This window comes from Leptidea sinapis, chromosome 1 (assembly GCF_905404315.1).
Source record: "Leptidea sinapis chromosome 1, ilLepSina1.1, whole genome shotgun sequence".
NCBI lineage: Eukaryota > Metazoa > Arthropoda > Insecta > Lepidoptera > Pieridae > Leptidea > Leptidea sinapis.
The window spans coordinates 22309399-22597756 of record NC_066265.1 but is presented as its reverse complement, the minus strand read 5'-3'; the positions used below and the strand labels follow the sequence as shown (position 1 = coordinate 22597756).

At 34.3% G+C, this 288358-nt stretch overlaps 5 protein-coding genes and 2 long non-coding RNA genes across 15 annotated transcripts; 4 read left to right on the top strand and 3 right to left on the bottom strand.

Annotated features, from left to right (window-relative positions):
• Positions 1–6591: 6591 nt before the first annotated feature.
• On the bottom strand, positions 6592–15856 carry LOC126975503 (uncharacterized). Of its 4 annotated transcripts, none has more exons than XM_050823466.1 (5): positions 15775–15856; positions 10586–10954; positions 9476–10291; positions 8442–8666; positions 6592–6752 (listed from the first exon to the last, which is right to left on the bottom strand). In XM_050823466.1, exons 1-5 carry the CDS (start codon positions 15821–15823, stop codon positions 6676–6678), a joined length of 1536 nt encoding a protein of 511 aa, XP_050679423.1. In that variant the 5' UTR covers positions 15824–15856; the 3' UTR covers positions 6592–6675. The 4 variants fall into 4 exon arrangements, with proteins under 4 accessions (XP_050679423.1, XP_050679491.1, XP_050679578.1 ...); XM_050823534.1 differs by having other exon boundaries at positions 10586–10948; positions 15775–15848; XM_050823621.1 differs by having other exon boundaries at positions 10586–10942; positions 15775–15797.
• Positions 15857–19845: 3989 nt separating this feature from the next.
• Positions 19846–31055, top strand: LOC126979333 (zonadhesin-like). The gene is made up of 4 exons (XM_050828579.1): positions 19846–19967; positions 26579–26770; positions 28298–28493; positions 30910–31055. The coding sequence occupies exons 1-4, from the start codon at positions 19913–19915 to the stop codon at positions 30914–30916; spliced, it is 450 nt and encodes a 149-aa protein (XP_050684536.1). The 5' UTR covers positions 19846–19912; the 3' UTR covers positions 30917–31055.
• A 2861-nt stretch (positions 31056–33916) lies between these two features.
• Positions 33917–39004, top strand: LOC126979344 (uncharacterized). The gene is made up of 4 exons (XR_007732810.1): positions 33917–33997; positions 36359–36532; positions 37994–38200; positions 38911–39004. It is a non-coding gene; the product is annotated as an uncharacterized LOC126979344 (long non-coding RNA).
• Positions 39005–41117: 2113 nt separating this feature from the next.
• LOC126975382 (probable RNA-binding protein 46) lies at positions 41118–45101 on the bottom strand. Of its 2 annotated transcripts, none has more exons than XM_050823293.1 (4): positions 44353–45101; positions 43018–43502; positions 42305–42509; positions 41118–41828 (listed from the first exon to the last, which is right to left on the bottom strand). In XM_050823293.1, exons 1-4 carry the CDS (start codon positions 45007–45009, stop codon positions 41637–41639), a joined length of 1539 nt encoding a protein of 512 aa, XP_050679250.1. In that variant the 5' UTR covers positions 45010–45101; the 3' UTR covers positions 41118–41636. The 2 variants fall into 2 exon arrangements, with proteins under 2 accessions (XP_050679250.1, XP_050679313.1); XM_050823356.1 differs by having other exon boundaries at positions 41119–41828; positions 43018–43178.
• A 1400-nt stretch (positions 45102–46501) lies between these two features.
• On the bottom strand, positions 46502–102173 carry LOC126975739 (vesicular glutamate transporter 2). Of its 4 annotated transcripts, none has more exons than XM_050823945.1 (11): positions 102094–102173; positions 69967–70156; positions 66220–66338; positions 65048–65162; positions 63047–63221; positions 61025–61125; positions 59434–59593; positions 57844–58016; positions 53732–53835; positions 52752–52872; positions 46502–51579 (listed from the first exon to the last, which is right to left on the bottom strand). In XM_050823945.1, the coding sequence occupies exons 2-11, from the start codon at positions 70012–70014 to the stop codon at positions 51382–51384; spliced, it is 1314 nt and encodes a 437-aa protein (XP_050679902.1). In that variant the 5' UTR covers positions 70015–70156; positions 102094–102173; the 3' UTR covers positions 46502–51381. The 4 variants fall into 4 exon arrangements, with proteins under 4 accessions (XP_050679902.1, XP_050679814.1, XP_050679749.1 ...); XM_050823857.1 differs by lacking the exon at positions 102094–102173 and adding an exon at positions 101848–102029; XM_050823792.1 differs by lacking the exon at positions 102094–102173 and adding an exon at positions 97927–98170.
• Positions 102174–102666: 493 nt separating this feature from the next.
• LOC126979360 (uncharacterized) lies at positions 102667–114283 on the top strand. Its single transcript, XR_007732813.1, has 3 exons — positions 102667–102864; positions 103192–103417; positions 113933–114283. It is a non-coding gene; the product is annotated as an uncharacterized LOC126979360 (long non-coding RNA).
• A 24387-nt stretch (positions 114284–138670) lies between these two features.
• LOC126976712 (cardioacceleratory peptide receptor-like) lies at positions 138671–276549 on the top strand. Of its 2 annotated transcripts, XM_050825259.1 has the most exons (11): positions 138671–138922; positions 238532–238663; positions 246628–246763; positions 253551–253654; positions 258054–258147; positions 261767–261862; positions 263121–263324; positions 266455–266556; positions 271306–271486; positions 272144–272285; positions 274218–276549. In XM_050825259.1, the coding sequence occupies exons 2-11, from the start codon at positions 238535–238537 to the stop codon at positions 274305–274307; spliced, it is 1278 nt and encodes a 425-aa protein (XP_050681216.1). In that variant the 5' UTR covers positions 138671–138922; positions 238532–238534; the 3' UTR covers positions 274308–276549. The 2 variants fall into 2 exon arrangements, with proteins under 2 accessions (XP_050681216.1, XP_050681304.1); XM_050825347.1 differs by lacking the exons at positions 272144–272285; positions 274218–276549 and having other exon boundaries at positions 271306–271490.
• Positions 276550–288358: the final 11809 nt, after the last annotated feature.

Here is a 288358-nt window from a genome sequence, read left to right as displayed (position 1 = left end):
AAATTCAAATATTTTTATTCAAAATAGGATTTAAAATCACTTATTGAACGTCAAAATCTACCACCCATTCAAAAGAGACTGCCTCAGACCTGAGAAGAATGGGCGCAAGAAACTCCATATCTCGCTATACGCAGCCATACTCGCTGAATTGAGCGACGTGTTATGTCATTTGCTTGATAAGTGTCCCATTGCTTCAAAATTCATTTGTTTTCGTCTCACGTTTGTGTTTCGCCTAGGATACATTAAAAAATATACCATATTTCAAATAAGGCAGCAGTAGAATCGGAGCTTAGACCATTTACGGCCGTTTTCAATAAGGTGACCACTTAAGACCAGGTGACCCGTACGCTCGTTTGTCCTCCTATTCCATAAAAAAAAGGTATCTCTAGTTACAGGTACATTGCTATTTACATGCGCTCTTTAATGACAAGATCTTATCTATCCATAGTTATGTCCAATATAGTTATATTATTAGTTATATAGTTGGTTATTGAAATGTAATTACGCGTAAATTTTTCCAATATACTATCTACAGATAGAGATAAATTACTACCTTCTACTGTCAGTAATTAGCTGTCAATAATCTGAGGCAGTCCCAATATACGCGATAAGCCATTCTTATCGCCTTATATTGAAACGTGTGAATTGCAATTTCCATACAAATTTCTATAGCTGGTAAGCTATACGTCATCCCATTGACAGACAGCGTGCACGGATAAGGTGAGTTACCATCGATAAGTTTATTGCGACAGAAAAATCAACGATAGTTACGATTTTTTATCACAAGTAGGCCACAACCGGAGATAGACTGAATACTGAGAACGGCCGTATTATCACATATGTGAAAACTTCGAAAAAAATTGACTTTAGACACTAACACAAAGTGTCATATAAATCGCGAGTGTAAGACGTATCAAGATACGTACACGTACACTAAACAAATATTCCTGGCCTGTTTTTATCGGTTTTCTAACAGCAAGAGACTATCTAGACGTATTAATTATCTAAGATTCGGAAATCTATATTTCTATTAATAAGATTTATATTTCTGGGCCCGACCAACAGATACATGAGTAATCCTATTAAGGTTCTGTGTTTTTTCACTCGGAAAATTAACAATGCTATCAAGGAATTGCATAATATTATCATTACTAGTGCATGATATTTGTATGTTAATGAACCCCAAGAAAAACTATTCAGCACGACTAATTCCAACAGGATTTTGGAAATTTGCCAACTACGTGGCTGGTATTCCAAGAGCTAACAACGGATTGTCACGTCCCCATAGTTCTAACTTGTTGTTAATGGAGTTGTAGTTTGGACTTGCTGAGGACTTTGTTTATTAGGAAAATAATGTACGTTTAAAAAAAATATATTTACCCATCCATTATTATTATTAGTTACTTACTTAATAGTTATGTCTTAACTGTATAAGTTATGAACGGTAAAATGGTGATTTGTGCAGTTGTAGTGCCCCTCAAAATTTTTAGGGTCTGTCAAGAATCCTGAGCGGAACTGCATTGTATTGGGCAGAGTGTATCAATTACCATCAGCTGAACGTCCTGCTCGTCTCGTTCTTTTGTTGTCATAAAAAACGCATTATCGTGCTGTCAGGTTCTTTATACGCTAGTATAATCTTATTATATATCGTAAAGGAAACGTCACTCTAAGCAGAATATTAATAACATCTGCGAATAATTGTAGGACATAAAAAAAATGTTGTAGAATCATAAATGACAGAAAAAAAGAAACATACTTTCTCTATAATATAATAATTTATCTTCTTGTTTCATTTATTTATTCAACCTTCATGAGGTAAGATTAAAAATCTTTCAACAAATATATATGATGATATCAGAATGCCGTGAGTAATTCAAGTTTCATCGTGCACGTGGAGTATTTCAGTTAGGGTTCCCAACCACAAATGATTTTAAATAATTTTATTTAAATATTTTAGAATAATATAATTGGTAGTATTAGTAGCTAAAATAACTAGTATCGAAATTCTCAAGTGATTCAGCTGACTTAAAAGTTGAGATACATTGGTGTAAATATATACAAAACGCATTATTTTTAAACGCAATTAATATTTATTATTTTCTTAATACTTTATACTTTCATTTATGTAGCTTATATTCATTTATGTATAGCTAGATGAATAAAAAAAATACATACTTTTACACTGAAATCAGTTACATCATGTTATAAGTCAACCAACGTCGAACACAAGCTAAAAAGAGGCAAAATATAATATGTAGTTCTCAATAATTTATTTCAGAATCTGTCTGCCAAACTGCGCAGCAGTCTGTTGTCAGTAATTCTCGTGTTTCGCATATTATACATAACTACATGATTTTGTGTGTAACAATTTAATACTACCTACCAATATTTCTTTAGTCTAAGTGAGTAATGAATCTTCTTACTAAGTAGCAAGAACACTATTACTGATCACTGATAGCACAGTAGTAGTTGTATCGCTTGTTACAGGTATACCACGTCCCCCGCCTGGTTCGCGCTGACAAGAGAGACGGGTCGCAAGTCGCTGACGATCCGCACCATCTCCGGAGCACCACGCATCGTATGGAATCAGGTCATCTCCAGAGACCTGCGCATGGATGACATCGTTCGCCGCCTGCGCACCTGTGTCGCACACTCCGATGGAGCGAGATCCCAGCATCTGCGTGGTATCGCACCATATCATCGACTATAAGAGGACTACCACGTGACCTAGTCTCACTGGTATACTACTGGCGGGCTCGACCTCGGTTAGCGGCGGGCGCAAGCCAACCACGGACCTACCATCCTGCCGTAGTCCGCAGATCGCTCGCGACACTACGCTGGCTTGATTGCACAGCAGCATGATACCTACGGTTTACGACACCACAGACCAACTGGTTCCACCCAGAGCCGCGCCTGTAGTTGCTGGCGGCTATTATATCACTGAAAGGAGCCATCGCAACAGTTACCCCGAGGCCTGTAAGGGCCATAGCGGAAAACCTAGGAGACAGGTATACCACTGATTGTTTACTTTGGTCAGTTACCTAATGTCCCAATGAAATAAGTGTACCTTAATTTATACATGTAAGGATTATTCTCGAATGTTCTCGACCAGTGTGGTAATAAACAAGATCTAGGTCAAGGTCGAGATTCCTCTTACGCAGGCAGTAAGCTATCAATTTCTACTTATATATTTAAATGTGAGGAAGACAATTTGATTTATTCGAATGGCACAACAATGGAACACACTTTCATGGATTGACTGAAACGTAAAATTATCCAGAAAAAAATTACTTAATAACCTTAGTTTCATATTTTGCGTATCTTAGACTCTAACGATTTGGATGAAATTTATTACATGGGTGTTTTTATGGGTGAAAAACGACGTAGATAGGTTTCACCTCTAGGAAAATACGTTAATCTGGGAAAACCAAGCCCCCCGGAGCCTGTTACAGTAAAGGAAGACTGGTAATTATTTAGTTTCCCTTCACAGTTCTATTTATTACTATTACTACTCGTATTAACTTAAATAAACTCAATTTAATTTTTATGCCGGTATTAAACAAATCTGATTTGTATCCATAAAAATAAATCTTTCTTCTATCTATATATAACGAATATTGTCTTTGTTTTGACGCTCTTTCAAGCCTAAACCACTGATCGTATCAACATGAAACTACCACCATTCGATGCGAAATTTATCCAAGATGGTTTAAAGCTACTTATTTTTTTATTGTAGATATATAAATACAATAAAAAAATAAGTAGTATAATAAGATGAATAAAATTTAGTTTATTTTAAAATTCGCCCTAAAAAAGATACAAAAACAGACTTGACAACCCTGACATACCGTTGCTCTGCAAAAATATCCAATCCTATAAGACCTTCAATCTTCATATTGAGGCACGTATCATACCGTTAACATTTTCCTTTTCAATTTCTTTGAGGAAAACTAACAAAGAAATTCCTAGAAAGTACTTCGAACCAATATGTGCGTAGGTGTTGATTGCTTCTGTTAAGTAGACGTTCGCTTTACGTATAGCTTTGCTAAAGATAGTAAAGCTCTGGATTCCACTTACTGAAGGTCAGGGGTCAATTAGCTCAGTTAGCTTTTAATTGATTTAATTTTAGGAAGCGCGTTCCTTTTTTTTAAGTAAGGAGGGCAAACGAGTGCATGAATGACCTGATTTTAAGTAGTCAGTCAGATCAGACCCAAATTCTCTTCCAAGACCAGAGGAATCACAGGAGCATTGCCGGCCTTCTAGAAAAGGGTACTCGACTTTTTAGAAGGTACCGGTGCCGTATCGTCCTGGAAACACCGCACAAGGAAGCTCATTCCACACCTTGGTTGTATGTGGAAAAAAGTTCCTTGAACACCGCATAATATCCAGATGGTGGGGATGATATCCTAATTTGTGGCGTGTCGTGCAAAGGAGGAATACGGTGGCAGGAATGAGGTGAAACAGCTCTTCGGAACACTCCCCGTGATAATGTGGCCCTTCCTGCACCTTGTAGAACGCTAGAATGTGATCCGGCTTGGAGTATTACCCTGCACTATTTGTGACGCCCAGCTTCTTCAACGCCAATTTGGCTTTGGCTTCCAGGTGACCGTGGAATTTGCAATCACTCGAGATTTCAAGACCGATACCGATAAATAATTAATTATTTTATTATAATTAATTAATAATTAGTTCCGATAACAGGCGAGGCATTATGGAAAGTGATGCTGAAGAGCGGCAGTATACCAAATCATTTTTTTTAGTGGTTAACGCACAAAACTTGAGTCTTCTGGGGGTTAAACTGGACAAGGTTCATGTTACCCCATTCTGCGACATTTCCAAGATAGGACTCGATAGAAGACACAAACTTCTTCCGGCACTGGTTAACGATTTCCCGAAAGAGACCTGCATGGCCCGTGTATACAGCACCTCCCAGTCCTCTCATACACATTTCATCTGCATGTTCGGGGGCTTCAACTTATATTTGATGTGCAGATGAAACAGTGTAGGAGATAGCACACAGCCTTGGGGATCTCAAACTCCGCCAAGCCCGTAAGCTACGGGTTGGAGCAATAGCCGTCGACTACGACCGGTATGATGCGCCCAGTGAGGAAGCTGGCGGTCCACTTGCATAAACTCTCGGGAAGCTAAAATGATGGAAGTTTTAACAGAAGCGCCTAATGCCATATACGATCATAAACATTCGCTATACTATTATTATTATTCGCTATTCCCCTACGTAGGGTAATCAAAACTTTGTGTTACACGATGCTAAGTGATCTCGGCGATCCATGATCTCTTGGATAATTAGTCCCAACGCCAACAACTTAATATGCCAACAACCCAACAACTAAAGCACATATTATTCATGTAAAAGGAACACAGAAATTAATAGTTAGCGAAAAAGTCAGTGAATAGTTAGAGAAAATAACCAAATGTTGTCTACAAAATAAGAGTAATTAAGTGAAAGTTGTTTGGGCAAATGTTTCGTGGTATAGACAAAAGGAACAAAAGACTCACAGTCTTGTGGCTGAGAGGTGGGAAAACAAAACAAAGGGAGGCAAAACAAAGGATAGCGAGATGATATAAATGTTTCATATCTCTGGTATCCATTTGGTAGCGCGCCCAGCTCGGACGCGTCATGACTCTGGTGTTTGAATTGGATACCGGTGAAATAAGCCCTAAGGGCCGCTCTGTCCTCGTGGAAAATGTTCTCTTAACCCATGTCGAAGCATGGCGTTATAAATAGTTATTTCTGAAACTGTGGGTGGGAATAGTATCACATGAGTGTTTTAATACCTAATTATCAACAGTTGCATACAAGACTTTATCTACACCCAGAATTTGAATCCTCTAAAAGATTCTGAAACAGTTAGCTTACTGCTAACATTAAAAAAGCCAGTTATTAGGACATTGGGTGCTTTGATGTTGGAAATAAGCAAACTGTTTTAGAATTTTTAATAGAGGATTTAAAGCATGGGTGTTGACAAATTATAACAACATGACTCCAATCACGTCCCACGTCGCAAAAGGGTGTCGACTTCAACACCGTCGTACACACACTTCAGATAGGGACACACCGCGTCCCTTGTTACTACACAACTGTTTTGTGGTGGGTGAGTACTGAATCTGCTCAATGTACTTAATAATGTTTTCGTCTAGATCATAGGCTCTCAACGTGGGCGATAACGCCCCCTTGTGGGCGTTTGAGACTTTCGGGGGGGGGGGGCAGTAGAAGACCCAGAGAAAATTAGGGGGCATTGAGATGGCGCAGATGGGGCGTGGGTAGATTAAAAAATATAGTCTAAAAACGCGACAGATGGTAAGTAAAATTAAGATGAGGGGCTCTAGAAAAAAACATATTCTCAAAGTAGTCGGTGAGCAAAATAAGGTTGAGAAACTATGGTCTAGATATACTGTGACACAGCTGTAAACACGTCTAAAAAATAGAAGTCAACTGTTATCCTCTATTTTCAGCAACGCACGTACAACTTACACAAAGTGACTGTCGAATCGCGAGTGTAAAAACGTAGCTGTCATGCACACTATAAATTATATCCTATTCTATATAAAGATAAATAAAACACACCCAAATTTTAATAAACACCTAGGGTACATATATTTTTAGTAGGAATACAACAAGGTGGAATCTATCAGGTCTCGTTAAGGAACATAATCTTATGGTAACCTATTTAATTCTATCTTCCCATCAGCATTTGTCGTTTTTATAGTCTTAGTCACTGTCGGAGTTTTACCTGCAAATAATAAAATCATTGTGAATACTCCAGTGAAATATTGCTTTTCTGCCATGCTGCAGATTAAGAGAAATGGAAACGAAAAGTAACAGGTAACTAATAAACAATTTTATATTTAAACTAACTGACTCTACAGATGTTGTTCTGTTTATAAAAAAACTCTTGCGGGAATTTCGTAAAATTTTTAGCTGACCTCGACTCGGCGTAAGGAATATTCCTACCAAATTTCAAGTCTCTACGCCTTATACTTCCAGATATATCAAGATGAATACATACGTGGAAATCTCTAATTTTTTAATCTGTAATTTACTTGTCATTGTGTCATGACAATTCTACACTATAATATTACAGCGTACACCTTTCTAAAAGTCCGGCAACGTTCCTGCATTTCCTCTGGTGTTGCAAGAGAGTGTAGGCGGCGGTAATCACTTAAAATGGGGGACACGTACACACTTTTGTCCTCTTACAAAAAAGCGGGTTAATAGTTCGATTTTATGTGACCAACTGTTTTTGCAAAATATTGGAAACGAATTCGAATGATATGACGGTCTTTTTATGGCGGCACTTAAATAAGTTTCAAATTCGGTAGCCAAGATAGCGGAAAGTCTAGAATTCAATTCATGTGTTGTACGAAAATAAGAGGACATCTACACTCGCACCTTGAGACAAGATGTTAAGTCCCAGAAGCCCAGTAATTTCACTAGCAACGGCGCACTTTAAGCTAAAACACAATAATGCTTGCACATTACTACGTCACTGGAGACAAAGGCACCGTTGTGGTACCTAGACGACCTCCTGTGGAAAAGATGAACGCGTAAAAAAACTGAATTTTGTCTCTGTTGAGAAGACACTGACACACTTGATCACGGATTATGTATAACTGAGAGTCTTTCTGGAATTCGATCCTAAGGCGAAGCGAAGGTACTTAGACTTAGCTCAGACTTAACAAACGAAAAACGTTCAGGGTGTAGTAGTAATTGACTTTTGCATTGGGCTGTCTTAGTTTAAGCTCAGCGTAAGAACGAAAGTTGTTTTTTAAGATGGCAAATAATGTTCTTCATTTACGGCCAGAACAGACAGGCCGGCTTAACATAAATGATATCATCCGCAAAGCTTTTGCTGGTCTTAAAGCTGCAATTATATACCGCAGAAGAAATGCTGTTGAAATGCTCATAAACAGCATGAAGATGCACAAGAAGCCTGGCGTACGATAGTGCCAGAAACCAAAAAACCAGTTCGGATTGCTAAGGCAGCCATAGTTTTAGCAGTTAGTATTAATAGTATCAGATCAAAGAGGATGTAAATACTACGTAATGAGAGACGGGACTGCCTAAGAAAAATTAAAATTTAGTTTAGTATGAAACTGCATTTGACATAAGTTTGGAATAGTAGTAATTACACTATCGCCATGCGCCACGAAGTATAATCCAAGTTTGAAAGCAACTTCAGTTGCTTTAAAAGTAGAGGATTCTCTCCTTTTTTAAAAGATTATAGCCGTCTTCTGTCAATCTGTCAATGACTGCACGTTTCATACAATCGAGTGAATCGCTTTTTTCTTATAGAGTTTCGCTAGGCTGGTATCAAATGTGCTATGAATTTTATTTCGTGTGTGTATCACGTTTACAGCCATTTTATTTTAAAATTTATCACCGTTGTCGAATTTCTTTCTTAATAATTACAAACACTTACCATTTCCATTTGATATAATTTTAGTTACTTCTTCGACCCGAGTTCCATTCGGATATATAGTTACGTGTGTGTCTGTCTCTACACTAACCATTGGTGGGATAAAGACAAAGTACACCGCATTTGTTGTGTCATTTTTGTAAAGTTTATCCCACGAGGCATCATCAGCTATGAACCAAAACGGGGAGTCCGTTTCGTTTGGTGACAGAAACGAAACGTTTGGTATGTCTGCAAAGTTTAAACCATTATTTTAGTGACATGAATAAAGTAAAGAAGTGATATTATGAACCCGTTTGGATATAAATTATAAAGGTACCTTAAAAGTTAAAATTTGTATTTTTGCCCTAATCAAAGATGACGCTACAACAACCGTTAAAATTACAATAATCAGTACAGCATATAATATAAAGACTTCAGGAATTAATACCTTTTTGAATGACAAAATAAATGTAAATCGTATTTCTGAGTTAACTGACACAAAAAATATCCATGAAATGATAACCTACTTTTTTCATAAAATCGTTTGAAAAAGTAATATTGCGTCTAAGATTTTCTAAAACACATATTTTTACTACTTTGTTTATTAAATAATATAAATATCTTACCAACAAGTATAATTATCTCTTCGCCTAGCTATAGTATAATTGGAATAGATAAATATTGACTATTCTTGTAGACTCGAAATTAGACACAAATTTAGAGCAGGATAAAAAATTAGCTGAACATTAAATATATTTTATTTATATCGTAACTTAGTTGAACCTCTCGAGTCTTGGTAGAGAGAATGATGAACGAGATTGGTTGACGAGTTCAAATAGAACTAAAGATATAAAACGTCGTACGCAAAGTATTTCAGTTTTTGAATCCTAACATTCTCGCGTTATTCAGTATAATTTTAATGACGTAATAACAAGTAATAAAGTCATTCTTCAAAAGGATTTCTTTCATTTTCTTTCAATAATTTCATCAAAATTTGTGGGGCCGTCTAAACAGAATCCTCAAAGTCTGGGGAATATTAATAATCTGTTTTTACTTACATATTTTGTCATCAATTTTGTCGTCAATATTCTGATTGCTGTCGCCCGTTACTTTTGGAACTTCGTAAGAACTTTCAATTGTCAAACCGTTATTTTTTATAGAATTATTCTTATTTGTTATATTTTCACTGTGTTGCGCTAGTTCATAAGGACTTTCTGTACCAGGAATAATGGTAGAAGATTGAAATTCGTTTACTGCATCTGTTGAATCATTTAGAATGTTTTCAGTAGGTGATGGATTACCATGTAATTCATTGAATTTGTTTGTATTTTGAGTGATACCCACAGCATTTGACGTAGTGTCTATATTCGCATTTTGGAAGTCAATCGACACACTTTCATCGGTACTTTCTTGGTTTTTCTTTATATTTGAAATATTTGGTAAAATTATACTTTTATCTAGAGAACTCTTTAATAACATGTGTGTTATTGGTAAAGATTTCGTTGTCAGTTCTTCTCCAAACATTGTGTTCGGAACTAATCTTTCTAGTGGCATATCTCCTAAAGGTTCCGGTTTTGGCAAATCGTTTATTGGAATTATTGTAGAATGTGGTCTTGGATAGGTTGCATAAGCCACTGGTTTTGCTTTTATTTCTACGTTTTCGCTAACACCCATGGGGATTTTATAGTTTCTCAGATCGTTTGCCCTCAATATGGTATGGTTTGGATATTTCTGAATGATCTGAGATATGTTATCAGTATATTCTATTTTTCCATCAGGATAAATGATAGTGTAAGGCTTTTTGGTGAGTTTTGATTCGTTAGAATTTATAATTTCTTGCATTTTCTCAATAAAATTCGATGAAGCTACAGTACCTGGAATGAAAATGAAGTATTTTTTCTAAGTTCTGTATTAATAATAATATTAAACTAATCTAATAATTTATGTATATTCCATTTTTTTTGGATTACTTTATCAACAGTTATACTATTAATTTTACGTTATATAAAATGGAAAATTAACTCAACTTAAGGTTACTAAGTTAAAGAAAGAAGTCCACTCAACTCCTCTTAAACTACTTATAATAATATTGAAGTGCCGTGAGTTTGCTCACCAATCTGAATCAAATTTAAAAAGTCCTCCATTATACGTAAAAATAAATTTCTTACCCAGATTTGCTTTAGATGGAACATAAGCTGGATTTAAATTGTTATTATATCCTGAATATGCACTTGATTGAACAGCAGAAGGTTGTGCATTAGAATTCAGAGCTTGCGAATCAGAATTCACATAGGGCCATCGATTTCCTTGGTAAGATGTTTGAATAAAAGGTGACGCAGACACAGTGTGCGCATCATTAGGACTTGCGACTAAACCTCGCATATTTAATAATATATTCTGCGGTAATTGCGATAGAATTTGCTGTTGGTTTTGTTGACCCTTTTGTAAATAAATTTTATTTCCATTGCTAGTTGGTGACGGTAGCGACTGTGATGAAATGTAGTTTCCTGGTATGTATTGTGGCACTGAATCTGCAACTTATATAAATATTATAAAGTAGTAGATTGACTGCACAACTTTATTAAAACTAATACATAATAATGTTGGGAAAGGTCTATACCACGAGCAGACCAGGACTATAGTACAAAAAATAAGAATTTATTTATTTATTGGTAATCAACAGCGTTACAGTAAACGTTAGTAAACAATAATATAAAACATAATTCTTAAGGCCATTATAGATTACTCATATTGGCAATATAAATTTTACAATAGTTTTACAACAAGCTGTATTACTGAACAACTGTCTCTTGTGTTTCTTATTTTCTGTGTGTATGTTTGTGTGTGGGTGAAAGCGTATGTGTGTGTTAAGTAAATAATAATATGTATATATTTTAAACAAATAAGTAAGGCACTGCATTAGACTGGAGTCATTTAATAATTTCACGCTTCAATTTATTCTTTTCTAACATGAAGTTATCTAGAATATCATAGTAATTATTGCAGAATTTATGTGAGTGAAATGAAGTCAAAGTCTTTTTTTTAAGTAAAACTTCTTATCTTTCTTCTTAATATTTTTGAAGATGTTTAATTTTGTTTACTTCACTAAGAGGCCGCTATGTCTCAATTCAAACGGAGAAATACCCCCGGTCGTGTCCTTGCCCTATAGGCCCCTCACACATCTATCGCATAAATCGATCATCGAATTATTTTCGCGCCAAAGCTCAGGTCAGACAAGTTCATATAAAACAAGCAATTATGTAACAATATCTGTTTTTAAATAAAATAAGGCGTTATTATAAAACTTTTCTACGATTTATTTTAAATCCATACTACTCGTATATTGATAGGATTTATAACTAATATGTTTTTTTTTATGAAAATACGGGACGAGATGAGCAGGACGTTAAGCCGATGGTAATTGATACGCCCTGCCCATTACAATGTAGTGCCGCTCAGGATTCTTGAAAACCCCAAAAATTCTGAGTGGCGCTACAATTGTGCTCGTCACCATAAGAATTTAGATGTTAAGTCTTATTTGCCCAGTAATTTCACTAGCTACGGCGCCCTTCGGACCGAAACACAGTAATGTTTACACAATACTGCTTCACGGCAGAAATACCTGCCGATGAAGTACCCATAATCTAACAGGCATCATGTGTAAAGGAGCCTCCCACTGGTAAATCTTGCATTGTAGTTTAAATGCCATTATGAGTTTATTGCTGATTGATTAACCGATTTTATTATAGACATAGATGGATTCTAGATTTTTAACGGCTATAATTATATCTATCAACACACAGAAACTAATCTAAGCGTTATGATTTATATATTCAATGTTAAAATATGGGTATGTATAATAAATGTATAGAAGAGGATTAACCGCGCCGTCGCCGCATTCGTCGTCATTACTTAATGTGCTAGCTATCAGACGCAGTACTAGCCTTATTCGCCCATATTAATTTACTGTAAGTAAAGTTATCTGAGCACTGACCTCTACTATATACCACTGGACTGGCTGTCAAAGTGCTTTTGAGCCTGTTTGGCGCTGTTGGTCATATAGCGAGAGTCTGCGGTACTAAAACTAGTGAAGACAACCTGAGCAAACATCGATAGATGGTGGGAAATTATTTACAAAAAATAATTGTGTACTTTATTATGTTGATGCTTGAAGTATAAATAACACGGAAAACGAACGAAATTAATTCAAAATGCAAAAATAGTTCGGAGTATTGTACGTTCATTTGCAGCCTTATACGTGAAAATTAGTTCTCTGGCCACTCGCGAGTGGCGCTTCATATAGGCACAAAAATTTGCTGTCAAACATATTATTGAACAGCCTGTCCAGTGGTATTTATACAGATCAGTGCATCAGTGAGATATAATCAAGAAAATGCAAAATGTTGACTATATCCCTAACAACACTGTCAATTCAAATTCAAATTTAAATATTTTTATTCAAAATAGGATGTGACATCACTTATTGAAAGTCAAAAACTACCACCCATTCCAAAATGAATGCCTCAGACCTGAGACAAATGGGAGTAACAAACTCAGCGGGCTTTTTACAAAGTAATATTAAATTATTATTATTATTAATTAAACTTATTATTTAATAGCCTGAGGGAGGTCGCTCCATTCCCAATCTGTGGTATCATTATGAATGTCATTTATGTTATAGTAACCTTTACCACACAAACGTTTTTTAACAATTCTTTTGAATAAAGTAATACATTTGTTTTGAATATTTTCTGGGATCTTGTTGTAAAAGCATATACATCGCCCCACAAAAGACTTACTAACTCGACTAAGTCGAGTAGTAGGCATTATAAGTTTATGTCTGTTCCTGGTGTTAGCATTATGGTTATGACATTTTCTAGAAAATTCACTTATGTGCCTATGAACATGCATTACATTATCAAGAATATATTGAGAAGCAACAGTCAAGATGTTAATTTCTTTGAATTTTGCTCTCAATGATTCTTTAGAACCTAGGTTATAAATAGCGCGAATAGCCCTCTTCTGCAGCACAAATATCGGCAGCGTTGCCCCATAGCAATATACCATAGAGTGATAATACAATGATAATTCTGAAATTATCCGAATGTCAAGCAGCCTTGCAAATAAACGCGGGAAACGTTATACGTCCGAATAAACCAATGTCTATTTGTAAACATTTTGCATATTCTTGGTTTATTCTCAGGTATAACTTTATGCCAATTGTATTTGTAAGGCCATTTGTCTTTGTCACTACAGAATTACATGACAGGGAGAAGTAATATTAAACTTGGAGTAACTTTACATTGCGTTTATTAATAAGACAGTTACGCTGTTTTCACAAAAAAAAAATAAACATAGTTTAGACACGTGTTTTGTTAGATAGTGACCAAACAATAATGACGTCTAAAATTGAATTTATATCTTTCTATTACAAAACAGTGTTTAGCTTGTGTTTAACTGAAACATCGTTAAGAACATCATAAACTGAAGTGTACAGGAACACTTATTTGTCCTAACCGTACTCTGAGTTGAAAATGTCAGAGTCGAATATTCGAATTTGACAAATAATCAAACGTCACATCATACTCATCGTCATCGTGACTTCCGCAAGTTTTGTATTATTTATTCAATTTAAAATGGTCATATTATATTACATTACATATCTTTTTAATATTTACATTTAAGTGTAAATGATGTAAATTGGTGGGGGAAGAGACCGGCATGGTCCATTGCGCCTAAACTATGTTTTGACTTTTGACACTTAACAGCGACATAGCACAGTTATTATTTAGTTTTTCAAGGTTTGCACATAATTCATTCACTCTAAGTCTAACATCGTAAAAAAATCAAAATATTAGTCTATGCTTACGATAAACGATAAGGAACATTCGAACATTTATTAGAGTAGGGTAGTTGCGAATATTCGGAGTATTATCGGATCGTTACGTTGCCGTCGTTGCCGATTTTGCGAGTAGACCTCCTGGTAGCGGACTATATTCGATGGTATGTTGTATTCTCCATCGCACAAAATTATTAGTCTTATTATCGTCTTTCCAATAAGGATTCATTCTATTAATTGTATAATTTTGAAACATGATTAATTGTAGTTTTATCAGAAATTTAAGATTAAATAAAAAACTGGTGAAGGGCGGTATCCGTATGGTCCCGAAAACAGCAAATCATTTTGTTTAATTCCCAATTTTACTTAAAATATTTTTGAACCCGGTGATTCAGAGACGGTGAGAGCACCGACGATTATTTAAGCAAGATTTGTTAAAAGCTTAATATGTTATCATTCTGTTATATTCAGACTACAAAATTGTAAATACTGATTGCAAGAATAATAATCAAAAAAGCTGTACCACATTGCCCTATTGTTTTGTTTATGTAAATTAAAATTAATGGTGAATACCCACTTTTTACATTTAAATGCATTTGTAATACAAAATTATGTGTGGTTATGGCAACACACTTCGTAAATTTTTCAGCTTTCTAATTTTTTATTAGTCGTAAGTCTTTCGTGATTGTGGGGCGATGAAGGTATATGATTTTATAATAGAAAAATGTATATAACTTTAACTACAATCCGTTCGGTACTAAATTCAAAAGAATTGTTATAATAAGATTATGTGGTAAAGGTTACTTCAACATTAATGACTTTCTGTATGATAACGCAGCAGGAATTTAGCGCCCTAGGCTATTTAGATAATAAATTTATTTTGACGAATTTTTTATAAAAATAAAACATGAAGCTTGTTGAGTTTCTCGCGCCTGTTATTCTCGGGTCTGGGGCAACAATTGTGTGGTAGTTTTTGAAGTTAATACGTGTTTTTAAATCCTATTTTGAATAAATAAGAATAATAAAGATATAAACGAGTCTTGGTAAAACGCTCCACGTTTCACTTCGGGTACGAACTCCAAAAAAAAAACGTAACTAAGATAAAAAAAAGTTTGTGTGTACCTACGTATGTATGCACGCATAAAGTTATACTTCTTTGGCCTAACAAAGCAAAAATCCTGAAAATTATTCCTCATGCTATTCAACGCTCTTAGAAAGAACACTTTTGTAAAAATCTTGCAAAGATGGCTTTGACAATTAATTATTAAGTAATGAATACGGCTGTTTGGGTTTGAACCCTTTGTCTATCCTAATAATGGACCAAAGAAACCAAAAAATATAACGAATGACGCAAACGTTTGTAAATTTTATAACCCAACGTCAGCCTGTTACTTTTGTGTTACAGTTATGCGCGCAAATCTTAAAATTTCACTCTCATAATTTTTTAACAGGCTTAAGAAGTATAGCTTCAAAAATCATTATAAGTTACATTCAAAGCGATCACTGAATTACACTCACATATTGCCGGAACATACAATAAGCACAGTAAACACCACATTATGTCCATTTAACGAGCGAAGGTGATACTAAACAATTCACGAAATGTCCATTATTATGAACTACTGTAGTAACAACGTAAAAGCTGAACAAACAGCTATTGTCTTCATTCTGTTTACCCTCGACGTAGATATAGCTGCGTCATTTATAACACTTTCGTTTGTTTACGTCGGTCCTCAATTATGAGCCTATCTTAGATCTTGAATAGCCATCGCAATTTGTTTGGCCTAAAACAAAAAATATATTCTTTAACGTTAACATCTTTTCAATCAACATTTAGGTAAAAACTTTCTTTTGTCTGATTAATTAACTACGAAGAGCTGTTTTAATTATCAGAGAGTTGGTAAAGAATAAATTGATTATTATTACATTTCCCTTTGATATTATCTCTTTTATCTTTTGTAATTTTGCAATTACATTTTTAGGGTATTCGAAGCGTTAAAAACTTTAAGTCTAATATGAAGACTAGAATGCTGTATCTATTTATCAGCTAGCTGTATCACTTATCCGCAGATATCTGCGGCCGTTTTCAATAACGTATCTCTAGTTACGGATACATTGCTGTCACCGTTTAATGACAAGATCTTATGTATCCATAGTTATGTCCAATATAGTTATAGTCCAAAGCTTTATGTCGATAGGTTATTGAAATGTAAGTAAGCGTAAAAGGATATATTTGTCTTACCTCTAGTAAGTTAAACTGAGGATAAATAGGTCATTGAAAACGGCTGTTAGACAGAGTGTGCATTACCAGTACTAGGATATGTTTCTCAACCATTCTGTAAGAGTTAGGTGTATGCCTCCTTTAGATTAAACCATTAAGCCTGGTTTTACCTCTATCCAGTTTGTTCTTTTTTCCTTTTCTTTATTTCATCCTTACTCGCATCTGAGTTCTTTTCGTCCCTAGGTTTCCAAGTCCGGTTTGTCAGACGAATCATGTCTCCGGGTTTTGTATCTGCTCACTACCACTTCAGACCTGCCGCTCGTTTGACGTCATCGATGAACTTACTTTACTAAGTCGGATTAACTTGCGATCTCTTAGCATAATCCTTACGAATTTGATTTAATTACTTTATCTGGACAACTTGTATCTTAATAATACTTTCCTTTGTCCACGATCCAATTACCTGTTCCATAAATGAGTAATAAACACTGGTTAAACATTACCGGTACAACCATTTGAAACTTACCCGCATGCACATTAGAAATAATGTTTTTATTAAAGCAATAGCGACATTGTATATAGGTACGTATGCACACCAACTTATACAGACAATATTATAACATTCATTTAAATTAATACCTTCTTTCGTATCAATATTTCATAGTTATGGATAGGCTATTTAGAATCTCGGACGCGAACAAGAGTCAATAACATTTTGATAAATTTAACAAAACGATGAAAATCGTTAATTTAGTTACAAAATTTTATCAATTTAAAGGGGCACTTAGCTGAAATACGACTCTCAATCCAGTTATTTGGACAGTTTTTCATTTTTTCAACACCCTGTCATTGCGTGGCGTTGTATTCAAAGCGCGGTCGAAACACATCTGAACGAAAACTCTACCTAATAGACGCGTATTCAGATAATTTTTGAGCGTGATTATGAGCCTAGTTGTTTATTAAAATGCATAAAGGTATTTATTTTCTCAAAATTGATTTGTTTAAAATTCTTGGAAACAAATGGTGCTCTGAGAGAGACTCTTTTGCACTCTTTTTATTGTATTATCATATTATTAATGTACGTCAATGACGCGATTACTTAGTTTCTAACAGTTCACGTTCACGAAGCTCAAATTATAAAGAAGAGTTTAATATAAACTATTATTATACACTCGTCATACATCCAGTTCACCAAGCTTCGGCGTCTAACACTAAAGAAAACTTAAAAACATTTGGATACACTCAGCATTTCACCGTTTTTTTTTTTTCTTTTTCTTTACACAGAACGCCGGCTACATTATGGGTACCACAACGGCGCCTACTTCTGCCGTGAAGCAGTAATATGTAAACATTATTGTGTTTCGGTCTGAAGGGCGCCGTAGCTAGAAATGATCTTATGTCTCAAGGGGACGAGCGCAATTGTGGTGCCGCTAAGAATTTTCGGGGTTTTCAAGAATCCTGAGCGGCACTGCGTTGTAATGGGCAGGGCGTAGCAATTACAACCAGCCTAACGCCATGATTGTCTCGTCCTTAATTTAAAAATTGGCACAATCTATAAGGAAACGCCATCTACCCAAACAATTCCATAAATGAAACAAATCTATTACCTATCTGACATGCTCTATATTATGTAGAAAATCCCTTAATTTCTATTCCTTTTATCAATAATTAGTTGGATCAGAGCTAGTGAAGTATTTAAATAAAATAGTTATTAATGCAATATTATTCGAACTGTAAACCGTTTTACAGGTAACAATATAATATAGATGTTATTTAGCGCACAAATGCTGTTCAAGGATAAAGTCTGTTTAAAGATTTCAAAGAATTAACATTCTTGTTAATATTTACCTTTTAATTACAAATTTCAGAAATGGTATGACTACCGTAACATGTGTCTTCATGATTAGGTACTAAAATATCATTGTTTGCGCTGGCGTTGTGTGTCGGGTCATTTTTTTAAGACAATAAGGGACGAGACGAGCATCAAGTTCAGCTGTTGGTAATTAATACGCCCTGCTCATTACATTGCAATGGATCCGCTCCGGATTACTCGGCACTATTTGCCCAGTAATTTCACTAGCTACGGCGCCCTTCAGAGAGAAAAACAATAATGTTTACACATTACTGCTTCACGGCAGAAATAGGCGCCGTTGTGGTACCCATAATCTAGCCGGTATCCTGTGCAAAGGAGCCACCCACTGGTAAAATACTCACACTCTACCCTTTACCAAAAAAGTAAAAAATCTGTAAGTAGAACATCTTCGCGATGAATAGACGGCGGCATAGACGGTGCGGTGGGTGCGAATTTGTTAAAAAGACAAAGCTGCAACTAAATTTCATTTGAATGAAATTCTTGCCACATCTTCTCACAACAGTTTCCAATGAGGTGGTAAATATAAAAAGTAAAGAAAACCTTGACATTCTTGACGTTAGGTTCTTCAAAGTTATTAAATCATAATAAATGAACAATAAAATTATTATTGTTCAATCTATCATTGATAATTTATTCGTATCGTTAGAAGTAGCCTCCTGCTATCGGGCAACGCAACAAAACAAGCCAGGATTATTACTTTAGTGTGCGTGACAAGCTACGTCTTATACTCGCGATATGTATGACAATTTGTTTTAGTCGCCGCTTTTTTTCTACGTTTTCACAGCTGTCTCAATTGATCTCTAGATTCTAGACGAGATCATTCCTTAATCTAAGAATTAGACTTTAAAAAAAGGAATTAAAAAGTCATGGAAGATTAAGTGTGTCTTTTAGGTTTGATATTAGCGGGGCTACCAGGGGCTACGAACAAAAATGATCGATCGAAGATTTTTGTGGTGAGTGTATCAACGCTATTGGGGAAGATGTTTTGCGTGTGGCTTTTAGTGACTGATAGAACTGTTATAGCGAATAAATTTAGTTCATTCGTTATTAATTCATTAAGTAAACGTAGGTGCGACTTTATGATAATTTTTACTATCATAATTCTATTTTACATTGTTTAAAATAACAATATTGTTATTTATAACATTATTTTTACTGTATATATTCACATTCATAGGATAAAATGTCCTAAGTCATATCTAAAATTACATAGTTACTAAATATAATATGCTATATAATAATAATTGTTTTACGGGTTGAGCTGGAGGAGGAAAAGAAAGGTACACAATAATAAAAACCTAAAATTGATTTCGTATTCAGCGCCGTCTAGTGAGTTAATTATAAACTATTACTGCATTTATCTAGTGAACTGCTTCCTACACTATGCTTATCAAGTAAGTTCCGATATATTTTAACAGGTGGCGCTGAAAAGTAAACTCAAGCTTGAAGGTTTTCTAAAACACGCTTCACGTTGTAGGTCGTCGTAGATCTTCATAAATTCTTAGCAATATCGCGCTAATTTTCATTGTCATTTAAATCACGGAATAGTGAAGTGCTTTGCAATGGGTCAACTGTTTATAACTTTATTAGTAGTATTTTTCCTGAAATCGTCGTTAGGTGAGAGAAAATTCAAATTAAATAATTTTCTAGAAATCCTTAACTTAGTAATAATTAAATAGCTAATAATTAAAACGCTGTTAGCTGTTCGATTATTCAAATTAATACCTGTTTTTTTGTTTTAAAATAGGTACTTTTATTGGTACAGCATAATAGTTGTAGCAAACAGAAACATATTTAAGCGAATAGACATATTATATATATACATTCTGAATACCTACCTGCAAATAACCTAATTCGAAAATAAATTATGTATACAATTTATTAATGTGTTAATTATGTTCAAAATTAGTTACATAAGTGATAACTATAAATAACTTTCTACTTATTAAAATGACTCTATGTGTTTATAAGAAATATATTTCTGATAAAACTTAAAAACAAAATATTTTTTTAGCTTTTATTAAAAACCCGGTCAATTCAGGCACGCATTAAAGGGTTGCGTAACAAAGTAGGAACAATTAATTATGTTCTTTTAAAATTACTCTTTTGTACAAGAAACTGAAAAGGAAATATTTTATTATTTGTTCTTACACCCGCAATAAAAATTTACAAACACCCTGCCAAAACTTCAGGTTTATTGCGGTTTATGAGCTACGCCCCGCTGACAGACAGACGGTCGGACTGCGAAGTCTTGCATTATTAGCAGGTTCCCGTTATTAATATTTCCCCAATAATTATTTTAGTTTATTAATATGTTATTATTAAGAGATAACCTAATTTTCGTTTCATAAAAATTAACTAACTATCGATTTCTACGTATTTAAATTTTTTTAAGGTTTAGGAGCAGTAGGCTCAAACTGTTATAAAATTGTGGAATCAGTCCGTTGTCGGTCTATTAAGACTCTAGAGTCTATGAACCCCGCTAAATGTCACCACAAGGTGTCACCTTGAAAATAACATCGAATAATTATTATGATTACGGTCCCTTGGAACGTCCATCCTTAAATAAAAGTCCTAGTTTTCGATATATTTGGATTGAGTTTTTGATTGGTGGTCATTGAGTTAACAATATAACAAGGGTTGCCACCCGTACATTATTGTACCTTTTAAACGTTATTTCGCGTACTCTATACTCTAGTCCAGCGTTTCCCATTTACCCCATCCATCCCCGGCCATCCAAAATAAAATATCGGGTCGCAACATTGCCGCCTTGTCTTAAAAAAAGACCATACGAATAACTTTCGTAATTTTCCGTTAATTTGGTTTCATTAAGTAGTAAAAAATGATGTGATTTGTGACTATAGCGATACAAATTTATTATACCTAATTGAACCAGCTTGGGCTTAAAAGTAAAAAGTGGGTTAAGAAGGGGCAATGTGATAATGACCGGGTCTTGGTATAACAATGTTCGGGAGACACTGCTCTAGACACAAAAATAATGTTATATTATGTTGTACGTACGCATTATTTGTTATGTGTGAAATGCATTTTATAATATACACAAATAGTTGGTGTATGAACTATTTTTGGCGTTATTAAATTAAAAGATCCACAACAGCTTTGAATAAGATTATTATATTTTTACTAGCTGGCCCAGCAAACGTTGTATTGCCATATAAAGTAATAAAAATATTAAATAATTAATATTTTTAGGGTATAAAAATAGATGACGACCGATTCTCAGACCTACCAAATATATCGTACATAAAATTTATGGTACTACAATAATCATTATATTCGATTGCCATATTGCAACTCTATTGCGTATCTGTGGATGGATTAGAATAATATTAAAATCGCGATACAAAAGTAAGTGTTGATCGTAGATGGGTGAAAATTTGAAATTGTATGTATTTTTTAATGCTGACTCATAATCAAACAAATCTAAAAAAAATGCAAAAGAATTAAAAAAAAATCATGTGGACCACCCTTAACATTTAGGGGGATGAATAATAGATGTTGTCCGATTCTCAGACCGACCCAATATGCACTCAAAATTTCATGAGAATCGGTCAAGCCGTTTCGGTGGAGTTCGGTCCCGCACACCGTGACACGAGAATTTTATATATTAGATTTATATTATATAAACAAAAATGACTACTTAACTAATTTCTTTAACTAAAATATTAAATGAAATATTTATCAAAACCAATAAGATAAGAAGAAAAGGAAGCGAACCTATTGTCACTGTAACCGATTTTGATTGTCAAGTCCTAAACCGTCAGCCACACGTGACATGAACTCCTTAATATTTTGAATGGTAGACTAGCTAACGCACACATTGAAAAATATAATTTGGTCACGTATTTTCGGGCTGTCAGTTTGTGTATAGTCTATACACAGAATAGGTATACTACCTATTCTGCCAATAACAATGTAGCCCCGATCAATAACTTATTGATTAAAACAAAAATATTATGAGCCGGCGTTATGTGCAAGTAGGGTTGCCAACTTTTTTTACAAGAAATAAAGTATATTCAGGTCTGTGGAGAATATTTAACAGTATTTTAGAAAAATGAATAGTATTTTATTTATTTATTGTTTTAATAACATATTTTTTTGATATTCTCGCACAACTTACTAATTTATTTAATCTTGCTTAAAAACTTCATACGCCTCACCACAATTATAACTAAAATTAAAATAAATGAGGTAATTCACAGTCCACGTAAAAAAAGGTTAGGTATATGTCCTGAGAATGAGAACGAGAACGCATACACTCGCATGTCTGTCACTTGTCAGTGTCAGACTGTCGTCTTGAATATTTGACATTGACAGATTCGTTCAGAAACTCGGTGTGATTTGTTTGCAGCTGCGTTCACGCTGTGCAGCAGTGAGCGCCCTCTGACTAAATAAAACAAAGTGTGAGCGAGTTAGTTTATCACACAATGTGTTTGCATGCTGAAAACAGTATTTTGTATGCTTTATTTTTGTTCAACAGTAAAATGTATAATTTAGTGAAAAACATTATAATACTGTTGAAAACAATATAGTTGGCAACCCTATGTGCAAGGATGGTAAAACTGTGTATTACTTATTCTTTGTTATTACATTATGTTGATCCTACAGCGATATAGTTTGGTTGTAATTAACCAAATAATTAAACATAGAATATATGACAGTGGGAGGCTCCTTTGCACAGGAAGCCGGCTAAATTATGGGTACGACAACGGCGCCTATGTCTGTCGTGAAGCAGTTATGTGTAAACATTACTGTGTATCGGTCTAAAGGGCGCCGCAGCTAAGTGAAATTACTGGGCAAATGAGGATTAACATCATATGTCTCAAGGTGACGAGCGAAATTGTAGTGCCGCTCAGAATTTTTGGGTATTTCAAAAATCCTGAGCGGCATGCATTGTCATGGGTAGGGCGTATCAATTACCATCAGCTGAACGTCCTGCTCGTCTCGTCTCTTATTTTCATAAAAATTAAAATATATATTATATATTTATAATCAAAACATACAATACATTACACACACAATTTAAAATACAAAAAAATACAATTTAAAAACAAAATAAATAAACGATGCGGGAATCGACCCCGAGACATTGCACGTTCCGTGTGTATTTTAAATTTTCTTTTTAAATTTAATCTTTATAAAATAACAAATTGTTAAGTTTTGAAATACCGACATCTTTTTTACTTTATTGACAACTTTACGTCTCTCAAACGGTTGGATCAATGGAAGAGCGCTCACATGGAACGCGAAAGATCGCGGGTTTGAGTCCCGCATCGTTCATAAATTTTGTTTTTTCATTTAATGTGAGTAATTAATTTCAGAAGTGAGGGTTATCACTTGAAAAAATAACAAATTTCTCATATAATATATCTCCAATAAGATTCAAATAACCCACTATCTGCATCCGTCTGCGGTCTGCGCCGTAAATAAATAATTTATCCAAAACTCTGGAAGAATCGAAAACGTACCACTTGGGTCGCATTCCAGAAGGTGTCTTAATCCCAGATCAAGTGTCTTGTTGTCATCAGTCTTGAGTGTTTGTTCTACATAATAGGCAACAATACACTTGAACGTGGATTAGGTACGTACATATTATTGCTTTGATCAAATATGTAAGTACGTACTTGATTGAAGATCAAAGTTTTTCTGGTTAGAACTAGAGGATTTATTACAGTGAGGGCAAATGAAGAGTAGAGATCAATAAAATAGTGTTTTTGGTCATAGAACTTGTCACATCGACATTATATTTTGACGTGACTAATTTTAGTCACGGTAAATCAACGTGTCTACTTTAACGCGCGGTTTATGACTATTGGTACCAACCAGTAGGTATGTTTAATTGATCTACGCAACGGGCTTGTTAAAATTATTATCAACAGCACAACTTTAGAAATTCTATGCTTGGTAATAATCTTGGTATTTTTAATTTTTTCAGTTAGCAACTTACCTGTATTTTGAGTTTAGGAAATTTTGCCTAAATAATGAAAAAGCAAATTTTATATTTTCGAGACTGCACAGTAAAATGGTCAATGTACTTGTGAGAATCGTCATATTAATACATTATTAGGGTAGGAAATATTAATGTAGTTGTAGTATTTAGGAATGATAATCTTTTGCTATCGGAACTTTGAAGATTTGTTATGGAACTTTCCCTCAGCATCCAAACGGTCGCAGCAGAATGGCTAAGGTTACTTTCTTGAGTTGGTTTAGTAATTCGGTAAGGTAATGAAGCTAAAATCAGCATATTATTGACACGCCAAATGCTGGAACGAGAGTATCGCATTGACACGCCAAACACTGGAATGAGAGTATCTCGTAGACACGCCAAACACTGGAACGAGAGTATCGCGTTGACACGCAAACACTGCAACAAGAGTATCTCATTGACACGCCAAACACTGGAACGAGAGTATCTCGTTGACACGCAAACACTGGAACGAGAGTATCGCGTTGACACGCAAACACTGGAACGAGAGTATCGCGTTGACACGCAAACACTGCAACAAGAGTATCTCGTAGACATGCAAACACTGGAACAAGAGTATCTCGTAGACACGCAAACACTGGAACAAGAGTATCTCGTAGACACGCAAACACTGGAACAAGAGTATCTCGTAGACACGCAAACACTGGAAGAAGAGTATCTCGTAGACACGCAAACACTGGAACAAGAGTATCTCGTAGACACGCAAACACTGGAACAAGAGTATCTCGTAGACACGCAAACACCGCAACAAGAGTATCTCGTAGACACGCAAACACTGGAACAAGAGTATCTCGTAGACACGCAAACACTGGAACAAGAGTATCTCGTAGACACGCAAACACTGGAACAAGAGTATCTCGTAGACACGAAAACACTGGAACAAGAGTATCTCGTAGACACGCAAACACTGGAACAAGAGTATCTCGTAGACACGCAAACACTGGAACAAGAGTATCTCGTAGACACGAAAACACTGGAACAAGAGTATCTCGTAGACACGCAAACACTGCAACAAGAGTATCTCGTAGACACGCAAACACTGGAACGAGAATATCTCGTAGACACGCCAAATACTAGAACGAGAGTATCTCGTTGACACGCCAAACGCCACGCTGGAATCGGCGGTGGTGTTACCACATATCGCATAGGTCCGTATTCAGATTCGCCTATTTATGATATTTTATGCACAGATATGTAGTCAGTGACAAAACACACTTATCACATATTACCTACCTACGTAATACTACGTGAGACACCTGAAATTCGTCCCGATAGCTAGTTTAAAAAAAATAAAGGTTATATTAACTATAAGTAGGTACCTTCTTATCTTGCAACGCTCACGTACCTAAACAAGCATAGAGAATAGTAATCACGTAACTTCACATAGGTACCTCGTACACCTGTTTACTTTCCCCCAGACACTTTCATTGCTTCCACAAAGAATGCAGATATTAAATTACCAGTTTTGTTCGTAGATCCAACTAAGCTTGGAACTGATACGGAATTGGGAAAAACGTAATTACATATTTCGAATGTTAAATAAGATTCTCCTTATTGACTGTTAAGTGGGAATTTACAAATAGATTCTTCTTAGTTTCCTCATTCGGAACTGTTATTGAAAAACATAATGTAATCGTCATTATATTACATCATTACCATTACGAACACTAATTGAAGTAACAGTTCATTGAGATATTATAAGATACTTAATCGAATATTCAACTGTAATAAATAGTGGTTGATATTTGCCATTTTATTGTATAATATTTGTTTTTGTTTCTTTCTAAAAATAAATCCGAAAATTCACTCTAGTTGTAACTATTTTTCTCTAAATTTATAAAACTGGCAGTTCTAAAAAATATAATAGTGTGTGATAAAATACGCCGGATTATTGTTGCACTTCTTATTTTTTTAAATACCTGTTGTAGTTAAAAAAACATAAATTGACCTCAGATTATGTACTTTAACTAAATGTTCGGTTAATATAACTCCAAATAACATAGTTAACGAGTTAGTTGGCGATTAATTAGTTGCTCCGCACTTAGACCAAGGTCACTGCCAAGTGTTTACACCTTAACAACAATAACAGATTATTTCTTGAAGATAATTATTATTATAGACAAGAATTGGAATATTTTTATTCGAAAAGATGTAGGGCTCAGGATTTTTAAATCTGTAGGTACATCCTTTAACAATATACCTAAACTGATTATTTTTATAGGTTCCCAACCATGCGGTGTCAACGAATACTTGGAGAGCTGTGCCAAGGATTGTCTGTACGATAATTGTCCGAAAAATGCACAAGATGACTCTGTGTCATGTGCCAGTCCTAAGGAGTGTGTTTCTGCGTGTAAATGTATATTTAATCACCGTAGAGCTGATAACGGAACGTGCATACAAACTACGTCATGCCGTAAGTATCTAGGTCTTAGCTTTATGTTTTTTTTTTGGTATTGTTCTTAATTATTGATGAATATTGTATAAATGGATACGGCAATGATAGCCTTTTTCCTCTGGGTGAGGTTAGAAGAGGGTTAGGTTATTCTATTTTTAAGTGTACATATGAAATTGGTTGCGAATTAACAGTAGTATCAAGTCGTTGTAATAATTTTTTTATTGAACAATTAACAATTCAATAAAATTACTATACTATAGATTTTATTATGTAATAGGAGGACAAACGAGCGAACGGGTCCCCTGGTGTTAAGTGATCACCGCCGTCCACATTCTCTTGCAACACTTTGTAGTACGAGGTATAAAGCTCCTTGAAAACCTCACTGTGGAAGACCGCCACACATCCAGATGGTGGGGATGATATTCTAACTTGTGGCGAGTCGTACGAAAGTGGAATTCGGCGGCAGGAATCAGGTTAAACAGCTCTTCGGAACACTCCGCGTGATAAATGCGGAAAAAGACACACAATGAACCGACGACTCTACGCAACGCCAAGTGATCCAGCCGTTTACAGAGCACTGGGTCCCCGACGATTCGAGCTGCTCTGCGTTACACGCGGTCAAATGGATCGAGCTGATACTGGGGTGCGCCAGACCAGAGATGACAGCAAAATAGAACTATTTATTATAATGTAAAATATAATTGTAGATCTAACGTCAGTTTGTTCAAAATCACAAATGTCTGAGGATCCAAATGTAAGTAACAAACATCCACGAAAAAATGTTAAGAAACTTAAAATACACTAGCGTATAGACGAACAAAACATGCAAGAGAGAATAACATCTCCAACGGAGATACAACAAGATAAAAAAGGTAATTGAATCTGTTACTGTAACCGATTTTTATTGACAAGTCGTAAACAGTTAGCCTCGCATGGTCACTTATTATCGGATTTTTTTTTACGAAAATAATTGACGAGACGAGCAGGACTGATACGCCCTGCCCATTAAAATGCAATGCCGCTCAGAATTATTGAAAAACCCAAAAATTTCTTAGCGGCATTACAATTGCGCTCGTCACCTTGAGACTAAGATGTTAAGTCTCATTTGCCCAGTAATTTCACTAGCTACGGCGCCCTTCCAACCGAAACACAATGATGTTTACATATTACAAAATGAAAATACTATTATACCGCATAATTTAGTTAAATAACATGATAATTCAATATCATTAAATTATTTTTATACAAATAGAGGTAAAATTATTTTATTTGAATTTTTTTTTAATTAATCCCGTCCATTTGTTGTGGCTCAGTAGACATAGGAGATACAAGAGGCTTGGTAGCTAAATTATGATACAAATGGTCCATCAAGTAACTAGATGACCAGATAACATGGTGTCGAATTTGCGTGACGGTGTTCTCGCGTATCGTTAAAATTCATTCTGATAATTTTTCCCTAACGCGCCATAGGAACTATCACTTCAAAAAGACCTATTTTTTAATACTTATTGCAGCACATTTTAGTTTAAGCTATCCTTTTTCCAGCACCTTTCGACTGTCCCGCCAATGAGGTCTTCGATCCATGTCCCTCGTATTGTCCCGGAGAAGACTGCAAGTCCGCAACTCCTCATGGGTTATGTCCGTTTCCAATGCTGCTAGTGGTCTACTGCACTCCTAGCTGTAGATGCCCTCGAGGCCACTGGAGAAAGAATGGAGTTTGCGTGCCTTATGAAGAGTGCGGGTAAAACAGATATTCTTTTACAATAGCTTAACAACATACAGTTCGTTGATACCTCGGTGGTATAGCAGGGGGCCACAACTTGTCTTAGTAATTATTATTAATATTTAGTTACAATAAATATAAAATAAAACTATGGTAGTAAACACAAGCTTCTTATTTGAAACAAAAATATTAACTACAGTTTAACAATGTAAGTATCACACTTTTCAAATTAATTAATTATATTAATAATAGCGTTTTTATGCCTTTTTTATACATTAGTAACATTTTTAACTTAAAAAAGATAAAACAATGAAGATAGACATTTTTAGTTTCATGTAAAAAAATTCAACTAAAATGTATTATAAACATGTTATTTAATTTTTAATAACTGGTATTGCCTCCTCGAGCTCTGATTACAGCTTCGAGTCGGTTTGGCATACTTAACACTAGGTTTCGGAGCCGATGTTGGGGAATATTCTCCCATTCTACTACCCTGGGGGGGTACCCTCAGGGCACTAAAGCAGGCCCTGGCCTGTATTAGTAGGTGGTGGTCTGCGATTTCTGACTAGCCTCCCAAGCTCATCCCAGGCGTGTTAAATCAGGTTGAGATCAGGACTTCTTGATGGCCAAGCCATCACGCTGATACCGACCTCCTGAATATACTCTTGTACGATATGAGCCGTGTGTGGCCGTGCATTATCATGCATCAGCATCGATCCATCACCCATATTTGGTAAATACGGCCCTGCATACTCATTGAGAATCTCTTAAGCATATCTTTGCCCAGTGAGGGTGCTATTTTCTTTGGCTACTAGCTCTGTGCGACCTTCTGAAGATATGCCAGCCCATACATGTACACTGCCTCCACCGTATTGAACTCTTTCTGAGATGCAGGCTTGAAGGTATCGCTCACCAGGTCACCTGTAAACACGTCGCCTTCCATCAGAAGTGTAAAGGGAGAATCGAGACTCATCTGCAAACAAAATTCTTGACCATTCTTCTTCATCCCACTGCATGTGTTCACGGGCGTAATTCTCGCTACTCGATGCTGTCTCTCGAGTTTTGGGCCACTCGCTGGTCTTCGGGGTTTCAAACTTGCTTCAGCAAGTCTTCTTCTCACTGTACTGTCACTACTGTAGTCCCTCCGGGTCTGAAGTAGCTGTTGCTGGACTTCAACTGCATTTTGGTGGCGATTTCTTAACACAGTGGAAATAATATAACGATCTTCTCGGGCACTGGTACACCTGGTTCTGCCATTACAGGGTCTCCTCAGATGGTGTCCAGTCTCTTCGTACCATCGCTTTACCTTCTGGACCGTTCGTACCGTCACACCCACCATTCTTGCAGTGCGACGCATACTGATGCCTAGTTCCAGAAAAGCCATGATCCTAGCACATTCTTCAACTAAAAGAAGCATGATAAATAAATGGTATGTGCTTTTTAGCATAAATTTTCAAAACAAGACCTATCGGTCTTGAAAAAAATTTAAAACAGAAAGAAAAATGTGAATGGTAAAATTGTAATTCGGAAACGTCCACTTTGAAAAAGGAATGGTTTTGTTTTTGAAGTTTTTTTTTCAGCCAATTCTTAAAAGAAGGTTACCGACTATAAAGTTTTGATGTACAAAATTAAATTATCTTTGGAGTCCTTTTTATTTCGAAAGTATATCTTGTGAACTTAAAACGTTATCCCAATTTTAAAAGTGTGATACTTACTTTTGAAGGCCAGTGTATATATAATTCTAGCTGACCCAGCAAACGTTGTATTGCCGATATTCAAATCGCGATACAAACTGTTGATCGTAGATGGTTGAAAACTTGAAGTTTTAATGCTGACTCATAATCAAATCAAATTTTAAAAAAATGTCAAAAAAATAAAAAATAAAATCGTGTGGACCAACCTTAACATTTAGGGGGATGAAGAATAGATGTTGTCCGATTCTCAGACCTACCCAATATGCACTCAAAATTTCATGAGAATCGGTCAAGCCGTTTCGGAGGAGTTCAAAGTTTAACACCATGACACGAGAATTTTATAATATATTAGAGATAGGTATACATTATACTAAAAAAAGTTATTTGAAACATCGAATTTGAAAATCTTTGTATCCTTATAATTTTAAAGTATTTTATGTGAGTTACTCATATTAATTATTATATTCTGTCGCTAAAGATTATGTGTTATTAATTATACAATAAACTTTAGGACATGACGAACAATGCAGGCGAAACCCTGTGTTTGCTAAGGCTATTTTTACTATCTGTAGGTACTTACCTATTTTTGTTATTGCAACGTTAAACGTAATTTCTAGTTTCTCTTTATTGAAAAACATCTTTAGCGCACTATAATAATTTATACTGTAACACAAAATACGAATAATGTAACGTACCAAATAATCTCATCACTTGAACTAACCCTTAAAAATAATTTACAGGATATAGAAGAATGAAGAAATATTTCCAACGCTGTTTTCAAAATTCAGCTTCGTATTTTTGTGTCTGCAAATCTTAGAAAGTAGTTTTGGGATTCATTCTGTTATTTTTGTATAATAATTAAATATAAGCCTGGGTCAATACACACTTTTATAAAAAAGATATACGTAAGTAACTCTTAGTAATAAGAGTATTTGTAGCAATTTATACTGTAACAGAAAATACGTATAATGTAACGTACCAAATAATCTTATCACTTTCGATCGCATCAAAGTTTCGCTATGGCGTTGATTTCCATGTCGTAGCGTGTCAACAGATGGCGCTACAGGACATTTTTTTTAACCAAGCTTCGTTGCGTGGTGTTTCCAGATTGATGCAACAGAGGTCGGAACTTTAAAAAATCTCGTACCTAAACCCACTTAACAAGGCCAGCAACGCTCCTGAGATTCCTCTGATGTTGTAATAGATTATGAGGGCCACAGAGTACCTTGGTATATATATACATGAGAGTGATAATCACTTAACTACCAATAAAAAATCACCATAAAAATTATTTGGTAATCTAGGCCATAGCGAAGAGTTGCCTGGTTTAGCTAGCAATTAGGATTATTGTTCTTACAGATAGGTAATAAAAGTTTAAAATATATTTATTCCTAATAAAGATAAGCAGAGACCCATAAAACATATTTTTACTTGAATTCAAATAATTTCTATTCAAACAGGCTTAAACTTACTTTTAAATCATAATATATCATTTTTCAATTAATTACACATACTTACCTACAATAATACCTAGCTAGGTATGTTTGGAAAATCAAGATTTCGAGAAAACCACGGACACTGTTTTAAATCTAAAAGTATTTTGATACCTATAATGATTGTAGTAAGTATTACTTATGTTTGTAAGGTTCTCCATCCAATAAATAAATCGTAAGTATTGAAAGTAAAAAACAAGATCACATCTAACCACGGTTACGACTTGCACCAAAGCTTACGTGTACTAGTTATTATAGGTAGGTATATCTTTATACTTAGCCACTTTTGCGTATTTCCTTTATTAATATCTACCTAGTAGGTATAAGGTTGTATTGAATGTATGTCTCAGTTTATCCTTTCCCGAAAATTCTCAACGCCTGTAAAGACAATATTATGTTCACCTCTTAAACTACTTTTGATAGTTATACCTAAGTAACTAACTATTATAAATTATTATTTACTTACCTACTATATAAGTAGGTACTAAATAGTGCAGGTGAATGGTAACATTCCAAATAAACCTACTTATTGTTAGGTAGGTACATAAGTTTGATTGGAATACAGCAATATAATAAAAGTTTATCTGAATGTCGACGTAAATTTTATTGTCATGTAAATTAAGCCTAATTATTATTAAAAGTAGTGTTGACAGTTAAAATATATAATAGTGGTATTGACTTACTTTAGTTTATAAGTACTTGCTAGTACTCTATGTTCTGTGGATAATAGATTTCATTATGTAGTACCTATATATAGTATAATAAAAGTGTATTTTGAGATGTACTTGTTTGCTTTATTTGCAAGGCCGGACCATCGAACGATGAAGTAGGTACCTACGAGGAGGTAGGAGTCACTAAGGGTTCGAACCATCGAATCTGAAAATAATAATTTTGTGCGATGGACAATGCAACAACATCATCGAATATAACCCCGTCCGATGATTTACCTACCTACCTATATAGGTACCTAAACTCGCCACGCCTGACTTTGTGCGGGATAGCTTCATCTAGTTCATCTAAAACAACCCGTCGTTGATAGGTAATTACAGTAAGTAATCTGTTTATAATATTAAGTTCTATTTTGTTTAGGGCTTGGCACCGACTAAAGACCTGTCTATAGGTGACACATACAAATACAATGACGTTCTATGTATAGAAAGTCATTGTAGAAAAAATATTATTTTATTAATATTAAAGGTATGATTGCATTAGAGGTGTATGAAATTAAACATTTATTAAGTTATTTTATACTTTTTAGTTTTTTTAATGAATAATTATAATATAGGTATACTTCAGTACCTATATAAATATGTTTTTTTCTTTTGATTATTATAATACCTACTGATGTGCTAAGTATTTTGTGAAAAAATTCACGGGCATCGCGGTTTCATAAAACCAGTAAATTGTTATTCTTAAAACGTGTGCTTTAGTTGACCAGAATGAAGAATAATTTACTTTTAGGTAGGTACCTAACTACTTTCTTCCAAGAGACATAGAAAATTTGTCCGGAGCCGCATACAGTGAAGCTAGGGTTGGCAACTTTTATAAGAAGAAACAGAGTAAGTATATCCGATTGAGGTAAATAAAGAGTACGGACTTCCAAAAAAGAGTATTTACATTTATGTTATATTTTTAAATAAAACAATTATAAAAATAAAATGGGTTTGCATAATATTACATGACTGGCACTAGTATAGTAATCATCATCATGATCAGCCGGAAGACGTCCACTGCTGGACAAAGGTCTCCCCCGAAGATCTCCACGACTATTGGTCCTGCGCAGCCCTCATCCAACCTTTTCCGGCGATCTTGACCAGATCGTCGGTCCACCTACAAAGACTGCGTCTTCCGGTACCTACGTGGTCGCCATTCGAGGATGTGGACTGTGTCGGTAACTTTGGTTCTCCTACGGATCTCCTCATTTCTGATTCGATCTCGCAGGGAACTCCGAGCATAGCCCTCTCCATTGCTCTCTGAGCGACCATGAGCTTTCTCGGCCCATAGGTAGCGACCACGTCTGCGTACCGTAAGTCATCACTGGCAACACACACCCATATACACAGTATAGTAAACATTGTGTAAAAAAGAGTATTTTAGCATACTTTATTAATGTTATAGATTATAGAGTACGCCACATGATATAGAGTACAATACTCTATTTTACAGTACGATTGACAACCCTAAGTGAACCGCAGACTACTTTGTCACGAGGACAATAAAATAACAATTATAAAACAATAATACGGAATAAATTTAACATTCTGTATTTAATCAGATGTCACGATGGTTGTGCGTTGTTTTATTTTAATTTTCCTTGTCAGTTACATTGCATGTGGTAAGTAATTTAATTAATTATTATCACAATGTTAAATGGTTCAATTTTATCAAATAAGAACAGTATTCGTATTCTTTTTTTACAAATTATTGAATTCATATAACTTCTTTAGGTGCGTTATAAAAAAATAATGATAGTGAAATATTAAGATGCGCGCGCATCACTGTAACAGGATGAAGTTGGTTCCTAAAAATTTCTGACGTTTGCAACATTTGTTACTTTTTTTTGGGTTTCTTCGTCCATTATTAGGATAGGCAAAAGGTTCAAGCCCGTACAGCCGTATTCGTTTTTTAATAATTATTTGTGAAAGCCATCATTGCAAGATTTTTGAAGTGAAACTTTTATTACATCGTCTCAAACTTTTTCGTCAGTGTGTTGCATGTCGCGTGACGGTCGGGCGACGCCTATAGTTCGCAGCAGCTGACCGTGTAGTGTATAGACTATTACTCATTTGTGCCAGTGCTCCACGCTATTTTTAGTTAAATGTCTATCATGTGAAAAAAAGTTTCACTTTTACTGTGGTTTCATAAAACCACACAATTCTTTTAAAGTGAAACTTTTAATACATCGTCTCAAACTTTTTCGTCTGTGTCTTGCATGTCGCGTGACGGTCGGGCGGCGCCTATAGTTCGCAGCAGCTGACCGTGTAGTGTATAGACTATTACTCATTTGTGCCAGTGCTCCACGCTATTTTGTTTGTATTTTTCAGTGTTTAATGTTAATGTTGTTATTTATTACAGTGAAACTTTTATTTGCTTAGTCTAATCTATTATTTCCCATTATCATTCCAATTTTCCAAGTATAAAATTAAGATTGATAAAGCGATTTTATACCCTTAATGGAATATTATTCCAAAAATTTGTATGTCTATAATGTGAAAAAAAAGTTTCACTTTTACCGTGGTTTCATAAAACCACACAATCCTTTTTTTACAAAATTGTTCTTTTTACAAACGTAGAATAGCACGAGGAATAAATAATTTTAAGGATTTTTGCTTGGTTAAGCGAAAGAAGTATAACTTCTTGCGTGCATACATAAGGACACACCCACTTTTTTTAATTTGTTTGTGCACGGTGAGGTAAAACAAGCAATTGTGTCTGCAGATACTGGGACCTTCTTCGGATCTAATAATTGTATCCTTTGCCCATCCAAGCTACAGCATCTTACCCGGTTGAAGTGCTACCATGAACCTTATAATATTCTTAGCTCGGTATAGTTAATGAGCTCCTAAACGCTGGCTGTAAGGCCTCTATGTAGACTGTGACAGTAGACGGTTTTTATTTCGGAGAGGAGGAAAATACATTTACGTATTGAAGACCCCGAAACGGGGCCCATGTGTCGGGCACGGGTGTAAACACCCCCTAACTCCAACTAAAAACCTCCTCTCTCCGGATAGCCCTAAAGACTTTTACAGCGAAGCCGGACGGGGGCCTTGGAGGCCGAAAATGTAGGTCACAGGCACGGGGCGTCTCTGAAGGAGACTCGAACCTCGGACCGCCTGCTCAGAAGATTACTAACGATCTAAATTCTAATATATCTGTTAGTCCAATGGACTCTATGTTTGAAGAGACTTCGTACTCGCTGGCGAGTGCGGTTATATAATATGTATGTGTGTTTGTTATTATGTGTGAATGTATGTGTATAAGTATGTAGTTTTATTGCAGGTGTGTGTGTGTGATTTATGATGTGAGTGGTGTTAAACGATTACAGGACGAGGAGTATCTCGTCGGACTTATAACAAAGTGACAGTAGGCGGTGACACACACATGGTCCAGAGACACGCCAGAAAGCACACGCGGCGTCACTTAATGTTTACTCACTCCTGTTTTATGTATAAAAACCCCTGAAAAAGTGCCTGAAAATCCGTTTGGCAGGTAGTTAGTACTATTAGACTCTGTACCCAAACCGTAGAGGACGGCACAGTCTCGTGCCAGATTTTGGCGAGACAACACGTCCTGAGGATGCCTCGTGTAGAGGCGAAACACGTGTCGAATTGTTTTTAAAAACAAATATTGGCGGAATTAACACTAAAGAAAACTTAAATCATTTGTATAATTATGGATTTCCGCAAAGTAATGCCTAATTCAATTTTTTTTTTTTAAACATATTGTTTTTCTAAATGGGAAGCTATAATAGTGTTGCCAGATATACTAATGTATGATATAATAACTTTTTACGGTTTATTTTTAGCTGCTTATTTAGCACAAAGAATACAACCCATGTCCTACGTGTTCGGAGAGTTGTAGCCTAGTATTAACCGCAATAGGTTGTAAAAGACTTCTTTTTTTGAGTTTATTACGCACAGACAGACGCAGCGGGGGAGATTGGTTTACTTAATATATAAATGATTACACAATTTAGATACCTGCGGGCCAAATGAAGTACAGAAGGAAGATCCGAATGAGTGCGTAGCAGATTGTTGTCCCGTGGGAAACAACACCCCATGCCCGGATCCTTGTCCCGCAGGACCTTGCAAGTGTGGTCTAAATAGCCGTAGAGACAGGTTCGGGAAATGTATTTCGACACGTGATTGTCGTGAGTATTTTCAAGTTGTCCTATTAGTTTTTTTTATGAAAATAAGGGACGAGACGAGCAGCTGATGGTAATTGATACGCCTTGCCCATTACAATGTAGTGCCGCTCAGGATTCTTGAAAAACCCAAATGCGGCACTACCTGAGCGGCACTACAATTGCGCTCGTCACCTTGAGACATAAGATGTCAAGTCTCATTTGCCACGGCGCCCGTCAGATCGAAACACAGTAATTTTTACACATTACTGCTTCACGGCAGAAATAGGCGCTATATACTTGTAAATATAAGTACCTAGTATTAGATGAACTTACGATGAATACATAATTCTTCGTAATTTCATCAAAGCAAAAGAGTAAACTGCATAAACAGAAAAATGGAATTGGGCAGTGCATAAAGAGTAATTAACGAATGATGGTAATACCTTCAGCACCACATATAGCTACCCACTAAACCCCAAAAAAAAGGAAGGATCAAGAAGAGGAAGTTTTGGTAGTAGATAAACGGACTGGCTCTTTCCTTACGAAGAAGCTCATATGGTCACACAGCAAATAAGAACGGATGGAAAAACAGGGGAGGCCCAGTGACGGATTAACCCTTTATCAAATTAAGCAATTGCCTAGGGCATCACGTCTGAGGGGGCACCAGAAGAAGCACAAAAAAAATCCATGCTTAGGGCACCACGTCTCACTCTCACGTCACCAAAAACCACACCAAAAAAGTTTCTAGGACTAATTTGAAAATTCGCGTGTTTATTGTTGCTGCAACTACTCCACTTCTAAAGTAAGCTGCAACTCATCATCTTATTTTACAAAACAACACCAGAGGAATCACAGGAGCGTTGCTGGCGCGCTTTTTTGACGGTAACCATGTCGTATCGTCCCGGAAACACCGCACAATTAAGTTAACTCCACAACTTTGTAGTACGTGCAAGCTCCTTGTAAACCGCACTCTGGAGGACCGCCACACATCCAGATGGTGGGGATGATATCCTAAATTGTGGCGTATCGTGCGAAGGTGATTCGACGGCAGGAATCAAGTGAAAAAGCTCTTCGGAACACTCCCCGTGATAAATGCGGTAGAAGACATAAAATGAATCGATGTCTCTACGCAACGAGTGCCTACCAAGTGATCCACCCGTTCACAGAGCACTGGGTCCCCGACAATGCGTTGCACGCGGTCAAATGGATCAAGCTGTTATTGGGGTGCGCCAAACCAGAGATGACAACAATACTCCATATGTGGACGGACCTGCGCTTCGTAAAGCGCTAGAATGTGGGCCGGCTTGAAATATTGCCGTGCTCTATTCCCTCTTCTAAAATGGTATTTTTTTTTCGTCACCAAAAATAGAGTGAAGAAGTGTTTAGAAATATTGTTTTTTTTTTTCTAAATAGGAAGCTATATTGTTCCCAGGATATACTAATATATTATGTACAATGTAATTACTTATTTTGGTTTATCTTTAGCTGCTTATCCATGTCCCAAGCACGAAGAATACGACCCATGTCCTACGTGTTCGGAGAGTTGTAGCAACGCGTCACCAGATGGTGAGCGTTGTCGCTTCCCAGCAGGCGTCAGGATTGGGATCACAGTCATCTGCGAGCCCAAATGTAGATGCAAGAAGTACCGCTGGAGAGACGCCAAGGGAAAGTGTGTGCCTTATCATAAATGCGGTAAGCTAACATGGTTTCTCTTATGAGAAGTTTCTAGACGAGAGAGGTCAAAGACAAATAAACTTTATTCAATTAGGCTTGAACTAATAAAGAAATGTATTTTACCTGTTCTGTGGCTAATCCTGAAGATACAAGTACTCTGTGAACTGCTATGCTGTATGAGTGGAGTGTTATCCGAACACAATCCAACTCAAAATTAATAAAAGTAACTAATTCCAACAAAATATTGTTCTAGTTAATTAAGTATTCCAAGTAAAATACCGCGTCTCATCCCAGTCTGCCGACCTGTAGTACTCACGCGTAGCGGCAACCTAAAAAGCTCGGCCGTGCTAGGAGCATGATCGGCACGGTACTCCGGATCAGGCAGTGGTTCGATGACCTCAAAGGAGGGTCATCGGAAACTGGTAGAATTGGTATCAAGAAATAAGTCCGAAGTCTTCAAACAGCTCCCCGCATAATCGATGGTACGTAAGCCCAACAATTCCCCGTGGGGAGCGTTGAAATCTCCAAAAATCACGATCTCTGCTATAGGGATCTGCTCAAAGACAAAATTTGAAGCCATTTGGATGTGCTCAAGGAGCCATTTAGTCTATGCGTTACCGCTATGGTAGGGAAAGATAAGGGGGGAGAAGGCACAGGGCAAAATCCGTCAAATAGCCCAAAAACTGAACGAAACATTTCTCGTCGGTTTATATATCATTTTTTTACAGCCCGGGAATCGACAGCCTCAACAGCCTGCAATGAATAATGAAGATCAGAAAATGAAAATATTTATTTTTGACTTTGAAAGGAAATAAAGTGGATATAAATACATACATTCAAGTTATTTATTTATAAGTGGAAGTACGTAAGCTACACGCTAGCAAAGAATGTTATATAGGTAGTACAAGTACCTAACGCTAGTCCGCTATAAGATTAAATGCGACGAAACGTTGGAATTTTGATTTTTAGGCCGTGGTAGAACATACCTACGCGCTTAAAGGTCTTTGCACATTACACCAACTTAACATCGTCTCACGTTGCTTTAAGACTGTATTTGTTACCTAGTAAGTTGGAACTATACGACACGTGGTCCACGCGTTGTTCAGACACCGACCCGTTTGCCACTCGTCGACCAATTGGGCAAGAGTCGACTATGTGCTTACGACAAGCGCGGGCGACGCTTTACCAACTCGTTACCCCTACAGAAGAGCGAAGAACACGGAATGAAGAAGTCTTTATTCCGTGTTGGTTGAAGTTGAGCTAGTTGATAACGCGCTTCCCACACGTTGACGACGAATTGCCCACTCATTGGCGCCAAGTTGTTCACTGGTGATTGTGGCGTTGATTGCCTAGCTGACCGGAATCGATAGCTCTAGTTGGAATCATAATAATTTAATCTATACCTTCTAATAATAGGTTGTTTCGGAGGTTTTAGCATATGATATTATGTTGATAATTAGGTACTTATCCAGAACCTGTAGTTTTTTACTTCGATAATTACTTATATACCTTCATATTCGCAATAGGTACGTACAAAATACAAATAATTCAGTCAATCATTGCATAATATTATGACAATGCATACATTTAACGGGCGCGGGGTAGGTACTTAACTTATATGACAAAACAAAGTTTGCCGGGTCAGCACAAAATAGTAGCCCATCCTTATAACTCTTCTACAAAACCATTTTATCCTCGATCTTAGGAAGTATCAGCCCTCGCCGAAGTCTGATAAAAATGGTTCGTTTTGTGCACTCGTAAAATCTACTATTTCTAATAGGCAAGTCAAATGTCAAATTTATTTTTGAATATTATTATTGTTTGTTAAAGTTTATTTTTATGTGTCATAGGTTTGTTAGCGAAGCTTCTAACATAATATCAAGATTTGTAACTGTATTATGTACGAAAACATCTAAGGATTGCCCTAAAAGATTTGAAATATTAATAATTACTCTTATATATAAATATGCACATTTATACGATAACTTCTTAACTTATTGAGTCGATAACATCTATATTTAAAAATATTAAATAAACTTTCATAGGTAATTATTATACCTACTGTAAATTTAACTTGGTTTGACATCTATGTGAAAAGTATTACTGCATCGTGAAAAAGTTTCACCGCGTCTAGTATATTTGCAGTTATACAATTAACATAGACTACATTATTAATGTACGATACGCAATTACGCTATTGTGGGACTAATCTTTAGATTATGTTCCTATCTCGACGGGCTCAGTGGCAAAGACATTGTTCCTACAATAGATCGTTCATAATATTGGGTACGGCATCATATTCTGTAGTTGTTAATTTTGCGATACTGGTACATTACCAGCCGTATGTAATTGAATGTCCAAATCCAAATATAGAAAATGCTTACCTACTCGACCGACGTTAGTCTTGAATAAACCAAAAATATGCAAAATGTTTACAAAGTATTCAAGACAGTTTCCCGCGTTTATTTTCAAGGACGACATTCGGATTTGTCAGCATATTCTTAGGTAAAACTTTACTTGGAAGGCAGTTAGTCTTATTTTACACGACAGTAAGAAATAAAGGCCAAAAAGTTTGAAATAACTTTACTCCATGTATTTACAATTTAATTAGTACCTAGTGTTCTGTAATCTACTTAGATACTTCTATCATTGTTCTTTGATTGATAGACTTACGTATGAAACTGTGCTGTGGTGGATACTTAATTCCCTTTCAAATTTGTCATGACCACATGATTGCAAAAGCATCATTTAAGAGTACGGATGATGCTGTTCTCTATATATTGTAAATTCTCTATATATTAAAAACTCTATATATTGCAGTTTCAATGCTAAAAAATCTGTTCAGTTGTTGACAACACTGTCATGCAACTAGGTTCCCAAGTAAAACAACAATATATAGAAAGAATTTATTAAGTCAAAATAACTAAACCTATTAATAACATTTAGTACTTAGCTTTTAATTTAGTCAGTTTAGTCCACGAAATGTTCAAAATACATTCTCTCTGAATATACTGAGGTATATGCACAAGGAAGCATTTTTAAGGCCATTTTACTTCTATCTAAGAAAATAACACCAAGTCCACAGAAACTGAAGATGCCTATAGTATTTGTCAAAATATTTTAGTCATACCTAGCCTAATTAATAAACATTTAAAAATCAACTAGTAATTACAAATTAACATCAGTACAATAAGAATTATTGTAACAAAATGTTAAAATTAATAATTAGGCAAATTATTAGGCAAGATCAACTTTAAAATCCTACCAGTTACAATTAACAGGCACAGATTTAAAAATTGTCTTGTTTAACTTACTAAAAATTAATAAAAAATTATGGTCCAAAATAACTTAAACAAAATCCTGCTTATTAACAATAAGTGAAAGATTTTAGTTTGTCTTGCTGTAATCACTAATAATATCTACTAGTCCAAGAGATGCAATGGCTCTTGTTTGTCTACCAGATTGTTGGTACAGTTATGGGTTGGCCCGGCTGAGACAAGCGTGGGCAAATCTGAGCACTGAAGTAAGGCAGACTAGCACAGTTCGGAGCCACACCACAACCAACTGGAGTCATTAGCTGTTGCTGGTGGGGCTGATACAGTAGAGTTGGGGGAATGAATTTCTGGATGTAATCTGCTCTCAGCATCTGTAAATATTTATTACTTTTAAATTGAGAAGTTAGTCTTAGGAATTGTTTCAAGATCAAGAGTTTAATTCAAATATTATTGAAAATATTTAAAATGACTTAAATTTAAATTTTACTCATGATTCTTTAGGACTTGCCAGTTAACGTCTACTTTTTTAACCACATATGCTGCAGAACCAAGTCTAATGAACTATTCCTTAACAGTGTGGTAAACTTGTGGCTATAAAATGCCACCACATGCGAAAAATCAAAATATAACAAATTGTATCAGCAGGGTATGGTGAGTGAAAGAATTTACTAATACGCAATCTTATACATCATGTGGCTGGCATCAAGACAACTTTAGTCTTGCGAAACTGCTTTCATGTTAACGTTATGGAAAATATGTTAAATATTTTCGTGATTAATAGCATCCAGGTTGTGGTTTTAAAAACTTGTGGCGAACCTAAACCAAGAAAGAACAATTAAATACCTACCTTCAAGGTATGAAGTGCCATTTCAGATGCCTCCACATGGGCTTGTTGAATGGAGCAACAAGCTCTGGTATACATCGGGCCCACTGATCTTGGTTCACCGAATAGCGGTTGGCCCACACACGGCAGCTCAACACAGCCTACGATTATGTCTCCAGCTGGACTATAACATTTTTGGTAGGTGTAGACAGGCTGTGACCATCTGTACCTAAAAGAAGACATTTGATTATAAATAATTTTTTTAAATCCAATAGGACACGGAAAAAGAGTTCTAAAATATTAAAAGCATAATTCAATAATAACCGACAAGACAAAGAGTTTAATCAATCTTGTCAATTGACAATTGATAGTGGAAAAATGTATAAATGACAAGTTAATTAATATAGGTAGGTAGGCATACAGTAGGTAGTATATACCCTCATAACAGAAGTCATGAGAACCGGTCAGGCCCATCTCACTCCCCGTGTAGGTAACGAAAACTTAAGTACATGTGGCGACCACGCCAGCGTGGCTTCCAGTAGGGACTTAGATTGCTTGAAGAGCGAGCACGCGCGATCTTTGTAAAAATACAGAAGGTCATTGCGATTATTAAAAGGCAATCTTTTTAAAGTGGTTATTATTATTATACTAGGTAGATCTGATAGCTTTGTTACGTCTGTTCTTATGTAGATTTAAGACTAGCTCTATGGCTATAGTATAATATATAAGATACGAACCTGCAACACATGGATGAAAGCCTCGCTGGTGCAAAGCCGTCTCCCGGCGGCGCCGCAGGAGGAGACTGCTCAATCGGTGAACAGCAGAGGGAGTCCCCAGCGCATGCAGATCCAATTCCTTCATCTTTAGGGCTGCTGTCATATTCCTTCTTTTCCAAGTGCTGCTTGTATAGCATCATTGTTTGTGTTAGATCCAGATTGCTATTATTAAACTTCGCATTGCCTTTTGTCAATTTTTGTATACGGTATACATCACGTTCAACCGGCTTAGCCCAACGAATCTCAATAAAACATCCATCGATCTCGGCATTAGATAATTTCGCAAAAGCAAGCTCAGCGTGTGCACGCTCGTAAAAATGTATGAAGGCGTAATCATAGATCTTTTTAACCCTCTCTATTTTATCGTTTATTGCAGTTTCGAAAATACTTTTTATTTTATCGGGCGTTGTCTGTATATGCAAATTACGAACGTACAACACCTTCACCTGAAATAAACGTGACATTTTGGTCCGCATTCCAAGGAGTCTTAAATACTACGATCAAGTGTAACGCCAATACAGCAACTTCCATGAACGACACTACTCTTCACCAGGATTATTACGTTTCAAGACTCCTTCTGGAATACTGAACTAAGACTAATGCCCAGTTTACGCCTAGTGCAACTATGTAAGTGAACAAATACCAATACTATGTAAATCCCATTTTACCGTCCACTCGTCAACAATTCGCGCACTCCAGCTTATCTTTCTTTTATGGAAGAGGAGGATAAACGAGCGTACGGGTCAGCTGAATTTAAGTGATTACTTACATTCTGCAACAGCAGAAGATCACAGGAGCGTTGTCAGCCTATAAGAATAGTGTCCGATCTTTTTTTGAAGGTACCCATGTCGTGTCGTCCCGGAAACCGCAAAAGGATTCCACATCTTTGCGGGACTAAGTTAAGTATCAGCTTACTACATAGGAAGCCCATTATAGTCGGCTTATGTTACAATAAGGTAAGTAGTATACATTCATTGCATTTCAACAATCTGGAAGCTATGGAGAGTAGAAAACTACTATTGATAGAATTATATTATTCTCGTCCACGAAGACTGTGCAATTAATGATATGACTATAGGTATCGTAAAACGAGCTTAAACTTCAGCGAGACAGGATCTCGAGTTACAATCAATATCGTTAACACGAGCTTAAACTAAACAATGTTTGACGATAGGATAAACTATCCGATAGTATTATATTAAAAGAATCAAAAATAATAATGGTTATCAGAGTCATGTTCAATATATAATTGAAATACCTAAAATAAATGATTAATTAAAATATATAAAAGCTTACCAGTTTCATTGTGTCCTCATCAATGTCTGGCTCGGGTTCAGCCCAGTCCACAATCAGATCCCTATCCCATAACTTGACGCATCCCGGAATTAGTGCCCTTCGCGCCATAGCAGCAGCTTTATGCGACATAAACTCCACAAACGCAAAACCTCTATTCTGGGAACGATCGTAACAGTTCGAGTAGAGTATAACATCAGTTATACCTTCGACACGTTTTGTCAGCTCCTGCAGTACATCATCCCTGGTCTTGTATTTGGGGAGGTTTCCAATATAAAGCCGGCGGTTATCAACTGATCTCACAACGCCAATGTTTCTCTTAGGTCTTATTTCGTAGCCGTCGAGCATACAGACTGCTGCAGTGGCCTCGGCTTTGGTTGTGTAAGTCACAAATGCATATCCTCTGTTCGAACCGGAAAAATCCATCATGAGGCGCAGCTCATAAATCGTCCCAACTTTAGAGAATAAAGGCACCAGCTCGTCTTCGAAGATATCGCGAGGCAGTTTCCCAATGAAAACTTCACTGCCTTTGGGCGGACATGGACCCATCCAGTTAGGCGGTGGTCCATATATTCTCTGGCCATTGTGCTGTACTATAGGATATCCAGTTTTCCTCATAATTTCCAGTAATTTTATATTGATACAATTTTTATCAGCCATTTTGAAATCAACTCAACACGACCTACCAAATCAAACTAACGAGCTGAAGAGCGGCGCGTCAAAGCTGTCTTCCCTTTATATTAGCCGACAAACAGTTTGCCGGCGCCTGCGGCGGCTCTGACGTAATATTTTCGAAAATGTCATTGAGTTACTGTATTATTATTTATTTTTATTTCAATTAACAAAAATACATACAAACTAACTCAAAAACGTAACTAATATTTTAAATACATATCAATATTTATTATTTCATGGCTAATGATTTACAGACAAAATAACAAATATCTCAAATTATTAAGGATCCTTTTGAAAAACGAACCCCTTTAAAAGAAATTCATCTTGTCTATCTAACTAAAAGGCTTTATAACATTGAAATTATTAAATTTAATTGTTACAATATTTTTTCTTATGAGAATATTTCTTTCTCTCTCATATTTTCTAACAGGAAGTGATCATTAATCTTACGAATTATGCTTAAAAATAAATCTCGTAACAATAAATTAAATTAATAATATTCTAATAATATAAATTCAGCCAATATAAATTAATTAAGCACTTGTTTTGTTTTTAAATTTTAAAAGTATTTGAATTATCCGAGTTTTAAGAGATCTACTACTAGATGGCGGTGTAATAAAAAAATGTCCTAAGATTGTTCACGGACATCTTATCTATAATTTTCCTTCCAGCAGATTAAAAACAATGCAGCGATGCATGCGTGAGAGTAACTAATAATTGGTTAGTCTAATTATTGAAGATTATATGAATTGAACAGTATTACCTATAGCGCTACTGATATGATCGATGTTCACAAATACATGTCGTAGCCGAGGAATAAAAGGTTGCGACCCACAGAATACCTTTGTATATACTAGTAGATGCCGCCTAGATTATGGGTTCCATAACGGTGCCTATTTCTGCCGTGAAGCAGTAATATGTTAGCATTACTGTGTTTCGGTCTGAAGGGCGCCGTAGCCAGTGAAGTTACTGGGCAAATGAGACTTAACATCTTATGTCTCAAAGTGACGAGCGCAGTTGTAGCGCCACTCAGAATTTTTTAGGTTTTTCAAGAATCTTGAGCGGCATTGAATTGTAATGGGCAGGGCGTATCACTTACCATACCGTCTCATCCCTTATTTTCATAAAAAAATTAGTAATTGCGACCGTGCATGACAGCTACATCCTACACTCGCGATTTAAGAGTCCCTGTTTTTAGGTGTGCGTGCGTGGCTGAAGATAGAGGTTAACATCGCAATTATTACCAACGTGTTCACAGCAACGCCACATACCCATGTCGTGGGCATGATATCCTAATTTGTGGAGTGTTGTACGAAGGTGGAATTCGGCAGCAGGAATCTGGTGAAACAGTTCTTCGGAACACACCCCGTGATTTATGCGGTACAAAATACATAATGAAGCGACGGACGTCTCTATGCAACACCAAGTATTCTAGCCGTGCACAGAGGACTGGGAGGAAGAAAAAGAACAACAACTTTGCATAAAAGTTTATTCATAATAGTTCAATTACTTAATCACATGGGGCAATAGCTATAGATAAAAACGGGTTGCATAAAAATACCATGATGGATACCTATTATTGGATGAGCTCTCTCCTCATAGTTTTTCTTTACTGAATCTTGAACTTTTCGGGAATCTGATTATTAAATTTAATATTGTTCAATTTTATTTTACGTAAGAATCTAGAATATTTCATAAAGTCCATGTAGGTATAATACGAGTTATCTGCCAAAGTAACTTCAGTGAATATCGGTCCAGCCGTTTCAGAGATATAGCGAATCTACAGACAGACTTCAATTTTCATTTATAAACTAAATATTACGTAAGAATTTCATACATTGTCTATATTAATATCGTTCCACGCCCCGTATTCATATACACGTCGCAGGTATATTGCCAAAGCCGCGATATTACAATTTCACTAGTTATATTATAAATAAACTTTATATTGTCAATCGTCATTATTTCTTACAACTTAACGGACTGGTTTTAGTGACATTGTAATGTCACGGGTACACTATAGTGATATTGTAAGGCAATTATATTTTGACAATTTTACTGGTCGTTAGTTTAGGAGGCCGTCTCTGATTGGTCTGTTTCTTGTTTTTATTGTACAGTCATTATCTTTAAGTTAAACATTAGTGTAATTAACTAATTGTTATGTAAGCGAATCGGCCTCTGTTAATTATTAGAGTTCAAAACCAAATTTAGACTGACACAACGCATGAGCAGAGCGTAGCGTGCCGCGGCAGCGACCGGCGAGTGCCAGAACCGAATCGGCCCTAGTTCACTATTATTTCAACAATGATTTCAGACGGACAATTGCATACACTCTCCAATGTTTATTTTCTAGTATTGTCTTGCAAATTTCGTTAAAAAAAATGAATTGAATAATCAGAACGCTCGACGTGATATACCTTTATATAGATTTATTATAATATCACTATAGTGTACCCGTGACATTACAATGTCTCCAAAACCAGGTCGTTAAGTAGTAAGAAATGAAGTCGATTGACAATCTACCATTTAATTGTAATATCACGACTTTGACAATAGAGTCACCCATATTATTATAATACATAAAATTCCATTACAACGTACAATGCAAATTAAAAAATTTGATAAAAATTCAAATTACAAGCTAGATTTAGATTTATCTAAGCTAAAATAATAATTTCACATCACTCATTTAATTACATTTATATCATTAAGAATTTTTCTATCATTTATCATAATATTGTGATACAGACTTAAGCATCATTAAATCACAAATATAGCGTTTTACATTTAAATATTTAAAAACTGACATTTCATACATCTTTAAAACCGATCACAAATGGCGAAGATATTGATATAATATCTCTATTTTAAAATCTATATTCTACAATTTGTTTTCTATTAACTGAATTAATGGAAAAATTTTATATTTGCTAGTAACATAAAAGTACTAGATGTGCACTTAGTAAATAATATATGTTGGCGGTAGATTAAACTTTATTTATAAGCTAAATTGTAACACTTTCAAAAAATGTCGTTAGATATAATTTTATATAGTTTGAAATAATTTTTGTTTTTCCATATGTGGCAGCTTCTAATTAATTGGTCTTATGTTTATTAATATGTTTTAGCTGTACTCTGTGGCTGTAAGCTTACCTAATAAAAAAAATATAATTGGGAACGTTTGGCGAAATCAGAAACGCTAGCGTACCACTCGTATTTATGCGTATCGTACACGAAACTGTTTGGTGTTCTCATGACACAACACGATTTTGACAGTGAATTTTTATATAAAATTAGTACTTTTTACTTTCACTATGCGTTGACTAACGTTCACGTTCACCTCATATTACGTTGTCACGTGTAGCCAGGTTAAACATGTCGCCTTACAGGTGACTTAAGGACCACGAGCTAGTTATTAAAGTAATTAGTTATTTAGTATTAATCGGAAGGGTCGACGTGAAACAACGCATATAATATATATATAACAACAACTCCGGAAACTCTCTCACAAGCTACAAATTAACCAATAAAAATATTACATTTTATTTGTATTTTTTAAACTATTTTCTGTTTTTAAAATGAAATAAACAACGATCATTTTTAACTATGAGATTCTTCGTTGACGTATTTTGCACACCATTGCGGCGCAAGTCTGTCAATATTGCGTTGCAATGTTACAAGTTGCAAGTGTACATGGCAGGTATATTGTCAAAGCTGTGATATTATAAATAAACCTTAAATTGTCAGTCGACTTCATTTCTTACAATTTAACGCCCTGATTTTAGTGACATTGTAATGTCACGGGTACACTATAGTGATATTGTAAAACAATGATATTTTGACAATTTTACTGGTCGTTAGTTTAGGAGGCCGTCTCTGATTGGTCTGTTTCTTGGTTTTATTGTATAGTCATTATCTTTTAGTTAAACATTAGTGTAATTAACAAATTGTTATGTAAGCGAATCGGCCTCTGTTACTTATTAGTTTCTTATACTTGTATAAATTAGTGTAATCAACATAATAATGTTGTGTGAAATTGTAATATCATGGCTTTGACAATATGCTGAGCTGTTTTGGCGCCAAACTTGGCGCGGCCACGTGATACGCTATATCCACTTGTGTTAACAATTTTGCAGTTTATGTTACAGGTTGCTACATAAATAAGCTTGGTTATCGAAAACAGAACACAAGATTTATAAAAGAGTCGTGCTGTGATATTGCCGCTCTTTCAAAGTTGTGCGAGAAATTGTGACTTTAGTAAACGCGTCAAAATAAAAATATTGCATTTGAATTAATTAATAGTGGGCACATTACGATATGATATTATGATTTGCTTCAAAAAAAACAATTCCACAAAATAATGTTCCCGTTCTCTAAATCATGATCTAAACAAAAATGGCCGACACCAGCTAAAGCCATGGAAATACTAATATATTTTGTTTTCAATAACTTTGCGCATTGTTTTATGGCTCTTAGAACAAATAGCAATTAATCTGAATCTAAATAAAAACTGTTGGATGAAACTGCACAATTGGTGTGCAATATTAGATGTGGTTCAGTAGTTCATCGCGGACAAACAACGTCACACGAAAGTTTTTTATGTATAAAGAACTACTACTATATGTACCTATATAAATACCGGATACAGGATAAAACGCAAGGATACCAGATAATAATGTCTCACGAAAGTTTTAATAATTTAAACGTTATAATATTGTATCATGTAATATTTAACATCTATTTTCCACAGTTTCACGATTACACAATAATAATTTGAACAACATAACCTGGTAAAGTTTATACTTATCTATAATGAAAAAAGAATATATTTAGTCCACTAGAAAATCAATTATTACATAATAGATACATATTGTGCTACAGTAAATACTAAAAATTCGTAAATAAAACTGTGCTCTCACGAAGCAGCCTCACACAAACAATAAATTCAAACTCGTGAAATATTTTTAAAGTTATACTTCTTTAGGCGCGTTATAAAAATATGAAAAAATTATAAGATGCGCGCGCATTACTGTAACACAAAAGTAACAGGTTGAAGTTGGTTCCTAAAATTTTCTAATGTAAGCCTCATTCGTTATTTTTTTTTCGTCCATTATAAGATAGGCAAAGGGTTCAAGCCCATACAGCCGTATTCATTATTTAACAACTAAATGTCAAAGCCATTTTTGCAAGATTTTTACAAAATTGTTCTTTCTAAAAACCTCAGAGGAATAAATCATTTTAATGATTTTTGCATCGTTTGGCCAAAGAAGTATAACTTCTTGCGTGCATATATAAGAACACACACACTTTTCTTGTTATTAAGAAAACACTTTTTACAGCTATTGTAAAAAACTCGTTTTAATCAAGTTTCTTGTATGTTCTTTTCACGAAGTATACTTTTCCAAAAATATGGTACAATCAGTAATTTAAATGAAATATTTATAATGACGATTCAATAGCGCTTAGTTTATTTGACTTTGAGTTTGACTATCATGTGTATAATGCTTGATCCTTAGATCATTTATACGTCAAGATCTCTAGATATAATCACAGTCTACTGTGACAGCTGTGACAAGATCGAAAAACTTGAGGTCGACAGTTAACCTCTATTTTGAGCAATGCACGCCAACTAACACAAAGTGACATGTAAATCGCGAGTGAAAGATGTAGCTTGTCACGCACACTTAAGCAATAAATCTGGCCTGTTTTCATCGGTTGTCTATTGTTGATTAGAGGCTCTATTTCGACTTATAAATTATCAAAGGCTTGATCGTGTAATTTCGATTGCAGTGCAATCAGTCAAAGCATATATTAACAGACTAATTAATACATAAATATACTGTAGATAAGTTGATGAATATATAACTTAAAAATAGTGGCATATATGGCCTATTTCGTAATATTAACCTCGCACCTATCGCTTTTTTCTTCATCTAAGATACGTATTCCAAGACTTGGTCGTACATCAAATGTTTTTGTTACTGCTTTCATAATTGTACACAAGAAAGAGGCTATATTATACTATATTACAATACATAATATGGAATACGGACCTAACATAAAATAATATATGGACAAATATTAAATTAATTTGTAACCAAAATTTATGAACGACGCGGGACTCGAACCCGAGACCGAGACCTTTCGGCTACAACCTGAGAGTTCACCAAGACATACCAGGATTTACGAATGATACGTAACTCGAACGGATAACTCAGTGGAATAGCGCTCGGACGAAACCCGAGTCCCGCATCGTTCATAAACTTTGGTTACAAATTTTATTTGTGTAATTAATCCGAGAACCGAGGGATATCACGTTTAAAATAACAAATTGTATATACAAATATATCGGCACATTCACATTTCAGAGTTCCTATCCATAGCCTTGTTATCGTATCCTCTACTTGAAGCCCCGTCAGTATCGAAACTGGGATCGTTATTAGCTTCAATAACCCAGGGCTGTCGCTCCGCGGAACAGAACAGGAAGTATATCACGGCTCCGAAAAGATATATACCGCTCGATATGAAGAAAACGATACGCCATTGTTCTGCTGCCTGCAAATATGAAAAATTTTGTTATAGTTAGATATAAAAAAAAATTGAAAATTTTAATACTATTTTAACTATTTTTGAAGTTATATCTCTTTTGCCGCGTTAGGAAAAAATTATCAGACTGAATTTTTACAATGCGTGCGCACACCGTCACGCAATTTCGACACCCTGACGTTAGCTGGTCAACTAGCCATTTGCATCATACTCCAGCTACCAAGGCTCTTGTAACTCGAATGTCTACTGTACCATAACCAATGGACTGAATTAAATACATTTCAATTTTCAATTTCAGTTTAGTTTTAAAATAAAAAAAATACTTTTTCGTTAATTGCAAAGGGGAATGCCTATATTAGGCTATCAAACGCCCGGTAATTTACTTTTATCTAATAAAATTTAATATTTTTTCTTCTTCAATAAAAATATTAATTATAACAAAAAAGGTTGCTACACTTTTACATATAAAACAAGTATCGCAATGATATTTCAATTTGATTTTCCCCGTTATTGCTTTTAAAATGGTCACCTAAGATTTTTCTAAGCCAAAGGACTACGGCCTGAATATGGACCTTGCTCACGTTTCTCATGATAACTGCAGCACGAATTTGGACTCTATTTCTTGTAATTATGATGACCTCGACTTTCAACCAGGACTGAGTACTTAACAGCCCCTAGATTTACTTCCTCGAACGATGTGCTTATCGTGTATGACCCCAAAAATAATGTGTAAGATAAGAAAAATGTATTTGATAAAAGGCAGTGATATAATGAAAGTAAAAATACTATTAAAGTGAAACTTTTATTACATCGTCTCAAACTTTTTCGTCTGTGTGTTGCATGTCGCGTGACGGTCGGGCGGCGCCTATAGTTCGCAGCAGCTGACGGTGAAGTGTATAGACTATTACTCATTTGTGCCAGTGCTCCACGATATTTTTAGTTTATAATGTGAAAAAAAGTTTCACTTTAACCGTGGTTTCATAAAAGCACACAAATTTTTTTCTACTTAAAGCCTAATTTCCTAAATAGTTTCTTATTTTATAGTATATATTTTAATTTCCATATACTTTTCTATGTGTGCACTTGTTGCCGCTGTTGGTATGGTTAATGGGCATCCCCCTTTCCATGTGTTCACCTTAGCAAACTAAAAAGTTAGAGATAAAAAAATAAAACGTAATTACCTTATCAGTGACGATGGCGCCCGCTAGCGGTGGACTGACAATACCGGGTAGTGTTGCCACACTATTGGACAATCCCATCAGTACGCTGGCGTGAGGAGCCGCTATGTCTAAGTGATTTACACTGTAACATAAAGTATACACTTATTATTATAACAGAAAACGGACTCTTTTTATATATGAAAATCTGTTTTTGTATACCCTATGTAAAGTAAGAGCAAGAGTTCGAGTAAGAGTGGCGAGTCAAAGTGTAAGAGAAGGGTGTTCGCCATTGTTATTTATTTTTTTATTTCAAGGCACTACTACACAAAACAGATTTTAATCGTTTCGCACGTGCCATTTATCGTAAACCAGTGCCGTGAGAAACTTGTGTCTTCTATCGAGTCTTCTCTTGAGAAGGTCGAACCTTCCAATTTAACCCCCAGAAGACTCAAGTTTGCGCGTTTATCACTAAAAAAACCCATTTGTCGTATCACTGCTCTTCGACAACACTTCCATTAAAGTCTGGGCACCCCCGTAGCGGCTCGATCCATTTGACCGCGTGCAATGCAGAGCAGCTCGAATTGTCGGGGACCCAGTGCTTTGTGAACGGCTGGATCACTTGGCGTTGCATAAAGAGGTCGCTTCATTGTGTGTCTTCTACCGCATTTATCACGGGGAGTGTTCCGAAGAGCTGTTTAAGCTGATTCCTGCTGCCGAATTCCACTTTCGCACGACACGCCACAAGTTAGGATATCATCCCCACCATCTGGATGTGTGGCGGTCCTCCACAGTGCGGTTTTCAAGGAGCTTTCTTCCTCGCACTACGAAGCTGTGGAATGAGCTTCCTTGTACGGTGCTTCCTGGACGATACATCTTCCGGCCGGCAATGCTCCTGTGATTCCTCTGGTGGTGCAAGATAATGTGGGCGGCGGTGATCACTTAACAACAGGTGACCCGTACGCTCGTTTGTCCTCCTTTTCCATAAATAAGAGTATTATTACCTAAATCCGGACCAGGCGAATCCTCCGAGTCCTACAGCGATGGTGAGACACACCACACACGCAGAGACGGTGCTGGCGTACCCGGCCGCCGCGATAAAGATCGTCTGGAAGGTTCATAGCACAAATTACTAATAACATTGAAACCTGTATAAGTTATGTCAAATAAAGCAGGTGTTTAAATGGTGCCACAAAATCAAATTTACTTGAAGAGAAAACTGCTTTACGCGCGTTGTGCATTTTATTTGAATGAGTCAGTCCGATTATGTAACGTATGAACGTTGAGTCGAGTATGATAGACTCGTTAGGTGGCATAGAGACAAGTTTCCTATATTTTTCTGCTAACCTTAAAAAATATTCTGCCTTATAAAAAAATTATTTCATTAGTTTGTTTACAAAGACACTCATAATGTGATTTAACCATGTTCAAGAATTTTGTAGTACCTAACTGCTATGAATGTTAAACTTGTATCGTTTAATACGATGGTAGGTATAATTTGTTCTTAGATAATTTATATACATCTAGATAGACCCTGCTGCTAGACATCTGATGAAAACATGCCAGGTTTGTTACTTTAGTGTGCGTGACAATCTACGTCTTACACTCGTGATTTGTATGTCACATTGTGTTAGTGTGCGTGAATTGCTCAAAATCTCTATCTAATCAGTTAACCTATGTTAATCATCAACTCCAATACATAAATCTGCTAGACATCTGATGAAAATATGCCAGGTTTGTTACTTTAGTGTGCGTGACAATCTACGTCTTACACTCGTGATTTGTATGTCACATTGTGTTAGTGTGCGTGAATTGCTCAAAATCTCTATCTAATCAGTTAACCTATGTTAATCGTTAACTTCAATACATAAATCTGCTAGACATCTGATGAAAATATGCCAGGTTTGTTACTTTAGTGTGCGTGACAATCTACGTCTTACACTCGTGATTTGTATGTCACATTGTGTTAGTGTGCGTGAATTGCTCAAAATCTCTATCTAATCAGTTAACCTATGTTAATCGTCAACTTCAATACATAAATCTGCTAGACATCTGATGAAAACATGCCAGGTTTGTTACTTTAGTGTGCGTGACAATCTACGTCTTACACTCGTGATTTGTATGTCACATTGTGGTAGTGTGCGTGAATTGCTCAAAATCTCTATCTAATCAGTTAACCTATGTTAATCGTCAACTTCAATACATATATCTGCTAGACAACTGATGAAAACATGCCAGGTTTGTTACTTTAGTGTGCGTGACAATCTACGTCTTACACTCGTGATTTGTATGTCACATTGTGTTAGTGTGCGTGAATTGCTCAAAATCTCTATCTAATCAGTTAACCTATGTTAATCATCAACTCCAATACATAAATCTGCTAGACATCTGATGAAAATATGCCAGGTTTGTTACTTTAGTGTGCGTGACAATCTACGTCTTGCACTCGTGATTTGTATGTCACATTGTGTTAGTGTGCGTGAATTGCTCAAAATCTCTATCTAATCAGTTAACCTATGTTAATCGTTAACTTCAATACATAAATCTGCTAGACATCTGATGAAAATATGCCAGGTTTGTTACTTTAGTGTGCGTGACAATCTACGTCTTACACTCGTGATTTGTATGTCACATTGTGTTAGTGTGCGTGAATTGCTCAAAATCTCTATCTAATCAGTTAACCTATGTTAATCGTCAACTTCAATACATAAATCTGCTAGACATCTGATGAAAACATGCCAGGTTTGTTACTTTAGTGTGCGTGACAATCTACGTCTTACACTCGTGATTTGTATGTCACATTGTGGTAGTGTGCGTGAATTGCTCAAAATCTCTATCTAATCAGTTAACCTATGTTAATCATCAACTCCAATACATAAATCTGCTAGACATCTGATGAAAATATGCCAGGTTTGTTACTTTAGTGTGCGTGACAATCTACGTCTTGCACTCGTGATTTGTATGTCACATTGTGTTAGTGTGCGTGAATTGCTCAAAATCTCTATCTAATCAGTTAACCTATGTTAATCGTCAACTTCAATACATAAATCTGCTAGACAACTGATGGAAACATGCCAGGTTAGTTATTTAAGGGTGCGTGACAATCTACGTCTTACACTCGTGATTTGTATGTCACATTGTGGTAGTGTGCGTGAATTGCTCAAAATCTCTATCTAATCAGTTAACCTATGTTAATCGTCAACTTCAATACATAAATCTGCTAGACAACTGATGAAAACATGCCAGGTTAGTTACTTTAGTGTGCGTGACAATCTACGTCTTACACTCGTGATTTGTATGTCACATTGTGTTAGTGTGCGTGAATTGCTCAAAATCTCTATCTAATCAGTTAACCTATGTTAATCGTCAACTTCAATACATAAATCAATATATTATCCTCATATGGCCAGGCCACAACACCGCGTTGCGGCGTCGTATCGCACAAACAACGGCAACAATCTCTGTTTCGTAGAGGGCTACTTGTTTCTTAAGAATATACAATTCGTTAGTTTTATTCCTGATTGCTTGAATGACAAAGCTATGTAAATTGGATATGGTAGCCTGGTTGGGTCTGGCCACAACATCGGACCTGGTCGCATCGTAAAAATCTACGACATACAGTTTATTTCGACGTCACAGTTTATTTATTTATTTATTTAAAAAGGCTGACCACTTAGATATACAATTAATATTATGACTAAGTACTTATAATGTAAAATTACTTATATTTAATACTTATATATCTAACTTATAGGTATGCACAGCGTTGCCTTCATTTATTATTGTAAGTTAAGTAATACTACTATAATATGTATGTTTACAATTGTTAAATAATCATAAAATCAAATATATTAAATTCACGGCGCCAAATGTCAAAAATGTAGATGCGAATATTTTATTAAATGGAGAGGTGTTAAAGTCAGTGGAATCTGCTATATTCCTTGGCATTACTCTTGATTCCAAATTGCAGTTGGGCCCCCATATTGAAGGATTGGCGAATAGGCTTAGTTCTGCAGCATATGCGGTTAAGAAAATCAGACGGTTAACTGACATAGATACGGCGAGATTAGTATACTTTAGTTATTTTCATAGTATTATGTCCTATGATATATTGTTATGGGGCAGTGCGGCCGATATTAATACTATCTTTGTGCTGCAGAAGAGGGCTATTCGCGCGATTTATAACCTAGGTCCTAAAGAATCATTAAGAGAAAAATTTAAAGAAATAAACATTTTGACTGTTGTTTCTCAATACATTTTTGATAATGTTTTGTATGTTCATAAGCACATTGAGGAATTTTCTAGAAACTGTGACATTCATAATATTAACACGAGGAACAAACATAAACTTGTTATGCCTACTACTCGGTTGGGTCGAGTTAGTAAGTCTTTTGTTGGGCGATGTATATGCTTCTACAATATTATCCCAGAAAATGTACAAAACAAATGTGTTACGAAATTTAAAAAAATTGTTAAAAAACGTTTATGTGGGAAAGGTTATTATAGCATAAACGATTTTCTTAATGACACCACGGACTGGGATTAAAGCGAACACCCTCAGGTTTTTTAATTATAAATGTTTATTGTACGATATTACATTGTAATCCATATTTTATATAAAAAAAAAAGCCCACTGAGTTTCTTGCGCCCATTCTTCTCAGGTCTGAGCCCTCTTTTGAATGGGTGGTAGATTTTGACGTTCAATAAGTGATTATAAATCCTATTTTGAATAAAAATATTTGAATTTGAATTTAAAACTATAAGTTTATACATCCAAATTATAAGGGTTCAAAAGCTTATTTTTTAAATGTATTAAAATTAATATCTATACTACTAATACAAATGAATTTACTGTTATATAATTTTAAAATTCTAATTCAAACATTTTTATTCAAAATCACTTATTGAACGTCAAAAACTACATCCCATTCAAAAAAGACTGCCTTAGACCTGAGAAGAATGAGCGCAAGAAACTCAGTAAACAGAAAACTCAAATAAGTTGGATAGGTGAATTTAAGCCATAATTGTTTCTGAATCGTACATGTACTGGCAGATATGTACTAATACGACTATCTAGACGTATAAATGATTTAAGATTTTAATTGTGATCAGTCACCTGAGCAATGAACGCGCCACAGGTGAACCACTTGCGCACATTGGTCCGCGAGGTGACGCCCAGCACCATGAGCCAGTCGGCCAGGTGACCCGACACCTGCAGCACCATCGCCATGGCCAAGTACGGCACCGCCGACAGCCAGCCCGTCTGCGATGTCTCGAACTTGAACACATCTGGAAACACCGGACAATTTTTTTGTCAAATATTTTTATTCAATATAGGCACGGACGAGTAAAAAAATAAGGACTCCGTGTCACCTAACATAACAGTGAGGCACCAAAACAAGCCGGTAAACGTGTAAATACATAGCCCCACGCACACACTTACACTAATACAAGCCGATCGGCCGCCATTATGAGACTTGCCATCGTCTGTGACAGATCAGTTTGCGTCGCAATAAAATATTTTAAAATTCCGTCGTGCGTTGTGAAAAAGTGTAAAAACAATACTATAAAAGTATTTGTGGATATATGTTTATTTAAGGGAGAAAAAATTATGTAACTGGTATACCCCGTAACCGCACACATACATTAGCATAAAGGTGCTTCACTCGCGAATATCGCGGCGCGGAGTCCTTCTTTTTTTACTAGTCCGCGAATATACGATATGATATCACTTATTGAAAGTCAAAATCCATAAATTCAAATATTTTTATTCAAAATAGGATGTGACATCACTTATTGGAAGTCAAAAAAAACTACCACCCATTCAAAAATGAATACCTCAGGCCTAAGAAGAATGGGCGCAACTAACTCAGTGGGCTTTTTTTTCATCAAAAAATATGTTTACAAAGTAATATTGTACATTTAAACTTATTATTTAATAGCCTGAAGTCGGTTACTCCATTCCCAATCTGTGGTATCATTAAGAATGTCACATTATATATAATTATATAATAATACCACCTACTTCAAAAAGCATGCCTCAGACCCGAAAAGAATAGGCGCAAGTAACTCAGCGGGCTTTTTTTTATAAAAATATGGTTACAATGTAAAATCGTACAATATTATTTAATAGACTGAAGGGGGTCACTCCATTCCCAATCAATGGTAACATTTATGTTAAAGTAACCTTTACCACACAAAACGTCACGAAAAACTTTCATCATATTCTGTACAAAAAATTTATTTATACTCAAAAATCCTATCCAATACTTTTTGATGATAAATAAAGCACTTTGAGAAGAAACAGCGCCAACTAAACTCGCCAGTTATTTCATTAAAATATTGTATTTTATAATATTTCATATTTTCATCTACATTTTTTTCCCCATTTACTTGGGAGACAATGAGGTAGGAAGCATTATACAGTGTTTTGGTACCAGGCGATCATAGCTGAAGAAGAGATTGTCTTATGTATCACGCGAGTATAATACGTATTACTACTACTACAGAACATAAATATGGTAGCGGTGATAGTAATGTCTTTCATAGCGGTTGAAATCAAATGTCATCCTAGCAACATATACCAGGACTTCATATGCAGTTTAGAGGTTCATTCACAATGCAGCTTTCACTTCTCTGACATGTGTACTTTGTTTAGAGAGTTTCGCTAGACAGGCTGTATTAGTTAATTCTATCTTTACATTACCTTGCATGAAGGTGGGCAGGAACGTGAGCAGCGTGTAGAAGCCCCAGTTCTCGGCGAAGTGCGCCACCACGATGGCCCACACCGGCCGTGACGTCAGCATCGCGCGCCACGGGTGTGACGTCACGCTCAACCCGCTCGTACAACGACCGCCGCGAGTCTCCTACAGTAACAAACTCAAATTGTAGTAAACACCTGACTAGAGATAGTTCCTATTCAAAAAATGTTTGTAGCTTTAATCTAAACGAATATTATAAAGAGGTAATGTTTGTTAGGTTGTAAGGTGTCATCTATGGATGTATTGAACCGATTTTGAAACCAAACCAGATTCTGGTACCAATAGAACGCAACATTATTTGTAAGTGTCGTAGGCTATATATTAACCCGAAAAATGAACAGACTTTTTCGTGGGAGTCGGAGAAAAAACAGTCGAACGAAAACATTTCTTCGGAACGTTGCCTTAACGATGAGAGATATATCATTGTGTAGGTATATTAAACGGCAGCACTGGTAAATGCGGACGAAGTCGCGGGTAACAGGTAGTCAGCTAGCTAGATCATCATAATAATTTTCTGCTGCCAAGTATGTACGACAAACCCCAAACATAGTGTTTGTATGCGTCTTTATTCAATTATTAGTAGGCGGAGGAGTTTATTTAAAAATCTAGTAATAACAATAATATATTTTATTGCGCACAAATAAAACATTCCAAAGGTACAAAAATATCAATAAAAACAGAACAATCTTAACTAGAACTAACCTAGAAACAATTTTTAAATATAAAGTAGCAGTTATGTGGCAGTGTGTGTCAAATGGGATGCTACTCAGATTACCTGTGACAATTGGTCACAGCACTGATTTTCAGTAGCTCCCGTTTGATCCTTGACGTCGTGGTTCTGAGTAATAAATTATTTGGTAAATATTATTCTATTTATACAAACATAATATCTTATATAATAAAGCAAAGAAGATTATTAATATATTCTAGGTGCTATAATTTGCAACTTTCTAGTGAAATACCTGGAATATTGATACATGTTATGTTTCAAAGTGGCGCAATTGTTTTGCTGTCGCAAAAAGAAAAAAGCGATTCACTGAATTGTATGAAACATGCAGTCATTGACAGATTGACAGGTGACGGATATAATCTTGTAAAATAAGGAGATGGCCGAAATCCACTACGTTTTAGCAACTATTCGCTTTCAAACTTAGCCGGATTATACTTCATGGCCAATCGCGATACTGTAATTACTACTATTTCAAACTTATGTCAAATGACTGCGTTTAATACTAAACTAAATTTAAATTTTCACTTAAGCAGTCCCGCCTCTTATTACGTAGTATTTACATCCTCTTTGGTACCAGTGTGTTTTCCGTTCATATGTGCGTTTACTTGACGCTTTATAAGGTCTGCAACACTCTTATGTTTCCTTAAGTGTTACAAAAGAGTAGATTTAACCCTTTTTTTTTAAGTAAGAGTATCCTTAGCCCGTTTCTCCTCCTTCACTTTTTGCGCCACACACACACTTTCTTTTTGGCTCCATAGCTTTTCTCGTCGCCATCGTAATATGTGAACCCGGCTTTAGTTAATTACCTGAATATATTTCAGTTCAGCCGCAGTTATATGAGGGTCGCTTTCAGGCGACTCCTTCACCACCAGCCACCACACTGTCGTCCACACTAAGCCGATCAACCCTGCGATGATACAAATTTTATGAGATATATCTCTATAAGACTCTGGATCTTCATGAGTATGTTCCGCGTGGAATGAATGTATTTGACGACCCTTATAGCCGAATGGTTAGTGACCCTGACTACTAAGCTAGGGGTCCCGGGTTCGATTCCCAGTATGTGCAATAATTTATATGATGAATATGGATGTTTGTTTCTGGACTCAGAACTCTCCATGACTATGGATGATTTATATATGTTCAAGTAAGTATATTGTATTAAATATATCGTTGTCTTGTAACCATAGTACAGGCTATGCCTAGTTTGGGGCAAGATAATTTGTGTGCGAGTGGGTCAATATTATTATTATTTTTTTATATTGGTTAAATACATGCTACATACACACTATATAGGTGTAAGTTAGCTAGAATTAAGGGCTCCTTCAAAGGTCTTGGTATTAAATTTTACAATAATATACCAGACAGTATAATAGTAGAACTCACTGAGCACAAATTCAAGAAATATATGTCGGAGAATTAGAATATAAAAGTTATATGGCCTGTATGATTATATTCTACTCTGTGTATTGGGCTGAACTGATGGCGAACGTCATCTGTCAAAGTTTATTTGAAGTTGTCATTGTGTACGTCAATGTCTGTGACACGATTGAAGTTAGTTATTTTTGTCCATCACTAGAGCGCTTATTGAGAAGTGACAGTCTTCTTCAAGCTAGCGCCCGCGCCGGTTGTGCGCACTGATCGACTTAAAACAACATGGTGGATACCAACACCGTGACGCTCGATTTTAAATCCAAATAAATCTCCGAGATATATTATAAGCTTCTTTAAGAAAGAAGGATTACTATAGTATAGTTGATTATATAGAGGATAATGTTGCATGGTTCTTGTCTGATACTGCGCCTAAAATTGTATAATATTATAAATTTAGTAGGCTAACCGGTAAGTTGTTTTAATATGGTAAAAAAATGGGCTGGTTGTTTCTTATCAGTTCTTGTCTCCATATCGCAGCCGCTTTACGAACTCATATAACTTAATGACGTTTACCAAGTGTTGTTGCAATATGTTATGTAATTGTCAGTCCCTATGGTAAATAAATATGTTCCTATTTCCATTTCTTATGGACTAAGAACCGTGACATGCGGATTGTACGTTTTGGCCTCTCCCAGATTCTACCAAGTAGAAGTTAAAAAAATCACGATCAGAGGTGGTCACCTACAAATATAGCATCGACCTAGTAGATTCTACCTAATCATTCTGCAAACAGTTTTGTCAACCAAGGTGAATAAATTTTTATTTTTAAGTCTGTATGGTATGCAATAAAGTGTCTATATATCTATCTAAGGTGAGGGGGCACGGCTTCTGAATGCTCACTGGTGAGGGAATCGTACAAACAAACAAACGCAGAGATATTCATGGCTTTTATATATCTAGTCACTACTAGCCAAACATTAATAGGTGTGGATTTGTATCCATATCAGAATTTATGGATTTTTCAAGAAAACTATGCGGCATTGCATTGTAATGGCAGTATCAATTACCATCAGCTGAACGTCCTGCTCGTCTCGTCCCTTATGGTTATTGTTTGTAATATAGCTTTGGTCCAGTTCAGTACAGCCCTGTTTCACTGCGACCAATGTGATCTATTGTGATAGCCACTGTTAACTATAGCTCACTATATGCTAGGATTGATTCTTTTCATCTTATTATATCTTTTGCAGTGAGTTGACGCATCTCAAGTGGTTACGGAATTGGACTTCTCAAAGAGATGGTTCGTTTACGCATAAAAGGACCACATTCAGAGAGAATGTGTAACGGGGTTTTATCTGCACTATTACAGAATCTACACGCTCTGCAATCTCTGAGACCTAAGATTGAGAGAAGTTGTTTAATCTCGTCCCTTATTGCCATAAAAAAAACAGACTCACCGAACACATAGAAGATACCGGGCCAGCCAGTGTACTTGGCGAGCAGGCTGCATATTGGCATGGACACCACGGTTCCCACGTAGCTGCCGCTGAACGCAAACGTCGCCAATCGCGCGCGCTCCTCGCTCGGAGCCCATTGTGCCCACACAGCGTGGATACACGGGTATGTTACACCCTGATGATAATCAAAATAGTTATTTATACAACTGTTGTGCAATAAGGTGTATTAAAACACGAATGTGGGTGATAGTAGTGTCAGATGAGTGTTTTAATACCTAATTATCAACAGTTGTATATAAGACTTTATCTACACCCAGAATATGAATCCTCTAAAAGATTCTGAAACAGTAAGCTTACTGCTAACATTAAAACACCAGGCCTAGTAGTAACCTAATATCATCCATTACTGATTATATACAAATAAACTAGATATAATGAAACAATTATTTATTTTAGTAGTAATTTACATTTTGTATAGTTCAATAATTAAAATTCACTCGAATATAATGTTCTTGTGCAGCGTTTAAAATGAATCGCTCATTTTTTGTAAACAAAACTATAAAAATGTCGAAGAAAAATGGCGGGGATTCGAATAACCTACTTTTTTTACGGCGCGCGACGTTCTGGTTGTGTGGAACGCGCGTAAACTAAAATGTTCTTTTTTTGAAATTCACACAGATCGAGCAATAAGAATGTGGCTGTCTGTTGAAACTCTTTGCGCATGAAGGGATCGAAAAAAAAACATAGGAGTGTTGTTATGAAATTCAGTACAACATTACAACACTCGTTTGGATGATGTAATGGTTATTAGAACATTGGGTGTTTTAATGTTGGCAATAAGCTCACTGTTTCAGAATCTTTAATAGAGGATTTAAAGCATGGGCGTAGATAAAAACATTTACGATTTACCTATATGACTGCGGAAAAGAAGCAGTTAAATTTTTATCTTTCGGAAATTACTACTAACAGGATCTTCATTAATAAAATGTGCTTTATAAATTATTGTAGTTCAGCAGGTTATCAAGTGTAAAGTAGATCCTGTAGATGGAGCCACAACCTGAGAGTTGAACAAGATATACCAAAATTTACGACCCATGCGTACTAGAACGGTTGGGTCAGTTAGAAAGAGCGCTCGGACGGAACCCGAGAGGTTTCGGGTTCGAGTACCGCATCGTTTATAAATTATTGATACAAATTTAATTTGTATAAAATTTACTTTTAGGAATACCAATACTGGCCAGTGGCCACTCATAATTTATATACCTACAAACTATGTGACAACCTTTGAAAATAACATCATAAATAATTCAAAAAGTTCGGTTTGTTATTTAAATATCAAAATATTGTATTTATTATTAGACAGAGTGCAGCACTGTATGATATATACATCTAAAGTTTGTTAGCTCGGTTCTAAAATTAATAACACATACTTTATGTAAGTTATAATTTATAAATTAATGCATTTTTAGGTTTTTGAAGATCCTGTGTATAGTTTCACCATTCCAAATCATACTTCTTCATGTCACAGTACGCACGCGCGATGGACTTAAAAAGGGGTAAAATATTTTTGAAGTTATCCTTCTTTAGGCGCGTTATGAAAAAATGATGAGAGTGAAATTTTAAGATGCGCGTGCATCACTGTGACACAAAAGTAACAGGGTGATGTTGGTTCCTAAAATTTTCTGACATTTGCGTCATTCGTTATTTTATTTTTTTGGTTTCTTCGTCCATTATTAGGACAGGCAAAGGGTTCAAGCCCATACAGCCGTATTCATTGTCTAACAAATTATTGTCAAAGCCATCTTGGCAAGATTTTTACAAAATGTTCTTTCTTAAAACGTAGAATAACGTGAGTAATAAATCATTTTAATGATTTTTGCTTCGTTAGGCCAAAGAAGTATAACTTCTTGCGTACATACACAAGTACACACACTTTTTTTCTTCTCATAAGTAATATACATTATATGATTATGCCCTATATGAATTATTTGTTTTTTTTACCTCAAACAGTCCCTCAATAACTCTGACAGCGATGAGTAGAGAGGTGCTGGTGTGTGCCAGCGGCGGTGTGAACAAAGTGAACAGTGATGTTGCGCCCACGCCGATCGCGAACATTCTGAAAACAACGATAATTTTCTTTACATTATTTGTTTCTCAAAAGTGCTATCGTGTTTAACATTGTTGAGTTTCACACACGCTTTATTGAGCACATTAGAAGAGAAGTCCTTATATATATCATCATCAGCCAGAAGACGTCCAATGGTGGACAGAGGCCTCGCACTAAGATATTGACGACAATCGTTCCTGCGTTACCCTCATCCAACGTATTGTATAACCGATCTTGACCAAATCGTCGGTTCATCTTGTCTACCAACACTGCGTCTTCCGGTACGTGGTCGCCATTCGAGGACTTTCTGTCTCATCGGCCATCTTTCCGTCGAACTATCTGCTCTGCCCACTGCCACTTCAGTTTCGCAATCAATGGGGCTATCTCGGTGACTTTGGTTCTCCTACGGATCTCCTCATTTCTGATTCGATCTCGCAGGGAAATTTCGAGCAAAATCCTCTCCATTGCCCTCTGCGCGACCGTGACGTTTCTTATCAGGTCCACAGTTAGCGACCACTTATATGTATGTATTATTATATAATATTCTTCATAGTATTTTCTTTGATTAAATCGAGTGTTCTACATTTAAATGAAACACCTTTTAAAGGATTAAAACGCGAGTTATTGTAACTTGTGTTGTAAGATGGGTTGGGGTTGTCAATTCATTGACTGCTTTTAAGGCGATATTTACACTTTAAAGACCAGTAACTTCCTCTGGTTACAATGGAGTATGAGTGAGGTGATAAGCATTACTTGCAGGTGAAGAAGAGGCTACGAAAGACACAAGTAAGACATTAATCGGATGGTAAGTAATACGCATACAGCAGCTACTACTTGGCGACAGAACAAATGATCGCCTCAACGGTACTTATCTACCTGGCACTTACCACACAAAGGGTTGGTAAAAGTACATCCCACCGTTAAACGTGTATAACTATTTTTTTACCTCTAAATTTACAATGTAACAATTAAGTTATTGGCTTAAAATTCTCATTTAGAAGATAATTTCTCTTTTAGCAGATATATAGAAGCGAATTGATTTGTTTTTCTAGAAAAAAGAACAAACCTGTTACCTCCAATTTTTGCTGCAAGCCACCCTCCAGGCAGCTGGGTGATCAGGTAACCGTAGAAGAACGAACTTAATACCAGACCTTTTGTTTGAGAACTCCAGTCGAACTCTGGCACCTAGAAATGTGAACAGATACAATAAAGCTTTGGTCTCATGGACTTAACGCATAGCGCTGCGGTATCTGTTTGCAAAGAAGGGGTTAGTTGATGCTGCCACTATTATAGGCTACACACATGGTCGGAATTGGTACAGCCACGCCGTCGGATGGTTCGGTGGGCGTGGAAGTCGCGCACCTCTTTTTTATGACAATAACGGACGAGACGAACACGATGTTCAGTTGATGGTACTTGATATGCCCTGCCCGTTACAATAGAGTGCCGCTCAGGATTCCTAAAAAGCCCTAAAATTCTGAGCAGCACTACAATTGCGCTCGTCTCCTTGAGACATAAGATTAAATCTCATAAATAAGTTAAGTCTCATTTGCCCAGTAATTTCACCAATTGTTCGGCGTCGTACTCGGTACGGCCCGGACAGTAATAATTAAAATTTTGTGCGATGGACAATGCAACATCCCATCGAATAATGTCCGTTACCGGACCACATCCGATGATGATTCAGCCGGACTAAATCCGACCATGTCTTTTAGGCTATAAACTAAACGACCCCACGGAGTAAGCACTCCCAACCCCCGCGGTCTACCCTTTCTAAAAGACCATTCTAGTAGAAGCAGCGTCATGAATTAAGATCAATACGAGATACTTAGATCGGTTTGATAAGTCTTAAAAAATAAAGTGCGAGTCGGTCTCTACTTTTATTATAAGAGTTGTAACACGATTAAGGTACTTTTGTAAATAAATTGAATTGCGGCCATTTTGGATTTCGTCATCTTGGTTTTTTAAATTTGTTGTTATATCGGCAACAGTAATAGACCCTGTTCACAAACGACGGCGAATGAAAAAAGCTAGTGATGAGTGATAAATACTGTCATGGTGAAAAATCACCGTGATCTGCCCAATATTACAAAGTCACAGCATTCCAGATGTCACTGGCAATGTTACGTGACATAATACATCAGTGTTAAATTGATATCGTAACAAAAATATGAAGAGCGTACACCTTTCTAAAAGGCCGGCAATGCCCCTGTGATTCCTCTGGTGTTGCAAGACAATGTGAGCAGCGGTGATCACTTAACATTAAGTGACCCGTACGCTCGTTTGTCCTCCTCTCCCATATGAAAATCGCATGTAATGTTTTGTTATTTTGTCAAACTTGTAATTTTATTTATAGTGTAATTATGTTAAATAAGTTAAATTGTTTTTTTTTGTTATTTTGTAGTTACCGAATATCACCGTTGTTTATGGAACTCTACGGAACTATGACGACATTGGAATCGTCTCTACCCAATGTCAGTTGAAATTTATAGTAAATTACCAGAACACCTAAAAGACAAAATCAATATTAAAAGATTCATAAGCTCTTTGAAAAAGTTACTATTCTATTAATGAATAGGTACTTGAGGAAAAAAATATTTGAATGTCTGCCCCTCTGTTGTTCATTTCAATGCCCTTACGAGGTGCATGTGATAATTATTTAGTACTACAATCTTGTTTAGTAACTAAGTGGCATGTACGCAATTTAAATAAATAAAAAATCGAAATGACAAAGTCACGGTGTTTTCACGGCGACTTTTACGGAAGTTTTAAATGGACACTCACAGTGATGATAACATAACGTTATTCCCCATCACCAATAGAAAAAAGCTAAAGCTGTCTGCCGTCTCTTTCACTCGACTCGGTACGCACTGAATAAGTACTCTTCTGTTTCGTTTTATAGGTTTCTTTAGACGTCATTCGTTATAGGTTCCTGAACACGGTCTCGCCCTCACGTGTTAACATATAGATTAATATGAAACGAGTAATCAACACGGAATATTGACCGTTCCGCTCACTGACTTCCCCAACATACTTAACGGTCCAGTAACTGTAACAATTCCACTGGCACAATAGAGGCTAATTGTGCAATGTGACATCAAAATATTATTACATCATTGTAACATTCAATCAACGTATTATACCGCTCACGACTATTCTTGGTTCCGTGTCGAACACTTCATATGTTTACTACCCGGTTACACATCTGGAGGTCTACTCGCAAAATCGACAACGATATATTCGGAACGATACGATAATACTCCGAATATATCGCAACAACCCTACTCTAACAAATGTTCGAATTCCATATCGTTTATCGTAACCTAATAGACTAACATTTTGATTTTTTTACGATGTTAGAGTGAATGAATTAAGCGCAAACCTAGAAAAATTAAATATTATCTGTGCTATGTCGCTGTCAAGTGTCAAAAGTCAAAACATAGTTTAGGCGCTAAGGACCATGCCAGACTCTGCAACACCAATTTGGTATCATTTACAAAAAATGTAAATATTCAAAAATTACCTAATAAATATAATATAATCATTTAAAATTGAATAAATAATACAAATTTGCGGATAATAAAATGTAAAAAAAAAGTAACTCAACTCTTCTCGTCGACTTCCTATTTCTCAAGCGGCCATTTGCTTTACTTTCTACGCATAAACGATTACTTAAATTACTTGGTAGTAAAAAAATCCTGTTGAATAGTAAATCACATATAATTATTTTAATAATATTTATTAAGTATGTATATTGTATGACAAATATCTATACAACTTTAAACGATAATAGAAACGACAGCCTAGAAGGTGTCGTTGAGATTATCGTAAAAGTGACGTTTGATTATTTGTCAAATTCGCATATTCGTCTCTGACATTTTCAACTAAGAGTAGGGTTAGACCGATAATATCGAAAAATGTTTCGTTCGTTCAATAATCATTTCAACATTGAATACGATGTTACTAAGAGTAGGATTCGACACGACTAATGCCACGATATATCGAATATCGATTTTAGGAGTAGGCCCCCAGGACACAGGTACGGTGAGCAAAATAAGATTTATTTTTTCAGTATTATAGATTGATGTAACGGTGTAGTGTTGTGATGCTTATTATTATTATTAAAATGACGAAAAATCAATGAAAAAATGTGGGTTAAGTAAAAAAGGATGCATATTTCTAGCAGTACTATTACAGCGACACAGAACAACAGAAACTACGAAACTATTACACAATAATACAATAAAAACTATACAACAAAAGTCAAAACGTAACAATGAAAACTTCAAAAACAAAGCAGTGACAGCACGAAAACATCACGACATGTGCCTAACGGTAATGAAACTCCTGACGCTGTACTGACGTAACCGGACGAGCGCGAGGGGGTGAAAGGGGAATGGGAGGTGGTTATAACATAATGAGAATGTTTTGAATTATTCTATCCGGTTTTTGACCGGATACGGCAAATAAGACCGGATAGGTCGGATACCGGATAGGTCGGATACCGGATATATATCCGTTTCATCTCTGGTTTAAACCGCTGAAGTCGGTTGCCCATTTCAAGTTTGTTTTACTTCATTGCCGTTGAATATTTTTTTAAATACTATTATACAGCGATGTAGTCTAATGAATACAATATACATACATATTTCTGATGCAAACTAGTAATTCAATTAATTAAATATTTTTTGAAACTTGTTATTTGTATTAATTTAATTGTAATTTTAAGTTTTATCTTTCTTTCAATTCTATGTTCTATGGGTTGGTTATGCCTGAAATAAATGATTATTATTATTATATGTCCTATACTCACAAATACTATAGTGCCATTTTCAAGTTCCGTCTCCACGGGTTCCGTCATGGCGACGACGGCGACTGACAGGTTGACGCGGAGAGCGTACACGTTGAAGAAGCCGAGGAACGCCAGAAGAGCCACCACCAGGCGACGCTTCTGCCAGAACCTCCATGATGAACTGTCCGTGCCGTACTCTCTTATTTGTTCTCTGGAAATTATCATAAAATGATTGATAAACAATCTTTCAATATAAACAGTTTGTTAATTTTAAAGTGATATCCCTCATTTTAGGGTTTCTTTAAATTAAATTTGAAACTAAAATTTATGAACGATGTGCAACTAGAACTCGAGAGTCCCCAAATTTTTACCCTAGTCTTTTTTATAATTTATATTGGATTTTTTCAATCTGAATAATATAGGTAGAATATAAGAGGTTCCATGTCGAAGAAGCATATTCCAGATTTATTATTTTATTCTCGCTTCTAACTTAGTTGTTGTTTTTTTTTTATCAAAATAAGGAACGAGACGAGCAGGCCGTTCAGCTGTTGGTAATTGATACGCCCTGCCCATTACAATGCAGTGTGGCTCTGGATTATTGAAAAACCCAAAAATTCTGAGCGGCACTACAACTGCGCTCGTCACCTTAAAACATAAGTTGTCAAGTCTCATTTGCCCTGTAATTTCACTAGCTACGGCGCCCTTCAGACCGAAACACAGTAGTATTATAATGGATCTGTTGTTTTTTTAGAGAATAAGTAATGGCGTGACATTTACATATATTTAACTTAAGATTACTTGCAGAGCAATATTAGTAAAATGTATTTAACTCCTCTTAAAACTGCCGAAAATGTTCAACAGAATTAACAAAACAATATATTTTTGTGTCATCAGCATACAAGAAAATCTTGGAATGATGAAAACAATGCGTCCCATCATTATTAAAAACGTTGAAAAGAAGTGGACCAAGATGAGAGCCCTGAGGCACATCTTATAGTAACCTTTACCACATAAACGTTTTAACAATTATTTTGACTTTCTTTGACATATGTTTTGAACATTTTATGGATCTTGTTGTAAAATCATATTCATCGCCCCACAAAAGACTTATTGACTCGATTTAGCCGAGTAGGTGGCATAATAAGTTTATGTTTGTTCCTGTTGTCAACATTATGATTATCACAGTTACTAGAAGTTTCGCATATGTACATAAACAACATTAGATATATTATAAGCAGTGTAAAGAATTTTCTCTTTCATCTTGGGAACATTCCCTGTTCCATTCCTGTCCATGCCAAAAATTCAGTTAAAAAACGTAGAAGATACAAGTAAAGCGACAAAGCTGACGAATTTCGTGTATAGCGTATAATGTTCTTCGAAGTTTATTGTTCAGATTTCTACAGTTAATTAAATTCTTATCAATAATTTAAAGTACATTATATGTATAATATATTTATCTCGTAACTGTGTCATTCTAATTTCGAGTGCAAGTTATGCTGGTATTAAGAAGTGACATATTAGCCGAGCGAGCAAAGTTCGCTGACATTTGTAACTTGTAGCCCCGTGGGTATCAGATTTACGACTGAAAAGTTTCCGATTACTGTGGGGAAATATAATATCGCAACTTCGCAAACTTGATTTTCTTGATAAATTAGGGAGAAGCTTGTTTGGGCCGGATTACGATGGACAGTGTCTGTCTCGGTTTAGTAGTTTTGGATTTGTACCTAATATTCTACCAGCGTGCCGTTCTGTATGGGCACATCATAATGTCAAAAAATATTTCATATTTAATTGCTAGTCGCAATTCTTTGGGTTAGCAATCTAATCAAGTAAATCATTATTTACTGGTATCTTATATGTACAAGGCGAAGTAGCCTACAAGTATATCAAGATATCTGATAAAAATCTTCAGTTACTGCGTCTTCTAGGACAGTAGCAATGCTGTGTTATTCCTTGGCATCATCATAAAGAGTGCAAGCAAATCAAAGATTAATTCTTCTTAATTGTTTTTCTACAATATAACATTAAATTTTCTCTATAACTATTAACACACTATTATTTTATAAACGTAATATATAGATCTCTACGAGAGCTGACGAAAGACAATGTAGGAGTAGTTACTTCTCCAAGTCAAAGGGCGTATTATCGCGTTTGCATCCATATACGTAATTCTTGGCAACACAGGACTTTGCTTGGAGTGCTTACTTGTTACACTAAGGCTGAGATCTACCTGAGTGCAAGCTTGATATACTAAGAGTCATGTTGACAGCTTAAATTATGCAGAGCTTTAGTTAAGACAGCCCAAGGCAAAAGTCAAGTTTGCGTTTAATGACACTCAGCTAAGTTTTACGTAAGTAAAGTCTAAGTTCGCTCTATACCTCCAGTGTTAAGAGAGCGAGACGGAGATAGTCGCCTGACGCGCAAAATAAAAGCGACGCTATCCTTCAACGTCGAGGCTCAGATTTTACTTTAACCCCCTTATTCATAATAGTCTGCTAACTTAAAGCATTGCTAATTCTCACTCTGTCTTCTTCTATTGACCTAAATCAGAATGAGAAAAAACACTCCTTAGCGGCTGTTTAAAGTTAGCGGACCATTATGAATAAGGGGGTTAGTCTCTCAATACCACCTTGTTACTTATGTTTTAAAGATTCCGTAAACAGTGCTTTATTAATCTGTGTAAAAAAATATTTTATGAAATTTTGAAACGAAACGAAAGAGAATTTCAGTTACCACAACAACCTGATCAGTCAGTTTTATTCAAACGAATATTGTGTGAGGCAGCATAAATACCTCAAAACAGTAATGCTCTACCCTTCATCGGGCGCAATAACAAACCACTCAACGTAAGGATTTCTTTTATTCAAATATGTGGATGATTTATACATACATAATATATAGCTGCCCTCACCCTTCTGAATTGCCTTGATTAGTGGGAAATAATGAAGCAAAAGAAGATGTGGCTTACATCATGGAAACTTATTAAAAGTTGTAGAAAGTAATGTAGTTTTATAAGAAAAAATAATCGTAAATAAATCTAAAAATGTGGGAGAAAAAAGATATACCTAAAAGTAAAATATAACCTAAAATTATTAATCAATATCTATTGTTCAATCAATAAATTGTATCTTATGTCTATGCCTAATAACTCTCTGCTAAAAGATAATATAATTTTGGATGAAATGTGGAAGGCAGGCCAGCTAATGATTGAGGATTATCAATTCATTCTTTTTTCAAGCAGGTATCAAAAAATGATAATAATCTTATTGAATCCTATTGTGTATAAGTACTGAATTACTGATTTGAGTAGGTATAAATAGTTTGATGGTGTCGGAACATCTATATAAAAATGACTATATGTTTCATAAGTACATTGAGAAATTTTCTAGAAACTGTGACATTCATAATGTTAAGACGAGGAACAAACATAAACTTGTTATGCCTTCTACTCGGTTGGGTCGAGTTAGTAAGTCTTTTGTTGGGCGATGCGATATATGCTTCTACAATATGATCCCAGAAAATGTAGAAAACAAATGTGTTACGAAATTTAAAGGATTGTTAAAAAACGTTTGTGTGGGAAAGGTTACTATAGCATAAACGATTTTCTTAATGACACCACGGACTGGGAATAAAACGAACACCCTCAGGCTCTTTAATTATAAATGTTTATTGTACGATATCACATTTTAATCCATATTTTTTAATTTAAAATAAGCCCGCTGAGTTTCTTGCACCCGTTCTTCTCAGGTCTGAGGCAGTCTCTTTTGAATGGGTAGTTTTTGACGTTCAACAAGTGATTCTGAATCCTATTTTGAATAAAAATATTTGAATTTGATTTTAACTGTCATCTCAAAAAAAAGTAATGTCAATTGCGCAAAACATTCCGTTAGTGCAAGATGACATATTTTTTAATAAATTATAATAATTTATTCTTCTGACTCCCATATCTTAGCGCCCCAATAATTTTTGTATAAACATCGTATAAAACTAATTTTTAAATTATGTGGGTCCATTCTCGCCATCCTACTTTAGGAGACATCCACGCTAAAAACACTTGTAGAAAGTCGCTGCCAAAGTTCACAATAGTACAATACAAAGTGTAAAAGTGAATTAAGCCACTTTCAGCGCAATGTTAACGGCCCTTAAACCGGGAATATTAAATGTGGAAGTGTTGTCATCTCGCCAGAGATGAAGACGGTTTTCTCTTAATTTTAATGGAGTTAATATGTGTTGCAACAGTCATATTATCTCAATACAACTCGTCGAAACTCGGGGGATGCGTGTTCAACTTTGTTATTAGTTTAAAGCTTAATGGTGTTTCGCTGCTTAAGATGTTTCATTAAGGCTTCTAATGGAGCATTGAACGCTTAAAGGACATAATAATATGCCAAATAACTTTATAATAGATTTTATTTATCATTAATTATTTTATACAGCTTTTTAATTACTATACTTAAATTGCTTTAACTTTTACTTAATGCTAATGTAATAAATAATATAATGTATTTAAATAAAAAAGTGTGCTTCACGGGACGCCCGACAGAAGAGATAACTTAAACTAATCTATATTTTATTATTATTTTAATTATTACTCTCTGAACCGCTGTAGCGGATAGGGCTTTGCGAATTAGGTAGTATAAAAATTCATATTCTTTAAATGCGAAGCGCGGAAGTGGGGCGGTGATAAGAAGCATAAGAAACGGAGCATGAAAGTGTAGCGGATGAGCGGAGAATGATCCCGCGTCGTGTGAACTCGGCCTAGACCTGCGCAGTCCACAACTTCGCACCGCATTATTTCATTTCCTCGCTTCGTTCCGCTGGCTCACTTCGTATCAATGTACAGACAAGGTCCGCATCACATCCTCGATCCGCTCTACGTCAATGGACAGGCGGCTGTCGTCCTACTCCAGCACATCTCTAATTGTCGCGTTATCGCGCGAGTTGAATGCAGTCGGGGCCTGATGTAAAGAGCGAGAGCATTGCCTCCCGCTGTCCGCACGCCTCGCCTCGCGCGTCTGTGCCGTCCTTGTCAGTTATCGTACGCTTACCGTGTTATCGCCTTACGGCCGTTCCCAATATACTATCTACAGATAGAGATCAATTACTACCTTCTACTATCAGTAATTAGCTGTCAATAATCTGAAGCTGTCCTAATATACCCGATAAGTCATTTTTTATCGCCTTATATTGGGACGCGTGAATTGCAATTTCTATACAAACTTCTATCGCTGGTAAGCTATACGTCGTCCTATTGACAGACAGCGTATACGGATAAGGTGAGTTACCGTCGATAAGTTTATTAAAGACAGAAAATTCAACGATAGTTACGATTTTTATCTCAAGTAAGAGATAGGCTGAATATTGGGAACGGCCGTTAATCGCCGAAGTTGCGATTCTTTTGGAACGAATTTTTATTCATCGCCAAAATGGTTTAGACATGTGTGTTGAAGAAAGGCAGAAGAAAAATTTGAAACTTAATTATTAGGTTAAAATAAATTAATATAACAATTTTTTCATCATTTTAACCTAGTGTAAAATAGTAAACTTAAAGCATTGGTTACATATATCGATACACTCATGATTATTGTCAACAATTTTAATTAGATCACAGCACTATCGAATTCCTGACCTCTGCATTCAACTCGTGCCCTATCTGTACGTTTACATCGATCTTTTCCAACTCTATCATCTCGACACGTAATATAATATTTCAATACTTAAAACATTTTAATTACATTTAGCAAAATTTGAAAGGCTTGTTTAAATGTAAATCCAGATCAGCGCTAACGGATAATTGAGTACTTTCAAAGCTTTTAAAATCCACTCACATGATCAAACAAATCTTAATTACAGTGTCATTAAGTGATACGGGTATTTATTATGCATGGATACCTAAACCCTAAACGATCGATTGCTAATGGAATAGGATTTTTTTATGAGACATACAAGACCACCATAAGGGATCTTGAAAAATTCATAATTTTGAGCAGCATTGCAATAATTGTGCTCATCACTTTGAGGCATAAGATGTTAAGTCTCATAAGGCCAGTAATTCGTATGTATAACTTAAATACTACTTCACAGCACAAATAGATGGTACCCAGGTGTGTACCAACCCCACCCATTGGTAAAGTACCTACCTACATAAAGTAATCCAAAGTATTAGATAATTTGTGTCGCACGGGCAACATGTCAATTCGAGAGGCGAGGGTGGCGCCGCGGCGGGATGACACCGACTCCAAAAATAACAATAATAACATTAATTAATTACATTGTATGAAAATAAGCAAATATTTTTTTAATTTTTCGTGCATTTTATATCTATTGTTTTGGAATAGCTTTTTTTGAAGTCTGTAGTTTTATTTTTAGAGAATCTAGACTAAATAATAATCTACTAATAATACTAAATAATACTGTAAATCGTTAAGGAGTTCCATTGATCCTCATATTCAACTACGACAATTACTTGACCTTAACGACGTTACAGTAGCTGACTCAAATATCCGGATAGCATAAAAAAGATTCGGCCGAGTATCGTTAATTTGCTCCTAAGAATTGAAGAGTTTCGTTGCTTTGTCACGGGTCCCATAATAGGAACCTAACCAAACTACCTTTGAAGTATATCCTTTCCAATAAAAAAAAAGGATCAAAAATCATCTAAATCGGTTGGCTCGATATTGAGTCATTCGTCCATGAGTCGCGCACATACTTATAGCAAGTTTAAGACTTTTATGGTTTTCTCATGGATGCCATTGTCAGATCTGGACCAAATTGTAATGGGACCTCACAGGAAGCACCAGGTTTCAAATAAAAAAATAATTATCAACATCCGTTCACCCAGTCGAAAGTTCCGAGGTAACAAGACAAATTGAGAACCTCCTCCTTTTTTTAAAGACGGTTAAAAAGGCCAGGTACGGATTATCTTCCCCACACAATTGTATAAGCCCGTTGACAGACACGGGCAGACGAACGGTAAGCCAAGTTTTAGTAATAGAGTTTCTATGGGTATGTATCCACGTCAAAAACACGAGATCATAAAACGAAATTGAACAGTTGACTGAATACAATTTTATTCAATCGACAACAATCAGGGAACAAGGGGTAAGCCGTAAGGTAATCTTCACAATCTTGTCGTATCGTTAAGAAGATCCCCCACGGGACTATTATTCCTGCGGCAGACTGGCTTGTCGATGATGTCAACTGACGTAATTAGGTTGCGACCTAATTACATGGCTTTTTAGGATTGCAGTGCTCAAATCGCTAAGTCGACACTCCATGGGGCTGGGGCCCATAAAGGGTGGTACGTGAATTTTTTCAGCGTCGGAACACTATGTTTATTTGAATACAAATTAGTTATTAAAAGTGGAAACAGCCTCTTGCGGCAAGGCAACGATGAAAATAGGCCCTAGGTTTATTACTTTAGTTTGCGTGCATTGCACAAAATAGAGGTTAACTGTTAACCCCAATTTTTCTTTCGACGTTTTCACAGCTGCTACACTGTATCTAAACGTATAAATGATCTAAAATTGTAAACGATAAATCAATCCGGACAAGGTCGCAGATGCCGAAAGTTTAGAATTATAAAAATATTTTCTTTATATTTGGTTGGTATGAGAATCGGTCGTCATCTATTTTTTATACTCCAAAAAATTTTAATAATTGAATTTTAACAATTTGTTATGTTTTTAAATAATAACCCTCACTTCTTGGATTAATACACAAATAAAAACCTGAGAGTTGAACAAAGCATGCAAGATTTTATGACGATACGTCACTCGAACGGTTAGCTCAGTTGGCAGAGCACTCGCACGGAACGCGAGTAGTTGTATATTTTATTTTCAAATTTTATTGAATTTTTTTATTACTTTAATTGGGTATACAATGTTTGCTGGGTCAGCTAGTTAATGTATAAAATTAGATCATATATTCATCGTTACCGTTACAATGTCAATTGTTACGTTGTTGGCTATGTCAGTGTGAGTGGACGCGCTTCATTATAAAATGATACAACCTTTTGTTACTGTCGTATGATATTTTTAAATAGAATGATTGATTGTATTTTAAATATCGGCCAAGTGTGAGTCGGACTTGCGCATGAAGGGCTCCGTTATTAACTATATAACCTTAATATATAAATATTGACGACCCCTATAGCCCAGTGGTTAGTTAACCTTGCTTCTTAGCTAGAGGTCCCGGGTTCGAATCGCTCCGAGTCGTGGATGTATGTTTATGTAAGTATATTGTTTTAAATATATCGTTGTCTTACACTCATAGTATTTATAATATATACAGGCTATGCCTTGTTTGGGGCAAAATAATTTGTGTAGGAGTGTGTCAGTATTATTATAAAACATCATCTCTAAAATTACATTTGTTGTATGGGAGCTTCCTTAAATTTATATCTTATTCTGTTTTTAGTTATTTGCTGCTTATTTATAACGTTAACCTAATACATCATGTGTGAAAATTTCAACTGTCTAACTAAAACGGTTCATGAGATACAGCCTGGTGACAGGCGGACAGACGGCCGGTCTCTACGTCTTAGTAATAAGGTCCCGTTTTACTCTTTGGGTACAAAACCCTAAAACGGAACAAATATGTTTGTTTCCACTAACTTTGATAATGACAAACACTAGCTGCCTTCAATTTTTGAAGTTGTACTTCTTTACGCGCGTTATGAAAAAATTATGAGAGTGAAATTTTAAGATGCGCGCGCATCACTGTAACAAAAAAATTTACCGATAGAAGTTGATTCCTAACATTTTGTGACGTTTGCGTCATTCGTTATTTTTCTTTTGGTTTCTTGTCCATTACTAGGTAAAGGGTTCAAGCCGATACAGCCGTATTCATTATTCAATAATTAATTATTGTCGAAGCTATCTTTGCAAGATTTTAACAAAATTGTTCTTTCTAAAAACGTACGATTTTTACAAAATTGTTCTTTCTAGAATAGAACGAGGAATAAATCATTTTAATGATTTTTGCTTCGTTAGGCCAAAGAAGTATAACTTCTTGCGTAGGTACATAGGTATCTACCTACATAAGTACACAAAAACATTTTTTTAAATACGCCATCCTTTTCTCTATACTAATACATATATATATATATACCAACAAATGATAAAGTTCGTGATTGACTTGTTATAGGTACATCACGTGGCCATATCATAATAATTATATTATTATAGTAGAGTGCACGATATCAAGGTGAGTACGTTTATTTATTTACTCAGTTGAATTAACTGGACCTTGTCGTGTTAAAGTGAGTAAAAGTTCCAACGATTGAACGTGCAGTGGCTCTCAAGTAAATTTTATTCATAGTATAACTAGCCGTTCCCGCCCGCTTCTATGGGCCTATATTAAAAGAAAATAAATTAAATTTTATTCATCCTATCACAAATACAATAAAAAAAATAAGCATAGTAAGCAAGTAGGCATAAAGGATCTAGGATAAATTTCGCATCGAATGGTGGTAGTTTTATGTAGATACGATCAGTGGTTTAGGCGTGATTGAGCTTCAAACAAAGACCATTCGTATTCCACCACCGGACATTACACAACCCGCATCGCGGTGGCGTACAGCATTCCACAACCGCACAGCTACTTTAATGGAATCAATTTAGGATATCATCCCCACCATCTGGATGTGTGGCGGTCCTCCACAGTGCGGTTTTCAAGGAGCTTTCTTCCAAAAAAACGTACACCATGCTGAAGGGCCGGCAACGCTCCTGTGATTCCTCTGGTGTTGCAAGAGAATGTGAGCGGCGGTGATCACTAAACACTAGGTGACCCGAACGCTCGTTTGTCCTCCTTTTCCATAAAAAAATCAATTACCGGATGCTGTTGTCTCGAACCGATACGACTAAGGGACCTTCAAGAAATATCATACTTCCACCTTAAAGGCCGGCAACGCATCTCTTGACATCTGGTGTTGCGGATGTCTATAGGCAACAGCCTCACCCCTCCCTATCCCGTAAGCCTCTTGCCCGTTTTGCCCCTCTTATATAAAAAAATAGTAAGTAGTGATAAGACGAACAAGACGCTGATCTGATTTTAAGGCTGAGATCTATGAGCGTACTTAGACTTTGCTCAGACTTTACTTACGTAAAACTAGATGAGTGTAAGCTTAGCATAATATTTCATTTTGTTTTTATAGTCATTTGACAGCTGATAATTATGCTGAGCTTAAAGCTTTGCCAAGTTCGTGTTTTATCACACTCAGCTAAATTTACGTGAGTAAAGTTTGAGTAAAGTCTAAGTACGCTTTATAGATCTTAGCCTTACTGTCGTTTTCAATAATGGATCTCCAGTTACGGATACATTGCTGCCACCGTTTAATGACAAGATCTTATCTATCCATAGTTATGTCCAATATAGTTATAGTCTAATGCTTTATGTTGATGGGTTATTGAATGTAAGTAAGCGTAAAAGGATAGATCTGTCTACCTCTAGTAAGTTAAACTAAGGATAGATAGGTTATTGAAAATGGCCGTAAATGGTACACCCTACCCATTACAATGTAGTAGAGGTCAGGATTATAAAATCTCAAATATCTGCACGATAAAGCGATTGCTCTCGTCATCTCGAGACATAAAATGTTAAGATGGTACGTCTAAAACTTCAATAGCCCAGTAACTTCACTGGCTTCGAAACACGGATCGAAACATAAATATTGCTTGTACACTGTGGGCCGCAGCAAAAGGCACTGGCATACTGTGTTAAGCCTCCATATTCTAGAACTCGGGTCGTAGACCTTTGACACGTGTTCGATGGGTAGAAGTTCAACGAGCTGTTCGAATTGGCGGTACGTAGCAAGGCGAGATTATCTACATCTCCGCAGTGACGAAATTCATATTTTTGATTAACGAAAATTTTACGAAGTTAACATGTATACAAATGGTTCTACTATAAATTCGGACGAAGTAGACCACAGTAATGTTAAGGGCATATCATGAAATTGTTTCACAGCAGAACTGTCAAACCGTGCATCAATAAATTCTCTCATATAAAATATCCCCCTTATTCATAATAGTCTGCTAACTTAAAGCCTTGCTAATTCTCACCCTGTCTTCTTCTATTGACCTAAGTCAGAATGAGAAATAACACTATTTAGCAGCTGTTTTAAGTTAGCGGACCATTATGAATAAGGGGGTTAGTCTATACAAAACAAATATTGGAAATTATAATAATTATGTGTCCCAAACCGAAATAAAAACTATCCTATCTCTCAAGTTGGACTAAACCATACTTCATGAAGTAATCCCCATTAAAATGCGTTCATTAGTTTGGGAGTTCACTGGCATCAAACATTACTAGATATAATATATAATAAGACTAGCTGACCCGGCAATCGTTGTTTTGCCACATAAATTATTTTAAGGGTTAAATCGTTTCATTGCAACATAACTTTATTTTTATAAAATAAAAGAATTTTTCTAAAATAAACGTAGCCTTAGTTACTACTTATCACATCAGCTACCTGCCCATGCACATAAGTTCCGTCAAAATCAGTCCAGCCACTTCAGAGATTAACCAGAAAAAATAGACGGACAGACAGACAAAAATTGTAAAGAAAAATATTTTGGTGTATGTACCGCATGTATATTCATATACATGTAGTAAAAAACGGTTATTTCAATATTACAAACAGAGACTCCAATTTTATTAATATTTATAGAAGATGTATATATTTACCCCCTTATTGATAATAGTCTGCTAACTTAAAGCATTGCTAATTCTCACTCTGTCTTCTTCTATTGACCTAAGTCAGAAGGAGAAAAAACACTCCTTAGCGGCTGTTTTAAGTTAGCGGACCATTATGCATAAGGGGGTAATATTATAAAGATTATAGTGAGATGCAACAATCAAAATGTAAATTTCTTTAAATTTTTCTCTGATTCTTTAGGGCCTAGGTAAATAGCGCGAATAGCCCTCTTCTGCAGCACAAAGTTAGTATTAATATCAGCTGCACTGGCTTGCATTAAACGCAGATACCTCATGACACAACAAGTAGTTGTAATATGAGATAAAACTTCTAGAATGAAGACTCGACGGCATAAAGGTGTCGGTAACATTGACTGCGTGATGAGTTTCTTGTTTCTCTGTGCGAGGATGCGTAGAGGCTAGCCATGACGCCGTCTAACTGTATCCAGCAGAGTAGCACGGCCTTCTGAAGCCGGCGGAGCACAAGGATTATTTTCAGGGTTTCGTATCTCTAAAACAAAAGAAGGATCCCTATGGGATAAGTTCGTTGCGTCAGTCGATTACCTACCATTATGTAGGGTCCGTCCTGTCCTTCCACCTGTCTGTCTGTTAGCGGTCCTAAAACAGTAACTATGACAGAATATATAGTTAATATTACTGCCGCTTTAACAACAAAAAACGAAATCGACGATGACGAATTCCAAAATGATCTAAAACTGAATAAAAAAATTGACAATTAAAAAAAATATACAGTGTCAAGTCTTGTACCATGGCACGTCTTACACTTAACGTAACACGTATTAAAACGAACCACCAAACTTACGTCTGCGGTCGATTCATCAAATCAAGCATTTCTTCAATCAAATCAAACCAATCTTAAATTACGGCTTCTTAAGCCTTAAGATTAATACGCAGGTAAATTAAAACTTAACGGTACGTTTCATTGAGCTAGAATAACGAAATATGAGAAATAGCATATATTTTTCAATTTAGACTGGGACGCAACAGACGATAAATTAATTTCTTATAAAAATCTCGAAACGATTCTTTAAGACGTAAGCAATAAAGAGCCTTTTTCTGCAGCACCAAAACGTATTGTAATTTACTGCATTTAGTCCATACTGCAGTTTTCGATATAATAATAAATTCCATCCATTTCAGCCGGAAGACGTCCGGCCCTGCGCTCATCCTACCTACTCCGGTGATGTTGACCAGATCGTCAGTGTGTGGTGTCGCACCAGAACAGCACCAACCCATCTACTCCCGCGGGTGTCATAGAAGGGAAGATATGCAACAGAATCGTTCCGAGAAGCACCACCATCTACTGAGATCGCCAACCCTGATAAAAGGGCCCAGAAATGGCAAAACCCCCCAATAAAAATAAATAATCAATATGAAATGAAGCAAAAAAACTCGAAAGGATTCTTTAAGACCTAAACAATAAAGAGCCTTTTTCTGCAGCACCAACTCCATACCAGATTTAGATATATTAAAAAATAATGAAAGTGTAACTACTTAATATTGAGCTCCCGATTCTAAAAGTTGATATGGTGTTTCGTGTCTATCATTTGAGTCGCATGACCCGAGTAATCCCTCAACATAGCCAGACAAAATCCGACTATAACTCGTAGGTAATCCCTGTCTACAATAGAAAGGGAATTGGGTCAAAACGTGACACTTGACATGGCAATCTTTATTGCATGCTTCCTATGCCACTTGGAAGGGGATTACTTCTGGTTGGTTCCGCGTCGCCATAATATCGGAAGATTGTCTTGTGTGATATTTATTATTATTAATTTCATACTCTTTGTTTTGCTTTGATCTAGATTAAGGATATAATTATTTTCAGACAAAGAGCTTAATTTGTCCGCGGGGTATTCATAACGAGCACTTAGCCTGTATTTTCACATTTGTTACACATTTAAATATAACCCTTTTTAAAGGATTAAAGCGCGTGTAACTGTGTTTTTATATTTGTTTAAGTTACATTCTTATTATTATTTTAATCCGACGATTCGTAGCCTTTTCAGAGCACGTTTTCAGGGGGACTGCGGTTACAATGGTGAAAATAGCACTGGTCATAGTTGTCATTCAGAAGTTTAGCGTCATTGTTGCCTCGGAGGTGGTTATTGCTGTAGACATATGTTTTTGGCAAAATTTAATGACAATGTCTTCTTTTGGTATATTATGTAGTTTTGGATTTTAATTTAGAGGTTATTGGATCCTAGGTGTTAGATAATTTTAGCCCGTATTCTCTATAGAAATATGGGTTATTTTTAATTTCAATGGCTTCACGTTCCAGTCTTAGGAGAAATCTATTCTATTATTGATCATTTACTGTATTCGATTTTTTGTAAATCAAAATCAGCTTTTGCACAAATGATATGATTCGTTATGGGCATTAAAGTATTACCATATAGGTAATAAATATAACGACAATACTCAACTTAATACTGCAGCTAAATACTTACATCGCTGTCTCAAGTCTCGACAACTAGTCGCTAAAATACTGACGACCCTCGTCACAAAAATTGCTTTAAGATGTTGTCGCACGCCTTTTTACCGCTAAAGTTAATAGTATATAGTTTGGGCAAATTTTTACTATGTAAAAAATTATCCAAATGGCGGTTAAAATAGTATGTCAGTCTGGCAAGTACAGAGGATTTCGAAATGCATGGCCTGTGGAGTTAAAGCTGTTTCTTGAGCCGTGTGAGGTCGTGTGTATATTAATATTGAGCATTTGGTGCAAATTCAAATTAAAATATTTTTAATCAAAATATGATGTACTGAAAGTCAAAAACTACCACCACTAAAAGTATGCCTCAGACCTGAGAAACACGGTATGGAGACGTTTGGCTGACGAATCGGGGTTGCTCACTGCGAGTTTTACCTTCATTGTTGGAAGTTTAAAAATTTGCTGTAATTGCTTAATCGGATCTAATGAAGCTGTAGTGATGATGCATTTTATATTATAGCTACAATTACGTTATCGCTAACGCTTTGGCAAAAAATCGGACGAATCGCGTAAGCTTTTGTCGATGAAATTGAAGAAATATTCAGCATACAGGTAACCCTTTTGTAAATAATGTTGTTTTGCAAAAGCACAGGAATTATAAGAGCTTAGCTCAACTATCTCTCATAAAAGAATTCCTTTTACTAGCTTAACTTTGGACAGGACACTGACTGTCCAGTCCACTAGATTAACATAATAGGAGCTCATGGTGACGAATGCTTTTTGTCGCGGTAGTACGCATGTGTGAACCCGGCTTTATAAGACTATTAGCACTATCATGCAAACATACATGTAAGGACATAAAATCATAGCAAGTATGTGCAATGTTTACCTTGAATACAATTGCATCTGTATCGAGTTATCCGCAACACTATCGTATGAACACCTTGTCGCCATGGCTCAAATAATATGCCATAAGTTCTTAATGCATATATACAATGAAACATTATCGTTAATAGCAATGGCAAATTCACGCAATAAAAATAAAACAATTCGAAACGGATTTTAATTTAAAGCATAAAAGTCTATCCACAGCAACGTACTAACATCGCAACCAAGGAATTAAATATAACAGGGATTAAACTATGCTCACAGCATTATACAGTGTGCTTTTTTTTAAACTGGGACAGTAAGGGGAAATCCTATTCTAGAAAAAAATTAAACTCGTAAGAGTATGGAGGTCTTGTTAAATATCTAAAGTGCAAATAAAATTTCACACTTAAATAGGTAACACCTTATTGCATTCTTGTATCGAATGCGATTCGGGTACTTTGGAGGAGCTGGCTTTTAGTATGAGAAAACATTTTCTGCTGCTGTCATTTTTCTTCGAATACAATGGAATTATCTTCGCGGATTAAGTGGATCCGAATTGAAAAGATGTTCACCAAAATGACCCATTTTTATGGCCAACTCACGCTTGAAGAAAAAATTAACTACTCATACCAAAATGGTTTTCACAAAAGAGAGTGAATGCCCTTTTATCTCAACATAGTAAGAATGAAAGTATAATATAAATCAAATGTATTCGTATATATATAGTACCTACATACAGTAACAAAGTTTATTTTTAAATTAATATTATCTGTTTATTGTTTCGCCCAGTCATATTTTTAAATAATTTCACTTATGAAATGTTTTTTTTTTGTTTTTAATATAATCATAGAAGTGAGCATATATAATATTAAATTATGGTAACAAATCAATATGGATCACTGACCTCTATCACAGTACCTCTAGTATGTACCACTATACTGGCGGCTATCAAAGTGCCTGCTTGATATTCGCCATTTTAGGGCTGTTGGCCATGTAGCGAGAGTTTGCGGTACTAAAACTACTGAAGACAACCTGAGCAAACATCGATAGATGGTGGGAAACTATTGACAAAAAAAATTGTGTGCTTTATTACGTTGATTCTTGAAGTATAAATAGCACGGAAAACGAACCAAATTAATTCAAAATGCAAAAATACTTCAGAGTGTTGTAGTACGTTCCTTTGCAGCCATTTGCATTATACGTCAAAGTTAGTTGTACAGTTAGTCTGTACACTCGCGAGTGGCGCTTCAAATAGGCACAAAAAATTTGCTGTCAAAAATATGGAACAGCCTGTCCAGAGGTCGATGATATGGATTCAATGGACCGACAACCTGTTTCTGTAAATATTCTATCTACATATTATGCGCATCTCTCTATGCTCTACATGTTGAACATTACTGTATTTTGTGGAATCTTCCATAAAAGAAAAATAAAAAAATATTCTGTCACGTTAGTTTAACAAAAAGTTCTAAAGAAAGAAAAGTACTTTTAGACTTCTATATAAGATAGATACTGTTATCACGGTTTAAAACAGTGAATAACTTAAGATAATATTGGTCTATTTATATAAGTGATACCTATGTGAATCATCCGACGACATTATCATATCATATAAATTTTTACCAGTTGCACAGGATGCCGGCTAGATTATGAGTGCCACAACGGCGCCTATCACGGTAATCTGTAAACAATACTGTTTCGGTCTGAAGGGCGCCGTAAGCTAGTGAAATTATCTTACGCCTCAAAGTGATGAGCGCAATATTGTGGTGCCGCTCAGAATTTTTGGGTTTTTTAAGAATTCTGAGCGGCACTGCATTGTATTGGGCAGGGCGTATCAATTACCATCTGCAGATCTTCCTGCTAGTCTCGTTCCTTATTATAATAAAAAAATATTTGAATAAGATCAGTCTAAGTAAAGTGTTCCACACCATTAACCGTTAAGACCGTTAAAAACCGACAAGAATAATTTTTAACGTGCACTTCAATTTAACTTCAAGCATAAGTTGTGATCAAGTACCATGAAGTTCTTTTCCGGTATGAAACCTCATTTGCACATTAAGTAGAAGTAACAGACTCTTATCGCCTAATCAGGGGGCGAACACACCATAAATCAGTGAGTGAGAGGCGAATTTTTTCTCATGTAGGTGACGACAGTCTTAATGAGAAATTAAAGTTCTTTAAACCGAACACACCATTGTTCTTTATAATACTCAGTTTTAATCACTAATACTTTGGAGCATTTAACAAAATGGAGACGTACGTTCGGCATATGCTAGGACATTTTATAGATTTACTATTCAACTTGCTTGGTATCTCTAAAAAAACGCGTGGATATATTATGCCATTCGTTATTCAGGTATCCTGTTCTCTTTCTTTGCGTGAAGCATCATTTATTTCTGTTTAGTATCAGCAAACCATCTTTATACTATATTTTGCGTGTTCATTCTATCATGTGAAGTTACAGAAGATCGTGCCCCCTACTAGGCTCTTTAAATAAACAATTCTTTTGCATGCGATAGTATTAAATATTACAATAAATTACCAAAAAGTGTATCTGAATTATCAATAAATAAATTTAAATCTTTTATTAAACGCAGACTTATTACAGTATTGAAGATTACGTAAACGATATTACAATATGGAATTAAATAGTATTATAGTTGTTTTTTATGCATTATATGGTTCAGCCTTGTGCTGTTTCACTGGTTTGCATTTTTTTGAAAATATGTTTAAACTTTTATTTATCTGAATTGTATTTTTTGTGATTGACGATGACGAGCAGTCTTTTGATTTTATGTCAATAAAATATTTTGTCTTGACTTGACTTGAACTAGTAATATTTACTTTGAAGAGATTGTTAAGGTGCCACCCAGTTCTTGTAGAGAGGTAGTCCCAGGACTTCAGGTCGGAGATGCATCAAAACGGGACCGAAAAGAAACAAAGAGTTTGCATAATAGGGTTGTTGCGAAAGGAAGAAGCAATGGAGTTTGATACATGGAGGGCCGTTTCAGCCTATCTGGGAATAGGATGGACAAATCTTGTTTGATACAAGATATTGAATGAGCTTCCTTGTGCTGTGTCCGGGACGACGTGACCGTGATAAAAAGCGCGTACACCTTCCTGTGATTCCTCTGGTGTTGCAAGATAATGTGGGCAAGAGTTTGTCTTCGTCTTCCATAAAAAAAACTGGAGAAACAGCCGAATGAGACGTGTGGTTATCCGTTCGTCGACGTGTATCTTTAACTCCGTGTTTCATATCTGTATGAATTACCTTTCGTTTTGGTACAATACTCTAAGTTACAAAAGATAATATTTAACATTAATCGGGCACTTACGCGCGCTGTAAAAGATTATGATAATTTACACCTTTGTATTATCTTTGGCAATGTTTGCTCTGATTCGAGGCTAGTATGTTATTATTACAAAGTTTTGTTGGTAATTTTTCTGAGAAATTTGAATCTCATCCTCCATTTTCTGCAATTGAAAAACTAACTTCTCGCATGCTCCTGAGTGGATCCTACTTGCACTATACAACGATTAGGAAAATGACTAAAACGCTATTATTATTGAAACGTTACTAGTTTCAATTAAAATATTTTTATTCAAAATATGATTTAAAACTAATTATTGAACGTCAATAATACCGCCCATTCGAAATAATGTGACTCAGACCTGAGAAGAACGGGCGCAAGAAACTCAGCGGTTTTTTTTTCATCAAAAAATATGTTTACAAAGTAATATTGTACAATTAAACTTATTATTTAATAGCCTGCGAGCCGTCGCTTCATTCCCAATCTGTTGCATTTATGTTATAGTAACCTTTACCACACGAAGCTTCTTTTTCTAGCAAATTCATTTATTTTTATGAATAAACTGTTTTCACATTTAGTAATAATAGTTCCACAGACAGTTTTTCTGTATTTTTTTGGATTAGTTTTCACTATACTGTCCTTGTTTAAGAAAACATTTTGTACTGCAGTTCGACATCAATCTCAGCGTTCCGTTCAGTATATTTTTTTTTTATGAAAATAAGGGACGAGACAAGCAGGACGTTCAGCTGATGGTAATTGATACGCATTGATACCCATGACAATGCAGGGCCGCTCAGAAGACTTGAAGAACCCAAATGTTCCGAGCAGCACTACACTTGCGCTCGTCACTTTGAAACGTAAAATGTTAAGTCTCATTTGCCCAGTAATTTCACTAGCTACGGCGCCCTTCAGACCGAAACACAGTGATGTTTACACATTACTGTTTCACGGCAGAAATAGGCGCCGTTGTGGTACCCATAATCTAGCCGGCTTTCTGTGCAAAGGAGCCTCCCACTGGTAATAATATGTAATAGTATGAAGAAATCGCTTCGCTTGTTAGTTTGTGAGATTTATAACTATAACTACATGTAGTATCGGAATTTATTGGATAGGATACTAAATGTTTATTAAGATGTTATAATTAAAGAATCACGGGCGGTTAATTTAAAGTGAGTATATTTATTAGAAAAAATTGACAGAGTTAAAGGACAGAGGTCTGTCGTACATCGAAGTTAAGTAGGAACTGCCCGCTTGAGTCCCATACAATTATCTCTTACTTACTACCTGGGTTCTCACCCCCGCATCAGTCATGCTTCGTTCTTACACTCTCAGTACTTATAATGTACATTTTTGCCACGAGACAAAACTATACTTACGTTATTTGGGAATTTTTCTCAATCCATTTATTTACAACCTTTTGAAAACAATACTTACTGCTAAGTACAAAGGTGCAATAAAACAATAAAATAGAAAACTTAAATCTAAAAATGACCATTCCACATACATTATGTAGTTATAATGTTAAACACTCTCATTACGTCTGACCTGTTAAGGTCAACATGATAAAAACACGGAATAGTTAATACTACTTAGTAATAAGCACATTATTACTTGCTTTGTGCAACTCGCTGATAGTATCAACAATAAACTCTACATTAAGAATATTCTGTATTTTAGAATTGAATATACTTAGGATAAAAATATTAATACTTATATGCATTAATAAGAGTAAATTTTTATGATATGGTATACGATTATGGGTACCACAACGGCGCCTATTTCTGCCGTGAAGCAGTAATTTGTAAGGATTACTGTGTTGAGGCAGTCTTTTTGGAATGGATGGTAGTTTCCGACTTTCAATAAATGATGTCACATCCTATTTTGAATAAAAATATTTGAATTTGACATATTATTTTTTGGTTGAGCGCGAGTAGTCTAAAAAAGTCATTCTGATGAAAACTTTTTTAAAGCGGTTCGACTCCAGGTTAATTTGGGGCTCATTTCTTTATACCGGGAAAAAAACTGAGCAGCAGAAGTTTAAGTTACCTGAATATCAGTTTATACTTATACTTACAACAAGTAAGCGTTCCATATTTAAATCTAAAATTTTATTTGAACTTTGAGTTTAAAAATTATAACTTTTCAAATTTAGAACGATTTCGTTTCTTCTTTCATCTGTTAATATAAGTTTATGAAATGTTTGTGATTTAACCAGCCTAGCGAAACCAAGAATTTTCAAGATTCACTCGATTGTATGAAACGTGCAGTCATTGATAGACTGACAGATAACGGCTATAATCTTGTAAAACGGAGATGGCCGAAATCCAAAACGTTTTAAGCAACTGTTTGCTTTCAAACTTAGCCGGATTATACTTCATCGCTCAATTATTGTAATTACTATTTCAACCATGTCAAATCAATGCACGTTTCATAAAAAAAAATACGAAACTAAATTTCAATTTCTACTCAGGCAGCCCCGCCTCTTATTACGTAGTATTAACATCCTCTTTGGGTTCAACATGGTTATCGAATACACATAAAAAGTAATTTAATTGAAGCGTATTTTCTTTTTATCGAAGCCCAGTTGATGTAACTTTAATGTACCGCTCTCCTGAATGCTTTCTACCGAATCATAAGATATTTGATAAAATAATTATAATTTGAGAGAAGGTTTAAAACAACCTAAGCGTAAGAGAGCGGATTTTATCATTATTGCCTTCTTAGGATTTTGAGGCTTACCCAAAATCATAGTTACGGCAATCTACAGAAAAAATGGGTGTGCCTAAATCAACGCTACTGTAGGTACTGAAGATGCTTATAACTTCTTACAGAGATGATCGACTTGTTCAAGCATTGCTCCCTAGAGATACCGACCGGAGATTAACATTTTGGTTTATAGCACGATCTATCGAAAACCATTCCTTTCCAAGAATGTACTATCAAATCATATCAAAATCACTTTAATCATATAGTTTAAGGAAATGGCACTTATGAATGCCAAAAGTTGACTTTTCTTTTTACATTTGCCACCATTTCGGAAAGGTTGACCTTTAATGAGAAGAAGAGGCAAGAAATTCACTCTTTTAAATCAACATTTACAGCTTCATCGATTTACAAATCATTTCTATTACTCACTACTTACTTAATTATTCTTAGGTATAACTCTATACCAAGTTTATTTGTAAGGCTGAAAGATAAAGTTTTTTTAACGCGCTACTCTCTACTTATTCCAAATTATAAGAGATTACAACAGAATAATTAATGTGGCACTTCTGGACACAGGACATTATATTTATGGGGCCTATCCAGGGTCGCTAACCCAATTTGCCCCTTGATGAAAAAGTAATTGCGTGCAATAATTGAGCACTTACCGAGGACTTCCGCAGTCCACTGCACTACAATAGATTGCTTTGGGATTGTCTCAAACTTTATTTTAATTTGACTATTAGAAAGGCTTTTACTACGTCATTGTTTATTAGTAGTTTCTGGACGACCAAGTCTTGCTCGGATTTTTAGAGTGTACAAAACTTGAACAAAAAAAACTAATAGGACATCTGAATTCAAACCGGGGTCTTCTGCTTTCTGGATCACCCAATGTGCTATTATAGTCATGTATATATTGGCGAAATTTACCTTTGTATTTAAATGTTATTGTAGCTATTTCTAATTAAAACACGGATATAACTGCATATCCCAAAAATTTTAACCTAGCTAGAACGATTTCTCGCTCCCGAAACTACAAACTACAAAATTTCATTAAAATCGTTGGAGGAGTTTCCGAGCTTCAGAATATATAATATATACAAGAATTGCTCGTTTAAAGATATGAGATTTGTGTAAAACAGTAAAAAGAATGATACGAAGGGAGAGAGAGATACAGTGGTGGACATATAATTAGAAATACTTTCTCAAGCATTCGCGGCAACACCTTTTATTTGGAAATAAAAATGAAACAACAATTAGCAGAAAACATGTTCAATGACATCATTTAATAGAAAAACAACAAAAATCCGACTAAACAATTGAAATGTAAATTAGCAATTATTTGTCTAGCTGAAGAGTCACAATTTTTAATTTTGTCCATTTTCATCAAAAGTAATTATTATACAAAAAACTCCAATTTGATGTTCAATTGCTGCCATAACGATAGGCAAAACGAGGAAAGAAGTTTTTTTTATTTCAAAAATAAAACGTACCTACCATTGATGCTTTTCTAAATTCTCTTCTAGTCTTCCAAGCGGTCAGGTGCATTAAATAGTTCAATAGAGGTTGAACATTTTTTTGTGATTAATTACTTTTTTTTTTTTTTTTTTTTTTTTTAATATATTTTAAGAGTATTTCAATTGAAGGGCTATAATAAGGCATGATTATTAAATATTGGAATAACATATTTTTCACGAATATTGCACGTTGATTTTATACATCAATAATTAAAATGAAGTGTTTCTAATTATATTATGTCCACCTCGGTATATCTGGAAGACAAGGGGCGTGAAAACTCAGCAAGGCGCTTTATCTCTGGTTTATGGTTAGATCGGATTTCGCCCCCAAAAATCCGTTTTCCCGAAATAGGCATGCAAAATATACAAAAATATGCAAAAAAAACAGCTTAATTATAAAATCCCAAGTGGATGTGAGGAGAATGCATACACGGTACATATAAATATATAAAATGGAATACGAATTTTTTAAATTGTTGTATGTCTGTTTGTTTATTACGGCTAATCAACGAAACACACAACGTATTTAGATGAGACATTCGCTGGAAAAGTAATGAGGTTTTGCGCAAAAAATTTATAACTTTGAAATTGTGAATAAATACATTTTTTTTAATGAAAATAAGGAACGAGACGAGCAGGACGTTCAGCTGATGGTAATTAATACGCCCTGCCCATTACAATGCAGTGCCGCTCAGGATTCTTGAGAAACCGGCGGCATTACAATTGCGCTTTTCACCTTGAGACATAAGATGTTAAGTCTCATTTGCCCAGTAATTTCACTAGCTACGGCGCCCTTCAGACCGAAACACAGTAATGTTTACACATTACTGCTTCACGGTAGAAAAAGGCGCCGTTGTGGAACCCATAATCGAGCCGGCAGCCGGTGCAAAGGGGCCTCCCACTGTTGCTCTCCCACCAATCATACTTAAGTTTAGATTTATACGAAAGTTCACGCGGGCATAGTCGCTTTTGGCTTTTTAAACGCAACATTAATAGGCAGTTGCGATCGAAACAGTTTAGAAGTTACCTGCATTACAATACATGAATACAAGCCATGTATAGGGTAAGTGCGTTGACAAGTATCACAATAACCCAAAAGTAGGTAGCTCAGGAGTCAAGAACGATTGTTGTATTCAAAGAAGTTAACCTTGATTGAAATTTCCTAGTTTATCAGATATGTGCGTATACGTATAAATGTTTCTTTTTTTTACTTTATTTATTGTTATACTACGACATGATGTAATAAATATAAAATATTGGACTCCGAGTAAATATCAATATAAAGACGATACGAATAATATTTTTAGACTATCCGTATTTGAATAATGGCTCCGAAGTGATGTGTCAACTGGCCCGAAAATTTGTCTTTTACTGTGGTAAGGAGGTTTAGCGGGCAGAAAGGTACGATAAGTATATAAAATATTATGAAATGTATCAGTTTTTTTTTTCAAATAGTTATATTTTTTATTTCGCATCGCACAAGCAATTACAAAATATTTACATTACATTTACAATAAAACAAAATTAGAACGAAAAAACAAATAAAATTTTACACACCATAAACGCTTCTAAACTAATAATAAATTTGAATTTGATAAATGTTAAAAAATAAGCTAGTTGTCGCTTATCTGTCACATAAAATAAAAAATGAAAAAATAGAATTTTATTGATACTTTTAATAATAATTGAATTATAACACACGGTGAATAATATACTTACTAATATTATTTACGCGAAAGTTTGTACGTATGGATGTTTGGTACTCTTTCATACAAAAAACAACTGAGTGGATTTTAATGAAACAACAATAATATTAGCTTACATATCAGAATATCACAAACGCTATAATTTATAAAGATATTGTGTGAATTGTTCTAAATATAACCATAAGTGACAAATAAGTTGGAATAATTCTGCGATCTACGAGATATTCTGGCGTTGGCTGCAAAAACCGTTGGATTTACCTGCACGTATACAGGGTTAAATATCAAAGATAGGCTATTTTACTGAAAGAAGACTTTATGTTATTTTTAAAAATTAGCACTTCTGCATTCAAAGATTTTCTAAAAAATACTTGCCTCGTCTGGGAATCGAACCGACTGAAATTAAAAAAAAAACACTCCTACTTTTATGATGCCAATCGAAAGAATGGCCAAAAACTAATAACTCTTCTTAAGTAACATAGTATTTTAGTATTTTAAAAGAAAGGAACAACGTAAAATGAATGTTTTCCTACTTGGATTGGTACGAATGGACCGATTAGATGGCCGGCCAGATTACACCATTAGATTTCTTCTTATGGGGATACGTGAAAGATATGCTATACAAAAAGCGATACGAGAACGTGGGCGACAGCATATATCTATCTTTTATGTGTGCGTCATTATCGCTGAAATCATAGACAATAAAAATTGAAAATTTATTTCTAAGTTCAAATTGATCCTTATATCAAAATAAATACGGGTATTTAAAACAGTTAAACTTTATGTTTCATTAAATATAATGTTAATTACTATAGTAATAAATACTTTTAAAGCTTCTGGTATTTAAAATCAATAAACTTTGTCTTTCGCACTACATTATTTGAACAAAATTTTTAACAGTACGAAGTTGACCAACCAAGTGCGCGATACTATGGTCCGGTCCGGCGGTGGGCGAGCTACCTAGATATATTTAAAATTTTGCAATTTTAACAAAAGGTCCGGACACGTTAAATGCATACATTTTTATGTATATTTTTGCTGCTTCATAGCCTCCACGCAGACGAGATCACGAGCAGCAGTTATAGTTATACATATAATATAGCATGATTAGACTGAAGTGTAAAGTTAGCGTAACATCGGGACTCTGGATAAGAAAGTTACCTTCACAATGTTCATTTTTCAAAATTATAAATTGATAGTAACAATACTACTATAGAACAGTTATAGAAATAATTATAGTTATAATTATATTGTCTACTCGCGGTAAATACATTTGCAAACAGCCGCGTCTCTTCTATCCGCTTTGATAAACAAATTGCTTCCAAGAAACTACACCAAATAACATTAGAGTAACAAGTGTATTAATCCGTTCTAAGAAATATCTAGAAATTCTACTTTAACCAGAATATAAAGCAGTAATAACAATTTATGTACCAACTCACTACAGTAATTGCGAACCTATTAAAATTATTAGAACTAATTGCCATAAAATGAAATACTTCTACCATTTGGAATTTTTACGAGAATACGTAATTACTATGAATTATAACGCATTACATACTTCAGTTTCATATTATAATGGATTCATTTTCTCTTTCATTTATTATTAGAATTACTTATTCTAATGAATAATAATTTAATATATTATTTAAATATAATTTATATGACTGTTTGGTCAAAATAACAAGGCTTACGTGAAACGGCAGTTTTATAATAAAAAAAACAATATTTTAAAATAGTTTCTGTCTGTTTTACACTTATTATAGATGATGAAATTGGTAGATAGTGTTCCATGGATAAATTTAAAAATTCACGAAATCATCGACAAGTCGACCTATTCATAGATCAGTATTGGCACGTAAATCTCTCGAGCTGTGTATTACGTGCATTGCTGCAGGATTAGTTACTAGGTATTTTTCTAGCGAGACAAGGAAATACTTCAAAAAGACATTGTCAGCCACTGTTTAAACCGGAGTATCGAATTTTTAGCCTCTGAAACCTTCCCTCTTTTCTAGTACGTAGTCTACCGTCTTAGCATAAATTCGCGATATTAAGACCCCTTAATTGCCGCCATTTACACCTTTCTATTCACCAGTAAGACCTTCACAAAACCCGTCATTACTGTCCAGTTGTCGATCGTTGCCAACATTCAAGGAACGATTTCGTCCAGACTTTGAAGCAGTCCCTTTTTATTCCACCAACACAGCGATATTTCAAAACTCTGTTGACAATAAAATGCTCGGCGAAATAAACATCTCTTCATACTAGTAACTATTATACATTAGGACTCTACCCATATAATCTATTTTTGGAGCGTCTTTTGATCGCGTCTTCCCATCTGCTTCTCTTACAATGTGAGAATCTCCATAGGGTTGCTTCATTGCCATCTTTGGTCTGTGCAGACGAATATACCTAGGTACTGTGCTACAAGGGAAGATTGAATATATTACTACTGCGTCGTTCGCCAATGAGACACTTTGAGAGATGCGCTTTTAAAATCACAAGACGTTTGAATACAACACAACCGGACCCTAAACGTCGAACGGCCGTTTTTAATATCGTATCTCTAGTTACGGATACATTGCTTTCACCGTATAATGACAAGTTCTTATCTATCCATAGTTATGTCCAATATTGTTATAATCCAATGCTTTATATCGATAGGTTATTGAAATGTAAGTTAGCGTAAAAGGATAGATTTGTCTACCTCTAGTAAGTTAAACTAAGGTTAAACTAATTATTGAAAACGGCCGTAAGTAGATCATGCAATGACCGTTTACCGGAATATAAGATTATGATCCGTGTTCCAGAAGGGGTATCAATTTGTAATCCGTGATCAAGTATGTTTTCTTGACTTCATAACTGAGCATTAAAGAGACGAAATACACATGACTACTTTTTGAGATGCCTTCTCAGGTACAAAACTAAGAAAGTGAGAATGGCACATGACCATTGAGGACAAGTTTAACGTTGTTTTTTATGGAATAGGAGGACAAACGAGCGTACGGGTCACCTGGTGTTAAGTGATCACCGCCGCCCACATTCTCTTGCAACACCAGAGGAATCACAAGAGCGTTGCCGGCCTTTTCACGTTGTTTCACGATAATATAGTCACCGCCAATATGAGATACAATTATAAGACTGAACCATATTGAGATTAAAATATATTTAGTGCAAATTTGTTACAATGGCATTTTAAATTATGTACTTTTTCATGTTCGTGGAGCGAAGTTTTAAATTGTCAATAATTATTTAAATCAATATGCATACATAAGGCAAGGCATTTGAGATAACTACTCTTTTTCTTCGTAACTTTAACCAAGCAATTATCTTAGAAAGCTACTTAAGCTATCTTGTCTTCACATGTGTTTTAAAACCATGTAGGCTTATAGTTTTAAGTTAAGAAAGGAATAACACAATCTTAATTCTGAATCAATCTTGGTAGGTTCTCTAGTATTACAAGAAAATAGTAATTGAATTACTGTGAATAATCAAATTATTTTAATATTTCAATGTGCAAAATACATCCGCATTAAAAGTCATTCAAGTTTATAAATCCCAAACAAGTTATTCAAAACCATTCGTCAACATTTAACACGTCATATTCAAATATAGACCTTATCACAACTATAAATGAACGTATTTACTGTATGACCGGATTGATTTCTAATTGGAATTTCGTCGCGGAATGCTGATATTGAAACAAATTGCAAACCAACCTTTCCGTAGAATTGTAGAACATAGCAGCCTGCCGTTTCAAATCGTTCGTCACGGCATTGTCTTCGCTCATTTTAAAAAACACCACAACACTCACACGAATATATGCATTAATGCTATAGAAGAACGGTTGAAATTACCGTGAGCTGAGGAGCAAGGCCGGCAAGTCTTTCGACGCCCGCGCCTGTACGAGACTGAATGGCGTATCCATAATCCAATACCACTCACAATTCACACGGCATCCCCCACTGTATTGTTTCAACTAAAGAAACATTCACAAACACACAAATTGCACTTTCAAAGATCCGAACAATCTGCGATGTGTGATAATATCGTATATCTATTATAAAACATTTTATTGCCACGTTCGCTATATAAAATAAAATATAACCTTCTTTCTTTGTCATCAATACTTTTCGCAGTGCACCCATATTTATGACAAGTATAGGCAATTTTTGATAGTTAGGGTTAATACCAATAACATTTTTTTTTCTATTCACATTAAAAAAAATATACAGCCCATGTTACTAAGCTTCTGATATGTGAAATAATTTTAATATTCGGTTAAATATATTTTGCGTTATCCTTAACCAATAAAAAAATCTTCAAACTTTTTACAGAGAAATTTTATTGAGACTGTTCAAGCACCACCTATTCTGGTTTACCTGGCCAAAGTTTTATATAAGAAATGAATTAATTATTAAGCAACCTAAGACATGGCTGGTAAATATGATTTTACGTCTCTACAAGCAACGTAGGTAATAATAGATTGTCTCCTTATAATTCTTATTAGGTCCCTTATCAACAGGCTTTCACTCTGACGTCATAAGGCGCCCACTCACTTGCTTCTATGACGCACTATCATAAAACCATCGATTTATACCCCTCCCTTTAACGCTACGAAATATATTTTTCGTTATCTTTGACATTAAACTCACATATGTAGCTACTTAACAAATTTAAATTTTATTTCAAGCCTACACAAATGGGAATACTCTGAAAAGACCTTATTATTATTTATTTCCACATTTTTTTTTGTTTAAAAATAAGGGACGAGACGAGCGGGACGTCCAGCTGATGGTAATTAATACGCCCTGCCCATTACAATGCAGTGCCGATCAGGATTGTTGAAAAACCCCAAAAATTCTGAGTGGTACTACAACTGCGCTCGTCAGCTTGAGACATAAGATGTTAAGTCTCATTTGCCCATTAATTTCACTAGCTACGGCGCCCTTCAGACCGAAACACAGTAATGCTTCCACATTACTGGCGCCGTTGTGGTACCCATAATCTAGCCGGCACCCTGAGCAAAGGAGCCTCCCACTGGTAGTAGTAGGTAGGTATTAGGATATCATCCCCCATCATCTGGAGGTGTGGCGTTGCTCCACAGTGCGGTTCTCAAGGAACTTTCTTCCACGTACGACCAAGCTGTGGAATCAGCTTCCTTGTGCGGTGTTTTCAGAACGATAAGACATGGGTACCTTCAAAAAAAGCTCGTACACTTTTTTAAACGGCCGGCAACAATCTTGTGATGCCTCTGGTGTAGCAAGAGAATTTGGGCGACAGTGATCACCTAACATCAGGTGACCAATACGCTCGTGTGTCCACTCTTTCATGAACAAAAACTTTCAGAACCCCAAGGTGTCGCTTTTGATCATACTGCTAATATTTCCTATTGGTCCATTGACAAAGTACTGTAAGTGCAGAAAATTGGAAGCCTCTATAATTAGCTAATTATTTTGTGTATTTACAACGAACAAACAGTATTTACTCCACCAAACCTGAGGTGTGTGAAAATAGGTCTTGTAGGAAGATGTTTGATGGTTTCAAGTTCAATGCTTTTGATACATTTTTTTATATTGGCACACTATAAATTATCTTGCCCAAAACTAGGCATAGCCTACAAGTACCTAAGGTAAACTACAGGTAAAAGACAATGACCAATATAACAATTAATATAATATACATATTTATTACTAAAACATATAAAATAGATATGTATAAGAATACTTTACCAGTGGCAGGCACCTTAGCACAGGATGCCGACTAGATAATGGGTATGGCGCCTATTTCTACCGTGAAGCAGTAATTACTGTGTTTCAGTCTGATAGGAGCCATAGCTAGTGAAATTAATGGGCAATTGAGACTTAAAATTTTATGTCTCAAGGTGACAAGCGCAGTTGTAGTGCCCCTCAGAGTTTTTTGGGTTTTCAAGAATCCTGAGTGTCACTGCATCGTAATGGGCAGGGCATATCAATTACCATCATCTGATCATCCTGCTCATATTGTCTCTTATTATCATAACAAAAAAAGGAAACAAACATGCATTTACCACATTTGGCATGATATCTCTATCTCAACATGAGGAGATAAAACAAATAAATATTACAATTCTTGCTTTGAAGTCAATTTGAGAGTTAAGGGGGGAAATTTAAAAATTGACCCGTCATGACTTTTAACCCTTTTGCTTTGGGTTATTTCAATTGACAAATTTAACAAAAAAGGCAAATTCCAAGAATGAGCAAGAAAACTTATACTACCATTTCCATCTCTTCATATTTAGCTGAATGTGGATTTAGTAAATGATTTAATGATAAAAAAATTCACTTGATATAACACAATGTGGAGACTTGAGAATAAAGCTAAGTAAATTTGAACTTTATATGAAATCTTTAAATGAATATAGAAAAATCAATATTTAAATTATTTTGAATTTCAGTTTTTCATTATATGTTTTGAAATTTTACTAACAATGTTTTGAAAACAATTTTATAGTGGTTTCTTTGTAAAACTTATCATTTGTATTTCTTTAGGGATTAAAAACATTTTTTAAGGGTTAAAAATTATGTATAAAATTTTAGAAATGTTAAGGTGGGGCATGGCATAAAAAAGGTCTCTGAAAGACGGGAGATGGAGGCTTATTGTATTATTAACTTGCATAACCTATTTAAAGTTTATCAGATCATGCTTTTTACCTTATTTTTCCATACTTTGACTACCAATTTTAAATTTTTTCTTTTTTGTATTTTTGCTTACTTATGAATTCTGGGACACCTTGAATATTGTTAGAAATTTTATTCCAAAATATAATCATTTAGAATGGCAATAGATTTATATGAGTGTTTCATTTAGTTTGAAAAAACAACATAATTGTCATGTTCACTTAAATGTGCTTGTGGTAGTGATGTGGGGTGTGTTGTTCCCTTTCTTAAATTTTTGTTGCATCACTTTAGATAAAACACATATTGTAATTGACATCATTTGTTATATAATGAAGCTGTAAATTTTGATTTAAAAGAGTGGCAATGAGTTTCTTGCCACTTCTTCTCATCAAACTCAACCTTTTCCGATTCAATTCCGACAGTGGTGGTAAAAGAAAACTTTTGATATTAATTATTATAAGTGCCATTTCCTTGACCTACATGAATTAAGTGTTTTTTTATTAACATTAATTACACGTTGCATTGCTGTCATAATTGTAGCCTTCCAGGGCTAGCAATATATATTGAAACAGTGACAAAACCCAATGGAATATTAGTGTTATCACTACATATAATATCATTTAAGAATATTTCTATATTTAAGGCATCAATCTCTGTGGTAGGTGGGTTGGAACTTGAAGCTCATAGCGAGCAAATCATATGGATACAAGTGTTCAAAGATTTTCATATAAAATAAACAAAATCTCATTACTTAAGTCAAAAAACTTAGTAAAAGTTATTAAGTGAGAAGTATTGTCATAATATTAACATCATAGTAGGCGAAGTAGTAGGTATTTTCTCTCTGAAAAACATATTAAACTTTGATGATAATGAAAAAATTAAATGAACGACCCTAAAGATTATTAGATTAATTACCTACCTGTGTACTAAAGTAAACCACTGTCTTAGATTCTTTGAAAGTATAATTCCGAAAACACTTACCCCTCATGAGATTGGAGCGGTGCGTATTGATATTTATATCGCCGATCATTTGACATACCCGGGTATTTTTATATACGTTTATTTACTATGAGTGTTTCGTAATTTTGTGATAGTCATACCAAAATTAAGAATATTTGTATAATCACACAATACAAAGTTCCACTAGCCCTCTAATACGTATTACAATGAGTTTAGAATTAATCGAATCAATTTAACAAATCGCACAATAAAATAAACATAACTTACGTAGTTCTAATGTCGAATATTAGAATTTGGTAAATTCAAAATATAAAATACTCCAAAACAAAACCGGTAACCAATCGAGATAGGTATAGCTACCTTACCTTTACACTTACTCTGTGACAACTGACAAGGCACAAACTCGGGTGTCAATTAACCAAAACTGTCAATACTCAATTGTCATAGTTAAATCTTCCTTCCTACATCTATAAAATATTAACTTTAAAAAAACTATTATTACAAAATATAATAATATAATATTGTAAGTATTATAAATAAGTAACTGTTATAATTGATTAAATATGTGAACATGAGTTTGTTACGCTTTCACAACTCAAGTACTCAACGTATCATCATGACAGTCATTTCAAGGGTATAGAAAAGAATATTATGAGGGTAGGTACATTTTGTACCGAAGTTTATAAGTGGAAATTTATATGTAGTTGTCGTTTTAGCGTACCGGCTACTTTGAATAAATAAAACCTCCTTGGTGCTAGATCTCACAGTGAAAATTTTCCACGTGCCAACTGAATTATTCTAGATTTGAAAAATGTTCTTAGAACATAGAATATTTTACGACCAACGGTTTTTTTCATTCAGCTATAAAAATAAAACGGATGCAATAAGAATAAAAGTATTATTCATACGAATTCCGGTTTGGAATTAACGCAACAGAAAATGTGTCGTGCGTTATTGGTTGTATCGCTTCCCAAGAGGACTTCAAATTGTTAAATGAAACCTGAAGAAGAACAGCCTCTAGATGGTATGGTACCACAGGTAAATAATGATTAATTAAATGCGATGGTAGCAGCCGATTCGCAGCAAACTACCAAGATATGATGAGCATGCGTGTTTTTATGTTATCATACCTACAAATCATAATGTTGAACAATTTGCATCAAATCGATAAAATAGAAAAGCTTAAAAATTGCGTGCCCCCTGATTGAAGTGACGTACACGCCTTGAAGCTAGTTGTACCGGGAATTAGCGATACAAAAACAGATTTTAGGGATGCATGATGAAAAGTGCATTCTTTACGAAAATCGCAAGTGCACATCGCAATGGTTGATTCCAGATGTAAATGCTTCATCATCATCATTTCAGCCTGAAGACTTTCACTGCTGGACAAAGGCTTCCGCCAAAGATGGCCATGACAATCGGTCCTGAGCTGCCCTCATCTAACATATTCCGGCGATCTTTACCAGATCGTCGGTCCATCTTGTGGAGGCCTACCAACGTGGTCGTCATTCGAGGACACTTCTGCCTCAACGACCATCTGTCTGTCGAGCTATGTGCCCTACCCACAGCCACTTCAGTTTTGTAATGCAGTGTTAGTATTTTTCTTAGGGTATAGTCTTAGTCTAGTCGGTATTTTCGATCAATTTACTCGCTTAATTTTTATATTATTTTTTACTTTCTACAGCTTACAGAATTAATGCAGATATTAAATCTTTATTGAAATTAGTATTTAGATTATAAATTTGCAATATATTTTATATAGACAAAATATTGGCTCCTTTTCTGTAATAACGATATGTTCGATTATGTGTAAAGAAACTTTAAATAGCTTTGAGCTATTTAGTATTGTTTATAACCTATCCAGTTACTTAAATATAATGAATTGTTACTCAAGCTGGGATTGGCTACTAATACATTATAATCATCGTCATTTTTCAACCATTAAACACAAAACCTTAATATATTATTCAATGAAACCTTGCTCATGAATCACTTCATCTTAAAGTGAAAACCGTATTTAAATCAGTTGTGCAGTTCTTAAGTTTTTTCTAGTTACGTAAACCACCATTCAGACAAACGTAATGGTCGTGGGTGCAAAATACACAGTTTCGTCCATTTGTGAATGAAATTAAATTGTAACTTTAATTAGGGGCAGTGATCCTTACCTTCCATTAAGTGAACCCCCTGTCCGTCCAATCAAGAATGAAATAAAAAATGAGCCTGCGGGTCACCTATTTTCGAAGTGACATCCAAAAATTGGGTCAACTCCATACTACGAAACACCCCAAGAGATTAATTCCTACCAAAATGATTATATTTCTCGCTCCCGACCTAATATTAAATAAGTTCTCCCTTGCGTTTAATTCGACAAAACGTTTCAAAGTGATGACTCAAACTCATCTATAGTTATTATTGGTAGAGCGTTACTAGTTATACGATTTCATTGTTTGAGCTGTCAGTAGGTGCTATGAATTTTAGAATTGAGATATTAATAAATTACGAAGCGGCAACGAAACACCGAGTGGATATGAAATCGCGGTAACCTTGGGCGTGATTAACTACTTTTATTATAAATCGGAAATGCATCAAGCATGGGACTTACAACCGACAGGCAATGGACTTATAAGTCCCATTTTTGTCAGTTGATTGCTGCGTTATAAACAGTGTTAAAAATAACTATAATATAATATAAAGTTGTGTGATGAATTTTGCCATATAAATACTTGTTACTAAGAAAATAAACAAATTGAAAGTAAATCATAGTATTATAATAAGTATGAAATATTACAATAGTTGTATAGTTATATAGTTTTAGTAAAGGCCGTAAGCATACCATTAAGTCTATGTAAATGTAGTTTAAATTTTGGTATATAACCCCAAGCTACACATACAACTTAAAATGAACCACAGTAAAGCGATTGTTCATTATTTATTGAGCATATTTACACGTTGGGTACTGTAAATTTTGCTCTTAATATATCGAAGGCGTTAAAATCTATTCCATTCTTTAATCTAATTATTCTAAACTGTTAAATGTATGGACATACATTATTTAAACAATTAACAACAACAGTTTCATTGTGCAGTGGATTTTTCCGGAGGTAATGATATTGTTATCTGTACGAGTATCTAATAAAAACAACCACGCGTTTTTTGAAATAATCTAGAAAAAAAACCGCTTCATATCGGCATGTAAGATTCATCTAAGGTTTTTTTCTTGTGTTTAAGGCTAATCTTGTTTTTTTTCCAGAATCTCGGTTAAGTACATTATCTTTATAGTATTTTTATTTCTTGTACCATTTGATTTACTAGTAATTATTCAATTAACTAACAGATGGCGCTAGGCTCCTTCAATTAAATCAGTATTTTTTATTATTTGAAAATAAATTATTAAGATTATAATAACCGTCCCCCGTGTGTCCCCCGTCGTTCAGAAATCAAATTAAAATAATAGTTTAAAATGAATAAATAAACTTTCTCAGTTGAACAGTTGTTAACTATATATCAGATTATTTTTATGTAGATTGAGAAATCTTAAGTTTTGTCCGAAATAAAAAATCTAGACCTAACCGCACCAACAAAACAAAAAGATTATCAGAAAGCTTTTAATTGATTAAAAGACTGTATCATAACTGTGTATATCTATCAATATTAAATTGAAACCTTATACCTACATAGCCAGTATTTCAAGAAAGCTCTGTTTTGTAAGTACGGAATATGTGTGTAATTAATCGAAAATAATAATAAAATTACATTCGTACCAAGCACTTTTTTAATTTTATTTTTATAAAAAAGGATTCCTTTTGTTTGTTTTAAGTTTATTTTATACAAAAGTTTAATTATTTTATTTATCGATTGACGCAGTACGAGGTCTGCTGGGTCAGCTAGTAATAAATAAATTTCAATAACATAATAAAGCTTCAAAATACAAGATAGTGAAAGGTGCGCGAGAAATGATGCGCACCAAAAACGTTACTATGAGATTTGATGAGTAGATTTTACTCTCCATATTTTTCTCATACCGGGCGCCTTATATGAAAATCGATTCTTAAAGAGAAAACGAGCAAAACCAGTCGTAGGCATCGATAGCTTTGATGCCGATGCCATCTGAAGTCTTGTGTACGGCTACTATTTACGGAAGGAGTATCCAACAAGAAAAAAGTTAGTGCAATCACTGAAGGAAGCTGGATTATTCTTCGGTGAGGAAAGTTCTTTAACGAAGATTTTGAAGACCGTTGGATTTCGATACAAAAATGTAACAAACGCAAAATATTGATGGAAAGATTTGATATCGTGAAGGTCACATATACTTTTTTACGGCAAGTGAAAGAAATTGAAAATTGGTAAAATGTTGTGTTTTGGATGAAACATGGCTTAATGCTATCCATACTTTAAACCGTTCTTGGACCGATGACACTGCAGCATCTACGTCCAAAGTTCCTGTTGGAAAAGGATCGCGACTTATAAATTGTCACGCTGGAACCATCAACGGGTTTGTCGAAGGTTCTCGTATGGCCTTTGCGTCAAAAACCACTGGAGACTATCATGAAGAAATGAATGGAGAAAACTTTACTGAATGGTTTACCTCAATGTTGTGTAGCCTCCCTAAACCATCTATTATAATTATGGACAACGCCCCATACCACTCGATGCAAATTGACAAGCCACCTGCCCAATCCCAAAAGAAAGCTGACATCCTTGAAATTGATACACGCCTTGCCCATAACAATGCAGTGCCGCTCAGGATTCTTGAAAAACCCAACACAGAACTAGTGTTAAGGACGCGTTATCAAAACAGAGATTTTTTTCACAGATAACTTTCATGTTTTTTTAATACCTATGCATTTTTATTATGGAAAAAGGAGGACAGACAAGTGTACGGGTCACCTGGTGTTAAATGATCATCGCCGCTCACAATCTCTTGCAAACCCAGAGGAATCACAGGAGCGTTGCCGGCCTTTAAGGAAGGTGAACGCGCTTTTTTTGAAGGTACCCATGTCGTATCGTCCTGGAAAGACCGCACAAGGAAGTTCATTCCACAGCTTTGTGTAGTACGTGGAAGAAAGCTCCTTGAAAACCGCACTGTGGAGGACCGCCATCACCACACATCCATATGGTGGATCCAATTAAATAATAAAAATAAAGGAGATTTAAAAAATAGTTTTCCAAAGAAGTTTCACTTCTGACATGTGTACTTTGTACGCACGCCATTTTTTGTGTTGTCTGATGCTTTACGTAGCTTCCCCCCTAAGGACACCTCCCCTTAAAGTGGAGATGAAAAAACTACTGGAGACTTACCTTGTGAGGTATCGTTGGATAGGTCTTTGAAAGTTAGATTCAGGTTTGATACATGACATTTCCTTTGGGGGTTATCTTTTGAAAATAATGCGGGAATAAGGAAGGTGTTCGTTACATATATGTAATAGCTTATACCTTATGATTACAATATCTATTGAAATAACACTTCTTGACATAATATGGTGGTAATAATTGATAAGAGGGATAGAGCTTCTAGTGGTTAAAAAGGGGATGATTTTTTTTTGCATGTAGTTAGGGTATCATTACATAGGTCTTTCAAAATCAAATTATGAGATTTTTTTAAATAGATTGGTAATGGGTTGTGTTTTGTAAATATTGTGGGTGAAAAATCGAAACGTAAATATTTCTATTTTATATGTTGTCTGATGCTTTGGAAGTGCCCCCCCCCCCCCCTCCTTACGGTTTCTTAGGTTAGTAAAATTATACAATTAATAAAATATGATACTTTATTGGATATAATTAACTTTCTTTTTTTTTCTAAGTTATGGTTGCAACTCTCAGCTTATATAGGCAATGAAGAAATAATTTAGCATGTTATTGTTAGACAGCCCTTTTATAATAAAATTTAAGTTTATGAATGAATTCTACTTTTGACGCTGTAAATGATACCCATGAAGAAAAGTTTGTAGATTTCATAAGCGCCATCATGGATTTTGACCCGATATTAGTTATTGTAGACCCCAAAAACCATGAACATGACACCCATGATGAGAAGTTCGTCAATTTCATAGGCGCCATCATGCAATTCGATTTTGACTCGAAATTTGTTATTGTTGACCCCCAAAACCATTTAAATGACACCCATGAAGAGAAGTTGGTAAAAATCATAGGTGCCATCTTGGATTTCGATTTTGACCCGACATTCGTTATTGTTGACCCCGAAAACCATGAAAATAAGATGCATGAGGAGAAGTTGGTAAATTTCATAGGCGCCATCTTGGATTTCGATTTTGACCCGATATTCGTTATTGTTGACCCCGAAACCCAATAAGAAAAGTTGCCAATTCTATAAGCGCCATCTTCGATTTTGATATATAGACCTTATATTTAGAGAAGAACCTATAAATCACAAATTCTTAAGAAAAATCAGAAACATAATTTTTAGAAAGTCTGACTGCGTACAAAATATGTAAAGTATCAAAGACAGTATTGTAGAGCTTATAAAAAATATTCATGTTCGTACAAGCGATCTTTTCGAGCACGAGCTGCTGCTTACAACCGACACAGTATCTACCCACAACGGCGGCCGAGCGCGGACTGGCCGACTGGCGTTGTTTCGAATTTCGATAGATCTTTGTCTTTCTATGCAATGTGTACGGAGTGACAAAATAAAATAGCCCTTACTACTACACATTAAAGCTCATGCTAATCCGAAAAATATATGAATTTTAGACGATTCATTTTAATTTTTTTCTGAGATTATTTATAACATTTTTTGAAAATATTATATCTGCTTTCCTTACGTATTTTTTAAGAGACAAAATTATGTAAGTAGTAGCAGAAAGAATATCCTGAATGCTGAAGCCCCATTTCGTCAATTTTGTGTGAAGAGGTAAACGGATAATTGTTTTTACGACATTAAATGTCAAAATATGTTACATTTAGTTTCATTTCATCACAAACCCTACCGAAAAATATCTTATTTTTGTCGGATTCGCAAACACGTCCTTAAAGTTAATTTGGTTCCGTTAATATTTTATTGACTTACTTCTATTGAACAGGTAAATTTCTTCATACCTACGCTAGATAATAATAACCTATGGTAGGCAATCTTTGCTTATTTCAAAGCTCAAGTACGACTAGTTAGGTCCATCGGGCCTACCTTGCTAGAAAAGCAATGCTGGGTGCAGCACCTTATCAATAATTTTGTATTGCATTTGCCATTGTAAAGTACTCTAATCGATTGATAAGAGTGGCTGTTGAGCTTCTTGTACGTTCTGCTTACGAGCTCAACTTTATTCGATCAGAATATGGTAAATTTAGTAATTTTAAATAAATATTTATAGTGACTACTCAAAAGTGCTTAAACTAAAGCCAGGGAATTCCTAGCTAATTTGTGAAATACAATTTCATATTTTTCAGGCATTTCGTTTTCAGAATTCTATACATTTCATGGGATTTTAATGCAATTCCTGATTTTATACATTTCCTATATCATGTAATATAATCCAATTCAAGAACATTCTTCTCAACCGCTCAAAACATCCGCGCAAAACGATTTAATCCAAGCCTCAGAATGTCTAAAGCATCCCACTTTAAACTATATTTAGTACTATAAAAGTGTTTTATTGTACAGAGCGCTACTTGAAGATTGCCGAGCGAATATTTATTGCCAATTTCGATATGGAGAGAATTTCATACTGTAGGCAATTATAGTATAAATATCTGAGATATATATTGCAGTATACTATTGGACTATTACTACTATACTATTTGGACTACTCATTTTCACCGTCTCAGATTATTGAGAATATTATCTACGAGGGTGATTCTGAAAGTTTTTAGAACTGGCCACTTCTAAACAATATAGTTTTATAATATATAGTTAATTTAAAAATGGAACTCCTTGGCAATATTATTGAGTAGGTATGTATTTTATTTATTTGTCATTTGTTTTACGATTTGGCGGCAAATTTAAAACTGTATGTGTTCCGTCAGAGTGAATTTAACGGGAGAAAATTTTCGTGTAATTTTTTTATTTCGAATTTATTACAAGTCAAATTCAAATTAAATTTTTTTTAGTATGCCTCGGACCTGAGAAGAGCGCGCGCTAGTTTTGGTTACAATATAATATGTTATATCGTTCAATAAAATTTATAGTTAAGCCTGAGGGCGGTCGCTCCATTCCTAGTCTGTGATACCATTAAGAAAATTAAGAAAATCCATTAACCATAAACCATTAAGAAAATCGTTTATGTTACAGAAGTGTTTTTTTTAACGATACTTTTAAATTTCGTTTTGTACCTTTGTTTTGTACGTTTTCTGGGATGATGTTGCAAAAGCATTTAAGTATACAAAAACGCTTAGCAAGAAAGCATCGCCTAAGAATCGCGTTTGCCCGATTTTTTTTTAAAAGCAAAATTAATTATAATATCAAACAAGTTCCTTCCAAATGTTGTTTTGTGTGTGCTTCTGGACAATAACTTGCAATGGTAGTGACGAATTAAGTGTTTCATTACATTCACCCCTCGTCCCTAGTATAAGAGCACGGTTATTATTTCCACCTAAAATAGCCCCGCACTTTTTAAAAGCAAGTGAGGGTAGTAAGGTTTTTATAGTTTACTCACGTACAATAATAAGCTGACTATGTGTGCGTGGCGCTTATATATTATTATTCCATAATAGTGATGTTGGTCGCTCATTCCTGCACAAGTAGGAAACATAGTGCGGGAATGAAAATTACTGTAACTTCAAAACACTCTTGATTTTATTGTAACATATAGTAGTGTATTTCTGTGATTATAAGAAAAACGGTCATTATGTTTCAAGCAATTTAGTGATATTTTTCCAGAAATACTACAAAATTGTATTATTTTTTAATCAGTGATGTAGCGTGGCCTTAATTTTCACCGAATATTAATTTCCGTCAAGCATGATTAGCATCAGCAATTCTTAATTTGAATTCTTATTAAATTTAGTGACATAACATTATATTATTTTATTCTGAAATTGACGAACGACAGTTTTTTGCATATATCATCCAATAAGCGTATGACTAGTAACAGCCTAAAAACTATATAAGAAACCATAGTAGGGTATGTTGATTTGTAGCAACTTTTGCTATATTGAAAGAAAAATGAACACGCCGTTTCCTTTTTCTTCTTAAATTATAAAATTCTGCCTGAATGAAGGTAGTGTCTAATAAGTTTTCCTATATATAACTCGGTTAATTGAGATACTGAAGATGATCATTATCCTGTATTTGTTTATATTGGGGTCAGCTGTGATGTCAGATAAACTGGATAGCATGACTGTTCTAATCATGACGAAGCTATTATGCATGATTGCTTACTGAAAACGGGATTCGGTAGTTATCACACATAAATAAGGTTTTGTGAAAAAAAAAAATTATTATTATATTAATATTATATCGAGGATAAAATAAGTAAGTAAGTAATAAGTATCTATTTTTGCAACTTCGTATTTTTTATTTTGTGACAGCCGTCAGTGGAAGAGTGGGTGTAAAGGCTTTACTAAATCAAACCACTTCGTATCATCGTTCTGGAAACATTCCTCGTTGGATTTACATTCCAATGTTTCAACATAATATTGGAATGAATATCCATGCGCCTGTAGGTGTAGAAATATTCTTGAAAAACGCCATGTGGAGGAACGATAGAGTTTCAGATTGTAAGGATGATAATTAAATTTGAGGTGTGAGCGTGGAGCACTGGGCAGCAAAAGTCTGCAGCTCTTCGGAATATTCTCTGCAATAAATGCGTGAGAACACACACTGTACTAAGTGATCGTGCTTTAAACATAATACTAAATTTACAACTGTAATTCTTAATTAAAGAGAGATAAAAAATAGCAATATAATGTTTAAGATAACAATACTCATATGAAACAGGTAAAGAAACTGTGCGCGTGTGATTCATTGCTAAAAGGAGCTGACTCAGTACTAAGCTGTGTTGAGTGCTTGAGACACCAACACACCACTGGTTTTCAGCAGCCCCTCGTGACATTTGGAGTAGACAGTAATTGTTGTAGTCTTCACATTATTAATATGTATGTATGCAATATATATAGGTAGGTATAGCGTTCTAAGATATATTTATACTTAATCTTATTGAGATTGAATACTGAAATGATTATAACTGTTCGAGCGTCTCTGCGTTGTACGCGGTAGAATGAAGTTGGGCTGCACCCAGTTTCATTTTGAACCAGACCACAGGACACATGAAAACATTACTTCGGAATATAGCCTGATCGATAAGGCGAACTTATAGATTTTTTTTTTAAGATAATAAGGGATTCTTGAAAAACTCAAAAATTCTGAGCGCAAAATACAATTGCGCTCGTCACCTTGAGACATAAGATGTTCAGTCTCATTTGCCCAGTAATTTCACTAGCTTCGGCGCCCTTCAGACCGAAACACAGTAATGCTTACACATTACTGCTTCACGGCAGAAATAGGTGCCGTTGTGGTACCCATAATCTAGCCGGCATCCTGTGCAAAGGAACCTCCCACTGGTAGATAGTAATAGGTAAAAAAAAGAAGACTAAAAAGAACTATTTCATGTCAATTTACCTTATTAACGTACACACGTACACACACACACACGTGTGTGTGTGTGTGTGTGTGTGTTACGTTTTACGTCTTTCATTTAGTTACCCTTTGAAAAGCTTCCAAAATGAAGAAGACATCAAAGAAAAACACTACTGTGATAAGAAACTCGGAGGCGTAGGATGCGACTTGGTCGACTGACATTTAAAGCAATAATTATTTCCATTCCATTTGGAAGCTCCCAACGTCCCAACGTTGCGTGTTTCATGTCCGTAAGTCAGTGCACGTGTATCCTTTAGAGAAGGGAAGCAAAAATAAATAATTCTCTGTGGTGAGTAAAATCAGTACCAGGCTAACATAAACACGGAGCAATAATAAGCACTTTAGTACAAAGCAGACTATCAGACTTGGTTATTCTTGGAATTAATGCGTTTCTGGATTTGATATCGGCTGAATCATGATGTCCTAGTAATTTTTCGCACAACTTTGTAATAAAAATAGTGTACCATGCATTTTGTAATAACTCAAAACACGATAAATGAACGGAAACAACTGATTTAATTAATAATAATATGTTTTGTAGTTTGATTCAAATCACATGTAAAGTATAGCAGGCAGGTATCAATGATAATACCTTATTATTAAATTTGGTTTTTAATCTGGTGCTAACGATTTATACATAACTATTTAGTAAATTTATGTATTTTATGTTTACACATTAGCCGATTGTCTACTTGTAAGTGTAACTATTCACATACAACTCTAAATTGAAACGTAGATGCAGGGGTTTCTCAAACCAACTCCTTCCATTTTGTCTCATCACCAAGGAAGATCATCAAGGTCTTTACTCATTATAATCTTTTCTCCAGATTATAATAAGATTATTCAAGCTATTATCTACAAAATCTATAGAACTAGTAGATAGTGCAATTTAACCACGCGGTATTTTAAGATTCAACTTGAGTTTCTTCAGTTATAAGATATGCACAATTACACCGTTCTCATTGAAGTTAGCAACGTTACGTTACGGCAAAGATAAAGTAAAAATATAATAATTATAACATACTATTGTGCTGTTTTGTTTTGTACACAGGACAGAAGTGAAAACATCGAGACGAGATTACGAAACACAACTATTAATGTAATTCTTATATCTTTAAACGAGCAATTCTTGTATATATATATTCTGAATCTCGGAAACGGCTCCAACGATTTTATTGAATACTAATATTTAGTATCCAGGTAGTTTCGGGGGCGAGAAATCGATCTAGCTAGGTTTCAATAGTAAAAAATGTAGTTTTATCCTTGTTTTAATGAGAAATAGCTACAATAACATTAGAATACAAAGGTAAATTTCACCAGTATACAAGACTATAATAGCTCTGATGGCACATTGGGTGATCCGGAAAGCAGAAGATCCCGGTTCGAATCCAGGCGTCCTATTAGTTTTTTTGTTCAAGTTTTTTGTACATTCTTAAATATCCGAGCAAGGCTCGGTTGTCCAGATATTATTATATAATTAAAAGTTAAGTGATTGGTCAAAATTAATTTTATTTACAGATATCTCAAGAGTGCGACGCGGAATTGGAATCCATTTTCGACACGCCTCGGAAGTCTGCACTGTGGAAACAACTAGTCTAATAAATCTTGCTAAACGCAAACAACAAATAACTATATTTACAAATACTATGACTTCATAAAATTAAAACTATCATTACGTGGAAGCGTACCAAGAATACTGGCAGCATTTCCGCGTTGGATAGCTAGGCTGATCCATTGACCGAAATAGCTGCCAGCGCTTGGGTTTCCAGTAGCCTTATTAAGGCGCGAAGATAGTACTTTGTACCTATATTCTCCGCGCCTCTGAGCCCAACGGGCCAATTATTGTTTTGATTAAATTTTTAATTTATATTTTATTTTTTCTTACTTATTACATAAAATCTACTATTACTCACAATTTACTGTTTTGGGGAAATGTCTATTCACTTGAAACTTTTTTTGGCTGTCTGTGTGCGTGATGACGAATGTAAGTACGTGACGCTCACGCACACATTAATTCTATTATTGCTTCTATATTCACTGGAACTATAAGGAAATTATCGTTCTGAGCGTTATTATTCCTAAGTACGCAGTCACAAAATAAAGTGCTCATTGCGGAAAGAGAAATCCTCACTTCAAAAAATTGTCTCATTATCTTTAATCAAATAATCGCAAGATGTCTTGGATTTTAGTAACATTATCTATTGCAATAATTAACATTATTTAATTAACATTATTGCAATAATTAACATTTTTATTGATGCCCGTTTGGTCTCAGAAAAATACCGTGATACTCGCGTCAAAGCAAATTTGAGAAGTCAATATTTTTAATAACAATTCAATTTACACATATTCACACAAAACTTATACATAAAACTGTCCGCATCAACATAATAAAAATTTTATATTTAATACAAATTTCATCTTACGGCCTTAACTGATTTAAATGATAAAGTTATCTAAAAGAAAGCAGCGGAAATCTTATGAGAAATATTAATTGGACGATAACTTATCGACTGAGTATTAACAATTACAATGTAGTGGTACTAGTAAAAGATTACATATCTGCGAACACCCCACGGCTGGCTGGAGTAACTGGCCAGTACTCCACGCAAAACGGACCCAACTGAGTGGTTTAATTACAGAAACAGGAGCCGCTATGCCAATACCAATAGTCATTATTTCAGCCGGAAGACGTCAATATATAGAAGATACCAATAGTTAAATATGATTGTTTACCGAAAATGTGTCCCAGAAGCGTTAGCAATTATTTAAAGGAGTAGCTGCTAGCGTTCGTACATTTTTAACTATATTTATAAAAAGGGGCAAATGGGCTCTAGAGATGAGTTTAAGTCCCTAAGTCGTATCGGTTCTGGAAAACTGCAGCCGGTAATTGATTCCTCGGCTGGTGTTCGACCAAACTAAATATAAATACTGTCTCTTTATCAGCATTTTTCTTTTGCCGTTTTAACAGCCGTTTCCCTCAATTAAGTACAATATATTTAATGGACTTATTTGCCCAGAGGAACTAACGGAAGTTGTCACGATAACGAAAGCAATAACTTCCGTCTATAATACGACGAAATACTATTTTCATTATAATATGTGTGTTAGCCTTATCGACCTCAAAATACTTTTACATAACGTAAGAGATTGTAGTGAAAATATATTTTTATTCCTGTTTTTATTATTCACTATAGGGGTGAGCTGATCTTTGTACGAACGTAAAAATAGATCGTTGAGCGTCGATATACATTTACGACAAAACTGTTTTATGAAAGGAGTCCAGGATGTCTTCGGGTTGATAGCGCTCTATACCTAAATAGTGACATTGACATGACATTGGCATATTATTATTGAATAGTGATGTGTTATACAAGCCCATAAATTTTATTTTCAACATACTTCAAAAAGGGGGGCGTTTTGAACCGACTTCGATTTTTTTATATTGAGTTAAGTTTTTATTTATTTTCTCATATGCCCAGTAATTTCACTATCTACGGCGCCCTCCAGGCCGAAACACAGTAATTTTTACACATTACTGCTTCACGGCAGAAATAGGCGCCGTTGTGGCACCTATAGTCTGGCCGGCATCCGGTGCAAAAGAGCCTGGTAACTGGTAAAATATATCTATACAAAATGTTGTAGGAAAGTATAAATTATATTTTTTTTGTTTTTTCATCATGTTTTATAAATGAACTTGATGTTGATGTTTGTTTTTGTATTATATTTTTTCTATTTGTAGCGAGATCTCAAAGTGAAAGATAATCACAAAATTGGGCAAATGTACTGTTTTATTTTGAAAAAAAATTGATATACACTCACACGCACATACACTCATACACACCTTTATATTTATTAGTTAATTATTTTTTATTTTGATTTAATCATAGTTTAATTAGAGCGTTAAATGTTATACCATAAATAGTGTGAACCTGTAATTGGCAGTCGGCCATCGCATAATATTTTTGTTATTAGTTTAATTTTTGTGTGCTGTTGGTTCAATAATAAAAAAAAAAAAAAAAAAGAAGGCAATAAACAAATATATCTTTTCACGTTTAAATGTAATTCAACATTTTTTAATAGCTATCTATTCGTAAAATAAAAGTTAGTACATAAACAAAGTATACATTAAATTTGTAACGAAAATTTATGAACGATGCGCGACTCGAATAACAAATTGTTTATATTTGAAATAATGACGTCTCAAGTCAATTTCCTAATATAAAGTTATGGGGCTTGAGCAGATTGTTAACTGTAAAGTAGATCCTGTACATAGAGCCACAACCTGAGAGTTGAACAACACATACCAAGATTTACGATCCATGCGTCACTCGAACAGTTGGCTCAGTTGGAAGAGCGCTCGGACGGAACCCGAGATGCGGATTCGAGTAGCGTTCATAAATTTTGGTTACAGATGTAATTTGTATAATTAATCCCAGAGGTGAGGTAATTTTAATTTTTTTTTATCAGTATACATGGACATGCTTCATAAGTGATTCGGTTGGGATTATATGTATCACTCATACATCCACTTATAACTTTTATTTTGTGTACTCTGGCAAGTACTACTGTGGTGGTTATTCGGCAGTTGAAGTCCCATCTCAAACCGCGAAATGTAGTCGATAAGTATTCTACATATTCTTCTTGGGTTACATCTCCAGTGCTAAATTTGAAAGCCTAAAGGTCCCTACATCAGGTTCGGGAATACTGCAACCAGCAGATGGTATCTACACGACCCCCCCCCCCCACAGTGCTTCTCAATGTTCTTGAATTGAACACACATAGTCAGGCGTACAGAAAATAACCTATAATAGTGGTGCTATGCACGCAGGAAAAACCTTTTACTACAAAAACCAATTTAATAATTGAGTCGTTTTCCACCTGTGACTATAATTCTATATGTAACACATAAAATATTATTGAATTCTCAATCCTTTTGCCGAAAATAATGCCTACGTTTGTTACTAAGAACTGGCTCCACTTATCCGTGGAAACGAGATTATCTTACCCCCGGGACATAATGAAATATAGACATTACAGATAGCAACTTTCAAATCTAGACGCTGAATAAATGCAGAGAGGCCGATTGCTTTAGGCTATTAAATAGAGCATGTTCTCCTAAAACTTATATAAGTACAGTCAGCGCAAAATGCGATGATTTCCATCGTTAAATAATGTACCACCGATATTGGTTAAAGCGAAATTATTATATCGGAACATATATATGTATACGTATTAATCGTAGTGACAATAATATAATATTGCAACAATACTTTGTAAATGTCATGAACCGACATCAGTTCGTAAACGGGCTATGTCATGAGAAGAACTAATAAGAAACTCCCAGCCTAAGGCCTTAAGTGATCACCGCCGCCCACATTCTCTTGCAACACCAGAGGAAACACAGGAGCGTTGCCGGCCTTGAAGGAAGGTACTTTTTTTTGAAGGTACCCATGTCGTATCGTTCCGGAAACACCGCACAAGGAAGTTCATTCCAAAGCTTTGTAGTACGTGAAAGAAAGCTGCTTGAAAACCGCACTGTGGAGGACCACCATACATCCAGATGGTGAGGATGATATCCTAACTTGTGTCGTGTCGTGCAAAGGTGGAATTCGGCGGCAGGAATCAGGTGAAACAGCACTTCGGAACACTACCAATGATAAATTCGGTAGAGGACACACAATGAAGCGATGTCTCTACGCAAAACGAAGAACAAATTCGATATGCTCTGCGTTGCACGCGGTCAACTGGATCTAGCTGATACTGGGGTGCGCCAAACCAGAGATGACAGCAATACTCCTTATGTGGCCGGACCTGCGCTTTGTACAGCGCTAGAATGTGAGCCGGCTTGAAGTATTTTTAATAATAGAATAACAAAATTGATTAGTCAACTTCATTTATAAGAATTGTCTTCGTTACAATCGTAAAAGTAGGAACATTTCACAATTAACAAGAGCAATCACGATTACGTAATAAGAACGTGGTGTTCCCGGCATGCGCGTGCGACACAACTGGCTCACTCGATAGTTCTTACCAAAATGCCTGCTCACCCGGCCGCACTCGCACCGCACGCCGGTTACACCCGAGCTGACACGAATACCGAATCATCTAAGTTCTTGCTTCTTGGGTAGACGTTCTTGAGATATATTTAAAAAATGAAGAGTTGTACTTATGTTTGTTTGAACATCTTTTTCAAAAAAACTAATTATGTGAGTACTTGAAGTGAGGTGGCTTCGTTAAGCATGTCACCAAGGTGACCCACTATGCACAGTTGCAACCGTGGGGCACAGATAATCCCACTCCAACTAGTTAGCGTCGGCGTACTTGTATAATGCGGCAAGAATACTACGCCAAAATCGGCGTACTCGAGCCAGTCTCGTTGCCAATAGTTTGCAGTTCCGTTACAAGGTGCCGTGATATGCTACAAGAAATGAGAAAGACGTGCAAATAAGATTTACGCAATACAATAATAAGTTGTCGCATTCACGAAGTTGGTGTTATGGTAGCGGGGATTTAGACGGAGCACACGCGTGGAGATCTTTCTTCTTTCATTATGTAGTGCGAGATAATAATAAATTTTTATAAAAAATTTACATAATATTCTGCTTGAAATGTTACTCTATATTAAATTTACATATTTTATTTTTGGAACGAAGTTCCTTACGGCAGGCTTCGAGGGGATAGGGATTTTGATGCGCGACCGAATTGAAAAAAATGTGATAGTAAAACCGTAAGAAAAAATCCGTGGAAAAAAGTGCGTGGAAAAGTGCGTGGAATAAAACCGTTAAATGAGACGTGCGCAGGCGCGACAGTCGCATACACAAGCGAGTAGTGTATAATACCTAATTGAGCACGATTTTTTTTGCAATTTGTGTCGATTCTACATTAGCCGAAGGAACTTCGTTCCTACCTGGTGTCCCACGACACCACATCATTTTTATATAAATACTACTATTTCGATACCATATGATTACATATTTTTTTAACGGCCAGAAAGGCAAACATTTCAAATAGTCAAAGAGCTGATATATTGACAGAGTGTATTTGTAGTTCTGCTATAATAAATAGTAAAAGTAAGTCAAACTAGAAAATTGAATTAGTAAAGTAAAACAATATTATAAATTTTTATATTTAACTCATATAATTGATAAATACTGATAAGTGTAAGTCTGTTTTATATAATTGTGAAATTATGCATGTTTTTATTATTAAAAAATATTATTGATTTCTTAGTCATTTACGCTTCATTCAATTTGTAAATATACCGAAAATGTTTGCATTTAATTTAATTATACATATACTTGTGTTCGTGTCTATGTTTCTGAAATGTGTGTAACACCTATAATTAAGCCAACACTTAGAATTTATTATTTATTGTACTAATATTATCATACTTTTGTTAGTGTTTGTCTTATTGGTGTTTAATAAAACATAATTATCCAAAGCCAATCTCCAACTATCCATCTCCAGACGACACGAGAGATTCAGTCTTGTGCCAGAATTTTGCGTGTATCTTCTGAATATGCCTCGTGTAGAGGCGAAATACGTGTCAAATTATTAAAAGACAAATCTCAGAATTTACAATAAAAAAAACACAATATTTGGATAAGTCAGACTAAATAAAATATTACATAGCCATAGGTGCTTGTAAAGTGTGCAAACTTTAATCTCAATCCGAGTTTTACGATGGGTGAAAACTATGTTCAAATATTTCATTACAAACATAATATATTATACCAAGCATGCTTAAAACCAAGATGACGAATAATGACCTCCATGCTAATACTGAAATGTATCAAAAGGTAAGAAAAAGTATTTTAAAAGTAGTGTTATAATCGTGTGAGTTGGTACGGAATATTTTGTGTGCGAGTACAATTCGTACTAAGCCGTTTCTTTTTTATTTAGGATGTGTGGTACCCTAAATCAAATACATTATTCAAGTTTATTATTCCAAAATTTCTGATCTACCCACAGAAGAACTTTTCACATTCCCTTCCAATAAATTGGACATCGCGTACAGTTGCAATACCAACGAGACGTAAAACATAATAACAATATCCGAGAATGATTTATAGCACTTTGTAACACGCGAACATTATATTGTACATTTTCAATATGCTCCATGCAGATTCAAATAAATATTCGCTATCTGTTCATTGCCCTCCGCAGGCCCCGACTTGAACAAAACATTCTCAAAAACCCGCAATGTGTTCGTAAAATCAATTAAATTCAATTTTAAAATATTAAGCAGTGAGTTAAGTTATGTACAAAACCAGTGTAGGTAGTACATTATCGTAATTTTAGGTATTAATTTGTGGTTACCTAGGTCTAAAAGAACATATAAAAAAAAATTAACAAAAAAACAACCGACTTCAATAACACTATTCACAAACAATAGATATAATGTGCACTATAAAGTATAAAAATAATTGCGTATTTTTTATACAATCTAATTCTAGTTACGATTATTGTTATTTTTGGAATCGATGTCCTTCCGCCGCGACCCCCTCTCGTCTCTCGCCTCCTCACAACTAAAGCACATCTCACCTACAACTATGTATGTAGTTACAAACCTATCTTGGATTTATAACCTATCTTGGAGCATTAGAATCATTAATTAGATAGCTTAAAAATACGCAATTATTTTTATACTTTTTAGTACAAATTATATCTGTTTTGGAATAGTGTTCTTGAAGTCGGTTGATTTTTTGTTAATTTTTTTTTTATTTTTTGATTTTTAGTGAATTTGAAGTACACTAACTAACAATTTGTCTAAATATGTGTATAAATAAGATTTTTTTTTCGGCCGAGTATCGTTAATTTGCTCCTAGGAATTGAAGAGTTCCGTTACTTTGTCATGGATTCCGATATCAGAACCTAACCAAACTGTCACCAAACTATCTTTGGAGTATCATTCCAATAAAAAAGAATCATCAAAATCGGTTGAAACGATATTGGGTTATTCGTAAATTTATCATCCACTTTGCTATGTATGTATAGCAAATTTTAGACTCTTATGGTTTTCTCATGGATGCCATTGTCAGATCTGGACCAAAATACAATGGGACCACACGGGAAGCACCAGCATTCAAATAAAAAAAAATATCATTATCGGTTTTGAGGTAACAAACATAGAAAAAAAAATACCGACGAATTGAGAACCTCCTCCTTTTTTGAAGTCGATTAAAAACAGAATAAATTCAGTACAGAGTACGTTCTTATACGTATAATAATTATAATTATTGATTCAGCAAGGTTTAGTCTATGAAAGCCTTAGACACGTTCGTAAAATCACTCATTGATTTAGTATAAGTCGATACTAATCGTCTGTATACCTTTATTTCGGAAGAAACTTACTTTCTTAATAAATAAGTAAACATTTAAGGGTGATTTATTGAAACAATTCCTATTTGTTCGTTTGTCATCAAGCATTACAAGGTAGTAGATTAAACAGACAAAGAGGATGTAAATACTAATAAGGGGCGGGACTGCCTAAGTAAAAATTGTAATTTAGTTTAGTATGAAACGTATAGATAGCGCTTTGATATAAGTTTGGAATAGTACTAATTACAATATGGCGACGAAATATAACCCAGCTAAGTTATTTATTGAAGTAGGCGTTACTTTGCTGAAATTCATAATTATCCAAATGATTTGAGTTTCTGCCAATTTGTCTTTAAACAATTCGACACGTGTTTCGCCTTTACACGAGGTATCCTCAGGACGTGTTGTCTCGCCAAAATCTGGCACGACACTCCGGCTAAGTTTGAAAGCGAACAGTTGCTTAAAACGTAGTGGATCTCCTTTTTTCATCATCATCTATCAATCTATCAATCACTGCTCGTTTCATATAATTTTTTGCTTTTTTCTAACGGCCGTTTTCAATAACCTATCTATCCTTGGTTTAACTTACTAGAGGTAGACAATACTATCCTTTTACGCTTACTTATATTTCAATAACCTATCCACATAAAGCATTGGACTATAACTACATTGGACATAGCTATGGATAGATTAGATCTTGTCACTAAACGGTGACAGCAATGTATCCGTAACTGGAGATACGTTATTGAAAACGGCCGTTCGAGAGTTTCGATGGGTTGTAAACAGATATGAAGTTGTTAATTATTACATAGTTGCAAGTGCCTTTTTTTATTTTAATATTAGTTTCTAACATTTGTAAAGCTTATACCGTACAAAATATCCGATACTACTTTCTTCATAGTTCTTTAACAATATCAAAGAAATGAGAGAATAATATAATCATGCGTCAGTAAGTTTGTGACAAAACGATTTCAAGTTTTATTCAATCCGACTTATATGGAGATCATTTTTAAATTTAACAATGTGTTATCTACCTTTTGATTTACAATCGTGTATTTCGCCATCTCTACATAGTGTGAAAGTAAGGCGATTTCTCGCCTGTCTGTATATCCATGGTATATCTTCTAAGTTCTCCTAAGCTACGCAACGTATTTTGGTGCGGTTTTCGCCGTTATTTAGGTATTTTTTTACGAAAGGGTTATATACATATAAGAAATTATCCCAGTTTAGTTTCTATGTTATGGTATTCTATTATTATTTCAGTATTTTATTTATTAAGTAACCTAATAAATTCTGACAGGGCATCAAAACCATCCATTGTCAAGCCATAGTGCGATATTCGGCGCAAGACAAGAATAATATTATCTATGAGTCTACGGTATTGCCAGAAAAATTTAGTGAACATATTTTAATACTCATAAATAGTTGTCGTTAAGGGGTTTCTAAAACATCCAGTTTCGTGAGTAATTTTCTTGATGCGAGACGCGAAGAGCTTAGGGGAAGAAATCACAATTTTGTCTTTGGCCTATGTTTTTTGCAGAGTGTTTGTATGGTTAAAATAGTATCTCTTTGGATAAGGATTCAATAATAAGTATCCTATTTTGAATGGACTACTTTTTTTTTAAACAGTGTAACATAAATGTTTTATGGTGGTATTTCTTGGCTATTTAGATATTTATTTTCATTAAGGCTCTTTATTTTATTTAAGTTGTCATTTAAGGAGGAGGTTGTGGCATGATTCAAATCTATCTCTAAAACAAAAAAGTTTCCTCAGCTGGGAGTGGTGTTGGAAGAACAAGCGCCTTCCCACTCCCCCAATCCTCAGATTCGCTCTAATATATCCAAACTTTTTAACAATTATTGAATTGAAACTCAGTGCACTTATCTAATTTACCAGCAGCCATTGTTAGTGTACAATATGGGGTATTAATAATTAAAAAACGTGTTTCTACCTAAAATCTCAAAGTCCCTGATTTCTATAAGAAACAAAGAAAAAGAAAGAAAAAATGTTTATTGACGTCATTATACATTCTGGTAATAGTTCTTAAAGTTATACTAATCTAATTATGATCTAATGACGCCAATGAGCCCCCAACTCAGCATAGTTGTGGTTTCGAAAGAATCCACAACGCTGGTCTTCCGTGGAAACCCAGAGAGCGCTACTAACGCACAGTCCTGTCACACGAAGGTATACAAACTATTAATTCTCTATGAGCACAAAGCACAAAAAATAGTGAAACTCGGATCTAAAATTAAAACTTACAACAAATAAAAACAATTAAACTTGATTTAAACTTACCATTGCCACACAAAACAAACTAATTTTTTTAAATATTTTAAATTGATTTTTTGACATTAATAAGATATTAACTCTACTGTTCCCGATAAATGATAATCTCTGCTATAAATAATTTATACTTGTATATATACGTTATGTACTAACCTATTAAATGACAAGATAGATTCGTGTTTGCACAATCGTTAGGTATATCAAATCAAGATGCAAATAATAACGTAGAATTGCATCTCCGATAGTTAGTATTTAGTGCCCGTAAATTATTAATGGCTGACTGTTTCTATATAGATTCAATATATACTACGATCTAACTAATGACTCGTGAGTAAAATAGGCTACAGAGGTAATAATAGGTAACTTCTAATTTGTAAACTACAAAGTAGTAGTAGAAAATGACCTTTCACAACCAGGTGGAAAATGTCTGATTTGGAATAGGATAAGTTAAATAAATTTATAGGAGAAACTCTAAATTTATTCCCCATACATAATATACAGGGAATAAATAATGCATGTATCTGTTTTGACGTTTTGTCATCACGAAATGTCAAAAACTACATATATCTGATTGACTTGAAAAAATACAAAACAGCCAGTAATTTCTTCTGTTGACGTTTCAGCTGGCGTATTTCGGGGCCGACCATTTGGCGGTCTTGCCATTATGTGGCGAAAAACTCGATTTTCTGTCATCTTTATAGTTAATTGTTTAAGGTCATTTTTACTTTTTAATGTGTATATGCCTACAGATGAATTAGATAACCTTCCCGAATACACGAATTGTTTAGCAAGAATTAGCGCCATTACTGAATAATCTAACGTCTCAGCAGTGTACATTTTAGGAGACTTTAGTGCTCATCCCACTGCTAATATTGGTAAGGTGTTGAAAAGTTTTTGTGACGAGCAGCAATGGATTTGGGCAGATATTACAAAATTAGGTATAAGTTGGGACGCATTCACCTTTATAAGTGAGGCCCATGGAATTCATCGGTGGTTGGACCACTGCATAACCCAAGCAGCATGGGACACGATATTATCTATCAACGTGTTGTACGAGGTCACGTGGCTGACCAATTTCCATTATGTGTAACGTGCAACATCACCGAAGTTGCAGAGGGATCTATCATTGATGACGGTCATGCTGGCAAGACGGGCATTCGCTGGGGTGTTAGGGATAGTTTGGAAGGAAACCAAAACGTTTAACCACAGATAAAGTCTGCCTATAAAGGTGAATGGGTTACATGAACATGCACAGAAAGACAGATGAACACATAGCCAATATGTTTGCTAACAAGTTTAAAGTACTTTCTCGACCGATAGATGCTGACTTAAGGAGCTAAAAACTGTCATCCATCAGTTGCACCCGATAAACCTGTGGTGCAATTTACTCCTGACCAGGTGACTAATATAGTTCGCAAAATGAAACGTGGTAAGTCACCAGATCATGATGAGCTTAGTTTAGAACATGTACTCTATGGAGGTGAACAATTGCACATTATATTATGTAGGCTATACAATTTGTGTATATGATACTGTTATCTCGCACAAGACCTAATGAAGACAGTAGTAGTACCGATTGTCAAAAATAAAACCGATGATTTGGCTTCAGCAAATAACTATCGCCCAATCTCACTAGGCACTATCACCGGTAAAATTTTTGAGCGGTTGTTACAACCCGATCTGCTGAAGAATATTGTTATTGATGACGCGCAATTTGGTTTCCGTCCTGGTCTCTCGACGGATTCAGCAATTCTTAGCTTAAAGTATGCCGATATAGACTATTATACAAGTCGAGAAACATCAGTGTACGCATGTTTTGTGTAAATTGTATCGATCACAGGTTCCAAAAGATGTGGTGGGTCTCTTGAGATACTGGTACGGAAACCAAATAAACAATATGAAATGGGGCGACACGACGTCTAATTCATATAGATTAGACTGAGGAGCACGTCAAGGAGGTATCACCTCTCCAGATCTATTTAATTTGTATTTGATAGAGGAGTGAGAACCACAAATATCGGATGTCACATAGGTAATACGTGTTTTAACAGTCTCAGTTACGCCGATGACATGGTGGTTCTCAGCCCGTCTATCAAGGGACTTAGGAAGTTGCTTTCAGTCTGTGAGCATTATGCGAATGCTCACGGACAGAAAGATAACGTTAATAAGACAGAGATGTTGGTATTTCGTGCGGGTAAAGGTCCGGAGAGGGTACCTGAGGTGTTGTTGGAGTTGTAACAGAGCTTAAACACCTGGCATATGTTCTTACAGAGCACCTGAAGGATGACTGTGATATTGAGAGAGAGAGGAGGGCACTCTCGATTCGTTGCAACATGTTGGCCCGAAGATTTGGCAAATGCAGCAATCTTTTCGCATATTGATGGGATTGCCTAGGTGCTGCAGTGCCTCGGGTATATTTGCTGAATCAAGGGTTCCTGATTTCTATGCTGTGATGAGAAAAAGGGTTGCTTCCTTCTGGGATAGACTCCGCAAATCTCAGAACGGCATTCTCCAAACGGTTTGTGACGGGATGCCTAGCAATATTTTTTCACATTGGCTATCGGTGCATCAAAACAAAGAATTGTAAATAAATGACGGTGCCTAGACCAAGACGCCTGGGAAGAGCTTTATTAACCTTTACAGATAGTTTATAAGTTTTTGTGTATATTTTACTTTCTATCTTTATATAATGTATTAAAATATAATTGTACTAACATTTGTTTCATAATATGTTTGTATACTGAGTAATTTTGCCTTAAAAAAAAAACGTTTTATTATTATTATAAATATTTTCCAGTCTGGATAGACTATGACAGATGTGAATACGTCAAGGTGGACAGTTAACCTCTATTTTGAGCAATGCACGCACACTATCACAAAGTGACATATAAATCACGAGTGCAGACGCACACTAAAGTAATAAAAGCAAGAGGCTCTCTAGAGTCTAGACGTATAATTTATCTAAGATAGAGACTATATTAATACTACTTCGTATAAAAAACCTCATAAATCTTTTTAAATTACAGCTAATAAAAATGTCCATTACAACAGCTTTCAAACAGTCATCAAATCACATTAGTCCATTCGTCTAGTAGCTCTTTAAATACATGAAAATATATCAACTAGTCAAGTCATTTCGTGAGCTTGATAGCTGAGGTAAATGCGTTTGGAATTTGGCTCCAATATTCGCATTCATGTAATCGTTTCACAAAATAATTATTAGTGAATATTGCTTCACTTACGCTTGGTCTCTGAACATTATTTACTCTAACACGTGTGAGAAATAGGACTATTTGTATTAATTTATGCTAAATTATTGTAAATATGGAGGAGTGATACTTAATGCGAGCATGCTATTAGCTGTGATGTTTAGAAATTACTCTATTTGGTACTAGTTAATGGTATAAGCCTCGAGGCTTTGCCACGATAATTATATACAGTAAAATCTACTAAAGTACCACCATCTGAATGTGGTGTTCCTTCACAGTGTAGTTGTCAAGGGTCTGTTTTCCTAGTTGCTACTTCCTATAAACAGAACTTTCTGGCGAATAGTTTCCAGTAAGAAAGGACATGGGAAACAAAAAAGCGCGTACTCCTAAAAGGCTGGCAAAGATTCTGTGATTCATCTAGTGTTCCAACAGACTATGGGTGACGGCTATTACTAACAAGCAGGTGAGTCGTACACTCGTATTATTCAATTATTCACACTATTCCATTATTCGGCAACAGAAGTAAGACCAAATGGGGCAAACAGCACTTCGGATCACTCCCCTTGATAAATGCGATGGAAGACATACAATGAAAATGTTACATAAATACTAACACAAACATATAAACGTTAGTTCATGTTACTAGTAGGCATAATCTAGCCAGAAGCTCTGTTACAAAAAAAATACCAGCTTTCAAACAGAGAAAAAATATTTTAACAAAAAAACAACCGACTTAAAAAACACTATTCAAAAAACAATAGATATAAGATGCACTAGATAAACAAAATAATATATAAAATAATTGCTAGTTTTCATTAATAATTATCTAATTCTAGTAAAGATTATTGTTATTTTTAGAATCGGTGTCCTACCGCCGCGACCCGCTCTTGCCTCTCGCCTCCTCACGACTCAAGCACATCTCACCTATAACTATGTATGTAGTTACAAACCTATCTTCGATGACACCAATAAGCGTAACTAGAATTAGATTAATTAATTAGATTGTATAAAAATACTCAATTATTTTTATACTTTTTAGTGCATATTGTTTTGGAATAGTGTTTTTGAAGTCTTTTAACAATTTGTCTAAATATGTGTAGATATACAAAAAATTTCCATGCAGCAATGAACGTAAGCGCTTTGCAATTTGATTACAGACAGTGAGAAATTCCGCCACAGAACGCACCCTTACTGTAAGTCGTTAAGGCGTCCCATTGATCACCATATTTGAATACGACAATTACTTGACCATAACTATGTTATGGTAGATGACTTAAATATCCGGATAGCATGAAAAAGATTCGGCCAAGTATCGTTAATTTGCTCCTAAGAATTGAAGAGTTACTTTGTCATGGATTCCGTAATCAGAACCTAACCAATCTCTCACCAAACTATCTTTGAAGCATAACCTTTCCATTATAAAAAGAACCATCGAAATCAGTTAGTTCGATATTGAGTTATTCGTAAATTTATCATCCACTTAGCTATACGTATGTATAGCAAATTTAAGACTTTTATAGTTTTCTCATGGATGCTATTGTCAGATCTGGACCAATTACTACAATGGGACCACACGAGAAGCACCAGCTGTCAAATAAAAAAAGAATTATAAAAACCGGTTCACCCAGTCGAAAGTGTTGAGGTAACAAACATAAAAAAACATACCGACGAATTGAGAACCTCCTCAAATTTTAAAGTCGGTTAAAAATAAGCTAATAATAATAATTAAATCTCTCGAAACCCGTATAGTCAAATCACGATCACTACATTGGTAATGTATATACATTAATATTATATAATATTTAAAAAAAACTAAAAAACACCCTGAAAAGCAAAAAATTCTCTTTGGAAAATTTCCTAATATTAGATAAATCGGTTAAAGGTAATGGTTGTTTAAAATTAACATCAATTTCTGCCTTACTGACTATACATAAAAATTATATAAATTAACAAAAGTCTTATTTTTCAAATTGAATGATGGAATAATTTTATCAAATTAATGTATTGTCATAGGTCAATAAATCTACGAAGTTCGAACGAAATCTGTACGTTTAAAGTGGGTCAAAATCACGCCGAAATAAGTCGGTTACAAACAAACATAAATACAGGTGAAGCTAATAAAAAGCGTGTACAAAATTTCACAAAATTAATGTTTTGATTAAATAATAAAAACTACAGATTACAAGAGAAATAAGATATGACTTAACATTTTCCATTACAGTAAGGGTATGTTCCGATATGCCCTGCGACCACTGTACAGTGTGACGTCAATTTAGTATACTGTGAAGCCGTTCCTATTTAGCCAGTTATACTGGTTACTGTTTAAAACGGAACGCAATCCCGTATACTGTCAGCCGCATTTTTTTGACGCAGCATTCAAATGAGTGTATTAAAGATTTCTAGTTCATTAAAAAAAAGACGTGTGGCACTCGGGGACTGCCGCGGTAAAGCTATTGCATAGGATTTTTTATCAACTTATGCAATTATAATTATTTATTTATTTTATTTATGCAGTATTTTTTTTGATAAAATTAATTAAAAAAAAAAAGCAAACGGGAAGTGAGTAAAATTTTACTTGCAATATTTGATTACAGACAGACAACGGGACAGATGAAACTAAATAAAGTATGTCAAAAAAAAAAAATTAAAACAACGTGATAAAAAAATAAAGAAATTAAAAAAAATCAAGACGTACCCCAGGCTCGAACCTGGGACCTTCTGCACAAAAAACATACGTGTAACCGCTGTTCTACGGCAACTGTAATGACCGGGTCAAAATATCTATATAGATCTAGTGAGTAAGTGTTAGGTTATTTTCGTTACGGAATTTCTGGATTCGGTCTCCACGCTCAAGGCCCGCGATAGAAGCTATGCAATAGCTTAAAAAACTTTTGTTGGAGTACTGTCAAATTTAAAATATTTTAATTCACATTTTAGGCACTGGAGTGGTTTTAGACTGATCACGTGATCAAAGTATTGCGAGTACCTTACCTCGAAAACGCCAGTGCTCACAGTAGAATATGGCAGCTATTTATGACGTCATATATTTCCCTAGGGTACTGCGGCAGTATATAACGGAACGAATTTTTCTACAGTGATAGCACTGTGCAGTGCTCGCAGTGCATATCGGAACATACCCTAAACTAGATTATACTGACATCATTGGCGTTGACACTTTCAATAATGTCTACCTATTTGTTGAATATGATTTCCAGTGAGTCAGTCTAGAAAATACGTTCTGGCTTAAAACATATATTGCAACTTAACACGGAATATACGTAACGTTGCTAAATGTTGCAGAGAAAACTGTGAATAGTGATAATTTAACTTTAAATTTAAGGTTAACATTTTTGGATCATCAACATTGCATATACATGGAGCACATTAAAAGTTTTGAACTTCAAGCTAATCGGAAATATTTGAAATTCGAATGTTATATTTTTTTAAACGTTGGAACCTTCTTAGTAATAAAAAAACAGCTGGCGGGAATTCATTTCTCAATTGTTTTTTATTACACATCAGAGTTCTACCTACGCAACGAAAATAGAATTTAGTCGAAAAGATTTTAGAGCGATGATTTTTTCTCTCTCCGCAAGACTGTGCCGTTCGTCTTCAAAATGCTTTTGGGAGAGAAGCACCTTGCTTAAGCACCGCGAGGCGATGCTTTTCTGAATTTGAGAGAGGTCGGATGTATAATTTTGATAATGCAACAGTTAAAGATCAACACATAATTCGATGGAAACGATGATATATAATTAATAATAGGCAACACTAATTCATTCAAAAATTTCTAAGTACTAAATATATACAAAACTAAGGACTCGTGAAGAAAATAATAAAAAACATTTTTTCTGATATAGGATAAAACCTTACTGTTCCTCCGGAAAAAATCTGTACTTGTACTCAATTACAGTGCCACCTAACCTAAACCAATCAGAAATCTTCACCCAAATGAAACACTCTCACAAAATTTAAATAAGTATATTTTGATGTTTTTAGTAATAGAGGGATAATTGAGCGTACAGGTCCATTATCTCTCGACACATCAGAGGAATCATAAGTGCACACGTATTGGTACCACAAACAGACAAAATAACATATAAATGTGTATTTTTTTATGGAAAATGAGCACAAACGATCATACATACGGATGACCAGAAGGTATGTCTTCACCGCGGCCCAAACTCAACACCAGAGGAATCACAAGAGAGTTGCCAACCTTTTTTTTATGAAAATATGAGACGAGACGAGCAGGACTTTCAGCTGATGGTAATTGATGCGCCCTGCCCATTTCAATGCACTGGGGCTCAGGATGAAAAACCTCTAAGATTCTAAACGGTACCACGATTGCGCGCGTCTTCTTGAGACATAAGATGTTAAGTCTCATTTGCCAAGTATATTCGCTAGTTACGGCGCCCTTCAGACCGAGACACAGTAATGTTTACACATTCCTGCTTCACGGTGGAAATAGGCGCCGTTGTAGTACCCATAATCTAGGCGGCATCCTGTGAAAAGGAGCCGCCCTCTGGCACCTTAAAAAGCGTTGAATAAACCAACAAATGAATTCGAAAACTGAAACACATTGGTACAAGACTGTGGTGAGAGTCAACGGTCTAACCTATTGCGCTACCGTCCGCGTCGCTTGTGTATTCGATATTTGAATTCGTACTATGTACGTACATAATTTCGGCGCTCTTACGGTGCAAGCAAACTTCGTGAAGACACTTACACACATTTCCTATGAAATCCAAAGGTTGTAAGATTATGTAGCAATAAAATAAGTAACTAAAATAACAAAAACAGAGCCCTGTGTCCTCGACAATTCGAGCCCGTCTGCTTTGAACGTTTACATATTTATAAATTGGATGGTTGGCTTAGTTGGTAAGAGCGCTAGAACGTAGCCCGAGAGGTGTGGGTTCGAAACCTACATCGTCCATAAATTCTGGTGCTAGTTAAATTTTTAGACATTTGCATTTATATTATCAGTATGAGCTGGAAGCACGACAAAAGAAACTTCCAACTGAGATAATTTATACGGCTTGATAGAGTCCCTCGCTGTTAGCCAACCGATGAAAACAGGCCAGGAATATTAGTTTAGTGTGCGTGACAAGCTACGTCTTACACTCACGATTTGTATGACACTCTTTGTTAGTGTGTGCGAATTGCTCAGTATAGAGCTTAGTTCTTAACTCAATTTTTTAGATGTTTTCACAGATATGTCATAGTCTATCTAGACGTATAACGACCGTTTTCAATAACGTATCTCTAGTTACGGATACATTGCTATCACCGTTTAATGACAAGATCTTATCTATCCATAGTTATGTCCAATATAGGTACAGTCCAATGCTTTATGTCGATAGGTTATTGAAATGTTAGTAAGCGTAAAAGGATAGATTTGTCTACCTCTAGTTAGTTAAACTAAGGATAGACAGGTTATTGAAATCGGCCGAAATGATTTAAGACTTCCAATTATATTTCTATCTCAGCCTGGAAATACTTGTTTATTCAGGGGCCGCAAAATTGTTTGTTACATGTCATGTCAATGGTCAATTATGATTTATGCCAAATATTTCAATGTTACTTCTTTTAACTTCTGGGCCCAATGAAACTTCACAGACAACCAATGAATTCGTCGAAGGTGTCTGTAGGTTTCCACAAAAATTTTTTCCTTTTTCTCAGAAATATCACCGAGTAAAGGTGCCATCGACAAAATTGATTCATGATCAGTCTTTGCTGATAATTCTTTCAAAATCATAAAATCAGTTAGGTTTATATTTGCACGAAAAAAAATATGTAATAAAATAATAACAATTACTTAGGAAATGTATGTTCAATCGAATTTCAACCTACTTGTTTATTATGACTGAAGGAAAATGACATTAGGGTGGGTGGGAATTCAGATAATCTATTAAACTCTGGTTTGTGCCGGGCTGGGCTCGAACCAGCGCCTTCAGGATGAGAGGCAAGAGAACAAGCCTTTGCGCTTTATTCCCATAACTAATTTCCGTTCTTTTATAACCACTAAGCTGTTGAGTGCTTACTTATACCCTTGACATAAAATGGTGCAAATTAGTTGACGACTAATAAATTAGTTGTGACTTTAAATTATTGAAACATGTTTTCTATTTTGGCTGATAAGTTTCATCTCATTTGCATATTTGTAATTTTGAACTATCGTTTGCTAATAAACGAACCCTAAGTTCCACCTTAACTGTATATAATTTTAATGATGTGCTTTGGAAAATAATAATAATAATAATATAGCTATTTATTCAACACCTCTTGATAATATATCTCAGTTGTTGTTAGTATGTAATTGTTGAAAGTCATTAGTATTTGTTCTTAAGCTTTTATCATCGCGGAACTTTAACATTGTAATTATTATGACGGGTACTCACGATATAGATTTTATTGATTTGATGCCGGTATTTCGATCCAATTTCATGTATGTTTGATACTTCTTATGATTTTGAGATATGGATTCCAGATTTTGTAAACAACTCGTCTTCATCAACAGCTTCTTGTCATCAGCTTTCTGCGACCATTGTTCTTCTGCTGTGTCAATTATGAACTTGTAGTGGCAAAACAAATACATAATATTATTTCTTAGATAGAGTCTCTTGCTGCTAGACAGTCGATAAAAACAGTCCAGTTTTAATGTTTTAGTGTGCGTACAAGCTACGTCTTACACGCACGATTTGTATGACACTTTGTGTTAGTGTGCGTGCATTGCTTAATATAGACTCTATGTACTCATTTTTTTCCACGTTTTCACAGCTGCCACACATATAAAATATGATCTAAGATTTTAAGCAATAGTAGCCTATACATATGTATTTTTTTTGAAAATAAGGGACGAGACGAGCAGGACGGTCAGCTGTTGGTAATTGATACGCCCTACCCATTACAATGGAGTGCTTAGGATTCTTGAAAATCCCAAAAATTCTGATTGGCACTACAATTGCGCTCGTCACCTTGAGACATAAGATGTTAAGTCTCATTAGCCCAGTAATTTCACTAGCTACGGCGCCCTCCAGACCGAAACACGGTAATGTTTACACATTACTGCTTCACGGCAGAAATACGCGCCGTTGTGGTATCCATAATCTAGCTAGCTTCCTTTGCAAATGAGCCTCCCACTGGTGAATTGTATTGCAGACAGTGCAGAATAAAACAACTAATCACGAATCTAATAGCAAAAATGGCATAAAATATAAATGCACTCAAAGTGCTATATTATGAAATAACAATATAACTTACCCGACAATATTGTGGTAATTTTATCTTGGCAACCTTCGAAAATACACCAGACATGTCTGTAGCTGTTAGTGGCAATTAATATGTTGCAGCCCTATTGCCTATAAAATGTTTGCAGTAAAATATTGCTTGTTTAAAAGTATCATTACAGATTTTATTCGTCGTGGGTTTAGAGATAGAGCAATAGGCAGCAGTAATTAGGTAATATCAAAAATAACAATGGCTGTGGGATAAATGGTACACGGGACGTGATACACATCAGGAACAGGGTGTGATATATGAAAAGCTATTTACCGGAGGCTTCTTTGCACATGATGCCGGCTAGATTATGGGTACCACGACCGCGAAGGTGCCTTTTTCTGCCGTGAAGCAGTAATGTGTGAGCATTATTGTGTTTTGGTCTAAAGGATGCTGTAGTGTAATTACTGGGCAGATTAGACTTAACATCTTATGGTTTAAGGTGACAAGCGCAATTGTAGTGCCGCTCAGAAATTTTGGGATTTTAAAAATCCTGCGCGGTATTGCATTGTAATGGGCAGGGCGTATCAATTACCATCAGCTGAACGTCCAGCTCATCTCGTCCCTTATTTTCATAAAAAAAAGGTGCGGTCCATTGACCTGTCAAGGATGACCGCCCAAGTGCCTCTTTTGTTTTGCTCAAAAACCTAAAATTCTGAGTGGAACTACAATTGCGCTTGTCACCTTAAGACATAAGATGTTGTCTCATTTGCCAAGTAATTTCATACATTACTGCTTCACGGCAGAAATAGGCGCCGTAATGGTACCCATAATCTAGCCGGCATCATGTGCAAAGGAGCTTTCCACTGGTAAGTAAGGTAGTAACTTGGTAGTGATAAATTGAATTATCACACTATTCGTAGATTAAGCATATTAAAAATTAATTCTATTTTTCAGTTTCGTTTTCTTCAAAAGCGTGTTCTTAAGTTTCTAACGATTATTTCTAGAAGCTTGTCCAGTGTAAGTTTAAGCCATATTCCACCTTCGCACGACATGCCAAAAGTTAGGTTATCATCCCCACCATCTGGATGTGTGGCGGTCCTCCACAGTGCGGTTTTCAAGGAGCTTTCTTCTACGTACTATAAAGCCATGGAATGAACTTCCTTTTGCCGTGTTTCCGGGACGATACGACATGGGTACCTTCAAAAAAAGCGCGTACAGCACCGGCCGTCAACGCTCCTGTGATTCCTCTGGTCTCTTCTTCTTCGCGTGCCTCTCCGACTAGCGAAGGTTGGCGGTCAGCTTTGTAGTTTCAATTGTTTGTCCTTCGCGAGGCGAAATAGTTCTGCCGCACTCGCGATGCCAGTCCACTCTCGGATGTTGCGCAGCCAAGACTTTTTTCTGCGACCTACGCCTCTTCAGGCCTTCCTTTCCTCTGGTTTGCAAGAGAATTTGGGCGGTGGTGATCACTTAACACGGTTCGCTCGTTTGTCCTCCTTTTCCATAAAACAAAATATTCATATACATGGATGTTTATATATATATTTATGTATGTTTAAGTAAGTATATTGTATTAAATATATTGTTCTCTTGTACCCATAGTACAGGCTGTGACTAGTTTGGGGCAAGATAATTTGTATAAAAGTGTGTCAATATTACTATTATAATTATTATTCATACATAATTTGTGAATTTATTCACATCTGTAAGTAAAATACCTCACGATCATTTCTTTCACAAAAATTCGAAAATCGAAAACACGGCGGGGGATCTGTCGCCTACTAGAGAGGCAACGGCACTAGATTTTTCGCAACCAACGGTCTTTAATTGAGTTTTTACTTAAAATTAAAATTGGTAACAAGGTTACCATCATATCGCTCAAGAGTCACGTCACTTTACATCTATAACTAGTTTATTGAATAAATAATTACTTCTGCAATAAATTAATAAGGCCGCGCTGTTTCTTTCAGTTTTTATAATTTTTTACTAGTTTAACTGATTGCGTACAATATTGATTTAATGGTTGGTAGATATTTTAAGGTTACGTTTCAATTTTGTGTAGAATTTTTAGGGTTCCGTAGCCAAATGTCAAAAAATGGAACTCTTATGGATTCGATTCCCCGTACTTAGGACTAAAACTAAATTCAAAATTATCCATATATCTATGGATTCATCTCTTCAAAATATATTCTATTATAATATATTCTTTTGATGTTGTGTATAATATGAAAACTTATGTGATGGAGATGGTTCTTAGCTAATTAAAGTAAAGGTATACTTGTCGGGAATCATAAAAAAAAAAATATTTTTCTTCCATAAAATAAAATAAATTTTTGCCATTATAAAATAAATTTGAAGCCATAATTCCTATGTCAAAAGTACAGAATATGAACTAATAAATTGAAAATTTATAACTTTGAATAGGTGCTTATATTTGTATTATGTTTATGAATAAAAGCTTTTTATTTAGTAATATCATAGATAATTTAACAACCGATAAAAACTTTAACACTGCTATTATTATGACGGGTACTCACGATATACATTTTACTAATTTCATGCCGATATTTCGAGCCAATTGCATGAATCGTGGTCACAGCGGGACTGCGCAGGCGGCGAGAAACTCTTGACACATTGATACTTGACACTAATAGTACATCAATCTGTCCACGTGGCGCCTAGTTCGTTTTGGTCTTTGATTAGCAGTTCCACTACGATTACGATACGATTCATGCAATTGTATATTTAATGATATAAGATGTGAGGGATACATCCCTAAAAAAATTCAAATAAATTGTGTGGTGTATGTATTTTTGTGGTAAAAGAAGAGTTTTTTTGTTGCAAGTAACTGATGATTACTCAACTCCAGCCAAAGGGACCGAGGGAGCACAACTTTCTGTAATCCTTGAAAAAACCGCAATCTTATATTTTGTTGAAAGCAGAATTTATTACGTTCTTCCAAGAACAAACAACATCCATGGAAGCCTATGGTAAAATTTTGGATCTTAAAACTTATAAATGATATCTACTTATTCAAATTATTTAAAATTTTATAAATGTGGTACAACACGGACTAGTGGTACAATTAATATACGTCCTCGGTGTACTATAAAATCTATACCTATAATTAATGGATAGCCGGTATTTTGATTCGGTTATACTGCAAGAACTACTGAACCGATCAGAATAATACTTATACCATAAGATGCAGCGTGTTTCGGAGAACGTTTTAGCACAGGATATGTTGGTGATTATTTATCCGGAACTTATATTTTTTTTGGCTTAAAAATACCTATATTCGTAATACATTAATTCAGTCAATGAAATTTCATTAGATTATTATGACAATTTATACAATGTTCAAAGATACATAAAAAGTCAGTATTTGTTGTTTCATATTTTGTTAGTAATAATAAATAGCTAATAACTACTAATAGATGGTAGGGTTTTATACTTGTAATAGAGCATGGGCAGGAATGATTACCGTCAGTGGATCCAAGCCGTATAATCTTTCTCCATACAAAAATCAATTTTATTCAATCTTTGATCCTAATGATTTCATGTCACCCACCCGCTTTCGCTAAAAAATCACTTGAACTACCATTATAAAGGAGATTTTGAAATGGCCACTAGTGTTATTTTATCTGAGTCTGAAATATGGACCCAACCATCATGCCCTAACATATGTTAATGTATTTTGCTCTTCTTTAAAGATAAAATACAATAAAACACCCATTGTTATAAATAAATACTTTGCGAAGGAATTCAAATATTGTAAGTTAAATAGAATTTTAAGGTAATTTTTTAAGTCCGCTGATGATGACAAAAAAGAATTGTCTCGTATTTATAATAATTATTCATTAAAATCGCATGATCATCAATTAAATTTTTGTAATTATGTATAAACTTCAAGTCTTAAAATACCGTAATACATTAAAACTATTACACAAAACTATTTTGAAAGTCGTATTGTATCTCTATTTTTAAAAATGATGACTATGCCGTTTTATCTAATAATTTTATTGTTGAAATGAATTTATACAGCACTATGAATAATATATTCAACAATATTACAAGGTTGGTTAAATAATCAACGTTCAAAGAGTAATCTTCCATAATTGACTGACACGGATCGCGTGTTGCAAAAACTCCACGGGATTTGATACAGTGGTGAAGCGGGAATTCTCCTTGCTCTTTTCACTTTGAGATTAAACTCGGCTGCGTTCGCTCGTCACTCCGCACTTTCGCCCGTAGCCGTGAATAAAAAAAAACTTTCAAACTTCGAAAACTATATTGTTGACGCATTACGTATCGCGTGCTTAATGTTCTTTTTTCAAAAAGAGCGCGAAAGTTTGTCTGATGTGTGTTGTAATAAACTCATTGAATTTGGCGCGAAGTGATAATGACTATTTGGGTTGATAAGTGACTTTGGGGTCGCCGAATTACGAGTCAAGGATTATTAAAACCGTAAGTAATTATAGTTAATAATAGTTAAGTGTCAGTTCAATGTAATTTACCTAATTATCACGTTAATTTGAGGCTTGTACTCCTTGGAATTTATTGGTCGAGTATGTGGAATTGAAGTTATAAAATATAATTTACAGGCTTATGATAAGTAGATGACAGGTGAGTAATGTAATTAATGAGGATGCATCGGTTATGTTAACAATATCATTATAGTTGTGATGAAAATTATGGTGCAATTATGTCGATATAATATTTTATGAATGTACCTTAATTTCAATCGATGTTGTAAATTTACATGATATTTTTCTCTCAGAGTTAAATTATTTGTAAATATTATTGTGAAGGTATATAGTAAAATGACGTTATGAATTATTTTCCCATACAGCGAAGGGTGATTTTCTTGTGATTGAGTATACTGAAGAATAATTTTAATATTCTTTTATAGTTTTTTTTGGTGAGGTGATTATCTCATTACCGATGCCGTAATTAATAACATATTAAAAATAAGTAAATAAATACAAGTTGATTACTAAGTATTATTTTGCGAAAAAAGGGTATAAAAGTGTTCATTTGCACTGTGCTCTAAATTGTATCTTTGGAAACTTTTAATATATTCTAATTAATTCATATATGTGAATAAACATCAGCCTAATTCAATTATGTTATTATCTTAATAAGTTTAAGGCTTAGATTGTTCCGTTTTAAATCATAGATTTTAATGAATTTAGAGTTGTTTGGTGTAATAATCTTTATTTAGATTAACCGATATTTTTATAATTCTATTTATTTTTTGTTACTATATACTCGTGTTTTAGAATGCAGCGTATATTTTTCCATTTTTTTAAAACATTTAATTGCAATTTAGGAGTAAGTAATAAATAAGCTTAAATTTGTGAATCGTCTATATTTGGTTCATTAATAATCGAATACGTTTATGGACATTTGACATTTACGACGGATTATCAATTCAAACATAAATAGATTAAAAAATTTATATAATAAAATTGCATACCTTAGATTAAGTATTGGTCTCCACTGCGCTCCAACTAGATACCGCACTACCTAAGAACAATAGCTTTTATATGACGGCAACTATTAGATGCTTGTGTGCGTGGCATATTGACGCTCGTGTTTTTTTTTTTATTAAAATAATAAAATACAAAACACTTACTGATTGTAATTTGTAATTCCAGTGTGTTTCTTATTTCTTGTAATATTATTTTTACAAAGTTTTACAACAAGGCGTTATAGTTTCAGTTATAAGGAAACGTTTTCTTAAAATTATTATTATTCGAAAATTGTTTCAGTTATTAAAGTTTAACAGAACATGTGGCACGTCAACGTCACACATTGTTTGAGACTGGCTCAAGTACGCCCACTTGGGCGTAGTTGCCGCACTTTGCGACTACGCCTGCGGTATCTAATCCAATCCCTAATCCAAGTTGCATACATTATTAATATTGTAATCCAAATGGGATTAATAAAAAAAAACTGATCATTTCAAGATGATTTTCAATACTTCGACACGTATTAGAACCTGTACTATTATATATTCTTTAGTATTTAGATCAATTATTTCTCGCGATTGAAGATTCGGCAACGAACGACAACGAAAGAAAAATGTTTTGAAAGGGCTGGAATTGGAAATCAGCATGCTTAATAACTGTCGGACTCGTTGATGAAACGGCACAAAAAAGTCAACATCGGATCGTTGATTACAATCTAACTGAATACAATAACAAAAACAAAAGTGACTATGTTCCAGTAACTACAAATATAAGTAGATTCTTGGAAAGCGAGATATTTGTGAGAGCAATTATTAAAAGACAAAACTTTAAATTGTGTCTCTTGAAAAAAAAAAATATGGGCAAACTTTTTATTGCATCTTAGACCTGAAAAATATATAGAAATCTCCAATTTTCTGATTCTTATTAACCGACTTCAAAAAAGGAAGAGGTCCTCAATTCATCAGTATGTTTTTTTTATGTTTGTTACCTCAAAACTTTCGACTGGGTGAACGATTTTGATGATTATTTTTTTATTTGAAAGCTGGTGCTTCCCGTGTGGTCCCATGTAATTTGGTCTAGATCTGACAATGGGTCGGTGTCATGATAGGTTTGTAACTACATACATAGTTATAGGTGAGATGTGCTTGAGTCGTGAGGAGGCGATAGGCGAAAGCGGGTCGCGACGGAAGGACACCGATTGCAAAAATAACAATAATCGTAACTAGAATTAGATTGTAGAATTGTATTGTATAAAAATACGCAATATTTTTTTAGTGCATATTATATCTATTGTTCTGGAAAAGTGTATTTGAAGTCGGTTGTTTTTTTGTTAATTTATTTTTTCAAAAATAGTGTCGTTTAAGCTCTTATTAAATAATCAAAACAATACCGAGCTGACCCGCGTGGTCTGTCAGCCTTTTTAGCTATTGAAGTTGGAAATACCCAATTATTGACGGGGCTGTATACCTTTCTGTTTTGAAGTATCGAAGAAGAAAACTATACTATTATTAGAACTATAAGAAAAATTATACTTTGATCCATTTTCAGAATTAAAATCAAAGTTGGGGCACTTCATACTCTCTCCCATTTTCTATATAGGACTAAAACGCGTTTTTTTTATAGTAGATGTTTTTTTTTTGAAAATAAGGGATGAGACGAGCCGGATGTTCAGCTGATGGTAATTGATACGCCCTGCCGATTACAATGCAGTGCCGCTCACGATTCTTGAAAGACCCAAAAATTCTGAGCGGCACTACAACTGCGCTCGTCAGCTTGAGATATAAGATGTTAAGTCTCATTTGCCCAAATATTTTACTAGCCACGGTGCCCTTTAGACCGAAACACAGTAATGTTTACACATTACTGCTTCACGGAAAAAATAGGCGCCGTTGTGGTTCCCATAATCTAGCCGGCTTCCTGAGAAAAGGAGCCTTCCACTGGTAAAACGTTCAAACAGATGTTTCGTCGCCCATACATCTCATCGTTTTCAGGACTACGGTTGACGGAACGCGAGAACTTTCACGACTTAATTATCACACCTATTTGTTATTTTGAAAGTTAGCTTAATTTACTGTCTTAAATGTGGTTCTCACAAAATTTACTAAAAGTGTAATCTTCTTTTTTGGTATCTGTCTCTACTTTGGATTTAGATTTTAATTTGGCGCGAGAGTAATTTAATTAATGTGGGATAATTGTCTTAATCTAAGCATAAAAGCAAATCGTTTAAAGTAAGAACATTTTATGTTATGCGATGCTAATTTCTTACAAACTTATTACCTAATTTTTCCAAAAATTTTTGAATGAATGAAACACGAGTATAAGGTATGAGCGATGAGATTACTCTAGAGGTATGTTCTGTTACTGACTTGCCTGCACACTCTGCTTCGTCTCAATGCCTTTCATTTATTTTAATATATTGAATGTGATAGTAATTTTGTTAGTTTGTCTCTTTTTTCTTTTTTCTGCATGGACATATAGACTCGCAGCATTAAAATTATAGAAGTATAGCGTGTTCTAAAAAAGGGTGTGTGGGAAAAATAACCGAGACTTAATATTGTAATAAATATTGTACCCATAATTTTACTGGCCGGTTACGGGCTAGATTATGGGTACCACAACGGCGCCTATATCTGCCGTGAAGCAGTAATGTGTGAACATTACTGTGTTTCGGTCTGAAAGGCGTCGTAGCTAGTGAAATTACTGGGCAAATGAGACTTAACATCTTATGTCTCAAGGTGATGAGCGCAATTGTAGTGCCGCTCAGAATTTTTGAGTTTTTCAAGAATCCTGAGCGGCACTGCATTGTAATGGCAGGGCGTTTCAATTACCTTCAGCTAAACGTCCTGCTCGTCTCGTCCCTTATTTGCATTAAAAAAAAAGTACTGGCATCACACTGTTCTAAGAAAGAGTGTGTGGGTATAATAACAAACACTTTATAATATCTTAAGTCCTGCAATCTTAAGCTGAGATTCATAGAGCGTACTTAGATTTGCTAGGACTTAGATCACGTAAGCCATTGCTGAGTGTAACCTTAGCATACTTTAGCATTATACCTTATTGCGAGTGAAATGTGCATTTACTGACCTGAGCCAGTTATAGACGCCGTACTTAGCGTGTTTTGTAGACGCCACGTTCGCGCGTTGACCAGAAACAGTTTCGAAGAAGGATAATATGTTCCATTCGTGCACGCGCCACGTCCACACTGATTGTGTCACACAATTCACACAATCAGTGTGAATGAATGCACCAGACCATACGCACCTTTATAGGTTATTACGTTTATCTTGCTACGCTTAGCTTTGTACCACTGAGATGCGTTACAAGTAAAATTTCATATATATATAGTCAATTCTTTCCATCACTAACTCTCATAAAGAAGTCTCACTAACGGCCGTTCCCTATTGGGAGTATATTTACTATCGAGATAGATAGAGATAAATTATTACCTTCAACTGTCAGTAATTAGCTGTCAATAATCTGAAGCTGTCCGAATATACCTACCCGATAAGTCATTCTTATCGCCTTATATTGGGACGCGTGAATTGCAATTTGCAAACAAACTTCTATCGCTGGTAACCTATACGTCCTCCCATTGACAGAAAGCGTGTACGGATAAGGTGAGTTACCGTCGATAAATTTTATTGGGACAGAAAAGTCAACGATAGTTACGATTTTTATCTCAAGTAGGCCCCAACCGGAGATAGACTGAATATTGGGAACGGCCGTTAGAGCGCTTTCGCACTACGTCTGATCAGAGTTCGATCTGTACCTGTGAAACGTTAGTGAGTTAACGTGAGTTTACGCACTAGATCCGTCATCCGATTTCTTTCCGTCATCCGTAGAAATAGTTCTACGACTACTTCGGATCGTGTGGTCACAGATACGGATCGGACTCTGATCGGACGATCGAAAGCGCTCTAAGAAAACACTCCCTTTGATAAATGCGGTAATTATTTTAAGAATCGGCAAAATGAATTTGTGTCCCTTACCTGATACGATTTTTTTATGCAAATCGTTTCAATTTACAGACACGCAATGCAGACATTTTCATTAAGGTAAATGTATTCTTAATATTGATTTGACACATAAGACAAACTGTACTCTTCTTATCTTTGTTCAGCCTGTATTTGGTAAAAATGGATTAATTTAATTTAATTTTTGGTATTTGCCCCAAATTATCTATCATATCTATATATCATATCTATCTATACATATATTATACTTCCTTGTGTGGTTTTTCCGGTACGATACGACAACGGCCTTAAAGGCTGGCAACGCTCCTGTGATTCCTCTGGTGTTGCAAGAGAATGTGGGCGGCGGTGATCACTTAACACCAGGTGACCCGTACGCTCGTTTGTCCTCCTTTTCAATAAAAAAATGTAATATAACTACTTATTATATATCTACTAGTGGACCCAACAGACGTTGTCCTGTACACACGTCTTAAATGTGAAAAATCGGTCCAGCCGTAAGGAGGAGTTCACTAACATACACATGAGCAGGAGAATTATATTATATGGACGGAATTAAGAATCTAAACCAATCTCAAATTCACTGAAACAAACAAAAAAATCATCAAAATCGGTCCAGCCGTTTAGGTGGTGGTTTAATTGTGAATTTAAACCATTCTCGAATCCACCTGTAGACACACGCCAATCTCAAATTCACTGGAACACACAAAAATATCATCAAAATCGGTCCAGCCGTTTAGGAGGTAGTTCAATTGTGAATCTAAACCATCCTCGAATCCCCTTGAACTCACACAAAAAATTTCATCAAAACCGGTCCAGCCGTCTAGGAGGAGTTCAGTGACATACACACGCACACAAGAAATATATATATAAAGATGGGTCGATCCAGATGATAGATTTATCAAGATCCAAGACTCGGAATCAAACTGCACCACACGGAATCCGAACCCGGGAACTCTGGCTCAGTAGTCAGGTCCTCTCAGCACTGAGTTAAGGTCGCCAAAAATAATTTTAGTGAAATACTCCGTCTATAGTTTTTTAGTGCTTATTTCAATTGGTAATTAGGCGGGGCAGATGTACGGAACGAAAATATACAACAAATTTATGTCACGCTCAGATAATTCTGGTTGTTGAATATATTGTTTCCTGCTGAAGTAGTCTCATTTCATTGCTCGTTCCGAATTCTTGTTTCTGTTGTGTTTTTTTATAATAATGTGTTTTTTATTATATAATAACCAGATGACCGACAGATGTTGTTCTGTACACAATAAATAAAATACTGTTTTTATGAATTTGTCAATACTATTTCATAACATCAAGAATTATTTCGTAAAATATGCTCCCTGTTGTTACAAACGTTTCACAGCATAACTGTCAAACAGTTCGTGAATAAATTATCTCATAGAAAATATTATATCCATATAAAACAAATATTGGAAATAAAAATAATTATGGTTCCATGGTCCCAAATCGAAATAGAAACTATCTCTAAAGTTGGACTAAACTGCTTTAAGTTTTCCCTATACTTAATGTGTTCCGTTTTTCAATGTATTGGTAGATAATTCTAAATATAATAACGGTTTTGTATAAAAAAGGCTATATTACACTTTGATAACCGAAGCGAAGAATGGTCCGGGCAATTATAGCTCTATTTTGATAATCTATATATAGATATAACTTTTATATTAACCGTTAAATGTTATATATATAGATAAATAACGGTTTATATTAAAAAGGCTACATTACGACTCATCACGATATCTCTGGAACCATAAGTCGTTAAGACTTGAAATTTGGTAGGAATATTCCTTTTGCCAAGTTGAGGAGAACGGATTTTACTTTTTTTTTATTATGATATTGAACAACATCTGTCGGGTTAGCTAGTATGTCATATCATAGCAACAGCTTTTTTCTAATTGCATTATAATTCTTTTTAAAACTATTCGATTTAATTAATTATTTTTAAGTATTTTTTTTATATTTGTTCTCAGTTCGTGCGTCTATCTGTTCCGACGATCACCGAATCACTAAACCGATTTTGGCGTAAACAAGGACTTATTTCAGACCAAGTAACGGAAACAAATTTATAAAAAGAATTGCGATTAATCATACGTTAATTTCAACATTTTGAAATACGAAACGTCAAGGTGTGACGATTACGACCTACTATTACCGCGACCACGAAATAATGACAACATTAAAATACATACTCGCATAAAAGTGAAAGTGGAAAGGAATTAACATTATTATAACTTAATATAACACTCTCTATAGTATTAAAAACCAGACTAAGTTGGATTCATTTTTATTGACGTATGACGACCCATATAGCCAAATGGTTAGTGACCCTGACTACTAAGCTAGAGGTACCGGGTTCGAATCCCAGTAGGTGCAATTATTTAAATGATAAATATGGATGTTTGTTTCCGAGTCATGGATGTTTATATGTATTTATGTATGTTTAAGTAAGTATATTGTAATAAAAAAATATAGATGTCCTGTACCCATAGTCTATATGCCTCGTTTGGGGCAAGATAATTTGTGTAAAAGTGTGTCAATATTTTATTATTATAATAATAATATCATTATAGAAATAAGTATTGGATTACAGCTATATATTTTTATTATATTTTTACAATGTAAAGCAAGGGCCATCCGTAAATAGCGTGGTGCGTTTTTGGTAATATTTCGTCGCTCTACTTGGTGTGATTTCGTGGGATTTTGCACCACCTCTCGTCGCGCCAGTCATCTTACGTGAGATTTTTTGAATTTACGAATTTCGTATTAAACTGAAGCTGTTTTATTAATAACCGCAATGTAAAGCTATTCCAAGTTTAAAATTACTTCTCCCTATCATGTAATTCTGTAGTGTCAAAGGTAAAACAAAAAGTTTTAAATTTGGAACAACTTTACATAGCGTTAATTTATAACACAGATGTTGTTTGTGAAGAGAGGAGCAATAACCTAAATAAAAAAAAATATTTTGGTGTTTGATTGCGTTGGTTTTATTATAAAAAAACGTATTTTATTTCTATCCAAGACTAATACACAACACCTGCCTCTTTTTTATGTTTAATATTAAATCGTAGAGAAAACGTTTTATTTGTCTCCTACACGTGAGATTGGATGAGATTCAGTTCGACTTCCTCGCCCACTGTTCTTTTCACGTAATTAATTAACACCTCCTAATATGATAATACTTTAATTATATCCATCTATTGCGTAAGGTCTATTGTCTATCTATATATATATATTATTTTGCTATTATTATTAATATCATCTCCAAATATCTGTGGTTAATAGATCATGCTAATTACCGACTTTATTTTATTAAATGTATTGAATATGATAATATACAAATGAAAATGTAAACTAGTTTTTAATTATCTTAAAAAGTCAGGCTATCTAGTATCATCCATCGTCAGTGAAGGGATCGTAAATATGCTGTCAGTTTTTGGGTACTGGATCTCAACAGAATTACTTCAAATAAGCCATGAATTATGCACATTATACTCATTAAGGCGCCTGGTATCGTGAAATGGTAATCTTTGAGGGCTTAGTGCTCTGCAATGAGTCAGCTGGGAGATTTAAAAAAAAATGTTAGGGACTGACATGTAATCTCCAATCCGAACGTTTAAAAATTTTGTAATTCCTGAAATACAATATAATAAAAATTATTGAAATGAAGCTATCTTCAACATTAAATTTGCCAATGCATCTAAACTACTGGTGACATTTTTATCGCTCTAACAAGATAGAATAGCTAATTTATTTCTCTAAAAAGCGATCGCTAAAGCTAAGCGCTATTTTCCTGACATAAGTTTTTAATTTGTTATTTATTGTTTGAATTTCATAAATGTGTCCAGTAATGGTAACTAATAAACCAGTTTTTTCTTCGTAAGTTTGTAACAAAATATATCATATGTATAGTCCAGCCATTAATCTATAAATATATATTAAATTTAATTGAGAATCCATTTAGCAGTGTTGGCGTGATTTACAAACTTACAAGCTTTCTCATTTATAAAATTGGTAGAGCGGACTGCACTCGTGGATTTTGTTTACTTGGCTTTGCTTATGATTGGTAATTTATAGTTTTGAAAATAGTTATGAAACTGGTAATTTATTTGTAAGACCGTAAATGTCACTGAGAGATTGCCACAATAACCCTGTGAAAGTTGTCGTTACTCAGATACGTCTAACGGCCGTTTTCAATAATCAATGTATGCTTAGTTTAACTTACTAGAGTTAGACAAATCTATCCTTTTACGCGTACTTACATTTCAATAACCTATCGACATAAAGCATTGGACTAAAACTATATTGGACATAATTATGGATAGACAAAAACGGTGACAAAAATGTATTCTTAACCAGAGATACGTTATTGAAAACGCCTGTTAATATATCAAAAACAAACATGTCACAGTATCTTTTTCCTCGGTGATAAGTACAATTTTTACAAAAGATTTGTTAAAAAAAATATTGTATAGATGTGGGACATTTGAAAAACATTTGAAGAAAAAATATGTATTTGCATTAACCCCCAAACGGAACTCAACAATAGATACGCGAAGGAGGTGAAGAATGATAGGGTCATCGAACAGGAAAAATCTATGCCTACTTACCAGGATGCTAACGGGGCATTATCGCCTAAACACGCACCTCAGTGTGGTCGGAATAAAAAACGATGAACTTTGCAGACTTTGAGTTGAGGCTGATGAAACGCCTCTTCATCTTCTCTGCGATTGCGACCCACTAATGCATAAGCGTAACACTATCTTTGGTCACTACACCCTGCTCCCAGGTGCTGTTTGACGGCGAGCTATAAGTATGAGTGAAAGACACATTAGTTCAATTCTGGAAGCGGTGTTACTGGGACTCACCAGGACTAGCCACCTTCTTCAAATAATTAAATATATAAATCCATCTAAAGTTTGAATTAAATCGTAAAACTACATTCGCGGAAATTAAACTACATTGGCAGCGATCTACAAATGAGACCTTACGGATGATTTTTGATTGAAGACAAAGAAATACAAAATCGGTAAGCCATAGAGATACACGCACAACGGAAATTTGTAAAGATGGAAACCCGTAACTATGGATTTTCAACCAGACATTGGAATGAGTCAGACAGAGCTATTTATAACAGCCATTATTAATGTTGTAATGCTGTTTTAATATAAATATACCAAGGTGAATGACATGGACTTAAAATTTGTTTACGTCAGTTATCTCATCCGATTATAGGGTTTATTTGATGATAGGTGATCACCTTAAAACAATATTATAAACAAAACCAAGGTCATATTTGTAAACGACGATTGTTTGACTTGTCGAAATAAATATTTGTGCAATCATTGATTTAATTATTTTTATTGGACATGCGATCAAAAATAGGGTACCCTTCCCTATCGCTTTTATTGGCACACCTACAGTTCAATTTGAGAGAATAAGGAATTCTATGGGATTCGTTATTCTTATTTCATCTGTTGATGAGGCAATGTTATTTTTTATAAATACATTCAATTTCAATAAATTTACTTAGCACTAATATTGCACAATACGTCATCAATACTGTATAGCAACAGATATACTGCCATATGCATTTCGGTGACGCAAACTCACGAGAATTCACCCATCCAAAAAGTGTCTACTACATATATATTTTTAATTATTTATTTATCTAGTGCGCCAATCATACCAGTGGGAGGCTCCTTTGCACAGGATGCCGGCTAGATTATGGGTACCACAACGGCGCCTATTTCTGCCGTGAAGCAGTAATGTGTAAGCATTACCGAGTTTCGGTCTGAACGGCGCCGTAGCTAGTGAAATTACTGGGCAAATGAGACTTAACATCCTACGTTTCAAGGTGACGAGCGCAGTTGTAGTGCTACTCAGACTTTTTTATTGGTATTTCAAGAATCCTGAGCGGCACTGCATTGTAATGGGCAGGGCGTATCAATTACCACTGGCTGACCGTCCTGCTCGTCTCGTTTCTTACTGTCATACAAAAAAGTCATGACCATGGTGAAGCGAACCCATAAGATTTTCCCATACTAAAAAGTGCTCAACACGGCTAAAGGAGTTTTCACTTCAATAAATTAAGAGACATTTACTATTTATTGAAATATATTAAATAGAGAAACAAAAGAAGTATATAATAAAGAAAAAAGAGGCGCAATAGGATCAACATGACATGTCAAGAAGCTGAAAAACAGGAAGAAAAGACTCCAACTTACCTTCATCCCTGAAGCCGGATGCAAGTAAGGCGTCGAAAATTTAAAAAATGTAGTTTTAAAAATAAGGACTCAAAGTTTAAATTTATACGACTTGTTTGCTTGCACTCATAATAATGAAAGTGGAAAAAGTGTACGGATCGTAGCAAGTGGAAAGAAGTGGACTCTGCCTACCCCTACGGGAAAGAGGCGTGATTGTATGTTAATTGGGTTGGTTACTTCACCGCAATGATTATGTTTTTTATTTTCAATTATTTTCATACCTCAAAGCAGAAATGGTTAAGGTAACATACAATTTAGTCACATACTTCAAAAAAGTAGTAAGTTTGATATTGAAATATATTAACTTTACTAATTAGCGTATTGACTAATACCTTAAAACTTTCAAAACTCGAACTAAAAGTTTTACGATAAACATTACTGTTCAATACAAATTTTCTGTATATTTTTCAAAGGTCGATGCAACAAAAAGTTGTTAGCTGTTATATTTATATCCCAAAAAAACCCAGTTAAATGCGAGCCAATCTCGCACTAGAAAGAATTTTTTATTTTATACATACGAGGTAAAACACTATATAGGTAATTTCTTTTTAATGCATGTTGCAAAATTTTAGAATTCGTCATTTTTTTATTATATTTTTATTATTATTTTATTATATTTTATGAAAATAAGGGTTGAGATGAGCAGGTTGTTCAGGTGATGGTAATTGATACGCCCTGCCAAAGAAATTGAAATACCCAAAAATTCTGAGCGGCACTAAAACTGCGCTTGTCACCTTAAGACATAAGAAGTCTCATTTGCCCAGTAATTTCACTAGCTACGGCGCCCTTCAGACCGAAACACAGTAATGCTTACACATTACTGCTTCACGGCAGAAAAAGGCTCGTTGTGGTATCCATAATCCAGGCGGCATCCTGTGCAAAGGGTTCGCATTTGTTGTTATGTCGGCTATTGTTAAACTCGTTCTGTAAAAAAATTATTTAAACTTCATTACCATTTGTTTCTGGAACTCCAAAATGCGATACAAGTGAAAGCGCGGCACCGTTCTTACTAAAATTCTGTAAGTGGGATCATGAGCAGCAGTTGTTACTTTATTATCAGGTCTTTTATCACACACACACTCTCACGCCTGTTTCCCGTCAGAGTAGGCAGAGACAACAAAATGCTTCTAGCCTTACAAACCTTATGCGCTTCTTCCACATTCATTTCTCTTTTCATACATGCTCGCCGGTTACGGTGCTTCGGATCTATCCTTTTTTCAAGACGTTCCCAAATTGGTTGGCGAATGTCCTACGAGGTCTCCCGCGACGGCCTTGCCCACAAATACTTGCCTTGCCTTGTCTTCTATCCTAACAAAATAATCAAAAACATTTCCTTTATTAATAAACTATCTCGGTTGCAGTTTTCTAACATTTTTATGTGGCGCATTTTAAAGCTGAGAGAAAACGTTGCAAACTAATTTAAAAGAAAGACGTTTGTGAAAATGAATTCTGTTAAGTAAAATTTACTGTCGTCTTATGCTTGATTATTTTCCGTGGGATAAGTCTCCGTTTTTTGTACCACGTATTTGTTATAAAGATATGAAATCGGCATTTAAAATATTCTTACGTTTTTAACTGCCGACCATAAGCTTCGATTAAACATAGGAATATGAATTCGAAAACGGAAAAAACATTAGTCATAGATAATTTATACGTCTAGATAGAGCCTCTTGTTGCTAGACAACCGATAAAAATAGACCTGGTTTATTACCTTAGTGTGCGTGAAAAGCTACGTCTTACACTCGCGATTTGTATGCTGCTTTATGTTAGTGTGCATGTATTTCTCAAAATAGAGGTTAACTGTTAACCTCTATTGTTTTTCGACGTTTTCTTAGCTGTCACAGTCTAGTTATAGTATATTGTGGACGTGGATCTCTATCGTGAAAGTCAAGTCAGTCAATTCAGTCAACATAATATCTCACATATCTCTCACAAAGAGTTGTTTCAAACTAATCAATTCGTTTCCACCGAATAGTTTTATTTTTAAGCCTGCCAAAATAAGGTAAAAACATACCTCATACTGGTGATTAGGAATTAAAACTAAAGATGTGACACGAAATTGAAACTGTAAACTGTGTCTTCATGATAACAGATCAGTTTGCGGCGCTGGAAATGAAAGCTTCCTTACTAATAATTATTTTCCCTAGTTATCTGTACGTTGTAATCTATGACTTCCTCTGAACGCACAGGAATTGCTGCAGTTCAATAAGCTTTTAACAGAGCCTCGTATTCTGAATGTGGCTGTTATTCAATAGAAAGTCATTTATTTATCTTATTAATTAAACATTAATGAAATAAACTATTGAGGTGTTAATTACATTCAAATTAAAATTTGAAATTTCAAATTCAAATATTTTTATTCAAAATAGGATGTGGAATCACTTATTGAAAGTCAAAAAAACTACCACCCATTCCAAAATGAATGCCTCAGGCCGGAGAAGAATGGGCGCAACAAACTCAGCGGGCCTTTATTTTCATCAAAAATATATTTTACAATTAAAGTAACATTTACAAAGTAACATTGTATAATTAAACTTATTATTTAATAGCCTGAGGGCGGTCGCTCCATTCCCAGTGTGTGGTATCATTAAGAAAGTCATTTATGTTATTCAATATCATATTCATTTATATATACAATTCTTTTGAATAACGTAATACTTTTGTTTTGAACATTTTCTGGGATCTTGTTGTAAAAGCATATACATCGCCCCACAAAAGACTTTCTAACTCGACCTAGCCGAGTAGTAGGCATCATCAGTTTATGTCTGTTCCTGGTGTTAACATTATGGTTATGACAGTTTCTGGCAAATTCACTTATGTGCCTATGAACATACATTACATTATCAAGAATATATTGAGAAGCAACAGTCAAGATGTTAATTTCTTTGAACTTTGCTCTCAATGATTCTCTAGGACCTAGGTTATAAATAGCGCGAATAGCCCTCTTCTGCAGCACAAATATTGTATTAATATCGGCAGCGTTGCCCCATAGCAATATACAATAGGACATAATACTATGGAAATAACTAAAGTATATTAGTCGCGCCGTATCTATGTCAGTTAATTGTCTAATCTTTTTAACCGCGTATGCTGCAGAACTAAGTCTGTTTGCCAATCCTTCAATATCCCCATTGTGATTTGGAATCTAGAGTTATGCCAAGAAATATAGCAGATTCCACCGGTTCTATCACCTCTCCGTTTAAAAAAACATTTGCATTTACATTTTTGACATTTGGTATGGTAAATTTAATGTATTTAGTTTTCTTGCTATTTAACAATAGGTTATTAGCGCTAAACCAGTACACGATGTCAGATAAAATATCGTTCACTTCGTCATACATAGCTTGGTTTCTTTTCACCTTGAAAATCAGTGAAGTGTCGTCCGCAAACAATACTACCTTATGTTTTTTCTCTATAAGATTAGGAAGATCATTTATATAGATAAGGAAGAGGAACGGTCCAAGAATAGACCCTTGTGGTACCCCCATACTGAGAGGAGTCCCAGGAGATCTCCTGCCATTCACGTCGACCCTCTGAATTCTATTGTTTAGATATAAAGTCAGAAGATCGAGCGCAGTTCCTTTTATGCCATAGTGGTACAGCTTCCTGACCAGCGTTGAATGTTGAACACAATCAAAAGCCTTAGATAAATCACAGAAGATGCCAAGTGCATTCTGCGATTCCTCCCAGGCATCAAAAATATTCTTGATCAGCTCAACACCTGTTTCAAATGAAGTAAATTATGAGAGTTAAAGTAAGTAAGCATTTGGCTTTAAATTATTTTTTCAAAAATTTTACTAAGGGTCGGCAAAACCGACGCACGACGATAGTTGTTCGGGTCAGAAGAGCATCCCGACTTAAATATTGGTGTAATTTTACTATGTTTCAGAAGGTCAGGAAACACGCCACGATTAATACAATTATTAAATACTATTGCAAGATATGGTGCTATGACATCAATTATTGAACTTATTATTTTAACAGAAATGCCCCATATATCAGCAGTTTTTTTCATGTCGAAAGACTTAAAAGTTTTAATTATTTCTCCAGGGCTAACAAAACTAAAATTGAAAGTTTGTTGGCATTCTTTAACATTTTCCAGAAGAAGTGACTCAGCAACACTGGTGGAGGAGACAAGAGTGCTTGTGATAGAAACTGGAATGTCAGAAAAATATTTCTCAAAAGCAGAAGCAACTTCCTGCTGAGATTGAATTATAGTATTGTTTATTGATAAATTGTGTTCAATGTTGCGGTCTTTCACTCTTCCAGATTCCCAGTTAATCACATTCCAAGTCATCTTTATTTTATTCGGTGCATTTTTAATAATCTGTCTGATATGTTCCATTCCTAGCGGGAATCGATCTAGCAATACTTGTTCTATTGACAAATGCGTATTGTATGAAACCATAGAATTCCGAATAAAAAGGTACTAGAAGTGACAACCGCGATAAATATATTGCTTCAGTTTTTTAACACATTTAGAACACAAAATAATCGGAATAGCCGGCGGGAAACAACGTGTATAATATCGTGCATTATATCTAAATACGGAAACTCTTTCACAACCTGCAAATAAAGGTACCAATCAAAATATATTTCATCTGTAAGACTTTTTAAATTTCTTTTTTTTTAAATTAGATATTTGACGATAGTTTTTCACTATGAGATTATTAATTTATTCGTATTACAGTCATTTTGCACAAGTAAGTGAAAAGTCCTTGTATATATTTCTGTCTGTATCTGTATAGAGTATCTAATTTTATTAAACGAGTAATTCGTACCTATATGACGTATATTTTTATATAATATATATCGAACTATCTCCGTGAATGCTCTAACGATTTTTAATTAGGTTTAAATAACTTTATTCTCATTAAGACCTATTGTCACTTACATGAGAAATAATTATTTAACAAATTAAAGTAGGTACTTAACAACAATGATTATGGTGGTTATAGAATGCAATTCAATGTTAGGCAAACAGATAAGACATAAAACAACCTACATATGTTATATATTCATAATTATTGAGCGTGTGCCTTTGAAGGCTCGCTTTAAAAGAATTAATTAAATTAGATTTTGTATTCAGCTAAGTTTTTATTGTATATGTTAATGTATGTTATAACCATTAAAGGTAGGTACTTCCAGTGTTATAATTCAATGTACTTTAACGTTGGTTTGTACTATCATAAAAGTATGAAATAAATTAATGGTACTATCATATCTAATCTTATCATCGATCACCATGGGATAATCAGCAAACAGTATAAATTGGATATAAGTATATTCCACAAAACAGTTTAAAGAGATGTCTTTTACTGGAATATACAAATTATATGTAATCCGCCAAAGCGATTTTTAATGTAGCGGTAATATTAATACACACTCTGTCCAAGTTTAACTATAACTATAGTGGCTTATGAAGTATAGCCCTCTGAAAGTAGGACTGTAGGAGCTCGGATGAAGGGATAGATAGCAGAGCCTTAGTAATAGGGTTGTCGTTAATTAAACTGAGTTCGAAACACAAAAATCAAACAACTAGAACTGTAGGAATAAAAACCCTTCTTGTACCTTGGTCTTCATTGTACCTGAGACGTATTTAATGTTTATTACAACTGGAGTTTACAAATTTTCTTGATTAAGAATCTTGACAGTTGGAAATTCGGGCAAGGAACGCCACCTAGTTCACTACATATGCACAGATTGTACGGGTGACACCCCTAGCTGTGATGATGAAAACTGATAAAAACCAAGTAAATGACACACCCCTAACTTGTATTAGCCGCGTCTATGAACCCATGATACAATTTCCGATAAAAGATTCATTTTATACCCCATCTTGGTGTTTGGTCATTATATTTTGCACGCGATATGAAAAACTCTAATAGAGATTTCGTAATATTCTGTTAGATATATTTTTCTGCTCCTCTACTTTTATCTGTCATTTATACAAACACGATCAGTAATATAAGTAAATACTTTATTGAATCTTTGAAAAAGTCTATACTCTAAGGCCAAAAAAGCATTGTTTACTATACCTTTATTATAGCTGTTGTGGTGCCACAGAGTACATACAACTAAATCTAGCTTAGTATGGTAGGTTCATAGAAATATTAGGTAATATGTAGTACATCTTTATTACATAGATACTATTTCGATAATTAATCATTAGAACATTTCAATGTCAACTTTAGAAAAAAAACATTTTGATATAATTTGCCAAGATGCTGCGAGGTATTCTGTGTTTTTCACATTTCCTGTGTTGGCTGTATGGGTGTGTACCTTTGACATTCCTTGAAGTAGAAATAAAATCAATCACCATAGACATGTATCTATGTACACAATAAATTTCTCGCCCATTTAAGCGGCAACTCGAAAACTGGTATTTGTTAAATTACCAAGTCGTAGAAAAAATATTGTATGCGACACGTTGTATAACTAAGTCAAAAAACGCTCGTGGCGTCTTTCATTGCGACGTTCGCCTGCGGCTTACATTGCAACCCACGATACTCGCGTTTTTTAACACTTGTTATACAACTGTTGTATATATACTAGTATTGTCATCACATTTATTCATAAATAACACTCGACCTTGCTTCAAACTAGCAAAGGCTTCGGTTGTCAAAATAAAATGTTGCCCAGGGACAGTCAACGGTCATTAGTATGTGTTGAAACTCTACTTTTGATTAGTGATTTTTAAGAGAATGCAGAAGTAATAGATATCAATGTATCCGTTAACGTCTGTACTGTAATAGACCCAGTGATCAAATATGAAACAAATATTATAAGGCAATTAAATTCAAATAATCATTAAACTAATGACCCTTACATCAATACACCAATCAGCAACAGACACTCTGAAACACGCTAACAATATTTATTTACCAAAAGGTACAAAAACATTTTGCTGCAGAGTCACTATGAAGTCCGTGTCAGTATCGTAAAGTACTAATATCGATCCCTGCTGTACTAATATCGAGCACTCAGTGCCCACGCTGATTTCAATCATTGGTGCGAAAGGGAACAATGGTTTAAATCACGAAGGGCACCGATTGCTTGACAGTAGTATAATTCCCAGGATAAGTCCCAGCATAGGAGACAGATTGATCAACTTTCTTCTAAGACGGGACTCCTGGTCAGTAGTATGTATGACACAGGGTTTGTAAGTTCGGCTCTCCTATACGAATCATGTGCTTACATACTGGTGACAGACTTTCAATGCATTGACATTGATAACCCGCCGATATTGACTTTTTGACGTTTTGTTTTATTAACAAAGATTTTTTATGGAAATTTCTTACCGATTTTTTTTTAAACAAAAGTGGAGTATTTGTTGAACCCACAGAACACAGAACTATCTTTCTGTGTACTGTGGTTGAACCTATACAATTTAAACATTTTTATGTTTAACACCTAGGTAATAATATTATTATTGAATATATATAGTGAACCGGTAGAGCAAGCCCAGTTAAGTATCGTGTTTTTTTATTATAGTTTTATCTAAATGTTATTTTTAGTTAAAACATGTTTTTCCCCTTGCCATACTAAAACATACTGAAGCTTTGAAAATTTAAATATACACATAGGTACATTCTCCCTGTTTCATATATCTACATTTTGATGAGGGCATTAGGTCAAATAACAATTAAACAATCTATTTCGTCAGTAGAAGTAACCCGTACCCAAGAAATTTGGAGCTGTTTGTTGAGGATCTCGGTCAGCTTTCTATTGTTCACAATACGTCAATACTTTAAATATATACCTAATTCAGTGCAAAATAATATTGAACAATATAATATCAAAAAATATTTTTTTCTTCTAGTAAAAAGGTTCTATGCTCTGGATACTGTCCAAATGGATAAAGCTCAACCTTTTCCGAAATGTAAAAATAATGTAGAACCACTATTTATATTTCTGTTTGTAGGACATCGTAGCTAGTGAAGTTAGTAGGCTAGCGAGACTTAACATCTTATTTCTTAAAGTGACGAGCGCAATTGTGATGCCGCTCAGAATTTTGTATGGTTCTTAGATCATTTATACGTCTAGATAGACAAAAATATACTGTAGAACTAACCTCTATTTTGAGCGATTCACGCACACTAACACAAAGCGTCATACAAATCGCGAGTGTTAGACGTAGCTTGTCACGCACACTAAACTAATAATATTGGCTTGTTTTTGTCAGTTGTCTAACAGCAAGAGACTATCTAGACGTATAAATTATCTAAGGTATTGATCATGAATCCTGAGCGACAGTGCATTATGATGGACAGGGTATCTCTACGTTAAACTGACAGTACAGTTTAACGTTTTTTTCTCATGAAAAAGAACTCAAAAAATTTAACATGATTTATGCACAGGGATATGAATGTGGAAGTGATAAAGAGTCGAAATATCATTTCAAGTGGTTAACATAGTTTGTTGTGTGATGTTATATATTTTTATTGTGGTGAAATATACCTAATTTTAAAAAGGTGCAAAAAGAGTCCCAGATGTAGAGACCCATAAGTAATAAATAAATACATATAAAATAAGTTCTCTCCACAAAAAATTGTTGTTGTTGGAATTGTCATGTGAAAATGTAATTTTACAGCAGGAAAACTAGGGTTCCCCGTGGCTCAAGTCGAGGCAACATCTTGTATAATATATACATACGCCAAGCAATTTACGAGATTCATAATATGAAGGATAATAACGCGCAGTACGTGGCCAGAAATATCTACCAGCAACCTATACATGGTTGGGTCCCTTCTGTGTTGTTTTTACTTTTCGTTTTCTCTCGAGTAAACAATACAGTTTTTCACACACCACAAGTAGCTTGTTTAAGGTTCATATATTTTGGTATAACTATATAATGTTATACTTTATATAAGTTTTTGAAGTTGAAACTATCACAACAATGCTAGAGAGCATTGTTGTGATTTGTAAGTCGATGAAACGAAAAAGCGAGACAGTAAAAAGAGACAGGTACATAAATTCAGAACATTTAACGTGGGAGGCGATCATAGTTGAAGTAGAGATTGTCTTATGTATGACGCGAGTTTTCCTTAATATATTCTGACGTCATGCGCACGACGCAGGAGAACATAAATATGGTAGCTCTTATAGTAATGTCCATGTACTGTTGATGTACCAGGACTTCATATGTAGTTTAGAGGTTCATGTACAATGCACATTTCACTTCTGTCATCTGTCCTTTTTTGGTATGGCTTGTAGTCAGTGTGCTTTTCAGTTTATTAAACTTAAATGTATTTAATGAAAAAGACATAGCCTTTTTTGTCATAGCTAGCAAATTGATAAAATTGGTCTAGGTATGATATTTATATAATTAATAACTTACGCATAAAACTAAAAAATTCATTATTTAAGTTCTAACTGCCAATGTAAAATTACAAGACGCAATGCATCCTACGAGATTTCCGCCAAAGTTTATTCAAAATCAACTTTTGAAATTAATATTGTTTTTATAATTATTTGAATTTACGACTATCCTTTTTTAACCGTCTTATAAAAATACAGGATAAAGCTTTCCCTATCGCTTTCAAAATCAAGGTTGTATCCTTGATTTTTAACGTGACTGGAGTTGTTAAAAAGAAAACTAATTTAGAAGTTAATGAGTATTCCTATTTGAATAAAGGAGGTGTCAGGAACACTCTGTAGGGGACACCGAGATTGAAATTAGTTCAAAGGTCAATACGTTAATACATATTATTAAATTAAAAATAGTAATGAGAACTATTAGAATGAGTTAGTCTACGAATATATTATGTACGAATTTCATTCTCATATATGCTAAAATGATGATTTTTTCGAATCAGTTACCGGCTGTTGTTTTCCCGAACCGATATGACTTAGGGACCTTCAAGAAAAGACCATACTCTGGCCGGCAACGGATCTCCTGATTCCTGGTGTTGCGGATGTCCATGGGTGGATGCCTCTCCATTCTCCATCACATAAGCATATTGCCTGTTTGCAATGTCATATATAAAAGAGTTAAAAATTAAAAGGATTATTTACGTAAACAAAAGTAATTTTGATTGTTAAATAGGTAAAGACTGCCTCATCACTATTTGCTAGAGGCCAACGAAAGACACATAAGCTAATTACCTCTTTGTGCAAATAGACACTAGTATTTTTAACCGAGCTTCAATAATTATTAGGATTATTATCATGCATATCATGAATGAATTTTTATCAAACGTGCTTTCTTGACTAAACTCAAACAAATTATTCTGTTTCATTTATTTTGATACGAATACAGTCCCAGTTACAGAAAAACTTAATACAATCGTTGTATTTACAATGTCTGAATGAATAAAAACTATTATTGTTTTTCTTCTATCAGTGCAAAGCGGAATTACATTCCTTTAAAAGAAACGAAGTTTCCTTTTGTATTCTTTGTGACTCGGGTACGAAAAGTTTTGCAATGGACCCAATTACTAGAATGAATAAACTGAAATATCTATGGAATACTGCGTGCTAGAGAGGACTTTGGGCTTAGATTGATCCGATTTACAATTATAATTAACTGTATTATATTATGTCAAACACCTGGACAAACCCACAAAAATCCTATCACATAAAATATTATGAACCAATTCCAATACGAACAGACAATTAATAAATATGCGATAAATTCTCAACAACTTTCCAATTTTGAACTAATTAAGCATCCTGGCTTTAAACCTTCAGACAGTATGGATATTAGCTAAAAGTTTTATAGAACCGTCTAAAAAGTTAAATCTGTTCGGTAAAATTCGATAAATTACGAACATCGATCATTGTCAAAGAAGATACTTCAGGATAATACAAATATAGGAAGATGTCATTTGAGATATTGGCAGAGGATTTTACGAGTTTGCGAGATTCTACGCCGCGAGATAATGTCAAGATTTGAGCGCTTGTGTCACAGTATGAGTTTGGGTGTAATCAAAGGAACACTTATGTTCATGATTAGCTTTGAATGGTGCTTTTTTATTTTTGGGAGGCTTATGGAAGTAAAACTTGCAGCCCAGAGACATTCGCAATACCAGAGGTCCAAAGATGCGTTGCCAGCCTTTTCAGTTGGTTGTTTTTTTTTTATGTAAGAGGAGAACAAACGAGCGTTCCTGTGGGTCACCTGGTGTTAAGTGATCACCGCAGCACAAACTCTCATGCAACACCAGAGGAATCAAAGGAGCATTGTCGGCCCTTGAGGTCTTATGGTATTGATTTATTTAGCTTAGGGGCTAGAAGGTTTAAGGTGATGGTAAATGATAAAAGAAAAGCCCTTTTCACTTGTACACGACGATCAGATCGGTAAAATTATTAACTTACTACCGCCCGACAGCCACTCAAAATGTATCCAGGCTCTACCTCTAACGTACGCCACGTCTCCCTGGTTTTTAGAAACTTGAGGCTAGTTGTCTGCTAACTGATTTTCACTAAGTTGTTTTAGATTTCGATACTTATAAGAATTAAAGATTTAAAATACAATAAAATAGAAAAAACTTTAATTGCAAGAATAAAACATAAAGGTACAAATTAATACCATCAGTTAGAATTGACTTGTATCAATGACACCAGCAAAGGCTTCACTAGGTGAAACCTGACCTTTTCAGATAAACTAATTTGCATGTTAAATACAGAAGACAGTTTTAAAACTCTCCTTGTAATAATGCATGCAACAGAACATGAAAACAACACATATTCAGATCAAGAAATTACGTTCATCAAAGTACAATGTCAATTTATCAAAGCAATGGAATTCGGCACCAGAAAATGAGGCCAAAAACATTTAGGTTTAATGAAACTGCATTTTACAAGCAGTGCAACATTGCTGCAAACACAACAATTCGTTTAAAGTTGACCGAGGTATTTGGCAGCTTACGAGCTTCCTGTAGTCTCAATTAGTTGCCACAATATCTGCGCACAGATCTGTCGTCACGACCTAAAATATTATCTCTACATGCGGTTAGGTTAATATGTGCAATTCCGTACGCTGATGACCGTCTTACTAAGACTTATTAAGACTCCAGTATCCGTCTGTCCCTCACAGATTAATATGACGTATCGTTATAAAAATACCGAAAATTACATCCTGTTTGTTCGGACTTCAAGGTTAAAATATAGATATAATAATAAATTGATTAATATGTGACCAAAATGTACATTTATTTGTAAATGTATGTTTGTTATTCTATGGCATTTATTTATTATTCATTCCACTCTGCCGGAACATACTGTCAAAACTGGTTCAATTAATTGTTCCCTTGAAAATAAAATTCCAAACCACCGAGCACGATCTTGAGCAATAAAAGATCTTGAGAAAAAAATATCTCAGCAATGAGCGTTCATCTGTGCATCCAATTGTATACCTTAGCAGTAAATTCAACAATATAATGCTCCTTAATAGCAATACATAATTAATTATACTCTAATATTCACTTTGTACATGTGATAAGCTATTAGTGGTTATTGTGAGGGATTAGTACAAATGTTATTCTAATTGAATGAAAACGGCATCTCTTAATTGACCTCACTACTTCGGACCAACTTAACTTATTGTTAACTTCTATCTATGGAGTAAAAAAAACCTCCTATTTCTTACTATTGATGAGAAATGTAGGTTAAACTGACGGATAACCGAGTGCTGGTATGACCTTATTTTCTTTTTTTTCCTCAAGAAGTTGCTATCTGTACTCATTCGGCGATCTCTGTATCAATATTACGAGTATTATTGGCTTGCTGACATATCATACGCTGTCTCATAGCGGAACGGCAAAAGTTTGCCTAAACACAATGTAAATACACTAGTTCTCGTAGTCGTGTGTCGACTCGACTGTCACTGTCCGATTCGGGTTTTAAAATACGTTCGTAACCTAAACTGAATGGATTGCTGCTTAATGACCAAGAATATTTTAAATGCGGCAATGTATATAGCAATCGAAGCTCATTATGGCGTAGTGTATGACATGTTTCATATTTCGGCTTTGTTTTTATATATGTGTGTGTGTGTGTGTATATAGTAATGGTAATGTGTTAGTACTACCGCTAATAAAAAATAATAAAAACAATATTGCAAGTTCTATATTTACGAATACGATGAATATAATGAATGATAAAATATTACTATATTCAAGAAAAAGTATGATTTGAATTCATACAATACACATAGAAAGAATAAACTGTACGTGCCGTGTAATAAGTTAACTAGTATCAAGGGCTTTTTTTAATAGGTTGTGGTATTCAGTTTTACATTAAAATAGTGAACAGTATACTGTGGACTCACTGAGCACAAATTTAGGATATATATTAAACCTTCTTTGACAAAGAAGGCTTACTGTAGTAAAGTATATTATATAGACGATAATAATGCATGGTTTTTGACTTCTGATTCTGCACGGGTCACCTATTATCTTATATAGAAATAGTATCAAAAAAATAGGCTGGGAGTTTCTTATTAGTTCTTCTCATGACAGACCTCGTTCACGAACTGATGTAGCTTCATGACGCTTACAAAGTGTTGTTGCAATATATTATGTTATTGTCAATAAATATATTGGTTTTCTATCCAATTTATGAAGTGAATGCCATGTCAAAATTTGGCGTGTGAGATACAGTCCGTTGACAGACAAAAGGACTGACAGAGTTTTAGAGTTTCCGCTGGCAACCCTTCGGGTACGGACACTAGGAGCTTAATCAGTGGCACATTACTGATAAAGTAGCTGGTAATGGGCGGCAGAGACCATGTATCATCCAGTGAAGCTCACTCGGTCGTTTTAAACTGATATAACAAATAAGTGCTGCTAGACCGAGCTCTGCTTGCTGTATGTAAAGGGTTATTGGGTTTGTTGTTATGTCTAAAGTTTGATCCCAAATAGTTAAAAAAATGAGTAATGGAGACAATGTAAGAGATAACTCATCTGGCACACCCAAGCATCAGCTTGGACCATTTGACCGCGTGCAACACAAAGTTGCTCGAATTGTCCGGATTGTTCGGTTCTCTTTATCACCCCACTCCATTTTAATATTGCAAAATATTGTGCAATGCACTGACGCCAAAATGAGAAAACTCAATGAACAATCATATAAAAATGACAGATTCCAAATTCTAATGAAATATTTTGTTTAATTGTAACAGTATTTATGGCCACACTAATTATATACATTACACTTTTCACTAAATGTCATTATAAGATACACAGGACTAATGTTGCATAATACGTCAGCTGTACAGATATACTGCTATAAGCATTTGGCATGTGGCTTAAGAATTTTCACATCAAAAATTACTTCTTATCCTAAAAAATTCAGTCCAAAGTGAAGTCAGGCCGAGGGACTAGTATTTTATAAGTAAAAACAGACGTAAACTTGACACACATAATATTTCACAGTACAATACTTCAGACATATTAAGTGAAAGAAGCCTTTATTACTCGAGATATAATATTTTCTTCAGGTGACAGTGTCACGGCTCACACAATACGCAGATCGAATTGAAGTAAGAATAAGTAGAAAATATTTCCACCGGTGCTATTTTCATGTGAAATTTCACATCCAAAGGCTGAATAATATAATGAAATGAAGGTTACTTAGTGATGTGTTACTACCGAAACCTACCATAAAGGAGTTTTTTCTATTTTCGTATTTCGTATTTTTCGTATTTCGTATTTTTCGTATTTCATATTTTTCTATAAAATAGTATACATATTATTGAGCATTATATTAATAAATAGTAATTTATGTGACCAAAGTTGATGTACTACGCCGAGCTGGGACGAAATGTGAACTGATGCAGACCATCAAAAGAAGAAAGTTTCCCTATTTAGGTCACGGAGACTCGTGATACGAACTTTTTTAGCAGATAATGATGGGAAAAAGTGGCCGGTACTCCGTCTCCCTTCTTTCATAGGAAGAAGTCGTGGATGCATAATATTCGGGAATGGATCGAAATCACAAGTGTCGCGGAGATTTTAAACCTTGCCACAGACCTGGTAAAATATCCCACGCAAGTAGCAAATCATTGAAATAATATTTCAATAACTTTTACTGTGTACGTATTGATTGTGTTTTCGGCCCCGTTTCTAATTTCATTAATAAAAGATACTAATGGAGAATTCTATGTTATTGGCGACCATCATGTCCATAATTTTGGATAGGATTTTGAAAAGTTTAATAAGTAACCAGGACTATACCGTCTACTATAAGGACTAGAAGCTGATCCTGTTTTAAGACCACCTCGGTACAATTCTTGTTAAATTGGATAGGATTTTGAATAGTTTAATAAGTAATCAGTATGTTACCGTCCACTACAATGACTAGAGGCTGATCCTGCTTTAAGACCACCTCGGTACAATTCTTGTTAAATTGGATAGGATTTTGAATAGTTTAATAAGTAATCAGTATGTTACCGTCCACTACAATGACTAGAGGCTGATCCTGCTTTAAGACCACCTCGGTACAATTCTAGTTAAATTGGAACTGTTGATAACGTTAGCCGATGTAGAGCGACATGGTCTTTTAATAGGAATTCCATTACAAGTCACTGACCCGAATAAATAGCTATTTCATGCTTCGACCCTATCACGAAGGTGGCTCTAAAGATTAATTTGGCTCTATCAGCTTTAAGTTTCAGCCGAATAGTACAATATTAGTCAGATACTAGCGGATGCCTAGAATATTAGTCGTTTTTAATTTCAATGTATTATTTCAATCAAGTAAGGTTCCCAATTTCTGAGATAAGCGGGTGGAAAAACAGATAACCATTTTAAAAACCTTATTTTTACCCTACTTACAATAGTACAATGTGTAAAAACTTTTTATTAAAATATTTTAACATAGAAAGAAAGAAAGAAAAAGAAAGAAAGATTTTTTTTATTTGTGACGTTAAAGTATAGTCTAGACACAAAAAATTAAAAAAATATTATCGTAAATAAAATTATGGAATATTATTTTCTATACGTCACAAAGTGCTCCCAACTCAGCCATATTTGCTGGTTCGAATACCAGCGCTGGTCTCCCGTTGGGCCATTTGGTAACGTCGCCTTAAAGATAATTTAAAATAAAATAATAACTGACTATAAGTAACCTAAAACTATTCCAAAACAAAAACAAGGCAGGAAAAAAAATACATGCGTGGGTTGCCTTAATTGTAAAAGTATGTGTTGTGATTTTTACAGTCAATCAACAGATTTATTGTAACATCTTTCATCATCGAAAGGAAGAAAAAAACAAAACCACCTTGTTTATATAGAATGCTTTCGCTTGTTAAAATTTGTATACAAAAAATATTGAAAATTATTGATACTCTCATAAATTTCACCAAACCATCCCGACTGACCTTTCATAATTGACTCGGCCAATATTTTGTAGCGCGACATATCGAACAATACTCTCAATTAAAATTGAAATAAGAACATATTCGGTAACCGAGCTTATTGTCCTGTCAATTAAATGCATTCATTACGATTGAGGTGTCATCACTGCGGTATTCTTTTGAACTCGTCGATTTTAATTATGCCGTCAAAGAAACAGGGGCTAGTTAGTTTTATTATACACAATTATTTAAAAGCTAAGTGCGAGTCGAATTAAAGTGCTGAAGTTTGAAATTTTTAGTTCATCAATAATCTTATTTTATTTCAATTTAATTAAATAATGGAATTTTAATGGCAGCCATTATCGTATGGCTTTCTTAATGACCTTTATATATTGATCAAAGAGATTATATTTAGTTATCTGCAAATAAAATTTGAAAAACAAAATTTAATGAACGATGCGGGATTTGAACCCACGACCTCCGGCGTTCCGTGCCGGTGCTCTAACCAACTGAGTCAATTTCCTTCTATGCAAATATTGGGGTTGAGCAGGTTATCAACTGTAAAGTAGATTCCACCTTCGCACGACACGCCACAAGTTAGGATATCATCCTCACCATCTGGATGTGTGGCGGTCCTCCACAGTGCGGTTTTCAAGGAGCTTTCTTCCACGTACTACAAAGCTGTGGAATGAGCTTCCTTGTGCGGTGTTTCGGTAAAAAAGCGCGTACACCTTCCTTAAAGGCCGGCAATGCTCCTGTGATTCCTCTGGTGTTGCAAGAGATTGTGGGCGGCGGTGATCACTTAACAACAGGTGACCCGTACGCTCGTTTGTCCTCCTATTCCATAAAAAAAAAAGATCCTGTAGATGAAGCTACAACCTGAGAGTAGAACAAAGCAAACAGAGTTTTATAACGAGGCGATACTCGGACTGTTACCTTAGTTGGTTAGAGCACCGGCACGGAACGCCGGAGGTCGTGGGTTCGAATCCCGCATCGTTCATAAAATTTTGTTTTTCAAATTTTATTTGTGTATTAATCCTAGAAGTGAAGGTTATCTACTTTAAAAAACATAGCATATTGTTTAGTTATCTGTTTTATACTATGGTTTCAATTATTTTGTTGTCAATTGTAAATAAAAATTAAAAGTGAATTCACTAGAACTTTTATTAACCGTGGTGCCACATCCAGTCTCTCTTAATCCGTGTTATTATGAGAATGCTGTTTTCTTATATATCTTCAATTGTTCTAACATTTTGTTTTTTGCTTTTTTATCTCTGGGCCCCGCTGGTACGTGAATCACCCTCCCGTTCCCCTTTCACTCCCTTGCACTTTTCCTGTTGCGTCAGTACCGCTGGCACTTTCATTAGCGTTGGGTACATGTTGTACTTTTCGTGCTATCGCTGCTTGTTTTTGAAGTTTTCATTGTTACGTTTTGACTTCTGTTGTTAATAGTTCCGTAGTATCTGTTGTTCTGTAATCAGCATCAAAATAACACATTAACATCAATCTATAATACTGAAAAAAGAAATCGTTTCTTATTTATTAATAATAATAGCCAAGTGATGCTTGTTTTGCACACCGTAACAAAGCCACAGTGTATGTTAAATCTTATGAGAATAAATTTCTTTAAACGAACATTACACATCATTATTTGCACAATCCAATGGGAGGATCCTTTATACAGGATTCCGGCTAGATTATGGGTACCACAACGGCACCTATTTCTGCCGTGAAGCAGCAATGTGTAAACATTATTGTGTTGAAATTACTGGGCAAATGAGACTTATATCTTAAGGTGACGAACGCATTTGTAGTGCTGCTCAGAATTTTAGGGGTTTTTCAAGAATCCTGAGTAGCACTGCATAAAAATGGGCAGGGGGTATCAATTAACATCAGCTGAACGTCCTGCTCGTCTCCTAATTTTCATAAAAAATATTGCAAAATATAAACAGTATAAAATTCTTATATTCTTTGATACTATTAAGCTATAAAATGCAGACAAATATTCATATCTATTTTTTGTTCATCAGTGGCAGTTCTTAAATCTAAATCTCAGAACATTCTTTGTCGTCAGCAAATATTTATACAAAAAGCTTTTCGTTACAACCATGATGTAGATACTGTAATTTGGTCTGATATTCAGGGTCTGGTCGTTGGGCTTTGATGAAAGGACGTTGTTTATATAAATTGTGGAAATGCTAAGGCTCTAACAAGATGATTGGACGTCTAGTTTCGGTAAAGCAAAGGTACACTTTGACAAAAATATACGGTTGCTGCGTAAGGCACGTTTGCACGGTTAAATAAATTTTATATAGCATCTGGATTGTTGGAGTGAAGACTTCTTTAGGTGCTATGAATATTTTATTTTGTTTTTTTTTTATGACATGAAGGAATGACGAACAGGACGTTTAACTGATGCCATAACAATGCAGTACCGCTTAGGACTCTTGAAAAACCCAAATATTATGTGAGTTTAATTATTATATGAGTTTCTTGCGTCCATTTTTCTCAGTTCTGACTGAGGCAGTCTCTTTTGAATGGGTTGTAGTTTTTGACGTTCAATAAGTGATTTTGAATCCTATTTTGAATAAAAATATTTGAATTTGAATTGCACTTGTCGCCTTGAGACATAAAATGTTAAGACCTATTTGCCTAGTAAATTCACTAGCTCCGGCGCCCTTCAGACCGAAACCCAATAATTACTGCTTTCAGCACAAAATGGCGTCGTTGTTGGTACCCATTGCCTCTATGACATCCTGTGCAAAGAAGCGTCTCACTGGTAAGAATTGTTTGTATTGTATCTGTATATGACACTAAATCACGCTCGAGTATGTAACGCTGGTATTGCAGGAGAATGTGGAAGGCGGTGATCACTTACAGGTGACCCGAACGCTCGTTTCTACTCTTCTTCCACAAGAAAAACAGTATTTTATACACGATTACGATTTCAATATATAAATAACTAACTAACAAATCAAAGACTTATAAATATCTTATACAGAATGATTGTAGATAGCAGATAGACTGACTACAGTATCAATAAGTCCGAGTATGAGTATAATTGAACATTGTTTAGTTTTATGAGAAATACGTGTTCTTAATAATTTAGTAAAAGTTTAATTGGCGTTTTAATAACTACCCTGTATGAATTTACCCCATGGTGTATGAAAGTACCGAGCTGTTGGAATGCGTTCATACAAATATTTTGGTGACCGCTTTCCCCTAAATTAAAAACCTTGTGCTTACATTAGGGATACTATCAAAGCGTTTTTCATTGTTCCATTTTCTTTGCAAAAGCGTACTTACACGTAATTATAATGGAACGGCAACGGTAAATTGAAATGTGTCATTCAGGATTTTTAAGTGGGGGAAACAAGTGAAAAGCTAGTAATCGGTAAGGATGGATTTGAGAAACATTTTAAGGCTTCATTTAACAAAGAGGATGTAAATACTACGTAATAAGAGACCGGACTGCCTAAGCAACAATTGAAATTTAGTTTAGTATGAAACGTGCAGTCATTTGATATAAGTTTGAAATAGTAGTACACAACAGTATTACAGTATGGCGATTGCCGACGAAGTAAAATCCGGCTAATTTTGAAAGCGAATAGATAAAACGTAGTGGATTTCGGCTATCACCGTTTTTTACAATTATAGCCGTCATCTGTCAATCAATCAATGACTGCACGTTTCATACAATTGAGTGAATCGCTTGTTTCTTACAGCGTTTCACTAGGCTGGCATTTAGTGCTCGATCGACGGTCAGCGCTGTCATCGGTCGAGCGTAGCGCGTAGCCTACAGTGAACTTGATGGCGCGTGTACAATTGCGAAGAAAAATGAATTAATTTTTAACATCTTTAATATGTGCAAACTTACGCAAGCGATTACGAAATTAAGTAAGTAGATGTCATATTTACCCAATTATTATAGAGCGCCTAATTAATGGACAAATTTGTACAATTTAGCGAAATTGCCAGAACACTAATTATTCTTTACGATTTTTGATGATCGCACTTATTTATCGCCATAGCGTGTTAGAGGAGTAACATACGTCGGACCGAAGAGCTCGACAGATACTCGTCAACGTGACGTAGCTCTACACGAGTAGCTATTCATCAGTGCTGTATTGTACGCTCTCTTAAGTTTTCATAGTTACAGCTATTCTCGACCGACGTCAGCGCTGACGTTTGGCCGAGCACTAAATGCAGCCTCACAAAATATTGACGGTTGAAGACTTCCATACAAAAAGACTGTCAAAGTATAAGCATTCAAGAAAGAAAGAAAGGTTATTGAACTAGAATGACATTACGGTACTTTTTAGAGAAACTAAAGAGGTCGCTTCAACGAAATTTTAAAATTTGTTAATTTTCAATTTACCCTCCTGATATTTTGTTCACAGTAGTTGAATTACAGCCTGCTGATACAAAAATAAACAGAGGAAAATGGTTCTCTTTGAATAATTTTTATCATTTATTATATTAAGTAATAGTAGTGGCAATATACTCAATATTTTTAAATAAGTTATTGTAAAAATTATTAACACTGAAAATATTTTTGAAATACTATGTAGATATTCAGCACACCATTATCAGCCTTAAAAATCAATAAACCTCAAACATACAGGTAAGTAGAAATAGAAGGCAAAACTTATACATTTTTAGATTTTATTATTGAGGCAGTCAATGACGTCAAATAAAAAATATTTCATTTAAGTTTACACTTTTGTTACATCTCTATCTATCTTTATAAGTGTATCCATTATTTCTTTATTCCCTGAGAGAAATCATTTGACATTGTTAATAAGACTTACCTTTACACATATATTGTTAATAAGACTTACCTTTACACATATATATGTGTAAAGGTAAGTCTGGTGTGTCTAATACTATATAGTATTAGACGTACCTCGCAGGAAATACAATGGAATTTTTCACGTACTACACATTGCATGATTCTCTGTTGCTTGCTACAAATAGAAGTCTTTGATCAATCACCATTTCACTAATGCCTTCGTGACATATTCTAGTGACATATTGGTTTCAGTTTGAGCTATATATAGAAGCATTTATCTGAACAGGCGAATATCTGCTTCGGAATTTTACATAATATTTGAATGCAAATTGTTATTTGAATAGTAAAAGGTGAGTTATTTTATATCGTACTAGTTGACCCAGCAAACGTTGTATTGCCATATAAAGTAATAAAATTAATAATTAAAATTTTTGGGGTATAAAAAATAGATGACGACCGATTCTCAGACTATATAATATTTAGGTTAAATAGTTATTTTATAATTATCTAGGCTAATCATTTACGGGTGTGCAAAATAGATGTCATCGGGAAACAGCTGTTATATTTCTGAATGTTGGCCAAGAAGTGCTTAGTATCATTTAGAAAGAAAGATATATAAAATCTAATTAGTTATATATTTTAAATTATTTTTTCAATTTGATTTCTGAACGAAGGGTGACACATCAAAGGAAAAACAATTTTTTTTTATAATATTTTTTTTCCGAAATTTTCATATTTATTCACTACCACTACATATTCACATCACAAATAATTCATCACCAAAATAAACCAAATCGGTCCAGCCGTTCTCGAGTTTTAGCGAGACTAACGAACAGCAATTCATTTTTATATATATAGATGAACCAAGTAATTACAAATTTGATTGTTTTCATATTTTTAATGAAAACTTAGAGAGAGAGAATTTTTTTTTAATTTATATCATCAATCCCAGAAGTAAGGGTAAGTGCATCACTTTTAATTATCAAATTAATTTTGGGCTTAGCAATAATTTTGGGCAGTACTGCATTGAGAAATAAATAAATAGTAGAATTGAGGAGCTATTTACTGTTGACTGAAATATCTTACAATATGAAACATCCTTGTAAATAGAGCAAATACGTTTATCTATTTTGTAACGAGAATCATTTCTAAAAAATATTCTGGCTCGAAATTAGGTTCGTTCACTTCATAAAAGAAAATTGTCAAAATAGAACATTTGGTGAGTGAATTGTCTGAAACATACGAGGTACTTTATTATCAAGGTGTTACTTATTTTATTGCGGCACGCGCTGTCACAAAGTAACTATTTAGATGAAATTTTATTTTAGTAACTAGCTGACTGGGCCAACGTTATTTTGCCATATAAATTATTTATAGGGAATATTTTTTTACGAAAATAAAAAATTACTAAGTTATTTTAAATGGGTGGCTATTTGATACTTATATAACTTATTATAGCAGAACACTTACATAACGACTTATTTTTTCAAAAAGACTTACCAATTAAATACAATTTATTAAGTTATGCATTAAAAATTTAACAAATATAATAAAATAGTTTAAATGTACTTAAATTATGGATAGGCACAACATTACTAAATACATGTGATATTTATAAATCTAAAATCTACAATTTTTGGAGATGAGTATAAATTTGTTTTTTAAAATTAAGAAAATTTGGAAAAAGTATATCAATGTATAAATCTATAATAAAAATACTAATATATAATTGTAACATTAGCTGTAGGGGAGAATTTAAGTTATATGCATGTGGTGGAATTTAATATGGGTGAAAAAGTACTAAAAAGCAGGAATGTGCAAATCAATTTGTGTGAGCGAAGGACAGTCCATATCATAGCTCAAAAATTTTTGTAAGCACAGTAATTGTGAAGAAGTTCTATGTATTTGCAGAGATCTCATTTAAAATGTATATAATCTATCCTCATCGCTATCATTACGGTAATATTTCGTGTCAAAAAACTTAACGTTGAAAGTCACTTTTTTGTACCGAATTTTTTGATGTGGTATGCTTTTTGTGATACGGGCACCAAACGTCTGAATTATATTCTAGATTTGATCTGACAACAGAGTAGAAAAAAATCTTGAGTGGCAAATTTCTTCTGAAACCTTTTGTATTACGGAAAATAAAACCGAGCGTTTAAATTTTAATTTAAGCGAGCAAATAAAAACGACTTGACTATTTAATAAAAAAATGTAATAAAACAAATTTTAGGGGTAAAAAAAATTCAGACCTACCGTGTATACAAAAAAAAAACTCTTCGACAAATTCAAGAAATGCGAATATCTATCTAACACGTAAGTAGTAAATGTTAATTTTTATAATTCGCGCCAAATAAGTAACTAATCTAAAATGGCGGCAAAACACTCGAACTAACAGTAAGACAGGGATGGCAGATACATGTGTGAGCGACTTATAAGTCGTCGCCATTTTAGGTTCGTTTCTTTATTTGCACGAATACCTGGAGAAGGCTTTTTTTGAACAGGATACTGAAAGAGGAGGCCGTACAGTATTATTGTTTTTCGGAATGATGGGCCCCGTAGCTAGTGAAAATATTAGTAGGCTAATGAGATTCAAAATCCTGTATCTCATATGACGTCCATACTTTAGTATATTCTAGATTAAATGGTTAGGATTGGCGTTGTACCAACAACTAATCATATATATAGAATTCTCGTGTCACAATGTTAGTTACCTTAGTCGTCCGAAACGGCTTTACTGATTTTTACCAAATTTTATATGCATATTCAGTAGATCTGAGAATCAGCTACAATCAATTTTTCGTCCCCCTAAATGTTAAGGGTGGTCCCCCTATTTTTTTTTAAATTTTCTTCTGGACGTAATTTTTTGTTTTTATTTTTTTATGATACAGCATTAAAAATACATACAACCCTAAATTTTCAACCCTCTACGATCAACCCCTATTTTTGTATCGTGATTTTTATATTATTCTGTTCCATCCACAATTCCGCTATAGGGTTGCAAGATGGCAATGGATCAATACTTACAATAATTGTAGTACGATAATTTTGGTAGGTCTGACAATCGGTTGCATCTACTTTTTACAACCCAAATTTTTTTTTATTACTTTATATAGCAATACAACGTTTGCTGGGTCAGCTAGTATATATATAACATGATAGCGAATTTCCCTTATTGTTTGTCTTAGGAGTTACGATAAGCTAAAAAAAATAATAAAGATGTGAATTCGCGTCATAAAAACACACTAATGAAGATAAAGATAAAACCTTAACAAAACAATTAATTTTTAGATTTCTTAAAATGATCTTTATAAGAACAGTTTAATTTATCTTAAGTCGCTACGAACAATTCTTACAAACTTTACAACACGGCTTACGATAACAATGGGCTGAATAAAAAATACTTTTATTTTAAGAAAAGATTGAAATGAGTGTGGCAGAAAATTAATCTCTGAATATTTTAAGAATATAATTCCAAAGGTTTCGGGTCAAATGATAATAACATACTTTTGTTCTTTTTTTTATGGAAAAGGAGGAGGAACTAACCAAACGCGTGTTTACCTCGGCCCACTTTCTCTTGAAACACCAGAGGATTCACCAGGACCGTTGCCAGATTTTTGGAACAATGTAGGTGCTTTTTGAAGGTGCCCATTTGGTATCGTCCTGGAAAAACCGAACAAGGATGCTCTTTACACAGCTTGGTTAGACGTGGAAGAAAGTTCCTTGAAAAGCGTTGTGTGGAGGAACACCACACATCCAGATGGTTGGGATGGTATCCAGGAAGCCTGCTAGATTATGGGTACCACAACGGCGCCTATTCCTGCCATGAAGCAGTAATGTGTAAACATTACTGTGTTTTGGTCTGAAGGGCCATATATATATAATATAGCGCCGCTCAGAATTTTTGGGTTTTTCAAGAATCCTGAGTGGCACTGCATTATAATGGTTGTATCAATAACCATCAGCTGAACATCCTGCTCGTCTCGTCCCGTATTTTCATAAAAAAAACGTTGTGCGAAGGTAGAATTCGGCGGCATATTAGATTATATTCTACATATTTTTGAATGTGTCTTCATTCTTGGAAGTTGAGAAACAGAGAAAGTTATATAATTAACTTTGATTTTCCGCAATTTTCGAAATCTCTGAATTTAACTTTTAAAATATAAAGGTAATACGTATGCTATGCTATAGCGTAGTTCTAGTAAATAAAAGTTCTTTGAAATATTTATTTCTGGAATAAAGAATCTTATCTGCAGACGTAAAACATACCCGGAACAGAATAATCAAAAGAAAAATGCTAAAGGAAGGTTCTAAGATTGTTCTCAATCGTTTCACTTTGCCCAAATATGATGCACGAATAATAAGTAAAGAAATTTTGAAATATTGTATACATTAAGTACAAGATAAAGTGAAGAAATAACAGTAAAATATGAATACTATATTTGTTTTATAATGAATTTTAATTGTAATTATGATGTCATAATTCATCGAACACAGTCCCTGGGAGAGTGTGGTCGCTTAATCTATTACATATAAACAAAATTGGAGTGTCTATTGATATAACCGTTTCTTAATACATGTATATGAATATATATACGGTACATACACCAAAATATATTATTTTTAATTTGTGTCTAACAGACAGACAGATGACTATCTGTCTATTTGTTCTGGCTAATCTCATTTATTGGCAGGTAGCTGTAATGTAATAAGGAGTACCTTAGGCTACGTTTATTTTAGAAAAATTCTTTTACTTAAAAAAATAAAGTAATGTTGCAATGCCCAAGAAACGGTCTAACTCTAAAAATAATTTATATGGCAAAACAACGTTTGCCGGGACATATAGTCTAATACATAAAATTCACGTGTCCGTTATACGTTAGTTACTAAACTCCTCCGAAACGGGTAAACCGGTTTGTATGAAATTTTGTGTGGCCTACATCTATTTTTCATACCCTTAAATGATAAGGGTCTCCACCTCTTATTATATTTTTTTTATATTTGTGACAAAAAAAAATATATTACGATTTAGCATTGGAAAATATATACAACTTCAAATTTTCACCTCTCTACGATCAACTCCTATTTTTATATCACGATTTTTATATTTTTCTTTTACATCCACAGATCCGCAATAGGGTTGTAAGATGGCAATCGAATACAATAATTGTGGTACGAATGTACGATATATTTGGTAGGTCTAAGAACCGGTCGTCATCTATTTTATAAACACCAAAAAATTTTAATTATTGAAATTCTTTATTTTACTTAATATGGCAATATAACGTTTGCTGGGTCAGCCAGTAATCTTATAAAATATTGATTGGATTTCTTTCTACTGTAGACAAGGAAATAAGGTGAAAATGTATTTCTGACTTTGACTTCTACCTAGAAATTAGATTTTTTTTTAAATGCACGAGATCTGATCCGGCAAACGTTGGCTGTCCAAGATACGTCAGTTGGTGCTGGGGCTGCTGCATCGACTGCCGAAGAAAGCAAGTGTCGCAAATAGGTTGGTCTCAGTGAGTTTCACATTTATGTGCCGTTTGGTGTTAATGCACTTGGCCCGTGGGGCCCAGAGGCGCTGAAAATGTACAAAGTACTATCCTCGCGCTTCAATAGGGCTACAGGAAACGCAAACGCTGATAGCTATTTCGGTCAACGGATCAGTCTAGTATACTTCCCCGTAAAGATAGCTTGAATTTAATTTTTTTAAATCAGGGACGAGACGAACAGGACGTTCAGCTGATGCTAATTGATACGCTCTGTCCATTACAATGGAGTGCCACTCAGGATTATTGAAAAACCCAAAAATTCTGAGAGGCACTACAACTGCGCCACCTTGAGACATAAGATGTCAAGTCTCATTTACCCAGTAATTTCACTAGCTACGTTGCCCTTCAGACTGAAATACAATAATGATTACACATTACTGCTTCACGGCAGAAATAGGCGCCGTTGTAATACCCATAATCTAGCCGGTATTTGGTACAAAATAGCCTCCCACTGGTTCTCTCCACACCCTCCCATCATAATCGTAAATATAGTTATAAGATTTGTTTTATTAGAATAAATAAATTAGATATAGTTTAATATCAAGAAATGAAATCATCTTGAACCTGGATAAAATAATTGTCATTATAGAATTATCCAAAATCTTTCTATCGAAAAGATATCGACGTGGCATTAATATTATAATAGCTTCATTTCAACAAAGCCATTATTTCTTTTTCCCAATTCTCCCCTACTTTACGAGACACGATTTAAAAGCATAAAATTTAATATTCTTTCTACTGAAAGCGTTCGGTAATCGTCATCTATATAACAATTTTTTTTTCATAAAGTAACGGGATGTTAGTCACTAATAGGCCGATCACGGTGTCGGATATTTCATATTTTTTTCTACCTTTTTCAAATCGTTATGGAGCTCTTGGAATATAATGTTCAACTGTTTTTGCTACGAACCTGGAAAGGTTATGTAATTTGATAAGCTATTTCGAATCTTATGGCGAAGTTACACAAGTAGTCTTTTCATAGAATTTGCAATAATCTATCGCATAGTGTAAACAAAACGTGCTACTTTCGCCTTCTTAAATAAATTATGGTCCCCATAAACTCTATGTATTTTGTAAACAAACTGTGCGTGATACGCCATGAGGTTATCGTATAAAATATTTGAACCGGCGCAGTTTAAATATGTTACAAGGGTTACTTACAGTTGCATGAGATTTAAATATACAAAAAAATTTGATCCAAAGTCGTCTATAGCCTGTTCTAAATCAAATAGTCAGATTATTTCACTGTAGCACTACGATTAGCCTTTTTATGCAGTTGATTTAATAAGCACTCATAATTTAATTTTTTACAGCCTTACAAATAAACTTGGTAAAAAGTTATGCCTGAGAATAAACCAAGAATATGCAAAATGTTTACCAATAGCCATTCTGCTTATGATTGGTTTATTCGCACGTATAACGTTTCCCGCGTTTATTTGCAAGGCTGCCTGACATTCGGAAAACTTCAAAACTTTCATTGTATTGACAGTGTTGTCAGCGATATATTCAATATTTTGCAAATTCTTGGTTTATTCTAAGGTATAACATTATACTAAGTTTATTTGTAAGGCCGACAATATTTATCTTGCATAGGTAAGTAACTTTACCTTAAATGATGCTTTGCACAGGATGCCGGCTAGATTATGGGTACTACATCGCCTATTTCTGCCGTAAAGCAGTAATGTGTAAGCATTACTGTGTTTCGGTCTGAAGGGTGCCGTAGCTAGTGGGACTTTTCAAGAATCCTGAGCGGTACTGCATTGTAATTGGCAGGGCACATCAAGTACCACCAACTGAACGTCCTGCTCGTCTCGTCGCTTAATACCATAATCAGAATATATAATATTTATCCGAAAACATGAACAAATAATAAACCTAAATTTGATATTTTCGGTTTCAGAAATTTTATTAATCTTATAAGAATGTAACATCCACTTACTAAAATTAGAGGCTACATCTCTAGAGAAAATGTTTTCGTAATGACTATTACGGTAAGATGACAATGTAAGGAGAGTTATTTTTTTAAGCATCATATTAAAAGTGTAAGTTGTATGTATTTCATTGTAGGTAAATTTATTTCGAAACAGGGTCTCAATTATTTTTTATATGATACAAACATTAGGGATTAGGTACTAGTTATATATATTATAATATAAAATAGTCTATTAAGAATGTACGTAATATCTTATATTGATAACTACATGTTCTACAGGGGGGGTCAATGTCTAGGTCAGCCTCGAAGACTAAAATTCGTCAAAACATATTTTTATTTTGTTTTGGGTATTTTTTAGTCTTGGAAAGTTTTTAAAAATAAGGCTTAAAAGTAAGATATAATATTTCAATACTATCTTCTCGGATAGGAGCCATGAGTCAAAGGTGCCTTATGACTTGAAGAAGAGGAAAAAGGCTTCTTTGCAGGAGGCGTGTACTCGAGCACTAACTTACATAGAGTAAAATACATCCTCAATTTTAAGCTCTTCGACCCCAAATTAAAATAAAAATGACCATATAACAGCAAAGTCAAAGTCAAATACGTGCCAATTACACAAAAGCTTAAAAATATATTATGTGTCGACATAAGTCTGCGTTTAATAAAAGATTGAAAATTATTTGTTGATAATTCAGATACTCATTTATAAATATCCGGACGACCGAGCCTTGCTCGGATTTTTAAGAATGTACAAAACTTGAACAAAAAAAAAAACTAATAGGACATCTGGATTCGAACCGGGGTCTTCTGCTTTCCGGATCACCCAAAGTCCCATCTGAGCTATAATAGTCTTGTATATAGTGGCGAAATTTAACTTTGTATTCTAATGTTATTGTAGCTGTTTCTCATTCAAACATGGATAAAACCATTTTTTTTAAATTGAAACCTAGCTAGACCGATTTATCACCCCCGAAATCCCCTGCATACTTAATTTTATGAAAATCGTTGGAGCCGTTTCCGAGATTCAGATTATATATATATATATACAAGAATTGCTCGTTTAAAGATATAAGATAAGTAATATAATTTCGTTATTGTTAATTCCGCTTATTTTTCTCTATCCCGAACATGGCCTAGTGTTAAGGGTGAAATGCGTTCTCCACCGAATTATCCCCTTCCGCTGAACTCTCGACTGAACGACCGTGTAATGTGAAACCCCCCTGAAAACAGTTCGACGTATTGTATTTCACCTAAGCGAGCTATCTCTTTGATGATCGATTTGATGATTCGCCGAACTTTGGACCGAGAGTGAAATGTAATAATAATAAAAAATTACAAACTTTTTGTTTGCCATTTAACACAAACAAATATGCCTATATATTAATGATGCCACAGATTGGGAATGGAGCGATCGCCCTCAGGATATTAATTAATTAGTTTTAATGTACAATATTACATTGTAAACATATTTTTTGATACAAAAAAGCCCGCTAAGTTTATCGCGCCCGTTCTTCTCAGATCAATAAGTGATGCCACCTCCTGCTTTGAATAAAAATATTTAAATTTAATTTGAAAATTCAATATAATTAATTAAAGTAATTTACAATTAAGTCTTATATGTAGGGAGGTCTAACTAAGTCATATAACAATAAACAACAAACGCAACAGGTTAAACCGTTGACTCTCAACGCACAGCCCCCGGTTCGATGCTCGTAACAATGTTTTTTCGGTTTTCGAATTCATATTATTCGATGTTTTATAAGGACGGCTATGCTCATACGATTCCTCTGGTGTTACAAGAGATTTTGACAGAGAGAGATTGACGTTTGAGTAATTTTATTGCATCACTTTGTCTATACTGTGATTGAAATGATTTGTAAATTTATTTTATTATTTATTTATTGAAAATAAGAACATGTAAAACCATTCTGTTTTGAAAAGAGCAACCTCAGAGTTTCTTGCCCGTTCTTCTCTAAGGAAATCTGAACTCTGAACGAGCTGTATGAAAAAATACATACTTCAAGTGCAATGCAATTTACCTACGAAATTAAATATTTTTGATTTATATTATATGGGCTGGGGTGATCATTTTTTTTATGAAAATATGACGAGGCGAGCAGGACGTTCAGCTGTTGGTAATTGATACCCCTGCCCATTACAATGCAGTGCCGCTCTGGATTATTGAAAAACCCAAAAATTCTGAGCAGCACTACAGTAGTGCTACAACTGCGCTCGTCACCTTGAGACATAAGTTGTCAAGTCTCATTTGCCTAATTTCACTAGCTACGGCGCCCTTCAGACCGAAACAGACTAATGCATTGAAATAAATGACTGCTTAGTGCTTAAATGAAATACATTACTGCTTAGTTACAATGAAAATCCATTACTGCTTCACGGCAGCAATAGGCGCCGTTGGGGCACCTTTAATCCAACCGGCAGTCTAAAGGAGCCTTCCACTGGTATTACTCGTTTGTCCTCCTCTTCTATAAAAAAACCCTATCTACGTGTTGGGGGATACCACTTTTTTGTGCTTATAATTAATAACAAAATTATTTTTGAGGGGGCATCTAGTCTATGGTTATTTGCTTATAGTGAATTGTATGTACCTCACACGGCCACCGACGAAGCAACAGTGAAGGGACCAAGTTAATTTGTTCAATTAACAAAAAAAAATACAATTGAAGTAGGCGTTACATTGTGTAAATCCATAATTATCTGAATGTTTTGAGTTTTCTTGGGTGTTAATTCCGCCAATATGACTGTCGCCGCACAGGACTGTATCGTGCCAGAGTTTAGCGAGTCAACATCTCCTGAGGATCCCTCGTATAGAGGCGAAACACGTGTCAAATTTATTGAAGACTAATATTTAGGTAATAATATTAAGGTATTAACACTCAAGAAAACTCAAAACATTTGGATAATCGAAATAAACACGCCCGACAGATAACTTAAACTAATCTAAATTGAACTATTTAACTTGATATTAAAATTGTTTAACTTGAGAAAAGTTTAAGTTATTACTTAAATTTTATGTATATTAATATGATAATACAAAGAAAGGTTATTTATTAATAAAATCTTTTATTCATTACAAAATATATTTTGCTCTTAGTTACAATTCTTGAATATGTACATTAGATTTTTGTGTATGTACATTATTAGTATCATAATTTTATTCTATAAAAGTAACAATGGGTTAGAGTGAGAGAGGAACCTGCCTACCGCTGCCGTATGCGTGAGAGAACCCTTTCTAAGACAAACTGGCGCCGTAACGCGTTACGTTACGAAGCGGCTTACCCTCCCATTCAAATTCAAATTCAAATATTTTTATTCAAAATAGGATGTTATATCACTTATTGAAAGTCTAAAACTAACACCCATTCCAAAACGAAGGCCTCAAACCTGAGAAGAATGGGCGCAATAAACTCAGCTCTTTTTCATATGAAGTTATCACTTCAAAAATGCAATGATCTGGAGCATCGCACCTGTAAGTTATTCCTCAAATGACTTATACTCGTATATCACACGACAAACGGACTCATTAGAATATTCCGGAATCATATCGCAATCAATTATTAAATCTCTGATAATGACAGATAAGAGTACGGTGAATGACCATTCAGCCCGCGTTGTCACCAGATACGCCCCGATAGACACTCATAAAGTAATCTCTGAGCAAACAGACGTGAAAGCTCCTGAAAGCTTTCAGCATATTTACTTAATACTAGCTTTTATAAGCTAATAGTATTTGTTTTCAATATTTGCATTGTCATGGTGACGTGTTTATAAGCCTACATATTTATAACTAATATAACAACTGATTGTTAATTGAAATAATTATAAGGCATTCCTTCCGTAAAGGACGGCAACGCTGCTGTGATTCCTCTGGTGTTGCAAGAGATTGTGGGCGGTGGTGATTACTTTAACTGATTTGGCCTAAGAAAAACTAGTTTGTCCTAAAATTGGGTTTAGCCGGTAGCATATAGACACATAATTATACTTTTGATACATTTTTCTAGGCGTCATTCCGAATCAAATAAGCCTTCGCTCATATTTTTAGTAGCTTTGTAAAGAAAAAACACGTTTCAAAACATACATACATATATATTTTTGCATGAAACTACATCTTTACTATTTCCAAACATCTTTTTTGTACCAACCAACCCATTTACCCTTTACATATAGAGCTTTTACTAATAAATTAATAACAAACTCCTTCAATATTAAATTAGATTTAATCACTCCTTACATAGTTATCTAAGAGTCAGATTAGCTTCCTAGCTAATATAAATTATAATTCACATAAAATTAACCAATATTTTGATAACAAATTAACAAGGTTTAACATATTTCCTCCGGCACAACATTTACGACATGATAAAATTATAAATAATTTTTACGACGAAAATCTTGCGCGCGGTTGTATAATATCATAAAAGCTCTCGAGGATTTTATGTCGTGGAAATGAGTCTTGATGAATATTAACGAACTGGACTGTACCTTACTTTAAAGCAGTGAAGTAATTGTGTACAAGCTTTTGTAATTTTAAAATAACGAGGTAACAAACATATAAATTAAATTAAAATGGTCGTTTACAGCACCAAAATAAAACCTTTTTACAGGATTCGTCTAAATAATGACTGCTTAACTACAGTATAAAATATTGTTTAAGAATATTACAAAACAGTCATCATGTAGCCTATAATATTATATTTTATAGCGATAGAAATGATTGTACAATATTGTATATTTTTATTGAAAAGAGCGCAAAAAAAGAATGCTGGGAGAGTTTATTGCGCCGCTTCTTCTCTCTCAGAGCGTCATTTGTTTCCGAAGCGGTAGTAGTATCTAGTAGTTATTAGAAATGACATCAAAGAGAATTCTAAAGGAATCAATTTTGAGAAAATAAATGCCTTTTTATGCCTTTTTATTAGACACTGTATAGTCATCATCGATACATAACAATCTTACCCTTTTTACTTTTTAACGCTCCGCTATACTTTTGGCACTAAGTTCCAAGGCGTTATAAGGAACTTAGTGCCAAAAATACAGTCGAATTGAGAACCTCCTCCTTTTTCCTTTTTTAAAGTCGGTTAGCAAAATAACATGACAACCCTATTGCTTCAATAGAGTGTACGCATGAGTAAGTAAGCATTTTATCAACAAGGCTTAGTTTCCATACTGCTTCATATTATGTCTCCTGTCGCTTAACTTTGGCCGTTAGCAGTTTATAAGTTTTTGATTTCCTTAAGAGCGAAGAAAATAAAAATCAAAATATCAACGTTTTGTGGCATAAAATCGTATACAACAATTATATTGTGCATATAAATTATATAAAAAGCACATCGACAGAAAGTTAAATGATTGTTGAAATTATAAAAAAAAAAATCAATTAATTGCTATTTTTATATAAACTAATAGTTTTAATGCCTTATGGTATTATATTATTGGCTTATTATAGAGTCCGCATGACAATAACTTCTGAAAATATATATTTTTTTAAATTTATTTATTAAGTTTATTTGGACTTATCTAAAACATAGACTTATAATATATTAGCGTATAGACTTAACAATAGTTTATCTTTCCTTTTCTTTCTTGTGGTATCTCCGTTAGTCTATACGCTAGTATTGTAAGTTTATGTCCTAGACCTATTCTGACATTTACTGATAGAAAGCTCGTGCTGTAAGCAATAACGGACACAATTCTAAGATAAGAAAATTAGTTCGTCTTCAGAACAAAACAAATAATAACAATTTGTGAAAACAACATCAACACGAGTAAATGCGCGGGTGACTTATCAATGAATAAAAATTCTATTAAAAATTTGATGCAAGTTTTTAAATCTTAACCATCTTATCGGTTACTCTTCTATATCTAAAAATGGCAATGAACAAGAAAAATAAGTAATAGTTGAAAAAACTAAGAAACACGCTTTATATAAAAAACCGAACTAAAAAATTGAAATTTAAAATTAACATCAATTCCTGCCTTATATACGATTGATAAAAATTATATAAATTTTAAAAAATATTATTTTGCAAATTAAAAAATTGAAAAATTTTATCAAATTAATGTATTGTCATTGGTCCACGATAAATCTACGAAGTTTGAACTAAATCTGGACGTTTAAAGTGGCTCAAAATCGCGCCCAAATGAGTCGATTACAAACAAATATACATAAAGGTGAAGCTAATAAAAAGCGTGTAAAAACATCGTGATCAATCAAGCCTTACAAAGAGTTTTATTAAAAGAGGCTTGCTTGACAATTCTTCAAAATTATGCATGTCCAGTAGGCATCAATTTAAAATTCTAAAAAGTTTGTTACATATTTTATTACCAACACAAAGTACATAAAAAGATCGTTAAAAATGAAACAGACATCATAAAGCAATCCAAAATACTAAAATTGAGGTAATATTTTTCTTAAAATTTTCGTTTGGAAATTATCACTAGGAAAGTAGCTTACCTGTATAAAATATTAAAATATAGATACTTTGGATTGCAGAAGACAGTCTTAAACTGTCTTACGATCGGATTAAATATCTTATTAATTGTTATTAAACTATAATTCTACGTAAATATGTCTCTACTGTGATGTTTATTATACAAACCTCAATTTAAATCTTTTCTCTATCTAGCCAGCTTTGAGAAAAATTAAGCCTCAATAAAAATAATCTGACGAGTCCGCTAAATCAAGTTTTCGTTTATTTTCTTTAGCCAAAGGTTTTTCAATTACGTTAGCTTCAAAGTTTTATAACTGGTAGATGAAATTAATATGTAATGAATCTCATTGTTATATTTAAAACATCATGAAAAACTCTTAAACTGAAACAAAAGAAGATATTTTATAAGTCTCTTAAAAGCAGATAAAACTGTGTTTTATATCTATTTTCAGAGAAGAGAGAAAGATATTATATCGCATTGTGTTTTATACGTAATGGTGGTTTTTATTTTACTGCTGTTTTATGAGGAAAAAACAGTTGACAGTAACATTAAAAAGTATTCGAAACAATTTAATTTGATACGTATTAGGTGAATTTTCCTTTACAATAAGATCGTTAAAAATGGCGCAATATTTATAATATAAGGTTTTAATTTTGTACATATTATTTCTTTAAAAACCATTAAGTACTTAAAATATGGAGGCGTTTATTGTGAACTTGTTATTAAAGACCTGTCATAACAGAACTATTTATTACGTAATGATCGTTTTTAGTACCCATATCTATCTATATGTCTTTGTTTGAGGCTCTTTCACGCCCCCTAATCGTATCGACATAAAACTACCACCATTCGATGTGAAATTTATCCTAGATGGTTTACGGCTACTTCTTTTTCGAATTCCAACGTTTCTTCATTAATTTATTTCCTTTTGAAATTCGCCCAGCAAATCGGGGCGGGAACAGCTAGTTATATATGTAAATTCATATTACGTATTATATAGTTATAATATACATTGTTATATTCAGCCGGATAAAACGTTATATGAGAGTTTACAAATTTTTATTTCATGTTTCGATAAGGACTAAATTATATATAGTAGAGCAACATGATTGGTTTTCAAAGTCCAAAATCAACGATAACTCTGATCAAATTTTCGTAAAAGCTGATGTCGATTGAGAGGTACATAAACCCGACATCGACATTTTGAAATCGTCAATTATTTACAGTTTCCATATTTAACATGAAAAGAAGTAATTATTTTATTAAAATTAATTGAATTAGGAGTTATTTATTGGAAATCTATAATTATTATACAAATGTTGTTTGAATTGTTGAGAGACATAACAATACTAATACTGTTCAAAGTCTTTAGTGTATACGCTCATTAGAAGCTCGGACGCGAACACGACGCAAGAACATTAGGATTTAGAAATTGAAATATAATTATTTAACAAAATGGTTTACGGGGTCAAGTTAGTTACACAATTTTGTTAATTTAAAGGGGCGCCTGAAATATAACATTCCATCCTTTTAAAGTTTGGATATGCTGTTATTTGGACATTTTTTCACTCAACAATGTTATTGCGTGGCGTTGCATTCAAAGCGCAGTCGAAACACAACGAAAACTCAGCTTATAGGCAGAGGTTTACTTCAGACAATTTTTAGCATGATTGTGAATCTAGTTATTAATTATACGTCAATGGAGTCAATACGTTAATTTAGTATATTTTTTTAAATAATAGGAGAAAAAATAAAGTTGTAGTTGTCACTTTAGATACTGGACCGCCGGTTTTGCTATTGTTTAATTGTTCTAAAATCTTCGTCTTGTTTTTGTCGATGACAGTATCTGTAACGAACGCGGCTTTCATAGCTCGGAGCTGTCGATATCAGATAAAACAATTAGTCAACTCTAAAATATTTGAATTCCTCAAACTGTTGCTTTTTGTTATGCCTTTATCTATACTTCTTTATGAGCCTATATCTGTAGCCTCTATTTGAAATTACATTTTTGTCTTAAATTTTGTAAAACGTTTCATGATTCATAGACTTCATTTTTACTATAATATATATGAAATTTTTGTCTATCTCTGTATGTAAGACCTTGTTGAATGGCCTTTATTAAAATGGATTGATTGGTTGAAAACTATATATTATTATGATAACTATGGGATACCATACCTTATATCCTTTCCTACCCAAGAAATATATTAAATTTCATGATTGTCTGTGTATCTAACACGTGAAAACATAACAATGTCATGTAGTATTATCGTTTGTACGATTATATTAATGTATTCTGCGCTAACTTTATAACAGCGTACTACACGGTGGTCTCATGCCATTGTCATATGGGAACGTAAGTAAACAGGAAGTGAATCCATATTTTTTGGCATAGTAATTCAGTCAATGACATTTCATTTCATATGACAATTCATATAATGAGCGGGCGCGTGGTACTTAATTTATACAAAGAGGATGTAAATACTACGTAATAGGGACTGCCTAAGTGAAAATGGAAATTGAGTTTAGTATAAAAGTGCATTGTAATGGGCAGGGCGTTTCAATTACCATTAGCTGAACGTCCTGCTCGTCTAGTCCCTTATTTTCATTAAAAAAAAAACGTGCAGTGATCTGACATAAGTTTGAAATAGTAGTAATTACAGTATGGCGATTGGCATGAAGTATTTATAATCCGGCTGAGTTTGAATTTGATTTCGGCTATCTCCATTTTTACAAGGTTATAGATATCATTTGTCAATCTATCAATCACTGCACGTTTTTATACAATCGAGTGAATCATTTTTTCTTTCAACGATTGCCGGGTCACCACATGATATAAGATAATATCCGGACGACCGAGCCTTCGGATTTTTAAGACTTGTCCCATCTGAGCTATTATAGTCTTGTATATAGTGGTGAAATTTTCCTTTGCATTCTATTATAACTGTTTCTCATTAAAACACGGATAAAAGTACACTTTTTAAAATTGAAGCCTAGATTGATTTCTCGCTGCCGAAACTGCCTGTATACTAAATTTCATTAAAATCGTTGGAGCCGTTTCCGAGATACGAGAAAGAGAAGAATATATATAACAAGAGAGAGAATATATGTATATAATATATTCTATAGATATAAGATAAAATGAGAATCCTTAATTTTGAATTGCGTTGGTCAATCAATAGTAATTCGTTTACATTTTCATCAATCGTTAATTTTTCTCCGATTCGAGTTATGTGTGTCTGGTCTTTGTCCAGCAGGGAACGTCTTCCGGCTCAAATGATAAGCAACAACCACGTTATTCTACGAATTTAAGTCGGAAAGTAGTTTTAGTTTTAGTTCTCATGTGTAGGTATGCTTCATCTGGTTCGTATGGTTCGTCATGCTCACTGAATGGCATTGCTTGGGCGGCGTCGTGTGCCGGGTAATCTCCTTCCCTCAAATATGTATGAGGGGAACGATGGCTGGTCCATTCCTCAACTCGTGAACGGGTGCTGCTTGTGGTGTTAGGTTATGTGCTATTTTTATAGTTAATAAATCATTGTATTTGTTTGATGCAATTACTAATTGTGACAGTAATGACGCTTCAAGCTCTAAAGATTGATGCCACAAATATACGATAATTTATATATACACAGTTAATTCATTATAAATATTTATATTATTTAAAAGAAATATTTGTAGTACGATTCAAAAGCGCTTTATTAAGGCCTAATTGAATATACTTTATTTGACTTTTTATTTGAAAACAAAAGTTTTGAGCATTTTTGAGCAAACTCAATTGTAACGTTTTTTTATATAATATATAATGTTTAAAATTTAAGATCAATGCAAGCTCTAGTGAACCCCAATGTCAAGTTCATATAACAAACTACAGGCTCTACAGAATAATATAATGTAATCAAATCAAATCAGTGTAAGTAACTTTACAGCTTCATCATTGGTATAAGTATCGGTTTTTATAATATTATGTATTTATACTTTTATGAACCCTGCAATTGTTTGCGGTTCTATGCCTTAAACCATACGGAACACCAAAATAAAACAAGCAGTATTTAAATAGATTACGTAATATTATTTATATCCGAAGATACATCTTCCATGTTTACCTCTCAAATAAAATATAAAAATAGTCATTTACGAGCTACTTAACCGTGAAATAGTAATATTTTATTCAACTTCAATTTACGACTTACAGTTTCAGTGCATGTGTTCCTGAACAAAACACGCGCCACGTCCGACGAACAAGGCTGGAATAGGCAAACAGAATAGTTTTCTTTGAAAATTTTCAACTTTAAACCAATACCAGTAAAGACCATCGTTTTGTTACGCAGTAAATTCACTTACACCTAATATCTGATAAGATCTGGACCGTTTTATTTGGCACGTAGTTATCGTAAAGTGGTTTAAGACTTAGAGATTTTCATAGTTTATTTTAACTATAACAACATACCACTATTCCCTTGAAGCCGTTTTGGATATAATTTCACGGCCTTATAAATAAACTTGGTATAAAGTTATGTCTGAGTATAAACCAAGAAGATGCAAGACATTGATTATATCACTGATAAACCTGTCAATAGAATGATAATTCTGAAGTTTTCCCAATGTCAACTAGCCTTGCAAGTACGTATTCCGTCCGAATAAACCAATCTCAAGTAAAATGTCTGTTTGTACACATTTTGCACAGTTTTGGTTTATTCTTTTGTCTAACTTTATAACTAATTTTATAGCAATTTTATTTGTAAGGCTGTTAGAGTTTGAACATAATCGAGTTACTAAATTTTGTTGGACTATAAATAGTCCATATAAATATGCTTTTACAACCTGATCCCAGAAAGTGTACTAAACAGACGTGTTACATTAAGTAATTTCTCATTATAAAATAAGAAATATTCAAACGAATTGCTAAGAAACGTTAATGTGGTAAATGTAAGTATAACGTAAATGACTTTCTAAAAAATACCATAGATTGAGAATGGTCCCTCAGGCTATTTAATAATAAATTTTATTGTACGCCGTATTATGTTGTATGATGTCGTTCAAGTCTGATGCATTCTTTTTCGAATGGGTGGTAGTTTTTGACGTACAATAAGTGATTTCCAATTCTAAGTAAAAAATATTTGAATTTGAACAGCTTATTTGATAGTTATATAACTACCGGTTAGTTATAATAAAAATATTTAAGTTCTTGACATAATTGTAAATTTTGATAAGGTGTGTACAAGTTTTTGAATTGTAATCTTTGTTAGGCGCACTAAGCTCTTTTGAGCTTATTTCGTAGGTATTTAATGAAACTGAGCTTTCACGCTCATATATAACGCTCTTTCGGGTAAAATCGATCCAAAAAAGCTGAGAAAGCGCGATCATCCATACCACATTATACCAGAGTAATTTATTCTGAATTGTAATGGTGCATGTTGTAAATGTTACAGCTTTATGAAAATGAAAAAAAAATTACAAAAACTTGTAAAAATAAAAAACAATTTTTATTTTACATTATTTCATATGCACTTTTCAATACTAATTTTCATGATTCTAGATCAATTGGCTACCCTCTTGGTATGATTTTCGTAAGCAGTAGTAAAATTCTGGTCTTAAATAGCCGTATGGAATTATCATAATGCATATTGTAAATGTTATTTCTTACCGAAGTTTGAACAAAAAAATTTTGAATTTCGTAAAGAGAGACTTTCTTTTATGTTAAACAAATAAAGCAGAACTTTTTTTCTGTTGATCCATGGATCAAGACCTATTGTTGTCAGTATGTATGCAAATTTTTAAGTTAATTTGACGTGTTCAAAAATTTCTTGAAGGATATAAATACACCACTGTTACACGCAAAAAGTCCGTTAACGAAGGAACAGAAACTTTTGATGGATCTCTCACTCATTGACATGTTAGTAGAACAGAACCTTAAGTATGCCTATTTACAATCTGTGACCTTTTCCTTAATTTATCGGGTGAAGTGTAAAAGGTAACGATACAAAATAGCTTAAAGGTCAAATATGGTCAAAGTTATACCAAGCTTTCAATAATTTTAAACGTCTTTTTAAGTGAGAAGTCTGTAAGTAATTGATTAATCAATTAATTGTGTTTTAATTATTGTATTGTTCGCGAAACATTTAATATTACCACTCCCAAATAATTATTTTCAAAAAGTGGTATTTTTGGCTAATGAATTCTATTAAACTCTAGAAGCATTTATATATTAGCCATAATTTTAATTTTTTATGTTATTGTAGATTTAGGCAACTCTCAAATATTTTTTGGAAGATGTTTAAAGACTTTTATACACATAACATTTGCATTATTTTGATGAAGCGCTGTTCTAAATTTTTACAAAACTATTTTATATTTCATAGTTTCTTCTTATATAAGAGGGGGCAAACGGGCAGAAGGTTCACGGGATGGGGAGAGTGGTGAGGCAACAGCTTATAGACATCCGCAACAATAGGTGTCAAGAGATGAGTTGCCGGCCTTTAAGGTGGTAGCATACTATTTTCTTGAAGGTCCCTAAGTCGTTTCGGTTCGGGAAAACAGGCTGGTATTTTATTGCATAAAGTGGCTGTGCGATGCAAGAAGTATCTTGGAAAACGAAAATAGTGTGTTATATCTTGTATCTACGACGGTATAGAACAATTCGTGTGCGGATGTGACTCGCCTTGACCAATTTTTAATATTTGTTGTGAGATTAATTAGGCGTTACTTTGCTGGAGTCTGTAGTAATATAAATGTTTTAAATCAACATAAGTGTTATTAAGCTAAGGTTTGTTATGATTTTTAATATCCAAACGACCGAGCCTTGCTCGAAGAATATACAAAACTTGAACAAAAAAAAACTAATAGGACAGCTGGTTTCTAACCGGGGTCTTCTTTTTAGGATCACTTAATGTCCCATCTGACCTATTACAGTCTTGTATATAGTAGTAGTATATTGTAGTTATTATAGCTTTCTTTCATTTAAACACGGATAGAACTACATTTTTTAAAATGAAACCTAGCTAGATCGATTTTTCGCCCCCGAAATCACCTGTATACAAAATTTTATGAAAATCGTTGGAGCCGTTTCCGAGATTCAGATTATATAAATATATATATACACGAATTGCTCGTTTAAAGATATAAGATTACTATTAATATTAGGGAAAGTAGCACTAAAATCTGTAGATTTATTGTGCCGCCTACTCGTACTCGGTGATGACTATGCTCGTTGGAATGAGGTAGTTGGGCACCATTTAGAGAAATAATTCATTTTCATTATTTTATCATTTATCTTCCATAATAAGATTTATAATTTTCCAGTAGGAGGCTCCTTGCACAGGAAACCGGCTAGATTATGGGTACCAAAACGGCGCCTATTTCTGCCGAGAAGCAGTTATGTATAAATATTACTGTGTTTCCCTCTGAAGGGCGCCGTAGCTAGTGAAATTACTGGGCAAATGAGGCTTAACATCTTACGTCTCAAGGTGACGAGCGCAATTATTGTAGTGCCCCTCAGAATTTTGGGTTTTTCAAGAATGGATAGGGCGTATCAATTACCATCAGCTGAAAGTCCTGCTCGTCTCCTCCCTTATTTTCATATAAAAAAAGATTAAAAAAAACCGAAAGCCTAACTGTACGGTTCAGAGTTAGGGTTTATATGAGTCCTCCGCCAAAGAATTAGCCCACGTTGAACTCCCGACCGAAGAACCAGGTTAATTATAAAGTAAAACTTTTCTTCAATCAATTTAACGTGTAGATGGAAAACACGTATATATATTTGATGTTAATTTTACTAGATAGTTATAACGCTTCAATGTGTTTACAAGAAAAATCGTCTTAACAAACAGAGCGGAACCGAAGAGGCACGGAACCAAATCAAAAATATTGTATATTGTATTTTTGAAGTAGGGCGATAAAACTACATTCATAATTCAAGAACTTAAGATATTCTTATTTTCATGAACGCTATTCGAATACTAAGTATACAACAAAAAAACTGTATTGTCAACAACTGAAAGGTCATTGAACTGAGTTCAGGAAAACAACACTAGGATGGTGGTCTCTCGAGCGCTTTTAGTTCCGGCTCTGTCTTCGCACTTTTTGTGTCTTTACTTACGTGTTATTATTCGTCTAATGGAGGTTTTCGCTTACGGCTACGTAAATTATTTCGCTGTGCCAAATAACATTTGTGTTGTCTTGATAAATTCCTTTTTATTGGGACGGTTGTATTTGAGAAATGACAATGGTCTATATAATATTGATGATGCGATATTTCAATGCAAATAAATTATATTTAACGATTGAGTTGGGAATTGCAGATGATATATTTGAATACAAATAAGCTGATTGTTTCAGCTATACTCGACCACAATTGACAAAACCATGCATGCGCGTATTATTGCTTTTAATCTATATTTTTTTTATTTTTATGAAAATAAGGGACGAGACGAGCAGGACGTTCAGATGATGGTAATTGATACGTCCTGCCCATTACAATGCAGTACCGTTCAGGATTCTTGAAAAATCCAAATATTCTGAGCGGCACTACAATAATTGCGCTCGTCACATTGAGACGGTATGTGTTAAGTCTCATTTTTCCAGATAACTTCACTAGCTACGGCGCCCTTCAGACCGATTATCTAGCCGTCATCCTGTACAAAGGAGCCTCCCAATGGTAGGTCCCATATGTTCAAAACTGAAATTAAGTAAAGATATCATTCACCCAGGGAAGGCAGTGTGATGCATTTTTTTAATTTATCATGCGAACACATAAACATGAAATCCAAGATAAGTTTCAACTATATATTTCCTCTACGTGACGAGGTGCGTTGAAGATCTGTTTGAGAATGTGGTTTTGACATCTTTGTATCATAAGTACTTATATTTTTTTTCTTTATTTATTTAAGGGCTTTTATAAGTCCTGAAATTTCGTCTCTGCCAGACTGAAATCAGTCGTATTCATTTAATAAGTGTTCAACATCCTCAATTATTCCACATGAATCACGTAGAGGTGTCTCCGAAATTCTCATCAATACTTATGTTGAAGTCACTTGCTAATGTGACAACCCCACTGTTGAACTCCATAGGTTCATCTAGTCTTTAAGATGATCGCATTTATATTATACTAGTATTAGCTAGCTACTATTTCATATCAAATTTTAAAATATTTTTTGCTAATTACAATGCAACCATTGCAATAACTATAACGTTTGCCCTGTTCTTGTAATGAAATTATGTCACAGCAGCACTGTCAAACTGTGCAACATGTCACTAACCGCTAGTTGCAGAATCACTGACCTGCATTATTACCACTGGACAGGCTGTTCCATATGTTTGACAGATATTTTTTGTGTCTATTTGAAGCGCCACTCGCAAGCGTCCAGAGAACTAATTTTGACGTATGATACAAATGGCTGCGAAGGAACGTACAATACTCTGTATTTAGTATTTTTGCATTGTGAATTAAATTCGTTCGTTTTCCGTGTTATTCATACCTCAAGAATCAACGTAATAAAGTACATATTCTTTTTTTGTATATAGTTTACCACCATCTATCGATGTTTGCTGAGGTTGTCAACACTATTTTTAGTACCGCAGACTCTCGCTACATAACCAACAGCGCTAAAATCGCGAATATCAAACGGGCACAAAAGCATTTTGACAGCCGCCAGTCCAGTGGTATATAGTAGAGGTCAGTGTGCAGAATGCATCCTTTAAGATAATTTTTCATTAAATATAATACCGTGACTTTTTCATTTTCGGCCGCTTTCAAATAACTTATCTATCCTTAGTTAAACTTACTAGAGGTAGACAAATCTATCCTTTTACGCTTACTTACATTTCAATAACAGATAGCATTGATATAGACAATAGATAGACATAACTATGGATAGATAAGATCTTGTCATTAAACAGTGATAGCAATATATCCGTAACTAGAGATACGTTATTGAAAACGGCCGTAAGACAGTCAAAGATACCATTAGATATAATGTCTTAACTTAAAGGATGCTTTCTGCAACTAGCGGTAAAATGCTGTATCTGCTTAGCTTCTTTTAAAATAATGATAAAACCAGTAAACATAAATCATATAATGACTACAATTTTGTTTGATATAACACATTTATTTCATGACAACATAAAAAGCTTATTCAGTCTGCCGCCAGCCATCGATAAAAAGATTACAAATCACATCATCTACATAAAACAAATACACTCATTTTCTCAAATACTCTCCTTGTGGAATAAGCGAAGTATTTGCAATGGTAAACAGTAATTTGTTTACCTTCCACACGACTTCTCACACCAGACAAATTATATTTTACCCGCAGAACACAAACATTTTGTGAATTAACTGAATTGTTATGTGAGGCATAAACCTTTTACTCTCGTGGAACTCAATAACCGCAGTGTCAATGATTTCTTTTGCTCCTACGCAATAAATCGTTCGAAGCAGAAATAAATTCAAAGTCTTTTTACTTATCTTATATATTTTTACTTGTCAATAAATTATATATTGAAGTAAGTTATTTTTGTCCAATACATTTTTGTTGTTGATTATCATTTAAAAAATATATAATTTCATGTTCTCTTCAAACAATTACAGAACTACCTTCTATGTTGGTATATTTCCTCGTGTTTCAAAACAATTTAGTGAAATTTTAGAAAAGTAGCAGTTAAACTAATATCTGTAAGTACAATGTTACGACCGAGATAGTACTGCCAACGTAGTTTTCAGTTCATTTCATTAATTTATTTATTACTTATTATATACATTGTTATTTATGCCTAATATCAATTTACAGTGTCAGTCTCAAAATCAGAAACAAAGAGGCACCTTTAATGTATTAAATTACTCTGGACTCTGGCTCACTAGGTAAGCCTGTGCAGAGTCAACCAGTGATAAAAGTCTGCTATGTTTATTAATTTTATTTAATGTTAATAATTAATAAAGTAAAAGCGACTTGCAGTGTAATTAACAATGAAACTGGTAGATCGAATTGCCGTAACACCACAATCTGTTTACACGTACCAGTATCTTCCACTGATTTGAAATTTGAAGTATGTTACAGGTAGCGATATAATAAAAATCTTCAAATTAATTAACCTAAAAAATACAAAAGACCTATGGGGCCATTCGACTAATATTGTAAAATACAAACTTGACATTATAGCACCTGAATTAGCAATAATATTTAGTGAATGCATAGATGAGGGTCTGTTCCCTGACCTCATGAAATACAGCAAAGTTATACCTTTGTTTAAATCGGGCAGTTCTTTTGACCCTGCTAATTTCAGACCTATTTCAGTGCTGCCTGTTTTTAGTAAAATTTTTGAAACCTTTTGCTTCAACAGCTACAAATGCATTTTTGTAAATCAATGAACAAAAATCAGTTTGGTTTCACTAGGGGTTTATCAACAATTAATGCGGGTACTAGACTCATTGAGCACATCTTTGACGCCTGGGAAGAGTCACAGGATGCATTGGGCATTTTTTGTGATTTGTCCAAAGCATTTGACTGCGTCTACCATGAAACTTTACTCCTAAAACTAAAACATTATGGAGTGAAAAATAGAGCCCTAAATCTGTTAAAATCATATTTAAGCGAAAGAGTTCAGATAGTCGATGTAAATGGCAAACGGTCTTCGGGTAAACCTGTGGGAATAGGTGTTCCACAGGGTTCTATTCTCGGTCCTTTCTTGTTTCTTATATATATTAACGATCTACCGTTTGTGGTAGATGATAGCCATGAGATTGTATTGTTTGCTGATGATACTTCACTTATTTTTAAAGTGAAGCGACGTGCGGATATTGATGACGAGGTAAACAATGCACTCTCAATGATATCGCGTTGGTTTGAGACGAATAATCTGCACTTAAACAGTAAAAAAACAAAGTGTTTACGGTTCATTACACCAAACACAGCGGAGGTACAAACCAACGTACTTATAAATGACCAGAGATTGAAACTTGTGTACACTACGGTCTTCTTGGGTATCACGTTAGATAAAAAGCTTCAGTGGGGTCCAAATATTGCCCATCTAGCAGATAGACTCAGCTCTGCGGCACATGCAGTTAGAAAGATTAGAGAGTACACGAATGTTGCGACCGCTAGATTAGTGTACTTCAGTTATTTTCAGAGCATCATAACGTACGGTATATTACTATGGGGTCATGCTGCTGACATTGAAATAGTGTTTGCTCTGCAAAAGAGAGCTGTTCGTGCTATATATCAGCTTGGTTATAGACATTCTCTCAAAGAAAAATTTAAAGAAATAAATATTATGACTGTTCATTGTCAGTACATTTATGAAAATTTAATATATGTTCACAAAAATCGTTACCTTTTTGCTCTCAATAGTGATTTTCATTATTATAACACGATGATATGATATAAGGGATTGCTTGTAACTAATTCTAGTAGGTTTCATAAAATACATAATAGCTTTAAGGGTAAATGTATACACTTCTATAATAAAGTCCCAGCCACTGTTCAGGCATTATCTATAAATAAATTTAAATGTTTTATAAAAAAATGGCTCTGTCGTAAATCCTATTACTCCACTGCTGAATATCTAAATGATCGGACAGCCTGGGACTAGATTGTGATTATTTTATTGCGATAGAAATGACTGTACAATATTGTATATTTTTATTGAAAAGAGCGCAATAAAAGAATGCTGGGAGAGTTTCTTGCGCCGCTTCTTCTCTCTCAGAGCGCCATTTGTTTCCGAAGTAGTAGTAGTATCTAGTAGTATAAGAAATGAAATCAAAAAGAATTCTAAAGGAATCAATTTTCAGAAAATAGAGCCTTTTATGCCTTTTAATGAAATATAACTAAAACTAACAGTATTAATCTGACTTTAAAGTATATTTTATAATAAGAAACTTCATAAAATTAAATTGTAATAGATAAAGCAAATAATTATAAATAAACATATATAAAGTTACATTAATTTTGGATTGATATATTTTTTCTTTTACCTCAGTTTGAATTTGTATATTTCAACATCTTGTCTTGTTTGTTTTTAATATAATTACAATATAAATGTGTACATATACAATACGTTATATTTTCCATGTAATACATCTAAATTAAAAATCTGGCTAACGAAGTACAATTTCATTTAATTCTCATGTAGAAATAAGTCTAAAAAACGTGAGCAAACTTAACTAAACAATGTATTGAAGTAATAATGATATTTTTCACAAAAACATTCATAACATTCTTCACACTTATATGTGTTGTATGTTATATGTCTCTGAACAGTAAGCTTATGACGTGCACTGATAAGCTGGAGTCAGAAGTCACAAAAAATAACAGAATCACACAATAAGGACCGAAATTGGAGATCTAATCCCGCAAAAACAAGAATCTATTTTGGGCCTTATTCTGGATTGTGTATACGAGATATTAAATTGAGTAGTAGATACGTAATGTGATTGGGGATGGGGTTATTGTCGATAATATATACGATGATAAAATAGTGAAATATATTTTATATTATATAAGAAAATAAATATTTAATGTAACAGTAAAACAATATGAATATCAATTTCTGTGAATTCATGTTGTAAATGTTATTGAATAATATTAACATGTTAAATATGTGACTGATTATGTATTATGTTTTGTTTATTTATTTAATTAATACGGTTTACATAAATTACATTATTAAATATTTTTTTTATTAATTCAGATGTTATTTGAATACAATGTATGTGGTAGAAAATTAAAAAAAAAAATCTAAAATAGCAAAGGACCAATGTCAACAACTTTCAGTAAGGCCAAAAAGTGAAGATTAGGTTAAGTTTGTTAACGCCGTCTCTCTATCATCAATATAAAAGTAAACTGCTTGTTCGTCTGTCGTTGTTATTATTTATAAGTATTGAATAAAACTTATTCTGTGCTACAAATAAACTTGGTAAAATGTTACTGAGAATATGCTTTATTTTGCTTATGAATATGATGCGTTTATCGTTTCCCGCATTTATTTTCAAGGCTGCTTGTCATTGGAAATACTTCAGAATTATCATTGTATTGACAGTATTATCAGCGATATAGTCAACATATTGCATATTCTTGGTTTATTCTCAGGTAAAACTTAAGTTAGCCGTAAGTGTTTTGGGCGCATAATCCGTTTTACGCTAAGTCTACGGCTGACAGCCTTGGAAATGGAATAAAAAGAGCATTTTTATTCTTCTATTTATTACAAGCTAACGTTAACGAATTGTTACGAATTAAAAAGAAAATTGAAATATTGGAGCTGTAGTAGTATTTATCGCCTGACTAAGAAGTTGTTTCAGCCAGTTGTATGACTGCACCCTTTTCTCCGCTAACTGAAGTTTTGTTAAGCGCTTTAACATAACCATTTAAATAGACTATTCTATTAGATAATTTATACGGGGAGATAGAGCCTCTTGCTGCTAGACAACCGATGAAAACAGGCCAGGTTTATTACTTTAGTGTGCGTGACAATAAACGTCTTACACTCGCGATTTGTATGTCACGTTGTTGTTGTCAGTGCATTGCTCAAAATAGAGGTTAACTGTCAACCTTACTTTTTTTTCGACATTTTAACAGCTGTCACCGTTTATCTACATAAATACTATATTTTACCAGTGGGAGGCTCCTTTCCACAGGATGCCGGCAAGATTATGGTTACCACAACGGCGGCGCCTATTTCTGACGTAATAAAATGTGTAAGCATTACTGGGTTTCGGTCTGAAGGGCGCCGTAGCTAGTGAAATTACTGGGCAAATGAATCTTAACACCTTATAGCTCAAGGTGACGACCGCAGTTGTAAAGCCGCTCAGAATTTTTGGGATTTTCAAGAATCCTCAGCGGCACCGCATTGTAATGGGCAAGACATATCAATTACCATCAGCAGAACGCCCTGCTCGTCTCATCCCATATTTTCATAAAAAAATCTAGACTTATATATGACCTAAGGCGATTTTGTTGTAGACAATATTACCGAGATAAGATATACAAGTCGTATGCTAAATTTAAATCTTGTTGATGTAGCTGGGCTGTTTAACCATATTTTATAAGATAAAAGTTTAAAGAGTTGCAAAGCTCCAAAAAAATATAAATGATAATTATTTGCCGACCTTCAGCTTTTCCAAGGGTACATTAGTAAGCAATACAAAGCAAAGTATTAGCTAATTGAAATACGTGTTAGTCGTTATCAGCACTTATGAGCTATCAGTGTGTGGGAGCGGCTTCCAATACTTTCCGTACACATATATTTTTTCAGCTTTTAATGCACGTTCCAAGGTATTATACAAAACTGATAACTATATAACGCATATGTTTTGGTTATTTTAATACATATTCGACCTATTTACCTAGCCCTACCCCGTATATGCCGGATCCTTTGACTCGTGTACAAATACCGACACGATATCGGCCGGCGGATTAGTTTGGAATAAAAGTTTTCAAAACTTAACAATATATATAACGCCAGTCACATAGTCAGGATATTCACGGTTGTCCATGTTGTTTGGGCATTCAACACGACAGCAAGTAAAACACAGTCTTATAAAGGTTGTAATGGTAGGTACACTTAACTAAGCCGTATGTTAATGTAATAAGAACGTTGCGTTCCCGGCATGCACGTGTGACACAACCGCCTCGCTCGATAGTTCCTTACTGACTGACCGCTTGGTGCTCGCCCGGCGCCCGATCTCGACCGCAATCGCACCGCACGCCGATTACATCCGAGCAAAGAAAAGTACCGACACATCTTACTCGCACTGGGCTTTATATGTATATAATATATCCTTTAAATCATAGGCGCTCCTCTAATAGAAAGTGAACGCCTTCAGATATAATTTATACACAATTATTATTATAAATATTATTATCCAAACATATTAATATTACCATATAATAAATTGAAAAACAACTATTAAGTGTATAAGACTTGTATACTTTTAAGAATATTTTATTAAATTGGAAATACTCGCATAAATAGAGAAAATACTATATTCAACAGTTTTCCTCTTTTCTTAACAATACAAGACCCTTCCGAAATGAAATACCTTTAATTAAAATAATTTCAAATCTAATCAAGACAAAATGACCCGTCTCACTCAAGTAATTAGGTTCCCTTCAGAAACATAATTAATTTAATGAGTAGCAATCAGTCACACGCCTTTAATCGGTTTGAATTTTAACCTTATTAATTATAGCCCTTCCTTTGCTTAAGGCTTTCTCAGAAACTGTAATTTTATGTCATTCGCCAACCAAAACCACATGAGGGGTGTTGATCCTTTAAATTAAACGATTTTGTGTGCCTTAGGCGCGGTTATTTAGACGTTATGTGCGCTCACCTATCTTCTATATATTATCTTTGTCAAATGTCAGACGATTTCATTATTTTTAAGGGTTTCGCTATAAAACTGTACAAAATTTTATAACAATAATATGGAAAGGTGAATACATCACGTATTGTTGATCGATAGTGCAGTTTTCGTATTAAGTCTTTTAACAACCGTTCTCAATAGCCTATCTATCCTTAGTTGAACTTAATAGTTGTAGACAAATCTATGCTTTTACGTTTACTTACATTTCAATAACCTATCGACATAAAGCATTAGAATATAACGGCCGTTCCCAAAATTCAGTCTATCTCTTACTTGAGATAAAAATCGTAACTATCGTTGACTTTTCTGTCCCAATAAACTTATTGACGGTAACTCACCTTATCCGTACACGCTTGTCTGTCAATGGGACGACGCACGTATAGCTTACCAACGATAGAAGTTTGTCTGGAAATTGCAATTCGCGTCCCAATATAAGACCGGGTCGGGTATATTGGGACGCTTCAGATTATTGACAACTAATTACTGACAGTAGAATAGAAGGTAGTAACTTATCTCCATCTGTAGATAGTATATTGGGAACGGCCGTAAGTATATTGGACATAACTAGATAAGAGGGTAGATAAGATCTTGTCATTAAACGGTGACAGCAATGTACCTGTAACTAGATATATAATATTGAAAACGGCCGTAAGTCACTTACAAACTTTATTTTGAATATAGTTAGAACCTGCTTCGGTTATGTGAGACACCGTGTGTTATAATTACAGAATAGAAATAATTCCAAAATGTTGTAAACGATGATAAACTATCGTTTATTATTAAAATATTATACCCATCTAAGATATACTTTACCTATATACTTTACACACCATCGGTAATCAAAGATTGCTTCTTGACACGCTAGTGCTAAAGAACATATGTGCAGTTCATATAAACAGATGCTACGTACAATGAGTGTTCTCATCGCATTCCGAATATATCTAAAGTAATCACGACTTTAAGGGGACACTAAATGCCGGCGACCTTGATCGATATGAGTTCACGGCTCCTATGTAACAAAGCCAATATTTTCAAAATTCTTGGATCGAAAACGTAACATTTTAACAGGCGCAAACTGCTTAATTGCTTACAATTCTCATTCTTAATTACTAATCTAAATAAATGTACCTACATAAAAAAGTAAAATCTATAAGTACAACTTTTATGATTTTATGATGCCGAGAAAAAACTTGTTTAACTGCAAAGAAAACTGGTAGTTCATAATAGCTCTGGAGTGCTAACTTTAACCAACAATAAACATTAGCAACCTACAAGTAAGATTTAAGGGTATGTGTAACAGGATAAAGTAGTGTTCATAGCTCCAAATCCTATATTTTCACCACAAAACATATCTAAAAACACCTTGTTTGCATGTTTTCTGTTTACCCTTCACCTTAAATTAATTCAAACAAAACAATGCTTGTAGTTATATTTAGAACACTATGATCACATTAATTTAAAACTATAATAACGGGGAACTCTTTGTGTGTTCTCTGGTTCAGTTAGGCACCCCACGCAATGGTTTCAGTCCTATTAAGAGGTTTTTATGTACTTTTTCCAACTAATCTGTCAGTTGCTTCATTGTCTTTGACCTTGGAGTGTAATTGCACTTATCCTAGAGTCATTTTATTGGACTATAGTATTCATACTTGAACTATAGAGTATAACTGAACAAAAATAAAACACACACGATGTTTTTAAAACTTATTATATATTCTAAGTGAGGGTAATCAGTTTAAAATACAACAAATTGTTTAGATTTGCAAAAGCGACGAAGTTGAGCAGGTTATCAACTGTAAAGTAGATCCTGTACATGAAGCCACAACCTGAGAATGGAACTTTATCAACGTTACGTCACTCGAACGGTTATCTCAGTTGGGAGAGCCTTCGCACGCTCTTCTGGGTTCGAGTCCCGCATCGTTCATAAAATTTTGTATTCAAATTTTATTTATATAACTTATTCTATTTCAACAGCTGTTGTTATCGGTATTTGAATACCAAACTATGGCGAGTCTAAGCTTTCAGGTTTGTACGTTGCCGGAATACACAATTTTATCATTATATATTTTTATAGGTCCGTTTAGCTTCCGAGATTACCAATAATATTGCCAACTATTGTTATGTAACAACAGATTATAGTAAAAGAGATCGTTTTCAAGTGTTATATTATAGTTATTGTTGAGATTTTTGTAGTTATACTTCTTTTGGCGTGTTAGGGAAAAATTACCAGAGTGAATCTTACGATGCACGGGCACACCACGCAAATTTGATAAAGAAATAAATAAAATTAATTTTATTCGACAAATACGCTGGCTGGTCAACTAGAGCATTTGTATCATATTTCAGCTACCAAGCCTCTTGTAACGCATATGTCTACTGAACCACAACTAATGGACGAGAATTAAATAACTTACAATTAACTATACCACATTAAAAAAAAAAAATTAACTTCTTTATTACAATATTGTTTTTTAACAAACGTAAAAACCAAATAACTTATTGCGTGCGTATATAAGTAAACACACACTTTATTTAATAATATCTACTTAAACTGAGATCTTGCAGTAAAAGTAAAAGAAGAAGTAAAATTAAGGCGAGACCTATCAAATACTTTTGATTACACAAATAAAACTGAAAACAAAATTATGAATAATGCGGGACTCGAACCTACGACCTCTCGCGTTCCGTGAGCGCTCTTTTCAACTGAGCCAACTGTTCAAGTGTCGTATCGTGTTACAGTTGATAACCTGCTCAATCCCAGTATTTGAATATTAGGAAATTGACTTGAGAGCTCTTATGTTTCCGCATCGTTCATAAAGTTTTGTTTTAAGTTTTATTTGTGTTATTAATCCCAGAAGTTAGGGCTTATCACTTTAAAACATAAAAAATTGTTGATACTTTTGACTGACAATTGGCATTTATTAAAACAATAAAGATGTAATAAGAAAGAAAACTTGGCAGTTAAGAATGTCATCAAACAGTAAAAAGTTTCACGTAAGTACAGATCTAAAAGAAAACTTCAATTAAGTTAATCTTAGTTTGAATCACGTCTCCAGTATAAGCTTCCTTAGTTGAATGTCAACGCAATGCTACCCTAATAATTTTTAATGATACAGCAGGCTTAGTGGAGGAAGACTCGACTCTATTAGCTTTCTTTACACTTTTCCACTTATTCTAAATAAGGATTGGTTAAGGTTTTTGCTGGGTCGGCCTGAATATGTAAATAGTTATTTCAACATTAAGGGCAATTTAGCTTTTCTATCTTATTTTTTCCGGGTTTACGAGGGCTGAAATTTTTTGTTTGATCAAATCATGAACCTTGAACTTAGTAGGATTTGTTGATTCCAATCATTCCCAGATACAAAACCAAATTTAAAATAAGAGTTTTGTCCGTCCCTTAGACTGTTTTCTAATACCATATCAAATCAAATCTATCCATTTATTAATAACAACATTGTTACAAGTAAAAAATTAAGTAAATTACTACAGTAAATAAATACGCACCTAACTCAAGTAATTCAATATTATGTAATTGTTATATAACATACTTATATAAAAAAAGAATATTTTTTTACGTATTGTAAAATAAGTGTACCTATATAAGTATTACCTAGTAAAATAACTGGCATCTTGTAAAACTCCTCCACTGAGTAAAACGTATGTTCGAGAAGCCACTTTCGAAGTTGTGTCTTAAACACCGTTGTGGAAGTTGCAAGTTGCATGCCTGTTATAGACAGACCATAGTAAGTATATTAATTTAATATTATAAAGATATAATAAAAATGGTATGCGTGTATCCAAGATCACACGAAAGAAGTGAAAACTTAATAATCAAAGCGAGGTTCTATGCTCACAGAGCGGATCTGCCTTCATCAACTTCAGCCAACTTTACTCGTTAGTGTTACAAAGCGCAGCGTGACGTCTCCGTTTCTAAAGAAGTTTTCTCTTCAATGATGTTTTTTGTGCTAGCTGATACTTCGTAGCGTAAAAAGAATATAGGAGTCCAGTGCCGGACTAAGCAAGCGAAGGGCCCTTAGCAAATTCTTTCAAATAGCCCATGATCTACTTACATTGGAAATAGTCTGTTACCGAGTGTCTGAGTTGGATTGTCTTTGTTGTTCACGTTTTTGTGACATGTGGCAAATGCAACGGTCCCTTTCGCGTGGGGCCCGGAGCAATTGCTACTCTTACTGCGTGGTTAATCCGGCACCGTAGGAGGCCCAGGCCCATATATGTATTTCCATGTGGAAGAGTCATTCTACCATCCTATGACGACAGCACGAACAAGCCAGATTTGATCGGATTAGTACCAAACTCGCATAGAATAAGTTGCGTGAATAGACGCTGTTTTTCATTGAGAACCGTTGCTCATCCCTCCACAAGAATATTTTAGCAGTCAAGAGAGACGGGGAATCTAAAATTTTCTGGGGCAAAGAACAGCCTTTCAAAAAATACATACGAAAAATGACACAGCGACAGCCTACACTATGCTTAACTTACTATTGTAACATTGCTGCAGAAGAGGGCTATTCGCGCTATTAATAACCTAGGTCCTAAATTATCATTGAGAGCAAAATTTAAAAAAATTAATATCTTGACTGTTGCTTCTCAATATATTCTTGATAATATAATGTATGTACATAGGCACATAATTGAATTTGCTGCACAAAAAACTGTCATGACCATATAATAATGTTAACACCAGGAACAGACATAAACTTATAATGCCTACTACTCGGCTAAGTCGAGTTAGTAAGTATTTTATGGGGCGATGTATATGCTTTTACTACAAGATCCCAGACGTTCAAAACAAAAGTATTACGTTATTCAAAAGAATTATTAAAAAACGTTTGTGTGGTGAAGGTTACTATAACATAAACTAATTTTTAAATGATGCCACAGATTGGAATTGGAGCGAATTATTAAATAATAAGTTAATTGTACGACATTACTTTGTAACCATTTTTTTCTATGAAAGAAAAAACCCGCTGAGATTATTGGGCCCGTTCTTCTCTGGTTTGAGGCATTCTTTTTGGAATGGGTGGTAGTTTTTGACTTTCAATAAGTGATGTCACATCCTATTCTGAATAAAAATGTTTGAATTTGAATTTGAGGAATCCACTCTAACTTAAACGCTGACCTCCACTTATTTTCTTTATTTCTTACTTAGGTGCACTTATCTCGACCGAGGGTTCTACAGCCTATATAATATACATTTATCACGGGGAGAGTTCCGAAGAGCTATAATGATCTGATTTCTGCTGTCGAATTCCATCTCCACACAACACGCCATGACTATGGATAGACAAACACTCTGGCGACACTACATTTATGTGTTATACATGTGTTACTGAGTAAGTGAAATGTTTATTAGTATTTTGCTTTTAGAATCCCTATGACAAATATTAATAAACAGCGTCGTATTCACCTATAAAATATTTAATTATCTAACACATATAATCCTAAATGATGATAATTTTAAGAAAATAGTGCTTACTGCTAATATAAAATGTAATACTTAGTGTTTTAGTGCACATGTTCTACGAAAATAAACATCTCGAGAGTAGTATTTTTGAAGAATCAGTATTTACCTATTAAATGTTTCTTTAGTTGGATTGTTGCTTTATTTAACAACACAATTTAATACAGAACACGATTATATTTTTTATTAATATCCATTAAAACGCAGAACAATAACAATAAAGCACTAAAATTAAAACAACGTCCAATTTGACAGGAGACTAATGGACACTAAATTGTTTCTAACGGTTTCATGGTCATCGTCTATTCCGTCTCTTTTCACACCTAGGTTTCTATGTAACGATAGTTATCTCACGTTCACACAGGGTTCTATTACGGTAGTCTACTAAGTTTATGGTATCAGCTAATGTCAACGCCACTACTTGGTGATGAGGGTTACAAGTTGTTTATGGTAACTACTTCAATGATATGATGCATTATAAAACAAAAAAGTCAAGTGCTAGATAGGAAGCATGGAGGGTTCCGCATCATTGTATTAAACATAATGTAACATTATAATTTATTTTGTTGTTTTGGAAGAACAAATATTTTTGCTCAGAATAGCGGCAACTTTAGAAGTCGCCATTTTGTGTTTATCTATTGTAGCGGCAATAGTAATAATACTCTGTCAATTCTTTCATGTAGGAAATGATAATGTGTTTCTTACGATGATTCACGATGCTCGTCCTGCATCTTACCCAGATTAAACTGTTATTTCGTTGTGCTGGTTTTGCCATGCCATATCGTTAATTTGCACATATTTTTATACGTACAGCTAATACGCAGATCTGTTAATAGATTTCATCATTTCATTCATTTATGAGCCATAGAGTAGCTGATATAAGAGTATTTGTAATATAAATTTTATAACATCTGTCTCTAATATAATCTGTCAAAATATATACGAATATTATATAAATAATGCTAGTTAATTCAAAATCGTAGGTACCTATCCTAAAGGTTCAAAATTCAAAATTGCATTCATATACGGGCATGTTATAGGCGAGCTACAGTTAATAGTCGCCAGGTTTATGTGGGATTATATATAAAAAGAGATCGTTTAGAATGATCAAATTAATAAATTTTATTACCGAAGATATCATAGAAGTGACTACGACGAACACAAGTTAACGGTGACCACTCACACGGATGTCCAAAGTTAAAAGGTTTTATGATTCTCAGCAGGAGCACAAAATTGATCACTTACATTAACAAGACGCCAAGGTCAATATCGGGTGACCCATAAACTCCACTTACACGGCCATAAAGACCCTTATTGTTTCTTTTATTACGTCTTTTATTCTCTAACTGTTTTTTCGACTGATTTAAGTTTATATCCGGGGCTATGAGGTGAGTGTATTTGCTATATCGCCGAAAGTAATGTGATATATGGCACCCTAGTCCAGTTTCAGTCGATCGTTACTGTTCTCTTTTGGCAATTGATTGTGTATTATGAACGATTTATGATAAGAAATCTTTGTTTTTATGTTTACTTGGTACCTAGAGCTATATGTGAAGGCTGCTATAGTTATTTCCTGTTTTGTTGTCTTGCTTCTATTATCTTTAAATATCCGGACGACCGAGCCTTGCTCGGATTTTTAAGAATGTACAAAACTTGAACAAAAAAAAAACTAATAGGACATCTGGATTCGAACCGGGGTCTTCTGCTTTCCGGATCACCCAATGTCCCATCTGAGCTATAATAGTCTTGTATATAGTGGCGAAATTTACCTTTGTATTCTAATGTTATTGTAGCTGTTTCTCATTCAAACATGGATAAAACATTTTTTTTTTAAATTGAAACCTAGATAGATCGATTTATCACCCCCGAAATCCCCTGCATACTTAATTTTATGAAAATCGTTGGAGCCGTTTCCGAGATTCAGATTATATATATATATATATACAAGAATTGCTCGTTTCAAGATATAAGATATATCTATTATATTAATCTATCACAATATTGTTTCATTTTGCTGTATATAAATTCTATTCGTTTATTGTTATCATTACCTTCATTTTTTACCAGTACAAATATGTTATATTTAGTGCTAATTAAAGTAAAATTGACGATAAATGTAAGCAATTGAGGTCCGTTAAAAATGTATTATGTGTAGAATTGTAAGTATCTTGAAATATATTTAAAATCAATATGTCTTGATCTTTTGTTTCTTTTTTTTCAAAATAAAGTACACCCCATTTTACCCGGTGTGGGTAATATCTTTCCACAACTTTTTTTTTATGGAATAGGAGGACAAACGAGCGTACGGGTCACCTGGTGTTAAGTGATCACCGCCGCCCAAATTCTCTTGCAATACCAGAGGAATCACAAGAGCGTTGCCGGCCTTTAAGGAAAGGTGTACGCGCTTTTAAAATCGTTCGACAATTTTCATGTATTAGAATGGTTTAAGCAATTATTACTCATGATAGCGCTAAAACACAACGTATGTGTATTTTCGTCCAAGCCGTCTGTGATGTTCATAGAAATATTGTAATTAGTTATAATACACACACACACACACACATATATATATATAGCCAAATATTAAAAAAAAATCAGTTTCATTGAAAAAAAAAAAAGGTTTTTGGTAACATTTATTTATTTCACACACACATAGCAACTATCATTACAGGTATTACCTAATGCGACAGTTACAAACAAACAAGAATAACGAACACAGCAAACAACAATCAAATCAAACTAAAACTAATCATACAATCAAACTACATTACATTACAAATAATATATCACACCAGAAATAGAGAAAACTTAAACATACTACTATTTACCATAACATACTACATATAATAATACCCTTGTGAGTTCACTCCACGTACACTTAAAAATGTCCACTTTGTTGTGGAGTTCATTTATATGGCGAAGGGCTCTAGTTAAAGGCGAGTTTGCCAACACATTTGTTCTCGCCATCGGAATTGATAGTAGTGGCGGATGGAGGCGCCTCCACACGTACCCGTCCGGCAAACGCAGACTCAAGCAGCACAGAACTCCCGGGTTGTGCTCCTTCCCGCGCAACAACTTCACCACATACGCTGCTAGATAAAAATCCCTACGGACGCTCAACTCAGTATACCCAACCATACCCAGCACAAACAGTGTCGGATAAATAAGTGGGTAAAATGGGTATACTCCATATAACCTGAAGTATAGGTGCCTAACGAATTTGTTTTGGACACGCTCTAACATCAACCTGTACTTGTCCTCATAAGGGCCCCATATCGCCGAGTTGTACTCCAGACGACTCCTTACCAGTGCATTATAAAGTACCTTGACGGTTGTGATATTAGTGAACTCTTTGGAGTGTCTCAAAACAAACAATAAATTTCTATAGGCCTTTTTGCAGGTTTTAATTATAACATATTGTACAATATTCATATTAATGTTTTCACGTTCGCCGTCAAATACTAAATCACCACTTAATTCACCTGTGAAGTGACATGTTTTAGCCGGATATGTCTAGGCCACTTCTAGTAGCTTCTTATTTATATTTCATAGTGTGTAAATGCTTAAGTTTCTAGGCCTAGCAGAGTATTAGTAGTATCAGTGGGAGGCTCCTTTGCACAGATGCCGGCTAGATTATGGATACCAAAACGGCGCCTATTTCTGCCGTGAAGCAGTAATGGGTAAGCATTACTGTGTTTCGGTCTAAGGGGCGCCGTAGCTAATGAAATTACTGGGCAGATTATTATTATTATTATTATTATTATTATTATTATTATTATTATTATTATTATTATTATTATTATTATTATTATTATTATTATTATTATTATTATTATTATTATTATTATTATTATTATTATTATTATTATTATTATTATTATTATTATTATTATTATTATTATTATTATTATTATTATTATTATTATTATTATTATTATTATTATTATTATTATTATTATTATTATTATTATTATTATTATTATTATTATTATTATTATTATTATTATTACAAGGAAACATAACAAACACATCACAAGAACTGAACAATATAGGAAAGAGATACAAAATATAAATGTAGATGCGTCCTAACACATGTTTCACAAATACAATAATAACAAAAAGAAAAATCAAAGGTATACAGTCACAAAACGCAAACATTCACAAAAGTAACTAATTTAAAAGATGTAGACAAATGAAATTAATTAAAACTAAACTTGGGGCAACGATAATAACGATTTTAATTTTAATTCTAAACTGTGTCTGAACACAGCAGGGGAGCACGAAAATATGTCGATGTCGAATAAACTATTGTTGTAAGATTTACACATTCTGTGTAATGGCGCGCGAAACCCTATGTTTGTTCTTGGTGACGATAGCTCAAAAGTAATGCATGTGCGGAGAGAGCTGGCTGGGACGAGAAAGCCTACGAGACTGAGGAGCTCAGAAGATGTCAGCTCACCAGTACATATTTTCTTTAAAGTTACACAGTCTGTTATAGTGCGGCGCTGACATAGCTGAAGAAAGTTGTATTCAAGCAACAAATCATTATAGTGGGCTCTATTTCCTTTTACACGATAATTTAATGTGCGTAGGAACTTTTTTTGAACAGTCTCGACTCTATTTTCGTGGATCGAGTAAAACGGATTCCATATTGGGCTTGCATATTCTAGTTGGGGTCGCACGAGGGACTTATAAAGATATGTGTAAGTACACTTGTCCTTAAATTGCTTGGACACACGTGTAATAAAGCCTAGCATGCGAAGAGAGCTATTTAGAATATGGTCTATATGGGTGCCGAGGGTTAGTGTGCGTATGTATGGTAGAAACTGACGTCAGCTGTTGATTGCCGAGCTGAAAATGAGTCGTGATAATATTTTTATTTCTGGTGAACACGATATGTTTACACTTTTTGTATGCCAAGTATAGTTTATTACGTGTGCAGTATGCATCAAGTCTGTTAAGATCCTCCTGAATATGGACAGCGTCAGATGGACAAGTAACTGTTTTGTACAGCTTTAAATCATCAGCGTAAAGTAAATAATGACAATGTGAAAAGCACTGAGATATGTCATTGATAAAAATAGTGAGGAGCAAGGGTCCAAGAATAGAGCCCTGCGGTACACCGGATGTCACGCGAACTGGAGAGGAACGATATCCATTAACAATTACCGACTGAATGCGGTCCTGCAGATAGGCCGCAAACCACCTCAAGAGGTTACCTTTAATGCCATTGAAAGAAAGCTTCTGTAAGAGTAATACATGGTCAACCTTGTCGAAAGCCTTCTGGAAGTCTGTGTATATAGTGTCTATTTGTTTAAGCTGGAGAGGACATGACGGTGCAATAGCCTTTCTAGTACTTTGGGAATTGTAGAGAGGATAGAAATGGGACGATAGTTTTCTATGTCATTTCTTGCTCCAGATTTAAAAATGGGTGTAATGTAGGCCGATTTCCAGAGTCTGGGGAAACAGCCTGTTGACAGGCACTTGTTAAAAATAATTTCTAGTGGCACACAAATTGACTCATGTGTGTGTTTAAGAAATATTGGACTGATATTATCTGGTCCAGGGCCTTTATTGCGGTCGAGTGTACGCAGTTCTCTGCTTATTTCCGCCTGGGAGATGCATACGTGACTAATTAGAACATGCGAGTCATTGACGATACTCTCACCAACAGAATCAGAGAGTACCTCGTTTGCTGAAGGCTCGAAAACTGATTGAAAGTACTGCGAAAACATTTCAACAATGGCGTTTGGGTCACTAGACAAAGTATTTCCGTTCTTCATGATATGTGGATACCCTGAGTTAGATTGCTTTAGCGAGGAAGTATATTTCCAAAAATGTTTAATGTTGCTTTTTAGGGCATCTTCAACACATTCGATATACCGATTATGACATATCCTAAGAAGCATTTTCACTCGCGCTCTTAACAGAGAAAACTCTTGATAATCACGAGGGTTTTTATAGGTTTTCCAACGACCCCACAGCTTTTGTTTTCGTCTGAGAGTGCGTATTAACCCTCTACTGAACCAAATGGGGTATTTATGTGATTTAGGCTTCATCAAGGGCACGTATGTATCAACGATATTGTTTATTTCCGTGTAAAACACACTTACAGCCTCATCGCATGGCAGTGCTGTTAAGAGTGTCTTCCATGATGAAGAGTGACTTCCAGATGAGACTTAACATCCTATGTCTCAAGGTGACGAGCGCAGCTGTAGGGCCGCTCAAAATTTTTGGGGTTTTTCAAGAATCCTGAGCATTGTAAAAGGCAGGGTGAATATATTACCACCAGCTGAACGTCCTGCTCGTCTCGTCCCTTATTGTCATAAAAAAGTATGTGATTGCATTAACTTGCCTATTGCAGTTGCACAGTTGGTAAACCACAAAAGAATTTTATATAAAAAAAAGTTTTAGCAGCAGGGATGAGAAAAGCCCCTTAAAATGCCATTAAGAGCTTAATAATCATCGAATTTACTCGTTTTCATAAGAAGCTTAAGCTTTCAAGTTTATTAATAAAGCTTTTCAGATTGATTTCTCTTTCATAAAGCGATGTTACAGTGCCAAGTGAAAAGTAAAATACTCCTGAGTTTTAACAATCGATTTGACAGCGTTTGAGCTATCCTAACATATTTTCAGATTTATTTCCCTGTCGTGATATTGTCGGTAATGTTGTAGATGTATTAATCAAATAATTCTGAAGCGCATTGAAGTGATACAAGAGCTGTCTGTAATGCCGTACTTTGAACAAAATATTTGCTATGTTGTAAAATAGGTACAGTAATAAAATATCAATGATCTTTGAAAAAAAAGTATGTGTGTGTGTACTTTTGTATGCACGCAATAAGTTATACTTCTCTGGCGTAACGAAACAAAAATCCTTAAAAAATATTCCTCGTGCTATTTTGCGTTTGTAGAAAGTACAATATTGTTATTAGAAGTTGGTTAATTTAGTCTGAAGTATGATACAAACGGTCTAGTTGACCGGCTAACGTCAGGGTGTCTCGATTTGGGTGTAGGTGTGCGCGCGCATCGTAAAAATTTCACTCTGATAATTTTTAGATAACACGCCCAAAGAAGAAGAATACATACAAAAACGTACGTAAGCGAGACCATCAATTCGCTAACGACTGTCCTAAATGACGCGTCCGAGTACCTACAATAAGAACGATGTACATCGACATTCATAAAGGCACGGCATTCGCAGGAAACAAATTTGCCGAGCACCACGCGATTTGCGTTAGAACACACATGTGCGCGACAATATAATTGCATGCACGTGCTGTGTTAACACACCTTAAATGTAACAGGAAAATTTACATTGCGAAGATCTTATTCGTCTTCCACAAAAATACTCATAACCCAAATTTCGATGTTATTAATCACTGTGTAAATAACATGGCATTTATTGTTTACTACATTTACATTGGCTAGTGACGTTGCCTCTCATCCGGGAGACACAGGTTTGATCCCCGTCTGCCTCGTGATAACGTGCTTTTCAGAACTCATATTATGTACGATTAGTTGACAGCAAAAACTTCGTTAGAAAACTTCAGACACTTACGAAACAATTCATAGGTTGTGTGTTAAGTTTGACCAACTGGCACTGCCACTTAAAAGGCTTCCCGACAAACCGAAAACAGACGTCAAGCTAAGATAAATAGTCCGTGATGATCTTAACTCTTTTTAATCTAATATTTATACTGTGAAATACACTGTTTAACTTTGTTACTGATGGTGATAGGAACTGACGAGATATGTGATAGCCAAGATATTCGGCCTATGGTTAATAAAATAGCTCTTCCCATAGTATGCATAATTCTTGACAACCTTAAATCCTGATATAAAATAATTTTCATTTATTGTAATGGTGTTATTTGTTTAAAATTATTAACCAGAGGATTCACATCGAATATATATTGATCCACGGAAGATAAGCGCTGCTTTTCAAATCAGCAAACATGCTGAATTGGGACCACTTTGTATCGTTTAAAAATCATATTTCACAGTTTTTTGTTTCTCTTTCATGAAATTAAGTAAACTTACGTATACTATGTATGAAAAATAAATATTTTTATTCTTTCTATATTTTTACTATATTTTAATTCGTTCTTTAAGTCTTTCAATACTTTAATTTTGATAAACCCTGCATGTTCACGGCCATCCAACACAAGTAATGTTAATTTTCACAATAATTTAAGTTAGAATATCTGTTACAAAATTAGTTTGTACAGAATAATATGAAATCCAATAAAAAAATCAACATTGAATACAAACGTATGTGAAATCTTATATAAAAACAAATAACAAAAACAGCCAAAATGAATGCCGACCAAACATGTGTATCAACATCAAATGAATTTTGGAAATGAACAAATTCGTAATGCTGACTTAAGGTTTTTTTGGATCGTTTCTGTTTTGAGCTGGCTAACGGTTCTCGTTAAAACAAGTTTATTAAGCTCATCGTATCCGAATAAATTTGGGAATTTGGACAGTTAATCGGATTTAAACAAAATACTAATTAGTTTGTGTGTTTATCTGGTAAGCCAAAATATCATTTACGAATACTAATTATTAACACGCAAATTCAGCCCGCTTCAAGGCGGATGGTTAAAAGTGTAGTTAAAATCCAAATAATAAGTAATTACACTGGCCTGCAAAAGTAAGTATCACACTTTTCAAATTAATTTTTTTTCTTAACTATAGAAGGTAGAGATTTAAGATTTAAAAACGTTTTGTTGCAAATTTTATAGGCTTTAATTCTTAGAAACTAAAATTATACAATAGTAACATTTTTAACTTAAAAAAGATAAAACAATTAAAATAGACATTTTTAGTTTAGTGTAAAACAATTCAACTAAAATGTATTACATGTTATTTAATTTTTAATAACTGGTATTGCCTCCTCGAGCTCTGATTACAGCTTCGAGCCGGTTTGGCATACTGAACACTAGGTTTCGGAGCCGATGTTGGGGAATATTCTCCCATTCTTCTACCAGGGCCTGCTTTAGTGCCCTGAGGGTAGTAGGTGGTGGTCTGCGATTTCTGACTAGCCTCCCAAGCTCATCCCAGGCGTGTTCAATCGGGTTGAGATCAGGACTTCTTGATGGCCAAGCCATCACGCTGATACCGACCTCCTGAATATACTCTTGTACGATATGAGCCGTGTGTGGCCGGGCATTATCATGCATCAGCATCGATCCACCACCAAATCGCATCTATTCCGCAAGAAGTTCAGCGTTCTTCTTTTTTTATTTTCTAAAATTTCCTTACAATAATTTTGTTAGACTCTCAAATCTGTGGTATCATTAGAAAAGTCATTCACGATATAGTAACCTCAACCTTCAGGTCAGCTTTCACTATGTCGGTCAGGGGTACGTGCAATGTCCTCGCTAAATGTGCAAGTATTGTGTAAGACTATCTCTCAGTTTTTATTGAAAACAGTTTATCGCATAGAACACATAAATACGAGAGTGAGATTCTATATTTAAACTAACTGACCCGACAGACGTTGTTCTGTACATAATAAATAAAAAACATTTTTTTATGAATTTGTCACAAATATTTAATAAAAACATCAATAATTATTTCGTAAAATATGCTCCCTGTTGTTATAATGAAATTGTTTCACAGTAGAACTGTCAAATCGTATTCTCTCGTAGAAAATATGTCCATACAAATAAATATTATAAATAAAAATTGAAATAACAACTATCCTATCTCTCAAGTTGGATTAAACTGCACTCCATGAAGTAATCCCCATTCAAATCCGTTCATTAGTTTAGGAGTTTACTGAAAACAAACATCAGGACACTGGATTTATATATAATAACTAGCTGACCCAGCAAACGTTGTATTGCCGATATTAAAATCGCGATACAAAAGTAACTGTTGATCGTAGATGGGTGAAAATTTGAAGTTGTATGTATTTTTTAATACTGACTCATAATCAAATTTAAAAAAAAATGTCAAAAAGATTAAAAAAAACAATTGGCGTGGACCACCGTTAACATTTAGGGGGATGAAAAATAGATGTAGTCCGATTCTCAGACCTACCCAATATGCACTCAAAATTTCATAAGAATCGGTCAAGCCGTTTCGAAGGAGTTTAACTACAACACCGTGACATGAGAATTTTATATATTAGATATTAAGATATATTTGCACACAATTTACCCCCCGTTCCACATAAGTGACGTAATAAAGAAAGCAATGACAATTTTCATCAAAATAATTTAAACACATAAAAGAATTAACTCATCGAATTTAATATTAAAATTCTTTCTAGTTCCGGGTCCCGAAAACGTTTATTGCTTCTCGCTTCACCCTTATCACAATTTTATTAAGTTACTCGGTTAACGTTACCGTGTATCTTTTGTTAGGCCGCTCGTTATCTCGATATAAAGCTGTTTATCGATAATATTATAATATTCATATGGTTTACGTCCACTTCCTTTATAACAAAGCATTTATAATGTTAATATTATTATCCTTACTAAATCACTATTAATTACAGAAATAACTTTGAATGTGGAATTATATGTGTAATGTGGAAGATATTAATGTCATTCTTAGATATTTGCCGAAATGATGTGGAAACAAATTTTATCTGCTTTAAATACTAGTTTATGACGTGATTAGCTCAGAGGTACCACGCTCCAGATACTAATATGGTGGGAATACCAATCGGAGGCTCCTTTGTACCGGATGCCGGCTAGATTATGGGTACCACAACGGCGCCTAATTCTGTCGTGAAGCAGTAATGTGTAAACATAACTGTGTATCGGTCTGAAGGGCACCGTAGCTAGTGAAATTACTGGGCAAATGAGACTTCACATCTTATGTCTCAAGGTGACGAGCGCAGTTGTAGTGCCCTCCAGAATTTTTGGGAATTTTCAAGAATCCTGAGCGGCCTGAACTGTAAAGGGCAGGGCGGATCAATTACCATCAGCTAAACGTCCTGCTCGTCTTGTCCGTTATTTCATAAAAAAAAATATGGATCATGTGTGTACATCTACACACGATTCCACAAGGCGTCACAACGGTATCCCTTGTAGATAGAGCAAGGATTTGTGGTTATTACAAGTGGTTCAGAGGTGCAGACACTTATTGTCATATGTTTTCATATATATATATATAAAAGATAAGATATAGATTTATAAAAAAAAATTATCGTGCTGCTTTATTTCGGTTAGCTGTTCACAAGAATGAGGTGCTCAACGAAAAGCCACTTTTTATGAAAAAGAAAATATTAACACTGACCTCCTTGTATATTTGGGATATCTGTGTATTTGTACATAAACACCCGGATAATTTCACCAAAATGAAAGATCACTTCTAGGAACACGCGATACCTAAAAAAATTACTTGTTGCCAGCTAGATTATGGGTACCTACCATAACTTCGGTCTGAAGGTTGCCGTAACTAGTGAAATTGCTGGGCAAATGAGACTTGACAACTTATGTCTCAAGATGACGAGCGCAGTTGTAGTGCCGCTCGGAATATTTGAGTGTTTTCAATAATCCTGAGCGGCACTATATTGTAATGGGCAGGACGTATCAAATACCAACAGCTGAATGTCCGGCTCGTATCGTCCCTTATTTTCATATAAAAAAAATACAATAAATTAAAATAAAAAAACAGGTAAATTTTTACGTACCTACTGTAGTATAAATATACCAATGTGGAGTAAAAAAAGCAATAATTCACTTTTTAATAAAAATAGCCTTACGAATCTGTGGTAAACTGAAGAAATTAAAAATGTAATCTAACTACATTACAGTTTTCCCAACAACCCAAAGGGGATTATTCTTGTAATCGTGTCATTTGAATCACGTCGTATTTTTTTTTTATATGAGAGGGGGCAAACGTCTACGTCTTAGTCTCAAATTCAAATATTTTTATTCGAAATACGATTTAAAATCACTTATTGAACGAGGACAAGAAATTATGCGGGGTTCTTCTATTATAAAGTCATAATATATAAAGTGACTATATAATTCAAGGAAAATAAACAATGTGCAATGGGCTTGGCCAAATCCAAAAAGGCAAAACATAAAAATAAATGTATAATGTTGCTTTCAAATGTGTCGCGAATTTTCTCGTATACTCTAAATTTAAAATAGACTAACAGCAACACTTCAGTTTTGCAAACTCACCAAAAGCAATGTAAAATAAGCTCTATTTACAAATAGCCAAAGAATACAAATGAGAGGTGAAAATAAAATAGCGTCAATACTATTTGGCTCACTCACAGGCCATGTCACTTCAAACCTATACTATTAAATAAAACTAAACAAGTTAACTCTATGACCAGAAGACTGAAAAAAATAAAAACGAACATGGCATTCTAAATTACAAAATGTACATCAAAACTTATTATAAAGAAGAAATTTACAGAAAACATAGAGTTCAATACTAAAACAAAACTTAGTTAATTGATAAATATATTAAAAAATATGTATGTATAATTACATTATATTCCTATAAATAATATTCAGAATTTTTTGGTCAAAATAGCAGTATTTTACTAAATATAAATGAATATTTATGAAAGCATTGAAATAGAAATAAAACTGTATTTTGTAATGTAGTGGCAGTAAAGGGCGGGCTTATATTAACTGAAAAGCATTCGAAATATAAAATGATGAATACATAGAACTGCAGTGTATTTTGATAAAAATAGTATTTTAATGATTCATTAAATTCTATAAAGTCGTGTTCAAACAAGATAACTCAAACGCCGGCAGCGCTCTTGTGCCTAATTCTGTTTGTGTATCAAAAGACCATTGGCAAAGGGAACATTTACAAAGAAGTGACCCGAATATTTGTTTGCAATAAAGAGTGAATAGACACGTATACTTACATCTGCTACATAACAGTGTTTTTATTACGTGACTACCTAAAACAGAGTGTATTGTATTTTACACTATTACTTTTAAATGCACCGAACTGAAGTAAAACTCGCTAAATGTAGGTATTTCGTACAGCTTCTTGAGAAGAAAATTTTTAACCACGTAAATAATTGTCGTTATATCGGAAATTTTTTTTTTTTACAAAAACACAACCGACTTCAAAAACTACGACACGACACTAAAAAGTATAAAAATAATTGCGTATTTTTATACAATCTGATTAATTAATCTAATTCTAGTTACGATTATTGTTATTTTTGGAATTGGTGTCCTTTCGCCGCGACTCGCTCTCGCCTCTCGCCTCCTCACAACTCTAGCACATCTCACATATAACTATGTATGTAGTTACAAACCTATCTTGGATGACACCGACTCCAAAAATGACAATAATCGTAACTAGAATTAGATATATTAACTAGATTGTATAAAAATACGCAATTATTTTTATACTGTTTAGTGCATATTATATTTATTATTTTGGAATAGTGTTTTTGAGTCGGTTGTGTTTTTTTGTTTATTTATTTTTTATTTTAAGTGAATTTGTGAAATATATCCTATCAAATAAAAAAAGAATCATCGAAATCGGTGGGCGCGATATTGAGTTATTCGTAAATTTATCATCCACTTTGCTATACGTATGTATAGCAAATTTAAGACTTTTATGGTTTTCTCATGGATGCCATTGTCAGAACTATGAAAATCGGTTCACCCAGTCGAAAGTTTTGAGGAAACATAAAAAAAATACCGACGAATTGAGAACCTCCTTCATTTTTGAAGTCAGTTAAAAAAATGTAGTTGGTTGGGGTTTTTATATTAAGGGGGCAAACAAACTGGCAAGAGGAATGACAATGAGGGGATTCATTCCCGTCAGAATGAATCCCCTCAATCTTGTTTAGTCAGTTAAATCATGAAGAAACCCATTTTCATGCATTTTATTTTACCGATCCTTTGCTGTTTGTTTCAAAACGTCTATCTACCATCGCATTCAATTCAACATTATTTATCTGAACTTCCTGCGCATTCTAACTTCAAGTTGAAATTTCCTCCACTGATGCGATTATACGAAATCGGCATAACCTTACGAAACATGGCATTGATATTGCGATTTTTCTGCCGCAAATTAAAATTACTCAAAGTTTTAATATAAATGGACAGAACAACAACTAAAGATCAAAATCAATCCAATATTAGGCAATTTTAGATGTCGAATATCTTAGGGATGTGATAATATTCACGAGATTTTATAAGATATTTTAACCTCAAGTAGTCAAACGCCTTAACGATAATTTCATAACTAAAATTTTACTCACTCAATCTACTAACCTTAGAATAGATTATAATCGCAGAATACAAAATTAGTTTTTTCTACCAATTTGTAGTTAGTATAATTAAAATAGTACAGCAGTCATTACTAAGCAGAAATACTTGGAGTAAAACTATATGGACTCGTCTTACATTGCACTCTGGTTAACTATGATCTGACTGATAGCGAACCCTACGACTACGAGCGGACTTCAGACGTACAAGCCTTACGTTGTAGAGCGTGATAACTTAGTCATTCAATAACCACAAAATAAAGTGCTCTTTAAGGGTGCATCCTGCATAAGGGTATATTGCTTACTTACAAATAGCAAGACATTGAACTGTATCAATCATATCAATAAATCAAACAAGCGCGTCTTGAGTGTTGTGATAATAGTGGCTGAACCAAGGCAGAGGCCAACATAAGACGTGTTTACCCTTTTAGTTGCGCTCTGCTATTTTAAGACTGATGACTATAAGTAACTATTGAAGTGTTTTTTGTTCAATTAATCTTTTAAGGGGTTTTTTACCCTAAGGATAACCAACGGAAACTCTATTAGTATAACTCCGCTGTGCGTCTGTCCACCTGCCTGTCAAATTCTGTATGTTGATAAAACCAAATGTAATATGTAAAATAAAATCCAACAAAATCGGTTCAGCTCTGAAGCGTATCCTTCAAATAGTAAGAAATAAACATCAAACATCATATTATAAGTTTTATAATTACAACTTATTTTATCATATTCGAATATTATGAGACTGTAACAAAATTACTTCTTTGTTATGACCTCGCATAATCTAATATGGCGCTTAATGGCTCGAAAATATTTCGATGTAATACGCAAATTAACAAAACAATCGACATCTCTATTTTCGTTCTATAATATATGTAGGTAACGTAAAGTTTGTGAAATTAGACATTCCAACCGTTACCAGGCGACATCTTTATAGTGCAATATATCAGTCAAAGACACAATTAGTATGCTCGCGTTTCACTCATTAGGTATTTGTAAACATAATATATGGTGCGCCATATAAAACGTGATATTTAAGAGTTTCGCTCGCCTCTGTACATTTTTAACACAATTGACATAGAAAAACTGCCAAGTGCCTCCGTGTCAAACTGATGCCTGGGGGTTCCGCATCAAATTTTAAAAGATCAACGAAATTAAATTTCCTGAGATACATAATATTATTTCTTTATTTTTCTCTAGATTATCTCTTAATCTATTAATAATCTTAGCGATACGATGATTGGCTGCATAAATTTTGTGTACAAAGTTAGGTGTAGGTCCAAATCTGTCGAAACCATCTGACTGGTATTTTTAAGTATAAGAAAAATAATGTAGGCCAAACATTGGTCTTGACAAAAAAAAAACTAAAATATCATAATAATGTAATAAACAATAATAATTAGTATTATTTGGATGTTCATGATTTTATTGACAAATTATTAAGTATAAGCGGGCTGACGCTTAAACTGACTACACTTTTTACACAAGGAACCCTAAATCGACAATAAATACTTGTTTGTTAAACTTGTATTGAGGTGAAACATCTCACGGTCCTCGAATTGCAAGTTAAGGTTGATACGGAATCATTCTAATTTCTGGTTCCTGTATTGTGAACGAGACCTTTTCTTATATTGATATCGCGACATTTATACACGCTTGTCGTAAGTATAAAAATTATTGTATTAAAATATTGTAGCTATTTGTATATTATCGAAGTGAATGCTTCTTTAGGCACGCAGAGCGATTTTTTGTGGGTATTAGACTGAGCTATCATATTAATTACTGGGCTAATAAGACTTGATTTAGTATATCTCAAGGTAACGAGCGCAGTTGTAGTGTCACTCAGAATTTTTGGCTTTTTCAATAATCCTGAGCGGCACTGCATTGTTATGGGCACGGCGTATCACTTACCATCAGCTGAACGTCCTGCTCGTCTCGCCCCTTATTTGCATAAAAATAAATTAAGAAGTCGGTGAGTCAGCCCCATAGACTTGCCATAGATTAGCGTTTAGACAAAATCTTTAATGGTGATACGGCAAGAAAGAAAAGGAAGGGGAATCTATTGTAACTGTAACCGATTTTGACTGACGAGTTGTAAATAGTCAGCCACGCTTGGAATTAGCGCCTAAGGCGCTAATTCCAAGCGAGGCTTGGTACTTTGAATATTACTCTAGCTAACACACTGACAAATCAAAATGGTTCACGCATCATCGGGCTGTCAGGTCGCCTATACGGTAGTATATATAAGTCTTTGGTCAAAAAAATTTTTTTCAGGGTAATTTCTTATTTATACTTACACAATTATAATCACGAGTTAGATACACATTACGAATAATAAATATTCGTTTACGCGTGGTGAGTCATCATATAATAATAAGAATAGGCTAGAAGTACTACTATCGAGTATGTCGCCTCAAAGGTGACTAATGGCCGTTCCCAATAAACTATCTACAGATAGAGATAAATTACTATCTTCTACTGGCAGTAATTGGCTGTCAATAATCTGAAGCTGTCCCAATATACCCGATAAGTCATTCTTTTCGCCTTATATTTGGACGCGTGAATAGCAATTTCCATACAAATTTCTATCGCTGGTAAGCTATGCGTCGTCCCATTGACAGACAGCGTGTACGGATAAGGTGAGTTACCTTCGATACGTTTATTGGGACAGAAAAGTCAACGATAGTTACGATTTTTATCTCAAGTAAGAGATAGACTGAATATTGGGAACGGCCGTTAAAGACCATCAGCTAGTTAGTACCTAGTTATTAAGTGATTTTGTAATAATAATTAGAAGAATACATTTTGAACAGGTAAAATAAAAGCACACATAATAAACTACGTTTAAAAACCGACTTCAAAAACTGAAAAGTATATAATTACTTAAAAAAGATTTAATTTAATACACCGCTTATTAATAAACCTTGTACCTTGAATATTAATAAAATACTACCTATTGTAGGATTTAAGTTGGTTCCTGCCCACTTGGGTTGTTTGGTTCTAGGCGAAGTTATCGCTACCGCTCAAAGTCACGCGTAGCGAGTGTAGGTACCTGCTTGACTTGGATCCGACTTCACAACAGATATTTGGAGACTTATACCGAATTTGTTTCTTGAAATTTGTATTGTACTACAATGCACAAGATACCTATTAGTAATCTTTTTCAAAATATGCGATATAAAATATGATCGGTGGAAAATATGGCCGCTTTTAACAATTGGTGAAAAATTTGACAATACATTGATTGGTATCGTTGAAATTGCACATAATTGTGGTTCACCTGTTAACTATGTTAAAGTTGCAGCCAAATTGTTGTTGGAACTTGTATTCTCAAGACACAATTAATTTCGTTGCGGGACACTGACGAGCAAGTATTACGGGTAACTTGAGCCAACTAACTGCAAACAACAAACTTAATGCATCGGAATTAAACGTAAAGGTAAAGGTCTCAGCGCCTATTTCTGCCGTGAAGCAGTAATGTGTAAGCATTATTGTGCTTCGGTCTGAAGGGCGCCGTAGCTAGTGAAGTTACTGGGCAAATGAGACTTAACATCTTATGTCTCAAGGTGACGAGCGCAATTGTAGTGCCGCTTAGAATTTTTGGGTTTTTCAAGAATCCTGAGTGGCACTGAATTGTAATGGGCAGGGCGTATCAATTGCTCGTCTCGTTCTTTATTCTAATAAAAAAAAGGTACCCTCAGATGTGGCTTCTTAGTTGGTATCTAGTTGGAGCGCAGCGGAGACCAATCCTGAATCACTTGATAATTATTAACAACAGACTGCCTTTCAGTAAATAGTTTGAATATCGATAAGGTGACCCCAGATGCTAATGATACCCAACTTTGCACGCAGCCCTATTTACAAACTATAACAGAAGGCCGACAGTTTCTGTTTTGCAATCAGCTTTGTTTGTTGGGATAGATTGATCTTTGTATTGATAACAGTGAAAACTTAACGGAATACTTGGCTAAGTTCCGAAATCAAGATTGAATAGGGAAACAAAATTTCTAATCACTGATGAACGCAACAAGAATTTATAAATCTGTTATATGTAATCTCGAAATCTTATATCGTTTCAGGTCATTTTTTAGGTTTCAATTTCAAATAATGTAGTTTTATCCGAGTTTTAATCAAATAAAAGAAACAGCTGCAATAACATTAGAATGCAAAGGTAAATTTCGCCACTATATACAAGACTATAAAAGCTCAGGGACATTGGTGATCCGGAATTAGAAGACCCCGGTTTGAATCCTGATGTCCTATTAGATTTTTTTTGTTCAAGTTTTGTACAGTCTTAAAATTCCGAGCAAGGCTCGGTCGTCCAGATATTATATTTAAGTTTCTTTATGAATCTTAAACAAAACCCAGTTAGCCATATAAGATGTTTGTTAAAATCACACAAAACATAATAAAAGTGACTTGGCACATGTTCAAAATAGATTAAAGAAACATAGGCGTGGCTCGACCGATACAGGTAACCGTAAAACCTATTCAAATTTCTGTTAGTGTAAATATATCATTAATAAATATCTGCTTGTTATTGTGAAACCTACTAAAATAAATGTTTATTGCAGCAAGTATGTCATTTCATTACGGTTTGTCGTCAACAATAGGTATGAGGGAAAATGACAATTCATTACGTGCAAGGAACATATTTTTTTAATCAATTTTTGACAAAAAAAACAAGGAATAAAACAAATAAAAAGCAGTTTAATCCTTGGAAAAAAGTTCACTCTAAAAGGATAAAAAAGCACCCACAAACTATGTATCACCCCGTGTTCCAGTGAGATAACCAAGTCATTTGTCCACCAAATATATAATAGTCTCAATTAACAACATCCAGAATATATCTGTATCTATATTAATTAACAATTGTCTATTTACTACGACATTACTTTAATTAATTACTTACGTAAGTAAACATTACTTCCCTAGTACAAGAAAGAAAAAAAACTCATGAATATTGAATGGATCCCAGAATTAGATATCCTGTTTGTGACTTTGCCTATTCCAATAACAAATCCTAATACAAGTTTATTGCCAAACAGTAAACAATCCAGAAACTTAGGTCGAATCACCAATTCCCTGAAACCACTCCAGAGTAATTTCTTTTTCGAGCTAAAGATAATTTAGATGCTTTTATTTGTCTACCGATTAAACGTATTGAATTGATTACAAACTTTTATAGTACTTATTCTTACTTTCGTACTTATATCTTTTTCAGGTTCCGTAGCTCAACTTTAAGGCATCTTTTACTTTAGAACACTGTACTTCATCTATGAGAAAGGGGACAAACCACCTTCCGTGCTCTTTGTAGTACCAGAGGATTCACAGGAGCGTTGCTGGTCCTTAGGCTATTTAAAAAGATTGCGTTATAGTTTGGATGTTTGCATATATATATAGTTTTTTAGGAACCACTAGGTAGCTAAAATCACACATTCAAATTGCGAGGATGGCACTAAAAATGTAAAATGTATTTCTATTTCGCAAATTATGTTCTACTGGAGTGGTACGTAACGTATCTGACAAAGAGATTGCTTTTATGATGGAACTTTCAGAGGTATTATATATACTTATAATAAAAATGTAGAGATCAAATTTCAAGACAAAGAAAAAAAATTATCAAAACCGAGTTTGGGGCTATGTAAGAAGAGCCGATTGAATGTTTAAATATTCTACAATAATTTTTATTTAAAACGACCTGACTCGTCTAAGAATATAAAATATAAGTCTTTTTAAAAGTAGATATAAAATGTAATTAAAAGTACACAATACATACATATAAGTCATTGTACATTGTACAGTACATTGAAGGAATGCTTAGTGAATATAATAATTACAAATTGTCTTCCAATAGTCGGGAGTTTCACAAAATATAAAGGCTTCACATAATTATATGTGCTTAATGCAAATGAGTTAAAGATCGTGAGAAAAAATATATGCATCATTGTACTAAGGATTATTGTGGAATGCTTTTTGAATAATAAAAGTTTGTACACGAAAAATCTCTCACGTTTAATACACAAGAAAATAAAGAGACGATTTTTAAGCGATGTAAATTGGGGGCACTTAAGAAAAATGTTTTTGCAACATCAAAGGTTTTCAACAGCTCGGCTTTAGAATTACAGAAAAACGTCATGTTTAATGCTGGCTTTATGTTAACAGAATTCAAAGCCAAATTGTTACAAAATGATTAATGTCATCTTTGCAAACCGTTTTTAAACAGGTGTTAGGGTTAACTAATTGCGATAATTTTAACCCCAAAAAGTTATGATGCAAAAGTGAACCATTTTTGGGTTATCACGTTTTTTAAGCTTTTTTCAATAAGTCAAAAATACTACATAAAAATTAATTTACAAAGCGGCCAAGTGCGAGTTGGACTCGCCTATGAAGGGTTGCGTAGCATCAAGTAACATAATATAAAATAATTGTAGCTCGTTGTAACGATTTATAACGTATTTAAAAAACTACTTATTAGATCTCGTTCAAACCAATTTTCCATGGAAGTTGCATGGTTAATGTACATCATATATATTTTTTCGTTTTATCTTTCTCTTATGTTTGAAGTTACAGGTGGGAGGGGCACTCATTTTACCACTTTGGAAGTGTCTCTCGCGCAAACTATACAGTTTGGAAAAGAATTATCAGTTTTTAAATCTATCCATAGATATCTGTTTTTGTGTGAAAATATTAATGCAGTTCACAGAATTCAGAATACATCTACTTACCAAGTTTCAACAGTATAGTTCTTATAGTTTCGGAAAAAAGTTGCTGTGACACACGGATGGGCAGACAGACAGACAGACATGACGAATACATAAGGGTTCCGTTTTTTGCCATTTGACTACGGAACCCTAAAAAGTGTCAATTTAAATCACATTTTTTCCATCTGATATAATTTCAATATTTCTTTTAGATTTAACCCATTAAAATGCCTTAAGACAAACAAAAAACGTTATGAAACTTCGCTTGCAGACAATTTAAAAAATCGTTTTCTCTACCATGAACTCTTATTGCAATTTAATTGACGACCTAAAATTAACTGCTTTGCTATTTCATACCACGACGTCATAAGAGCTATCCAATTTAGATTGACGTCAAATCAAGTTGTAAATTGAATCGCTAGTTAAAGGTTGATGGTAGGCCTTCTTACCGTGAGCTTGCTCCTATCGTTATTTTAAAATTAAAATTAATTCCAATATAATTCATTTCTCTTTGTGTAAAAAAGAAATCCATTAATTCATTAGTGTAACAACTGAATACCACGGAAGCAAAGCTAAACTTAATTAATTGTTGGTATTTTATTTTGCGTTTTATTATTAGCTGCATAGTTAATTGGTATGACCATCTAAAATAAATATCGCCCCTTGTTATTATAAGATTTCGCTCCATCACAGAGGGCAATCAATCTCCTCTGCACGTAAAAAAGAGTAGCAATCACTTTGGACAGAAAACTAATTTATCCGGACATCATTAATTAAATTTAACAATCTTAAGCAAACGTACGTAAACGATTAAAGCATATAGACTTAGAATATAACTGTGTTTCTTATTTTTTTTTATTCACAATAAATATTTTGTTTTTATTATATTTAGGTAAGTATATAAACGATAAAAAATATAAATAACAGAGGGAAATATAAAATATATATTGAAGTACTATAGTTTATACATTTTTGTATAAAATTTTAAATCTTGAATTGAAGTTATAATTCTTTATGAAAACATTATAAGTGTGAAATTTTAAGATACGCGCGCATCACTGAAAAACCTAAGTAACAGGTTGAAGTTGGTTTCTAAAACTTTCTGACGTTTGCGTCATTCGTTATTTTTTTTGCTTGGTTTCTTCGTCCATTATTAGGACAGGCAAAGGGTTTAAGACCCTACAGCCGTGTTCATTCTTTAATAATTAATTGTCAAAGCCATCTTTGCACGATTTTTATAAAATTGTTCTTTCTTAAATCGTAGAATAGCACGAGGAATAAATCATTTGAATAATTTTTGCTTCGTTAGTCCAAAGATGTATCACTTCTTGCGTGCATACATAAGTACAGACAGACTTTTTTATTATTACAACTAATTAGTGACTTATACTATACTACTACCTGATCTGACAGACGCTGTTCCGTCAATAGAAATAAAATTATATAAGTATTCCCAATATACTATCTACAGATAGAGATAAATTACTACCTTTTACTGTCAGTAATTAGCTGTCCCAATATATCCGATAAGTCATTCATATCGTCTTATATTGGGACGCGTGAATTGCAATTTCCCTACAAAATTCTATCGCTGGTAAACTATACGTCGTTCCATTGACAGGCAACGTGAACGGATAAGGCGAGTTACTGTTGATAAGTTTATTGGGACAGAAAAGTCAACGATAGTTCCGATTTTTATCTCAAGTAAGAGAGCCGTAAAGCCATCGGAAATGTGTAATCAAAGTTAATGAGTTAAAAATGAAACGAAAACGAATTTGACTGAATGATTTTATTTCACATAGTAATAAAAAATATAAGGATTAATATCATATTTATGTAAACAGCTTCCACATTACCGCTTTATCATTGCCAATTCCTTAAAGTATTAAAATTATATAGTATGTTATCCTTAAGAGATAGATATATGCCATCTCGACTTTTCTGTAGATCTATATAAGGTATTGTAAAACATTAGTACAGTAGTACACGCCCCCAGTATGTTTCTTACTCCGATTGCTTAAATAATTAATCACAGACTAAAGACGGCCTGATTAATTCAAGTTTAAACAAGAACTGTTTTCGTTGTGTAGAACGAACAACCGCAAGAATTAGCAATTGAGATTAAACTGCTCTTTCGACATTCACTGGAACCTCGAAAAGTAAAATATAAGACTGCGGCTAAATAGTACAAATAAAATATCTATATCTCATATATAAAATTCTCGTGTCCCGGTGTTTGTTACCAAATTCCTCTGAAACGGCTAAGCCAATTTGTTTGAAAATTTGTGTGTATATCGGGTAGGTCTATGAATCGGCCAGCAGCTATTTTTCATACCCCTAAATGATAAGGGTCACCCCTGAATATTTTTTTTATTTTTATTTTATTATGATTCATCGGCAATCGAATATAATGATTATTGTAGTACGATATATTTGGTAGGTCTGAGAATCGGTCAACATCTATTTTTTTATACTGAGATTATTTTTTATTTCAGTTTTTTTTATTAATCTATACTAATATTATAAAGCTGCAGTGTTTGTTTGTTTGTTTGTTTGTTTGTTTGTTTGTTTGTTTGTTTGTTTGTTTGTTTGTTTGTTTGTTTGTTTGTTTGTTTGTTTGTTTGTTTGTTTGTTTGTTTGTTTGTTTGTTTGTTTGTTTGTTTGTTTGTTTGTTTGTTTGTTTGAACGCGCTAATCTCTGGTACTACTGGTCCGATTTGAATGATTCTTTCAATGTTGGGTAGTCCATTTATCGAGGAAGACTATAGGCTATGTTTTTTTTTCAAAATTAGGGATCCGTAATAAAATTGCTATTTTGTATCACAAGGTGTAAAATCGAAAACCTATTTTTCCGGGCGCTGCAAAAACTATTGACAATAGAACAAAATGATGTACAGGCTATAATATAGGCAATATTTTATTACTTATAAAACTATCGCGTGAATTATACTTTATATGGCAAAACAACGTTTGCCGGGTCAGCTAGTATGTTAATAAAGCGTTTGTCGTATCAGTTAGTAATTGTATATAATCCGTACTAATATTAAAAATGTGAATGTGAGTTGGTTTGTTACACTTTCCCGCCTAAACCACCAAACTGATTTCAATTAAATACAGAGAAAGACAAAATAGAAAGGATACCTTTTATTGCAAAAAAATAAATAGAGATGTTGAAATTGGGGATGGCAGGGCATGGTAATTTGTTATTATCGAAGATAAAACAATGAAATTTTGTATTTAAGTAATAAGAAGAAATCATTTATAAACATTTGTTCGAGCATATTTTAAACTTTGACCTACATGGGGATGAAATAGGAGATTAAAGTTCATAGGGAAACACTATTCAAATCAAATCAAATCAAAATCAGTTTATTCACGTAGGTCACGGAAATGACACTTATGAATGTCAAAAATTGTAATAAAATAATTTTCTTATTGAATCTACCGCTACTTCGTAAAGGGTTGAGCTAAAGAAGAAGTAGCAAGAAACTCATTGCCACTCTTTCATATCAAGATTTACATTTATATTTACATCGATTTACAAATCATTTTTGTTTCGTAGAAGTAGGGCAATACATGGAGGTTCCCTAATTATTATTGATAATAGATTAAAATGTAAAAATAGAAGAGATATTGTTAATCTCTCTATAGAACAACTAATTGAGATAGCTTGTATAGAACTAGAGCAATTTATTATTGTAAGTGTATACCACCCCCCCACACACATATGATGATATGAATAGTTCCAACATAGAATGGAGGAGGTACTATCAAACTACTACTACTAGGTAGGATGCCTCGTGTAGAGGCGAAACACGTGCCGAATTGTTTAAAGACAAATATTGGCGGAATTAACACTAAAGAAAACTCAAATCATTTGAATAATTATGGATTTCCGAAAAGTAACGCCTACTTCAATAAATTTACCGAAGTACATTCTGAAGCCTAAACATCGTATAACTGTTACCTGCATTGCCTTTTAGAAGTATAATTATGGAACATACTCGTAATTATCTGAAAATAAATTTAATTTATTTATCCACACCCATGCTTTTAATCCTCTATTAAATATCCTAAAAAGTTAGCTTATTGCCAACATTAAAACACCCAATGTCCTAATAACCATTACATCACCCAAACGAGTGTTGTAATGTTGTACTGAATTTCATAACAACACTCTTTTGTTTTTTTTTCGATTCCTTCATGTGCAAAGAGTTTCAACAGACAGTCACATTCTTATTGCTCGATGCGTGGTGTCCGTATGAATTAAAAAAAAAGAATATTTTCGTTTACTCGCGTTCCACACTACCAAAACGTCGCACGCCCTAAAAAGGAGCCCCTGTTTTGTTTACAAAAAATGTACTGTCAAGTTTTCACAGCACACCGCCAGATATTTTAAACGCTACAAAAGAGCATAATATTCAATAATTGAATTTTAATAATTGCTCTATACAAAATGTAAATTACTACTAAAATAAATAATTCTTTCATTAATACTTAGTTTATTTGTATATTATATAATCAGTAATGGATGATATTAGGTTACTACTAGGACTGGCTGTTTTAATGTTAGCAGTAAGCTAACTCTTTCAGAATCTTTGAAAGATTCATATTCTGGATGTAGATAAAGTCTTGTATGCAATTGTTGATAATTAGGTATTAAAACACACATGTGATACTATTATCACACTCGGCTTCGCCTCGTGTAGATAAACCCGCATTCAAGCTTAAATACCTCTCATTACAAAACAGTTGCATAAATAACTATTAATTATACTTACTAGAACAGTGCTTGAAGCTTTTGAAAATGATAAAAAATGAAAAAAATTATAGTAGGATGAAACCTATTGGAAAAGGAAGAGAATATAACAAAACTTAAAGGGAGAATAAATAACCGGCAATCTGAGGTCGGGACGTGGAAAAGAGGGGGTGTTTAAGGGTAAAAAATGGCCTATCTCGATTTTCAGCAAAAGTACAAGTTCTACATAAGTAAGTAATAAAAAAATCTACAACTTTTGTGTACACACTTTTTTTACATAAGCTCAAAATTTATTTTTATCTATTACAAAAAAAAAAATTCGTGAAGTTTGGGGAAAAGTTACCTTTTTATGTCCCAAATACATTGTGATTAGAATCGAAATAAGACACTTATTTTATAATCGAAAATTAACCCTTTTTTTCAATCGAAAATTCACCCGTCAAAATATCAGTTTTTTTCTTAAAGTTGGTGTACTTTCTCTGTGTTTCTTTCCAATTCCCGACCTCAGATCACCCGTAATGTATTTTTTCTTATATTTTTTTGTTATATTCTCTTCCATTTCCAATGGGTTTCATCTGTTTTTGTTTCAAAAATTATCGACATAACCAAAACAATAGTATGTGAGAGACATATAAGACCACACGACAGAAAAAAAAACTTTATACCAGCGAGATTGATAATACGAAATAATAGTTCTTACACTATGATTCTAGAGTGGAAAGTAGTTTATTGGAAATGAGCTACCACTTTCAAACTTCAAGTTCTTAAAGTTCAAGTTTTGACAATAATTAAATTATAACTGGTAGTTATATGTGATTTACTATAATTTAAAAGAATTCAGTGATATGACGTAACGTCGTTTAAAACCTATCCGATTTTATTCTATGTACGAAAAGTCTTTGCTACTAAACTTTTTAAATTGACGTATAAATATATTTAAAAGTAAACTGATGTAAACAAAATAATAATAATAATAATTGTGCATTTTCATAGATTTTGCTCTGACTGATCGCGCTACCTTATTCGACTCAAGCCGACTTTACTGGAACGACCGTTATGTATCCGAGCGTGACGTCTCATTCAATACCCAAAAAATAAAGCGCTTAGTACTTCAAAAATTTAATAAATCTGACCAAAACACATAATATTATGCTAAAATTTAAACTTTCATTTATATAATCATAAAAAAACTCCAGTGACCCGAAAACCACGAGTATATTAATTTTCATGTTTAATTTACTATGTTATGATTTCTTAAAAACTGGATACTAAGTAAATATATTCGTTTTAAGTATGATATTTAGATTAGCTTTATTATTTCTCGTCCGAAAAAAATTCCAATATAGATTCAGAAATAAAGCGAATTTATTTGATCAGGTTAAGGGACATTCCAATAAATCTGTCACTGTTAGCTTAGGCACTTATTGCTTTTTGTAAAATATAACAAGAATGTAACTCATTCTGTACGACATTCAATAACATTGGGGACAAAGTGTAGTTTATTTCTTTTCGTAGTATAGAACTAGGAAATTGGTAATTTGTGACCCAACGAATTGACCGTCGATTTAAGGCTGAAATTAAAATATGCCCAAAATACACGACAGACACTGTTAAAGTCAAATAAATCTTAATCTTAAATAAATCTTTATTAAGTTAGGCATAAACTAAGCGCTTTTGAATCGTCATTAAAAATATTGTAAATAAAGTAATTAGAATTGAGAGAAAAGTTATCATTGAGAGCAATATTAAAAGAAAAAGAAAACTTGGCTGTTGTATCTCAATATATTCTTGATAATGTAATGTCTGTACATAAGTGACTTTGCTAGAAACTGTCATAACCATATGTGTTAACACCAGGAACAAACATCATTATAATGCCTACTAGTCGGCTAAGTCGAGTTGGTAAGTCTTTTGTGGGGCGTTGCATATGCTTTTACAACAAGATCCCAGAAAATGTTCAAAACAAATGTATTACGAAATTCAAGGAATTGTTAAAAAACGTTTGTGTGGTAAAACTATAAAATAAATGACTTTCTTAATGATACCATAGATTGGGAACGAAGCGACTGCCATCAGGCTATTAAATAATAAATTTTATTGTACGATTTTACATACTAACCAAAGAAGCCCGCTGAGTTTGTTGCGTCCGTTCTTCTCAGGTCTGACGCATACCTTTTGGAATGGATGGTAGTTTATGGGTTTCAATAAGTGATATTATATCCTATGTCGGTGGTCCATATGTCCTAGTGGAGTCTCGTTTTCGTTACTACGTTAGTACATATGGCATATTAGTACGCTATTAATACACACCTTACCAGTGGGAGGCTCCTTTGCACAGGTTGCCGGCTATATTATGGGAACCACAAAGGCGCCTATATCTGCCGTGAAGCATTGTGTTAGCACAACTGTGTTTCGGTCTGAAGGGTGCCGTAGCTAGTGAAATTACTGGGCAAATGAGACTTAAAATCTTATGTCTCAAGGTGACGAGCGCAGTGTAGTGCCGCTTCGAATTTAGGTTTTCCAAGCATCCTAAGTGGCACTGCATTGCAATGGGCAGGGCGTCTCAATTACCATCAGCTGAACGTCCTGCTCGTCTCGTCCCTTAATGTTCAATATTCAAATTCAAAAATTTTATTATTATTGGTCCAATTGGTTACCCTTTGGGAAGTTGATGAAGGCTTAAAGCTAGTAGATAACACGGACTAGTACAAAAATAAGGACACTACACTACTACAGGCCGATAGGCGGCCATTATGAGAATTGTCATCGTTTGTGACAGATCAGTTTGCGTCTCAATAAAATATTGTAAAAATGCCGCCGTGCGTTGTGATAAAGTGTAAAAACAATGATATATATGTATTTGTGGCCATATATGATTATTTAAAGGAGAAAAAATTGTATAACTAGTATCCCCGTAACCACACACACACTAGCATAACGGTGCCTCACTTGCTAATATCACGACGAGGAGTCCTTCCTTTTTTACTCGTCCGTGGTAGACAATAATTATAAGTAACTCCTCGTTTAGTACCATAGAATAAAAATGTTACGAATATTTGCTGGACACATAAATAATTCTTATCACTCAGATAGTTTTCCTTCTTCCTGGAGATAAGCTGAAAACTTTGTGATTGATAATATTGTTGACGTGGCTATCATTGGTTTTTGGCTCGAAATTCTATGTTGAATATTATAATATTTTCAGAACACGAGTATAATTGTGGATTCCACGGAACTATAAGTTAAATAGAAAAAAATAATGTAACTAATAGACAATTTCAAATAAAATACTTTTATTTAACGTTGGATTTCTAAATACAATATTTTTTTGGTCTTTTACCTGTTACCATATCTAAATTAAATTTGTAACCAAAATTAAAAAAAAAAGTTTAACTACAGAAAAATCTTCAATTAATGTGAAATAAAATTTGTATTTATTACGTACTTGTACTCGTAAAAACCTTGAAAAACCACTGAAATTTAAAGTCTGAATCGGATCAACCTGGAGTCACTTTGGATACATACATCTGACTTAGTTTAGACCCTAGTTACTCGTTATTACTTGAGCTGTCATTTATAGTAGTGATATTCGCATTGTAATAAACAATCGAATAATTTCGTTGAGAAAATTCTTTATTACTTATAATGGGACGTAGTTCCTGAAAAACGTTCCAATGCACAAACATCACGTTTTAAGGAATTCTTGTTTAGAGTTTAATAAATATTAGTGTTTTCCAACCCACATGGGTTGGGCTACTAAGTCATGATGTCATTTAAAGAGTGACATTAGAGCTGCCATATTTTGTTAGTCCGGTAATGTGAATCACGTGGTCAGTTTTATGTTCTTAACTCAATTTCGACATTATTGTGGTTTGGAACGTTTTTCTGGAATTACGTCCAATTTATTACTTCAAATATATCCCTGACTACATGGCGACTGCCCTGAGCTTGAAATTCGATCATAATTCATTTAATTATTAAGTTTGAACTTTAAAAAGGTTTATTTGTCAAAGATCTCTATAATGTTTGTTATGTTGTTTCATTCAGGCAGTAGTGTGTAATATTTATTTTAAATTAATTTAATTTTTTTATAAGGATTTATTTTTACGTATTTTATGTAACATAATAGTTTTATGCTCTTCTCCTCCATATAAACTTTGACTGTGTCAAATTTCACGCTCATCCGTTCGCGCATTCTTTTTGGAAAACGGGTTCAAAGTTTTCGCTTTTCGTAATAATATATCTTTCCAGTGTCCTGATGTTTGTTCCCAGGGAAGAACTAAATTAATGAACGCATTTTAATGGGGATTACTTTATGGAGTGCAGCTTAGTACAACTTGAAAGATAGGATGGCTTTTATTTCGATTGTGGTATAAAGTTGCCGATTCTCGCCCGGCAAGATGACTTTTGTCCCTCGTACTAGGGACTTAAAGCGAGTTTTTCATCCAGGTGGGAAAAAAAGGTAAACGCATCACGTGTGGTAAGTAGGACATTGCCACCCGCGATTGACAATATTCTGCGGTTGAGAATGACTTACTTTTCTCCCTTGGTGCCTAATATACTATTATTTCCAATATTTGTTTTGTATTGACATACATTTTCTATGAGAGAATTTATTGACATACGTTTTAATAGTTCTGCTGTGAAACAAATTCATCAAATAACAACACATTTAATGAAAAAAATCTTAGTGTATGAGATATTATTGACAAATTCAAAACAGTATTTTATTTATTATATACAGAACAATGTCTGTCGGGTCAGCTAGTAGATAATCAAATAATAAAACATCAGTAATAATGGGAATGGCAGTAAGATTAGCTTCATAAAGTTCTAAACTGACTGATGTAGCGGTCAAAATTGTTTATGATGGCCATTCCCGAAGCGTAATGTGCCGTGGGTTATTTTCATGACGCAGTATTTGTCTTTTTAAAGTTGTAAGAATCTTAACATCAAAAAAGTGTTTTTAGTATTTTGCATAATAATATAGCTTGTTGAATACGATGATATTTTTTAGCGATATCATTGAAGAGGTCGTTTTGTGTATTTTAATTATTAGCACCCTCAAACTTTAACAGTGTTAGAATACAAAAAAATTTAAACCAAAAACAACCGACTTCAAAAACAGTTTTTATCTCTTTTAAGCTCAACTTTTGAGACAAATAATGTTACATTATTTAACTTACTGCATTTATTTAATACAAATGCTGACAAGCCCAACGTTGTATTGCCATATAAATTAAGTACCCGCGCCCGCACATTGTATGCTCTGTCACGTGTAATGAAATGGATCTAATGATATATATATTACTAGGTGACCCGACAGACGTTGTTCTGTATATAAAATTAAGTTTATTTTTTACCTCCTGAGAAAGTTAGAAAGATATAAATTCTAGTAAGTTATTCATTTTAAACTATTCTTTCAATTTGATTTCTGAACGACAGGGGACACATCAAAGGAAAACCAAAATTGTTGTTTTTATTTAATTCCGAGCATTTTCTTATTTATTCACCTTTTAAACCTTCTCTGGACTTCCACGAATAATTCAAGAACAAAATTAGCCAAATCGGTCCAGCCGTTCTCGAGTTTTAGCGAGACTAACAAACAGCAATTAATATTTATATAATATATAGATTCCGATCCAGCTTTCGCAGTATAACCGAAGGAAAAAAACGGGTCTCCATTTATTTGGATAGAAAATTCTCATTTTATGTAATTATTAGTTTACTTATAATATATAATCCAAAAACTTTGTATACTTTAGTCGTCAATAAATGAAATGTAATATTATTTGTTACAGAACATGGAGCCAGATATAATAGAGGAGATGGAACGGTCAACCCCCGGGTCACTCATCACCACTCTGTACCCCGGCCATGTGAACCACACCAAGAATGTTACCGACAACCTCAACATGTACTACTTCTATGACGTAAGTGTACAAGTACCTTTATTTATATATCTATACTCCTATGCTAATGTTACAAATAAAAAAAAACATTTGTATTTTTGTATGTTTAAATAAATATTTATTTGTAAAAAAGAGATCGATTTAAAAAAAATTTTATTCGGGTTATTGAAATTGCAATATTTTATAAAAAGTTTGTTTTTTCTCTCTTTTATGCGACATTAATGCCTACAGAGACATGTTTTGTCTCTTCTTACTGATTACGTATTAAAACACTTTCTTTTCGAATACGATCTTTGATGAGTGAATGATTTATTTATTAAATATAAAATATCGTGCATTATACAAAATCACTTCATCAAAGTTATATAAAGAAATGCCACTTATGAATGTTAAGAGTTATTAAACAGTTTTCCAACTACTACCACTTCGGAAATAATGAGCCTTAACGAGAAGAAGCAGCAAGAAAGTCGTTTAACAGTTACAGTGAAAGTGATACTCAAACAAAAATCGTCACCTTTTTGCTCTTAATAGTGATTTTCATTATTATAACACTAGAAATAAGGGATTGCTTGTAACTAATTCTAGTAGGCTTCTTAAGATACATAATAGCTTTAAGGGTGAATGTATACACTTCTATAATAAAGTCCCAGCCACTGTTCAGGCATTATCTATAAATAAATTTAAATGTTTTATAATAAAATGGCTCTGTCGTAAATCCTATTACTCCACTGCTGAATATCTAAATAATCGGACAGCCTGGGACTAGATTGTGATTATTTTATAGCGATAAAAATGACTGTACAATATTGTATATTTTTATTGAAAAGAGCGCAAAAAAAGAATGCTGGGAGAGTTTCTTGCGCCGCTTCTTCTCTCTCAGAGCGCCATTTGTTTCCGAAACGGTAGTAGTATCTAGTATTTATTAGAAATGACATCAAAAAGAATTCTAAAGGAATCAATTTTGAGAAAATAAATGCCTTTTTATGCCTTTTTAACGTCATGACATACGCGACTTTCGCTTAATACAACTAAGTCACAAAATAAAAATATTTGTAGGAGCATTAAACATTAAGTAATATGGGAAATTCATACTAGTAAAATAATTTGGAGAGACATAATTTAAAAAATTACTTTAACATAAATACGGAACCCTAGAATACTCCAACCGGATGCGCAAAGAAATCACTAGAAACTATTCCACTTTTTGTTATGTCATGATTACAAAGGCTATTACAATGTCTACCTCTTGTATATCAATTTACTTATTACGTTAAGTATAATGAGAACTTACCGAAATAATAGTTAAGAAAACCCCAGAATCATCACTAAGAATTCCCGCAAAGATTTAATGCTTTACATAATAAACCTTAATAAAACTAAAAGGTTTTCAACTAGATTCCGAGTTCATCATTACAGAAACCTTACCGTGCCTAAAAGAGAATTTAATTAGTTACTTAATCTTGTACTATCCTTCTTCAATTACAATGATTCTTAAGAGCAGTGCTTCTGCTAATGATAAAAATATGATGAACACTGCTTTATAGATGTTAAGGCACGGTTGCAATTAGATACAATCTAGCCAAGGCTTTATGATATCTGTAATGCTACTTTTATATAATTAACGCATAATTTATTCGCGCTATTTATAACCTAGGTCCTACATTATATTCTTGATAATGCTATTTATGATTTAAAAAGAATTATCAGCAATTTGGGCCATGAATCAATTTTGTCGGTGGTACATAAGTGAATTTAATTTGGACACATGTTATTTTACTACTTTAGAAGTGCTTCTTATGCAAACTATTCAGTTCAAAAAAAATTAGAAACCTCAATATCATTTTTGAAGACCTATCCGTATGTATGGATTACGTACGGATTTGATGAACAAAAAAAATTGAGTTTCAGATATTGTTCAGATATTGGTTACCAAACAAAAAATAGATAATTTAATAAGACTTAGTCATACCTGTCACTACGAACAAAATTTTTTGTAACATTACTTACGTTTTTCTTCTGTAGACGAGCCAAATGTTTAGAGCTTCTATCTTAATGCCAGTGTCAAATCAAAGTTTGCACAAACAATTTACATTTTAATTTTCGGATGTATTTTATGCTATATGAGAAATGAGAAAAGGGACCTAGCGCTCTGTGAACGGCTGGATCACTTGGCGTTGCGTAGAGACGTCGTCGCTTCATTGTGTGTCTTCTACCGCATTTATCACGGGGAGTGTTCCGAAGAGCTGATTAACCTGATTCCTGCCGCCGAATTCCTCCCTTCGTACGACACGCCACAAGTTAGGATTTCATCCCCACCATCTGGATGTGTGGCGGTCCTCCACAGTGCGGTTTTCAAGGAGCTTTTTTCCATGTACTACAAAACTGTGGAATGGTCTTCCTTGTGCGGTATTTCCGGGACGATCCGACATGGGTACCTTCAAAAAAAGCGCGTACACCTTCCTTAAAGGCCGGCAACGCTCTTGTGATTCCTCTGGTGTTGCAAGAGAATATGGGAGGCGGTGATCACTTAACACCAGGTGACCCGTACGCTTGTTTGTCCTCCTATTCCATAAAAAAAATAGAAAACGTTGTGCAATATTTATTTTTATAATTTTAGTATATGTCAACACACACAATGGAAAAGGTTATTATTTTTAGATGGCAACATGATTGTTTACATTTTTGATCTCGAATTAAATATACGACTTATAGCGTAGTATGCACCCCAGTATCAGCTCGAAACATTTGACCGCGTGCAACGTAGAGCTGCTCGAATTGACGCGGACCCAGTGCTCTGTGAACGGCTCGATCACCTGACGTTGCGTGGAGACGTCGCTTCATTGTGTGTCTTCTACCGCATTTATCACGGGGAGTGTTCCGAAGAGCTGTTTCTACCACGTACAACCACACTATGAAATGAGTCTCCTTTCGCAGTGTTTTCTCGACTATACGACATAGATACCGTCAAAAAAAGCGCGTACATCTTCCTTAAAGGCCGGCAGGCTCCTGCGATTCCTCTGATTTTGCAAGAGAATGTGGGCGGTGATAATCACTTAACACAAGGACCCTTACGCTCTTTTTTCCTCCTTTTTCATAAAAAAATGTAGTTTTAAATTATTATGCATGCATTGATAAGTTTTAATTGAATTAACTGTTACTATATTACTTTTTACATATGTGTGCATCATAGTTCGTTAGTGGGAAGTTCCTTGCACAGGATGCCGACTAGATTATGGGTACCACAATGGCGCCTATTTATGCCGTGAAGCAGTATGTATAAGCATTATTGTGTTTCGGTCTGACGGCCCCGTAGCTAGAGAAATTACTGGGCAAATGAGACCTCACATCTTATGTCTCGAGGTGACGAGCGCTATTGTATTGCCGCTCAGATTTTTTTGTTTTCAAGAATCCTGAGCGGCACTGCATTGTAATGGGCGGGGCGTATCAAGTACCATCAACTGAACGTCCTACTCGTCTCGTCCCTTAATTTAAAAAAAAGAATAAGTTTAGAGTCTAATTTGTTGGTTGCTCTATAAATCATTGTTTGTGCAACGAGTGGAACCATTGAATCCATTGAATCTCAGTTCCTCTGGTTCGATCCTCGCCCGTCAAGTATAAATGTGTTCTCGGTTTTCGAATTCATATGTTCGTTTATTCGACGCTTCATAATATCGGCAACGCTCCTGTGATTCCTCTGGTGTTACAAGAGAGTGTAGACCGCTGTAAGCACATACAATCAGTTGACCAAATGTGCTCTTCGATAAAAAAACATACTTTGTAGAACTATTCTCAGGGCAAGTAGAGAACGTAAAATAAACAGTTGCTACAAACGTAATGTAAATCACGCCCACACATGGATTAGGGTATAATAAAAGCTAAAAGGTTTTAATCGTATAATGGACAGGTGTTAGGGTAATGACATTGGGCCTGATAATGCCAGTTCGGTTTATTACTTGCCCAATATTCGCAAATGTAGTAACAAAATTTATTTGTACATTATTTTCGAGAGGAAGGAAATGGTTTTATTTTTTAAGGCTGTGATGAAAGGGCCCATCTCCTTAAAGTTCCTCTATTCCGTTGGTTTGTTAGTTTAAGCATTCGGACCAAAGAGTCGGCACCATGGAGGCTAAAAACTTATTAGCTCACAGCCGTAGCTCGTCTCCTAACGAGACCTGAACCTCTGACCGACAGCGTCATAGGATAGAAGAAAAGAAGATCATTTAAGATCTAATATAATCTTTGTGACCGTACCTACCCTTCCTTAATAAGTACGATATATAGAACACATATTATATCTAAACAATTTGTTATTTTTAAAGAGATATTCTGACTTCTGGGATTAATCAGACAAATTAAATTTTGTTTTCAAATAACAATTTTTTAGATTTGAAAGAGCGACATCTTAAGTCAATTTCCTAACATGCAGGTGTAAAGTAGACCCTGTAGGTGAAGCCACAACCTGAGAGTTGAACAAGACATACAAGATTTATCAACGATACGTCACTTAAACGGTTCGCTCAGTGTAAAGAGCGCTCGCACGAAACGCGAGAGGTCGCGGGTTGGAGTCCCGCATCGTTCATTATTTTTTCAAATTTAATTTGTGTAACACATAGATATTGATTCTCTTTTGCCATCATTTGTAGTTCGAATATTTTAATTCAAAGTATGATAATCCCTGAAGGTCAGAATATCTGAATGGAAAATATCGGGACAAATTAAAAGAACGAGTGCAAAAAGGCAGAGGAACGTTTCGCCTAGGCTTTCCATTTTTAAGAAAAAATTTAATTATTTTCTTTAAATCAATCCTTAAAACAGATATAGATACATTTCATTATTAAACGTTTCTTTCAACTTGCATCATTCATATTCATCATCATCATTCTTGTATTTTTATTTTTTATACCTGTAATTGTATAAATTTAACATTTACATAACTTTATTTAGCCTTTACTTATGATCTAAATTTTAACTTTCTGTACGACTTGTATTTGTGTACATGCTGTAACTGCCTTTAAATATAATTATGTGTATCCCTAGCACCTAAGATTTGTTTAATGTTAATGTATCACATGTAATTCTGTTGGTAGTTCATAAATAAATAAATAGTAAAGGGTATTATGATAATATCGAAATCAAATTCAGATACCTGAATATAAAAACGACAATTTCAAGACATATTAATTGCTGTAACATCACAAAAACTTAAAAAACCGTAATTACATTTAAGTGTCGTGAACGTATGGTTACGATTACTGTAAATCCAACAATTTCTTGTGACACCTTCAGGGGATAGTTAACGAGTCATTAGTAGATATAATTGGCTTTTGGCCCACAGTCGTAGTTTTTCACGCGACTTGCTGTCAATACGCCGAAATTTATTGCACCACGCATTCCATTGATGATAATTATACCATGCGATACGACGACAATCTAAGTCTTTAGAGTTACATTGAAGTCAATATAGTTTTCAATTCATCTTGGTTTCTTTAACATAAAAATAACAAGGCAATAAATCTTATACAACAGAAAATATATATTAGTAATAAACTGTGTAGGAAAAGTTATGAATGTTATATATTCGGAAACAGCTTTGAGTAATGGAGTTATATTAAGAATTTAAAATAAAACTTCAGCTATATTATTTTATTTTATTTTGTACCGTTATTGTTATTTAATTTCTAGTTGATTAGAATTAGTTTATTTCTATTGTTGCTTATTATCTGACATAATCTATATTTATTAAAGCGATCTTTCTAGAATTCAGTAAGTTTTAGAAAAGTTTATATTATTTAAGTAGATAGAATTGTGGGCAAGTCGGTTGCGGGAGACCTCGTAGAACGTCCGTCGATAAACTATTTTTTTTTTTAAAGTCAAAGTATAAGGCAAAACGAAGCACCCGCAACCAGCGAGCATGTATGAAAAGAGTAATAAATGTAGAGGAAGCGTTTGTAAGGATATAAGCAAGTGGCCATTCCATTGTCTCTGCCTACCCCGACGGGAGTAAGGCGTGAGTGTTTTCTTTCTATTTTATAATAATAATAAACTTATTATGTAGATACAATTATTAAATAAGTTTATTAACCCCTTACATACCCGCAAATATTTTCATATCATTAAATAGTATCTAGATTTAATTACAATTTTATAATATTCTTATTCGTTGAATCGCATTGCGTTTCTACGAATTTTATGTAGATCAATCAATAATCTTTTTTTAGTCACGGTCAAAAAATTTCTAGAAGCCGATAATCGTATGTAGGTCGTGAGTTATAAATATCGCTGTCGTACTCATTTGTTACTAAATATATACGAAAATGTGGTTCGGAAGCTATTTAAATACGACATCTGATAAAGGTTGTTGACTTGATAATGTATTTTGTCGTGTAATTATAGATGTAATCACAGTTTTACGATATAACCATCAATTCTTTGTTTGATGTAGAATGTAGTAAATATTTATTTTATATTGCGAACCCAAGCACGTAGACAATTAAAATGCACGTATTGTTATTCATTATTTCATTACTCAAATAGTTTCAAATGTTTAAAGGTATAAAATCGAATACATTTAATACTAAATAATATCGTTAATGGATAATGAATACATAAAATAAAGATAATTTTATATATATCTAGCAGCTTTTTTATATATAGCTATCTCATATAACAGAATAAAAATTTTAATCGAATATAAAAATAAAAGGAATATTCTCGGAGGGAATTTTTCTTTTTTTGTAGAGGCTTTGCCACGTCAAATATTAATAATGTGCCGTGATTAATATTAATTCTCGTTTCAAAGTTCTCTGTTTTTTGTATATGTATACTAGCAAACACGACTGACGCTGTTCTGTAATAGAAAAAAAATGATGTAAGTATTCGGGAAAAATGCAGTCTACAGCCATCCGAAATGTGAAATCAAAGGATAATCATAAGATACATAATAGCTTTAAGGGTAAATGTATACACTTCTACAATAAAGTCCCAGCCACTGTTCAGGCATTATCTATAAATAAATTTAAATGTTTTATAAAAAAATGGCTCTGTCGTAAATCCTATTACTCCACTGCTGAATATCTAAATGATCGGACAGCCTGGGACTAGATTGTGATTATTTTATAGCGACTATACAATATTGTATATTTTTATTGAAAAGAGCGCAAAAAAAGAATGCTGGGAGAGTTTCTTGCGCCGCTTCTTCTCTCTCAGAGCGCCATTTGTTTCCGAAGCGGTAGTAGTATCTAGTGGTATAAGAAATGACATCAAAAAGAATTCTAAAGGAATCAATTTTGAGAAAATAAATGCCTTTTTATGCCTTTTAAAGCTAATGAGTTTAAAATGAAATAAAATGGTATTTCTGAATGATTTTATAATATGTAGTAATACAATGAAAAGGAATTAATTATACGTATTTTAATAACTAGCTTTTACATTACCGCTTTATAATTGACAATTTTTTAAATTATTAATATGGATATAGGATGTTATGCTTGAGATAGATGTAATGACTCAGTTCTCTGTGAACGGCTGGATCACTTGGCGTTGCGAAGATCCGTCACTCCACTGTGTGTCTTCTATAGTATTTATCACGGGGAGAGTTCCGAAGAGCTGTTTTGCTGTTGAGCTGTTACGCCACAAGTTAGGATTTCATCCCCACCATCTGGATTTGTGGCGGTCCTCCACAGTGCGCTTTTCAAAGAGCGGAGCTTTCGTCTACGTACTTCAAAGCTGTGGAATGAGCTACCTTGTGCTGTGTTTCCGGGACGATACGACATGGGTACCTTCAAAAAACGCGTACACCTTCCTTAAAAGCCGGCAACGCTCCTGTGATTCGTCTGGTGTTGCAAGAGAATGTGATCATTTAATACCACCAAAAAATAAACTCTGTTGTCAATAAACATTGTGTAATCACACTAGCTAGTAGTTTATTTTAAATTAATATTTTTGTCGTTTTCTCAATTTTAATGTGCATACGTTTATTGTTTCAGTCGATACAATTCCCAGTCATGTGGGTGTTATTTGTTCTGATCGTGGTTCTCAACACATCTGTGATAGCAGCACTGCTATGCACCAACGCCAGAAAAAGTAGAATGAACTTCTTCATAATGCAACTGGCGATAGCAGGTAAACTTGAAAATCTAAACAGTTTGCTATTTTTAAGCGATGTCGCGGGTTCGAGTCCCGAATCGTTCATAAATTTTGTTTTCATATTTAATTTGTGTCATAGTTGTATTATTCTAATCCACGTCTGGGTGCTGGGAACGCACCATATTAGATTCATATTGTTATTATAACTGCAACACCAGTGGGAGGCCCCTTTGCACAAGATGCCGGCTAGATTATGGGTACCACAACGGCGCCTTTTTCTGCTTTTGAAGCGGTAATAATGTACTTCTAGTCAAATAACTACACAATTCAAAAAGTCATAGTTGTAAATTACAAAAAATTGTTGACAGATACGTAAGTTTTCTCTAATAGCACTATACAGGTTTGGAATACGAAAGCACTCTTGAGTTACTATTTAATTAATTGTGAAAAACCGTAAAGACTTAAACAGTGTTTACACTACAAAATATATTCATTTATTATTTTGACATAAATACATCGGAATACTGTTTGTCTGACGAGAACATTTTCTCGGAAACGCGAAGCAGTATAAAGTAAAGTTAATATCAGAAACTCATGGCGATAGCTTTTTATAGACTTTGGTAGGTAATAGAATATAGACGTAAAATTTAATAAATTTCACTATTCAAGTTACAGGGCAGAATGGTAGTAAGTAGTGGTAGTGGTAATGGAAGCAAATCGTTAGTTTTTAGCCATAATTTTAGTGTTAGGTAGTCGATAACTAACGGAATCCCTTTATCGGTTACTATGGACTGTTAGCGGTCTATAACTCTTAAAGTTAAACATGTGTTGAACACTTGTTTTAACAATGATCGATTACAAAGCTGTGTATAAATTTAAACACGAGTCGAAGCTTGTCTAAGGTGGTTCAGTCTAACGGATAGATCTTAATCATATGAAAGATTTAGATTATATGATGACGTATACATAACAGCTGACAAAAATTGCGTTCCGTTCATTTATTTGTTCCTGTACACTTCAGTTTATGTTATGTTCAACGACGTTTTAGTTAAACACAAGCAAAACAATGTTTTGTAATAGATGAATTCGTTATTGTTAAGTAACTGACGTTGTTATGGTTAGGTCACTGTCTAACAAAACACGTGTCTAAGCCAAATAATAACAATAAAAATTATTTTAAGCATCGCTATGTTTAAATATTTTTTTGCAATAACACCAAAATAATAGCGTTTAGATACATGGCAGCCCGAGAATGCGTGAATAATTTTAATTTTCCAATGTTTTCTTTAACAAGTATAATATTCAAAATAACGAGGAGGTAATTCTAAGCGTGACTGTTTAAGAATTGTCAATCAAAATAGGTTACAGGAAGATCAGTTGAAAAAGAGCGCTCGGACGGAACCCGAAAGGTCGCGGGTTCGAGTCCCGCATCGTTCATAAATTTGTGGGTACAAAATTTATATCTATAATTAATCCCAGAAGTGAGAGTTATCACTTTAAAAAAAACAACAATTTATTCCATAGAGTATAAATTCAATAATAAAAGAGTTTATTTGAGCCTAATATTGAGAAAAACCTCGCACAATCACTGATCATTTGTGAGTTAAAGAGCCTTTTCAACTTTTTACACAATACAATACGTGTGAGTTAATATCCTACGCGGAAAATGCATTACAGCACATGTTTTGTTAAGAGCTTTAAATAAAGCTCTTGTGGAACAGCTTGACAACTCATTTAATTTTACTAACATCGATAATATTCTCATATGACGATATTTTAAGCAAATATCTGTGCTATTTAAATTAAGTACCTGGACGACGATTTTTAAGAGTGTACAAAACTTGCACAAAAAAAAACATCTGGATTCGAACCGGGGTTTGCTGCTTTCCGGATCGCCCAATGTCCAATCTGAGCTATTATAGACTTGTACGGCGCCTATTTCTGCCGTGAAGCAATAATATGTAAGCATTACTGTGTTTCGGTCTGAAGGGCGCCGTAGTTAGTGGAATTACTGGGCAAATGAGACTTAACAACTTATATCTCAAGATTTTGAGTGCAGTTGTAGTGCCGCTTAGAAGTTTTGGGTCTTTCAAGAATCCTGACCGGCACTGCATTGTACTGGACAGGGCAATGTAGCGTATCGATTACCATCAGCTGAACGTTCAACTCGTCTCGTCCCTTATTTTCATAAAAAATATGACGTACAGACACTTCAAATTTATTGACATGTGTACATAATCATTTCAATATCATTGCAACCTTCAGTAATGTTTACTAACAAAACGATTGGGTAATACACCCGGAAAATATAAAAAATGTTATAGATTACACTACACCGATGTATTTTGTTTGATCCGCTTTCAACACTTCGTTAATACATCGAGAACTACAAAGCCGCAGACCAAAATAAAATGATAGACGGAGCTTGAAAATATTTGATGAGCTGTAAATTAAGTAAACTTTCGATTTTTAGCAATAGGTATTCCGCTGCGAACAATGCGCATCTTTCATGTCTGATTCTTAGTATATACTAATATAACAGAGAAATATCTAAGCGATCATCATGGTACTAGATATATTTTATAGCAACAGCAATAACAAAGCACAACATTTTAAATTTTTTATTTATTTTTAAATTTAAGCCATTTCTTCTCTCTCAGCGCACCATTTGTTTTCGAAGTGTTGGTACCGTTTTATTAGACATCAAAAACTATTCTATAGGAGACACTATTGAGAAACTAAATGCCTTTTATGCCTTTTAAGGAGCTTCATTCTAAAAAAACCTCGTGGGCTAACTTTTAGGTATTTACAAACCATTCCTCCCATTCTCATAGCATAATTCTTAATATTTTAGTTTTTTCTGTTACATAGCGTGTTCACTGAACCACAATTATCATGCGCTTTGTAATATTTTCTTATCTGAATGGGTAAAGTAAGATCCATTTATAAAATGTAATCTCAAAAGGCGAACGAGCTGAATAGATTGATGGATGAAGGAACACAATACATTTTTTGACTCCGTTTGCTAAGCTTGGAGATTATTTGATGTTATATAGGTAATCATGCTATATCGATACCATTAATGTATCCACGTTACAGAAAAGCATGATCTTTGTTTGAAGGTGCTGTTTATGTTATCCTCATCTCACTTTCACCTCTCGAAACGATTGTAAGAAGGGTATGTGTCACTAAGTCACAATTCAAGGGCTGCAGTTGCTTGAATATCTCCCACACCTGTGAATTAAATAAATTGAGCTAACATATTGTGGTAATCCTGATAATTTTTACAAACTACCTTAATAGAAATATGTCTGTACAAAGTGTCTGTCTATTTAGTTCATAAGTCTATACTTATGTAAGATATTCGTTATAGCCCTTGCTATAAACTTAGAAATAACTCAAAAAATATTTATTGTCTCTCAACAGTGTGCTAGATTACAAATATTTACGTCGTGTATCCTTCAAGTTAGTTTTACAAAATAAAAAAAAAAAACAGTAAAATACATGCTGAACAATTTTAGAGCAATAGAGCATTTGGGGTACTCCAAAACTAACGAGATGAATTCTTTGGAATTTGTTACTATCTTAGGTACTAATATTATCAGCCTAAGAATATTTTGGTTATATAATTTGGCACTGAAGATGTAAGCGTAGTAGTACCACAAAAGTAAATAATTAAAACAAGAAATAAACTAATATCTTGATTCCCGGTAAAAAATAACAACGCACGCCTGTTTTAAAATAGAAATATTATGTAAACAATATTTTAGTATAATCATCTTGTGAGCTCGTGATCAGAAAGATCTATTAGAAATATATCAGAAAGAAAATTCTATATATAAAAATAATATTTAAGTGGAGGTTGGTGGACGCAGAATATCATTTCTAGTTTCTTGATTTTTCTGGTATCATATTTACAAAATTAATTTGTACCGAAATTCATGGACGATGCGGGACTCGAACCCGCGCCCGTCGGGTTCTGTATGAGCGGTCTTACCAACTAAGCCAACCAAAAAATAAGTACGTCTTGTGTTGGACGGAACCCGAGTGGCGCGGGTGCGAGTCCCGCAACGTCCATGAATTTTGGTACAAATTAATTTTGTATATTTCATCCCAGAAATGAGGGATATCACTTAAAAATCATATTTTCAGTTAGAATATTAAACGAATAATACATTGTATGTGCATATTTTTGTACCAAATGGCTGTAATCATTTGGATCTTCTTTTGTATTTGTATACGATATTCCTTCTAAAGATTTTCCAAATAGGTGTAATCTGTGTATTATTCACAGCAATATATCTTAACTCTCTAAATACGTGTTTCTCCACAATACGGATTCCTTTACCTTATAATGTACATCTTAAAAGCAAAATAATATTGACCGACGGTTTTAATATCAGTTGACCCATATATTCATATATTTTTCTTTCCCTTAAAAATAAGAAACGTGATTACAAACTCAAGTTTGCACTATCTAACAAGTTCAGGGTGAATTTCTTCTAAGAAATGGCCATCAAATAATTATTTTTTCTTTTCATTATCAAATACTAGCTGACCCGGCAAACGTTGTTTTGCCATATAAAGTATAATTCACGCGTTAGTTTTAGAAGTAATAAAATATTGCCTATATTATAGCCTGTACATCATTTTGTTCTATTGTCAATAGTTTTTGCAGCGCACGCAAAAATAGGTTTTCGATTTTACACCTTGTGTTACAAAATAGCAATTTTATTACGGATCCCTAATTTTGAAAAAAAAACAGCCTATAGCCTTCCTCGATAAATGGACTACCCAACACTGAAAGAATCATTCAAATCGGACCAGTATTACCAGAGATTAGCGCGTTCAAACATACAAACAAACACTGCAGCTTTATAATATTAGTATAGATTATCATTAGAGAATTGAGAACTGTGACAGGTTGAAATATCTGACAATGATATTGCTGAAGTAGGCAAGGTGTTAATGAGTAGTGTCTAACAACGTGCATAACCACAAACCATGTGTCCAATTTGAACGACAGCGCAACTATCGAAATGTCAGTTCGGTTAGTCAATGAGCACAAGACAGTATCTACAAGACAGTATCTATTTGTGAAAATTCACTCATCCATTCTTATATGGAATATTCGAGTGATAACTGAATTAAGAGGTCAAATTGGCTGGAATGAAGTTAGAATATTCTCCCAGTGTTATTTTATGAATAAACAGTTTTATATAATCTGTACAACCGTGATAAGGCACGGATTACTGTAAGCTCAGTATAACATTGTATTTGGTAGGTACCGGAGACTTTTAATGTTTTTATGTTAAACATTATCGTACTGACCTCAGTGCCGTCATAAAGAATTTAAAGGACAATGAGAAGCTTTAAGAGTAGTATTCAATTTAATGTAAATGACAATTAGAAGTAATCAAATCTAAAAATATTTAATTCATGTATCCTACCGTGTATAACATTAAGTTACTAGAAACCTGCTAATATAGCTTTGAAACACAAACAATATTAAAATATAGGGCAAAAAACGAACTAAACTAATGAAACTTTAGAATCAAAGATACTATATTAAAAACCTACATCTGGGCAAAAGACGTGATAGAGTGGTATTCAAAACAAAATAAAAGATGGGTACACAACGTCGTAGATGTGAAGACGACATTAAAAAAGTTGCAGGTACAAATTTGTTCAGTCTAGCAAAGCTAGAGATCGAATTTGTGAAAAAATCTGGGGAGGCATATGATGAAAAGTAAGACATTAATAATAAGTATTCATTATTATTTGAGTTTTTTTATATAAATCAAAGACTGTTAAAGACTAATATTAAATGAGCTAGAGATCCCAGGTTCGATTCTTGGCAGGTGTAAGCAAAATTATATGTTGAATATGGCTGTTTGTTTCCGATATAACATATCGTTTGCTTGCTAGCACTACACCTAGTTTGGGACAAGTTAAAAACTGTAACTGTAATGAACAATGTATGAATAAAATCATCAATTTCGGTTTAAAAAACTTTATTTCTCATTAAGACAGTCGTCACTTACATGAGAACATATAATCAGTGAATGGGAGGCGAATTTGTTCATTGCTGCATTCCGGTTTTAAGGCGGTGATCCAATTTACAACATGTGGTTTATTGTTATTATACTTATAATTAAGGTTTTTTATTCATTGAATTCAATTTATGATTTATAAATATTATATTTAATAGACTTTCATGACATCCATACAAAAAAAATTAATCATTTTCTCCAAACCTTCAAAACCAGTGTGTTGAATAAATGAATGAAAACTTTATTAATACCAAAAACAAACCACACAGAATAATACAAGTAAAAAAGAGTTACAGTGGTGAGATTAGATTATTAGATTTGAAAGAGCGATGTCTCAAGTCAATTTCCTAATATGCAAATATTGGGGTTGAGCAGGTTATCAGCCACAACCATTTGAGTTGAACAAGAAATATCAAGATTTATGAACCTTACGTCACTCGAACGGTCGGGCTCAGTTGGAAGAACGCGAGAAGTCGCGGGTTCAAGTGCCGCATCGTTTATAAATTTTGTTTTCAAATTTATTTTGTGTCAAATACAGAGTTAAGAAAAAAAGAAAAAACCTTTATATAAAGAATACAATAGCAAAAATTCCTCTATATATGAAAAATATATGGATGTTATTTATTTAAAAGTACTGTGTAGCAGTTATTGTTATCAAAAGGAGCTGACTCAGCGTCGTTTTAAAGTCGAGCTGTAATTTCTGTGATATTAGAGAATGGCTAGTGATGTGCCGAAAACATAATCAGACTAACGCCAAAATATTGTTTCAGATCTGTTCGTGGGACTAATATATGTATTCGTGGATATAGTACAGAAGATTACCATAGCTTGGCTAGCGGGAGAATTTATGTGTAAGCTTGTGAAATTTCTTCAGGTTAGTATTTTCTTCAATTTATTATGTTATCTAAATACTCAAGGGGACGCTGAGGCAGCGGTACATAATTGTGAATTGTGTTGCGTTTCTTGGTTCCCTTCCTGTACAGTAATTAAAAATATTAGAGAATTTTTATGAGTAAAGAAAACCTGATTAGTTATAATTTCCTTGAAAGAGAAACCAACCAATCTAATTTAAGTCTAAAAACTAAAATAAAGCCTTTATTCTGCGTATATATACTTTATGAATGGTCATCAGATTTTAAATTATTGCCTACACTTTGAAACATATGTGTCAAGTCTAGCGTCTCCAAGTAAGATTCATATGTAAAAAGTAGTATAGTTTAAGATATGTGTAAACAGAGTTAGCTTTCTGCTGAGTTATGTAGAATTTAGTCTCATAAATTCTTAATAACTACGTAACATATGTGTGTATATACATAATATAACATAAGATTATTGTTGCTTAAATAAGATAGTATCACAATCAAATTATTATACTCTATTATAGATGTACGCAAGTATAGTATAAGAACGTAAACTCGCCAACTGTTGCAACAGTTTGGCGAAAAGTAAAAGTTACCGTTAGTACCAATCAAATCATCACATCATCCCCACAATCTGAATTTATTAGCGGCGAAATCAGTTATGCTTAAATAATAGGCCGACGTATCTGAGATTCAGAGGTGCGATAGTCTGCAGGAGGGGGGGAGGGGCCTCCGCTAGTCCTCTAGGAACTCCTGGTGCTAAGGTGCGTGTTACTTTCTCTCCGCGTGTGTAGGAAAAGGGATTATGCTTGACGTTACACCGAGAACTTAACGATTAGGTGATTTGCGTGAGAACTATGTTGCTTGGTGACAATTTGGCTATATTATTTGGCGGCGCAGGAGACAACTGTCATAAGTTTCGCCTCTCAGATGACAATGCGTCTGTTTTGTCTATAGAAATACCATACTATCTACAGGAAATCGTCGGCGCTATAAATTGCCATAACCAAATAAACCAAGAAATAATTGCGGCGCATGCACTGGATTTTCACGGAAATTTCTTCCACATACGACCAAGTTGTGGAATGAGATTCCTTGTGCGGTGTTTTCAGAACGATACGACATGGGTACCCTAAAAAAAAGCATATACAGTTTTCTAAAGGGCCGGCAACGCTCTTGTGATTACTATGGTGTTGCAAGAGAATGTGGGCGGCGGTGATCACTTAACATCAGATGACCCGTATGGTCGTATGTCCTTTATTCCATAAAAAAACCCAATAATGCTTGTATATTACCACTTGCAGGTATGTTTAGGACCAGTTTATATATCACCAATAAGTGCTGTGTAGAATTTACTAGCATGTTTATTTGCAAGTTACTCGTAACTTAGTTTCGTGAGTAATTTGTCTTCAAAATAAGATGTTTATTTTGATCCAAATGTTATTAGAGTTGTTGAAGTTGTAAACAAGATTGTTAAGGCAATAAAACGCTCTTTTAAACTTGTGAACTCCCAAACGATTTAGAAATCTTTTACGTTACGAAACGTTCGATACTCCAGGGTAATCTTGGAAAATGTTTCTCGGAGGCGTCGTTTGGGTAACTGGACAGGTTTGTAGAAAATCGTGTGTTACATCTGAGTAGAATATGTTGTTGAAAAGAATATACAATTTTATTACATTGTCATTTTGTAATAAACATTAACATCACTGGAAGTTAAAAATTTTGCCTTCATTTTAGCTAGGAATTGTGTTTTTCTGTTTTTATCCGAATGCGCTAGAAGGAGGGTTATGTCTTTCGAGAATATGTATGAATGTTAATCTACACCTATGCCTTAAATGATCTATTAAAGATTCTAAAACAGTTAGCTTATTGCCAACATTAAAGCGCCCAATGTCCTATTAACCATCATCCAAACGATTGTTGTAATGAAATACAGTACAACATTATATCATCCGTTTTCCCACATTAGAAATAACACTCCTTTGGATGATATTATGGTTTAGGACTAGGATTTTTTAATGTTAGCAGTAAGCAAACTGTTTCAGAATCTTTTGTAGAGGATTTATTTATGGGTGTCGATAAAGTCTTGTGTGCAACTGTTGATAATTAGGTATTAAAACACTCATGTGATACTAATAGTATCTCATGATAATAATCACACTCGGCTTCGCCTCGTGTGATAAATCTACATTCGTGTTTTAATACTCCTTATTACACAACAGTTGCATAAATAACTAATAGATTATAATTATTTGCCAATCTCTATGGCCTGGACGGTTCGATGGATTAAAATGAAAGGTGTTGTTACATTCGTATTTACTTTGAGAGTGACACTGAGTATATCAAAGTGAAAAACAAAATGGCGGATTTTTGCTGCCAAATTCAAATGTTTAAATACGCTTTGCAGCCTGAACGGCTCGATTAATTTTAGCTTCAAAGGTTTCGTTAGATTCGTATTATTTGAGAAACTGACTACTATTTGAGTGTCATATGTATAAAGGTAACTACAAAAACTCATTCAATAATATAACTAATAAAGTTGGAAATCACCATTAATTGAATTGTACTTAATTTTGATATTTATAACGCTTAGTCTTTAGATTAAGGATTGGTCTCCGCTGCGCTCCAACAAGATACCGCAGGCGTAGTCGCAAAGTACGGCAACTAATACTACGCCCAAGCGTACTCGAGCCAGTCCCGCACAATGTGTGACGTTGACGTGCCACATGTTCTGTTAAACTTTTTTATAATTTAATCTAAAATACCGGGTTGCGTAGTAAAACTTGGTAAAAATAATACTACAAGATATAATGAAGACACTGGGATCACATATCATCAGTAATAATGTTGTATTTTTATTAATTTCAATGTAAAATAACACGAAGCGTATGTTACAAAATTTTAAATATGCCATTGAGTGTCAAGATGTGTCACGTGTCACGCACACAAGCATCTTATAGTTTCCGTAATAAAAAAATCTATTGTTCTTAGGTAGTGCGGTATCTAGTTGGAGCGCAGCGGAGACCAATCCTTAATCTAAGGTTTTGTCCATATTTTCTTAAATTTATAAAGCTTAGTCGTAAATTTATTTTAGCTACGAAGGCGAATGACTTTTATAAATTAATTATCAAATCGGTGTAATTTAAGTGGAAATGTAAATTTTAAGAAAATTAATTTAAGTTGGGGGAAATCCATAATTATCAAATAACTGAGACTGAACATTTGATTCAGTCTCACGTAACACGTCCTGAGGATGCCTCGTGTAGAGGCGAAACACGTGTCGAATTGTTTATAGACAAGTATTGGCGGAATTAACACTAAAGAAAACTAAAATCATTTTGGTAAATTTTAAGTGTACACAGTGAAAAATGTTTAAGGAGACATCATTAAGTCCTTATTTATACCTCTCTTTGTCTGTTTATGGATGCATCTGTATTTATTTCTGGCAAATAAATAATTAAATCAAATGTCTGATATGAAAACAACGCGTACCAAATTGTTCCGGTCGAAAAACCTTCCGCGTGTTAAGTGTCCCGAATCTACATTAATTGTTTGGTGTACTTGTTCTTTTATTGAATGCACACTTTTCAGTTACAACCTTTTTGAACGGACATTTAACGTTTTCCTCTCTCTGTTTGTTTTTCTTTATTTAATACTTGGGGAAATCTGTTACTTCACGCTGTATCTTTTTAAATACTTACAATTTTCCAAATGTTTTAAGTTTTCTTAAGTGTTAATTCCGCCAATATTTATCCTTAAACAATTCGACACGTGTTTCATCTCTGGCATCTCTTTGAGTCTCTTGGTGTTTGAGTCTCGTGCCAGATTTTGGCGAGTCTACATGTCTTGAATGTGTCATGAATATTGTTGTTATGTAATCATAGAAGCGTTCTCCATGAAAAACCACTTTCATAATAAAACTTTGGAAGCAGTTGAACTATTTAAGAAGGTTTATTTTTATTGTGTTCAATTTTCATCCAATCAAAGGAATGAATGATGATATAAATGAGTACATTGTTAATCTTATCTCACTATACACATATAAACAAACTAATTTTATTCCCATTTTACTGTATTGGTTAAAAATCTATTCTATATAAAAAAAAGCATTAATAACCACGACCGCTCTGTAAGCAAGTAGGTTCTATAAAATAATTAAAAAAAAAGATTTTGAAATTTTTTTTTGAAGATGTTAAAAAACGAATAGTTGCTTAAAACGTAGTGCATTTCGGCGTTTCTTACAAGATCTCCATTTTTTACAAGATTATAGCCGTCATCTGTCAATCTATCAATGACTGCACGTTTCAAACAATCGGGTGAATCTATTCTTAGAGAGTTTCACTTGGCTGAGGTATAACTTTATTCCAGGTTTATTTGTAAGGCCGCTACAATTAAATCTGTCCAATGTTGCAGGCCGTGGTCATGTACGCGTCAACTTACGTTCTAGTGGCTCTCAGCATAGACCGATGCGATGCTATCACGAACCCGATGAACTTCTCAGGCAGTTGTGAGTATTCTTACATTATATTATCTTTTCTTCTTTTACCAAAGTTTGGTAAGGTAATTATGTTTTTAAAACATTTAGTTGTTTTTTGATGAGCAACGTTTTAGGGAGGTTTCGATGTTTTTGTGAAAAACAAACATCGTGTTAAATAAATAATATAACATTTTGAGTAATTGTCCTTTAATGAGTACGCTTCTGTGATTGCTTAATATTTCTTCACATGAGTTAACGTTTCGGCCTTATTTTGTACTCGAAATTATAGTTGAAAGTCGTATAATAACTTTATCATAAATACCAATTGTGGCATATTTATGAGAAAAAAGATATATTATGGCATAGTGAATTTTCGTTAAACGTACATTGAGAATTAATAAGATTGTATTTATTCTGTTTTACATAACATAAATCAATATATTTTAAGGTGTTACAAAAGAGGTAGCTTGATGCAGAAAACCTAGGAATAGTGTACTATTCCTAGTGATTACGAAATAATAATTATTTACGATACAACCTGTAGACCCAATGAGTAGGAGGTTAAACAAATAATAAACTCTTTATTTTTGTAAACTAATTATGTTAATCTTAAACTAAAGTAACATAATTAAAATAGAAATAAATTCTGCTAATACAGTGTCAAATTGTATTTGTATAACCCTACAACTTTTTTTTTAATGAAAATAAGGGACGAGACGAGCAGGGCGTTCAGCTGATGGTAATTGATACGCCCTACCCATTCCAATGCAGTGCGACTCAGGATTCTTGAAAAACCCAAAAATTCTGAGCGGCACTTTGCGCAAATTGCGCTCGTCACCTTGATACATAAAATGTAAAGTCTCATTTGCCCAGTGATTTCACAAGCTACGGCGCCCTTCAGACCGAAACAGTAATGTTTACACATTACTGCTTCACGGCAGAATTAGGTGCTGTTGTGGTACCCATAATCTAGCCGGCTTCCTGTGCAAAGGAGCCTCCCACTGATAAAAACTAACTGCCCCTATTATCGTGAGGTGTGTATAATAATGCAGCTACTTACGGTCTAATTATTTTTGTGTATGTTATTACATTCAAAAAGAATCTTGAAATCCTTTATTATGTTTATAAAACGCAGGCGGGGTGATCAACTTCTATCAAATGAACCATATCCTAGTCCGATGACGAGTCATAATGCAAAGCGTTTTATACAGATGTTATTGGCCACAGTAAAAAAACGTTTTCTTGGGTAGTTGATTATGAAAAAACACTAGATATTATTAGATTTTCGTATTAAAGACTTTCTAATTTTGTTCCGTGTTAACACTTATTCACTGTTCACAGTTTTATTAAAGGCTCCAGGGGAAGTAATAATTTCGACATATTTTTCGTGTACTTTCACGACGTCTCCCGCTGTTTTTGTTGTTAATATTTCCGTGTTGCTTTTATTAAGATAAGTATGTATCACACATTTAATTTTTCTTATTAATTGTTGTACGCGTTTAAAAATTTTATTTCAATTTCGTATATATATATCACTAAAATATTTATTCAATTGACGGTAAGGTACATAGAAAACACCTTGTGATATATTTCAACTTAGTTAATTCACTTTCGTTTTCTTTGTGTCTAGAGTAACACTGAGTGTCTGCGTCTCTCCTGAAATAACATTTAGTTTATTTTAGCCAAACCTAAGGGCGTTCACATGGGTATTAAGAGTGTTTGTATAGCGACAATAATTTTGCAATGAATATTAAAACAATTAAGATCTTTATAATAACTCAATAAGAAGCAATATTTTAGTTTTGAAGCTGATAAGAAATGTTGGCAACAAATTCGTATAATATCATTCGTATAATAATCGGTTCAATGAATCTTAATTTAAAGGAGTGGATATTATTATTATTGTAAGTATTTTCAGTCAGTCAGTCATAGTATCTAAAAACACAAAAACAAAAACATTGATCCAAAATATGTATAAAAAAGCATTTCTTATAAACGTGGTGTATAGTTACTACAAGATTAAAATTACTTCTCCCTGTCATGTAGTTCTGTAGTGACAAAGGTAAGATAAACTGTGTTATATAAAAAAGTTAAACATGTGTTTAACACTTCTATTACAAACCTGTGTATGTCTGTTGTTGAGCGTTCAACATCCTTTAGACATTCCTTGTATTTAAACACGAGCCAAAGCTTGTATAAGGTGTGTCTAACCGATAGATCATATTCTATAAGGAAGATTTACGGCCGTTTTCAATAACCTATCTATCCTTAGTTTATCTTACTAGACGTAAACAAATCTATCCTTTTACGCTTACTTACATTTCAGTAACCTACCGACAGATAGCATTGGACTATAACTAATTATATTGGACATAACTGTGCATAGATAAGATCTTATGATTAAACGGTGATAGCAATATATCCGTAACAAGAGATACGATATTGAAAACGGCCGTTAGATTATATGATGACAGATAGATGACATCTGACAAAAATTGCGTTCCGCTCCTTTATTTGTTCCTGTACGCCTCAGTTTATGTTGTGCTTAACGACGTTTTAGTTAAACACAAGCTGAACACTGTTTTGTAAAAGAAAAAGATAAACTCCATTTTAGACGTCGTAATTGTTAGGTCACTGACGTTGTTATAGTTAGATCACTGTCTAACAAAACACGTGATTAGCCAAGTTTTTTTATTTTTTGTTATAACACAGAAAAGTTTATACTTGGAGTAACTTTACAATGCGTTTATTGATAAGACAGAATGCGTTTTTCTAATATATAAGCAACAACAGGTATACTATGAAACAACCTAATACTAGGATTAGACCTCTGGCCACTGCATCTTATACAATTCTATTTGAAAAATGTGATAAGACTGATATTTTACTGGTCTCTACGAACGACGTGTAGTAACTCAGAGTTATCGTCAGCTGTAATATTCTTACTCTCTTTTTTTTATGAAAATAAGGGACGAGACGAGCAGGACGTTCAGCTGATGGTAATTGATACGCCCTACCCAATACAATGCAGTGCCGCTCAGGATTATAGAAAAACCCAAAAATGTCGGAGAGGCACTACAATTGCGCTCGTCACCTTGAGACATTAGATATTAAGTCTCATTTGTCCAGTAATTTCACTAGCTACGGCGCCCTTCAGACCGAAACACAGTAATATTTACACATTACTGCTTCACGGCAGAAATAGGTGACGTTGTGGTACCCATAATCTAGCCGGCTTCCTGTGCAATGGAGCCTCCCACTGGTCTAATCTTTGTATTATAAATACCAAGCAAGGGGAAGTTGCTCGCCAATTTATCCGCGTAGAAATGCAATCTGACTGTTGACTCGGATTTTGTTTGCTATTTCCTAAATTCTAGTTCTAAATATTATTTTTAGAAAAAAAAAAATTAAATTAGTTTTTCGGAACTTTAAATCATATTCCAAAATAAAAATGCTTTTGGGTACTTTAAACTTAAAGTAACCGTAAGGGTTGGGAACTTGTTACAGTGAATTTTCCGTCAAAATCTATTCAACCGTTTCAGATTGCCGCGTTGACAAAATCTTTGAGGGAAGTGTCACTGGCAGAACCTGAATAAAAAATAATTAAATAATACTACGGTATTGACTGTATTTTTTTTTGTTATTATAGGGAATCGTGCTCGAGCTCTGATCGCTGCAGCCTGGATGATCAGCATTATATTTTCAATACCACTGTTAATATTGTATGAAGTCAAGGAAGTACAAGGTAAAATAACATAATTTATTTATTTAGGCACAACTACAATAAATTGTGACTTAAATAATAATAGTTTACAATATATATTGTAAACTATATACGTAAAAAGGGGTTAAATTAGGAAGTATTATTTTTGTACACAAACAGAGCAAAGTCCTTTGTGATCTGGAATTGTGAAAAGTGTTAAAATTATTGTTAAAGTAATTGAACGAGATAGGGCGAGTCAATTTATTATTTTGTAAATAGTCAATAAGTCATGATACCTCCTTCTGTCCTCCAAAGATAAAGTTTTGTATCTAGTCAGCATCTCCCGATAGCTATGAAGAAAGGCTTCTGTGCCTTCTTTGTATGATAATATTTTGAAACACTTACTTTGAACACTTTCAAGCTTAAGTGAACAATGTAAAACGGAGACCATATACATCAACAATATTCTAGAGTGCTTTTTATTTTAAATACTTAATTATTTCAAATAAATATAATAAGCAAAAATTGAATCCGATATGATTATTACTTTTGTCTAACTTAATTGACTGATTCACGTCTTGATTTTTTATTCGTTCTGATTTTAATTTGTTTATATGGAGTCAAACATACGTAAATATCATCTGATGGTAAGTGATGATCATTGCCCCTCTGTCGCAGAAGCATTGCCTACTCCTCTATATCGTAAACTTCACATAGGTGATGACAATGATGATCAATCCATTGTTTTATTTGTATTTGGAAGAAGAATGCCACACATCTAGATGGTAAGATTGATTTTGAAACAAAGGATGTGCAATGGTAAAATTTGGCGGCAAAAATGAGATCAAATAGTTTATTTGTATTTGGACGAAGAACGCCACACGTCTAGACGGTAAGATTGATTTTGAAATAAAGGGTGTGCAATGGTAAAATTTGGCGGCAGAAATCAAACCAAACAGCTCTTTGAGAATATCCCGTATTAAATGTGAAAGACAACGTCAAATTGCATCCGAAGCAACTGAGCGTCATAAATAGAGCACGGCAATACTTCAAGCCGGCCAAATTCTTGTGCTCTTCAAAGCGCAGGTAACTCATATCAAGTTATCTGTAAATAAGATCTCCTACACCTCTATTTTACTTGAAAGATATCGCTTAATAGCGATAAGGTCCCCTAATTGTGCTACCATAACTATTATATACAAAAAATAACTTTATGTATTTTTAGTGCATTAAAGTATTTTCATTAATTCATTCATCCATTCATTTATCCGTTGATTCATATATTTATTTGTGGGACCAGGTCAGTTGCAGTGCTGGATAGACCTTGGAAGCACTAGTCGTTGGCAGATCTGGATGACTGTGGTATCCATCATGATCTTCGTGTTGCCAGCGGTCGCCATCGCCGCCTGTTACACTGTCATTGTCTTGACAATTTGGACCAAGAGCAAAGCTGTCGTAATGAGTCCACCTGTTAATTCTAGAAGAAGCAAAAATATGAGGAACGGTTAGTTCTATTTCAGGTTCTTTAATACCACTTTTAGTTTTTTTACTGTTTATCAACTGCTCGACCTGTAATAATATATTATCGACACACTTACACAAATTATCTTGCCCCAAACTAGACAAAGCCTGTGCTATTAGTTGCAAGACTACGATATATTTAATACCACTTACTTACTTAACATACATGAATACATATAAACATTCGTGACTCGGAAAAACACCCATATTCTTAGTTTGCACCTACCGAGATTCGAACCCGGGAGCTCTAGCTTATTTGCGTTCCGATTTTTTTTTATGGAAAAAGGAGGACAAACGAGCGTATGGGTCACCTGGTGTTAAGTGATCACCACCGCCCACATTCTCTTGCAACACCAAAGAAATCACAGGAGCGTTGCCGTCCTTTAAGGAAGGTGTACGCGCTTTTTAAAGGTACCCATGTCGAATCGTCCCAGCAACACCGCAGAAGTAAGTTCATTCCACAGTTTTGTAGTACGTGGTAGAAAGCTCCTTGAAAACTATATTGTGGAGGACCGCCACATATCCAGATGGTGGGAATGATATCCAAACTTATGGCATGTCGTGCGAAGGTGCAATTCGGCGGCAGGAATCAGGTAAAACAGCTCTTCGGAACACTCCCTGTGATAAATGCGGTAGAAGAAACACAATGAAGCAAGAAATCGGCAAGTGCCGATCGGTGCGATATTGGCGCGCGCACAGAGGCCTGTCATTGTATTATTTTACGTGTATTAATAGATTGTTTATAATTAGGATGATTTGAGTGAATATATAAAAAAAATAATTAAAACAAGCTATAAGACCATGCAAAATAAATCATCTTGATCAAGCCAAATGAGGGTCAGAACTTGGTCAGGGCATAGGGCACTTCTGATTTTGGTGAATCTCACATATTGCATTTCTCGATTTTAAAAGGAGATTCGAATCCGGGACCTCTAGCTTACTAGGCAGGGTCACCAACCACTAGGCTATAATATGGGTCGTCAAATTCAACTAACATCACAATATCATATAGATATATAATCAAAAATCAAATTTATAATTAATATGTGGGCACATATTACACATACAGCCTGTATGTGTAATATGTGTCTATTTAATCACCTAATTCAGAAAGAGGACTCTTTGTTCAAAACATAAACAATAGGTATATTACATATTTCTTTCTACCGCCAGAATTAATAAACATGCCACAGAAACGATTTCCTCGACTCCTGTTTAAATGGTTATTTGAAGAAAAAAAATACAGTATAAATTTTTTATCCGACTGACACAAATTTAATAGACATTGCAAAAAAATCATCAAAGTACCCCTAATTCTTATTGTTGCATGCTACCCATTCATTCTAGATAAAATTTCCATGAATAATTAATAACTGTTTACCAATACTATTTAACATGACATAATTTTGTTATTTTTGTTAAGATAATTGTATTACGTTTGTAATAAATTAAAAATGCTTCTAATTCTGAAATGAAACTATAGCGATCTTGTGCTAGAGAGGTAGCCTAGCTCCGCTCGATTCCTCAACACCGTTTGCTCGGTCCCAGCCTAAAAGAATTTGTTTTCGCCCTATGCATACTCTTCAATATCTTGTCGACTTCTCTTGACCCTGAATGATATTTATTTGACCCTTAAACAATTCAGTAAGTTCCCAAAAGCTTTAATTTGCCGTAAATACAATATATTCAAATATTGCAACAGGGATATTGAGTTCACAATTTTATAAGAAGTAGTTTAAGTAGACGTTTTCACATAAATCGCTTGTTACTTTGGATGAAAGCTACTAATCCTACATAGTAGGACAGGTGTCAATTTGAGTGGCTTACTTACATATAAATCCTACAAAGCCAGTGTGGTTTTTGAAGTATTACAACTTCTCATTAGATGTTTATTTAATTTTACTGTAATTTGTATATATAGCATAAAGAGCTGTAATAAACGATTGACTTTTGTTTAGTGTTTCCTCTTCTGTCTCTTCCTTTCGATTCAAATCAAATTTTTTCGATTTTACATTGATGTTTTTTTTACCGAATGTTCTACTAATACCCAAACTCAAACTTTTCACTATTAATCGTCCGGTTCAGGTTATAGATCCATCTGTCTCTTCTAATACTAGAATTCTTTGCAATCATTAATTCAAATTCAAATTTTTTTATTCAAAATCACTTATTGAACTTCAAAAACTACCACCCATTCAAAAGAGACTCCCTCAGACCTGAGAAGACTGGGCGCAAGAAACTCAGCGGTTTTTTTTTTAAATTGTACATAAAACCAATACAAAGTTTTATGGTGTATATAAAAACAGTATTACTGTAGCGACCCCTCGGCAAATAAACCTTAATACGACTATCATGTAATCTGTCACCAACTATAATAACATGATCTCCAAAGTGTTCGTAACTACGGCTCGATCTTGTATGACGGTGAAGGATTATCGCGACATACCGGACGTAGAATGACAGATGTGGGTAAGCGCGTCACATGTTTCGCTAATGACCCATCCGATGTATGTCTACACTTTTTGTCAACAATTCTTTATGCATTTTCCCCTTTTGTCTTTCTGGGCTTTCTCGGAATCGCTTGAGATAAATAACGAATAGTTTGAACTAGTTTTTCCGCGTCGGGAAACGTTGTTGGGTTACGGCAAGAGATTGTCAAACAATTATTGATTATTCCTATTATTTTATTGTTTGGAAAAAACGAAAGAGATTATTTTTTAATATTTATGATGGTAAGGCATGGGTTAATCTTGAGTTAAACAAATCCTAGATTTCCTTGTTTCTAGAGTTAATTATTTATGTCTTGTTCTTAAAGTACCCACATTATCAATCGTAATATCGAAAAACAAATTCTGACTATTGAAGCCTTTTAGTCTTGTTGACTCACCGTTCAGAATGTTTTTAAGGCCGCGATGTAGATATTTTACTAGTTTTCTTTAGGTATTTTCAGTGCTCATAAAGTTTGATGTACGAAGAAGAAAACATATTCATTTCGTATTACATAATATGTACCTACATTGCTAGTAGCAGTAAAGGTCATTAAAGCGTTTTTGAAATAACTTAAGTGTGAGATTAATGTATGATAACAATTAATACAAAAGGTAAATTTCCAGGGCACGTGGAGACCGATCCAGATTCCCGGCGAGCCAGCTCCCGTGGGTTGATACCAAGAGCTAAGATCAAGAGCGTTAAAATGACTTTTGTGATTGTCTTCGGTATGTACTTAATTTAATATTCCTACAATACTAGTTAAAGCCCTTTTCAATTTACTAATTGCACTTTATTGATTTCCTTTCAATTTTAAAATTAACAAAAATCAGCATATATGATGGTTTAAGTGATTCAATTGCTTTCCAATGAAATTATTTCATCGGAAATAGTATATCAGAAATCAGAATAAAAAGGAAAAAAAAGACCGCACAAGTGTGAGTTGGATTCGCTGACCGTACATATAGTATATAGCCCTATATACTATATAATTATGTAACCTACCTAGAATTATAAAGAAGGGAAGAGCCTTTTTTCATTCTTCGCCATATTGAAAACCATACTTTCTTACTTATACATAAAAATATTTAAAATCTGTTTAAGCCTGTGCCAATAAGGTCTTTTCATACTATACATACATATCATACATACCCACACGGCATGTTTAACTCAATTCAAAATTTTGACCACCATTCCTTGCAAAAAGACCCTTTTTTATGATTTAATTACAAATGTGTAGTTATCACATTGTTCCCTTTACTTGTAGCACAAGACAGTATTACTTGTCGAATTTCATAATTGAAATGAAATCAAAATAATTATCCTTATCGTTTAAGAGCGATTTCTACCAAACAACCTCTACTGAAGCAGTTTTAGTTGAAAAGATAACAAAAGGTGGTGTTATTAACTATAACAGTTGTACCACGGACTAGTAAAAAAAGAAGGACTCCGCGCCGTGATATTAGCAAGTGAAGCACCTTTATGGTAGTGTGTGTGCGGGTACGGGGTATACCAGATACACAATTTTTTCTCCCTTAAATAATCATATATCCACAAATACTGTATTTTATTGTAATTTATTGTATTGATTTTACACTTTTATACAATGCACGACGGCATTTTTAAAATATTTTATTGCGACGCAAACTGATCTGTCACAGACGATGGCAAATCTCATAATGGCGGCCGATCGGCTTGTATTAGTGTAAGTGTATGTGTGGGGCTATATTCTATTTACACGTTTACCGGCTTCTTTTGGTGCCTCACTGTTATGTAAGTTGACACGGAGTCCTTATTTTACTCGTCCGTGAGTTATACATATAATTTAAACATACACATACAGTATTTAATACCAAGAAAATAACTAATGAATTTGTCACAGTGATAAATAATAATTAAGGAGCATTGTTTCGAAAGATTGGAGAGTTATAGTTCTAGGTCAACGGAAAATATTCGATAAATTTTGATTCCTTTGAGAGTGTCGAAATATACGTTTTTTGCGGCATAAGTGACTCTATCTTTTTTTACATTAACTTAGAAGTTTAATTTTTTCACAGCTGCAAGAGGCTGTACACTTGAGTAAAAATATTTTATTGCATCTTGACACCTCTACGCCTTCCCGAGTTAAAGAGTTTTAACCCTTAGGGTCGGAACCCTTATAGGATAACAAAGTGGTCCTTCCTATAAGCCAGTGGGAGGCTCCTTTGCTTTTCTGCTGTGAAGCAGTTATGTGCAAACATTACTGTGTTTCGGTCTGAAGGGCACTGTATCTAGTGAAATTACTGGGCAAATGAGACTTAACATCTTATGTCTCAGGGTGACGAGCGCAATTGTAGTGCCGCTCAGAATTTTTGGGTTTTTCAAGAATCCTGAGCGGCACTGCATTGTATTGGGAAGGGCGTATCAATTACCATTTTATTTTCATAAAAATGGAAAAAAATCAAAAATAAAAAGTGTTACGTTTTTTTCTTTTTGATGTACGAAACCCTTAAAATCAGGAATATCGTTAAATCTTAATATCGATCTACATTCCACCCCAAGATCATATAAATTATGATAATATGGGTCATAAATTAGTTGTTTGATTGTGTATAAATAGTACTACTGTACTGTACTGTACATAACGAAATCAGAAATAGATCAAATGCAAGATTATAATAATTCTGTAGGAAACTATAAAACTCGTAAACAACGAGCTGATGTATTGGGTTTCTTAAGAAGCTTACATTTACATTTCAGAGATATTATGATGAATGAATTTGGCAGACTATATTAAAACATGGCCGCTACCATTACAGTTCAAGATCAACACATTACTAGACGTCACAACTTCCTTGGCTTTTGTATAATGCTCCGTACACACTTAAGAGTAGCCCTTGGTAGGAACGTGTTAACGCAAAAAATATTATATAATATATTAAATATTATGATACTTCGTCACGTTCGTCATTGACGCCGTCGAGTGCTATGTACCGAGGGTCAACAATAATGATATGCTGATAATCTTTTGGGCAAAGTAGACCATGTTATGTTTTTTTCTTACCCGATATGATCATAGCACGGTCGTAGTATGGTACGATGTAGGTATCAGGCCTTTTTAATATAATCTACTTATAATATATTGTTTTATATTTAGGGGATAAAAGGTATAATGTTAAATTTGCAACACTTTGAATTTATAAAAATATATTTAATTTTTTTGTCCTGTTATTAAACATTTCTAATTTTTTTACCAACTTCGAAAAGGACTGCGACTTCTCAATTCGATTGGTATTTTTTTTTATGTATGTACATGTATATGTATTTTATTAATACTAAAGGTATAAGATGTGCATAAAAAGTGCATTTAATCTTTATTAATTTATTTTATTCTTTTCAGTTTTTGAAGTCGGTTTTTTTAAACGTAGTTTTTTTTAATACAATATTTTAACCGTGCTATTCCAAGTAAAAGTTAATATTAAAGTAGATCCAATTAGAGGGATATATTGTACTCACTGGCCGCTCTTTATAATCGTAAATAGATATATGGTATTTACAAATTACGTATTATTTATACAAAATTTAAAATAATATTTGTACCTATATTATAGACAGCACCTACACATATACCAAATTATCGCAAAGGAATGCTGCATAAAATATGTTAATGTTAATTAAGTTAAAATGTTGATAATGCCAAATTATTATTTGTCGATAATAATAATAACACAAAGTTCTTAGTCTACGTCAGTGTGTACGCAGATTTAGCTGATTGTTTTGATAACACGTTTTAAAAGTTTTCCTTGGCCGCTAGTGTTTGTTCGTTGAAACAAGTGATGACTGGCGTCTGGATCTATGTTTTATATTTTAATAAAATCTTCATTACTTTTAAAGTATTTATTTATGTTACGTGACGCAGTGAAGTCCATTCGACCTATTAAATGTCAGAGAAAAATAGCTCTTACATCTTTAATGGAATATATTATCATAAAGTTTACAGTCATAAGGATTTTAAGGCATAAAATGAACAATTATTATTTAACAGTATGATTTGATATTTCTAACATATGTATAGTATTTCTTTTTAAATACGTTTCTTTTACGATAGAAATATTTTTTTAAAGTTTTTTTTATGAAAATAAGGGTCGAGACAAGCAGGACGTTCAGCTGGTAATTGAAACGCCCTGCCCATTACAATGCAGTGCCGCTCATGATTGTTTAAAAATCCCAAAAATTCTAAGTGGCACTACAATTGCGCTCGTCACATTGAGACATAACATGTTAACTCTAATTTGCCCAGTAATTTCACTAGCTACGGTGCCCTTCAGATCGAAACACTGCACCGTGAAGCAGTAATGCGTAAACATTACGGCAGAAATAGGCGCCTTATATGTTGGCAAGTTCCCGTGATTTATTTGGAGAGAGGATGTGCGACAGTTATCACCTAATATCAGATGATGCCCAAGCTTGCTTTTCGTTAGAAATGGCAAGTTACTTATATACCAAAGGGGGACATAGCAAGGTTACCTTTACAAAGTTCATGACAATTCAAACCCCAAAACATTAGTGCAATTGTACCGATGTTTTGGTTTGAATTGTGTGGGTGCTGGTTTAATTACAGGAATGACTTATGATTAACGGCGCCAGATGAAGTGAACGCGTTCATAACGCATTCCACTTGTGACACAACTTTTATTACGTTACGACTCTAATGATATATTACTCTAATAGACAGATAATACTGGTTAAATTCAAGCTTATAACAATTTGCTTATTCCATCACATACGTTACCATGTATTTACTCTTGAGGTTTTGTTTTATAATATTTTATTTTATTAATTCATGTATAGGAAACAAACAGTATTATGATAAATGTTAACAAATCTTAAAACTCACACTTTCACCAGTAAAAATTCCAACAATTATATTATATTGAATTGTAATATTAATATATTACTTTAATATTTTTCAAGGATTTTGGACATTGCATTGATTATATTTTAAACAAAATAATGGGTTGGTAAAATGATTAAGCTGCAAAAAATATTTTGAAAAGAGTGGCAATTTCACATTAAATAACATTTTCGTAGTGCTACGAGTACATGAACATAATACAATTATTTTAAATGAATAATTTTGTTATTCATAAGGCATATATCCTCCTAGATTATGGCTACCACAACAGCGCCTATTTCTTCCTTGAACTAGTTATGTGTAAACATCATTGTGTTTCTGTCTGAAGGGCGCCGTAGCCAGTGAAATTACTTTGCAAATGAGACTTAACATTTTATTTCAAGGTGACGAGCGCATTTGTAGTGCCACTCAGAATATTTGGGTTTTTCAAGAATCCTAAGCATTGCATTGTTATGGGCAAGGCATATCAGTTACCATCAACTGAACGTCCTGCTCGTCTCGTCCCTTATTTTCTTAAAAATAAAAATTAAAAATAAATGTAAAAGTCACTTATGTTTATAGCGTGAGTTATGTCTACTTCCAGTGTTCGTCCTCTGCTGGTCTCCATACATCGTGTTCGATCTCCTGCAAGTGTATAACCACATCCCGCCCACCCAGACTAACTTGGCGATCGCCACCTTCATCCAGAGTCTGGCGCCGCTGAACTCTGCTGCTAATCCGCTCATATGCTGCATGTTCTCGCCACACATTTGCTCCAGTTTAAGGTAACCCATCCATTCGAAACCATCAAGATTCTGTCTGAACTGTAGAAGAAGCTGACTGTCAACCTTCGCTAGTCTGAGAGGCACGAGAAGAAGAAGAATCCGTTCGTTTCATGGTGATTCCTGGTCGTTGAGCTGAGTTTTACGAATCCATTGGTTGTTTTCTATGGAAAAAGTGTTGCGCTACCCTCATCCATCGTATTCCGGCGATTGCGCCGATATAGCGGTAGAATAATATTAAGCTTATGTGTGGCTGTTAATATAGCATACATTTTATTCACTTCTTTGTTGTTATTCAAGTATTCTGCTTATGCAAAATGCCTGCCGCCGAATTCCACCTTTGCACGACACGCCACAAGTTAAGATATCATCCCCACCATTTCGATGTGTGGTGGTCTTCCACAGTGCGGTTTACAAGGAGCTTTCTTCTACGTACTTCAAACGGTATTGCGGTGTTTCCTGGACGATACAACATGGGTACCTTCAAAAAAAGCGCGTACACCTTCCTTAAAGGCCGGCAGCGCTCCTGTGATTCCTCTGGTGTTGCAAGAGATGTGGGCGGCGGTGATCACTTAACACCAGGTGAACCGTTTGTCCTCCTTTTCCATAATAAAAATATATTTTCTAAATAGAATTTAATTATTATAACTGTATTTCCAGACGGGTTCCTCCATACCGCTGGCTATGGTGCGGCGCCAGAAGACGACATGCTCGCGGCACTCTTCGTTCTCGCTCTGACTCCACTGCCAACTCTGACCTGCTCAGCTCAACACACGCGAGGAGATCTCACTCTGTTGGGGCGGTTCGTTCATTTTTAATAATTAATAGCCTAAACACTTGATCGGATTAAGTTCGGCTGAAATATTGGACGCGAAATAGCGGACTTTATTCGATGGTAACTGGCCTTGCCCATCGCACAAACATATTATTATTACCGTCCGGAACGTACCGAGTACGACGTCAGACCAGTTGGTGCGAGGCGCCCACGGAACCGTGAGATAGTCGAGCCGTACCAATCCGACCGTGTGTTTAGGCTATTATATACTGTTTAGGTTGTGTTAGATTTTGGGCAATGGCCTCAAAATCATCTCTCTAGATCAACTGCTTTAACTAGCAGTGTCCTTGGACCCAAATCCTTCATGCTTTTAATAATTTCCAATGGGAATTCATCTATTTCACCAGTTTTTGCCCCAAAATATATATAGTATACTCAAGCAGTTAGCAGTCCATTCCACTGACTCATACGATTTAAGCATTGGTTTCTTATTTTCCATTTGAAACTGTACATGGGTGAGAAAAACAAAACTGTACAATAAATTTTGGTTCACCCTTTTTGTTAATTATCCACACTTTTAGATCGTATTACAATTAGATCATCTTTCCCAATGGCAAGTCGGTTTATTATGTTACTTGTTAGTAATTGATAAAGATAATATAATTAATAAAAAAATATATTTAACAAATACAAAACATAATATTAATACCAGAAACAAAAATATACTATTCATGCCCACTTCTATGCTAAGTTAACTCGACAAGCTTTTATCGGCAATTGCGTTAGATTTTATAATAAGCTTCCTGACAACATAATGGAAATGTTTCCAAGTGACATCTCCAAAAAGTTTAAAGCCTTTATATGAAACATAAAGTTATAGAAAAATCTTAATATAATTTAAAGGATTATTTAGAAAATAAGATAGCTTGGGTATGGATTGCCCTAAAGGATTTGAGCTTTAAATTGCTCTTCTTAAAAATATAATATTATTAATTATGAATTATATTACGCAAATTAAAAGAAAATGGTAAAATTGTAAGAACAGGTATTGAGTGAGTATTTCATAATAAAGTATCTAGTATAATTGTAAATAAATATTTTTATTTGTTATGTGGTAGAAGTTCTCGTCAGACTTATGTCACTGTTTGTGGCAGCGACGTGGGACCGGTCGTTCCCTACCCTAAAATATGATGGACGGAGGCGATGGCTGGCCCATGCATCATGCTCGTGAACGGGAGCTACTTGTGGTGGCAGGATGATCCTGTTACCAGTAACTCTTATTCAGTTTTTAATATTAAAGTTATAATATTTTTACTATCTCAATTATTCATCTCAATGGCAGACTAATTAAAAAAATATCTGTAATCTTAAAAAAAAGGTATTGTTTTAATATCTAGCGTAAGTTAAAGTGAATAATTCTTTAATATCTTCACTCTCATAATAATTTATAAGCTTCTTTATTGACGCTTCTTTCTGATGCTTTCTTTAGTCGATGTATTTTTAAATTTTAAATGAATTAAAAAGATATTAATTTAAATCTTTAAGTGTAAAAGTAGCAGTGTCTATGATCGAATTGGATTCTAAAAGTTTTACTTTTCAGGTTGCGTCCGATCAACATTTATTCTGATATCTTAGCAAAGTCCCTATTATACTATCAGCTTAGATCATTTATACATCTAGATAGATTGTGACAGCTGTCAAAACGTCGAAATAAATTGATGTTGACATTTAACCTCTATTTTGACCAAAGCACGCACACTAAAACAAAGTGTCATACAAATCGTGAGTGTTAGACGTAGCTTGTCACGCACACTAAAGTAATAAACCTGGCGTCTTTTCATCGGTTGTCTAGCAGCAAGAGCATCTAATCGTATAAAATATATAAGAATATTATAATAAGCTACGGTAAAACGTTGCCGATTTTTTGTAAATACTTTTGAATGAATGAATGAATTTCAGGCTCTGAACCGGTCACAGAGCAGCAGCATCACCCGGGCAGAACGAGGACGTCGCACGCAGCTTCTTGTGCTGATATCCGCGAAGGACTGACAGAGAATCCCAGCTACCGTAGCGGCTGATGACGTGATGCTCTAGGACCAAAGAGGCTTTATGAATCATTACTATATAATTGTTTAACATAGTATGATTGGACATTTTGAGTGAGAGTGGTTGATCTGTATTTAATAAGTTATTGATGAAGTTAAGGACTATACATACTGTAAGTATCAAGAGTTTGCCAGAAGATTTTACCAGCTCCTTTGCACAGGAAGCCGGCTAGATTATGGGTACCACAACGGCGCCGTTATTTGTAATATTACTGTCTTTCGGTCTGAAGGGCGCCTAAGCTAGTGAAATTACTGGGCAAATGAGACTTAACATCTTATGTCTCAACATGACGAGCGCAGTTGTAGTGCCACTCAGAATTTTTGGTTTTTTCAATCATCTTGAACGGCACTGCATTGTAACGAGCGGGGCGTATCAATTAACATCTGCTGAACATCCTGCTCGTCTCGTCCCTTATTTTTATTTAAAAAAAAGTAAATTTTCCACGAATCATATCGCCAGTGCTTTAGTTTCTGAAGGAGTGTTCAGGATACGACAAATTCTAGGAAAATTTACTTTGTTTTCATTAACTGTAAGCTTACAAATAATATTGGCATATTACTTACTGTTTCTTAATAATAGTATTGTTTATTCATCGAATGAGATTGAAATTGTAAGAGAATAAACAATATCTACTACGAAACATGTAAACTACTTACTGCCAATAATAAAAGAAAACAAAATCTTGATAAGAATTATTTTAAAGCAAATAAAATAGGTTTTGAAAAGGAGTTTTTAGTATCTCAACTAAAGACTGCTTGCATTTAAACTAGGAAATACAGTCTAGCCCAAGACGTTTCTCGGCGAATATGCAAAAGTTTCTTCTAGATGGGCATGTTGCTACGAAGTGATACATTTAGAAAAATATTATCAGCCTAAGGAAAAGATATGATTTATAATTTTTATCTATGTTGTATGTTATTTAAAAGTGAATGGGTAATACTTTTCTCATCTATGGCAATTATCTGAAAAATAATTTAAAAAAAAAACTAAAAAACCCGCTTTCTAAAGAAAACGTAACTAAAAAATTGCTTTTCTTTTAATTAAAAATTAACTTCAATTCCTGCCCTAAAGACGATAAATGAAAATTATATAAATTATTTGTTGTTTATTATTTTTGCAAATTGAAAGATGGAATAACTTGATCAAATTAATGTATTGTCATCGGTCCTCGATAAATCTACGAAGTTTGATCGAAAACTGCTCGTTTAAAGTGGGTCCAAATCGCGCCCAAATGAGTCGGTTATAAACAAACATACATACAGGTGAAGCTAATAAAAAGCGTGTAAAAAATATAAAGCAAATGAAAATTGGGTTGGAATGCAATGAACATGTTTTAATGTCCTGTCATTAATTTTGGCAATTAAAACTAACTTATAAAGATTTAGTTTAGTAAGTTCAGATCGGTGAAAAATATAAAATAAAATAATAGAAAAATTAATATGTCTGTGAGTTCAATCATTTAAAAGTTGTATGAGTCCCATATGCCACAAAGTTTCACAGAATCTGGCAGCGCCTATTTCTGCCGTGAAGCAGTAATGTGTATGCATTTACTGTGTTTCGGTCTGACGGGCGTAGCTAGTGAAATTTCTGGGCAAATGAGACTTGACATCTTATGTCTCTAGGTGACGAGCGCAGTTGTAGTGCCTCTCAGAATTTTTGGGGTTTGCAAAAGTCCTGACCGGCACTGCATTATAATGGGCAAGGCGTATCAATTACCACCAGCTGAACGTCCTGCTCGTCTCGTCCCTTATTATCATAAAAAAGACACAATCGTGTTAACGACAATAATTATTAATCGCATCTCCTGACACGGCGTTGTGCGCAAACTCCAGAATCATTCAAACCCTTTGATTTTCGATTCGTTTTTAATAGGTGATCTTTTCTATTCCAAATTTGTATATATAAACTATCTTCAAAGTGAAAAACTTGTTAAATGTCCTAGTGAATCAACAATTTGTCACTATTGTTGAATCATAATACTTTAAATTAAGAATAAGGTATTTGTAATGTACTTGATAAGATGCATTTTCCCATTAAGTTATTGTCTGTAAAAATGTACAAGAAATACGTAATAATATTGTAATGTAATTTTTGTAACATTTATTTAAAGATCTGTATGTATTATTACTGTAGAACATGTGTGTATGTATTGTAAAGTGTATTTCAATATAATTAATTAATCATACTTGTATTTAATTATTTTTATAACAATCCATGCGCTCAAATATTATTTTAATTGTAGAGGGGGCAAACGGTATTATATAAATATTATATATATATAATATGACATGGAAAAACCGAGCAGAAACATTTCACTGTTAAGTCAAACTATTTTTAAATTCATTTTGAATTTAAAACTTTTTAGCATCGTTGTGATTTGAAAGTCGATGAAATGAAAAATCGAGACAGTAAAAAGAGATACATAATTTTAAGGAGGGACACATACAATTTAACGAGGGAGAAAATGAGATAGGAAGCATTATACAATGTTTTGGTACCAGGCGATCATAGTTGATGAAGAAATTGTCTTATGTATGACGCAAGCATACTTTAATCTACTCTGACGTCATACGGACGACGTATTATTAGAGAGAGACATACGCACCAGGAGAACATAAATACAGTAACGGTCATATAAATGTCTTTCATAGCAGTTGAAATCATGTGTAATCCTAGCAACATGTACTAGGACTTAATTTCGATTTAGAAGTATAATGTAAATTTTGCATTGGATACAACGATTCCGTTGATTGAGTTTTTGGACGCCGAATTAAATGTTAAAATGTGCAGCAGTCCCACTGTATCAACAATAAAATCAACAACAGTAATTGACGTCAGGAATACTAGTTCCAAAGATATATTGATCATATTAAGACCAAAGTATTTATTTCATACTTTAGTTACAATAAGCCTCTTGTACCAATTATCGAAAATCTGAGGCTGAATAAATCCATGTAATTTATTATACGAACAAATGTTAATTAATTAGCAAAATTTGATCCGTACTAGAACCTACAATTATCCGCTTCCCGAAATTTATCATTCGTCTCATTATCTTGAAGCCGAAATTTTTGAAGGTTTCACTTCTACCTTCTACTTTTTTTTTTAAATAATATTTTAATACTGTGGATTGACTCTGGAGGATCCATCCATATTGTTAGCAAAATGAGGCATGAATGAAGAACAGTTGTTGTCGGAACGCTGCCATTAATGATTAAGATAAAAGACTCGAAATCAAGTTAAATGAAAACAGTTCACAGTGAGAGACCCGCTTTAGTGGCCTCCGATAATAGTGATTTTATTATATATTTTATTTTATTATTATTTTATTTATTGGGGCAAACAAACAGTGAAACGTTAGATCTTACTAACTGAAGTACATTATAAGGTAATAATATATGTGCCACCAGCACCGTTAACCACAGAATAATTATTAAAATTGAGAAAGGTAAACATTACAAGGTTAAAATATAATAGATACAAAAAAAAACATTCCAACTGACGTGCACAAAATATCAATATGTTTAAATTTACATTAAGTATATGTATTTATATGCTTCACTAATTCGATATAACGGTAAGCGTTTGCCTGCATTTGCCTGCGTTTGTACGACATAATGTGGTGGCAAAAAGTTGATCAGCTCTACCACAGTTAGAACTCGTAGGAACTCGTAGGTATCTTATTTGCGAAACAATTGTAATTGTGATGACATATTATTATATCATGAAGCATCATTACGTCAAGTTGTAAGCGCCTCTATTGAAGTTCTAATAAATTATAAACATTTAACGTCATAAGGTAGTCTACTGCGAAAACATTTGTAATGCACATGACATAAATACTCTTTTTGAATATATTCCAAAGATTCCTTATATTTTTTATAATAAAGGTTTCATACGGGCACAGCATATTCAGCTTGTGAGCGAATAAGTGCCTTATATTGGACTGTATTGGATTCGGTGAAATTATAACAAGATCGAGAAACAAAACCAAACATTTTGAACGCTTTGTTGATAATATTATTTATGTGTATATCTAGGTGCGATTTACTATCTAATATGATTCTTAAATCAGTAATCGAGTCAACTACTTTTAGATATTCGTCAGACAGTCTGTAGTTAAATTTGTTTTAATTTTTTTTTTGTAAATTTTATTTACTATCTAGTTGCTTTACACTAAGTTAAACTAAGAGACAATTTATTTGTTTTGCAATATTCTGCAAATCGATCCAAGTATTCTTCTTCTCAGATGTTTTAATAGTGTAATTTTTTTTAAATCATCAGCATCAAGCATGATTATACAAAAGTGAAAGCATTTGTTAATATCATTAATAAACTATATTGATAACAGTGGACCGATTATAGAGCCCTGAGGAACACCAGATGTATCAAAGGTGGAGTCTGATTCGAAGCCACTGATTACAACCTTTTGTGAGCGATTGGTTATATACGACTTGAGCCAGCGCCATAGATTGCCACGAACACAAATTAATATGATCTATGTGATTTTGATCTTACATTACGACTTATGGTGCAGAGAAATGCAAGCGACCCGATAACATAATACTCTGCTCGTTACAATATACTTTATAAGGAATATCATATTATGTTCCTTTTTATGGAAGACAAACGGGTCAACTGAAGATATGTGATCGCCGCGGCCCATATTCTTCTGTAATAGCAGAGGAATGACCTACCTCTCGATTCTTAACTCCTGATTTCAGCAATGACACTTCAAATTATGTTTTACAAATTATATTTTACGTAAACAGGTGCAAATGTCTTAATCGATGCCAAGTCGATTAAACACAAATCGATTTCACCAATACCTTTGGAGCGTGTTGTCAGAAACTGAGTTTACATTACAATAATTTTTAACAAAATTTTGGGAATTTGGAATAGGGTTTTTGAAGTCGATAGCTTTTAGGTATTTTTTTTTATTTTTAGATTTTTGTAATTTTTTAAGTGCGACTGCTGCACGTTTTAACATTTAATTCGGCGTCCAAAAACTCAATCAACGGAATCACTGTATCCAATGCACAATTTACATTATACTTCTAAATCTAAATGAAGTCCAAGTACATGTTGCTAGGATTACACATGATTTCAACTGCTATTAAAGACATTTCTATTACCGTATTTATGTTCTACTGGTGCCTATGTAGTAATACGTCGTCCGTATGACGTCAGAGTAGATTAAAGTATGCTTGCGTCATACATAAGACATTTTCTTCATAAACTATGATCGCCTGGTACCAAAACACTGTATCCCGTAGCACGAATTTGGATGTAAAAAATATTGTAGTTGATAGAGCTTTAGTCCACGGTTATAATGATACCACGCTTATTACAAGGTATCAGCATTTTCAAGAAAATAACAAAAAAATTCTAACCTAAAACAGGTAAATCACGTACCATTTCCTGGGCTAACATGAGATTGGAGTCTGCATGCTTTTTTATTGCATATAAAAGAGCCCACAGTCCGATTGGATGAATATACAATCGTCATTGGTTTTTTATGATAATTACAAATTTTTGGCCTTGGAATCATTCCTTTGCTCTCAGCAAGGGCAAGAGCTGATATATCTTAATTAAATTCCACATCTCTTTTAATTCTTCAATGTAGTAATGCCGTTTTATTGGTGTTTCATCGGCTTCAAAATAATCACGACTGCTTGACGGTTGAGATTCTTGATTAGTCGAGGTCGGAAATCTCTGATTAGTTGATGGCTGATCGATAGTTTAATCTGTCACAGACTTTTTTACATTTCATCTCACTGTTTTTCATACAATTTATAGCTGTATGGGCTTGAACCCTTTGCCTGTCCTAATATATATAGAAACCAAAATCATTTTATGACCGTATTTAGCCTCCCGCCGCGATGTCAGCGCTCATGTAGTGTTTATTTACGTGATTTACCTGTTTTAGGTTAGAATTTTTTTCGTTATTTTCTTGAAAACCGTGTTTTACGTTGTAATAAGAGTGGTAGCACTATAATTGTGGACCAAAGCTCTATCAACTACAATTCCTTAAAATTGGTTAGGTTAGGTTATGTTGGAACAATTAAAACAACACACGAGCAGAGCGTAGCGTGCCTCGGCAGCGGCCGGTGAGTGCCAGAACCAAATTGTAGGCGTTTCTTCTCCCATTAACAAATTAGGGAGGGGGGACGGAAGAATTTTTTTTTGTCTTTTTTTGAAAACTGTGTATTACCAGTGAGTGTCAGAAACAAATTTTAGACGTTTCCTCCCCATAAAAATGTCCCGATACTTAAAAATGTCATAATTTGAGGTTAGGTTATAATGCTTATAATGCGTATAATAATTTGTGCTACGGGATACTAAGTTTTAACCGAATTCGTTTCTGGCATTCGCCGGTCGCATCCGCGGCCCGCTACGCTCGACTCATGCGTTGTTTTAACTGTTCTAACATAACCTGACCTTACATTATTTTTACCTCATAATTCGTGCTACGGGATACTAAGTTTTAACCAATACCACCCCTGATACATAACTTATGTAGCATTAATTTTATTCTGTAATTTCCTACAAACTTTTAGTAGGGAATTTCACTAATATTAAATTGATTGCATAAGCAGCGTCGGTTTCTTCTATGTTCTTAATGTTCTTCACGTAGAGTAGCCTCGATTAATAGCATTCTTGAAACCATTTCAAGCCAATTTGCAACAAAATACACACAAACGAAAATCATTCCTGAAAAACATCTTTGGTTTCGTCAAATTGACGTTAAAATTCTGAACAAACAGCTGTCATCTTCATATATGTTCAGAACGTAAATGAATTTATTAGAGTACGCTTATAAATTCGAAATGTCAAGCAATGACGTTCGGGACGTAGCTTCGAAACGGTTGGAACCGTAGTAGGAAAAATCCGAAACTTCAATCGAAACTTCGTTTTTCGTTGAATTAGAGTAGACCCACTGAACCGATCTTGAACGCGATCAAATTGGATGTTCAACATGAATGTATGTCTAACAACCGGCGGTCAACATTAAAACGCCTTTAGGCTATAACTGCGCTTAGTTTATATTGGTTCAATCCTAATAGAATGTAAGTGCGTAAGCTTCATCATCATCAGCCGGAAGACGTCCACTGCTGGACAAAGGCCTCCCGCAAAGATTTCCACGACATACAACGTATTCCAGCGATCTTGACCAGATCGTCGGTCCATCTTGTCTTCCAGTACGTGGTCGCCATAGAACTATGTACACTGCCCACTGCCACTTCAGTTTCGCAATCATTTGGGCTAAGTCGGTGACTTTGGTTCTCCTACGGATCTCCTTATTTCTGATTCGATTTCGCAGGGAAACTCCGAGCTTTACCCTCTCCATTGCCCTCTGAGCGACCATGAGCTTTCTTTTAAGGCTTAGTAAGCTTAGTTAATAGTATTCTAATCGCGTTCTTATTCAATGGTCAAATCAGGGCTAAATGTAACATCACAGTAAGACCACCGTCGTTCTTGTTAATACGCTGGACTAACAGGAAGGAGAAGAGGATTCCTCGAAAGCTATTTGAAAATCAGCAATTTGAAACTTAAATCGATATAATGATTCATAGAAATGATAAAATAGAGAGTTATTTGTGTTATTATAAGTTTGTTGGAGTGTTAATAAACGCATGTTCAGCGCCTACAATATGTTGATAACAAAATGTCTTCTCCCGATATATATTATCATATTATTAAAGATAATTTTATTTTATATCATAAAATAGTTTCTTACACAATAAACCAAGCTTCGCATGCGTTGTAAATTAAAATGTGAGTAGCTGATTTTGATTCTAGAATTTCTGAAACAAATTTTGTTTGGACGTGACCTGCGAAAGACTACTAGCTCATCGCGTAGGTCTAAACCTGACACGTTATATATTTGTATGTGAGAGAAAGCGACGTAACGAGCAACAGGTTCAACTTAATTTTAAGTGATACTTAACAAAATTGAGACATTTTAAGACTCTTCTTCTTCTACAAATCGAAACACAAAAAGTGTAAAACACAACTGGTAATCAACTAACTGGCATTCTGTACAATGAAAGCGGCAGCAATATTCGTAAGTATTAATGAGCTCTAGACGAACAGCACATAGAGTTGGTTCTCATGCCTCTAAAATACATAACAAACATTCAGAAATAAAAAATAAACATTAACCATCAAAAATTTGATGGGCACCTTAAACCTTCACAATCATATAACTTCAGGGTAACAATGATTTATTCGGTTCAAATAAAATTTTTAATTAAAATCCATAAAAATATTTGTCTTCATATTAATGGAAGCCAAAACAATACCTACGTGCTAACAGGCAATATATCAAATGATTTAATTGTATTCTTCAATCATACTAGGGGTATTGAATAAAATTTATTAATTTAAATAAAACTCTTTCTTAAGGATTCATGTATGCAACAAACTTTTCCTGAAAGACAACGAACTGTCGGGAGAAATAAATATTATTGTTAATTTTAATGAATCTGCGATACCATATTCCTTTTTCTTCTTTTCTTTTCTTCATAAACCTGAAGAGGTTTGGTAAGAGTTTTATTAGAAAAACGCGGGTGAAACTGGCAGGGACACAGCGAGTTAGTTTACACTTACAACATGAGTCAAACCTATGAAATAAATACATTTTTTAAATTTTGACAGAAACAAATTAGTTGGGCTATCTTATCTTCACATATTCTTAAATTTATTCTTCTTAAGAGCAGAATAAATAACACATATTTTAAAGTTAATATTACTTAATATAAAGGAAATAATTTAAATTTTATTTATTTCCATCATAACTAACAGTTTAAAATAAGAAACACTAATACTAAAATTAATTTAACTTCCATCTAACTATGCAATAAAAATGATACTGCGAATTTATAAATAATAAACCACATTAATGTCGCAATGTGCAGGTAAGGTGGCCAAGTAGCTGGCAACGTAACCTCTATGAACTGCTAAACTTATTCTTTGGCAAAGGTACGCGCCAGATCTCGGGTCATCTGTCAATTTTATAATTCAGCTGGGTAACTCTTTAAGGTTAGGGCTGACGGACTGCACGATCTTAAAGTCTCCACCCCAAACGGAAGAAATATGTACAAGTGTACCAAGTGACATATCCCCCTTAAGTTTATCAGTCGCTTCAGCCGCTTCTTCTGCCACCTTCAAGGTGCTTTCAAGGTGAGAGAGGGCAAGTGTGCCTTTTCAAGTTGCGTCCCGCACCAACGGATATATATATCTATATTTATCCGTTGGTGTGTATACCTAAATTTATCTTGATATTTATCAAAATTGGAAGAATAATAGAAATACCTATATAATATAAAACAGTGGAACTCAGGACAAAAATGAAACTATACCTATTCCTAATAATGAATACTTGACAGTCTTAATCGGATTAATTTAAGCACAAAAGCCAGGCATGGATATAGGAAATACCTCGCTCGCACAAAACATATCTCATTCAATCGACTTGTGGACTTGTTGAAACTCAAATAATGAACGCTGTGCTATTAGTTCTCAATAATGCACTGATGCAGGTCCATTTACTTTAGGAGAATCTTCATCAATAAGGAATTTTGACATTTTATAATGTTACGACTAGGTTCATTTTCAAATGCGTTATTCGAAGTAGAATTTTAAATAACTCTTTTAAGACAGATCACTCATTCGAAAATATATGCTTCAGACCTGAGAAAAACATTTTTTTTCATTTACTAGAATTTCATAACAATTACATGTATTTATTAAATAGCCTGAGGCGGTCGCTCTATTCTCACGATGTGATTCATGCGTAAGTGAAATACATTTTTTTAAACTATTCTTTTAAATTTCGTAACACATTTGTATTTTTTCTGGAATCCTGCTGTAAATGCATACATATCGCCCAACAGCAGCTTACTAACTCGTCTTAATTTAAGAAGTAACACAAGTTTATGATTATTTCAGTTACATCATTTTGAATAAACCGGCTAACGAAGTCATTTAATTTCCGTTTATTCAATCTTTATTTTAAGTTAATTAAACTTCTAATACTTTACGGACGAGGGTAAAAATGTAACCAATACGCCATTGTATTTTATAATTACGAAGCTTGAACAATTAATTGAAAAACTTCACATTGTTTAGCTTTTCAAATAAACAGAATGCCACTCTTTCTCAACTTGAGTTAGGTTCAAAGGAATTTCAATTAAAGTAGATACAATTTTGTGGCGTGTGTGAATTACCTATGTTTTCATATGTTATAAATTGTATTCAAAGTTATTTGGACTTCTATATTACTCGTATACAGCCAATATAAAGGGTTAAATAGTTGTATTTTTGGAGTTTACTCGAGAGTAAAACCTACTCATCAAATAGGATAGTAACGTTTTTCTCATTTAAATAAAAACAGACTTTGATTGCTTACAAATAAGGCAACAATTAGCATTGCATTTTCCTGTCGGCTCCTAGCGTTACTTTTGAAAATTATTTTATTTTGCCATAAGAGGTGTTGTGGTACGTTACTTTCCTAAGCTTTATTAGATGGCGTTGAACCACAGACGCCCCATCTAAGATCAAATTTAAAACAAATAATGCTAGATTAAACGTCATCTAATGTTACTTTCATAAACTATTTCGTATTTCCAAATCGAACACTGAATCTATTGAGTATTACGACAACATAATGGTTTTCGAAAGATGGCACTGATCACAGATTTTAATAATTAGGTACCTGACCATAAAAAAAATCACTATTGACTATGAAGTTTTTTTTTTTATATCTATTAATATATATATTTTTTTAATTAATACGCTTTTATTAGCTTCTGGTGTATGTCTGTTTGTGACCAACTCCATTGGACTTGATTTTGTTTATTTCCTGTTCAAAGACAATCGTTCTTTAACCGAAGGCGCTGTGATTATAATCAACCGTTCTAGCTATTTGTACTACCGACGACGTCAAAAGGAAGGATGTAAGAAAATTTTCTTTCGTGCGAATAGATGTGCTTAAACTATAGGCTTACAAAATACTATCGTATAGATAAACAGCGTGTGAGAAAGAAGAATATCTCTAACGGAGATACAGCTAGATAGAAAAGGTAAGCGAATCTATAGTTACTGTAACCGATTTTGAATGGCAAGTCGTAAGCAGTCAGCCACGCTTGGCGTTAACTCTTAGTTAGCAATTATTACAGGGATTATAAGGATATTAAATCTTTATTAACCTCAAAATATCAGTCAGTCCATACCTTACACTATTTAATGACCTTTTTTTTTTCGGAAAAAGTGGACAGACGAACGTACGGGTTACCTTGAGAATGAGCATTGACAACCAAGCTCTGTAGGCAAGTAGGTAAAAATAAATAAAAAAGATTTATGCATAAGACAGAAACGGCAACTTCAAGGCGAGATTGATAACAACAAATACAACTATGCTCCCATAGCGAGACTCCCTTAATCTTTTTTGTATGGAAAAGGAGGACAATAGAGTGTATGGGTCACCTGGTGTTAAGTGATCACCGCCGCCCACATTATCTTGCAACATCAGAGGAATCATAGGAGCGTTGCTTGTAGGACCCATGTCGTATAGTCCCGGAAACACCGCACAAGGAAGCTCATTCCACAGCTTTGTAGTACGTGGAATAAAGACTATTTTTCAAACTTACAACTAAAAACATTGAGCATTGTCGAGTCATATTATTAAATCTGAAAGGTATTTCATTAAAATTTTCTTACAGTTTTGGCATCGAAAATGCAGTGTTACTATAAAATTAAATTTCAGTGCATTCCATGTGTGTATGAAGTTTATGAATTTGGATACATTAACAGTATTAACATTTTCAAGTGGAATGTAGACGTATATGAGTGATCGTTAAGTTTTGTTCTTAAATAAATTTATGATAAGATACGTGTATTTTTACTTAAAATTTTCATTTCAAACGGCGTCATAGTTGAAAATATTATTGTTTTAATTTCAAGTATAGTTATATAATATATAATGTATATTATTATTATTAATTACGACGACCCATATAGCCGAATGGTTAGTGACCCTGACTACTAAGCCTAAGGTCCGGGTTCGAATCCCGGTAGGTGCAATCATTTATATGATGAATATAGATGTTTGTATCCAAGTCATAAATATTTATACGTATTATAAGTATGTTTAAGTACGTTTATTGTACTAAATATAACGTTGTCTTGTACCCATAGTACTAGGCTAGTTTGGGGCAAGATAATTTGTGTAAAAGTGTGTCATTATTATATTATTATTATATATTACATCCCCTGGATAGTTCTGAGTAACTAGTAGATACACAAACCATAAATAAATAAAGGTATTAAAAATATAATTTCTTTAATTTAAAAATAAATGATGCAGAGTTTCTTGTGTCTACCACCATATCATAGGGAGAGGAATGACCCGCCCCACGCAGCCGCCATAAGCAGTGTCATTTAAGCGAGCATTACGTAGCCTGTCACAAGAATTAAAAAAAAAAATGTTTTATAATTGAAAGATTCAAGCACATTATTGTTATTTTATAGTTTTCCGTTTTTTTTACTTGTAATATGAAGTCCCTATAACTCCCTGTTTGTTATTTATTTATTAGGTAGGTAACTGAAAAATTTAAGGCTTCAAATTTGCTTAATAACATTGAATATTTGGATCCCGCCCTAATTCTTCTTAGGTTTTTTCAGCGAGAGATGCGCGTGTGGTTTTAATCATAAATATTTTTACGACTAGGAGGTATCACACAACCCTCTTGCAGATTTCTGTTATTTATTTAATTTTGGTTGAGTCACTATGACATAAAAGTAATAGACTATGATAAGCTGATTACATATTTTAATAAAACAGCTTCAAATATTGCTATGCTTGTTTTTTTTATATATAAAAATAAGGAACGGTCTCGTCCCTTATTTTCCCTCGTCTGAGCTGGACGTTCAGCTGATGGTAATTGATATGCCCCGCCCATTACAATGCATTGCCGCTCAGGCTTTTTGAAAAACCCAAAAATTCTGAGAGGTACTACAGTAACGCTCGCAACCTTGAGACATAAGATGTCAAGTCTCATTTGCCCAGTGATTTCACTAGCTACGACGCCCTTCAGACTGAAACACAGTACTGCTTACATACTACTGCTTCACGGCAGAAATAAGCGCCGTTGGTACCCATAATCTAGCCGTCATCTTGTGCAAAGGAGCCTCCCACTGGTAGAGGCTCCACTCAATATAGGGGTGCCACAAGGGTCTATTCTTGGACCGCTGATCTTCCTCTAATATATTTTTATATGATTTGCTTAATTTTGAAGAAAAAGAAAAATAAACGTCAAAATAAAACAATGTTCTTATCTACAGTGGTGATTGCTTTAATAAGTTACTATAAAATATGAAGAAAATTTATTAATATGAAAACTTGTAGAGATACTAATATTGAAAAATAGAGAAGTTAGTGTTTGGATAAGCAGAAAGCACCTTTTATCCAATGATATTATAGTATTTTTAAATATCATTGCTATTATGAATATAATACGTTAAATATCTAGATGATCACTTTTGATTCTTAATTAAAGCAATGATTTTGGATTGCCTTTTTGTCTGTTTTACTTACTGACATGGATAGTACCGCCTGTCATATTATGAATAGTCAGGATCAAACTGACGTATTTAGTAACTTCTAGAACTAGATAGATTTAAAAAAATATGCTGAATCATGGAGTAGCACCTCAACGTCCCTAAGGTCTGCGAATGGTAAAACATACGCTTAGCCACCATACGAAAGTATAAAAGTAAATATTTTACATTACGGTTTGAATTGTTTTATGTCAATTGAATCATTTAAAAAAGTAATATGATTTATCTAAAATTCATCAAATGCTTACACTTTTTAGAATAGTACTTGTAGTTTTACGTCAGAAACGTTAGATACTAATAAAAATGGTTCTTTCAAGGGAGGGATGACCTTAGTCTATGTTTGTGTTAATTCATATTAAGCTTTTATTTGT

Excerpts from the sequence above, each read along its gene's own strand:
- LOC126976712 (XM_050825259.1), top strand. The coding sequence starts at position 238,535 with ATGGAGCCAGATATAATAGAGGAGATGGAACGGTCAACCCCCGGGTCA. Across the intron at positions 261,863-263,120 it reads TGAAGTCAAGGAAGTACAAG|GTCAGTTGCAGTGCTGGATA; the intron begins GTAAAATAACAT and ends TTGTGGGACCAG. Across the intron at positions 263,325-266,454 it reads AAGCAAAAATATGAGGAACG|GGCACGTGGAGACCGATCCA; the intron begins GTTAGTTCTATT and ends GTAAATTTCCAG.
- LOC126975503 (XM_050823466.1), bottom strand. The coding sequence starts at position 15,823 with ATGGACATAATGTGGTGTTTACTGTGCTTATTGTATGTTCCGGCAATA. Across the intron at positions 10,955-15,774 it reads ATTGTATGTTCCGGCAATAT|TTGCAGATTCAGTGCCACAA; the intron begins GTGAGTGTAATT and ends TATTTATATAAG. Across the intron at positions 8,667-9,475 it reads CAAAATTGATGACAAAATAT|ACATACCAAACGTTTCGTTT; the intron begins GTAAGTAAAAAC and ends TAAACTTTGCAG.
- LOC126975739 (XM_050823792.1), bottom strand. The coding sequence starts at position 97,997 with ATGAGCGAAGACAATGCCGTGACGAACGATTTGAAACGGCAGGCTGCT. Across the intron at positions 65,163-66,219 it reads GCAAAAATTGGAGGTAACAG|AATGTTCGCGATCGGCGTGG; the intron begins GTTTGTTCTTTT and ends CGTTGTTTTCAG. Across the intron at positions 63,222-65,047 it reads TTATTGAGGGACTGTTTGAG|GGTGTAACATACCCGTGTAT; the intron begins GTAAAAAAAACA and ends GATTATCATCAG.
- LOC126979333 (XM_050828579.1), top strand. The coding sequence starts at position 19,913 with ATGGGTCAACTGTTTATAACTTTATTAGTAGTATTTTTCCTGAAATCG. Across the intron at positions 19,968-26,578 it reads TTTCCTGAAATCGTCGTTAG|GTTCCCAACCATGCGGTGTC; the intron begins GTGAGAGAAAAT and ends TTATTTTTATAG. Across the intron at positions 26,771-28,297 it reads CATACAAACTACGTCATGCC|CACCTTTCGACTGTCCCGCC; the intron begins GTAAGTATCTAG and ends TCCTTTTTCCAG.
- LOC126975382 (XM_050823293.1), bottom strand. The coding sequence starts at position 45,009 with ATGGCTGATAAAAATTGTATCAATATAAAATTACTGGAAATTATGAGG. Across the intron at positions 43,503-44,352 it reads ATGAGGACACAATGAAACTG|GTGAAGGTGTTGTACGTTCG; the intron begins GTAAGCTTTTAT and ends CGTTTATTTCAG. Across the intron at positions 42,510-43,017 it reads CTTTCATCCATGTGTTGCAG|GTACAGATGGTCACAGCCTG; the intron begins GTTCGTATCTTA and ends GTCTTCTTTTAG.